This window comes from Enhydra lutris, unplaced genomic scaffold (assembly GCF_002288905.1).
Source record: "Enhydra lutris kenyoni isolate GAN:26980312 unplaced genomic scaffold, ASM228890v2 scaffoldscaffold38, whole genome shotgun sequence".
In the NCBI taxonomy this organism is placed as follows: domain Eukaryota; kingdom Metazoa; phylum Chordata; class Mammalia; order Carnivora; family Mustelidae; genus Enhydra; species Enhydra lutris.
In genome coordinates this window covers 18,058,104-18,337,269 of record NW_019154122.1, presented here as the reverse complement: position 1 = coordinate 18,337,269, position 279,166 = coordinate 18,058,104, and the positions used below count along the sequence as shown (strand labels likewise).

The 279,166-nt window shown below is 62.5% G+C and overlaps 1 protein-coding gene across 1 annotated transcript; it reads left to right on the top strand.

The window, feature by feature from the left end:
• The first annotated feature begins 52,342 nt into the window (after positions 1 to 52,342).
• On the top strand, positions 52,343 to 254,571 carry LOC111154771 (PR/SET domain 16). Its single transcript, XM_022514669.1, is given in 18 exon segments — positions 52,343 to 52,379; positions 56,426 to 56,775; positions 104,718 to 104,768; positions 211,820 to 211,954; positions 221,729 to 221,831; positions 227,704 to 227,917; positions 229,797 to 229,944; positions 230,376 to 230,529; positions 235,398 to 235,630; positions 235,632 to 236,815; positions 238,738 to 238,825; positions 241,436 to 241,605; positions 242,169 to 242,246; positions 247,240 to 247,409; positions 247,724 to 247,898; positions 252,034 to 252,267; positions 253,121 to 253,295; positions 254,494 to 254,571. Coding segments are annotated over 18 exon segments (3,777 nt in total).
• The last annotated feature ends 24,595 nt before the right edge of the window (positions 254,572 to 279,166 follow it).

Sequence of the window (279,166 nt, the reverse complement as noted above, 5' to 3'; positions counted from 1 at the left end):
TGGTAGAGCTGGTGACCTTTACCCAGTCGGAGCTGGGACAGTGCGGAATCAGAGATGGGTTCGCACAGGGCACGGCCGTCGCCAGCCTCTACCCCAGACTTTTTCATCCTCTGCAACAAAAACTCCGTCTCCATTCCACACCGAGCCTCGGTTCCCTCCCTCCCGCCCCCAGCAACCTCATCGCTTCTGTCTTTCTGGATTTGCTGGCTCATCTTTTTAACAGGGAACAGCTTATCCCGGGGAAGCGGAGATTACTTAAGCTTCTCCCAGATCTGCCGCGCCCAGGTCTCTCCCTCGCCGGGGTCATCCTCCGCACACCTTCATTAATCACCTGTTTACCCTGGTTTTGTTGGGACAGAAATGACCCTGTCCCTGCAAGGGAATAATAGGGGATTGACGGGGGGGGGGGGGGGGGGGGCTGGTGCCACACACTTGCACGCTCGTGGTGCCACACACTTGCACGCTCGTGGTGCCACACACTTGCACGCTCGTGGTGCCACACACTTGCACGCTCATGCTAACATGCTTTCTAACACGCTCGCACCCATCAGTGCTCACACTGCTCACATGGGGTCACACATGCACATACGTACTCATGCGTGTTCACACATGCACGCTTGGAAAGCTCCCTGCCTCTGCGCCAGGTGGCAGCCGGCACCCCGACAAGGACCCCATGGCAGTTGTACCCTTTTTGTCCATCCCCGGAGCTCCCCCAACCAGGTGCCACTCCTGCTGCTGAATTAACCCAGTGGGTGGCCCTGGGGGGTGACCGGCAGAATTCCAAATGTCGGGGGTGGGGAGAGCAGAGACTCCTACAGATGCCCACCGGACAGATGGGGTGAGGGCAGAGCCCCTTTCTCCACGGCTGGCCCCCGCCCCGGCTCCCTGGTCACACCCCAACCCGCACCAGTCCCTGCTTGGTGATGGCATCTCCTGTGACCGAGGACGTAGTCTTTGGCATCCATAGAAATCTGTTCTGAACCTCAGCCGGGCCCTTGCTGGCCATGTGACCCTGAACCAGGGGCTGCCCCTCCCCATTGTTGGGTGGTCGAGGGAGATGATGGCACTCGCCTCTTGGCGTGGCTGGGGAGACGCTTGCCGTGGTAGGACGTGGGCCGTGCTGGGTCAGCACTAACGAGACCTGGCACACAGGTGTCCGAGCGCAGACGGCTGTCCTGGCGGTGGGGGTGGGGGCCTGTGGGAACACGGCGGTTCCATAAATGCCCGTCAGGGAAGGAGTGCAGTGGGGAGGCTTGGAAAGTGGCCGATAGAGCACATACCCCCACTCCTGAACAAACCCAGCGGGACAGGGCGGGTGACAAATGATGGGACCCCGCCAGCTCGAGAGCAGGTTGGACTAATGGCTCGCTGGACTTTGCACTCCCAGGATCAATATTCCATCAGGCAGGCCTGGGAGCCGGGCTCCCGAGGACAAAGGGGGACCCGGCGACAGTCTTGCATACACGCTGCCCATGGTGCTGCCTTCACTGTGAGCTGTGTACAGGCTAGTGGGGGCAGGGCCTCCCTTGCGGGAGCAAGACAGCATCGCCCACACTCATGGCTGAGCGTGAGGGGGCGCTAGCAGGTGGTGCCCAGTTTCAGGGGGTGGGACTCCACCTGGCTCTTCTCTGGCCTCCCCAGCAGCTGTGCTTGAGTCTTGGGCATCGTGGGGCCGGCACCGCGGCCTTTCTGCTTTGTCCCCGCAGCACTCCCGCCCCTGTAGCGCCCCTGGGGGCTGATTTTGGTGGCAGGCACTGTGTCCACGTCCTTCTTGTGTGTGGCCACATCCTTCTTGGGCCCCAGAGGGACCGTTCCAGACCCCAGGGCGCCCTGTCTTCTAGCGCGGTGCCGACGAGAGGCTGGCCCCCCATGCCCATGCCCTGCTGTGTTCACTCCATCCCATGTGAATGCCCACTGCTTACGAAAGCAGAGTGTGCTGAGACGGTGCAGGGAGGTGGTGCTGAGGGTGGTTCTGGTCCATTTCCCTGTTTCCTTTGGAATTTCGAGGTGTCTGGGCCTGATTGGACCTGACTGTCTCCTGGGAGGGCAGAGCCCTGGTCTGGGCTTGGTCACTCGGGGATGCGGACCCTCCTGGTTCTCCAGCTCTGCGGCTGCACCAGGCCCCTGCCCACAGGGCCCCAGGTCCAATCACAGACACCAGGGGACCCGCTTGCCCTGAGTCTGCCCCGCCGAGGCCAGGCATGGAGAGGGCCTCATGGCCATGAGGCTGACCTGAGGTGGGGCGAGAGGCAGGGCAGACTTCTCCTTGCTGGCCTGGGCATCTGGGCTGGGGGACCCAGGTCAGCTCTGCGTGGTGGACCCGGCCCTGGTGGGTGACTCAGTCCGGGCTGTGGGCCTCCCAGGGCCTGTGCTCCTCAGCCCCTGGAGAGGCCGCTGTGGCTTCTGATGGGGTCTTACACCGCAGTGCCCGGCTGTCTGCACCCACGCTTGGAACAGACTTGCCCAGAAGTGGTACAGTGTGGCCAGTAGCCCTTCGTGGGGTCGCCCCAGCCGATGCGTGGGGTCCTGATGGCCTGCGAGTTTGCAAGGCTGAGTTTGCAGGTGAGGTGTCGCTGTCCCGCAGAGCTCTGCCGGGGGTCTGGGCCCCGTGCCGGCCAGTGGCCCAGCCAGGCAAGCTCCGTCCTCTGTGGGGCAGCCCCTCCCACCCCCACATACTCTCCTGCCCCGGGGTTTCCAGCCCCTATTTCCTCTGTTCGCATCCATTTGGAATAATTCATTCCTGGTTTTCCTGTCTCCGTGCCCACCTCTGGGAGTGCTGCCCTAGGCCAGCCCAGGTTCAGGGGCATTTCAAATACAAATACGGGCTCAGCCTTCTTCAGAGGCAGGAAATCGGATTAGACCGTGTGGAGTTCTGCCGATTGAAACCAGGGGTGCAGAGAGCGTGTGCGGGGATGGTTGGAAGCCCACCGTTGGGGCGGGGCTGCACACAAGCCCCTCTTGCTCCAGCGCCGCCCCCCCTCCGGGGACAGGAGCGGGAGCTTCCGGTCCGCGGAGGAGCCTGGAGGTGCGGACGGGCGCGGGGCCCTCAGTGCCAGCGTGCACCTGCCGCTGTGCTCGCGGTGGGCTCTGTGTTCTTGGATGACCCAGCCTCTCCTCCGTGGGCGTGGAGTTGTCCAGATCGGAGAAGGACCCTTTGCTCTGGTGCAGTCTGTCTCCAGCATGAGGAGCAGGGCTGGGGTCTGAGGGCTCCTGACCACATGTGCCACTTGGGGCCCGGCCTCAGTGGGCCTCGTGCTGACTGTGGGGCGGTCAGGGAGGTGGCCTCCGGTTTGACTGGGCTCTTGCCCCGGTGTGGCTTTTGGCCCATGGGTGAGGTTGGCCAAGGCCAATGGTGGGGCAGGAAATGGGGTCCTGGGGCCCCCCAGGGTCCACATGAACTCAGCCCAGGGTGGACTTTGAGGAGGGACCAGAGCACGGGGAGAACCAGGCACACAGGGCAGGGCTCTAGGAGGGGTGCACACACACGTGTGTGTGTGTGTGTATGTGTGTGTGTGTGTGTGTGTGTGTGAATGAGTGTGCACATGGGGCTCCAGCAATATGTCTGTGGTCAGGGGGTGGGGGTGGGTGAGAACTCAGGGTGGCTACAGAAGAAAGCCCCAGAAGGGCGCCTGCCCAGCCATCTCAGGTGCTGGGATGTGCAGCCCGTCTGTGGGATCAGGGCTCAGCTGCGTGCCTTGGAGGGTCCAGCAAGGTGGGGAGAGCTTGGGCCCAGGACAACCCTCCGCTGCCCAGGACAACCCTCCGCCGCCCCGGCCCACCTCCACGCTGCTCCCGGTCCCTCTCTCAGACCGAGGGCCCTGCGGGCAAACTCGCCAGCCTGTGACTTCCTCCCAGATGCCGTTCGATCCACGGGGCTCGCGGGGATGCCCCCTGCCCGGCTCTTCCCTCTCCTGAGTGGCCAGGTGCCTCTCAGGGCTGTAGGGGGCTTCCTCCCGAGGCACGGGTAGGGGAAAGCGAGACCCACCTCATCCTCGCGGGAGCACGGGGGCCAGGCCGGCTCGGCCCCGGCTCTTAGTGCGACCAGGCGGGTGAGTCGACGCAGGGGCGGCCTCCGGGGTCCGGTTAATTACCTTCCTCTGGACCCCGGCATGGAAAGTCATTTTCCTGAAAGGGTACGGCGAGGGGGCTCTCAGGCCAGCTTCAGCGTCCCCCACGGCCTTGCCAGGCTGGGGACGTGGGCTAGTCTTCTTGGTGCCCCCTGGTGGCCCCAAGGCCTCTGCTTCGGTGGCGGGGGTGGGGGGTGGGGGCTGGTTTCCTCGGGCTTCCCAGGAAGAGGGAGGCGTGCTGCGTGTTCTCTGAGTCGGCCTGGGGGTCGGGGCTGGGGAGCGTGCTGAGAAGAGGGTTCTGGAAGCCTGGGGTGGTGTCACCAGGCTGGCAGGAAACCGAGGCTGGGGCTGGGGAACGTGGGAGAGTGGCGGGGGTACCGCGTCTTTGTGCCGCACAGTGAGATTTGATGACTGATCCTTTTTCTAATGTAAGCCGCGGAGTTAAGGGTTTGAAAATGGTTCCAGGAGCTGAGGAAGGCCCTTCTGGTCACGCTGGATTGTCTCTTACTCAGCAGCTGACAGGCCCGTCCGCAGAGCGTGGGGGAGGCCGGGGCTGGGGGCAGGGCAACACCCCGATCCGGTCCCGGGGCCCCAGAGCTGCGGGAAGGCAGGAGCTCCTGACCCAGCTGGCAGGCCGCAACTCCTGTCCCATCTTGGGGGAAGGAGCGGGGGAGCCCACCTGCCCGACCTGCCCACCTGCTCTGGCCGTGGGTGCTGTCTGTCCCTCCCTGGCTGAGGGACCCAGGGAGAGGCCAGGACACGGCCCCCTGCTCAGGGAGGGTCATGGCTGTCCAGTGTGCGTCCTTGGCCCGAGCCCACAGGTGGCTCCTTGAGCCGGTGTGGGAGGCCTGGGATGGGCCGGCCCCTGCCGCCCGGCCGAGTTCTCAGTGCACAGCTTGAAATCCAAGTAATTAAGGGGACGGATTAAATCTGTAGGATGTCTCCTCCTGGCCCCATATCATGTTGTTCCACAAAGATCATGTACCCTCCCAGTCTGGCAGCTGCCCCTCCCCAGGCACGGGAAGCTTCCAGGGCTGCGTCTCGGCCTGGGCCCCGCTGTGCCCATCCACCCTGATTGCCAGGAAAAGGTCGAGGCTTCAAGGCAGCAGAGGAGTGGCGCAAAGCCCCACAGCCACAAAGGGCGCCCACGCTGCCCAGGACGTGGTCAGAGGACAGGGACGGACAGGACTGAAGGGTGGCTTTGTTCAAGGTCAACCCAATGGCACACTCAGCCTTTTATTTTTAATGGCCCCAAAGAATCTGCCCCAAACCTCAAAGCCCAAGAAAGGGGAGCTGGCTGTCCCCCGGCCATAGCATGCCGGCTGCCCAGCGTGGACTCAGGAAGCCTCGACCACCAGCCCCTGTTCCTGGTGCTCTGAGACCCTGGGGGAGGGGAGGTCACAGGGGTGGAGGGGCCCTCCCTCCCGCACCAGGCTGGGGCTTCTGCAGCGTTCAGGGGTAAAAGCCAGGGTAGACCCTGGGGGCGGGAGATGTCTGGGGAGCGTGGGCTGCTGGGAGGGGCCGCGGGTAGGTGGGACCAGGGGACCAGGGGTGGCAGCTGAGCCCAGGCCAGGGGCAAAGGGAGGCCGCTGGCCCCAGAGAGGACCGTTGGAGGCTGACTTCCCACTTCTGCAGAGAACTCGTTCTGTGTTTAGATTAGAAACAGGATATAATAAACTTGTTAACATGTCAGAATCTTGTGTTGGGACAACATAAGTGGGTGTTTTCTCCTCTTTTCTTTCTGTTGTGCAGGAAAACGCCGCAATTAGTGCCTGGCTCTTGAGGCCGGGCCGGGGGAGGCTGTGTGCAGAAGGCCGCCCGGGCCCCGCTTCCCTAGAAGCCCATGGCCGAGGGCCTGCCCAGGCGTCCTGGGAGCCTCCTTCCCGGCCGCGCCCGGGGCCACGTTAGCTCCAGCATCGGCATGGGCCCACGAACACGACCCCTGGCTGGGGGTCCGGCAGGGGGGAGGGGCGCTGCAAAACGTTATTTGTTTCTCAAAAGGGCTTTTATTTTAAAAGCCTTACGTCCTGGAGGAAAGCAACATGGAGCTATTTTCAGGAATGGCTCAAAAAAGATCAGCTCTTAATTAAAACAAAACACAGTGGGATCAAGTCCTAGCCCAGAGGCCCCGACCGGAACAAAACCGTTTCTGTCGAGGGTAGCAGGAGACGGGTGGCCTCAGGCCCGCCGGCCCGCCATCGTGACTGCCATCGTGGCCACCAGCCCCGGCCAGGACCAGGAGGTGCGGGACAAAGGGCAGCCTTGAGAAATAACCGTGGCCTCCAAACCCAGAGAAACAGATGTGAGTCTGGGATAGTGCGGGGAGGACGGGGCCCACGAGGGGACCTGTGGCCGGACCAACGGGCACCCACCAGCCACGGGGACAGGGCCTGGGGCCTAGATGGCCTAGACAGCCAGCCCGGGCAGGTGTCCCCGCAGCCCGCCCTGCGGCGGCCGGCGACCCTGGGATGTGGGGGTTGGGGGGCCGCAGAGGGAGGAGGCGCCGCAGCCACGTCAATAACCTCGGTGATGTAGTGAGTGAAACGTCGTGAAAAATGAAAGCAAATCCTGCTCTAATCTCCCCGAACAAAGGCCTTTCAGTCGGGCCAGAGCAGGGCGGGCAGTGGGTATCTCGCCAGATCTTTTGTGTTAAACGTGCACCCGGCAGAATATGGGTCCTATTAGTGGGCCGCGCTCACCGCAAGCCCCTTCCCTGCACACGGTGTCTCAGGGGGTCGGGGGACGCAGCACAACCACACGGCGGCCGGCGGCGGGGCCCGGCCGGGGCTGCCCGCTGCGGGGCCTGTTCGCTATGGGGCCTGCGAAACCCGCCATCTCTCTGCGTCCAATTCCAGAGACAGCCCGGCCCCGACACTCTCTGCAGACGATCCTTTGTCTGGTCGTGCGGCCCCGTGGCCCAGTCGCGTGTGGGCAGTCGAGTGTGGCCACTGGGGTGGGCAAGCCCCACACGGACCGACCCCCCAAAACCCAGCGTCCGCGGGTTTCTTCGGAAGTCTCAGCTCTCTGACCCGGGAGCTGTCCCGGCCCACCACTCCCTTACGTTTGTCACAGACCCGAATCCTTGTCTTTTCCAGGCTCTGCCCCCAAGGCCAGGGGCCCCCCCAGTCCCCTAGCGGTTCCGAGCAGCCCTGCAGTGGGGTTCAGGTTGGGCAGGATAGACAGGGCTCAGGTGCCTGTGGGGGAAGAGAGGATCCTTGTAAGAGGGGGAGAAATGACCTTTCTGGACCCCACAAGACCACAGTCCGGCTCCCACCCGAGGAACCAGCCCCTGCCTCCAAAGCCAGCCCAGGAAAAGAAATCAAATTTAGGGGCTTCCCTTCCCGGCCGGGTCGGCGACGCTGTCGTCCCGTCCTTCACGTCTCTGTCCAGCAGGTTGCGTCTTCCTGCAGGGCCCTGGGCTGGTGGCGGCTGGGAATGGAAACCAGCCCCGGCCCCACAAATTCAAACCAGCACTGCAGCGTCCCAGGCCAGTGGGGACCATGGGGCCCGCAGGAGGGAGGGCAGGGAAGCGAGCCCCCGCCGAGCCCGGCTGGGGGGGTGGCATCGCGGGCGGTGTGAAGGGGGGCTGGCACTCTGGGCAGTGAGGTGCCGGGGGCCAAGACCCCAGGTTTCAGCAAGGTTTTGGGAAGGAGAACTCAGTCCTCCTGGCCACCGTGTGCCTGGGTGCCCTGTGGGGGGTGTTGATGGACATGCAGGCCTCGTGTGCGCCCGTGTGGTGGTAACCAGCATAGTCAGGGCTCCCCCTGGTTCTCGGAGCCTCCCCTGCGACCAGAATCCCACTTTTCGATTGCCGACCTCAGACCCCGGGGCGCCCCTTGCGGGTGGGATCGGGCGCTGCTGGGGAGCTGGAAGGCCGGTGTGACCGGCCTCGGGCACCATCGCTGACGGAGGAGTGAGAACGGCGTATCTCGAGGTGTCTGTCAACCCTGGAAACCCACAGCGAGGCGTGGGAGGCGGAGATAAAAATGCTTTCCCCAGGTATGGCTGGAGAGCAGTGGGAATCCACAGGGACTTCCTGGAGGAGGCACCACGCAGTGATTCGAGTGCTCCCATCCTCGTACTGGCTCTTGGGCCAGAGAGTAGAAGCCTGTTTGCAAGTGAAGGAGGCCCAAAGTGTTCCCAGGTGATACAGGTGCGGCTGGACCTGGGGGCAGCCCAGCCCAGCCCCTTCTGTGCCTTCTTGTGGGGTGTTTGGAGCCGCGGTTCCCGTTCCACTGGGATCTGGGACGTGAAGCCGGAAGCAGCCTCATTCTGCCTGCTTCTGAGGTGGTCAGACATCCTACCTGGACTGTTGGTCTATCCCTCCTCCTCTGGGAAGGAAACCTGTGTCCTCATGGAGAAGGACGAGGGCGTGTGGTCCCCTGGAGGGCGGGTGTGGGTCCCAGCCACGGCAGCTATGGCAGGGGTGGTTTCTGTCCTGAAGCAGGAGGGGGGACACCTGTGGAGCCCCCCACCCTGCAGGGCAGCACTTCTGTCTCTTTAGGGACAGCTGGGTGCTTGGGCCAGGGTTGTGGGCTGGCTGGGGGACCCAGGGGAGGTCCCATTTCTCCGGGCCCTGTGGGCTTCTCTGCATTGCCGCTGGCCTGGCTGGGACGGCTGCAGCCTTTATCAGGGGCTGTCGGTGCCCTGTCGCCAACATCACCAGCTGTCCAGGGACAGACAGTGGACCTGGAGGGATGGCGGTGGCAGCCTGTGGGCAGAAGCTGAGCCCCTGATCTCGGGACGAGCCACCTGTGGTCTCTGCAGCCGCCGGCCTTACCCCAGGCCCAGCCTGGCCTCTATGCCATCCCACCAGGCCCCTAGGCAGGAAGGACAGTGAGGACTGAGACTCGGACGGACCCAGGCTTGTGACCCAGGCTGGCGACGCCGCTCAGCCCGTGACAGCGATGTATCAGCCTCAGGGGAGCTGGTGGCAGTACGGTGACCTCCGTGGCCGGCCCAGCCGTGTCAGGAATCTGCAGGACCTGGCAGGGTCTCGGGGCGCTAGGAGGAGGCAGTGGCCATCTGGCCACCCTGGGCGGTGCCCGCCCTGTCCGTGCGAAGGTTCTGGCCAGCACGGCCTCCCCTGGACCCCCTGGGCCGCGGGTGTTCCCTGCGGTTCTTTCTGGGCATCTGGAACCCGACGGCTCTGCCTCACTCAGGCCTACCAGCCAGCAGACATCGGGCCCCCACACCTCGCTCCCGTGAGTCCAGGCTCTGACTGCACAGCCCGGGCCTGAGAGGCCCCTGCATGGACCAGGGTGCTGGGCCTGTGCCCACCGCGAGGACAGGAGGGCAGGACAGTTCCCGGGAGGGCCACCATCCGCCTTGTGCCTGGCTGGGTCTGATTCACCCCTCATGTCTCCTGTGACATCCTGATGTAGGCACTGTTGGCACCAGCCTCACAGGTAAACTGAGGCCCCAGAGCCCAGGCACTCTGCTCCAGGCCATGGAGCTGCTGCCCAGTGGCTCTAAAGGGCGCCGTGCCCGGCTCAGCAGGTGCATACTGGGAAACTCCGGCACAGCCCTGAGTGCGGCTGGCGGCTGGCACTTGAAAAGGGCTTGGGGAGGTGGTGAGTCCTAGGGAGCGATCGTGCCATCCTTGGGCCAGGCAGAGTTTTTCTGAAAAGAAGAAAGAACAGCGTCTCCTGGCACCTCTCCTTTGCCATCGGTGGGTCCTGGCGAGTTCCGGCGTTTGTGACGCATTTGGTTGGCGTGAGGGGCGCTGACCCCGGCGTGCTTGGACCCTGGAGCGGCGCGGGTGCAGTGCTGGCTGATGGCGTCGGGGGTCCCGGTGCCGGCCGATTCATTATGGCCGCTCCTTTGTGGGCCCCGAGCCCCGGGCCCAGCGCTGTCAGGCGGGCTGTTACAGGCATAATGACGGGCATTAGAGCCCGGGAGCAATTAACAGGCTGCTTAATTAGCAAGAGGAATTAGCGTTTGAGTGGCTGATCTTCCGTGAAGCCTTGTCGAGAGCGAGCAGTTATCTGATTAAGCATTGATCGCGGGCCTCGCCCCCTTAGGTCATCCCCTCCCCTCCCCGAGGTCTGTGAATATACAACTGTTTAAATATTCCGAACTCAACTGTCTCAATCAGCAAGGGGAGAAAGGGGCCCATTGTGGGCACGGGTGCCGCTGGCCTCCCGTCCCCGGCCCGGCTCCTCTGGCCGGGCGGGGCGGCAGCTGGTCCCCAGGCCCTCACCCGGCCAGCCCGGCTGTGCCTGGGAACAATGTCCGTGGGGCCGGGCCCCAGCTGCCCGTGGGCGTCCTCCTCCGCAGGCTCCCCCAGCTCCGGTGGCTAGGTCCCTCCCTGCGCTACGAGGCTGTTGGCGGGCACACCCATTGTACAGGCAGATACAGAGAGGCTGGAGGGTCCTGGGGCGGCTGCGCAGCAAGTTCCAGGCTTGGCTGTCTGTGGGCCGCGTCTGGGTTCTCTCACATTTGTCCAGGGGACGTTTTGACCGTGTGCCCGGCCCCTTTAGGAATAAGCAGAACCAGCACCTGGAAATTGCCAGATGGGCTCTGGAAGCCTCGGGGCGCTGGGCACCACCAGGCAACAGCCTCCTCCAGTTTGTGAGCCTGCTGGGAGGTGGAGGCTGGTGGGGCTGGACCAGGGACCCCTGTCCAGGACTCTGCAGGGCCAGTACTTCTGGAGGGAGGGGAAGGGGGCAAAGGTCCCAGCCCAGCAGGGACATGAGGGTACACCTGGAGACGGAGAAAGCCTCCTGATTTGGTGTGACTGATGCACGGGGTCATGTGGGGCCTGGGATCCCTGATAGGCCCCGTGCTTGCTCGGGGACCCCAGATGCCCTTGCCGTGCATTCTGGAAAAACCGTGGAAGCCTGGGAGGTGCCTTCACCGGAGAGCTGGGAGACAGCACGGCTGGGTGCACCTCGTCCCCGGAGCTGGTGGGTCAGGGAGTTCCCGTGTGTGCTGAGGTCTCCTGGGCTCAGTCCCACCAGGGCCTGGAGCTGGAGGCCAGTGGCGGTGGGAATGAGGCTGGGATGCTGGTTTTCAGACGAAAGGGAGAGGTCAGAGAGGGAAGATGGAAAGGGAGAGAGAGCGAGGCCCAGACGGCCTCTTGTTTTGCAAAACTCAAAATAGATTTCAGCGCTGTGCTTTTTAAAGACGAGTCTCTGCTCTCCACTGCGATCCTGGCTTGACCTCTCCTGGTTTCTGGCAACGGGAGCCTGTGACGATTTGGCACCGAGCGATTTAAAATGCACAACAGCGGTGCACGGACCTTGCCAAAAGCTGGTCCGTGCTGGTTTCTTGAACTTTGCTTTTCTTGTTTGCTACATCAGATATCATCTTACCCAGATGAGCCCTTGTTAGATAGAGCCCCACCCCTCAACATTGGGGTGCAGCCCGCGCAGCCCGTCATGCCACTCCCCCGTCTCCGTGCCTACGGAGGACCAACGCTGGTTATGCTCGGTGTTCCCAGGCACTCGGGAAGTCTTTATCGAGCTCAAATGATTAGACCTGGTTTCTGGTTTCATTTTGGAAGACTTGCTGCTAAACAGATCCTTCCTGCCCTGTGAGACGAGGCTGACGTTCTGGGCTGCCGCGCTCCCTCTGCCCCTGAGACCCTGCCCCTTTTCTGCAGGGCAGGGGACAGTAGGGCCCAGCTTGGGGCCCACGTGGCCGAGGCCTATTGCCTCTGTGAGTGGAAGCAGGACACGCCTGGCGCAGGGCAGCAGCGGGGAAGGAGGCCTGCCGGCTGCTCACCCAGGAGCCTGGCTGCCTGGGGCGGTCGCGGGGAGGGGCTCTGGGCTGAGCTTTGCACAGCGGGCCCTCCCTGGAAGGCTCCTGGCATCCAGGACACTTTCTGCCTAAATTGCTAATTCCTGAGAAAAGGGTCAACGCGTTTCCACTGCAGACCATGCTTGAATGGAAACCCCTGTCTCCCTGCTCAGCCGCTGCTCATTGCCGCTGAGAAGGAGTCCTTCCCAGTTCTCTAAAATGGAGAGGCAGCTCCGGCTCTGTGTTCCATCCATGTTCGTCGTCCTGGTGGGCGAAGTGTCTTCAGAAAGAGGGAGGCGAGCTGCGGCAGGGGTGACAGGCAGCAATATGAATCTCGTGACTGCACTCGACCTTGTTTCGGAGACCTCAGGGGCCCTCCAACCCACCTGGATTCCTCTTTGATCCCAGGTAAAGTGGACGTCCGAGTGTCCCGGGGTGGCTTGTCCCTCTTTCCTGATCGTGACGTCACATGCACAGCTCGGGGAGATAAAAGCGTGTCGAGAAATCAGAGCAGAGGCCCCTGGGCCTGGATGTGGGCAGCCCACCCTGGGGACTTCCTCTCGTGCAGCAGCGGCCTGCAGGCCCGTGCCGTCCGGCCGAGACACGCAGGCATCGAACGTGGAACGCAGAGCGCGGAGTGGGCCAGCGGCCGAGAGAGAAGGTGTCCTGGGGGCAGGGGACGTGCTTGTGTTTGGCAACACGTGGGTTAAACCCAAGGGCGGTTGCGACACTAGTGTGGTGTGTGTCCGTGTACACGAGTGTGTGTGCGAGCAGCCGTGTGCGACGCAGGCCCGCATGGGCTCAGACGTACAGGCTGAACCCCGGTGTCTCGCTTGCCCACAGCAGAGGCTCACCCCGCCTGGCCCCTCTCCCCTGCTCGGCCTGCCTCCGGAGCACGGCTGACTTCTCCCTGCTGGGGCACCGTCCTGAGTCCCTCACCACCAGCCTGTGCCAGCCCGGGCGTCTAGGAGCAGACGCCAGGAGTGGGCGCGGGCGGCATCGCTACCTGATTCTGAAGCCGAGGGCCCAAGACGGAGGGACATCCTTGTGCTCTGGATCCCAGAGTGACCGTCGTCCCCTAGCCTGGCTGAGGACGGGCGACCCCGGGCCCGGGTAGGTGTCCGCTCCCCTGCGCACTTCCTTTTCCACACTGCGGCTGCTGGAACAGGAGGGCCGTCTGGGCACCATAGCCACGAGGGAACTGGGAGAGCACGTGTGTGCGTGTGCATGCAGCTGCTCGTAGCCCATGCATGAGTGAGAGGGCCGCGTGGGGAGGCTGGGAGGGCCTTTGCGCAGGAACCGTGGGTAGAACCATCCCAGAGCTCACGCAGGCTAGGACGGTGGCCGGTTCTCTGGGCTCTTCCAGGCGCCATGCGACAGCCCAGGGGCAGGGAGGTCATGGAGAGGAGAGCAGACTCTCCTGGAGGACGAAACAGGGCTCAGTGTAGACGTCTCTCCACTCCGCCTGACCAGTCTGGTTCTCGCTCTGTCCCCGCTCTGTTCCGTGCACACGCGTGTGCCCTGCAGCAGGCGTGCGTGCGTGTGACTTGTTCCAACCTACGTAGCACTTACGTAACAGAAGCTGACGTTTGGTCGTTTCCGGTCATTTTCTCTTCGTGGGGTGACGGATCCTCCTAGCAAAAGCAGTCAGGGAGGGCAAAGAGGAAAGCTGGAGGGTGTGAGGAAGGAAGCCAGGGCCCCGGGAGCTGCGAGGAGCCCCTGGCCGGCCCCGGGAGTTCACGCCCGTTCTTACCGTGGAGCTAGACGTGGCTGCAGAGCCTTGCAGAGGGAGCGGGGCTGCAGGGACCTGCTCTGACCAGATGTTCTTACAGAAGGAGTCGAAGGAAGATTTAAGGCACTGAGAGCCCTGAGACATGCCGGCTAGTGCCGGCGGTGTGCGCAGCCCCCAGGGCGTCAGAGCCTGGGTGATGGACCCGCCCACCCCTCCGTCCTGGGCAGTAGTGAGGCGGCAGGGCCCCTGGGGCCCCAGGCCCCATGGGCACTGGACTCGTCCCCGAAGGCCACGAAGTCTCCGTCCGAGCCCACCTCTGGGTCCCACAGCCCCGTGTGGCCTTCGCATCACAGCGACTGTCATGCCATAGGACAAGGCCGAGTCCTTGCTGGCCAGGGCTGGGCGCTTCCTGAGGCTTGGAAACCTTGCCGATGGCCTTCTAAAACCGCGTCAGTCGCCGGCCTGCAGCAGAACCCCCACCGCACCCTCCCCAGGCCGGGTCACCGCAGGCCTGGCACATCCCGGTCCTCAGGAAGGGGGTGATCGCTCCGCTCACTGTCCGCACCTCTGCCGCGTGTCGGGGGCCAGCCCCTCGGTCCTGCCCTGAGCTGTCGGCCGTTGTATCCCCAGTGATGGTGGACATGCTCGTGTCTGCTTCTTTTCAGCCATTTTCTGGGCTTCTTGGATGTTGGGGACCCACTCCCGGGGGCCGGTGCTGGGAGGGGAGCGCGTTCCGAGGCCCTGCTGGTGAGGGTGCCCTGTCTGCTGGGGTGCCCCGTCCTGCCGGCGGGCTCCCCGCCTGCCCCTCACCTCCCTTCTCCCGCTGCTCTCGTTCCGTCGGCGGCCCTCCCGGCTGCGGGCATTTCAGCCACGGAGAAGCAAGGCCGCCCTGGTCTTCAGTGGTCCTTGTCCTCATCAGCGTCAACCGGCCGTCTCCCCTTCGAGGAAAGGTCCGAGTCATTTTCTCACGTTAAAAAAAAAAAAAAAAAAAAAAAAAAAAGTTTATTCTGCAACCGTGTTCCGTCCCGAGGTGGGGGCCGGGGTCCGGGAGGCTCCCGGGGTTCCAGGCTTCCCGGTAGGAAGGGGAGCGGTGCCTCCGTTCAGCCAAGGTTTCACCAAAATGGTTTCCGCCCAACTTCCACAGCTCAGTTCCCAGACGGCCCCGCATGTTTGCTTTCCATGTGAGGGTTCTTTTAGCATGAAAGAAATTTCAAATTGGAAGTAACTCAGACTCTCAGACCCCTTTTCTGCACCCACTGCGGAACACCAACAGGAGAGAGATGGCCCCGAAACCACAGGCGGACCTCAGTGCGCGGTCTGAAAGGCGGTGGTCTTCCTCTCCATGGGGACGGGATGGTGCCCCCGATGTGAGCGCCGGTGAGGGTCCCCGGTCAGCAAGGGACGCAAGGCGGCTGTGGCCCTGAGCTCCGTCCCAGAGCTCTGGGCTGCCAGGGGTCCCGCTTCCCTCCCCTGTGAGCGGGCAGCGGGCGCCAGGCCCTTTCCTCCAGCCCTCTGGAGAAGTCTCCTCCCTCCCCGCCCTGCCCCTGTGGCCCGCGTCCTAGATAAGCCTGTTAAATTAGCCCCATAATACTTAAAATGCTAGTCCGTTTAATATGTAAACAATGACAATTTTTTTCCAAAGGGTTTAGGATTTAAATTAGTTTTTTAAAAACCCAATTACTGCCATTTAATTCGGAGGAGAGCGTTCTTTATGTGCTAATTACATAGCTGGGAAATGGGCAATCAAGGGCACAATGGGGCATTAAGGGCACTTTTTAAAGGTTTGAACTTATTTATCTGAGTTTGGGGTTGGGTCTGTGCAGCAGGGCGGGTGCCGAGGAGGGCGGATCGGGGCCAGGATGAAGGGCAGTGTGGCCGAGCGGCAGAAAACCGAGTGGCCGTTAGACCGTCTCATTATGTTGACAACGTTTACGAAGTGTTAGAACCTGGACACGGGCCCTGCTCTCTGCCCGATCACTCTCTGCCCAGCAGGCAAAGGAGAAGGGGCTGCCCAGTGGAGGCTGGACAGCAGACCCTGGCCCAGTCAGAGCCGTGCCTTGGGCCCCTGAGCGTCTCATCCACATAGAACCGTCTAGAACTTTCCAGAACCTTCCAGAGGTGCACGCGTGCCCCAGAAGGCAGATAGTCTGCAGCACTCAAAGTTCACACCTCAGACCTGGTGCTGGGTACATGTGGGAGGAAGCTTCTCCATCTGCCTCCGTCATGCCCTCCCTCCTCCAACGTGGGCCTGGAATGTTCTAGAACTGTCCTGTCCATTCTCTTGCCTCGATGAATTAACACCTCTGCTTCCTAAGAGAGCATGACTCACTTTACACAGAGCTTATCTTTGAAGCAAAGCGACCCTGACTTTGGACCAGTGTGTCCTGAGGAGTCGCCCAGAGGAGCTACGGGCACATCCGGATAGGAATTCTCTCCTTCCTGGAGGGACTCTGGGGTGGGGGCTCGGGGACAAAGGCGCCAGAGATGCCCGGCCAAGTCCACATGCCCCTTACAGACACAAATACTTGGCTTCTGCCCCCAACTATGGAAAAACAGGCTCGTCATTAACACCGAGCCACATGCAACGCCCGAGCGGTGTTTACAGAAGACACCACAGCAAGCTTCAGGGAGGCTTCAACATTGGGCGTCTACACTGGCCTTCCGAGGCCTCGGTGCATCCAGCAGGACGGCCACAGACCAGAGGGACGGCCTTGGCTGGGCGATGGAGATGAGACCGCTGGGGTTCTTCACAGGGCCGACTTTCAGCAGCTGTGGCAACCTGGCCTTGGGGAGGGGCAGCGGGGTCTTCCCCAGAGGAAGGCTTTGCTGAATTTGGACGTGGCCACGCAGGGCAGGACCCTCAGAGCTGCTCTTCCCCCAGCCCGTCACTGGCCGCCCTTAGCAGGATGTAGCCAGCCAGCACCCCCAGCCATGGCTGGGCATCACATCTGACTTCAGCGAAAGCCCACAGCACGGGGTCGTTGGCCCGTCTGCAGAGAAGCTAACGGCTCGCTGAGTGGTCCAGCATCCAGGAAGCCAGAGCCTTGGGCTCATGTTGGGCTGGGTCTGTGCTGGGGACCGGAGATGAGTGTGTCCCAGGCCTCGCCCCTCAGAGCTGGCGGCCAGTGGGAAGGGAAACCCAGATAATGGGGATTGTATGGAAAGGACCAGGGAGGCTGTGGAGGGTAGAGTGTGGGAGTCCCAAAATGTCCCTGGAACATGGCACGTGTCTGGACTCTTAGAGACTAGGAGTTGGCTGGCCGAGGGGCTGACGGGCCTGACGGCAGGGGAGGGACCGCCAGGCAGAGGACGCGGCCCAGGAGGCCGCTGGGGCCCGAAGATGGGTCCCCGTCAGGGCTAAGAGGGCCGCACTGTATGCAGCCGGCCATCCCCTCCACGTGGCCTCGGTGGCATCAGAAACCGCGGCTGTGACCGCCCACAAGGCCTTCTGGGGCCCGTGCCACTGGCCACCTGCCCGCAGGGAGGGCGGGGGTCGGAAAAGCCCTGGGAACAGCAGGGGCCGTGACCTTCTTGGTCCAGGAAGGTCAGCGTCAGCACCCAGAGTGTTCAAAAACAGTGAAGATTAATCTTAAAGCGATTAGACAACTTATTTTCTTTTTCAAGACATTAGCTGGTCAAAAATGACAAAAATGTCCTTAAGCCGCGTTGAGGCAGAGGCAGCGAACAGGCCGTCTTTTGTTTGGCGGAGGGGCTGCCCGCGGAGCGTGCGTGGGGCACCTGGGAGCCCACCTCCCCGCACACCAGCGGCGGGAACGGGCGCGCATTAGCTGGGATTAGCCGGCCGGGCTGCCGGGGGCCAGGGGGGCTGTCGGCCACCCACGGGCCAGGGCCTGGGCTCCCGTGTTCATGCTCGGGCCGCCTGCCGGGTCAGGGGGCGTCCAGGGCAGGCGTCTTCCTGGCAGAGCTGGGTCCCCCTTCCACGCGAGGGGCCGTGGAGCGCCCCGGCCACCAGGGAGCTGCCCCAGAGCCGGGGTCCGCCCGGGAGCCGGGTGTCAGGGCAAGGGGGGTTCGGGGGTGCCTGCGGTCCCCCGCGTGGATGTGGACATGGGCGTGGGCGGGAAGGGTGGGCCCAGTGAGCCCTTTCCCCTGTGCCCGGCTCTTCCTGTCCTGCAGACACCGTCCTTGGGCCCGACATTTTCTCAAGAAAAGAAAACACATGAGCCCACGTTTCTTATCTGAGGGCAAACAATGAGATTGCTGCCAGCCCGGGAAGGGGCCTTCTCAGCGAGTCCAGTGGACGGGGGGCCCCGGACAGCCCCCGCCAAGGCAGCAGGCTCAGCCCGGGGGGCCCTGTGCTCTGCCGCGGTGTGTGCCCTCCCCCTTGGAGGCGGCAGGTGACACGCCAGCTGTGAGCCCCGTAACCCGAGCCCGCCTGACGCAATGCAGGGCAATGACAATGGAAGGGTCTCTTCACCGGCTTCCTTCCGAGCACTGGCATTGTGGCCCCGGGCACCCCCCCCAGGGCTTAGGCATAATTACAGGGTCGGGTTACCCCGCGAAACAGGTACCGGCATTGTTTAGTCCAGTGCTGGACCCCGGCTGCCCCCGCTCGTCCTGCCTCTGGTCTCTGGACCGGTTCCCCCCACGCAGTGCCGTCCTCCAGGACCCTTCCTCTGTGTCCTTTGCCCACCCCGGGAGAGTGAGGCTGGGGAGGGGGCTGGGCCACCTCTGGGGTGCTGGGTGGTGAGCTGAGAGACTGGGCGTGGGGCGTCTCCTTTTCTTTTTCCAGGAGTTGGAAACTGAACATCCAGGTGAAGCCAGAGTGTCGTGCTCAGCACCATCCCAGACCACGGGACTGCGGGCGGGGGCCAGGGCGGGACCCAGGGTTCCAGCACAGTGCCCGTGCGCTGATCCCGGGGCCCACGGGTATCGGCCTGGTGCTGGGCCCAGCACCTAGCTGCTGGTGGGTTGGGGGCACAGTGATGGGGGTGGGAGCCTGAAAGCTGGAGCCACCGTCGCCCCAGGCCCACCCGCCCCAGGCAAGGGGCTGCTGGTGGAGGGGAGAGTGAGGCTTTGAGGAGAGGGTGCCCTGGCCCAGCCGCTGAGTCCGCACCCCGTGCCAGAGAGGCTGGCTCTGGTGTGACCAGTGGGGCAAGCATGGTCGCTTCTCCTCGGTTGGTGCTCTCGGAAGTAGTGAGACCGGAACTTGAAGCCAGCCCTGGCCATGTCCGGCGGACCTGCCCCGCTGCTCTCCTATCCCGGTCTTGCTGAGTGACACGGCAGGGAGAAGCCAGTCCCTGGTTTGGGGCACAGTGACCCTCCCATGCCTGTGTCCCCAAGCCCCAGTGGGCCAGCTCTGAGGACCCCTGAGTTTCTGGGGGACAGAGGCCAGTTTCTCTGGCTGGCAGCTTTCGGGGCAGCATGGGGATGAACAGAGGAGTGGGCTCCTGGGATGGGGATGAACGGAGGAGTGGGCTCCTGGATGGGCCCCCAGTGCCCCGCCTCTGGGCTCTGGTGAGCACGTAGCTTGTGGGTGACTGGAGGCCCCCACTCCTGACAGGTGAGCCCTGTCCTCGGGGCAGCCTGCTGCCTGTGCCCCATCTTGCCCCATGCTGGGTGCAGGCCCAGGGCTGGGCACGTCTGGGACTGGGTTATAGAGTTCGAAGGTGTGAATGGTGGGCTGCCGCAGGGGCGGGACGCACCGGCTCCCCCTCCCCCTGGCTTTGGGCTGCGGAGAGGCTGGCCTGGAGGGTGGTCTCAGCGCTGGGGGCTCATCCCCAGGGCTGAGTCATCAGACAAATGGGGTGGACAGGAGTCTCACCCCATTTTACAGATGAGGAAACTGAGTCAGAGCAAGGCCGCAGGTGGGAGTCCAGACCAGCCCTGGATGCCGCCCCAGCTCTCAACCCTCTCCCTGACGGCCTGCTCCCGGCCCAGGTGTCCCGGGGACCGAGCCCCGGCGACTTCTTCAGCGGCACCCTTGGGCGGCCCCCATGACCCCTCCCCTCTCTCTGACCTCACAGCTGCCCGTCTGAGAGCCAGCATGTGAGGCGGGTCACGCGGCGCAGATTAAGACGTGTGCCTGTCGCACAGGGAGAAGGAATGCAGAGCCGCCCTCCTCCTTCCTGCAAAGCCCCGTCATGTGTGAGAGATAAGTTCTGGGGACAGTGGTAGCTGCCAGGAGGACGCCACCAGTGCTGTCCCAAGCCACCCAGGCAATGTCTGTAGGACGCTTCTCTCCAAGATCCCAGAACGCTGTGGCCGCAGCACCCCTCCCTAGAGTGTCCCGGTCCTGCAAGTCAGACTATATGTGCCTGGGTCTGGAGGGGCCATCCTGAAGGGCTCTCTGGAGGAGGTGTCTTTTGTGTGGATGGAGGAGGGTGAAGATTTTCCCAAGATAAACAAAGAAGGGCTTGAGAAGGCGTCCTTCTCAGGTGCATAAAGCCCGAGATGGCTTCTCACCCCCACTCAGCAGCTGGGAATCAGGTTCCCTACAAACTGGGCTCGTGGGCAGCACTCCCGACGGCAGAGAAAAACCGTGCTCCCTGGGGGCGCCTCTCCAGTGCTCCTGCCAAGGAGCAGAGCCAGCCGCCTGCCCTCGGCACCACAGCACCCGCCGCTCGGACCCCACATGCCCAGGACTGCCCGGCCTGCCCCTCCCCTCCAGGGTCAGCGGCCACCCCTCAGGGCCTTGGCGGCCAGGGCATGGGCTGCAGAGGCTGCCCCTCGGCTGTGTGGGGGGACAGGAGGGCCAGAGCCGCACCGACCTCGTCGGGGATGCTGTTCACCGTGGGTTCGCATTCTCAGGAAAGGGACCCCAGACCCTCTTCCAATAACCACATCCCGGCCCACAACCCTGCGTGATGTTAGCAGCTGGAGGGGAAGGGGTGTGGGTCACCTCCATCCTGACCTGATAACTCAGCAGAGCTCTGGGCGGACCCTAAAGTGTCTGTTCTAGGTTCTGCCACCACTGATGTGGGAGCTGCGTCCCCCTCCTGGGGAGCTGAGAGCAAAACCCAGCAGCGGGACCCGGGGTGCCGGCCTGGACCCACCGCTAGGGGCTGGGTCTCAGGCCATGCTGTGGGGTGCTTGTGGGTACAGGCTGTGCTCGGTGCTGTCCAGGGCCCGTGTCTCCCCAGTGTCATGTGGCCCCCATGCCTGTGTCCGCGTCCTGGAGCGCCACCTTCCCGTGTCCCCGTGTGGGCATCCAGTAGGTGCAGCATCCTTCGCTTTCCCTTGAGGTGCCCTGATCCCAACCAGCCAACAAACCACGCTCACTCCCGGGGCCGGATTTCCCTCCTGCTCTACGGCCAGCCCAGGGAGTGGTGGACAAAGTTTGCTTGGAAGGCAACCGCGAGGGCCTGACCGCGTCTCACAGACTCTTCCTTTCTGCGTATGGGGCCGGCACATGAGGAGGTTTGGAAGCTGTGGCCCAGAAAGTTCTGGAAAGCTCTAGAAAGTTCCAGAAGGCTTCCTTGCTCTGGCCTAACCCATGTCAGGGCACGGGCCTCCCTGCCATGTTGGGGAGGGGCGTGGCCTCGTGGTCACCGTATAGTCTCCGAGGACCTCGGGGGATGAGCCTCGTGCCCAGGCTTGGGGCTGGTTGGTGGATTCGAGGTCTCTCTAGTTTGGTTGCTGTTTTCATAATCCTTTGGTAGGAAGGAGGAGGAATGAGGACCGTTCCCTACGCTGCCCTCTTACCACCCCCCAGCCGGTTTTCTTGGGTGCTGTGGGCGGTCAACCCTGACCTTTGGGAGGAGAGAATGAGGCTTCTGTTCTCAGACAGGCTCCGGCCCCGGTCCTCAGAGCTCCCATGGTCGCCGGGACTTCTCCCAGCAAGTCGGAACACCGACACGTTTGCATTTTCTGTCCTCTTGCCTCGGAAGGGACGGCTGGCTGGCCCACGCTCCCGCCCTGCCTGGCACCGTGGCTGCCCAGACCCCCTTCCCCAGGGAACACTCCCTGCCCCCACCCGGCACAGCCAGCATTCACAGGAGGAGGACCCCGGGAGAAGCAGGGCCCGGCTGCCCTCGGTGACCTGGTGGGGGGTGCTGGTGTTTAAATAATGAATCACGTGCCCCTTTGCCCGAAGCGGGAGCAGATCGGTAGCAGATGACTTGTTTCCAGGAGGCCGGTCACCCCGCCGCGAGAGCGAGGGGACCCAGCCGGTAGTGGGGCGGATGGGGATGCCGTGGGGGCTCCCGCAGCACCGTGCCTCAGGGGCAGGCTGGGGACGTCCCGCTCGCTGTCGTCAGCCGCAGCGCGAGTAACCGGCAGCGTCCCTGGCTGCGTCCTGCCGTGGCCGGCGGTCTCCGTGCCTGGGCTGCCTCGCGCCTCCTCACTGCCGAGAGCAGAGACGGGTCTCCGGATGCGAGGGGCCCGCCTTGGAAGCCGCGCGCTGTCCTGTTAACGAGAGAGGGGCCGCTCCTGTCACGGGCGGAAGAGCTCGGGGCTGAGAGTGACCTGGGGGCAGGGGTGGACGCAGGGACGCCGCCGTGGCCTCGGCAGGAAGCGTGCTGGAACGCCGGCCACCTCCCATTCCTCATCCCTGGCTCTGAGCTGTCACCCTGCACCCTGACCTCGAGCCCCGACAGCCCACCTTTAATTGGCCCTGCCAGACGAGCACGCCGGCTCCGCGTCCGTCCCCCGGTCAGCGGTGGCCACGGCTCTCCCTCTGAGGGGGACTGTCGGCTTCTGCTTCTTGACAGAGTCATTAGCGAGACCAGCGTCTCAGAGCAGCACGTTAGAGGAGAGGCTCTGGGAGGTGATTATTTCTTTTATTTTAAACCCGACGTCGGCGGCACCCAGAGTGGGGTCCCTCACAGGGCGGTGCCGTCTCCGGACGGCCGCGCCGGCCGTATATCTTTGTTTAGGAACCTGGTTTTTATTAAATTTAATTGCTTCCTTTTCTGGCCTTAAATCAAGGGCGGCCTCGAAGCAGGGACAGCACTGATTTAATTTAATTACTCTGCACTGCGGCCTTCCGAAGAGAAACGCGGCTGTGGGGGCCTCCTGCAGGCCCCCGTTCGGGATGAGCCCAGCAGCCTCAGGAGGGCCCAGGCCGCGGGGCCGAGCTCGGGTCGCCGGCCTCCCCTGCCGACGCGCCTCTCTGCCCAGAAGCGGCCCCAGACCGCGGCGCCCACTCACTCTCCGGGACGCTCATTCTCCATTTGCCTTCAAAAGCACGTGGGCTTCTCTAACTCAGGGTGATTCATTAAGGGCCAGTTGTCTTTTGCGGCGATATTTCCCCCGCACGGCGCAGCTCAGTGGATGCTCGGGGGGCTCCGAGATGGCCTGGGCACGTGTGCTGTCCCCGCGTGCCGGGCGGTGTGGGGGGGCAGAGCTGAGCGGCCCCTCCCCGCACCCCAGAGACCCCCGCAGCCCCCCCGGTCCCCGCCTCGGTTTCAGAGCGTGTGTGTGGCTGCGCCGTGTCTGCCAGTCTGCACAGGGGCTTCCGTCCCCGCATAGGAGGACAGCGGCCGCGCCTGCTCCCGGCCAGACAGGGAGCCTGAGCCCGCGGCTCCCAGCCCCGGATGGAGGCAGCCTCCGTGTCTCCGGCCTGGCCCCACAAAACATCCCAGGTGGCAGGAGGGCACGGCAGTCTCGGCTCCCCAGAACCGTGAGCAAAAACACTGGAGATTATTAAGATGATTCGTTAAATAGTAGAAAATGATTTTCATTTCCCAATTTCTAGCTCTTGCTAAAGCCGTCCTCCGGCTGCCTGCTTCTTGTTCCTTAATATGTAGACTGATGGGCTGGTCTGAGGGTATTTTCTCTTTCTGCCGTGATTAATGCTCGCATGGAACAATGTCATCGCGAGTCACCTACCTGCCTTGTCAGCTCAGCATCAACCTCGCTGGGCTGGGTGGTAATTTATGACTGGGGCTGGCAATTTGCAACCCTAATGGGGAGCAGGGGGTGAGGCGTGGGCTCCCGGCTCTGTCTGCGCCATCTATGGCCTCAGCAGCCCTCCCCCCCCATTAGCAGAACAAATGATGCGGAGATCAGACATCATCTCCAAGGCTCGATAAATATTTTATCAGCCATAATGGAAATTGTCAAATTGATCTAATTGTACAATACGTTATCAGTGAGGTATCAAAGCTGAGCCTGGCCTCTGCCGGAACCCTCCCAGCCACCCCAGCGGCGGAGAAGGGGAGTCCGGGTTGCAGAGGGGCCCAGCGTTGGGTAAATAATATGCTGGTCCCAGCAGCCCGTTAAGGGGCTGATAAATTTTGTGGAAATCAATGGCCCTTATTCGGTTGTGCTTTGCTAGTCCTGATTTTCGAGAACCACAGGGGACCAGAGAGAAATAGGCAGGGAGACAGAGACGAGGAACGGATGCAGAACTTTCCTGTCACTGGGGGTCCATTCGTGCCCTCTGCGCTCGGGGAGTGCCGACAGACCTTGGAAACCAGGCGCACGGACGTGGAGCCAAGACCCGGGGAGGGGGCCCACGTGTCCTGAGACAGGAGCGTGTACACAGCGGAAGGGGGCATTTTCTCCAGACCTCTGGAGCCCACCGAGCTCCGGCTCCCCTGGGCTGGCAGCGAGCCCCACGCACGATGCTTCTTCGACATTCAGTGTCCCCGCACGGACTGCCCCCTCCCCACCACCGGGAGCAGACAGGGCGCGTGCAGCGGAGGAAGCCTCAGGGCCGCTGGAGCGGGGGGCGGGCTCTGGGACTCAGCTCCTAAGAAACCGAAAGCGGCCGAGCGGCCCCTCCCCCAGGCACGTCCCCCAGGGTCCAGTCCTGCAGGCGGGGCTGGGGGTGGGGGGACTCAGGGCGGTGGTGGTCAGGCATCTTTCACAGCCAGGCAAGACCTTTTGATTTCTAGAACAAACAGTGATGTCTTCGGCCTGGAGCACATTTGCAAGGTCGAGTGGAAACATCTGTGAACGCGCTGCAGACGCGCTGCCTGACCGAGCAGAGGGAGCCCCGCCCCGGGCGCGGGCTGGGGGACGGGGTGGCCTTCCCGGCTCCGGCCAAGGTCCTGCGTGTGCCCCTGCTGCCCGCGTCCTCATGTCGCCCCGGGGAAGCTTTCACCATGCTTTCAAAGCTGCTGCAATTCCCACGGGCAGGTGTCTCCGTCGGGGATGCGCAGGAGCCGGGGCCAGGCCCAGCGGGTGCGGATGCCAGGGCTGAAGCCTGCACGTGGGTCCCCGCTGGGTATCAGGTGGCCGCAGGCGTCAGGACGTGGCCTCCCAGGGTGGGGCGTTTGCCTGGAGTGTGCGCCCGCCTGGGGCTCCGGAGCCTCCCGCTGTCTACAGACCGGATGTCCGCCCCGAGGAGCAGGAGGACGGGCCCCTTCCGGGACCGTCTACCGCCCGGGCAGCGACAGAAGCTGTTGCCACACCTGGGTCCAGGCGTCTGCCGGGAAGGTTCGCCCAGGGCGTGGGTCGCGGTGGCTGCGGGGACCTCAGCTCTCTGGCTCCCCGGGCAGCTCCCCAAGGCAGGACATGGCCCGTCAGTAGCTGCTTTCTGTGACAGCATCCTCAATGCTTCCTTGGATGCGGGCCGCTGCCGTGTTTCTCCTTAGATCACGCAGGGCCGGTGTACACGCGTGCACGCACACACAGAAGCCTGCACTCTGTCTCCCCGGTCTCCATCATTTCCAATAAAAACAAGAAGGCAGAGCCTACTTTGAAACGGGAGCCTCACCGGGCAGTGTCTGGTCTCCAGCTCCGTCCCCCCCGGGCCCTGAGCTGGGGTTTTCCGCCGTTCCAGCGAGGCGTGTGGCCACGGGGCAGCAGGAACCCGCGGGCTGCCCTCCACGCTGAGCCCGTGTGAGCATCGTCTTTCTGTTTCTCTCTCTTGCTGCTTTTCTTCTTAAAGAAGCAACCACTGCAACACTTGACACGACTTCTCATTCTTTTTCTTGAAAAGTGAGGTCTGGGGGAAGGACCATGTCCCCTGCGCAGCTGAGCTCAGCCCAGCACCAGTGTGGCGTCCGCAGTGCCGAGGGCCTTGTGGGCTCTCTGGGGCATTGTCCCGAGTAAGCGATATCCCTGCTTCTCATGCACAAGTCGGGGGCCTGGACAGTGGGCTTTGGGGTTGCCCAGGCGGTGGGGGTGACCTGCTCTAGCCAGAACTGTGCCAAATTCACCGTTAAAGCATCGGGGTCATATCCGAGGATTCCTCTGTTCAGAGGTGGATTCTGGGCCAGGTCCTGTCCAAAGCTCCCTAAGGGCTACCCTAGGAGTCTGTAATCCTGGGTCAACCTTGACCCCATTCTGTGGGCCCCACTCTTGCCCCCCTTCTGAGCAGCAACTGGGGGTACTGAGAGGAGAAGGCATCGCTGTGGGCTTTGAGGGGCTTCTGGCCAGGCCCCCCCTTCCTGGCTTCTCCCACTCTATGTGCCCACACGCAGGCCAGGATGGCTTCATGGAGGAGGGCCCTGGGCTGATGGGTGGACAGGAGCCCCCAGGGAAGTTAAGGAAAGCCCAGTGGGAGCAGTCCAGGTACCAGATCGAGCCATGTCACACAGACATCCGTGCAGGGCCTGTCTCTGGCAAGTGTCCCTCACCAGGAGCAGGGGCTACGGGAAAGCTGGCTCTCCAGGCCACCACCAGCCGGTGGCTGTCCTGCCAGGAAGGCCGGAGCGGGTTCTGACCTGCTCTTACCAAGCTGGTCCTACCCCAGAGGTCCCCTTGCCCTGTTGTTCAGAAGTGCCTCTGTGCCCCAGGTGTCCTTCTCTGCAAATAGCTCGGTGACCCCACATCCCTGGAACATGATGGGTGGTGGAGGGTGGCTACCAGGCAGGTGGGCAGGTGCACTCCTTATGTGTGGAGTGTGGCAAGCCCCCCACCCTGCCTTCTGTCCAGCCCGTGCCAGCCAATACCAGGGAGCCTACAGCCTCTTGTCCTCTACCCCCTTGTCCTGAGGCTCCTCCAGACTCAAGTGTTGCATAGGAAACCCACTGTGCAAGGTCGGAGCGGCCCCAAATCTCTGGGACCCCCAGAGAGCGCCCAGGCCTCCGCAGCACACAGGGAGGAAAGCCAGCCGGGCAGGGAGGGCCTGGGGTGGGTTTGCAGTCTATTCTTTGCTCTTCGGGGCACAGCGGCTGCTGTCTGCATTTCTGTCTGGCTTTCCGAGTCTGTTTAGGAGCTGTGGCTGGGCAGCGTGCAGACCCAGGGACCTCCCCTCGGCATCGAGATGGCCATACAGGTGTGCCCCACGCTCGCCCACCTGCTGGAGGGTGCCCAAGCCAGCTCACACTTCCAGCCCCGGCCCAGGCTCTACCCTCCTGCAGCCTGTACTGGGCCGTCCCTCCCCGCTCTCCAGGCCTATGTCCTTGGATTTAAGGGGAGGGGAGCCTTGGGAAGGTGCATTCGATTGATTTGAGCTCAGGTAGTGTCCTCCCTCTGGGTCCTCATCTGACAAAGTTCCTGCGAGTCCACTGTGTGCCGGGCAGCTTGCGGGAGAAGCAGGACCCACAAGGGCCCAGCGATGACTGTGAATGAGCCAGAATTTCAGTCCCCCGCAGTGGGCCTGCGGCCGCCCCTCCAGCTTCCCGAGGTGTCCGGCGCAGTTGAGAGCCAGAAGGGACAGCAGACTCTTTCCCACAGAGCAGCAGGTCTGGCTTGTGGTGAGACCGCTGAGGGCCATGACTTTGAATGACCTTGAAAGGGCTGGGATTTAGTGGGACGGTCATTCTGTCTAGGTCGAAGACATCACTCATGAGGTGGAATTTGCCCAGAGAATGTTGAGGGCGTCCTTCACGGGCAGCGGAGTGGGCTTCCAGAACACGGTGCCGAAGGTCTGGAGGGCACCCAGGCGTGCCTGTTCCCTACTCGGCCAAGCTTGGCCCTGCCCCGGGCTGCACAACGCAGCTTCCTGACCTTAGCTACCCATTGCTCTAGATTCCTCCTGCCTCCGAACATAGTCCTGAGTCTGCGGAGTACTGTTTCCTATGGGATTGGGGCACCAAGTGACTTTGAGGAGATTGTACTTAATGTAGTGTCCATAACCTGAACCTGAAATGGGGCATTGGACCGTCCAGCTCTCGTGCAGCCACGCCTGGGGGCATCCGTGAGAGGGTCTGACTTTTACAGCAGGAAGAGGTGGTCCCCTAATAGAAGATGAGGGTAGGAAGGGGGTCTCCACACCATTCCCCGGACGTGTGGCCACAAAGATGAGGAGTGAAAGCTAGTTAGGGGTAGGCCCCCGGGACACGCCGGTGGACACGCGGGTCTGCCCCGTCCGAGCACCCGAGTGTTATTGGCAGGTTCTCCTCCAGGTGCGGTAGGGGGTGTTCTCCGGGGCCAGGCTTCGGTGGCCCCAGTGGCCTCGGTTCCCCTCTGTCTGCGGTCAGCACCCCTCGACCCACCTTGTGTGCCAGAGTGGGAAACACCTCGACGGCAGGTTGTCCGGCACCGCTGCCCAGTGGCAGAGCAGAGTCTGCAGGGCCCGGGTGTGCCAGGGGCCACAGCCAGGACCGAGCACCTGTACCCCCCGAGCCCAGCAGCACCTGGCACGCAACTGTCTGTCCAGCTGACCTCGTCCTGCGCTGGCACACGGGGGCATCTAGGTCTGGGCGCTGGCCACTCCCAGGACTCCGTGGCCCCTCGCCCCTGCCCTGCTTCCCTGAGACACCAGCTGGTTCTTGGGGATGCCTTCAAATCCATTCCCTTTATCTCCCCTCATTCAAGGGATTGGAAGCCACTCGTTACTGCCTCTTAATCAGTACAGGGACCATGTTGGCTCAGGCCGGTAAGAAAGGACAGTGATGGGAGCTCTGTGGGTCCTGGAGGGTCCCGTGAACATCGCCCCCGGGTTTCCTCCAGGCTGTTGGGCATCAAACCCCATAACCTATGAGGTCCTGTCCAGCCCGGGGTTTGGCAGTTCTGGGACCACTTGTCTGCGGCCGTGATTCTGTGTTGCGGGGGCAGTGGGGAGCCGGGAGGGTGAGGCCCGTGATGTCTGGGGTTTGCTCTGCTGGCCAAGCTGGTTGTTGTGGGGCCTCAAGAGGCCCCCTGCCCACTGGCACAGAACACCAGTTTCACCAAGATGCTAGACCTCTTCCCTCCCTCCCTCCCTCCCTCCCTTCCTTCCTTTCCTTTCTTCTGATTTTATTTATTTACTTAGAGACAGTAGGAGGCGAGGGGCAAGGGGGAAGGGAGAGGGAGGATCCAGCAGATTCCCCCTGAGCACAGAGACTGATATGGAGTTCGATCTCAGGACCCTGAGATCGTGACCCGAGCTGAAATCAAGGGTCAGATGCTCAACAGACTGAGCCCCCCAGGAGACCACGGATCTCATTTCACCAGAAAGAGACACCGGCACGTTTCTATTAACTTCTGCATTCAACTTAGTCGCTCAAGAGGGAGGGCCTGGCCCAGACAGCAGGGCTAACCATCTAGGTCTGGGTGGGGAGTTGAGTTTTCTGAGATGGGCTCAGGCCTGCGGCCATCCTAGAAGTTCCATTCGCCCCTGGGCCAGGGACGGGCTCCCCCATGGGGACTGGCCAGTGGCAATCCTGGATGCCAGCATCCAGCCGTGTAGGGAGCCGGAGCCCAGGGGCTTTCTCGGCTCAGCCACCAATGGACGGGAGGCCCAGCTGAGTGACCGCCATGGCTGGGATGTGCCAACTCTCGAGGCTTAGTGCTGGGGAGCCCCAAACCTGGTCCCCCTCAAGGGCTGGGCAGCTCCTAAAAGAAGAAAACAGCCCAGACCATCAGGCTGAGTATAGACAAACCCCCCCCCCCAGATCTTCACCATCCAGTCTCTAAGCACAGGCACAGGGGTCCAGCGGTCCACTCATCAGGGAAAGGGCTTTGGGCCATAAAACCTCTCCAAGCCTGTAAGGTGAGGCTGTGGATGTGGGCGCATGGCCCCAGGCAGTCCGTGAGAGGAGGCATATACCCCCTGGCCCTGCATGGCTCACCTTCCAGCACCGTAAGCACGCCCTCCCTCTCAGAAGAGCACGTCTCCACCCTTGCCCTCTGCCCCAAGGAATCTGGGTGTCACCCCATCTCTGTACCTGACCTTCAAACGAACAGTAGAAAGAAAAGGCTTCTGGGGGAGGCCAGTTCACAACTGTGACATTTTAGCTGAGGCTGAACCTTGCCCTTTAACCCCTGGGGTGTGTGGGGATGTGGGAGATCAAGGGCAGAAGGTCTCAGCTGGGCTGCTCCTGGGTGCACCTCCATCTCCAGCCCTGTGCCCCTGAGCCACCGTCCAGCAGCACAGCTGCCTTTGTCCCTGCGCCCGGCTGTTCTTGTGCTGGCGTGTGCGCGAAAGGTGAAGGGTTTCGGACGACCCTTGACTCGGAACTGGGGGCAAGGCCACCTCAGGCTCCACTCGAAACTTAGCACATGGAGCCCCTGAATTATAGGCAGTGTTTATCCATCCACCTACCCGTTCACCCACCCCCCCATCCATCCACCCACCCACCACCCACCCATCCATCCACCATCCACCCACCCATCCATCCATCCACCCATTCATCCATCCACCCACCCATTCACCCACCCACCATCCATCCATCCATCCACCCACTCATCCACATAACCTTCCACCCATCCATTCTACTGATCCATCCATCCATCTACTCAACTCATTCATCTACCCTTCCATTCATCCACCCACCTACCTGTCATCCACCCATCCCTCCCCCTACTCATCCATCGGTCCATACCACACCCACCTATCCACCCACTCACCCATCTACCTCCACCCATCATCTATCCATCCACTCATCTGTCCGTCCATCCATCCCACCACTCACCCATCTACTGGTCCTTCCATCCATCCATCCACACAAACATCCACCATCCATACTCATGTTCATCTGCCCGTCCATCCCTTTATCTGCTGCGAGGTACTGAGTGCCTTCACCTGCCAGGTACTGTTTGAACTCTGCCTTGCTCATCTTCTCAGCAGGATGGGCCATCTCGGGCTGTACAGGCTTTTCCCAGAGGCTCAGGCCTGTCCTCCTCCAGGTCCCTCTTCCTGTGTGTTCTCTCTCTCCTTGACTGAGTGCTGGGCTAAAATATAGCAACTAGGAAGTGCCCCCAGAAGGACCCCGGACACTGGCTGCTTCCAAGGGGCCCGTGGTCAGGAGGCGTCCAGAACGTGCCTGGCCAGAGGAGTTAACCAGATGGCGTGAGGCTGACGGCCAGTCCAGGCCAGACCTGGCTCCTCACACTCTTGTCTGCTCCCTCTGCTCTGAGTGGGAGACGGCCTTCCCTACGGGGTCTGCCCTGCCACCTTCTCTTCCCCGTCTCCAGATCTGCTCTGCAGCCTCCCTGCCTGCCTGCCCCTCTCTGTGCTCCTGGGCAACTTCAGGGGGTGGGTGGGTAGTACAGAGGAGGGTAGATGCTGTGGGTCGGGTGGGTGAGGGGGCCCGGAGAAGGGAGTTAGGAGTGTGGGTTGGGAGTGGGGCCAGAAATAGGGTAGGGACCCACGTGAGGCCCACAGTGATTTGGGGGTTCTGGGCTGTGTGTGCACACGTGTGCACGTGTGGCGGCTCCCCTGTTTGTGCTAGGAACGTGGCCCGAGTTCGGTGGACTAGAACGCACAGCTGTCACCCACCCCGTGGGCAGTTGGCTCTCCCGGATGTAAGGCAGGGCTCTTGACCACCAGCTGGCTCCTGGAGGGACGGTCCGCGGGCTGGACCAGAGTGCGGCTCCCATGGACACGGCCCATGGTTCTTTGTAGGAAATACGGTGGCGTGTCTCTGGAGGCCGAGCCTTGAGTCTGGCAACAGTTTCCCTCCCTGATATCGGGTCCCAGAGAGCCCCGGTTCACCCTTCCGGAAAAGGCAGGCCTGTTTGGATCAAAAAGTAATTAGCAGGGCTTTAAGTAGGGGTTTCAAGTACACATTTAATTTACGCTGATTAACAGTCATATGCTAAGTAAACACCAGCTGAATATCAAACTCGCACGGCAGAGGGGCAGGGAGCGCGCGGCTCTCTGGAGCCCTCCGTGAACGCACCGTCTCCGTGGCGGGCAATTACATTAACAACCCTCCGCCGTCCGAGGGGTTGCACCGGTGCACGCCCGCACAGACGGCCCCGCTCGGAGACCCGCCGGGACGCGTGGCCGGGGAGATTCCTGGAGACAGGGTCGCAGCTTCCGCAGCCATTAGGCTGATGAACACAACAGAAAGTCCAATCCCGCCCCCGCCGCCAGTCTCCTGATCCGCGCGCTCCTCTGTGAGTTCCTGATTTTAGAGCCTCTGTGCCCCACTGGGCTCCGCTGCCGCCTCCCCCGTGAGCCACTGCCTCTGTCACGGGGACCCGCCAGGCCCTCGCCTGTGATGAGTCATTAGGGTCTGCCGCGGGATCCACCACGGGCTCCCTAAATGGGCTGATGAGGGCTGTCACCGCAGGCCAGAGCACTCTCCCCGGGCGGGGGGCACTTTGCAGTGGGGGCTCTCGCCCCAGCCGGGAGGGCAGTTTCAGGAGGGGACAGAGCTGTCTGTGCCACCACCGAGGCCTTTTCATTGTACGAGAACGGCTAAAAGCTTTGGGGAGAAGGATGCCGCCTGGGGCGTTGTCGGGACGGGCCTGAGCCTCCCGTACCCCAGTCCTCGGGGCCCAGCTTCACGTCGCTTGCAGGGGCTTTGCCCCCTTGCCACGTCTGTCTGCCCCACGGCCCCGCTGGCTCCCCGTGTTCTCTGTGTCCCTAGCAAGGCCATGCCAGCTGCAGCCTCATGCTGACCCCTGGGGCTCGTCTCCTCCCCGCATGGGAAGATCTCAGCTTCTGTTGCGGCTGAGGAAGGCACGGAGCTCTGGCTAGGACCCCGCCTCCCCTACGGACCCCCCAGGCCAGCATCACCCCCCACGTCAGAACCCCTGGTGTCCAGCGTAGGCGAGGCCAGCGGCACAGGGCCGGGGAGTGAGCAGCACATGTGGAAATGACTGGAACGAGCCCAAGCAAACACAGAGAACCCGGATTCTGCAGTTCGAGATGGACCCTGCAAACAGGCTGGTGCGGGCAGACGGCGGGTCTGCGCGGCGGCCCCTCACCCTTTCCCCAGGTTCCCCCAGATCCAGGGGCTGCTGCCGCCCCTGCCGGGACCCCACGCGGGCTCCTGCACGGAGGAGGCGGGTCACCGGGCAGCCCCTGGATCTGGAGCGCCTTTCTTGGAGCATTTCAAAAGAAAATTACAACGGAAAGAGGACGAGGCCGTGGGGCTGCCCTCGGGCCACGCCGCACTCGCACTGGCTTCTGCACCACGGGTCACTGCCCTTGACTTCCGGGCCCAGCGTCTGCGCCACCCCTGAGGCCAGACATCTCTGCGGGCCTCGTCTGTCCCCTCTGTGAAGCGTTTGGGAGAAGCCAAGGCATCGCCTTTTATTTTAAGGGAACGTTGGGGGCAGGAAGGCTGCGGGGTTTGGCGAGCGCCCAGCCCGACCTCCACTCAGGGACAAGCTGGCGTTTTTCCTCCCTCTGACCCTCCCGTGCCGGAGCCTTTCCTCCCTCACCCCGTCTTCCTCTCCAGAGCTGCTCGGTGTAATGGGCTTCCTTAAATTAATAATGCGTAGAAGGAGATTTACAACACGTCGCTAAAATATTGTCTCTGCCTTTTATTCATGCGTTTGTCACTGTGGCCTCTAATCGAGGTGCCCAGGGAAGGGATAAATAATGAAGAGAGAAACGCTCTGTCATAATCCGGGACCATTTGCAAATTCATCACCGATATTCTGGGAGAAGGGGAGACAGAGGGATGACAAACACCCAGCGGCACTAATATATCTCGTTGAGTCCCTCCCCGTCGGCTCAGATGACCTACTTGGGCCGTGATAGAATGAGGCGTTCGGCAGCCCCAGCCACAGACGGGGCCACGGCTGCTCGGAGCCCCAGACGCCTTGCGCAGGGCTAGGGCGAGCTTCGCTGTGATCGGCCTGATTTGGGGAGGCTTTCGGGGGCGCTCTTCTCGGAGGGAGGCAACGGAAGGAAGGAAACAGGGCCGTGGGTCCTGTGTCGGCCGCTGGGTTTCATGAGGTCGGTGACCAGAATTTAAAGGAAGAATCGGCCCGAACTCAAATCAGTGCCCCCCAAAAGGGGCACAGAATGTTTCCCTGCTTGGGAAGGATTTCGTTTGCTGATGTCTCCCTCCTCCGGGAGGACGCGAGTCACACGCTCGGAGGCTGTTTCTGGGGAGGAGTGTTAACGGACAGGAATCGGGACGTCAGGGAAGAAGTCTGCTATGGGAGATATCACTCGGCTCCAGGCAGGGTTGGACCCGTTCGGAGGAACCTCTGTACTCCCCACTGTCTCGTTGGCAGGACCCCCCCCACCGGGGCTCCTCCCAGTTCAGGGGGAGCAGGCAGGAGCTACAGGTCAGAGCCCCAGGCCCGCTCCCTCCTCAGTGTCAAGGCGGTTTCCTCCCAGGGTGGAAAGCAGAGGTGCCAAGTGCGTCCTCTGTGCACCGGGGGCTGGGGGTCAGCTCTGAGGGTGGCCTTCAGCTCCCCGGTGTGGACTGCTGCTTCCCAGAGTGTCCAGAGGGGGACCCAGGAGACTGGGTCTGTGGCACTGAGCAGTTTGCATGAGGTCGTAGGTTGGCAGGTCTCTGGGCAGTGGCTGGGTGAGCACAGCGACAGCCCACATCGGCGTGGCACGGCCATGGCCACCCGGTCTCCTGGGCTGAGGACCCAGGATGGGAGCTCAGCACCTACCTGGCCATCTGCTCGGCTCGCAAGGCCTGAAGGGCAAAAGGGAGGTCCCTGGGCTCTGGCGCTTGGAGACCCAGCGAAGGTTCAGAGCCCCAGGGAGGCTGCAGGTGGGAGCCAGGGGACCCCCAGGTGGGAGCCAGGGCACCCCCTTAAACTAGAATTCTGATAGCTGCCACGTCCTCCTTTAGTGGCAGGACCTCCCCGAATGGTGTGTTTTATCCAGTTACCGCTCTGGCTTTGCTCTGTCGTCTAGACTGTACCTCAGCTGGCAGCCCCACGCCGGATCAAAACCAGAGTCTGCTGGAGCCGGTCGCTCGCGGGGAGGGGTCACCTCTCAGGAAAGACCCTGCACTGAGGGGGGAAGATGGTGGACCGCAGGGAAGGAGTGACTTGCAGCAGGAGCCGTGGACAGGGACCATGGCCTGAATGCACGTCTCCCGAGAAGTGGGGGGACTGGACTGCGCTGGGAGCAGGGCGGGGGCGTCAGCTCCTGTGTTAGGTTGGGCCGTGCGCACGTGGCTCCGATCTGGCCGCTGGACGAGGCGGCCACGGGGAAGGCAATGCCGCCGGACTCCCCAGGGTCCCCAGGGGCGCAGCGCCCTCCCTCTCGGCACGCCAGGGCTGGGCCCATCAGCCTCAACGTCTGGGACACCTTTCCCACCTAAACTCCCCACGTAAATGACAGCACATTTTATAAGAAGTATCTGGTCATACAGACAACGCTGGCTAACCCTGGAAAGTACGGAAATCCTGTTTTTGCATTAAAATCTCATGCCCCATCATCCAGAGATAACGACTGCTATGTTTTCGGTCCCCCGTGTTTACCTTTCATGCACTGACGTGTTTCTATAATTACGTGAACTGGAAATTACGTAATTCTGCCTGTCAATTATCTCCTGTGCACGGCATGTGATGGGAGATGACGGCTCTCCCAGACTCTGCCACCTACACTTGGCTGTTCGCGTGAGCAAAGTGTCAGTGTGTGGCGGCCGCCAGGCAGGGTCCCCAGGTCCCGGCAGAGTGAACGTTCCTGTGTCACGCGGCCCCATGAGCACACTCGGCCACATCCCAGGAAGTGCCCTGATGGCGCAGGAGGAACGCGCGGGGCTTGTCCTCATGGGGCTTCCTTTCCGGACACGGGAACTGGACTTTAAAACTTGTTTTCTGTCAACAACATACTATGATTATTTAAGTGGGAGGCGTTCATTTAAAAAAAAAAACATTTTTTTAAACCTGTACCTAAGCCACTGATGTTTTCGGGTTTTTGCTGAGTTGGTTAAAATTTAAAACCGGTATTTTCTTTACACACTAAGAAGGCGTCTTCCCCTCTCCTGAGGCCTGGAGGAAGCTGGGACTTCACAGTCTGGTTGTAACGGGCACGAGATGCTTTTGTTGGGGGAGAGGGGAGGAGTCTGAGCTTAAGGGTTTGTTAAATATTTTTCTTACAAAGTGTGGGATGTTAGACGCGGGTCTACGGGAGCAGGGTCCCAGCTCACGACAAGCAGGCAGGTGAGAGGCTTTCGAATGTGGCAGAGACTTATACGCCACGTTCACCCTCCGTGTCTCTGACGACGCAGACTGGTCCGGTGCCCTAGCTCGGCCACCCCGGCCTGGAGCGCTCACACACTCGGCCACGTGTGGGATGCTCGGAGGGTGCTGGCCGCGGCAGCCGAACGTCGGGCATCGGGGAGCCCAGTGGCCAGGGGTCTCAGCACAGCCCACAGAGCTGTGGGTCCTATAGGGACCTACCCTGGGGACCCCGTGATGAGATGGCAGGCCCTGCTCTGGGCTGGCCGGGTGGGCTGGGAAGGGGCAGAGTGACCGAGGGGATTTGAGGTCTGGGCCCCCTGGTGTGGCCCACCTCCAAATTACCTGCTCACAGGGCGTGCTTGGCGTCACAGAGAGCAGGAAGGGGCAAGGACCCTGGGGTCAGGAGGGGTCTCCGGGATAAAGAGCTTCCCAGGCCCATAGAGCAAATGGGGTCCTCCCCTCCTCTGCGTCCCCTGGGTCAGGCCGCCCCTCTCAGCCAGGGTCCCAGAGCCCTGCCCGTGCTGAGAACGACAAGACAGTTGCTGCAGGCGTCTCCTGGTCATCTCCCTCACAGCACCTCTGGGTGGGGTAGTGGAGGCTCAGAGACGTCAAGTGCCCTGCCTGAGGCCACACAGCCACGAGGAGGCCCAGCCCAGGTCCGAGCCCCTGCACTGCCTCTCAGCCAGAATGGCCCCGTGGGTCTGTGGCTTCCTTCTTTCCTTTCTCCCTGTCCCCACGATGATGTTGTCCCTCTAGCATCCCGAGATGCTAATGGGAGACAAGAAAAATGCAGTGAAACTGGCTTGCGGACGCTTCTCCCCATCACGGACGATCGGGAGGGGGCACCCTCCTGCCTCCCGGTGCTTCTCTGTCCCACGAAAGACAGGAGGTCCCAGGGAGCCGCCGACAGGTGAGGGGGGCCCGCGGGGGGGGGGGGGGGGGGAGGCCCGCCAGCAATGTCCCAGAAGAAAAAGACGGTTTTCCAAGTTTCTCGAAAGATGGCCGAGGACGGCCTCAGACCTCCCCGGGAAACACGCGGCGCGGAGCTGGAAAGCGGTCAGGGAGAAGTTTGCTGGAAACTTGGCCCCCGGAGCCGGGGAGGGTTCTTTGTTTGCTGGTCACAGCCACACCAAGTCCAACGAGGTGCTTTCCCACATCTTGTCAAAGGACAGCATTTCCTCCCTCCTTTCTCCTCGGGCTGATTAGCGGGTCGGGCAGTGGCGTGAGGACATGTTGGGGGAAGGAAAATGGGGGTCATTTTGGAAAACCTCTTTGTGGATGGGTCGGGAATGGGGAGAAAATGAATAGTTGTAAGCTCATTTCCATAGAAACTGTCTCATTATCATGCTGGCTGCCCGCTGGACGAGGCAGGGCTTTCTGCCAGCAAACGGGCTCCACAATTAAGTGTCCCCTGCTCGCCCGGCTGCCAGAGGAGCCGGTCAGGAAAGATGGCCCCCAACCCCAGCCCGCCCGCACAGAGGGACTGTCAAATCCGCTGTGTTCTTGAGGCGTCAGACATCTGTGCGGGGATTTCGCTGGCGCAGGAACGCCACCAGCTCGCCCCGCGGAAGGGTGAGGCGAGGGCCGTGGGGAGGCGGCTCCGGGGGCGAAACTCCGTGCTCCGCCGTCCCTGCCATTTCGTACTGGAGGCAGCACGGGCAGGTCTCCCAGGCTCCCCCGAAGATGGCGAACAAAAGAAATCGGAACAATTAGCTTGAAAATCACTTCCTGGGCCATGCCCTCTGTGTTCTGCGTGACACGGCCTGGTCCCCACACTCACAGGGGACACAGTGACACGGTACCTTGTCCCTGCGCTCGCGGGGGACACAGTGACACGGTACCTTGTCCCCACGCTCGCGGGAGGGCGGATTTCCTCGGGGGCCGTTGGAGCTGGTCCGTGCTCCCCCCACTGGCCGGGGCTCCCAGTCCCCGCACTCCCACATGGCAGCCCGGCCCCGTCCCGCACAGGCCCACGCAGTGCTGGCGCCGTGGCCGCCCACGAGGGTAGCTGGGTCTGGAAGAGGGGCCGCACGTGTCCGAGAAGAAACGGTGTTTCTTCCAAAGGAGATGCCCGTGAGCAGCGCAGCAGAGGCGGCTGGGAGAACCGTGTCTCCGAGAACCTCCCGCCCGCCCCGTCTGTGGTAGAGCTGGTGACCTTTACCCAGTCGGAGCTGGGACAGTGCGGAATCAGAGATGGGTTCGCACAGGGCACGGCCGTCGCCAGCCTCTACCCCAGACTTTTTCATCCTCTGCAACAAAAACTCCGTCTCCATTCCACACCGAGCCTCGGTTCCCTCCCTCCCGCCCCCAGCAACCTCATCGCTTCTGTCTTTCTGGATTTGCTGGCTCATCTTTTTAACAGGGAACAGCTTATCCCGGGGAAGCGGAGATTACTTAAGCTTCTCCCAGATCTGCCGCGCCCAGGTCTCTCCCTCGCCGGGGTCATCCTCCGCACACCTTCATTAATCACCTGTTTACCCTGGTTTTGTTGGGACAGAAATGACCCTGTCCCTGCAAGGGAATAATAGGGGATTGACGGGGGGGGGGGGGGGGGGCGCTGGTCCGCCGTGGAGACACTGTTTCCTGATGGGCGGGGAGGACCCGACCGTGGGCCGGGGAGGAAGGCGGGGACATGGGATGCACCGGGGGTGTCTGGTGCAGGTCTGAGCTCCCTTGTCTTGAACCTTCAGAGTCTTGGATGACATCGGGATTAGATGGTCCCAATTTTACGGCCTCTGATGCCCCAGCAGCAGGAGGCCCGAGGTCAAGGGTCGGTCCTGCTGCAGTTCAAGACCGCGGCTTCCGGAGGCTTTAGGAGCAGGATGTTGTTCTGCTCCACGTCCAAACCGAGCGTCCGACGAGGGTGGGAATGAGCTCCTTGGACTGTCTGTGCGGCGTGGGCACTCCATGAAACTGCAAAGTCTGTCGATGGCGTTAAGAGCGGACGTGGCCTCCCAGCGCTATCACCACACCGTGCTGGAGCCCGGGGCTTCCCCAGCAGGGGTGATCTCTCTCTGTGCCGGAGGCCAGCGGCCTGAGGTCAGCCTGTCCGTGGGCAGGCTGCTTCCTGTGGACGCCGGGGCAGCGTCGCCCCAGACCTGCCCCACGGCCCCTGCGGGTCTGCTGGCACCCCGCCTTGTCCTCACGCCGCCTCCACCCGTGTGCGTCTGTGTCCGGGTCTCCCCTATCACGAGGACACAGGTCACATGGAATCGAGACCCACCTTAAAGACTTCATCTCACCTGGTGACCTTCACAATGACCTATTTCCAAATAAGGCCACATTCTGGGGTACTGGGGCTCAGGACCCCAACACGTGAATTTGAGGAGACGCAGTTCAACCCACAACAACGAATATTTGCTCATTTCATCCCACACGACACCGTCTTTCCAAGGGGCCTCTGGGAGGGCTTCTGGCTGCCCCGTCCTAGCTCTTGCTAACCCAGGGTGCAGGCACAGGCTCCCTCTCTGTCTGGCCGGCCTGGGCATGCCCTCAAAACAGTCGTGGGACGCAGGTCATCTGTGCTTGTGACGCTGGTCCCCCCACCCCAAGACCCGTGTCTGCCACTGACCCTAGAAGCCTCTGCCCCGTGAGTTCCTTGCCCCTCAGACGGTCGGCCCCCAGGTTGAGGGGACCGTGTGGCACGCACAGGAGAGCACGATCTTCCTGTGGTTTTCTAAGGTTTGAAAAGTGATTTGCAATAATTTTAGGTTGTCCTGGGTTGGCAGACGGTGTGATAGGCAATTCGAGAAGACAAAGTTCTTGAACGGAAGCATTTTGCTTTCTTGTTTCTAATTTCTAGAAACATGATCAGTGTCAGCGGCGAGCTCGGACGACAGCCTCCCAGAGCCGTTGGCTCACACGCGGTCGGCCGGCGGCCTTGTGCAGAGGACCCCCCCCGCACCCCGCGAGCCGCCGCATGGTCCCGTCAGCAATCTGCTGACTGGACGGGAAACTTGGCCGTGTCCCGGGCTGTGCGTGTCCAGGAGGGCCGGGGCAGAAGCGTGAGGAATTAGTACCTAAGTGCCCATGGCAGCCGGTGGCCTCAGGGGACGTGGGTGATCGAGGTCACCCGCTCCAGAATGAGATCTCAACGGGGTCGCGGGTGCCGACAGGCCTTGCTGCACTGATGGGATGAGGCACTGGGGAGGTGGCTGCAGGGTGGGGCTGTTTGGGGCCCCCGGAAAACAGGCTGTGTGGGGAGGGGCCGCCCCGATGAACGCCTGGTCCGCCGCTGTGTCGGGAGCCCGGTGCACCCCGTCCCCCACCCCCTAGTGCTTTGGAGCCCTTGCCCGGGCCTCAGCCATTCAGGGCGGGGCTCCTGCCTCCCAGAGCCTTCCCATCACCCCCAGTTCAGATGTCTTTGATCGCTCAGTTGGCCCTTGTGTCTGGGATATCATGGGGAGGGTTTGTGCCTCTGTGCCTGGTGGCCCAGTGCAGGAGGAATGGCTCAGACGGGGCTCCAGGCCTGCACAGGAGCTCCAGGGCTGTCCTCTAGCTGGACTTTCCCTGAGGGGACTGCTGTCACAGGTCACAGTTTCCCAGTGTGAGCTTCCACCCGAGTTCAGGGATGGGGTTTTCCCTAGGCTCAGGGACGGGGACCCACCTGGACACAGGAGTAGGGGTTCACCGGAGCTCAGGGACGGGGATGCAGCCTCCTTTCCTGTGGCCGCACCACCCACATGACTGAATGCTCAGCAAAACGCAAGTGGAGAAGGGCCTCAGAGAGGGGCTTTTGTGGGCATGGAAGGGGTGTGGGGACAGCAGGGCAGAGCCCCGTAGCCCCTGGCCCTTCCTGCGTCTGGTCTGAGGCTACAGTAGAGCCTCACTTTGCTTTCCGTTTGGCTGAAATTCATTAACCGCAGGAAACCATGGATTTCCAGGCCCACTTTCCCATGGCCTTCCACTTAAGCAGAGAAAATCAAATTGATGCAAGTGAGTAACAAGAAACAGCTCCCAGAGAACTCTACGAGGAAGCCGGGCGGCCGGCGCTCCCAGCGTGGCCCGTGGCAGACACCATGCAGAGCGCGCCACGCCGGCTGCCACGGGCCAGGTGTCTGACCGTGGCGAGTGCGCGCCAGCCTTGTGCAGGACCACCCTGGACGCCTCTGAAAAGGAGGCTGCGCTCCCCCGGGCCCCTGGCAGGCCCGGCCCAGTGGGTTGCCAGGCACCTGACTCCCTCGTGAGCTTCTCGTGAGTCGGGGCTCTTGGTAAATGGGGGACTTTGTGGGGTACAGCCCTCCGACAGCGTTACACGGACGGCCCATGGCCTTCTCCCGAAGTGAGAAAGCGCTCTTGGAGAGAAGCCCCTGGTGCATGGTGAGGACCCAGCGGCTCCGCTCACACCGGGCCCTGGGCAGAGCCTCCTGGCGGTCGGCCGGAGGGGGTGCCCGTGGGAGGGGCAGCACGGGCCACGTGCTTGGCCTCTGTGTGAGACCTCAGGTCTCAGCTGTGATGTGGGACGGTTACCAGGCCACACATTTTGGCTGCTAACTATGAGCCCAGGGTGCTTAGAAGCCCACGTCTGTGTTAGCTCCCCACAGCCCTACAGAGCAGGCGCCCTTGTCCCCCTGCTGTGGGGAGGCCGCCAGGAGGCCCAGAGACCTCAAGGTGCTTGCCTGGGAACACACAGCTGGACATCGTCGAGCAAGGTTGAAAGCTGTCCTGTAAACCACCGCTCAGTCCTGCCCCTCTCCTGCCTCCCCCGTCGGAACCTAGAGACTCGGCGTGAGCTGTGGGCAGCCAGTGAGGGCCTGTCAGTGCAGCGGTACCAGCTTGAGAAGGTGGTGCTCATGGGTGTCACCGGAGAAAGGAAGGAAGAGGCGCAGGCCGTCTCTGAGAGCCAGGGTGAGGCTCGTCCTTGGGCCGCATTCTGCCTGAGAAGCTGTGATGTGAGAGGGATCTCTAAACTGACCCCATCCGACACCAGCCCGCCGACGGGGAGTCCGTAGAGCGCGGGTTCTCCCGGGTCTCTGGGCGCTCATTGCTGGGGCCGCGGATCCAGGCCAGAGGCCGGTGTGAGGGGCAGGGTTCGGGACAGGCCCTGTCGCAGGCAGGAGGAGGCGGGCTCCCTGCGCGTTGCCGGGGACACGTGAATGCTCACGGACAGCCAGAAGGACAGGCTCCCCACTGTGATGGAGGCAGGGAGGGGGACCTGCCTCTGCCCCCACCCCGCAACCCTGCCCACCTGCCACGAGCCACGGCACCAGCCTCACAAGTGGCCATTTCCAGTCCTGCCATGGCCACGGAGCAGGAACAGGTGGGAGGACCGGGGAGACTTGTAAATTAATTGCTAATGAGGAAGTGAGGAGATCTGCTGAGGCATAGACGATGAGACCGGAGAGAGAAGATGAATGGGTGTGGAGCCCCCCCCCCCAGCCCCGTGCGCTTCCAGGCTCCGGTTAGACGGGCTGAGATGCAGATCCCAAGGCCGGGTTAATGGGATGAAATTGGTTGAAAATGTAGAGACAATTAATTGGATTAATATGCTGACGTGCTGACGGTGGTACAGTGGTGTCAGGGCACGGTGGGGACCCCGGGGGGCACCTGCCGCCAGCCCTGCCCCTCTGCGGACGTCCTGTCACTGGTCCCCACAAGGACCTGGTGGGGGCCCCATGGCTCCTGTCCGTGGAGAAGCTGCGCCGGGAAGCCCTCCTGGGAACGGAGCCCCCGGGTTCCAGCACCGGCGATGAGACGGCCTGCAGGACCATGAGGGTCTGCCCAGGGCTCTCGGGCCAAAACCCATGAGCTGTTCCAGAGAGACGGAGACCCCGATGGCCCGCAGCGCCCAGGCCCCCACAGTGGGTGCGACCACCGCGTCCTCGGGCATCCCCATGCTACGCTGCGGGCCCGTCTCCAGCTCCGTGTGTGGATTTCCCACTCGCCTTCTCAACAAAACCCACAGATCTGGGACCTCGGGAGAAGCGGGGCTTTGTGACTTCAGACTCTCAGAGCTGCCCACTCAGGCCTTGCGTTCCGACTACGTGCGGCTAGAAAACACTCCCGTGAAGCCAGTCAGGAGCCAAAGCAAATGCCCCGTTTACTTCACCGGAGCTGATGCGCCAGCGGCTCCCTGGGGGATGTCGGGCCCAGGAGACGTTTCCAGGGGGCTCAGAGCCCAGAGCAGGGGCGTGGTAGACCGGATTCCAGGACCACCTGGGGCACGCCGGGGCCTGTCTCTGCCTCAGTTTCCTGATCCATGCTGCAGGGGTGACATTGGGCCTTGCTCCTGGGGTCATTGGTAAGGTCGTTGGCGGCTCCTTCCTGGCTGGCCCGTGGATGCTGGTCACCACCTGGGCCGGGAGAGTGACAACGAACCGGACGAGTGGGGAAGCGTGCGTCAGGGCACACTGTGCCCACCGCGCCCAGCCCCGGCAGCCCCCGTGCGGCCGCGCCAGTTCTTGGTGCCCTCTGGCTGGCGTCGGGTCTGGGGGGGAAGGAAGGGAAGGGACCGGCGTCGGCTCCAGCCGCCGGCGCCTCTCGGAGCAGCAGGCCTCTCCTCTGGCTCCCGGTCCCAGGCTGGCCGCGCTCGGGTCAGCAGCGAGCTAACGCCTTTGTCAGGGTGATTAATAGTCTGGGGGCTGTCGTTAATTCACTGCCTAATGACTGCGGCCCGCGCACTCCGAGTAATCGGGTGATGTATGTGGGGAGCGCCCACCTCGTGGCAGAGGTGAAAATCATTTCGACAAGTCAAATATTGTCACAGGGAGCAAATGGCTCTCCCTGTTAATAAAAATTAATGAATTTTTTTTCTTTCTTTCTTTCTTTTTTTTCCTCGCCACTGGACTGCCAAACGAAGCTGCAGACCGGGTGAGCTGGGCCCGGCTCGGGGGAACACGGCACTTCATCTGACGGTTAAAGCTAGAAACGTCTTTATTAGGGCAAAATGCAGCCCGAGGGCCAGGCTGGGTGTCGGCCACCAGTGGCCGAAGCTGGGGGCTGCTCTGGGGCAGGGGCCGGTGAGAGGCTCCCCCGCGTCCACGGGGGGTGAGGCTGCCCCTGGCTTTCCGGCGTGGAGCGTGGGGTCCCCTGGCCCCGTGAGGCCGCAGGTGGCTCTGTCTTCCCAAACCGGGGGACCTGCCTCTGAGGGTCCCAGGCTGTGCCTCCCTCACCCCAGCTTTTGCTGGGGACCAGGGCGGCCCCGGGAGCCGAGGGTCCCTCGAGGGAGGGGAAGGAGGCGGGCAGACCCACGCCCGCCACTTGCAGTACGACGCCACTGACCACCCGTCTCGAGAGCTGGGATGAGTGGCCAGGGCGGAGCCGCTGCTGCTGTGCGCAGACAGCACTTGTCATTCCGAGCGGCCACGGCCGGGGTGTGGACCCACGCTGCTGGCCTGGAGGCCCGGCAGGACGGCGCTCGGCCTCCCAAAGCTGTGGCTGTCGACGCCCGCGAGCAGGCCCACCAGCGCCCGCGCCTCTGCGGCCTCCCGGGTGCAGGGACAGGTGCCCGGAGCGTTTTCTTCCTCTTGTGATTTTTCTTGCTGGGCAGCATTTGCTGACTTGTGGCGTGACTCGCATGGGCCTCTGAATGGCAGCCACAGGCCCAGTTGGTAGGAACTGGAGAGATAAATGCGTCTATAAATAGTTCGGTGCTGGTTGTCGGGCTGTTTGCTCGGCGTTAACCCGTTCCTCCTCCTCAGTGGTGCCCGCGCAGGGAGGGAGGGCAGAGCAGAGACCAGAAGGGGCAGAACGTGTCCTCTGCCTGTGGCGTGTCCGTGGGCGTCCCCTGCAGGGGCGGCTCCCGGGCCCGGCCCTCAGACCCCCCCACGGGGAACTCAGCTGCGTAACCCCAAACCCTGTGCACGGGGGCTGCCTCCCGCCAGCAGGTGCAGCCGTCCCCAGCTTGGCCTGTCCCCTCGGCTCCCTGCTAAGGCTTCTGGGCCTGCGAGATCCCGAGTGTTTGGGAGCCTTGGGAGTCCTGGGCTAACCCGGGCCCGGGTTCCTCTGCTTCCTCTGTCTGGGGGTCCAGGACTCTGCAGTGCCCTCAGCCTGGGCCTCACCTCAGCTGAGCCTCGGGGTCCTGCCTCCAGCACAGCCACCCAGAGCCCAGCCTAGCCGGGTGCTCGCTGAGGAGGGAGCCGCGGGGTGCCGTGCGTCATGCCAGTGTTCGGTGCTGCCTTGTTCGCTGCGCGGCCGCGTTGTTGTCTGGGAACCCCGACAGGGTGGGTGCACCCCTCTTGCTCAGAGAGCGACCAAGTCCAGACAGCCTCTGTGGGCACACAGAAGGGCCTGCTGTGTGTCCAGGGCTGGAGAACCAGCTGGGGCAAGGAGGGAGAGCGCGCCGGCCCGGGCTGGGGGGCTGTCGGTGGGACCACGGTCCCTTTGGTGGAAGAGGCCGTGGAGGTTTTGCTGGTGTCGAATGCGCCCTGTGGTCTCAGAGACTCGAACGCCCACATTCACAGCAGCATTACCCCTGGGAGCTGAGGGGGGCGCAGCCCAGGTGTCCGGCAGCACACGGCACAATGTACACACGTGGTCCGTCCTCAGCCCCTGAAGGAGGGGACGCTGGCGCCTGCTCCAGTGCAGGGACCCAACAACGTTCAGTGAAACACGCCAGAAACAGAGGGAAAACCCTACAGGACTCTCCTTACTGGAGGGCCCCACAGAAGTCCCATTCGGGGACAGAAAGGAGAAGGTGGACGGCTGGGTGGGGGGTAGCGAGTGTTTTGCGGGGACAGAGTCTCGGTTGGGTTGGGAAGATGGAAAAATTCTAGAAACGGATGGGAGAGACGGTTGTATAACGACGTGGACGTATTTACGCCCCTGAACTGTGCACTTAAAATGGTTACGATGTTCCGTGTCTTTTACCACGGTTTTTAGAAAGCGCGCTCTGCCGCGACCAGATGTCAGGTGACCCAGGGAGCCCACATCTGGGGCCAACCTCCCTTGGTATCTGAGGGGGTCTTTGGGCCGCGGTCCCTCCAGGGGCATAAGCAATGCGGACGTGAGGGTTTGGGGGAACGGCCCTGCTCGGCCGCCGGCTCACACGGTGCTTAGCGCGGGGGGCCGGGGAGAGCTGGCTGTGATTTAGAAGAAAAACAGACAGATTTGAGCAATCCGTGGGCTACCTCGCTGCCCCCAGGGCTTGGGGAAGGGGTGTATTCACCAAGGAATAGAGGAAGAAAAAAGGCCAAATCACATCTCTCTGAAACAAAGAGGCTTCGTACCAGCAACGAGCCTTGATAGAAATTACAGTGGCGTCGCGAGCCATTCAGCGGCTGCCCGGGGCGACGGAGGCAGTGAGGAAATAGGGGTGGGGGCTCGAACCGGGAACAGCGCCGTCCCTGGAGCATTGCACAGATTAATAATCGTCTTAGAATAACGCGCTCGCCTCCAGCCGGGGCCAGGTGGTCTGTGCTGCGGGCGGAGCCCCCCGTGGCCCCATGGCAGTTCCACTGGATGGACCCGGGGCTTGGGGGCCGGGGGGGGTGTGTGGCGGGAGGCGGGCTCCCGGTGTTCCAAAGGGCGGACAGGCCCTGGGCGCCCAGGCCCGGGTGACCAGGCCCCACGTGCGTGGTGGGGCGGTGAGGCAGGAGGACCCCTTTTGCTCCCCTTCCGGATCCACAAGGCCCTCTGGAAGCCACAGGCCAGCCCCTGGGGAAGAGGGTCTGAGCTGGGCCGCAGCTCGGAGACCCACTCGAGGGATGTCCTGGGCTGTGGCTCAAGCCCCGCCCCCGGCAACGGGGCTCCACTGGGCCCTGTGTCCCCCCCGGAGCGTCGATGTCTTCACCTACAGCACGGGCAGGCTATAGCCTTTTCACGGAGCGGTAGCAGCGGTAGGATGCAGGGGACCTGAGAGGGAGGATGGTGGCCCCCAGGTCACTCTCCGGGACAGTTGTAAAGAGTACCATATACTAGGGGCCTCTGTGGGCCCACGGCCGCCTCCCCCCTGTGTCACCCAGTGTCTCTTCTTTAAGGACACCAGTCACATTGGACGAGAGCCCCCCTGATGTCACAGACCCCATCTCCAGATGAGGCCCCTTTCGCGGGCCCGGGTTAGGACAAAACATATCTTCGGGGAGGCCCATATCAATTCACAGTCAGGAGCTGCCCCATCCTTGTGACGTCCTGGGTGACCGTCCTGGGTGAGATGTGGGAGGCAGTGGGGACTACTCCAGCCAGAGTCAGCCGGCCTGGGCTGGCCACTGTGGGTGCTGGACCAGCCGCTGGGCGGCTCTGACCTCAGTGCCAAGAGGCCCCGGGGGCCTTCCCCGGCTCGCTCAGTGTTTGAGATGAAAGTGGAGCCTGGGAGAAGGGGGCCAGGTCAGGAGGTCGCCGTGCCTCTGGATGGGGAGACGGGAGAGGAAGCCCCAGCTTTGTGGGGAGGTTCCCCTGCAGACGCGGCTTGCGGAGGGCGGTGAGCCTGGAGTCATCCCGGCTTTCAGGGGTGCCTAGTGACAATTCCGCTGTCCGCCCTGCAGCTGGGCTCTCTGGTCCCTGTGGGCGAGGTCCCGGGTGTGGGTTTGAGAAAATAAATGACAATTGATTATTATTAATATTTAGCGTGTTTGCAGAAACGTCTTTTCTCCCTGCTATTAATCTGCCGTGGCAACAGCAGCCGCACTCCTGCTCTGGCTTGGCGGCCGTGCGGGGAGGGGAATGCCAATGAGCTGCAGGCCCGAAGCGGTGGCGGCCGGAGGCCTGGACGGGAGGTGGCTCAGGGCGGAGGCGGCTCGAGGCGGGAGCCTTCTTGGAGGCGGCTTTGCTGTCCTCCTAACGCCGCGGCCAGAGCTGCCTGGACAGCCCACAATGCTGGCCAGACAGACCCCCGGGTCCCGCTCCCTTTCCAGCAACCCTTTCTGGAAGTGGGTGTGCAGTCCCGATGCCCTTCCGCGGAGGAGGGACGTCTCCCCAGGTGGCTGCCCTCCCCAGAGACAAACCTGCTAGTAGGACATCGTCCCATCTTACCCTTCTCCCCTCGAGCTCCTGTGAACCAGCCTGACTGAGTGCGCATCTCTCCGTCCCTCCACCTCCCCAAGCAGCAGGTGGGATGGCGGGCGACCTGACCTGGGGGAGTTTCTGGGGTCTCTGAAGGGCCCGGTGCACAGTACTCCTCCCTGCTCGGTCGGAGAAGATGAGAACTGAGGCCTCACCTTAGTCCTCCGGAAAATCTCGGGTGGGCTGTGCAGCTCGGCAGGAGGGCCAGGCCCAGAGCGCCCCAGAGCCATGGAACGGTCGTCCCGGCCCTGGGATGCCGGACAAGGCAGGCTGCTTCGTGTGGGGCGAGGGGGGCAGCCCTGAAGGACAAGAGAGAAACCGGCCCCCTTCCCAAGGTGGGGGCTGGGTGGGGCGAACCAGGTACTGGCCCCAGATTATCGGATCAGTCAAGGCGGGCAAAGCAGAGCTGGAGTCATGTTAATGGAGTCCGTCCTCGGGGACAGGAGCAGTGAGGATTCCTGCCTTCTCCCTTCCCTGCTAAGCATCGTCCTTGAGACGGTCCTGACATGCATCCACGGTCCATCCTTCCACCCACCCGTCCACCCGTCCGTCCACCCACAAACCCACCCACCATCCACCCATACATCGTCCATCCATCTACCTGCCCCATCTATCCGCCCATCCAACCATCTACCCGTCCACCCACCCGCTCATGCCTCCCTTCAGCCCTTCATCCCCTCATTTCCGGTGGATCTTCCATGGCACACGGGGAAGGTCATCACCGAGTGCCAGGACACTTCTTCAGATATGTCCTCACAGCAGCTGGAAACTTGGGGCTGGGGAGTCTGGTGTCTGAGAACTTTAGAATCAGGCCGGAGCGGCCCCCATGGGGCCCCGGTGGCCAGTGTGGCCGGAGCAAGTTCCTGCTTCCTGAATTTTCCTGCCCTGAGGTACAAAGTGGGTGACGTCCCGATTCCGCCGTCCCTAAGTCAGGGGCAGTGCTTGCTGCGCGCTTCTCGGGCCGTCACTGAGCAGCGGCGCGACCCCGAGGGGCAGGCCGCCTCCGGAGCCCGCCGCTGCCCGCAGGCCGCAGAGCCCAGAGGACGGCGCTGCGAGGAGCCCACCTGCGGTGGCCGGTGCCTCCCCGAGCCTCCCCGGACGGGGCTGTGCAGGGATGCGGGGGCTCCATCGACGGCCCCTTCTCCCCTGCGTGTCTCCAAGGGAACCGTATCCCTCAGGTTACCAGGTGTGCCAGGACCTCCCGAACCCACATGGCGAGTTTGCGGGCTTGTGGGCGTGGGTCAGGGGTGAGTGAGTCAGGACCACGTGGACGGACGCTGGTCCGGATTTCCAGAAACTTTCTGGAGGTTTTAAGGAGCTGTGACCCCCTCTTTACCCACATGTGCATTCCTCTCATGTCAGCCCTTGGGGGCTCGGCCCCCCTCACCCGAGCCGTAGGCACCCTCGCCCCCCTCATTCCAGGCCTGCCCTTGCCCCCCACATAGCCCGGCTTCTTCAGACCAGGCCCGAGGGCTTCGGCTGGTTTCAGCTCCCTGCAGTTCAGTGTTGATCTGGTTCGTGTCGGTCACGTGTCCCCTCAGCCCTGGCCCTGCCGTGTCCTCGTGTCTGGCACCATCAGACCCAGGGTTGCGTGGCTTTGCCGGGAGGCCCGGTCCGTCCAGCCATGAGAGGCCACTGCCCCTCTGAGCGGACAGCCATGAATGTCTGGGTCCAGACTTGCTGGGGCGGTGCTCCCGGCCGAGGGCCCTCTGCCTTACCCCGCGGGGCCCCGCTAGTGTTCGAGAATGCCCAGACCCAGTTGGTGCGTCCAGCCGGGGAGGACGTCTGTCCCCACGTGCAGCCCCAGATGTGTTCTGGAGGAGACATCTGGGTGGCCCGGGGCTGCGGGGAGCAGGCCGGGTCTAGGCCACATCTCACCTCGAGTGTCGTGGTCTCCTGCTGGGGGCGGCGGGGGGGGCGTGTTTGTCCCGTCATGTACCTCGGCCTGGGGGCCTGCTTAGGAGCGAGGGGCTGCCCTGGCCAGGCCGTGGGGGGCCCTCCCCTGAGGATGAGCCCAGGAGGCTGTCCCACTGGCTCTGAGGGCCAGGCACGTGACGGGGCCTCTGTGGAGTGACCGGGATACTTCCGTCCGTGGGCTCCGTGGGCTCCGTGGGCTCCGTGGGCCGGCTGCAGAGTGCAGGATGGGCCCCGGGCGGCAGCCAGGAAGTGGTGGGCCCCGGGTGAGGCTGGGCAGTCCCATCCACCCCAGATCTGCAGGGCAGATGTCAGGCTGACCCTGCAGGGCCTGGATTCGCTGAAGGCCACCCAGGCCATCAGAGGAGGTCAGCACATGAGGTGCGGTCCTCAGGCGCTTGGCTCCCAGGGGTAGTGGCAACCTCTCCCCTCTCTCCCCGTGATCTCTCCTCCCCGACTGGGGCAGGGGTGCCCACCAGAGGGTCATCATCACGTCAGTGGAGGACACTTTGCTTTTGACCTACAGACCCCCAGGTGATGGCCGGGGGGGTCCGTGGGTCGAGCTGCCGGTCCCCTGAGGCTAGACCCACCCGGGCCGCCAGCCGGCCTGTTGTCCCGTCAGACCCTCCTTGGGGCATTTTCCCCTCTTCAAAGGACAGGACGTCCACTTCTGTCTCTGACCCCGGACGATGGAAGCGAGATGCAGTGAAGCAGAAAAGAAAACCAGACAGGGGTGAGCTTCCGTTCGACCCCAGGTCGCCCAACAGTTTTGTTTCTGAGGGAACCTAGTTTCTTCTTCCGGGAGGAAAGGCAGCATCACAGTGCGCGCCTTCAGGGGACAGGAGCTCTGTGCCTGTGACTTGGGGCGAGGCCCAGCCAAGGCTGGCCGGTCGGAGACCCTCCGCCAGGCAGGCCTGGCTTTGAAAGTAACCAGGTAGTTCCCTGCATGCACGTTCTGTTCCTGGGGTTTCTACTCTGGTGGCCGTGGGGTGTCCCATAGCCCCAGTGCCCCCCAGGCAGGGCTGGGGCGGGTGTAGGAGCGTTCAGGCGTGGGCTCTGGCTGGCCTCACCTTCATGTGCCTGTCCCCATCTGTAAAGCAGGCCACTCCATGTCGAGAAAGTGGTACCCATGGTGGGGGTGTCCCTCGTCCCCTGCTGACGGGGCCCGCGGGGTCGCCGAGCAGGCCCACCTTCAGGGAGCTGACATCAGGGTCGGGCAGTGGTTCCTTTTACATCCCCCAAGCTCTGCCCATGCCCCCGTCCAGGCCACTGGGTGTGGGTCCACCCTTGGGGCCCTCCAGAGAGGCCATGGGGCACTTCCGTAGGAATCTCGGGGTCCAAGGGGTCCGACTGGAAGCCTCCCAGGAGCGCTCAGATTGGGGGTGGCTCCAGGAACTGCCTTCAGCCTCCACTCACCACCCAACTACCACCCCCTGGGGACCTTCTGAAGTGGGGTCCATACCCCTGACCTGGTCAGGAACGGCGGGTTCACACGGGTTTGTAAGAATTAACATTTCCAAATCACCGTGGCACCATGTTCTGCTAAGGCCCCGTCTTCTTTTTTTTTTTTTTTTAAAGATTTTATTTATTTGATAGAGAGAGATCACAAGTAGGCAGAGAGGCAGGCAGAGAGAGAGAGAGAGGAGGAAGCAGGCTCCCTGCCTAGCAGACAGCACAATGCGGGACTCGATCCCAGGACCCTGAGATCATGACCTGAGCTGAAGGCAGAGGCTTAACCCACTGAGCCATCCAGGCGCCCCAAGGCCCCGTCTTCTGAGACACACGTGGAACCGCGTCCATCTCTACCCCAGGGAGCAGGGGGACAGATGTCCCGTCGGGCATGGGCTCCCAGGGGAGTCTGCCCCCGAGAGTTTGTTGGGGGCATTAGTGCAAAGGGTGCTGGACCGCAAGGGGAGAAGGGGCAGCTTTCCAGGTCTCACTCACAGGGCCGGGTGCTGGGCACCTCGTGGGCCTCCCCATCCCAGCCCCGCATGGCACCGCCGTCCGCACCGAGTGTGAGTAACGGGGCTCTCCGGTCCCGGGCGATCGCACCACATTTTCTGCGCTCTTCCGAAGCCCAGAGAGTTAAAGGCAAGCGGGAGACCCGGGCCCAGGCTGCTGCGCGGTCCACAGCACCTCCCTGCTCTCGGCCTGCTCACCTCGGGGACCCTCCCCATGGTTTGGGACACGAGCTGCCACCAGGCCTGTTTGTGCCCTCATGAGCGTGAGGTTCCTGGTGTTTCCCGAGTTTACTGGGGACACCGGTTGTTAGCCTCAGAGGCTGGTTCTGTGATTTTAAAGCCCCCCACCCCGGGGAGAGAGAAGAGAGTAATTAAACGTGTTCTCGCGGAAACCGCCAGAGCCAAAGGATCCGTCACCGCGCACTCGGGCGGGATAAAGAACGGGTGTTTTTCAAAGGAGGTGCCCCTTCGTGTAGACTAACAGCGGTCGCTGTGGATTCACAGCACTCGTAAGAACAAACGCAGAGAGGGGCAGGGAGCCCTGTGGCCCCAGGCACGGCAGCCGATACCCCGACAAGGACACAGGTTGGGATAACTGGCACGGCGACACCCCCAGGTGCGGGCCTGTGTATGTAGCTCTACAAACTGGGGAGGCCCGTGCGGCCCACCCCACGGCCACGAGGCAGGATCGTGGGGGCCGCAGACCCAGAGATGCCTCCCTGCAGCCCCCCCCCCCATGATCACCCGTCTTTGTTGGGCCCCAGGGCCACCCTCAATGTGCCGTCCTCCCTTCAGGAGTCCTCCCTCAACTTCCTCCTCCCAGAGCTGCCCTGGGCCCAGCTCTGTGGGGATGCGGGGGCTCCATCATCCCCATGGTTTCTAGGAGCAAGCTCAGAGAAGTGGCCAGAAGCCACTGGTGCCCACTTGGATGTGGCTGAGGCGCTGGCCGGCAGCCCCCTCCCTCGGTGTGCCTCCCCATGTCCGAGGAGCCGGTGAGCCCGGTGGGATGGGCCTGTAGAGGCCGGGCCGGTGGCTCTCTGGGCGTGAGGAACTGGAGCTTGGGGGCTTGGGGACCTGGGCATAAGGGCAGGCGGTGGTGTGAAAGCACAGCCCATGGGCTGGGGCAGGCCGTGTCAGGTCCAGAGGCAAAGAGGGGGCTTTCCGGAGGGCAGGGAGCCCAAGGAGAGTGGCCCAAGGCCCTGGGGCAGAGCTAGTCCTGGACAGGGCGCAGGCAGGGCTCTCCGTTGTCCCTCGCCGGGCGGATGGGCAGTGTCACCGTTCCCAAGGTGACAGTGATGTCACAGGCCGGCATCAGGATGCCCCCATGAGGTTCTTTTGGGGCAGCACAGGGCCCTGAGCACCATCCCTCTGGTCAAGGGAGGAAGGGCAAAGTGGCCCCGGTTCCTTGGCTCCCAAGCCGTGCATGGAGGCTTTTGCTTCTCAGGGGTGTCCACACAGAGGTCAGACATGCTCCCTGACAGAGCCGCCCCCCACACTCCCCCACCGGACCCTGGCCCCACCGACCCCCAACCGGCACAGTGCCCCTGCCAGATGCACCCGTGGGTTTCAGGCCTTCTCCTGGGGACACAGGACAGAAGGGACTGGAGCCAACCACACACAGACCCAGAGGAAGTCCCTCCGCCCCCGCCAGCCCAGGGCAGGGCTCCAGCGTCCTCCCCGCCCCACCCACCCCGTGTAAGAGCAGGAGGAGCTGCGGCTTCCGGGGCTGGTGGTCTTCACGCGGCTGATCGATGCCCCCCGGATGCTAAGGGGAGGGGACAGCCTGGGAGGGACAGGCTGGCTGCATATGGTCCTGACTGGGGCCGTCTCTCTCGTCCTTCTCTCTCCAGAAACCAACATCCACGCTGCTGCTTTGATGTTTAGATGGGGGGGTGCTTCCGATCCGGGGTTCTTCGCTACCATTAGGACAGGAGGGGGACACAGCTCCCACTGGGGCTGGAAGAGACCGAGCCCTAAACTCAGGGTTCGGGGTGGGACCCAGGGCAGGTTGGGATGGAGGACGGGCTGGCTCCCCGCTGGTGTGGTCCAGACCCAGGGAGCCGCTGGGTTTCTTCACTTCTCTGACCCGTTTCCCGAGACTGAATGTCCGGCCCGTGATCAGCTTCTGGACGGGGTTTCAGCATGACGTTCCCAAGAGCTCAGCGACCTGGTGGGGACCCCGACCTGCAGCAGGTGCCCCGTGACCACGGCTCGGGATGGCTCCGCGGGCTCACCAGCTCCAGGCTCCCTCCCCTCTCCTCCCTGCTTTTATGATTTTTTAGTAAGTCTCCCAAAAGAATTTTTCGGGAAGATGGACTCAGTCATGAACTCTTAGCCTGAAATTACCGCAAAACCCAAACAAAGGACTTCAGCTCTCCGACACGTAAACAACGCGACTGCACAGCATCTGTTTCCAAAGTCATAAAAGCTCCTGTTCTTGGCTCTGCACCCTGACTTGCGGGAGCGTGCCGGCGGTCCTGCGGGCCTGGGGGAGCTCGTGTCCACTTCCCGTCCACGCCTGCCTCGCGCAGGGCACAGGGGCTTCCGGCTGGAGCTCGGTGCTTTCGATTCGATCCCACCTCTGCAGCGGCTCGAGGGCCCTGGGAGCTGGGGACGTGTGCGGGTCTGCCCGGAAGGCTTAGGCGGCCCCGAGCAGCTCGGGGCTTTCTCCAGGCCTGGGGCTGTTAGCTGTACCTCATTTTCTCCAATGCCTGCCTCACACTGATGAGGTCTCCTCGCCCCACCTGTGAAGGAAGAACGCCCCCCCCCCCCCAACAGTGGGGGCCGAGAATGGAGACCTGGCTTCTCCGGGAGGCTTCAGGCAATCACTTAACCCCGTGCCCGCCGGGGTGGGAGGCCAGCCGTGCGCGGCCCGCCTTTAATCAGCAGGAAACACCACATTTCTCTCCTGAACTGTTGGCTCCGCCAGTAAATTAAACATGCCCTTAAAGCCTTGGTTTTCCTCCAGTAGGTGAGGAGTTTTGGGAAGTAAAATTCAAACGGGGGGAAGAAAAAAGGAGCCCAAAAGAGCCCTGAGAGGAATACGCAGAGGAGGGGGCCCCCTCCCCATTTTCTGCACTGGCAGACCCTCATTGTCCTGGGAGGCGGAGGCATCCCTCCTGCCAGGTGCATGGGAAGGGGGGCTCCCCACCGGATTCTGGGTGTGAACCTCGTGCACTCACTGCTCCCAGATCATGAGGCGGCACGTTAATGACCCCCCAGTTTGCCTTCACGCTCTGCACAGTCGCCGGAAAGGTTTTTGGGGGGCCCTTTCAAACCTCACGAGTTGGGTCTTCCTGGCAAAGGGAGCCGTAGCGGCCCTTCTGTTGCTGCATTTTTGAAAGGGACCTGCGAGTCCGTGAGACGGGAACCGTTGGCCACTTGAAACATACTGATCACTTCTGTGAAAGTGCTACGTTAAACGAGTCTTAGCCCCGGGACTTTTTTTTTTTTTTTTTTTCAAGACTTTGGTTTCTTTTGAAAGAAAACATTTTCTTACTTCTTAGCGGATCTGTTTGCCACTGGCGTGAGGACTCTGAAGTCACTTGTCCTGCACTCCAGCGTGCCCCGTCCCAGAGGACTTCTGTTCCGCAGCCACGCTGGGGGGTTGGTGAGGGGCTCCAGGCAGGGTCCCATCCCAGGGTCTCAGGCCAGTGCACAAGGGACTTAGGCAGAAAGGTCCAGGTCGGTCGGTGGCCGCCCTCTGCGGACCTCCCCAATTCTGTGGGGACAATCCATGTTCGTGTGACATTCAAGTTCGGCTTTTGAACAGACCTCTCACCGGCACCTCCCTCTCCGTCTGGAACTTTTCCTTCCCCAAAGGAGACCCCGTGCCCGATACTCAGTCGCTCCCAGGGCCCCTGCCTCCCAGGCCCCAGCAGCCACTGGCAAGAGGTCTGTCTCCTGGACGTGCCCTCTCTGGACACTTCCTGTGAACAGAGTGTGCCGCGTGGGCCTCCGTGCTGGGGCCCTTCACGGAACGTCACGTTTCCCAGGTGCTTCCATGCCACAGTGAGGGCAAGGGGGTGTCTGCACTCTGTCCCTTCTATGGCGAGCAGCCATCCACCGTGTGGACAGACATGTCTGTTTATCTGTTTGCGGATGGACACGGGCTCATCGTGCGCTTGGGGCCTCCAGACATACTGCTACAGACCCTCAACCGTCTGAGTCCCTGCTCCCCATTCCTCCGGGCAGAGCTGCTTTCCTGGCTGACCGGCCACTCCTCGCTGTCCCCATTCCTTCCTCGGCCCACAGCTCGCGGTCTCAGTGCTGCAGGCCTGGCGCACGTCCGGGGAGCAGCATCTCAGCACCAACTGTCTCCTAGGACAGACCCCAAAGAGAGGCCCACACCAGACGTCAGACCCAGAGACCTGCATCCCCATGAGCCCCACATTTGTGACCCCAGCTGGCCTCTGCCTTGACTGGCTTTAGGTCATCAGGAGCCCAGGAACCCGTCCCCAGGGCCCCTGGCCCCACCAAGACGCCGCGAACTCCCCAGGTGTTGGGCAGATTTCATGCTGATCCAAATTCTGAGTCCTCCCAGGAACCCGAGACGGGTCCCCGACCCCTCATGTTCAGGGCCAGACACAAACTGGAATGTTCTGGAAAGATGTTTTCACTACGAGCTCTAGGTTGGGTGCCCTCTGCAGTGGCCTTCCCCACTGTTCCCAGATGCACGGAGCGTGGGCAGTTCTCTTCCTCGCATTCCTAAAGCCAACGGGGCAGACAGGTCCTCGGGGGGCTGCGTGGGGCTCTCAGAGTGGCCCAACTCTGTGGGGTTTCTGAACCCCGCTTCCCCATGTCCCTGGAGCATGGAGCAAAGGGGATGTCTCCTGGGTGGGGGGTGGCGGTCGGCGCCCTCAGTCCCCATCCTGCCCCGTGTCCCAGATGGTCCCTGCGGGTCACGCACGGGGGAGGGCGAGCCACAGAGCTTGACGCTGCCTTGTCTCCTTCAGGTGACGGCGACATTGTAAATAACATGCATGAGCCCGACCCGGACCTGCTGGCCGGCGAGAGCGCGGAATACGAGACGGAGGACAGCGTGGTGTCCCCCATCCCCATGGGGCCGCCGTCCCCCTTCCCCACCAGCGAGGACTTCACCCCCAAGGAGGGCTCACCGTACGAAGCCCCCGTCTACATTCCCGAGGACATCCCCATCCCGCCAGACTTTGAGCTCCGAGAGTCCTCCGTCCCAGGGGCCGGCCTGGGGATCTGGGCCAAGAAGAGGATGGAAATCGGGGCGAGGTTTGGCCCTTACATGGGGGCACCCCGGGCCACGTGGAAGGAGGCGGACTTTGGATGGGAGGTGAGCATTCCCGTGTGAGCGTGATTGATCACGGCCGTTTATCTTGTGGTCCGTCTATTTATAAAGCTGGGCCGAGCAGGGCTGCCCGAGGCAGGAGGCTCGCTCGGAGGAGCGCTCGAATGTCACGTTTCCCAGGCTTATTTGGTCCTGCAGCTTGTATGACGCGACTCGGCAAACATCAGCGGTCCTCGTGGGCGCCCGTCAGCCCCCATAGGCTCGGGCTGCTCTCTTCCTGGAAATGTGTCTTTAATGAGCTCATGTCTTAAAACACCCGTGCTCCCCGTCTGGGTCTTAGGTGCTCAGACTGTAGTCTGCAGGACCGCGCAGATTAATGGAATGTCCCAGAACCGGAGTCTCTACTCTGGGGAACGCTCCTGCAGGTGGGGGGGCTCCTGTAGAACACGCCCGGTGGCCCCCTGCCCCCCCGGGCCCCAGTCAGCCAGCTCTCTAAGAGGAACCCCCCTTCCCAGAAGCAGGACAACGAGTCTCCTGCTGCCCAGGCAGGCCTCCTGTGGCTGAGAGCTCCCTGACAGCCGGGCCTGGGGGACGGTTCTGGAGCCTGTGTGCGGTCAGGAGAGGGGGCCTGTTAGATGAGGGGTGCCGTCGTCCCCAGAAGCATCCCTTGAGGGCTTGGGGGTCTTGTGAGTGGTCGTCGTGGGGACCACAGGCCCCATGAAGTGCTCTCCCCGCCGGCCTGGGCGGTTCTGCCAGCCTCACACAGCCAGTGCTCGCTGGTGTTTCTGGCAGATGCCCTGCCTGGGCGGAAAAGGCACAAACCCAGATTCCTCCCAGGGGTTTCGCAGCTTCCAAAAGCACTTGCTGGAGGTCGGCTCTAGGAAAGGACTAGGAAGAGTCCACGGAGGGAAGAGGGCCCGGTGTGGCGAGCGGGTGTGGCCCGTGGTGGCACACGGGGTGTGGACGCCGGGGACAGGGGGCACCCGCCGAAAGTCCAGGGTTTTGAAGGTTTAGATGAGAAGCGGCTTGACCATATGGATGAAGGGACGGGACGGCCACAAGCCCCAGGGGTGAAGGCCAGTGCATCCCCTGCTGTCTGGAGGCGGCAGACAGGTGTGTGGCGCTCAAGGTCGGGCTCCCCTTCAGAGCAGACCAGCCAGGGGCCCGGGAGCAGGGTGTGGTAGGTAACGAGGGAGTTGGAGATCCCATGTCTCTGTGGGCGTGTGGCTCTTTCGCCGCTCCTGGGGTCGCCCCTTGGGGTACAAGGAGACATTTGCAGACTCGGCCTGGCCTGTCCTGCCCATCCAGCTGCTTGGGAGCAGGGTTCCAGGTGTTTGTCGGAGAGCCTCGGAGAGACGTGCCCTGCTTAACCAGCAGGCGGCCTGTGGAGGGCACAGGGCACCTGAACCCCGCAGGGAGTGCTCTGGGTGACCTTGAAGCCACTTTGCCCTTGTCTGCTCTGGTACAAGTTTCTGTTTGCTCTTTTGCTAATGAAACGGCCCGTATCGCTTCTGCTCGCTCGGTGCGTGGCCTGGTACCGCTGTCGCTAGGGTCTGCCCGGTGCCTGTTGACTTTCACTTTGTTCCCTGCGGGAGGGAGCCTTCTCCTGCCGCCCGGCCACAGCCGGCTTTGTTCCGCGGTCGTGCCCCGGCTGCCGCCTTTCATGCCGGCACTTAGGACTATTTGCCCACAAGCCCACGTCCTCAGACAGTGTTCCCGATGCGCCCCAACGCTATCTCAGCTGACCTTGTTTTCCTTGCGAGCTCGGCGCCAGCGACCGGCCTCTGGGATCCGCCCGGGGCTTTGTGGCCTTCCGTCACGCGGGGTCCCAGCAGCCGTGTGGGTTGCCCTGGCGACCGAGGACCGATGGCGGAATTTTCGGGAACCCTCCGCCTCCCCAGACGCAGGAGAGAGGGGAGGAGGCAGGCACCCCGAAAACTCAGAGCAGACCCACTCATGCCTGAAAAAAATAGGTCCAGGCGGTTTCTTCTGGACCCCCCGGACCTCAGTTTGGGTCTTTGGGGCGGGAAAACCAACCGTCATCCCTCGTGAGGGAGCGTCCTGATGGATTTCCCATGTGTTCCCACGTGACTGTGGTTTCCCGTTGTTTTGTGCCTTCCTCCGTCGGACCGGTGGCTCAGCTGCCCCTTCAGTGAGGCCCTGTCCTTCCTTTGCAAACAGGGCCTGAGCCTGGGGCGGGGGAGTCCTGGGTCTTTCTGTGACTCTAGACAGGAAAGAGGCCTCCGGGGAGCCCCGAGTCATGAATGCTAACAAGGCACTCTGACTGCGCAGACGCCGGGGCTGCCGTCCCGTGGAGAGGCCCCCTGCGCTCATGGTGCACTCGCAAGGCACTGGGATGTGGAGAACCTTGGGCTGAAGTGTCGCATCAGCAGGGGACGGGCCCAGGACCGTCGGAGGCGGGGCCCAGGGACAGCGCGGGAGCACATACCATCTTGGGACACACCGCGCGTCGGATGTCTAACTGCTCACACTCACACTGCTCATTAAGCATAAATCGGGGCTATTTGATTTCACCGCAGTTGACAGAGTGTTCATTTACTGAGCAAGAACGGTGATGACACGTTAGCAAAGATGGCAGAGGAGACCCGTGGAGAGCCAGGGACGGTCTGCACCCCGAGGGCGGACGGCGGCGGGTCCGTGGCCAGGAGCTCAGGAGCGCGGCTTCTCCTGGAGGGCTGGGTCTGGGGGTGCAGCATGGGACGGAGAAGCCAGACGCTGGTTTAAAATCAATGTCGAATGGACTGTTCTTACCGTCACTGGGGGACACCACGGAAACAATTTTCTTTCTACCCTGGGAGCAAAATTCTTGCTCTGGACCATTCTGGAAAACGGTCCTGTTTTCTCTTCTCGTTTCGTAGTGTAGTTTGCTCATCGTGTGTCTTTCCCACCGTCCGCACGCGGCTTCTCCCTCCCACATGTGCGTCAGACAGTGTGTGACCTGAACCTCCCTTCTCCTCCGGGCTTCGCGGCACCCCAGGAGGTGACTCCCACATCAGGCGGGTCCCCTGCGCCCCAGACCTGGCCAGCCCCATGGCTACGGGGGAGTGTGGGCTGTGAGCACGTGGCCCCCCAGGACCCATCTCAGAGGGCGGCAGTCTGTGCCCTGCCTGGGAAGATCCCCGAGCTCCTGGCCCCTCTCTGCCCAGACGCAGCCTCCAGGCCGACGCAGCCACCACTCTCTCTGCCCAGAATAAATCACCCCGTGATTGCATTTGATTGCCTCAGGGTTTGAAAAAACAATGATTTCGATCATTTGTTGAGTAAATCATGACATTTTTCATCGTGCTGCTTATTTTGCTAATTAAGAGCGGGCTCCTCCGCCACGCCAGCTGCCTGGGCTCCGTGCTGCGACAGCAGGCAACACCGTGCGGGACCCGGCGAGGAGGAGCCTTTTCGAGCCAACAGCGCCCGCATTCAGTGTGCATCCTCCTCGAGGGCGCGTCTGCCCCGGAGAGCCGGCTGAGGGCAGCTTCTCCGGTGCCCAGAGCGCGGCCTGGCCTGGACCGGGCGTTCTGATATCGGCTGCTGAGCAAATGGTCGGCCTCTGTTTGAGAGGCTGCTGGAAAACGTTCACGTGACTCGATGGGGTTTCATTTATCTGCAGAGTTCACTCAAGTAGATGACCTCATCCCTTGGCTTTCGTGTCTGAATAATAATGTGTGTGTTCGTTTGTTCAATCAACAAACGGGCTGTGTCTGGGCCAGGCCATAGGGGAAGGTCTGGGGTCACAGGTGGGATCAGCCCCGAGGCCTCAGGCTGCCGTGACTGCTGCTGTTCTATTGCAGAGCCCCAAGACCCCTCCTCCAGAAACCCCCAGCCCCCCACGGACGCCGGGCTGCCGGGACACCCAGAGACGCCAGGCTAGCTACCGCCCAGCCCTGCACTCTTGGATGCTGAGAAACTTCTGTACATTTAAGGGTACGTTATGGTCCAGAACACACACCCTTGGAGACAGGCCTGGGGCTCCGAGGAAGCTGCCTCTCTGTCCGTCCAGGCTTGTCCACCGACATGCATTTTAGAAAAGCAACGCTTTCTTTTCCGAGGTGGCCGCTGGGCATCCTCCACATGAGAAGTCTGGAGGCTGACTGTGGCCCAGAGTGCAGGCTGGCGATGAAGCTGGGTGCGCCGGGCTGTCCACGGTGGCGGCCGTCCAGCCTCTCACGTCGCCAGGATGGAGTCTCTCCAAGGCGCTAGGGATACACACAGAGCAGAGAACTAGTTTCTCCCAGGACTCGGGAAGCTCCCCCTGGCCGTCCAGGCTGGAGGCCAGGAGTCCTGGGGTCCCCGACCTCCGCACCCTGGCTTCTCACTCATCCAGCCGGGTGTGCTGGGACGTCACACAGACCCTCGAGGGCTGCGGCCCCTGACCTGAGGCCTCCTCTTCCTCCTCAGATCCAGGGTCTCTGCGGGAACCTCTTTTTCTTCTCCTCCTCTGGCACCCCCTCGCCTCAGACACCTTCACCTCATTGCTCCACACCCAGCTAACTAACCCAGACCTGCCCCCGCGTGGTCACGTGTGGGTGTGCATGTGCACCCCCCACACCTGCATACGCGCACACACAGAGATACACACGCGCACACACGTGTGCACGCACACATATGCACACGCGCACACGCACACGAGGGCCTGCATATGTGCACCTTCACAAGACACGCATGTACAATGCACACACGTGTTCAAGGTCACACACGTGTGCACACGCACACACCTGTATGCACAGACACACAGATTCATACGCACATGTGCACACACGTGTACACACACGAACACACACGTGCCTGCACATACGCACACACACGCGCGTGCGCACATGCACACACACCTTTGGATCTTGCTGAAAACCCTAGACTGGGCTTCCGGCCTCCGCGGGCAGGGGTGCGCCGTCCGCCCCGCCTGGAGTCGGCAGCTCTGGCAGGCAGAGGGTCTCCAGAAACCGCCACCCCGTCGCCCAGCGCGCTCAGTCTGTGGGGCTCCAGAGAGGCGTGGGAGGTGACACTGACCGTGGGTCGCTGAGGGCATGTAGGTACTGAGCAGACACTGCCTGCTGCTGCTCCCGAGATGGGCTCTCCTTCCGGGGCCACCCCCCACCCACCAGGGGAGGCACCCACGCTCCCTGCGGCCCACACGGGCCCCCGTGCAGGGACCACGCCTGAACCTCCTCTGAGCAGCTCGCAGGCTGGAGCAGACGCAGACACGTGCTGTGTTGGGATGACTTGCAGACCGTCCCACTGTGTGTTTCTCTTGTCATCCCGGCCATGGGGTAAGAGCCATGGCCGCGTGGGCACCGGGAGGGGGGCGGCCGCCCACACCGTGCGGGCTCTGCTCTGTGGCTTCCTGCCGCTCTGACAGCTCACGGGTTAAGTATTCGATCTTGGTATTCTCGGCCCCGACTCTTGGCCGTCCTTTCTCTCGGCACACTGGGGAACGTTGGGCACAGCACCCCGCCCCCGGTCCCAGGAGTCTCAGAGCCTCCCTGCTGTGCTGTCCTCTGTCTGGCACTGACTCACCCCTGCTGCTTTCTGCTCTGCGTCTGGGCAGCCTGGAGTTTTATTTTGGGCAGAGGTACACGCAGGGTGATTTTCCCCCGATGACTTTCTGAATGTGCTTAGGAGACACACCGTACGCCCTGGAAGTCGTAAGCCTGTGGCTCCGTCGATGCTCGCACCCCTCGGAAACAGCACCCAGACAGCCACGCATTTGGGGCACGTCCCTGGGCCAATGGGTGTCTGGATCCGAGGGGCCACACCCCGTGGGAACGGGGCCTGGCCTTGGTGTGCGCGCCCAGAACCCCACTCGCGGACTCCCTGCTCTCTGGGAGCCACTCAGCCCACATCCCATGCCATCACCCGAGCACCGTAACATCGGGTCCAGACGTTTCCAGCGCAAGAATGCCATGGGATCCTGCACTATCTTAGGCCCAGCTCCGAGGCGCGGGTATAGAAGGAATTTCAGAAAAAAGGGGAGAGAATGACTAAGAATACCTCCCTGATAGTGTTCTCCTTTACTTCCTTAAGGGGTAATAACTCAGCCGCAAAACCCAGCAGAGGGTACTTTCTTTAAATAGAGCATTCTGATTCACAAGCGAAAAAGGAAATAAATATTTTCTTTTCATATTTGAGAGACGTCCCGAATACCAACTTCTTAAATGGTATTCTACCCTGCGTCTCCCGCTCACACACAGTGACAACCAGCCCCAGCCCTGCTCTGGACGGGCCCGCTTGGGAGGCAGCGCCGTGGAAAAGCCTGATGGGCCGTCGGAAGGAAGCGGGTGGGAGACGGTGCAGAGGGCACCGGCTTCCCCTCTGCTCTGCTCAGCAGCCCGTTCCCAGAGGGCCCTGGCTCAGCCCTTCCCACCGGCTGGGAAGGCCACGACCGGGGAGCTGAGCGCCGTCACCTCCCTCCTGTCTGTCTGTCTCTCCTCCAGGAAAATAGGGGATGGTACATGGAGGGAAGGTGACAAGAGCCCCTGGTGCCTCTGTGCTGAGCAGGACTGGTGAGGCCGGGGGAGGCTGGCCATGCGGCCCAGGCTTACAGCGCAGGGGCGGCCCACCGTCCCCAGCCGCCCACTGTGTGCTCCATGCGGTCCACGCATCCGTCCTCACTCTGCCGTTTGTAAAGGGATCCCATGTCCCAGCTCCGTGGGCGGCAGGGGGCCCGGCACGGTGTTAGCCGGCACCCTCGGGGGCCCTGCTGCTGACGACGGGGCATTCTCCAGAGCCCAGAGGGAAGCTTGGAGTCAGCATTCGGCCGTGGCCCCCGAGCGCCCAGGGCCCGGCTGGGGCTGAGGCATGTCCGGGCTGGAGCCGCGAGGCAGGGCCTGCCCAGCCGGTCGGCCTCTGGGCACAGTCTGGGTCGCTCTCTGCACACCAGGTCTCGTTTGGAAGAGGCCAGAGAGGGGCACAAGCTTTGCCTGCTCACCTCGGGCTTGGGTCCCAAGGCGTTGGGTGGAACAGCCTCCAGGCACTTTCAAAATGCAGATTTGGAGCGAATCTGCTGGCATTCCGGTGGGGGTCCCCAGGAGCGCGCCCCCTAACTACCTATGGGGTAGTTAACCTAACCCAACCTAACCTAACCCTAACCACAGGAGCCCAGACACTTGGGGAAGTCCCTTCCGGACCCGAGTCCTGGGGCAAGGGGGGCTTACCTTGAATTTCCTGCCCCCGCATCCAGGTGCCTCCCTCTCCCCTCCCCCCCACTTCGGGACCCCAGACAGACACTTTCCTGCGGGCCTGAGGCCAGCAGGGCACAGAAGCTGTCTGAACCACAGAGCTTGTCAGGCCCAGTAGGCCGAGTGGGGGTGGGGGGTAACCAAGGGGGCAGGGGACAGACAGAGGGGAACCTGGCCAGCCCAGCGTCACCAGCATGAGCAAGGAGCTCCCGGGGACTCTCACCCCTGTACGTGGGCCCCTCCTGTGGCCGTGACCCCTCCCGTGGCTGTGACAGCCACCGCTCCGTGTGTGGAAAGCACGGGGGGAAACACTGTGCTTGCTCTCACGGTATGGATGGGAGCCCGAAGCCCTGGCAGGGCGGGTCACGCAGGGTCACACAGTAGGGGGGCACAGGGGTCAGCAGTCAGACTCAGGACCCTGCCGAGTGCCCCCGAAGATCACGTAGCCAGCTCCTCCCAGGAGCAGGGGCTCAGCCGAGCCCTCCCTGCGCCCCTGGCCCACGTGGACACTCCAAGCCCAGTGGGTGGTGGCCCGACCACGGCTCCCCCATCCAAGGCAGGGGTGTGCCGTGAGGTCGAGCTCCTTCGTCTGCCCCTCCACAGCAGAACTCAGGCCGCAGGTGGTGCTGCTGGTCCCCTGTGGGCTGACCCCTGGGCAGGAGGCCATGGTGGGGACGCACCTGCTGGGGAGCCACTGCAGCAGTGGTACGTATATAGTAGACAGTCCCCAGCAGCAGTGATACGTATACAGTAGACAGTCCCCAGCAGCAGTGATACGTATACAGTAGACAGTCCCCAGCAGCACTGATACGTATGCAGTGGACAGTCCCCAGCAGCACTGATACGTATGCAGTGGACAGTCCCCAGCAGCAGTGATACGTATACAGTGGACAGTCCCCAGCAGCAGTGATACGTATACAGTAGACAGTCCCCAGCAGCAGGCCCCCAGGGAGCAGTGTGCACAGCCACTGGCCGGGGGGCTCCCCGGGAACCCCAGCATGGCCTTGGCCGTCTGAGGTCCAGCGCCTCGGGGGGCCTCCCTCCCTCTGGGTGGGACGAGAGTCCCAGGCACCGCAGGCCATAAAAGGTCTCCCTGGGTCATGGGACCGGGGCGTGAACCTCCCAGCCAGGCCTGGCCTCTGCTTATCAGAGCTTCTCTCCAGCTGAGAATTTCTGTGACCGGTCACCCCCGGGTTAGGAATGTGTTCTCAGCACGTCACTGGCCACCTCGGCCTCAGCCCAAACCGAGGGCAGTGCAGAGGCTCACAGCACCGAGGGACCCCGCAGGTGCCCGCTCTGCTCCGCTCGGGCTTGCGCAGGGTGGCGCAGGCTTTGTCCGTCCCGCTGGGCGCCGCGCATGACGACATGGCTGGGTTTGCCTGGTCAAGGGTCCCGTCAGCCCAGGATGGCCTCTCGGCGGGGGGGGGGGGGGGGGGGGGGGGGGGGGGGGGGCGGGGGGGGGGGGGGGGGGGGGGGGGGGGGGGGGGTGGGTCAGTGTGGGCGCAGGCCTGGTGGGGGCGGGGGCCAGATCTACAAGCCGCGGAGGCCGTGCTGCACGCGGTGCCCCCGGGCCTTTCACACCCTGCAGAACGTGGTGAATAAAACAGCCTAAAGGGATCTTTAACGCAGGTCCTCAGGATCCACGCCGGTGTTTCTGGGGGCGTCTCCTCCTCCAGAAGGAAGATGTGAAGAGTAGGGTGTCCGGTGGTGTCCTCCGGGATGCCAGGACCCTGACAGCCATCACACGTGTCACCGTTTCCCAGGGAAGCGCTCCAGAGGCCGTGCCCGGGCGCCTTCGCGGTCCGGCCCGCGTGTCCTCCCCCCGCGGGAGCCCCCGGTCTGGCTCGTGGACGGCGCGTCCCCCATTTGGGCTGACGCCCAGCTTAATTGCACACCCCATCTCTGCTCCGTCGTGTTCCAGATACCACATCACCCCTTGCCCATTAGATCTTTCTAAGGCCCCCAGGCTTATCTGCGCCGTCACTTCTCGAGGAGCTAAGATTTCTGCCGTTTAGCCCGCGGCATTGTCTGTCCCTGCGCAGCTGAGATAAACCCTCACCCAGAGCAAAGTCTCCGTGACCTTTCACAAGTAGGAGCAGCCTTGTTTCCCTCTAGACTAATTCATCAGCCTGCCTTTCAGCCAGGCCCTCGGCGGAGGCCCCGGAGGCGGCTGCCTGGAGGGGGACGGGCGGGTAGGGTGCCGGGCGGGTCCTCATCTTCCGAGGGCACCTTCAGGTCGGGCCAAAGCAGGAAACGGCCGTGGGAAGCGCAGGGACGGGCCTGGGAGACGTGGCCAGGTGTGCGCGGAAGAGGCCGGGGCCTGCGGGTGGCTCAGCCGTCGCCCCTGACCACCTCCGGGCCAAAGGGGACCCAGACTGCAGGCTGCGGTAAGGGCCGGACGGCCCCCGGGCCCTGGCACCCCCGGGATTAGCCCCTGAGGCCCAGGAGGACGGCACCTGCTCCGTCCTCCCTCCTGCCGGGCCGGAAGCACACGCAGGCAGTGCTTCGAGCTGTGAGCTTCCCCTTTCTAGAAGGTTCCGGTGGCTCCGGCCCCTGCTACTTGGTTCCCACAGAAGCACCAGGTGAGCTTGTAAGAAGCCTCATGTGTGTGAAGAACCCCGGGGGCTCCCCGGCCCGGCTGGGCGTTTCTCTCGGTCCCGTGAGCGGGCCGAGCCCCAGAGCTCCGGGGGAGGGGGTGGCATGCCCGCTCATGCCTGGGAGAGGCCAGAGGTCACACCCCTGGGGATCCTGACAGCCACCCAGGCTGCCTCCCCTGTACAGTCCTGGGGAGCCCTGGGTGACCCCTTCTCCAATCTGAGCTTTCCGAGGTAACTCGGGCCCCCTGGCGGGCTCAGGGCTGCAGCTCCACCGTCTGTCCGCCTCTTTCTCTGTCCCCGGGGAATCTGGAAGTCTCCGGCCTCCGTCTCTGGGGCGCTCACAGTGGGCGGTGATGTCAGACTGCCCGCTGAGCTGACGAGGGGCCTCTGTCCTTGTCCTTCCAGCAGGGAGAGCTCATGGTGGTGACGGCCCAGGCTCCCAGGGACCCTCTGTCGCGCAGCCACACAACCGATGTCCCCGGCGAGGGCTGGCTTCAGGGAAGGGGAGCCTCGGTCAGCTCTTAATGGCACCGAGGTCTGGCCCGTGGTGGGACACGGCTATGGATGTGGCCCTTTAGACTCAAGGACAGTACGAGACCACGGAACTGAAGCAGGAGCTTGGGGCTCCTCAACATGCAAGGGAGGTTAGGGGCCGTGCGTTGGCCCTGCCAGCCTGGTCAGGAGCTCCGGGTGGGAAATCCTGCAGGACACGCCGCTGAGCCTCCATTTCTCTGAACATCCTCCCAGGGGGGGCCATCACTGCTCGTGGCACCGACCTCAAGCCCCGCGCCAGGAGACTTGCACGGGGAGAGACAGCGGCGTCAGGGAGAGAAGCGTGGGGTCAGGACTACAAGAAGATCCAGGGTCACATCCCAGCCTGGGTGAGGACTCCTGGGAAGGCATCCGCCCTCGGTGACTGATGTCCCTCTGTGGATGGGGGCCTTGGGGCTCTGTGTCCTCACGTGGGCTGGAGGGGGTGGAAGAGGGATGTGTTCTACATTTTGATAATGCCATCCAGCTCCATTATCATCATCATTGGAGCTGCCACATGGAAGGAGACACGATTTCCCTTGTCAGTGCGGTCAGCACTGTTGTGGTGTGGGGGGTGACTGTCACCGAGCCGACCCAGAAGGCCATCCAGGGACAATGACGTGCTGCTCTGCAGCCAAGAGGAGTGTCTCCTGTCTGTGCAGACCACCCTCCGCCGATCTAGGCACCAGCTGCCCATGGCCCCAAGGGTGTCTCCTGCTCTCCCAGGAGTCACGTGGCCCATGGGACAGTCCCCAACGAGGTCCGCACTCCACCGCTCAGGACCAGGGCATCCACGCCAGCTGTGGCGACGTGGGTTGGCTGGCCATTGGGCGCAGAGGCTCCAGGTGCCTTGCAGGACCCGAGGGCGGTGGTCTCTGCTCTTATCCCCCCAGCCCCGTCGCAGGCCCCAGGCCCCTCGTGTCGGCCGAGCGTGGGTTGCTCCAGCAGCCCTCCGGCCAGGCCACGAGCTGAAGCCCAGAGCCAGCGCCCGGCTAGAGGAGCGAGGCGCTCCCGACACCAGGCCACGCACAGCCTGAGAGAGGAACCCAGAACTCCCGGGTCCTTAGGGTCCGTCTGTCTTGGACTGACCCCCTACCTGTCTGTCTTGGATTGTCTTGTCCTTGTTTACTCCCACTTGGGACTGAAAATACACTAAGGACTGGGATCCCCGACGCAGCAGGCCCATCAGGCCCCGTGGCCTCCGCGGCACCGGGCTCTGGCTCCCCAGCCCGAGGCGGCAGCTCTGTCGTCCTCTCTTCTCACGGGCACGCCCAGGCCCTCCAGCCTCCTTGCTTGGGTGGCCCCTGTTCATAAACACAGACGCCACACGTCCAGCCGTGCCGTGTGCCCTCCGGGGCCGAGGTCAGGGAGGACAGCGCTTCCCTGTGGCTGCCACCCTGCCCAGCAGGCGAGGGACCAACGGCCACTTCAAGACTTTGTCCCTCATCAGCGTCAGAGAGTTTGTGGGGTTTTCCAAGACGGCGTGGGAGACAGAGGCCGGCGGCTCGGACTCCGGTTTCTGCCGAGACCCGAGCCGTCCCCCACCGGGCTTAGTCCCCCGCGTGTGAAGCAAGAGGATGAACATCAGTCACCCCGAAAGCGTCTCCCGTCCGCAGCCTGTCGTCTGAATGGGCTAACCTTTTGGAGGCAAGGCGGGGACAGAAGATCTGGGGAGAGTTTTCTCTGACGGACGGAGGCCACGCGGGCGGTGCACCGCCGAGCTCGGGGCTGCAGTCTCTCTCCGCGCTGGCATCCTGTCCCAGATGAGCCAACTGACCCCGAGGTTCCCATGAGCCTCCTCCCGGCCTCCCTGGAGCCGAGCGCCTGGCTGCTTCCTGCGTTTCTCCGGACCTTTGTGTAGAAGGACACCTGCCGCGGACCCCCAGACGGTTCCAAGCCCCCTGGCCCGGCGCCAGACTGAGTCAGTGGAAATGACCTCGCTGCCCAAATGGTCTTGGTGAGCCTCCCTACTGCAGTGCTTTCTGAATGGAACACCTGAGGGGAAAGGAGCCCGTGACAGAAGGTTCTGGAACATGGCGCAGCGGTCAGCGAGGAGGGTGGCTCCCGCCCCCAGTGAGGAGTCTGCACTGTTCCCGGACCCAGAGCGCGGTGGCTGCCTAGAACCTCTTGGTGTGTAGAGTCACCGCCGCGCGATCTCCGGCTTCATCTGTACGTGCCGTTGGGGGTGTGCGCGGTGCCCCTTCTCTGGGGGGCGCCCGTCACGTCGGACTTGGCCCCACCCCACCCCCGTGTGACCTCATCTCCACTCGTTACTTCTGCAATGACCCTATTTCCATATCAGGCCGCGTTCTGAGGTCCTGGGGTTAGGATTTGGACATGTGAATTTGGGGGGACAGAATTCACCCCATACAGACCCCTAGGAGATTGAACACCAGGGCCGGGTCGTTTCCAGGTAGCACAGGGACGGGAGGTGGTGCTGGGGGCCCCACACATAAACACCGTGCCTGGGGCCCCCGGCGGGGGTTGGGGGCACCGTGCCTGACAGGCCATCGTAGAGCGTGGTGCCCAGTGACCCAGGACGGGTTTGGGGAATCAGCACAGATCAGGACAGTAACGTGCTTTTTTAGGGTTCGCGTTTTTAGCCAATCCCCACATTTTCCCTGTGGGGGTAGCAGCGGGGACCTACGTGGGGACGTGCAAACACACCCCCACCCCGGTCTGCACGCTGGCGCCCCGAGAGCCGGCAGTGCTCCCTGCGGGCTCTGGGAACGTCTTCCTCAAGCAGGAGAAGCTGATTTTCGGGGCAAAGAGATGGAACGTCAGCACCTGAGAGGGACGTGCTCTTTCGGACGAGAGCCACGCGAGACCCCACCCTGGAAACTGACCGTGGGAAGACACACCCCCCCAGAGCCAGCCGGCGAAGTCACCTGGACCCCCGGCACGGCCCGTCCCGAGGACTCTCTCGGCTGCTCCCGAACCGGCCCCGGGCGAGGCTGGGGGCCAAGGCACGGCTGTTTGTGACGTGTCTCAGGTCTCCCGCGAAGGCCGTGCAGGCCCCGGGAGGGGTGCACACCAGCCCCCAAGAGGCCGTGCGGGCGCGTGTCTTCGCTCTGCCCGACCCCAGGTCCGCTGACCCTGGCACCGGGGGCGCGCGGCCCCGAAGGCCCTCGGGAGTCCTGTTCAATGAGAAATGGTTAAAAGTGGGCGGGTGGCAGGAAAGCCGTGGAGACGGACAGAGGCCCAGCGGTTGGCTAATTGGAGAGCGGGACCGGCGCGGGGGGAAGGCCGCGCACACGGACAATGTCCTCCCGAGCCGGGGGCTGGGAAGGCCCGGCGGGATTGTTATCGAATTAGTTGAAGTCAGAGCCCCCCTGAATGAGGCAAAGCGGGAAAGGGGAAATGAAGGCCCCGGTATAATGCGGCCTAAATGAGGGGCCCCATTCACTGCCCATGAAAAGGCTCTGGCTTCTTTTCTTGGGGAAAGGGGCGGCGAGCTCACTTTTGTCTGGCTGGGGGCAGGGCCGCTCCTGGAGGATATACTTACCTATAGCCAGTGACAGGCCGAGGGCGGGAAAGGGGCACTGAGAGTAATCCCCAGCGCCCGCGGAGGCGTGACGGCGGACACAATCGCAGGCCCCATCGGGGACCTTCTGACGAGCTCCCTCCTCGCCTCCTCTCCCGCACGTGTCCCGGGAGGCCGTGGGCTGGGTGGCGGCATCCGCGGAGCCCGCCGGCCAAGGACACGGACCCCTGCCCTCTGTCCACACCCCAGGTTCACTGCGCGCTCACGTGGTGGGTTTGTGTCTCGCGAGCCGACTCAGATACAGATGCTTCGGGAAATCGTCCCCAAACGCACGGGCAGAGTGGGGGCAGGGGGCGCACAGGCCCCACACACGCGGAATTCCTGACAAAGTGCTCTGCTCTGTAAATATTTGTTGAATTCGCACATTAATTAATTTTCCACGTGAGATTTTCCTAATCCGTTTTTAAAGAAAGTAAGGATTAAGGACAAGTCTGGCCACGAGGCTGGCCTGGGGCTTGGGGTGCAGACGCGCCCTCTGGACACTGATTTGCCGCCGGAAGCCCCCACGGCGGGGTCTGGTGCCTCTTGGCTCACCTGTGCCCCTGATACGCGAGGCATGTGCTGGCCTGAACCGCGGGCACGTCTGCACCCCCTGCCGCCGTCTCATGCGAATCTGGATGTCACGGCGATCCAGAGGCCCCACTCTAGAATTTGGCACCGAGCGGCCATGACCCCCCCGAACCCCAGCAGGTCCCACTCACCCTGACCAGTGGTTTCCTTGTTGGTTCATGAGAGCCGTGGACCCGTCGACCTCCGCACGCCGTTTCCCTTTGCCAGCGGCCCCAAGGGGCACCCTTGTCCTGGTTTGCTTAGCAAGGCCCTTGTCCGGGCCCACAGAGCTGGTTTGGGTGGCAGAACTTCTCGGGCCCGCTGACCCACCCAGACCTGGGCCCAGTCTTCCCTCTCCTGCCAGCGACTCCATAGGACAGTTGTGAGCCTGTCAGGGTCTGGTGTCAAACCTCCCAGGGCTTTTCCAGCACTGCGGCTCCGCTTCTGGGTGTCGCCGGCGAGCCTGGCCCTGCCCGTGCCTGGGCTTCATGTCCCCCTTGCCCACACGGGCCAGGGCCCAGGCAGGAGCACAGCCTGCATAGCGGCAAGTCCTGGTCTTGGAGAGATGTCCGGGAGCTGAAAGTCACCGTCCGAACTCAGAGCCCTTCGTGAACTCCTCGGCAGCGTGGGATGGCCCAGCTCCCAGGGTCTTTGATGGTGTCTGATTTTCCCGGAGAGGTTTATTCAGGTGTTGGAGGAAGAGGAGTGCTGTGTGTGCCCCAGGCTGGGGGGGCATGGGTCCAAGTCTTTGGGGTTGAGCAAATACACATTGATTTGCAACAAGGAGTCCCTTTCGAGCACCTGGGGGTCTCCTGGGATGACGTGGCAGATGGTGGGGGCTTCAGGAGCCCTTGGAGGGGGCGGATGTTTTTTGAAACAGCAAGTGTACGTCTTCCTCTTTCTGCAGACCACATCTCTCTCCTGAGCAGCAGTGAAGGAATCACTCCCAGGGAACCGAAGTGATGGGCGTCAGGGGCGAGGTCCTGGGCCGGTCAGAGGGGCACGCCTTGGCGAAGGTCTCTGGGGACCACCGCCTGTGAGGGAGTCTGAGACACACACTGGTCTCACACACGCACCCTGGTCACGGGGAGGAGGAAGAAGGCGGCAGAGGAAAGGACCCTGCCAGAGACCGGAGCCAGACCTCACAGGACAGTCCTGGGGTGGGGGCTCCCAGGCAGGCGGACACGTCCCCAAGGGGGCAGCCTGCCTTCTGGGTATCCTCTGTCTCCAGACGAACACCCAAGGAAGAGTTCTAGCTTAGCACTGTTTCTCCCTTTTCTATGATTTGGAGAGAAATTCACAAGGTCATTTAATTCCACGTCTCGCGGCGCCCCAGGCTGCAGGCTCCCCGGCCGTGTAGTCGACTGGGTCCCTTCCTACAGCAGACTTTACGGCCTCAGAACCTCTCCGAGCGTGGCGAAGATGCGTGAGGTCCAGCTTCCCGGGACACCAGTGCGTCGGTTTTGAAGCTGCCAGGTGCGTCTGGGACGCGCAGTCGCTGGTGCAGGAGACGGCTTTGCTTTAAGGGGTGTTTTGAAGTCGTGCTTGTGGGCGGCAACAGCTGAAGTCCCTTGGCCTGGTTTTGTGGCCCCACGACCCGCCGCGGCCGCCAGATTCAGGTTGCAGCTCTGCGGCCTGTCACGGCGGCAGCCCTCCCCGTGGGGCCTCCGTGCGCCCACCTGTGAAGTGGCCCCGGGCTCCCCAGCCGCGGAGACGGTGGGGACGGCCCAGTGTGCTCTACGTCCAGACCGCGGGTCCATGTGTAGCCTGCGAACGTGCCAGGCCTGTGAGGGGAGCCCAGGGTGGCTCCCTGGGGGGAATGACAGGAGGGCAGGTGGGGTGACCCGTACGGTGGCGTCTCACGCTCTGCTCAAAGCTGGTTCCTCCCGCTGCCTCTGCCGGCGCACAGGCCCAGGCATCTCTGCTCCGGTACGAAGCACCCTGCGTGCCAGCAGCCCCCCCGCAAAGTCCTGACGACCAAACTCTCCAGACATTCCAGATGTCCTCTGGGCAGCAGACCCGCCCTCGGCCAGCACCCGAGGAGGCTAAGGAGGCGTCCATCCCGGCCTTTTCCAGCTTCCTCCCTTGGAGCGGCTTCTCCGTTCTGCAGGTGCCTTTGCTGTCGGCCAGAACCGGGTACCCACAGGGAACCCGCAGGCACCCATGCGCCGAGGGGTCGGCAGAGCCCGGTTCTCCCCTGACTGTATCCTGTGCCCAGCTCGTGGCTGCTCTGCTGCCCGTGCCTCTTGCTACCGCTGGGCTTGGCACCCGGCTGCCCGTCTCTGCACATGGCCTCTGGCCCGGGCACCACTCGCTCCTTTTCAAAGGATGTGACCTAGTCCCTGAGTTGGGCTCCCCCAGGCCTAGAGAAGGTGGGTTCTTCCTCCTCATGCCTCCAGTTGCCATGCAAGCGTGTACGAGACCCAGGGGGACCAGGAGAGAGCAGACGGACAGTCCTGTCCAGCCCTGAGCAGGGACGAGCCCGCCATCCGCCCTCTGGATGGCAGCCGCTGGCCAGGGGGCGTGACAAGGCCAGCGGGGCAGAGGGCTAGGTCGCAGTGGGCACAACAGGCCTGGGTCAGCCAACCCCCCTGTGGCTCCCCGCCAGCTCCCGCACAGAGGCACCAAGTCTCAGTGAGCAGAGGGGAAATCTGGGACACTGTCCACCTGACGTCCTGGTTCCTGGTATTCATCTGCTATTTAACGCGAAGGTCGTCATCTCCATGGCTGGTGTGGAAATGCCGCCATCTGCCCGGGTTGCGGGGGGGTGGGTGGGCCATGGCAGTGGGTGGGGCCTGTCTGGGAGCTCACGCCGATGAGGCCGTCTTGGCAATTCTCGATGAACCTGGAAGGGAACCCTCTGTGCCATGCTTGCGAGTGGGGTAGGCCGGTGCCTTTGAATGTCTTTGTCAGAAATATGGGAAAATTCTGGTTCCAGTGAGAAGAAAAATTCATCATTGATCCCTTGAGGTTTCATGCCCGAGCAGGACAGCCACAAGATAAGGACATGAAATCAATCTCACACCGGAACTTCCCAAACACGGTCACGCTTGAAATCCAGGGGAGTCCAGAAAATGTCCCGAGTTAGGGAGCAGAGGATACCCGCTCTGCAGGTGCCCTGGTCCCGAGAGGGCCGTCCGACCTCTGCGCCTGCCCTGTCATGACCTCAGACCCACTGGAGCCACCGGGCCCCTGTTTCCTGCCAAGGTGTGTGAAGGTCACCGGCGCGCACGTGCCCCCCTTAGGGCGGCCCGAGCTGGGGGTTCCCTGCTCACCTCTTGCCCTTTCTAGGGGGAGCAATGCAGGTGCACGTGGGGAGGCATCCAAGCGGAATGTCGTGGAACCCCAAGGTGGGGGCCTTTGGAGACACTTAGTACAGCCGTGGCCCTGCTCTGGGGCGTTGTCCCGGCGACGAGTGCCTGAGCCTCAGCAGCAGAGCGTCACCGCCCAGGGGCCTCCCTGAGTTCTGGACTGTGTCTTGCGGCCTTCTGGCATGGCTGCCAACGACTGTCCCCAGAACTTTCCAAGCCAGCGGAATGAGAGCACCTGCCGAGGCTGACATTCTGGAACATTCCGTGAACGGCCACACTCTGGCCTCCACAGTTGAAGGGGGCTTTCCAGAAGGCCCACTCCCATCTCTTCTCAGGTATGTCCGTACACGGGATCCTCTCCACGCGGAAGGCCCCGCGGTACCTTCTAGAGACAGTTGTAAGAAGACATGTGACCCCGTGGGCCACGTCTCAGCTGCAGAAAACCAGTGACTGTCTGTCCTGGTTTTGAGAAATAGCCCAGGTACGAGGTCTAAAATACGAACATACCGAAGAGATCGCCTGCGCTCAAAATCTCTCTGTGGGAAAAGACTTTCCTAGAGGCTGGATACATTCCCACAGTGACACTTCACTGTCCTGAGGTCGTGGGGCGTCCGTTCCTCCGTGAGGGCCACGCTGGCTTCTGGGTGGCTCCTCGAGGCCTCGGCACCCTCCACGCGGCCCATGCTGGGCCGAGCTGTCGTGGCAAGGCCTGTTCTTCCAGCGACGGACGCGCGAAGACCAATGTGTCCCGCAGTCTCTGGAAGGGCCCTGGCGGGCTCGCGGTCACAGCGTCGGAGGGGACTCTGGGCTGCGCACGCGAGCCTCCTGCTCCAGCTCCGGCTCCCACGGCTCAGGCCACACGCCCAGGCCCACGGAGCGCTTTCCGGGACATCCTCTCCAGAGCGGAACCCGTGGTCTACGGTGAAGGGGTCAGACCTGAAGACAGCGGGCGGCCTGCTGCGCGCGGCTGGGGCGGCGCATTCTTGAACCGGCTGCGTGTGTGCTCGCGGCGAGCGGGGCCGCCTCCTCCCGCTCCGCGGCTGCGGCACTCTGTGTGCCGTCTCCGGGAGCCCCATGAGGCCACCGGCCGCGGCCCGCCCCGCCGCCCACAGCCTCCGACGGCAGGTCCCAGAGAGCAGCAGACGTGCAGGAAACAAACCGGGGCTCGTCTGGGGCGCGCGGCCCAGGGGAGCGCGTGCGTGTGCGCGTGCACGCCTGGTGCCAGGAGAGCCTCCCAGCAGCGGGCAGCAGGAGGACATGAAAGGGGCGACAATGAATGGTTTCCTACCTTGCTCTGATCGCGGCCGCTCTCTTTACATTGATCAGTCCTCACGCGGCCTTTGCAGGCCAGTTTGGGAGTGACAGTAACGAGCCTCCCGAGGGCCCCGCTAATTTGCTCTCCATTCACCCTCCCGTGAAAACCCGTCAGAGCCGCGCAGGCCTGCGCAGCGCCCGGTCTCATTCAATGGGGGCACGATTTGGTGGGAAAGGGGCCAGTTTCCACAATGCCCAAAAGAGCAAATTGGCGGAAGCTTTGTTCCTCCTTTTTCCCTTCCCCTTTTATGTGGTCCTGCACTAGTTAAGCTCCTCATTTGTCCCCGCCAGGGGCTCGGGGCTCAGGTCACCCTCAGGGCTGCCTTTCAGGTGATCTCGGTGCTCCCTGGGCCGGCTGGGGGAGGGGGCGCAGGGCGGCCCGAGGCGGGGGCCCCGTGGGCACTCGGGGCGTCCCCCGCCTGCCTGGGGGCACCAGAGGCGGCCTGAGGCTCATCCCTGCGTCCGCCCCCAGGGCTTGGGCCTCACAGAGGTCCCAGCTGGAGATCCCTGTGCTTCCGGGGTCTTGAAGGCGGCCGTGTCCGTCCCAGCCTGTCCCCTGCTTCCCCACTTCGCTGCTGCCTTACTGGCCACGATATATGGGCACACCACAAATTAAAATTAACGATGCAGTGTCCCTTTGGCTCCCACCCAACATTTGCTGGCTGTGTTACCCTCACCCACCCCCCACAATCTGTCCTCTCACTGAGCCCAGTATCAGAGGAGCTCAGTTTTTGAGTCTCCCGCCTGGTAAGGAATCCTCTTCCTCATTCCTGAGTTGGGGGTCCCTGGGCATTTTCCTTATTTCACTTCTTGGGGAGCCCCCCACCCCAAGTGCTATTTGAAAAGCCCCCTCCCATCAGGGCCAGTGCAGGGAGCGTCCCGGCAACAGGACGTGCGTCACCTGGGGAAGAATGATGCTCCCCTCCTCCGCTGGCCACCTGCTTCCTTGGAAGGCCTCTGTGTTCGAAGGGGCTGCACATCCCGTCCTGGGCGCTGGCAGCCCCTTCATTTGCTGGAAAGGAGTCTTCATCCCCAGTAGCACAGCACACAGACCCCGGGTCCCCAAGTGAGCCGACAAGCACGGCTCGCTCCATGGGAGGGAGGGAGAAGGAGACTCAGGCTCGCTCCATGGGAGGGAGGGAGAAGGAGACTCACCTTCCCAAATCTTGTCGAGATAAAGACAGGAGGTCAGGGTGGGGGGTCATAGATAACAACCGTTTCCACCTGCTTTGCCTACAAGAATAGCCCCACCTATTTTGTCGGGGAGAGGGTGGTCCCGGGCAGGATGACGGGACCCCAGGTGTTCCTGCTCAGCCATTGTCGTTATAAGATCATCATGTGTCCCTCAGGCTTGTCACTGGACTGGATGTCACAAGTGTTGCGTGGGGTGGTCTGACTTTCCCTCCCTCGGGGCGCAGCCGTGCGCGCGTGGTTGGTGGAGGGCCCCGGTCCTCTGAGAAGGGCCTGTGCCGTCCGAGCATGACCTGGCAGAGTTCTGTGTCCTGGGCGCCAGGGGGCCAAGCAGCGCCTTGGAGGTCCCGCCCCCTCTGGGTGAGGAAGCAGGCTTTCCGGGACGCCGCGTCCCCCCGGGGTCACCCACAGACAAGGTCACAGGCAGGGCTGGAACCGACGACGGGCAAGGCCTCGGGGTGCGCTCCACGAGGCCTCCCTGCCTCCATTAATCCTGCCCCTGCAGATCCTTACTGATGCTGCAGAGCTGGGGACATTAATCCAGAAGCACGCAGGGCCAAGGGAGCGGCCGGCGAGTGGCCTGGACACGTGCCCACATCTCGCGGGGCCTCTCGGTCCGACTCGTCTCGAACCCCTGGCTCCTGCCGCATCACCCTCCCCGCTGAAGGTCACAGAGCCGGCAGAAGGCGTTCAGCCCTGCGGGGCGAAAATGTGTTTCTCCACAGTTTACTGCAAAAGGGGGAGAAATAAGGAAGAGGGACCACGACCCCTGCTCAGATTCGTGCCTCCCTCCCTTCTCCCCTTGGACACAAACCGGAAACTTCCGGTTCCTGACAAACCTACCAGCTTCCAGCCCCGCCTCCCCTTCTGAGCACAAGTCCTGCCTTCTCCATCCACATGGCCCCGGGAGCCTCGAGCGAGGACAGCTTCAAGTTGCTGACTTCCAGAGTGGCGCTGGTCAGGCCCGCTAGTCCGAGAGCCGAGGCCTGGGGTAGGAGCACAACCCCCACGCCCCCGACTGGCAGCGCCCACCTCAGCGAAGACACACCCTCGGACGGCGACAATATTGACCTTGGCCAAGAAGCCCACGGCCAGAGTGCGCTCTGCTGGTGGACGCACCCCCTCACGGGGCGCGGACTGGGAGCCAGGGGCTGGGTGCACCAGACCTCCACGCATCCCAGCTCTCTTTCGGGGGCCTCTGAGCTTGGGGTCTGCGGCACTGGGCCTGACATGGAGGGGGACTGTGTAGGGGAAGCCATTGGCTGTGCAGGGCTGCTTCCATTTTCCTCAGCTGGGCTGTCCTCACGGGACTGCGGGGGGACACCACCCCACATGCTCACCTGTCCCTGATTCACTCTGATGGTCAGGCATGAGCCCTGGGGGGAGAGTTCACTCGCAACCACAGGAGTATGCGACAGTGCTCTCTCCTGCTCCCAGTGAGAAGTGAGTAGCGAGCGGTGTAAGCCGAGTGGGACAGGATGGACAGAGGAGGGGTGGGGGGTGGGATGGACCGGACCCTACCCTGGCCTGACAGGTAACGTCGGGCCACGTGAGGAGGAAAGGATCTGCCTATGGCGTGGAGCGGAGCCATCGGCAGGGTCCGCCGTGCCTCCATCCGGTGGCCATCCTGGGCCAGCCCCCTGGTGACCGCACGTGTGTGGCAGGGTAGGAGCGGGCAGGGGGGCTGCCCTGCGGGGCCCCCAGCAGCCTGGTAGGCGCCCACTGTCTCTCCACCAAGCAGACGGGGGACGTGGACCCCCTCCCGGTGCCCTGTTCTCGGAGGACCCGTCGGCGGCCTGTCCCTCCGCGCCCGTGGCGGCCGCGCTGCGCTTCCCCCCCTGCCCTTTCCCACTGGGCGTGGAGGGCTGGCAGTGGCCTTCTCCCTGCCGTCCCCTGCCCTCCGCCTCGGGGTGCCCTCGGGCCCTCTGATTTCCCCTTGGCTCTCACAGATTCTGCCCGTGTCTGCTCCCTCATTAATCAATGTCAAGCACGGCATCGGCAACAAGGGCCGCATTCTTCCGCGGCCTCTCAGCCTCATACATCCCATTGTTCCGGGCCGATTCAGATGGCAAGAAAACAGCCCATACAGCACATAAAAGAGATGAGACAAAAATGAAAAGAATCGCGGAGAAAAAAGAGGAGGCATTTTTCCCCCTGAAACACTCGAATAAATACTCAGCAATGATAATTTAAATTATTCATACATTTATGAAAACAGCCATTGAAAAGTGAAGTGTATGATGCTCTTTGTCTATTTTTCTTGTCTGTTGTTTGGGATTAATCTTTACTGTAATCCGGGCCGGCCGTGCCCCCCTCACAAAGGCCACACTCTCTTTCCATGGGAAAAATGTTTCCGCATATCCCAGTGAGGAGTCGGGGGTGGGGGGGTTTGTGCTGATGTGGCAGTTGCCGGGCCCTCAAGACGCTGGACAGGCTGTGTCCAAATAGTGTCCGATGAACAAAAAGCACACAGTGGTTCTCACGTCTGTGTCAGCGCGGCGACACGTCAGGACGGGGGGCCGGGGCGCCCAGGGCCGCAGGGAGCATGCGTGCGGCCCGTGCGGCCCCAGCCCCTCCGCAGTCCACATGACGGTCCTCCGGGGAGGGAGGGCCACGCGCGGCTGCGCTCTGTCCCCCACCCCCTGCACCGGGGCTCCTGGGTGGCTGTCGACCGCCGGACCCCGGCGGGACGGGCAGACCTCCAGGCCTGGAGGAGGAGCCTCCCGTCGCTCTGTCCTCAGGCCGCGTCCGGCCCTGCGAAGCGAAGGTCCAGGCCCAAATCTGGGGTCAGAGACCTGTAAGTCACTCCGGATATCACCGAGGGCCGGACCGTGGCCAGCCGCCGTGGACTGCCTGCTGGAGCCGGGGGAGGGCTCGCGGTCAGTCCCGGCGTGTGTGCCCTCCCACCCGCGGGCCCCGCCGCCCTCCCCATGCCCAGCTCCAAGCAGCTTCCCGGATCCTGCCCAGCGGCCCCGGGGCTCCCACTCCGTGTCCGGCTCTGCTCCCAGCTGCAGGGTTCCAGAACGGAGGGCAAGGGGGCGGCCGGCCCAGGCGGAGACGGTGCCTTTATGTAACACCCTCCCTTCCGCGCGTCCTGGTCCGAGCTTTGGTGTTTTCAAAGCTCGTTCCAAGATGGGCTGAGGAGGCCCAAAGTGGAACCCGCCCCCGTGCGGGATTCCGCCAGGAAGCTGTGGTTTTCCGAGCGTGTGGGTCGTCGGGCTACGACTTCTTTTCCCTGGAAAGGACCCGGAATCACCTCAGCGTGGTGGCAGGTGGGCCGGACTGTCGGCCTGGGCCCCCAAATCGGTGATTTGGTGCGCGTGGTGATGGCGAGGCCTCCGCTTCCGACAGCTGGGCCGGGCGTCAGGCTCCCCGCACCTGTGTGCGGCTCCTAAGATGGGTCTGGGGGGCGGGGGCGGGCCGTCGGGGAACAAGCCCCCTGCGTGGGGTTACGGCCTCTCTGGTCTGGGGCAGGTCAGGGACCTGGAGGAGCACCACTCCTGTCTGCGCCCGACTCGGGAGGAAAACGAGTCCCCGGGCTGGCCAGGAGCAGAAAGAGCCACCGGGGAGCTTGGCACAGACGTGGACAGCTAGCACGCGCTGGGAGGCGGGGCGGGGAGACGACGCGGGGCCTCCTGGCGCTGCGGCCAGACCATGACTTCCAAAATCCAGCCGTCGTCACCTGCACCCCCCACACCGTGCAGCCCATCCTGCTTCTTCCTTTGTTATTGGATTTCAAACCTGGGGGGCGGTCTCGAGGGGCTCGGCTCGGTCCCTCAAGTTCCCCGTGCGTCCCAGCTCGGACTGACTGCCGTGCCCCGTCTTCTGCCCAAGCCCGTCAGGGGTGCTGCCTGTTCGCCGCCCTGCCCCCACCGCCATCCCCCCCACCCCGAACAAGGTGTCAGAGCCCCTCAGCGACGCAGCCCTGCCCCCCCACCATTTCCCTCCCTCCTCTACCACCGACATTAGGGTCTGGGAAGGTGGCCAAATGCCACCGGGGACACTGCGGCAGTAAATCATCCCTGGGCCAACATGTGCAGGCCCGGGGCTCGCCCCTGGCCGCAGCCGGTCCCCCCACCCCGGCCCCCTCTGACAAAACACCTATTGTCGTGGGGAGTGAAGAAGACTCGTTCCCACTTACAAAGGGCCTCGGAAGCCAAGTTGTGGACGCCGGAGGAGACGCCTGGATCCCGGCAGGGAGCCTACAGCACACTCTTTCTTCCTCCCTGGTTCATACTTTTCCTCTCTCGTGGGGGTCCCCCAAAGCCTTTCATTCCGGCTTCATATTCACATAAAGACATCAAGAAAAAACCCCAGCAGAAAGAATTATTAGGCAGGGCTGTCAAATGCTTTATCAGGAGAACAGGAGGGGGAGCAGGGTAACCCTTTCCGCGCTGGCCCGACGGGCCTGGCTCCTGAGAGACCCCGGGCGTCCCACGGGGGAGCCGAGGCCGCCGCGGAGCTGCCGGTCAGCACCACGCTCGCGTACCCGCGCACCCCGGGGCACGCACGTGCACACACACACGCGTTCGCAAGCAGGCGTGTGCGCGTGCGTGCACAGGTGGGCGTGCGCGGCTCTGTTTACCAGATTTCCAAATCGCGGCGCTCCGTCTTAAGGTCCTGGCCCACCTTCCTCGGGGAGGGACGCTCTGGGCCCTCCACGTGGTTCTTTCTTTGTTCCAATCAGCAGAAGATGCCCATTCCCTTCCCCGCCCCGGCAGGGGTCTCTAACATTCCCCCGCACACCCCCCCCTCCCCGGGCGCAGGGGTCTCTCCCACCCTTGGAACAGAGGGTCCGCTGAAACCAGAAGCCTCCTCATCCCTCCCGGGGCACACACGCAGGGACGAGGGTGGGCCGTCCTCAGCACGCAGCTTCAGAAACCAGATAACCCAGATGGCTTGTTCCGACAGCGCTCTGTGCTCAGCAGAGGTGTGGGCTGCCCCCCGCCATTAACTCCCGATTTTCTGCCTCCCTCCTCCTGGCAAAGGGCCGTCTCACCGGCTCCCCCAGACGGCTTGGTACCGCCCCCTCCTCATGGTCTTCCAAAGGTGCACAGCGGCTCCGGGGTCCCGGGACCAGAGGGTGAGCCGCAGGGGAGGGGCGTGCCCGGCACACAGCCACCAGGAAGCCCCTTCGGATCTGTGGCGAGGGGCACCCCAGGGTGGGCAGCGCCTCCGGACACATTTTCCACGCAGCCTCCCGGCGCACAGAAACCGAAAACCGCACGCCAACAAACGGCTCCCTCAGCAAACATTTTTATTTCCAATTAGCAAAAGAAAAATTGCTAATTTGCTGCAGTTGGGCTGGGCCGACGTCTCAATCTGCGGAGTGTCAGGCAGTGAAAGACAACGCTTCACGCTGTGCCGGCGAGAGCGAGCCTCTCCAAAGAGGGTCAGGGCAGCGGGCCCAGAAACCAGATTGACTGGCCACAGCGCTAAATTACTCACACAAGACACACATTGTCTGCTGTGCCAGCTCCCGGAGGACCGGCCTTCTCTTTCTTCCCCTCCGAGCGCGGGGTGGGGGAAGGGGTCCGAGCGTGGGAGGAGAAGGCAGGGGCTGGCGTGCCTTTGGAAAGGGGAAGGATCATCTTCGGGAACCGAGAGAGGCAGGAGCCCAGTTAATCATTAGCCAGGGCTGTCTGCGGAGTTCAGGAACAGGATGATAAAATTCTCCCAGAGCCCGGCCGTGGCTTTGCACCCAGCAGATTCGGGCGAGATAGTGTCCTACGAGAGTTAATAACTGAACGGCCGGGAGAGGGACCGGCTCTGACACAGCCTTTCAAGGCAACCATCCCCACCCGCCGTCACCCGTTCCAGGACGGTGCCCCCAGGCAGGCGTGTGTGTGTGTGTGCGCACGTGTGTGTGCGTCTGCGTGTTAGTGGGCATCACCCCCCACCGTGCGTGAGCCTTCCACAGTCTCCCAAGAAAGCCAGCTGTCCTCTGGGCTTAAGAACCCCAGGACACACAGGGTCAGGGTAGAATGCGGATCCTGCCGTTGGGGGCTCCTTGGGGGAATAAGGGGGTGGTCATGCTGGCCACAGATGTTTGGCTCAGAGGTAATAATGAGCCTCTCCTGAAAACCACCGACCACGTAACCTCAGACAATGAAAGCCTCCGGGTAGCTCTTGGAGGACAGGTTCGCCTGCATCTCCAGACGCGAGCCTCACTTGAGCAGACATTCATTACATGCCCACAGGAACTGGCCTGCAAGCGTGCCGTTCTCCAAGCGCGGCCCACGCGGCTTTCCATCTGCAGGGCCTCCCTCCGCGGGTCTCTGTGGTGCCGGCTCCTGCCAGTCCTCCCAGCCGGTTCAGACAGGGCCCCTCCTGAGATGTGTCCCCACAGCGCGGGCACCAGAACCGTCGTCTGGGTCTGCCCGAGCTCAGCGGCACCCGCGGGCCATGTCTGGAAGGTCTCTGCTCACGTCCTCTGTGTCCTCTGCACCCGGTCAGCTCAGCGGGCATTAGACCAGCTCGTGCACGGCCTGGCCCAGCGCAGGGAGCGGCAGAGGGGCTGAGCGAACTGGGGCCGGCTGCAGGTGCTGCTCACCACGCTTGGGTCCTGCCACCCACCCAGGTTGGCTCTCGGCCACCTGAGAGCAAGGGTGACCTCTGGAATGGTCCAGAAGGGCCCAGCCTCGGAAGCAGTTCCTGTCGGTGCTGGGCAAGAAGGTTGCTCCGTCCCCAGGGGGTCCAGGACCAGGGCAGCTCTGCCATCCCGGTGATGGATAGAGCTCCTGGGAGGCCGGGCAGACAGCGATGCTGGGACAGATGTGACATGGAGGCACAGAAACCAACACCCCCACCTCTGTGGGCCAGGGCCTTGCTGTCATCTCTGAGACACAGGCTGCTGGGCAGGAAAGGGCGGCTGGCTTGGGGGGACCACCGGCACCCGGCAAAGCCAGCAGCGGCCAGTGCTCAGTGCCAGGACGCTCGACGGGCAGAGTCAAGCCAGGCAGAGCCCATGTGGGGAGCAGACCACACTTCCCACCGCAGTGGGGCCAGTGGTCAGCGGGCCAGACCCAGCCCCGGAGTGCCAGAGGGCCACGGCCAACGTCTGCGTTAGACCCACAACTCTAGAGTGGAAGGAGACATTGGAGAAAACTCCAGGCCCACTGCCTCGATCGTGCTCGGAGCTGTAGGCGAACAGTGTCGACACTCGGGAAACGGAGGCGTGGACACAGACCCTCCAGGCCCTGGTGCGCCACGGCCTCAGATAAGTCACTCAGCTTCTCTGAGCGCCGGCCTCCGGGCTGAAGGGAGATGACCAGCCCGGATGATGGATGTGCGACTTCTGTGCACGACGCGAAGCACTGTCTGGACGCGTTGTCTTTGTGTAAATAAGGGAAGGATGCAGAGTCTGCATCATGGGGAACCTTTTGTCCCGAGTGGACCCGGTCTAAGAACATGTATTTTCCTCAGTAAAAATGAAGAGTCACTGCCAGGCCATCACTCACGGAAAAGTCTGGCCACAGACACACGATGCTCCCAGCGCTGCTCCCGAGGCTCGGGGGCAAGACAGGTGCTTGGCGTCAGTCCCCTTCCTGCTCAGCTGTGAGTGGTAGAGCCCGAGCACCGTGGGGCCCATGCACACGCACGCACATGCACGCGCACCAGCACAGACGCAGGTGCACATTCGCTCTCCTCTCGTTCCGAGTCCCAGGACCCGGGAGCCCCTCCCAGAGTCGGCCTGGTGTGGAGAAGCACAGCAGGACGTGCCTGACAGGGCGGAAGGGGACACAGGAACTCTCTGGAAGGCGGCTTGCCACACTTCTGTTCCCAGGACTTCAGGACACCCGCTGCTCCCCAACGGAAGACTGCGGACACGGCACCGGCCCTGAAGGACAGGAAAGAAGGGTTGTCACCGGCACACCCCCGGGGCTGGGCTTCGGGGGCAGGTCCTGTGACCTTGAGCTCAGGTCCCGTTGGGCCCATCCCCCCACAGAACAAGCAGCCCAGAGGAAGAGACCTTCTGCCCGAGGGAGGCCCGCTGCCTCCACCCCCGGGCCTGAGGGGGTGTCCCCAGCTCCAGGCAGGCCCGGGTGCCCAGGTCCCTCTTTTCCCTGCAGAAAGCGTCTCCCTACCCCCGCCCACATGAGGGCTGAGGTTCTCAGCCCCGTGTCCGCAGTCCCTCTGTCGTTGGTGGGAGGGCTTCAGGGGGTGCGTGCTATCTGCTTAGAGTTAGTCCTGGGATCTCCTGGTCCCCCGACAAGCAGGCCTTGCTCCCCCGCTACTATGCAGGGCGGAGTCAGCTCTCTGCCCCGGCTGACCTCCAGAATCACTGGGAGATGTCACCAACATTGAAGCTAAACATTGGGTTCATCAACATTGAACCCAAATCCACGATGGGTGGTGGGCCTGGATATGGACATTTTACACGGCCCCTGGGTGTTTCCTGTCTACAGCCAGAGCAGGGGACAGGACCCGGAATTCCCAGCCTCAGCTCTGTGGCCACACTCTGTCCTCTGCCTTTTCTGCACCTGCCAGCAATCGCTTGGCACACAGTTTCCACATCTGGAATTGGGGGCATTTTGTCTCCAAAGGGGCCTGGAAAAAGTGTGCAGCCAGCTCACCCTGCCCCGGCAGCCCAGGGACGACTGCTCTCAGCATAGGGGACATTCGGACGGGCCATCGAAGATACTACCCCAGGGGCTCCCAAGAGCGGGCGTGTGTTGGACGGCTGCCTCTGTCCCCCAGCCCAGGAGTGCACCGTGTCCCCTGAGTGACCGGATGAAGCCTGGATGACCCTTCCCGCCTCTGCCGTTGCCAGACTGAAGGCCTCTTTCTACAGTTAGGGAGTCCCCACCCGGCCACAGCTGGGGGACAGCTAATCAGGGTGCGGATTACGGAGTCCTATCGATCCTGGCGGTGAGCAAACACTTCCCGAGCAGGGGCTCCCGTTATCTCCCAACTGAGACAAGAGCCGCTGATGAGCCGAAGTCCACCCTTTGTCCCCGCGCCGTCCCCAGCCCCGTGGGGTGGCACTTCCCCCACCGCTGTGCCAACACCACTCCCCTCCCACACACCTTCTGCTCGAATGATGGACTTTCTGGCCATCAGACTTGGCGGTATTAAACCTAGGGTAAAATTGCTTGTTTTTTTTTTTTCTTCTTTAGATCAAATTAAACTCACGCACAGCCTGCTTTTCGTCTCACGGGTCGCAGTTCGGCTATCTGGACCACATACTAGTAACCACAACCTCCAGAGCAAATTTCTCTCACAGACACGGCGGCCCTGGGTGCGGACGTGGGCCCAGAAGGAGGAGCTGCCCGGCCGCCCAGCTCTGGGCTTTCCGTCCTGCGTCTTTTCTCGAATTGCGAATGGATGAAGGAGGATACTGGCTTTCCACCTCTGTCCCCCTTCTCAAATATTAAGATAAACGGGTATCACTTTCGAAAATTTAAAATATAATAGAAAATCCATTTCACCAGTCCACCAGTCAAGAGACTCGTCTTTTGGGGAAGCTTTCGTGTCAGGGAGAAAGGCAACCATACATCACCCGGCCCGGCCCCTCAAATAGATAATCAATTTCCCTGAAAGCATCAATAATCAGAGTGGACATTTATTGCCCCTCGGATGGTTTATCTTTGGGGCCGGGGACAGCCGGGCCGTGATGAATACCAAATCTGCCAGGGAACACAATTAAATGCTGGAAGGATAAAGGATTTTATATTGTGCACAAAAAAGCAATCAAATTCATAATTGAACTCCATTGCATGAAATAGGGCAGAAATAAATATAACCCCCCAAAGCGTATCACTTGAGCCCCGTGTGAGAGGTCAGGCAGTGGTGTTGCCGACACTTCATTTCCTTATCCCCCTGGAGGCCTTCGCCTGCCCCCTTCCCGGGCGCCCCAGCGAGCGAGTGGCCCGCAGTCTCCCTCCCAACCTGCGGAGGCTCGCAGGAGAGAAGGCGCTTTCCCTGTCCGCGTTGGCTTGCGCTGGCCTCTGCCGTGAGTGCTCTCCCCTGCCGTGCGAGCTTCCCCGGCTCCTGCTTGAGAGGGTCCTCAGGGACCAGAAGGCAAAGGAGCTCCGCCGACCGACCGGTGGCCTGTGAGGCTCCGTGGGCTCCGCAGGACCAGACAGTGAACCCCGCCACCCGTCCTGGAGAGAGAGGCCCTCACCGCCGGGCCATCGGGGTCCCTGCCCGCAGGACCCTGAGCTGGTCCAGCAGAGGTGCTGGAAGAGGCTTGAAGATCAGCATCTGGGGATTCTCGACCCTGGAAAATTTGCTCCTTCCCGTTGGACAGAGCATCTCAGGGCCTCTGGCCGCGGGCTGAGCTGGGCAGACACCATGCTCGTCTCAGAGCAAAAAGCCCGTAGGGCCAAGGGGCGTCGCTTCTCCATCCGGTCACTGTAGCGGGGGGGGGGGGGGGGGCGCGGCATTCGTTCCAGCAAAGGTCTGCGTGGGCTTCAGGAACCTGATTTTCCAAAGAGCCTTGAAAATGTTAGTGTTTAAGGTCACATACACTTGGCAAAATGCGGCTTTTAGTTTGGAAGGGAAAGAGGCATAAAGGGCATTTTGGACACAAAATAGCTCTTTAAAACAGCATTTTGATGAGTTAAGTATAAATAAATCAGAAACACACGGATTTCATTTCCTTTAAAATACCCGCGGGCTCAAACACTAGCGGGAAAAGTGCCTGGCAAACGCGGTTTGGGATTCTGACAAACCCAAATATTTTGAAGAGGTTTCTGAAATGTTTGCAGCCAGGTCTCCTCGTCTGTCCCGCCTTCCGTGAGCCCCGGGGGGGCTCCTCCCCGTCTGCCCCCGGCGGCCGGGCGGTCGTGTGTGTTGTGTGTGTGTGTGTGTGTGTGTGTGTGTCTGCACGTGTGCACCCAGGGAGACGGAAGCAAGGGAGATGGGGAAAGAGGGGGTGCTTTTGGACTTACAGATTTTAACTTGGTTTTGACATGGAATGGAAAAAAAATTTTTAAAAAAACCCCAATGAGAATTCTACTTGAAGGAGACAAGAAAAAGCTCCGTCTAAAATGGGCCCTGGTAGGAACTCCGCACTGTCCACTCGCTGAGCTCTGTCCACTCGCTGCCGGACATCTGGATCGACGGTGGGAGGTCCAGCTCCGCCCCTGGAAGGTCTGGGCCAAAGGACAAGCTCCTGCAGGACAGACAAGCCTCGGGGAGAGCCAGATGTGCGGGCACGGCGCCGTCACGGACATCCGCCCTCCACCGCTGGCCCCGCGCTGATAGTGGTCTTCTTCCCTCCGTAGGAGCTGAGCACATTGGTGGGGACGGTTTTCCTGCGTCCGTGCCTCGGGATATAGTGACAACCAGCCAGGCCCTCGGGTGGCCACTCCCGAGACGGGCCTTGGCCTGTGCAGACAGCCAGGTCCGAGGACACGTGGCAGCAGCTCAGGTGCGGGACTTAGGACTTCCTTCCGGTCCAGAACCAGGGGACAGCTGGCTGGTGTGGGGTCCTCCAGGGAACCCCGGGTACAAGTTTGCCGAGCCTCCTACTACCTAAAATGCACACAAATAAGAGAAGAGCCCTTCCGTTCCGCGGACCCAGGGAGTGCCGAGACACGGGGCGTCCACAGGAGACCCGGAAGGGCCCCAGGCACATCGTCCTGCCGCCGTTCCCAACACGGGGCTCTCGTGCTGAACCTCCGCGGCCCGGTCGCTCAGGTGGACGCCAGCCCGGTTCTTGGGGTGAGCGCGCCGTGCGCACACGCGGCCTGCTGCCCGGAGCTCTTATCTGCAGCATCTGGCCCGGGAAGGCCGTCTTCGTGTCTCCGAAACCAAACTGCTCCCCCGGAGACATAAACAGAGACGCTGACTGCTGAAGGGCCTCCCTGAGCCATCTTTCCCCACAATGTTCCTCTTGGCATCTGATGAGAAAAAAAAAACTTGCAATCCATACTTGAAGTTGGATTTTTTGATTTTCTGCAGAATTGGGCTCCGAGCATTTAATAACAAGGCTCCTTACTGCTCGGCCTCCAAATTTATAATAAAAATAAATATTTCCCCTTCCTGATGCAGAAGGCCGTGCCGACCACAGCCCGGAGCTCGGACGCACGAAGGTGCCCGCACGGTGAACCCCGGCGCGGCCTCGCACAGCCGTCCCCGCGCCGGACCCCAGCGATCTGGAACGTTCCCTGCTGACAGGCGGGCCCTTCACCTAATTGTGCGGCCGATCACAGGCCGACGCCTTTCTCTCCAAGACCAAGACGGGACAAAGCCTCAGATGACTAATTACTCAAATACAGTGTCTTTTGCTAATTGGATTGGTTAATGTTAGTTAATAAGGCACTTTAAGGGTAGGGATGGGGTATGAAAGAGGCAATTCATACTGTAATAATAGGCTAATGACCACCAGCGGCCGGCCGGCCGGCGGACTCGCTCTCCAGGTCCTCCGCCGGCTGATGCAAGGAGCCGACGGAGCCGCCCGAGAGGCCCCGCAGCCTGCGCGGGATCGGCGGTGCCCGCGGACACAAGCCGGGGCGCCGGCCGCCGCGGGAGTCGGCCCTCGAAAGAGAAAGTGAAGCCCTGTTATTTCCATTATTTATGAAGGAGCCTCTGGTTAGGCGGCCAGGAGCAGGAACCAGAGTCCCGCGTCCTTGTCCCGAGGCCAGAGGCTTGGCTGTTTTACTCAGTGACCCCGGGCAAGCTCCTTGACCTTCGCAGGCCCCAGTCAACTCAGCTGGAAAATTGGGTAAAAAGATTGTGGTGTCTTTCAGGCGTGCGCCACTGAGCAGAGGTGCTTGGAGCGGCACAACTGTGACAGCCGGAGCTCAGGGACGGGAGCATGACCGGCGTCCACCGCCTGCTCTAGCCAAGGCAAGGAAAGCCGGACCTGGGCGCCCAAAATCAGACCCTGGAACCTGGACTCGGTCCCGACTCTGGGAGCAGCTCGGTGACGGCCGGAAGCCAAACGCCCTCGCCGGCTGTGGACAGTGTTGCACACGACCTGCTCGCCGGTGGGGCTCCGCGCCCATGGGGGCCAGTCCGCAGGGACTCGCACCCAGGGGACCCCACCCCGTTCATTCCCCATCCAGCTCTGGGGTTCGAGATGTGGCCTTTCTGCTACATTTGAGTTTTACAGTTTGATTCAAGAAAACCTTCCTTTCGGGAAATGAGGGAAAAGAGAATCACTGGCCGGGAGGCTGCCCCCATCCTGGCAAGGCTGGTTCCACCTGCAGGATGTCCTCCAAGGAGAGCCAGAGGGAGGCTCCGTCCCCTTGGGCTCGCGCCTCCCCCCGGGCACAGGAGCATGCGGTTTCCTGGCGGTGGGGGGAGGTGAACTGATGAAGGCCGCCCAAGATGTTTGCTTCGGGAAAGGAAACGTCTCAAGTGTGGAGTGGGGAGAGGACCAAGGACACCGGGGTCCCCTGCTTTAACTCGCAAGCCCCGCTCACGGGGCCCCACGCTGACCCTTGACCAAGAGGGCTTGAGCTGTGCACGTCCACGCAGGCGTGGGTTTTTTCTCCGTAAATACGGCACCGCACCGTAAACCTATTTTCTCTTCCTTCTGCTTTGCTCAGGAATGCGGTCTTTCCTCCCGCGGACTGTACTGTGAGATCTCAGACTGTAAAGGCTGCGACACGCAGAACACGGTGTTAACCACCGGCTCATGCTACCGCTGAGGCTTCCCGTCAACACCACGCCGCTAGTAGTCACGTTCGGGGGAGACAACAGTGATACTCAGAGTTTCAGGGGGTCGGCACCCCCCACTGCCGTGTTTTTCAGGGCTGGACTGTGTTAAGTACACGAATGTGCCTCCATGGGGACCATTAGCCGAACAGATAACCCACCTGGAGGCCGTAAGGAGAAAGCGCTTCGCATCTCCCGGGACTGCTGTCCGTTTCGGTGCCCAGCAGGGAGACTGTGGCTGCCCCCGAGAAGAGAGCTCATGGCCCAGCTGAGACCAGAGTCTAGAATGGGCGAAAGACCGACTGGACCGGGGCTTTCACCGTGCTCCCCGTCCCGAGGGCTTAGAAACAGAAGCTGGCCCGCAGAGGGAAGGCAGGCCAAGTAGAGGCCGGCCAGGTGTCCAAGGAGAGCAGAGTCCTTGACCAGGAGCCCAGCCAACCCCCAGGACACAGTCCCGCAACGCCTACCTCAGCTGTCCAGGGTCCTCGCCAGGCAGGGGACTCAGGCGCACACCTGCTCTCCCTCTCCCCCGTCCCTGTTCTCTCTCTTTTGTGGAGTGGGGGACAAGCTGGGCCCCCAACACCCACCTGGCAGACCGCAGCTCTCTTCTCAGTCTGGAAAGAACCAATAAATTATGCAGCCGACCCCAATCCCCCAGCTCTAAGAATAGAGTTTTAAAAATCCAAATGTGTCCAAGAAAATTCCTGAAAACGTGATGTTTTCCCGAGCCTCTTTGTACCCATGCTTGGGGCTAGAGCCCACGTGCAGACAAGCTCCTTGGAAGGGGCTTCCCCACCGACCAGCTCACGGGGTCCTCGGGGAGACGCACATGACCCTCGGGCTCCCTGGCGGTCTTCCCACGCCCCTGACGGCCCAGGGGAGCACCTCCTCTCTGTGCCCTCTCTGTGTCCCTCCCGAGCTAATGGGGGTCATCTTCCTGAGTGTACCCCGCAGACAGACAACGACCTTGTCACATGGGACGGACAGGCACGCACCCAGCCAAGGAGCTCAGCAACCACCCCCTGCAGGGCTCCCACCCCCAGGGAATCGTGTCCAAGCCACAGGCCGCCCTTGCTGTGGTCTTGAGGCTAAGCCGAGCGCTTTCCCGTCCAGACACCGCCAGGGTCTGTGAGCTCGGTGGTCCTTTCCAGTTGCAGGAAAAGCCGGGCTACAAGGAGAGAGGAGGGAGGAGATGTCACTGTGCACACTTTTCCTGAGGCTTTTGACTGCGGCTAGACGCGGGCCCCGGGTCGGTGGTAGGGTTCAGACCCCATTCTCAGATCTCGGGGTGGGGGGAGGACGCTGTTCTCTTCCCTAGAGCAGCGACAAGACCCCAGGACCCGCACATGCACCAGCCACTCTGCAGGGTGCAGTGAGGCGAGGAGGGAGCGAGGGGCACACACAGGCGCTTGGGTACACGGCACGTGCTTCTGAGGTGTCCCCGTGGCCGCAGCGGGACATGGGGCTGTCTGATTCCCAGGGGTCCCACCCCCATCATTAAGTCAAATCGCTGGAGCACCACTCGGGGCACGGAGCTCTGCAGCTGGGGGTCCGAGTCTCCTTCCTGGCACTCCAGGCGGCTCCCCGGAGGGCCTGCCGGTGCGCCAACGAGAATGGCGGTCCAGATCCCCGAGAGACATGAGTGCCCCATGAGGAATACATAGGTGAGGATATGTCCCCACCCCAAGGTCCAGGCCGCCAGCCCCGCCCGGGAAGGGACCCCACCCCATCACAGGGAAGCCTGGTGGCCGGAGGCAGACATTCCTGATGGCGGGTGGGGACGTCCTCCGGGCCCATTCCGAGCCCTGTCCTTGCTGGAAAGCAGACAGGGACACAGTGAAGGAAAGGAACCCGAGCCGGGAGGTTTCCAACTGCGTCCGATTTCACAGCCTCCTTCCCCGGCGGGAGGCTACAGCTGGGAACGTGCCCCCCGCGGGCCCCGCTGCAGCTGTTGGCAGGATCTGGTGACCTTGGGAACGCTGCCCGCGCGGCGCGCCGTCCGCCGCTCTCCCACCTGCCTGAATGGTCGCCCCATGGCCGAGGGCGTCCCTGGTGACAGACCACTGGCATCTCTTCTGGGTCCTGCCTCAGCGGCTGGATGCTGGCAGAGAGAGAGTGGGCCAAGCCGCCTGGAGGCCGCAGAGCCGTCTCTGTCCACCCAAGGCCCCTGTTCCCACGGAACTCTCAGAAAGCCTCGTGCCTGCCTCCCCAGCCCGCGGCTGGACCAGCGGCTCCAGGACATGGAGACCCGCCCCCCCGCCCCATCCGCTGGCCGGCTGTGTCTGCCATGGGCCGCATTTGACACGCTGCTTCTGCAAAGGGCCGGAGAGTAAACTCGTCAGGGGGCCCCATGGGGTCTCTGTCTTATATTCTTCTTAGTTTATTTTTACAACCCTCTCAAAATGCAACTTAGCCAGCAGGCGCTCCCAGGACAGGCCTGGGCGGCTCCTGGATGGCCTGTGGTGGGTGACCGCCGGGAGACGGAGCCATTCCGCCGTAAGCAGAACCTTCACCTGCGTTCTTGTTGGAAAGTAAAGGAAGACTGGCTGGCCCCGTCGCTGTGCGCCGTTCTCATCGCTGGGGTGGCCATGGACGGCACAGACGCCACTGGCTGGGGCATTGAACCCATTTTAGAGATGGGGGAGTTGGAGCCGTTGGGTTAGCAAGAGCTCCCGGGTCCTGAGATGGGCTGCGGGGCTCAGAGAAAGGGCTGGCGCGGAGCCCCGGTTCCCCGCGCACTCCCACGGCTGCTCCGCGCTCTGGGAAGGCACTGGAGGGGCGAGGGTGGGGCTCGCGCTGCCATGAGCCTGGAAGCCCCCGAAAGCCTCCAGAAAGGCAGGCGGCCCGAGCCCTGGGTCTGGCCCGGTCCGGGAAGTCTTCCGGAAGTCCCCAAGCACAGCTTGAGGCAGCCGACCCCCTGAGCTGGGAACACCAGGGGTGTGGCGTGGGGACGCGGCCAAACCCCGCTGGTGAGGCTGCCCTCCAGGGGCGAGGCCGGTCTCGGGGTGCCCAGCTCGGTGGTGGTGGGGTGATGCTGCCGGATTCCGATGGCTCCCCGTTTTTCACGGCGGATCAGCACGGAATTCCGGCCACAGCTGGTGCTGTAATCGGGTCCCATTAAGACAGTGTGCGGTCGTGGTCGGCGGCTCTCTGCCTCCCCTGCCCCCATGCCCGGTGGTCTCGAGTTAGCACAGCAGCTGTAACCGAAACCCCGGGCACTCGGGCCGCCGTGCCGTCTCCTCCCCACAGATCGGAAACATTGTGGGCGAGGAAGCCGGGGTCCTTCCCCTCACGGCCCGCCCTCCCCGCCGCTGCCCCCACCAGGTCTCTGAACCAGATCCGTGCAGGCCCAGCCAGCCGATGGCTCGGAGCCTGTAGGCCCAGGACGCTGTGTGACGCTGCCCAGGGCACTCGGGCTCTCGGAGCTCAGCATTCCCAGGGACAGGGGAGAATCCCAGGGACGAGGCCATCAACACGGCCCTCCGTGGAGCCCCAGTGAGTGTCCCTGCGACAGGCGTGGAAATAGCTGTCCTTTTGGTTTCACTGACTCACGCGTGTGCTGAACCCCAAAGTGAGAGAGAGTCCACAGATGTTCGCTGAATGAATAAATGGGATCAAAGACCAAGCTGGTATGGCCAGAATTTGACAGGGGGGGGGGGGGGGGGGAAGACCTTCCGTCTGCCGGGTCATTGCCCCGCGGGGAGGGTAACACGCGGGGGCTACAATTTCACGTCCCTTCCCCACCTCAAACCCGGAAAGCGCTGCCCGACGTTTTTAGGGGAACTAAAATTCAATTCTTCTCTGAGACGCGGAGTGGTGGTCCTCACTCTCCCATGGAATCTCCCAACGATTCAAGGTCACTGCGAACCCCAGCGAGACGGGTGGGAACTCACAACCCGAAACCTGGGGGACACGTGGCAGTGCAGGGGGGACCCTGGCATCCCCGACCTCGGGTCTCAGGGGTTTGCGGCTGGAGTGTCAGGGTACCCATGGGCTGGAGATCTATGACCCCTTCTTATCCACTTATGATTATTAAGGATAATCTTAACAAACACGTTATCAATAGGCAGGGTCAAGTTGAAGCGCATTAATATGATTCTGTCGATACCCGGGTTATTTCCATAACTGAAAAGGGTTGAGCATAAAAGACAAATGTGCACATAGAACCGATAACTGACCCCGTGATTTATGCTCCTTCTTGGTGGACACCAAGGTGCGAAGCCCCCTGGGGGCTGCCCTGGGGTCTCCGAGGTGGCTTCCCTGGATGGGCTGTCACTGAGCGTCCGTGCGGCAGCCGTGCCTCCTCCCCGGGATGATGGCACCCGGCATACTCTCCAGATGTGCCTGCAGGAGCAAAGCGAGGGACGGCCAGCCCGTGTTCAGGGGCGGGGGACACGGTGTTCAGACACATGTCGGGAGAGCCCCCTCCTCCACCGTGCCATCCGCAGAGCCCTGTTGATGCCAGGAAATGGGGGGATGGGCGCCAAAGCCGAGGTGTGCCTTGTATGCGGCTGACACTCAGGAGGGACAAACAATGTCCCGGGGCTGCCTGGGGACACCGGGATCTCGGAATGTGAAAGAATGTTCTAGGACATCTGGCCAGGCTCTGTGAAGACTGTCTCGTCTCCAGCCTCCGAGTGACTGCTAGAGAATGGAGACAGGTAGCCGTCCGGTCCCCTTCATTTGTCCTGGCAGAGCCTGGCGCCCTCAGCCCTTCAAAGCGCTCACAAAGCCCCCATCAGGCTGCCCGGCCTGCCACTGGCATCCCTCGGTCTCGCTGTCCCGGAGGCGTGTCGGGACACTCCCGGAGGCGTGACCGGGAGACATGGACACTAGGCCTGTGTGTGACTGTTGCGTCGTGCTCTGGTCAGGGGGCTTATCCCTAACACAGAGCCGCCTCCTGGCACGGCGGCCTCCTCCGCGTCCAGCCTTTCCTCCTGCAGAGTGACCCAACTGAGGGGCTCCTGGGACAGCGGGCTGCCGGCGCTCCAGCCGGGGGCAGGGTGCCCGTCCCCCTGCAGCCTGGGCCGACATCCACTGAGCCTGGCCTCCTGGTGTCGGGGGTTGGGAGGCCCACCTTCACCCCGCAATGGTTCAGATCCTCCTGGGGGTCCCAGTCTATCCTCCCCTAGGCCAGGACACTGAAGGTGCTGGACTTTGTACCCCAAGACCTTGGTGTCTGATCCCCACCCTGCCCAGGTGCCCAGCCGAGCCAGGGGAGATGCCTCTTCCCATGGGGCCTGGGCAGGAGTTCCAAGCCCAGGCTCAAGGGGAGCAGCAGTGGACACTCCAGCCCCCACGACTGCACAGAGCTGCCCTGGGCACAGGGTCTGGCCAGGCTGATCCAGCCCCACTCTGACCTCTGCCGTCCCTTCCCCACTGTGGGGCTGGCCGGGGTGGGACTGCCCAGGACAGCATCTCAGTGATCCGTCCGCAGAGGGCTCCCGTATCCACTCACCCTAGTTATTGGGTCAGGGTCGTCTGCAGCATACGGCTGTTCCTGCTCCCAGACAATCACGGTGGGGCCTCACGCCTGCTCTTGCCTGAGGAGGCACCCGACCCGGGGGGAGCCGGCCGACTGGCCAGCAGGGTGAGGAGAACGTTGAGACAACACACTCCCTCCCAGGCGTGCATAGCGGGCCCCGGAAACATTCGGAGCGATACGGGACAGAAGCAACAGGATGGCGACTAAGGTCACGGGGTCTCACCAGAACCACCCACGTTCTGCACCAGGTCTCCCCCATCAACCCTGCACCCTGCCCCCCGCAGGGCCTGCGACTCCCCCCGAATCCACAGAGCTCCCCCAGCTCCTGGCTTTTCTCCTCTGGAGCCCACGCCCTCAGAAGGAAGCCCCAGCCACAGACCTAGGAAACGATAGCCCTGCAGAACTTTCTCCCCATTTCTGGGGCGCGTGTGTCCTGCTCCCGGAGTTGGCTTCTACAGGGCTCCTGGACGCACCCGAGCTTCCCTTTCTAGTGCTGAAAGTTATGGCTTGTCATGAGTCATTGATTGGAAGTGCCACACGTCACCCGGCTCTCATGATTTACACGCTCTTCCTTTGCGGACATCAATCTTCCGGAAGCAGGAGGAGGAAGCTGTCCAGCAAGGGCCAGGTGCAGCCCTGGGCAGGCCTCTCCTTAGGACCAGGGCCTGTGGAGGCCATCCTGGGCCCTGCACTCTTGTCCTAGCCTGGCAGAGCAGCGGCTCGGAACCCGGGCCTCGGCTGCTGATGTCCGCGTGGAACCGGCAGCCTTCTCTGGGCAGCCCTGCCCAGTCGGCACCCCTGCCCGGGCTCCCTCGCTGGTCTGGACCACCAGCACTGGAGCTCAGCCTGGCATAGAGCTACAGCCAGGGAAGAAGGGCAGGGGTTCCCATGGTCTAGGACCCCAGAGACCTGTCCTACTCCAAGCTGAGCAGCATCTGTGGGGTGGGGTGGGGGGGTCCTGAGCTCAGGAGCCGCCCAGTGTACCCCTGGGAGGAGCCCTGTGTCTGGCCGTGTGGAGAATTCAGAGCCTCGGTAGGAACAGTCCAAGTCCCCCAGAGATTGCGCGTGCTAAGCTGGGGGTAACCTGCACTCTCTCCTCTCTGGAAAGGGAGCTCTGGGGGGCAGTCCAGAGAGAGAGGGAATCCTTGCAAACACAGCCCCAGGGGAAGGTGGTCAGTCCAAGGCCTGTCCCCAACTCTGTGCACGTCGCCATGACGTTAGATGCAGGGTGTGAAACAAAGTCCCGGCCGGGGCAGGTCGAGTGGGCCACTGCTGTGCGTGCCTGTGTGCTGCGATGCCGCCCTGAGGAGGAGGCCCTGGGGAGGGCGAAGGGGGCCTCTGCCCAGACCAGAGGCTGGCAGGAGTGAGAGGCGGGGCCTGTCACCCAGGGGCCTCCCAGCAGCCACAGCTTCCGAGTGGCCTCTGATTCTGGGTCATGGACCTGCTGTCCACGCAGGGAGCATTTGCACTGAGGCCAGCTGGGGAGCTGAGCTGGTAACAGGGTGACTCTGGGGTTGGGAGGGAGTGGGGAGCCCCTAGGTGGGTGACATCACCTTTATCTCTGGGCCTTTTACCTGGAAGACACATGGTTGTGATGGGAGCCCTGCCCTGTCGAGGTCTGGGTGACCTGGGATCAGAGGCCAGGGAGCCCCCCGCTGCCCCGCATGGAACCTCTGTCTCTCCTGGCCCAGCCCTGCCCTCCCACTGTGCCCCCGTCCCACGGGCCCCAGTCCCCCCTCGCAGGCCGGGCAGCCGGGGCTCAGATCCCACTGTGCACGTGCAGGAGGGCCGCTCTGCCTCTCTGGGCTTCTTCTCACTCCCACAGAGAGCCCACGGCCCTTCAAGAGGCTGTTCTAGGTGTGCCTGAGTTCACGGGCACCTGCTACTCAGCACGGCCCATCCATCCGCCCTGGCCACCACCTGCATCCAGATTCGCCTCTGCCTCCAGATGCAGATCAGAAGGCCGCCTGCCCTCGAGGACACCCGGGATGGAGCCCGCGGGGTTCTCCCCAAGCCTGGTCTCCCCTCCCCTCTGCCAGCCCCCACACACCACCTCCTGCTTCAGGAGTCCCTGTTCCCAGAAGGGCCCTTGTGCCCCTCACCACAGGGCCTTCTCAGCAAGAGGCTGGGGGGCCTCCCTTTTTCCAAACACCAGGGCTCAGGTTGAGGCTGGGGTCAGTTTTGTCCGTTGCCCCAAAGTAGCTAATCCTGGACCTGGTGCCTTTTAAGGTTTTGTCTCCAAGGCGCCTTTTGTGGGTGGTGAAGACAAAAGGTGTTCATCATGAAATAGGCCACGAAGTCCTGTCCTCAGGGGACCTCAGGAGAGCTGGACAAGGACCCAGAACACGGCGAGGAGGAGCTCAGGGGTGGGGATGTCTTCATCCTGCAGAGAAGAAGGTGCAGGCAGGCGGGGGGCCCAGGCAGAGGGCACGTGCCCCCGGTGGGGAGCCGCTGGCGAACAGAGTGTTCCCAGCACGGCTAACAGCAGGCAAGCCGTGCCGGGAGGCTCTGGGTCTGCACAAGGCCGCACTGGCCAGGAGCAGGGGTCCGCCCACCGCTCGCTCCCGGGGACAGAGCAGGCTGCGGGCCCAGCCACGCTCCAGGGGGGTCAGGAGAGAAGGCCCTGCGCCCCGAGCCGAGCTCCGGGCAGGGCCCCCGGGAAAAGCAGGCGGGGTGGGTCCAGATGAGGGCTCCTCGCCTGGGGCTCTGGGGGGGAGGAGCCAGGTTCCCTTAGCCCCCAGAGGGCTTGGGAGGTAGGACTCTGCCGTTGTCCACACGCTGCTTCCTCTTGCCGGACGTCGGGGTGGGCTCTGGGGGCATTGCGGGCCGGCCCCTGCTCCGGGGTCCCCGCAGAGGCTGGGGAGGAGCCCCCGGGGCCGAGCTGGGGGCCGGCAGTGTCCACAGCCGTGTGGGACCCGTGCGCCTCCGGGGCTGGGTCTTCTGAAGGAGCCTGCGTCCTTTCTCGTGCCGCACTTGACTGTGTAAATATTTTTCTTAGGAGTGGAGAGAGAGCCTGCATTCATGGGCTGGGTCTCACTTGAAAGAACTGAGAAGTATCTGTTTAGGCATAAAAGCTGGAAACAGTGTCCAAGGCGCCTTTCAAAAAAAATCATTTTTGTAGCTCGGTCACAGCCAAGCCGATTTTTTTTAATGCAAAAAATAAATAAATATTACCCCACTCCCGGTTGAGAGCTCAAGACTTTGTGTCAACACCACGGCAGCCTCCGTTCTGGGAGCCAGGCCGGTGGCTGGGGACGCGGGGCCCTTCCCCGCCCTCGGCTCAAGCCCGTCCCCGTGACCCCCGCGGGCGGTGCCCTTGCCCATGGCGGCAGGGGACGGAGGCGGGGGTTCTGGTTGGCGGGGACGCCGTGTGCAGCTTCCCATAAGCTGGGGTCGGGTCCCGGGACGTGGACGTGGCGCCTCCCCCCAGCCTGAGCTGCAGCGCGCTTTCCGTGCGGCCGGCCACTGGCCATGTTCGCCATATGGGGCTGTGGAGATGGTGGGGGTCAGGCTGCCACACCTGTGGTCTCATCACTGCGTCCCCGCCAAGGTGGCCTCTGGGACACGGACTCCGTGTCGCGTGTATGCCCGGAGAGTGGTGCTTGCGGTAGGACTTTGACAAAGACAGAAACCCAAGGATGAGCGCTGTTCTTTAAAACGCCTGTCATCCCAGGAGGCGAGGCCGCACAGGTGAGGCGGTGGGCCTCCCCCGCCAAGAACAGGATGAGCGTGAAACATGGCGGTCCTGTGAACTCTGACCCTCGGCTTTTCAGGCCCGTCTGAGGGCTCTGTTGGTTGGGGCAGAAACCCTCCCAAGAGGGCAGGCCACACAGAGTCCACGGCCGCTGGCCACGAAGGGGCCACCAGCCTGGGTCTTGACCTGTCTGCCCACTCTGTCTCTCTAGCAGGAGCCTGAGCCCCTGGTCCCTGAGAGGCCATCAGAGGGAGGACAGCATGAAGAGGGGTCTCCACCAACCACCCGGCCCGGGGCCGCCGTCTCAGGACCATCCTGAGTCCCCACCTACAGCAGCTTCTTCCAGGGGAGGGGCCTGGGAACCCGCTTCCAGCCCCACACCCTTGGGTGGAGAACACCATCACCAACGAGGGAGAAACAGGTTGGAGGGCGACTGGCTTGAAGGCCAGGAGTGGGAGGCCAGGAAACAGGAGCGTTGGGGGTCGTCTCGGGCCCCAGGCCAGGCAGGGGGCGCCTCCCCAAGTTCTTTCTGGTTTTGGAGGCCGGGGCTCCGTCCGGGCTCCCTCCTACGGGCATGGTTTCAGATGCTTTAATAACGGAGTATTTTGAAGAGAAAGAAGCCTTCTGGGATCCGTTTGTGACACCGACCAGAAAGCTTAGCCCCCCTCGGGGGACCCGCCAGAACTCCAGAGCTGTGAGCGTATGAGATGTCTGTGTGTGTGTGTCTGCTCTGGGCTGACTTTCTGGAGAACAGAGGGTATTTATTTTAAGAGTCAAAAAAGATGTTTTGACCAACCCCACTTAGCTCAATCCTGGCACCGAGACCCGGGAGAGAAGAGAAATGCCGGAGGTCAAACCTCCCTTTTTTGGCTAAAATGCTTAATCAAAACACACCTAATACTTCTGCCGGGTGTGGAGGTGGGGTCGGGAGTGGCCAGCGGCACGTGTGCGGAGGCTCAGCTAGCAAAATAAAGAGGTTTTTCAGCAAAGCAGCAGCCTTGGCGAGGAGGCCGGGCTGCGAGGCTCCAGGAGGGGCGCGTCCGGTGGTTCTCGCCCGAGGTCGGTGGCGGGTGAAACCCACGACAATGAGCGACCCTGCGAGGCTGAGTGTCACGGGGCAGGCCGGGAGCAGCCGCCGGAACGGGCCTTCCCGAACCAGACAGACCCGGCTCTGGGAGGGGCGTCCTGTCTTCAGAGTCCGGGCTCTCCCGTCTGTGTCACGTTACGGGGGCGGCCTCCTCTTGGTCACCCGCAGTCCTACATCTGGGCTTCCCAGCAGCCACACCGCACCGGGAAGGGGTCGAGGCCCACCTCAGCAGCGGTGCACAGCCCCGGTCCCATTGGACGCCGCTCGGCATGGCTGTGCCCCCGTCTATCTGGGCTCCCACTCCGCGGGTCATGCTAGCCACCTGCCCAGCTAGGGACAGTGTGGTCTGAATGCCTATCTCATGTCCCCATCTGACCATGGACTCCCGGATGGGGGGCTACTGTCCCTGAGCTGGTGCGCAGACCTGAGGGGCAGAAAAGAGCCTCGAGGCCACGTGATGGGTGATTTCCGGGGAGGCTCCATTCTGCTTGGCTGCCCTTGGCCTCAGATGAAAGGCAGGGCCTCTGGTCACCCTTAGCCCAAGGCTTGTGGGCCCCGGGTGGGTCTGGACAGAGGCTGGCTGTGTAAGGGACAGCAGAGCTCTGGGAGCAAGGCTGCACTTGTGCTGTGCCCTGTCTGCTCGGCGTGATGGAGGGGAGCCGGCTCCCCTCGGAAAGTCACTCCTGCTGGTGCTTGACCAAGTGTTTCTGCTTGAATCGGGAATGGCCCCTGCGGGTGCCCCAGAGGCCGGTCAGTGAGCCCACGGGACCAAGGTGCCCACACTGCGGGGACACGGCCGGTGCCACCTTCAGAGACAGAGGCTGCCCTGCAGGGCTGCAGGCTGGGCCTCCCGTCCCAAACTCTCCGTACTGGGGAGTGGGCAGGAAGGAAGGTCAGTCAGGGCCACCAAAACTCAAAGTGAAACATGGCAGGGAGGGCGCCCAGGCCGACAGAGGGCCCGACAGGCAGGCAGAGGGTTGTTCCCACCCTGAGCCTGGGACAGAGTGGGCTGGAGACCAGAGGGGTCCGTGTGCGGCCAGGGGGCTGACAGGACCCCCGGATGGTCCTCCTATGCCCTGAGGGAGACGTGTCGTTGTCCTCTCCAGAGCTCTCCATGACCCAGCCGCTGGGAGTACAGAGCTGGGGGTTGGGCTAGAGCTCCCAGCAATACGTCCTCTTCCTCACCAGGAAGAGGACGGTGCCTTGTGCTGACGTCTGAGCAGAGGGGAGCAAGCCCCCATCTGCAGCCCAACCCGACGCCTCAGGGCCCAGGACGGGCAGGGGCGGGTACCATGTGAGCAGGCGCCGGCCTAGGAGCACCGCATGGCCGACGGGGCCGTGCAGGCGGCAGGGACCTTTCCGCGCAGAGATGCCCCGAGAGGCAGGCTGGGCTGGAGGGCCAGGCCTGGTTTCAGCCCAGCCTTTATCTCAGAGTGTGGTCTGCGGACGGACTCTGCTAGAGGCTCGCCTGCGCATGAACCGTGGGAAGCACCCAGCTTTCTTCCGTACTCTGGGGGAGCCCCAGGGCCACCATGGGGTGGGGGTGTCCTCTCACCAGGCCCGGGGCCGTGCCCTGGGCAGGCCATAGTCCTCCAAGACTCTGTCCCCCTCCGTTCACGGTGGCTCTGGACAGCTGCGGTCAGCTCTCGCATAGCGGGTTGGAAGCGTGCAGTGGCTCCGTGCAAGGGTACAGGCCAGCTGGGGACGGTACAGGCCAGCTGGGGATGGCCAGCCGCTCACAGATGGATACTCAGCGATCACGTGCTGGCCTTGACCTGTGGAGCACACTCTTCTGGGCGTTGTGGGGTGACTGCGTAGTGTCCCGAGGGGCCATGACTCAGGGCTCAGGAGTTCCCAGGAGTGGGGCGCTCTCCTCCCATGATTGCTTCCCATGGCCTGTGCGACGCCCCAGGGACTACACTCCCCAGGAGGTTAAAGCAGGGTGTTCTCCTCCTGGATCGAGTGCCCCCCTCTGCAGGGGGCAGGTCCACCCCATTCCAGGGACCCCGTGACCCCCACATGGAGCCCCCCACGCTGTGTGATGCTGACAGAGGCCTTCATCCTGCTGGCTGGCCGTGTTAGGGAGCCGTCCTAGGCAGCACCTCGCAGGCATGTGGACCCCGTCTCTGGCCTTTGAGCGTCGGTGAGCACGACCCCTTTCTGGAAGCCACAGCTCAACTGAGTTTCGGGCAGTCGGCTTCCTCTCTCTTCCCCTTTCCCAGGTGACCGAGCCACCAACCAGCCTCCCTGGGTCAGGATTTGAGGAAAGGACAGACACCCTAAAGAGTAGAAACGCAGGCTCCACTTGTTGGCCAGACTCGGTCCCCAGCGTCCGGGGCCGACCTCCCACAAGCCCATCCACCGCAGCCCCGGGCCAGCACCTAGCGACCTGGCCCCTTGCTGATGCCCCGGGGCCTCGCCAGGCTCCGTGGTGCTCACCTTCTCCGACTCGTTCCCTGTGCGCGTGTAACCACCTTCCAAACCATGATTTCAGAATCTATTAAAAGAAACATAAAATCCCCAACTGCTTAGAATTCTCAGCATTTAAAAATATGACTTACTGTTATCACAGCTGAGCGGGGCCGACGCGCGCCCGGGCCCCTCACCCGGCCTGCGTGGGCACCGGCGGGCGCTCTGCGCTCCCGGCTCGTAATCGGGGAGAGCGGTGGTGTAATTTTAAGGGGATGGTAAATAAAACTTCGGAGTTTGACACCATTTCTTGTGTTGATTTTCAAATATTAGTCTCAGTCTCGGTTTCTGTTCTTATGGTAACGATGTTACGATTTATAGACGCGTCCGTGCCTGCGTTTGTGATCCAGAAGAGGGAAAAGCCCGTTTATACAGCTGATTTGTCGGTTTGCCTAGCTTCGAAAGCACTCTGGGACCCGTCCCGGAAACACCGTCCCCCTGGAGTGGAGCTTGGTGGTTTCAGGAGGAGACGCCAGGCAGGTATACAGCTCTCCAAGCCGAGCCAAGAAAAGCTCCACGTCAGAACTGTCGGTGGAAGGAAGACCCAGAACGGCTAGTACTTTCTCTGCCAACTAACCTGAGCCTGCGGCAGCAGCAAGGGAAGGGCCAGAGCTCCTGGCGCTGCCCACGGCCCATGGCTGGAGGAACTTCTCACCGCCCCCCGAGGGTGCTTCCGAGCCCTGCTGTGGGTGCTACTGTGTCCTGCCTCTGCCTGATCTCCGCTGAGAAGCTTCCTCCAAAAACCACATCCACTTCCCAGGGGTCTGGGATAAAGGGCCCATTAACGCGCTGCCTGCCCCCCCAATCTGCGGCAAGGGAAGTGGCAGGGAGATGGCGTCCAACTGCAGCCCCGCCAGCCCACCTCCGCCATCTGCCCTGTCGCATCCTCCACCCCAGCCCCCCAGGTGGCGGATCGGGCCACTCAGCCAGGCTCTACTTCCCCAGGTAGCCTGCAAGCCCCATGAGGGCCCTACGGTACCCCGAGTCCTCCCGCTGACCCTGTGCGTTGGCGCTGCTCGCAGACGGGGTCAGAGGGCACAGGGGCAGACCGTTGTGCGTCTCAGAATGCCTTCCTGACCCCTTCAACGGTGTTTGGTACCATGTGTGTCTTCCCTTAAGGACCAGGGGGAGCTGCCCAGAGAGGCTCCTTCCCTACAAGGAGCCAGCTGTCTTCCCGGGAGCCGACGTCCGAGGGGGTGTCCTTGGTGTTCTCAGCAAACAAGGAAACACCGTTTGGGTAAAGGACGTGACTTCCCAACAAGCACCGTCCTCCATATTACAGGGAAGCCACGAGGTCTTGCCTTGTCGTTTCTGAGAACTTGGGATCTATCCCCAAGGTCTGCCACTGGCCGCAGCTTGAGGACGGCATCTCGGGCCCCAGACACTAACGTCCGCTCTCTAACTTGTGTTTCAGCACATGTTGGCGGATGCGGAGGTGTCGTCCCAGGAGGGCTGCATCCAAAAGGTAGGAGAGCTGGATCCACGCCCTCTCCCTCGCCGTGGCCCGGGTGCGACCCCCGGCTAGTGTGCGTGCAGCCGGGTCCGTGGGGCCACCTGCCGCTTGTGGGCGATGCGTTGTGTGTCAGAAGGCGAGCGCGGGACGGGGGTTCCGGGGACGGTAGGACGGATGTGGTCTGCACAACGTCGGCAGGCAGCGGGGCCCTGGCTCCCGAGAACCGGGAGAGCCACTCCCGTGGGAATGCTCAGGCCAGGCAGACGCAGGAGAAGTGAATAAACACGGGTCACGTTGGTGTGACCACCTCCACTGGACACTCAGTGAGAAGAATACAGACGGGGAAAGACCACAGTCGGCCGCGCATCCCACAAAGCCTGTGCTGTCCACAGCCTCCGAAGAGGGCCTGGGCGGGGTGTCGAAAAGCAGCCGATCAGGTGAAAGGAAAGGCGTCCACGGCGGGGAGCGTCTCCTGCCCTCTCGGTGGCTGATGGCGGTTCCCCGGGTGGCAGACGTTAGCCCGGCAAGATCCAGAGAGTGAACTAGCCCAGAAAAACACCAAGAAACCCAGAAGCCGTTCATCAGACAGCGCTCAGGGCCCACCCAGTCCGGGCCACCCCCACACACACGCAACACAGGACACACACACCCACACCCGCACAGTAGCCAACCCACACTTCTGCATGTTCCAGTGGAATGAGGACAGCGGTCTCTCTTGTGGCGCTGTCCTCAAAACACCACCCAGGAGAGGCGGAGAGTGGGCCCGCCAAGGGTGCCTGGGTCTGGGGTTGTCTGACCGTCTGCATTGCGGGATGTGTGTTTACAGGGACGGTCGGCCTCTGCTGGGGGGAGCCCGAGGTGCGTCGCGAAGGGACGCCCAATGTCCCAGGTGTCCCCGTGCCCGGCTTGATGGTCTGAGCTGAGGACTCTGGGCACAGCTTCCATAAGGGGGTGGGGGAGACCTGACCCTTCTCACCAGGTCCAACCCTACAAATACTGATTTTGGAGAAAACCCTGTGAAGGGAGGCATTTTCTGACCCTGCAGTGACTTCCCGAAGGAGCTCTGGCAGGGGTGATCTTCTAGCCGATTCTCACCTATAACCCAGGGTCTGTGTCCGGCCGGATGGTGGCCTGAGGTCTGTCTTCCTCAAAACACGACATCCCTCCCAGCAGCCCCCTTTCCCTCTTTCTGCCTCTGGGAACAAACTCGGATTTCCCTAAAAGGTGAAAGGTAGCAAAAGATTGTAAAGAGCTTTCCCGTGTTTCAAAGAACTGAAGTCTTTCCTCTCCCCCAAAAAAAGCCCTGCAGTTGGGTCCAGGGTCTTGACCTCCAGAGAGAACACGAAATCCTCCTCTCTCACCACCAGCAAGCAGCAGGTGGCACAGAGGGACTTGCCCCAGCAGTGGGGTGGACTGGCGGGAGCTTAGACGGGATGCATTCATGGGGGATGGGCGGTTGCCTGTCTGGTGTGGGTACCAGGGTCGAGGCAGAAGGCCAAAAGGTCAAGTCTAACTGTGAAGATGGTGAGGAGGCCAGGGCTGGATGCTTCTGAGCCGGGATGAGATTTTCCCCGGGAGAACCCCCGCCAGCACAGCCCCTCTGCTCCTGGAGCACCACGGCTTTTCCTTTCCTAAACCATCAGCCCATCGGGCCCGGGCTGACCTGGTTGGAGGGCTTTCCTGAGAGCTGCTCGGGGACGGGTGGAAGGTGCCACGCACATAGCGCCGGTCACACTGCCTGGCCCAGGCACCCCCTCAAACACAGGGCCTTGGAAGGCCTGGCAGAGGGCTCTGAGGTGCCCTCTGTGCCCAGAATCCCAACTGACCTGACACTCACAGCAGCCGGACATGCAGGGGGCCCAGGCACCGGAGCAAAGGGGATCCTGGTGGCTGTCCATTTGGAACGAGGCCTCCTGACTCCCTGCCCAGCCCCTCGGCCTCCTATCACTCCGCAGGTCCCTGCTGCAGGGGGGAGGCTGCTGCCGGGAAGGGGGCTCTGCCCAGCTCCCCACGCACACCCTTCCCCACATGAAGGAGCCGCTGCACAACACTCCGTTGTCCCCTGAAATCTGGGATTTTTTGGCCTCGTGCTGAACTTGGACATTCTCAGCATTTGGGCCATTCAAGTGTGATGGGATGGGTGCCCAGGTTCAGGCTGGTGGGAGCGTCAAAACCTGACCCTGGGTCTTAGCTCTGGACCCATCTGGGCCGGTTCCACGCCCAGACCATCCGGGAGGGAGAGGGGAAGGGAGACGGGAATGAAAACGCAAAGCCGAATGGGTTCATGCACTGAGGCTGGAAAATGAGTAAATGTCCCTTTACCTTCCCTCCGAGAAGCGGGTCTTGCCTCACGGATCACTGTGGTCCTCAGAGCCGTGCACGTCTACGGGCACACGCGCTGTTTCCGGCAAGGACCACACGTGCCTCGGCACTGTTTTAAGGACACGTGGAGTCAATTCCTTGGCAAGAGAAGGTAGACCCCATTTATGAGTTTTGTGGTTTGGGAGTTTTACATCTGGTTGGACGTGGCCTCTCCTCCCCCACACGTTTGGGAGCCTTAAAACACTGTGGGCCGTGGCCGGAGGTGGGGGGACTTGGGTAGGTCCGCCGACATCTCCAGCTCCAGTATCCCGTTCCGAGGGTGACGGTGCTTCCTGCTCCTTATGGGCATGGGGAAGTATCACAGATGGTGGCTGACTCAGTCCGTGGTTGGACGCAGGTACAGAAAACCGGTATTTTGTGGGGCAGCCCCGGTTGTAAATTCTGAGCATTAGAGAGCTAGGCTGCTGGACCCGCCGTGGAATCCCTCTGTCCCGCTTTGCACAGAAGCTCAGGCCCAGGGAGGCAGGCTGTGCCCACACTCCGCGCGGAGGCGGGATTCGAACCCGGGGTTACTGGGCCGGCGGTGCAGGGCGGGGCTCCCCTGCGAGTGACAGCGGCCGCGGCCTGTGAGCCGCGCCAGGCTCGGCCCCGCCCCTCGGGTCCCGGGACCCCCTCGCTGCCGCCGCCATAGCGGTGCCCTTTGGAGGGGTCGCCCGCCCGCATCCGCATCTCGCATCCCGCAGGTCCTGGCTCCCTCCCTCGGCCCCGCATCCCTCTCCATCCCCTGCGTCAGCCTTCTTCCACCGCGGGGGAGGCCGCGCAGCCCCGCTTTGGTGCTGATGAGACTCGGGGCCCGCGCTCGTCGCCGCTCCCCTCCTGCGCCCGCCCCGGTGTGCGCCCTGGGCGCGGAGCCCGCGCTGCCCACGAAGTCGCTGGGACGGCGGCCTGCGGGTCGTGCTGCGTCGCCTCTCCCGGCCTTGGCGCCTGGACCTCTGGGACTGTTCCCTCCGGCGGACTCTATTTCGCCTGTTTACTTAGAGGGAAAGCCCGGGGCTCCCGCAGAGCAAACATCTGCGGGAGATAATCTAGCGAGTTGTCCATCCATCACTCGGGTCGCCCGGCTCCCTGGAGAGCCCGCGGGGGCCTGTAATAAAAAGACCCAGCGAAGAGGCTTTGGGGACGAATAAAGAGCCGTGTTAAGGGCCCGCTGGAAATGGATGGAAGACATTATTAAGGCTCAATGGCCTTCTTATCAAAATCCGATAGGATAGACATTTGGCAAAAGGCTTAAATTTATTCTTTGACTTTCTGGAGGGCTTGAATTTATCCGTTAACAAGAGTGTAGTCCACCCGGGGAGATGGTATCAGCTAAAAGAATTTTGATTTAATCTCTGGTGATATGAAAAGGGGACATGCTAGCCCCGGCCGCCTTCCCTTTGTCCCACTTTATCTTGTTTTCTTTGACCATCTCGAGAAGGAAGGACGTGTTAATACGGTACAACTGGGGGGAAAGGCAAACAAAAGGAAGTGACCTTTTCCTTTTTTTATTTTTATTTTTCCTTCTCCTTCCCTCCTCTGTCTGCCCCCAGCCTGCCAAAAATCAGGAATTTGCATCGGTAGGACCAGGACCGGAAGAAGAAAGGTGCCACCCAGCCGGCGCTCTGGGCGACTGGGGGCGGGCGCGCGGGGTGTGCAAGCGGTGCGTGGGGAGTCGGGGTCCGAAGGAAAGAAAGCTAATGAAGTCCGGTGCTGGAAGAGGGAGCACGATGGCTCCATAAATCTCTCTCCCATCATTATGTGCAAAATGCTACAGGTCATAAAAGCCATCTGATAGCCCAGCCTGGCACTGTCCACACAGGGTGATTGATTGATAATTATTTAATTTGTGAAATGATTATTTGGATGTTAGGACCGTGGTCTGCACGGCTGGCTGTTGTGTGCGTGTGCTCCACGGCCTGCCCACCCCCCACCCCCTCCGGGAGATGCCTCTGCTCTCCGGGATCCCTCCTGGGATGTGGGGATGCTGGGGGCTGGGCTCCGCCCAGGGCGTCCAGGAAGACAGCTCTTCAAGTGACAAGAAGGTGGGAGTGGAGACCATAGGCAGCTGCTAAGTGTGTTTTGTGCTCGCACGCCCCAAGGTGTAAGCGTGTTGCTGCTGGGCCGTGGAAACTCCGCCCAGAGCCCCAGAGCCAGGTCGTGCCATGCGTTTGCTGCTACGTCCTGGGGTCTGTGGCTCTGGCGTGCTGTGGAGGTGGCTGGGGGCCCCGGGGAAGGTGGTGGAGAGACCAGGGATGTGTCTCTGCACCTCTTAAGAAGGGGAGGTCTGAAAATGCAGAAGCCCCCCCTGCAAAAAGGGCTGATGGGCGCACTCGGGGTGCCACTGGTCTCCGTCGGGCGGTAAGCCTTGCTGGGTCCTTCTCATGCTTTGCCTGAGCCAGTGAGGACGGCCTTAGCAGTCCTTTCCGTTTTCCTCTTCCGCTTCCAGCCAGCAACCCTCAGGAGCCACCAACACCCCGTAACTCACCCGCATTTTACCTGCAAAGACGCCGTCTTACCCCCCCCAATCACATGGGAGACCCCAGCACTCAGAATCCTGCAACCACAATTAATAATTTGCATGTGGGATCGGTTATGTCTTTATGAAATCAAAGTGTGTTTAGCTGCCACAGAGACAGCCCTGAGTTGATTTTGATAATCTGGGGCTGAATAGACTTGCTCGGACGCAGTCAGCCTGGACAAAAGGCTGGGCACTGGCTGAAAGCCCTCTGACGGCTCGTCTCCCTCTCCTTTGTTCGGGGTCTGCTGATAAAAGAGCCAGGAGTCCATTAATTCAGTGAATGAACATATAGTAAAGTCAGTGCCTCTTGAGAACAATAATGTTGAGGTCAGCTTCGGTTGCCATGGAAACTAAGTACTCCTAAGAAGTTTGCATCCCTGATTTTGCTGAATCAAAGGCTGCAAAGCGGAGAGGTGTAGGGGGCCGCGACCAGAATGCCAGAGAGCGCCGCCTCCGCGCTCCCCTTCCCGAGGAGGTGCAGGCCTCAGCCCGGGTCTCGAGGCCACCACCAGCCGGGCCTCCTCGAGTCCGGCTTCCGGCCTCCCTTCCTGCCCCTCCCGAAGGCCTCTGATTGCACAACGCAACGCTTATCTGAAGAGGCGGCCTAGGTGTGATTTCGGTGGCTCCGTTCCCCGCGGACAGAAAGGCTCTACGGGCGCGAGGGTGGACTCTGACCTCTGGCCACCTTGAAGCACCTGAACTTGTCCCTGGTTGGGGGGGCGGGCAGGGGCCCCTTCCCGCTCTGATAAGGGTGATTAATGGGCCCACAGTGGCGGCTGTGGTGAGCTTTGGGGCAGCTGCAGGCCGGGGGGTGGGGGGAAAGGACATTAGAAACTTCACCTTTTTGCAGTTTCAGGCCCTTAAACTGAGTTGATTCCATTTTCCCTGCCCCTGCCCCTGCCCCTGCCCCTGCCCCATCCCGAGGATCCCCAATACCAGCTGAAAGGCTCAGATTCTCCAGGCGAGGTGCACTTTGTCACCTGCCCGCCCTGGCGGGGGAGCTGTGGGTCAGGAAGGCCCTGGGCCCGGGGGGTGCGGGGGGAGCAGTGGCCCCCAGCGGGCCGTGGAGGGCACGCTGCTCTCCCAGAACAGCCAGAGCCCGAGAGCCACACCCAGGGGGCAGGGAGACAGTTTAGTTTCGTCTCTCTTTTGCACCAGAGAAAACAAAGAGCCAGCTTTTCTTTCTCTCTCCGGAACACCCGAGAATCGGCCTCCAAAAGGCTGCTGGGCTGCGGCTTGGGGTCCCGGAGGAGGGACAGCGGAAGCCCCCTCGGGGTCCACCAGCAGCCGCGGGCAGGGCTGAGAGAGCAGGTGACTTGGGGACCCTCTCTGGGGCCAGGCCCTCCCCCCCAGCCGCCCAGCTGACACTTTGTGCCCAAACTTAAATCTTGAAGGCAGAGAAAACGTCATCAATTTCACAGGACAGACTCAGAAATGGGAAATACGCCTTCCCCCGGAAGGTAAACAAAGGAACCTCTCCTTTTGGCGGGAGACCCGGGGAGGCTGGGCAGGTCCAGGGCCACTCCCAACCCACCCCAACCCTCTAAACCTGGTTCTTGGCCTTGAGCTTGGCCTCCTGCATTTCCTGCTTCTTGTCCGCAAGCCGGAGAGACAGTCCGTCTCCAGCGCCCGAGCTGGCCCGAGGCGTCCAGCTGGACAACAAGACGGCGGTCGGGCACAGCTCTGGGCACAGCTCTGGGCACCGGGTCCTGCTCCGTGGAGGCTGGGGGTGCGGCTTCTGCGGTCTGCGTGGGGACGGGGGAGCGGGGGGAGCCCGGGTGGACGCTGGCCATGGACAGAGAGTGTCGGGGGCCTCCGGGGACAGCTGCAGCGGGTCAGAGCACAGAGGCCGTGGGGCGTCCGTGGCAGGGCCCTCCAGGAGACCGCGCGGAAGCTCAGGGCGTCCGAGGCGGTGCTCGTGGGAGGGGTGCTGGGCCGACCGTCTGGAGCAGGTCGCCTCTCGCACCGGGTAATGAAGCGGATTTATTATCTACATTACGGCTTTATGGGAGGCAGATGACGGTGTCGATAAACTCCGTAATCTTCAGGTGGGTGCAAAAGTGAGTTAATTAAATTGTGCCTCACTGTTAGGAGAGACAAATGTGTCCGCTCGAAGGCCTGCGTGGCATCTTCTGCTCTAAACACACAGACACACCCTCCGCGAAGTCAGCGTCACTGGCGTGGGGCGGCTGCCCTTGAGGAGAAGCCCTGCCCTTGTCCCTTCGTGTGACCACTCTGGGTGCGAGGCAGACTTCCGGTTTTCCACAGAGATGCCCGGGTGACCGTCCCTCCCAGGGCAAAAGCGGCGAGAGATGCCGTGAGCACTCGCGACCCCTCCCTCCGCCCGGCCCCTTTTCTCTTGTGCCGAACACCCCAGGCCTCGAGGGAGGCCTGGCTCCCGACTCCCCTCAGATGCCATTCGCTGGGGAGGTCGCGGGGCCAGGCGCCGTGGGTGTTCCTCGCAGAGCCCGGAAGCCCCCCTCCCATCCGGGCACAGGCCTGTAGGAGGCCTTGGGGAAACCTCTCGACCTGATATAGGACGACAGGGCCCGTGTGTGGGGGTTCTCTGTGGCCTGCCCGGGGGCGGAAGCGGGGGAAGGTTGTGTCCCGTGCACCCCACCGGCGAGGCCACCTCCCATCCAAGCAAGTGGGCGTCTGCGCCGGGCGTGTAGAGGGGCGGACCCCCAGCATCCTGGCTAGCCGGTTCACCGTCTTCTCTGAGTGACAGGCCCGGTTTCCTGTGTGGGCGTGGGCGTGGGTGTGGGGGGGGCACACCGGCCTCCACAGAACCTCTAGCCTCTCACCTGCCTCCCAGAGCAGCTCCGAGGCTTGTGCTGCTGTGGGGCTGACCATGCGCTGAGCCCTGGGGGAGGACACGGGGCCAGGAGGAGGGGGAGGGAAGGAGAGCAGGCAGGGGCAGGGGGCTGACCTTGTCCCCACTGGGGTCCTCTGTCGCCGTCAGTCACCATTAACCAGCTGCCCTATGCCCATCGGCTCACGTGCCCGCCATCACCCCAGACGGGTTCTCGTCCCCACGTCACTGAGTAGGAAACGAAGGCACAGACAGCGTAAGTCACTTGACTGGGCCGCACAAGTCAACGGAGAGGCCAGCTTTCAGTGTCCGCCCACGAGACCCTGGAGTGAGCGTCCCCGGGGACCGTGTCTAGCCTGTGCCCTGAGCACTCCTCTGCTCTGCTCCCAGAGCTCACGCCCGTCAGAGTCCCGGCAGTGCGAGGCTGCGGCCGCGGCCGAGTCCAGGGAGAGCGGACGCAGAGTGGGCGGCGCTCGCTGCAAGCAGGCGGGTCACGGAGCTCTTGCTGCAATGATGTGACAAACCCTCCCCAAACTCAGGGGCTCAAGGCAGTCCTCGCCGATTCTCACTTACACGCGTGACGGGGGCCAGTGCAGGCTGGGCTCGGCTGGGTGTGGTTTGCTCGATGTTGGTCGGCGTTCTTAGACCGGTGGGCTGCGTGGGGCGTGCGGCTGTCACGGTGATGGCCGAAGGAGAGGGGGCACCCGCCACAGCCCGCAGCACGGGGTGGGAGGAGGTGCCTGTCATGACGGGCGTGTGGGCCCGTGGCAGAGGGCACGGAGGCGGGGACCCCGGTGCATTTTACTATGGTGGGCTTCCTGAAGGAGGTGGCACCGGAGCTGACCCATGACCAGTTCCCTGGTGCCAGGTAATGTGGGCAGAGTCACTTCAGGTGTGCGGATAGAGAACGGAGGCGAACACACAGGAAAAGATTGGGACGCCTCGCTGGCACAGTCCCCTGCCTCCCAGGCTTCTGGGGCCTCTTGGATGCACACAGCACTGAGGGGCGACCCCCTATCCCCGGAAGGGCTCTGATCCGTGATCCGGAGCCGCCAGGGGAAAGCGGGGTCCGGCCACCTTCGGGGTTGTCCCAGGTCCCTTTGCTGGGAGGGACTCAGGAGACCCCGTAGGATGGCCAAGGGTAAACCACCGCAGCCCAGCCCCGGGACCCCAAAGAGGCATTTGGACAACCTCCTGCTGAATGGAGGGCTTCGATGTCCGGCCTCGTGAAGAGCCATAAGTCGGTGGGACCAAGGGACAGGAGCAGATCTGAGAAGGCCGCGCTCTGTGTGACCCCAGCTCCACCATGTTCCGGAAAAGACAAAGCCACAGAGATGGTGAAGAGATTCGTGGTTCCCAGGGGTGGGGAGAGGGGGCAAGCCGGTGGGGCAGGGAGATCGGGGTCAGGAGAACTATTCCGTGAGGTCCCACGGCAGCGTCCACACGACCCTGACATTTATCCGGACCCACAGAAAGCACAGCCGGGCCCCACCGCAAAGCCTGACATTCCTCACGGGCGCTACTTGCTGACGGTCACAACCGACCCATCCGTTGTCAGAAATGACCGTGCGACCATAGGATGTCAATCAGGGGCGCCGGGGGCGTGGAGATGGGCATGGACTTGATGCCCACTTTCCGAGGAAACTAAAACGCTTAGCTTTTCAAGAACGGGTTTCGGAAAAGTGGCAAGCCGCATGCACGCGCGTCTTCTGTGAAGCCGCACATGTGCCTAAGGGCGGGCGCGGGGGAGGAGGCTGCCCGGGAATCAGCAGAAGCGGTGACGTCACGCTTCACTGTGACATGACGTCTCACGTTTCATCAAGTGAACCCCGCACAGGGAGTTTTGCTTGTGAAATACGCTGGCGTCCGGGAGCTTACCCCGGGCCCGGCCCATGGCAACGCCAGACGGCGAAGGTCGCCACCGCCGTGGTGGGTGATGACGGCCGGACGTGGGCACCGTTCCCGTCTGCTGGGCCACAAGCCCCCATGGTCAGGATTCCCCGTCCTGCGCATGTGCAGGCCGTTCCCCCAACATCTGAGCCTCTGCCTTCTGGGACCGCGTGTCGTTGGATGAACCGCCCGGCCCGTGGTCCTCTCTGGACCCAGCAGCCACTGGCCAGCGTGACAGCCCCCAGCTCTCTCTGCCCTCCAACGCTGCGGCCAGAAAGTTCGGGAGATCTGGCAATTACCATAGGCCGAGCTGTCCTGCGAGTCCCGTGAGGCGTGCAGGAGAAACTCAGCCATGAGCTGTTTCTTTGGGCTTCTGGGTTTCAGAGTCTGACCTTGTCACGTGCACAGGCGCCAGCAGTGACGGACACCGAGTCTGCTTGGGTGCTGGAGACACAAACTGGAAGTCCTCGAGGTCTCTGTTCTCCCCGCGTCCCCGTCCTCCCGAGACCCCAGTCACCTGTGCTGAGGGGCCTCAGCAGCCCATGTTGTTGGGGTCCTGGCCCCTGTCCCCCACCCCCGCACAGTTCCAAATCCACGCGGCTCCTCGTCGTGGGGCACGCTTCCAGGAGCCTCTCGTGCGGTTTGCTCTGCCCACTTCGGGCGGAAGTGACCCCACCTTGCCGTGTTGGCCGGACCGTGTCCCGGCAGGTGGGTGATTCGAAGCAGTCATTTCTCTGGGCCATTTTTCCTTCTTATCCCCTGTTATATACAGGGGAGATTGTGAGGATAACAAATTGGTTTTGGCCGGGAGGAGTGGGATTCTTAATTTAACAGATTCAGGGTGAGTGCACCGTTTTCTTACTTAATAATATTTCCTTCTTTGAATAACACCCTGCTTCAGCCCCGGCCTCTTTGTATGCTAACGGGATTCGTCATCCTGCCTGACACCCCTTCCATCAGCCAAGGCCGTGTGGGCGAACGGTTTCTTCTTACCCAGATAACAAGATGTTTCTCCACTACACTGTTGATAAATTAAGTAATAAAAGGCAAGACTTATTATTTTCTATTGGAACCTTGCCTCTGTTATTCCTGAGCAATGGCCAAGACCCAGAGCATTAGCCGCAGAAACGTTTGCATTGCCGGGGATGGAAAATTATCACATAAAGAGGGTCTGGTGTGGTGTTCATCACGGATCAGCTGAGAGGAAGGAGAGACTCAAAAACAAACAAAAATAATAATAAAAGTGCTCTTCCCCAGCCCCCGCGCTGGGCGGGACGGGGATGGACAAGCTGGTGCCCGTTCAGAGTGGACTTGAGGGTGTCCTGCCCGCCGCGGGCAGGCGGGCCCTTCCTGAGCCTCCCTCGGCCGAGGTTCTGGCTTACCAAAGCCCCAAAAGGGCAGATAATTATCAGAAGAGATTCTGAAGCATGGGCACCCCAGAGAGAAGCAGGAATAAAGTGAGGAGGAGGAATTTTGAATAGATTTCCTCCCTTTGTATTTCTGTTTTGGACGAGAAATGCAGAGGCAGGAGAAAAGGGGAACCTGCGAGGTAGAGAAAAACATCGAATTAGCCTTCAGGAAGGTCTGGCTTGGCGGGGGCTGTCCTGGGTCAGGAAGGAGGGAGAGCTGGGGGGGCGACGGGCTCCTTTGTCCTGTGTCTGCCAATGTGCCGTCCTCCAGGAGGGAGAACCAGCCCGCGGGGAGGCCTGTGTCTGTCCCCACTTGCCACCCAGGAGGAGGGACAGGGCCCTCAGAGACCGGACGGTGTCGGGTTTGTAGGACAGCTCCCGGGCCCGGGGCACAACGATTGCGTCTTTCTGTGTGTGACATCAGGTGGTGCTGCGGCCGGGACACGGCAAAGCAGACGCCACCTCTGCGTGCTCGCCGCTGGGCTCCCGCGCCGGGCCGAGGTCACGGGTGTGGGCCACATCTGGAGCGCGCTGGCTGACTCTGGACAGCCCCGGGGAACAGTTCTCTTTCCCTAGGGTTCAGACAGCTGAACTCGCCCACCCGAGGTCGCGTGGGCAGCGGCAACCTTGGCCCCTGCGGAAACGCTCCCAAACCCAGACTCTGAAACGAGGCTCTGCCCAGGGGGCCCCAGCCAGGCATTTTCACCCCTGGGATCGTCCACTTCCCTCGCCGTCTGAGTGGGAAGTGTGTGTTGCCCAGAAGCAGGTGCTAATGTGGGGACGTCCCCCTGGGCTGGTGCCCATTTCCTCTCCCGGTCGGTGTCAGTGCCTGGCACGCTGTCCCCCATCTCTCCTCCTACTAGTGTATCCAACGTCCAGCACCCCGGCCACCTTATTAAACACCCAGGATTCTTAATAATCACCGTTTGGCCCCTCAAGTGTCACTGTGATATCCCTCAAAGCCCTCCCCCCTCTGGGTTTCCCAGCCCGACACATCACTCGCCTCCTCAGAAGCCCCCTCCCCCAACGATGCCATACGAGGAGAGCTCTCGCCTCCCCGTGCCTCCCTCCTGGCCCCACGGCTGCCGCCTCGCTCACGGGGGGACCTCTCTGCCCTGCCGGCAGGACGACACAGCCTCAGGCGTGCGCACCCGGCGAGGGCCCCTGCCCTGCCGCCCCACGGGGAGCACTTCCAGAGCTGTTCTGGTTCCTGCGGCTTTGGGGGCCAGACCCTCAGACTCAGCTTCAGGGACATTTGGGGTTTGCTCAGCTAAGCCCACGGGTTGTCTTTTTGTTCAGCTGCCACGGAGCTGCTAAGCAGCCACCATGACGTGTCTGTGGCACTTTCTAAGAGCTTGGGGTGGAAGGATCTTCCGAGAAGGCAAAAGGTTGTCCAAGGTTTGCTTTATCCTCGATCTCCTCATCTGTGCAGGGGGGTGATAATAGCTCCTGCCTCAGAGTTGTGGCGAGCAAGGACCTGAGACGCTGTGCACAGAGCCCACCTGAGATAGCGTCTGGTGCGTGCGTACGGCCCAGGGGAAGCGAGGTGGGCAGGTGGTAGTGTTGGTGGTGACAACGATGCCGAGCCTTTAGGTCCCACTCAGAAACAGGTATTACATGGGGGAGCCAAGAGCCCAGGAGAGGACCCCCACGAGGGATCAGAAGACCCCGGACACTCCAGTTTTACCATCAATCGGTGAGACCCGGGGAAGGTCACTTAACCTCTCAGGACCTTGGTTTCCGGCCCGGCCACCCAGGGCAGACACTCTGTACCCCACACGAGTTTCTGGTCTGGGAGGAGCCCAGAGATAAGGCCAGGAGCTGTGCACAGGCGGGCACTCACACACACCAGCCAGCGCTAGAAGAAAAAACAACAGGAAGAGACGGAAAGGAAAGTCATAAACGTCCCTCACACACTGGCCCTCCGAGATGACCTCTCACACAGAGAAGCAGGCCTTGGGGAGTTAATAAGAAATACAGGACTTCCTGCAAGATAGCAGGTGAATTGTGAGCCGTGAATTACTTTTTTCCTTTGAAAAATGATGTAGTCGGGTCAAAATATTTTTGCATTTCAAACACTTGAGTTCCTTTGTCCTTGGGGCTGACATGACTCGGTTTCCATGCAGCCTCACAATGCGGGGAAACATCTTTTAACTGCCAGACGGCCCTCCCGATAAGCCCGCCAATTCATAATGTGCGTTCGGAAAGCCGTAGCGGTGAGAAAGCACAGGCCTTGGCGAAGTCTATTTACACAGGAGCCTTTTCACCCCCTGGGTAAACAGGCTGAGCACAGGCGGCCAAGCCCCGGGCCGGGTGAGGCCCGCACTCCGCACCAGCCGGGCTCCTGGGCAGGCCTGCCTGGGTGCCCCCCACCGACAGCCGGGGACTCAGGCCTGCGAAAGCGGGGCTGGCCCCGTGGACGGGGCGTTTCCTTCAAAGCCAGTGTCATCCTCCCAGGACCCGGTGCAGAAATGTCCCCATGGGGCTGGGCTGCGGCCTGTTTGGCTTCCTTGGCCAAAAGGGGCCGGTCCTGCTGGCATCCTGGGCCCGGAGGCAGCCGGACGGGAAGGGCCAGTGCAAGAGAGCCCGTCGTCTCCTTCCCTTTCCTTCCCGAGCCGTCTACCCCACTGCCCCACACTGAATTGAAGGCCCCACGCTACAGGGTGTTTTCTGGGGGTAAGACTGAGTATGGGGTCTGCCTGTGCAAGTGGCTGATGTTGCCTTGGGCGCTTACCCTTGCTGCGAAAGACTGGCACAGAGAGGTTAAGCAACCTAGCAGAGTCACACAGCTGGGAGAGGTAGAGCCAGGGCCTGGAGCCGGGTCATCTGGTTCTGTATCCCGAGGAGTAGGACGTGATGCCCTTCGACAAGTGTCCTTTTGCTCAACGAATGTGTGTTTGCTCACCGGAGTGGGTCCCGGCCTCCGAGGACCCAGGGCTCCCTTCTTCCTCATAGACGCCCAGCGTCATTCTGTTAGCATGGGGGAGTCTGACTCAGCACTGCCAGGGACCCCCTCGCAGGGGGTCCTGTGAGGCCCCCACGAGTGATACCGGGGCAACAACAGCGGACGAGATGGGGCGCTCGGGGAGGACTCGGCCACACTGCCACCCAGCGTTGCCGCGGACTGGAAGCACCGTGCGCGCCTGCACTGACCCACCGCATACTGTAGGTCGGGGGTGATGGGCTCCAAGCTGCGGCTGGGAACAGAGGGCCCACGGCCCTCGGTGGGCCCAGCCACGGATGGGGCTGCCTAAACCCAGAACTTTCTCTCACGAGGTTCTGGGGCCTACACGTTCAAGAGCAAGACCCCAGTAGATTCCGTGTCTGGTGAGGACCCTCTGCCCGGTTTACAGATGGGGGTCCCCTCGCGGTGTCCTCCACCAGCAGAGGGAGGGAGAGACGGGCAGAGGAGGAAGCCCTCTAGCGTCTTGTCTTACGAGGGTTCTGCTCCCATCAGGGGGCCCACCTCTCAGACCTCATCTAAACCTCATCAGCTCCCGGAGGCGCCACCTCCACACACCGTCACCCTGGGGCTTAGGGTCTCAATGTATGACCTGGGGGCGGACAGAAACATCCAGTCTGTAACTCAGCAAAGAGGCGAATAAAGCTCAAATACAGAGCCGTCAGCACGGGAGCGGCCACAAGCGACCAGCCGGCGGGCGGGCAGACTGGGGCTGCGGGACAAGGACACAGGCGGGTGTCCCCAGGGCACCTCTGGGGGCATTGGAGGAGCTCCCCAAGGCCTAGGGGAGCGAGACCTAGTGGGACCAGGCCCAGAGCATCGCAGGCAGAGGGCATGCGGCTGAGGCCCCGAGTGCAGGGGTGGGCGGGGAGGGGCACCGTGGAGGGGCTTGTGGGTCCTGTGCACCGGCCAGTCACTGGGTGCCCGGTGGGGAGCGGGGGTGTGGGAAGTCAAGGGCTGGGGCGGGGAGATGGCTGTATCAGGGATACTCCGGAGTGAGAGGCTTCAGTCGATGGAAGACGAGGGGCCAGAGGACAGCTCTGGGGACCGGGGTGAGCCATTGGTCTCTGCAGGGGGAGCCCGGAGGAGGGAGTGGGCACTGGGACAGGTAGAAACGGCCATGTCAGGTCGGTACATCTTACTTGTGACATGCTCCTTAGACAGATGTCCCAGAAGGGCATCGGGTGGGAGGATCAATGTGGATTCACAAGCTCGGGAGCCCCTGGGGCCAGGCCCAAGCCTGAGCAGCTCTGGGGACTAAGACCAGTAGGGTGGAGAGGCGGGGAGGACATCCCCCCCACAGCCCTCGTGTGGGGCTGTGGGACCACAGCATGGATGGCGGGCTGGAGGCAGGTGGGCAGTGGGGATGGCAGGTCTCCCTATGAGAGGGCACATGGTGACCTGGGGTTCAGGGGACCCGTCTGGGGCTTCTGGGAAGCGGGGAGGGTGAAGCTGACCAGAGGCCCTTCCCGAGGCCCAGAGCATGTCGACTGTTGGGTCATCCTGGGAGGCCGAGGCTGGGGGCTGCGGGAGGTTATGGCGTGCCATCGGGCCAGCCCAGTCCACGTGGCGGTCAGTCCCCAGTGTGGACCTGGGACCCTCCCTCGTCATGACGCCCTCACCACAGTGGGGACCCCCACCCTCCCACTGCGCGCACCGCCCAGGCAGCTGAGACCCTTCCTTCCCTCCCCACTGTGCTCTGGGCCGTCCCCTCCAGCCTGGGCCTGGCTGTGCGGTCGCTCTTCGCATGAGGTCCCCGTTGTCTTGCGTCCACCAGGGAGGCCTGCGGCCCAGGTGCTGAGTCAGCGCGCGCTGCCCGAGGCCCCAGTCGTCATAAACGTGTATTTAATAAGCACTTTCCCCGCGCCGCTCCAGAAGCTCGGGAATGGGCTTTGCCCTTCAGCTGGTAATGAGAAGTTAATAAAAGTGGGATTTTGTGCAACGCTGGCCCTCTGACATCTTAATCTTTATTAAAGAGACAGAAACTTGCACAGAACGGTTAGGCCTGCCCGGCACAGCCGGACGCCGGGGGAGCCAGCAAGAAGAGGCCGGGGGACGCCGCGGCCCTAATCCCCGCGGAACAATGCACGCGGGGCCTCCCGGCCGGCTCACCTCAGCAGACGCGCTCCCGGTCCCTCCTGGAGCCGGCGAGAAGCTGCGGGCACGTGCGGCCGGGTCGGTGGTGGCCGCAGGCCCTGGGGACGCCTCTTTTCCTCGGGTCTCCCTTCTCACGGAGGTGAAATTCACAAACATACAATTAACCGAGTTCACGGGAACAGCTCGGAGCCGTTCGTGCCGCTGGGATGCTGGGCAGACGCCCCTCCGCCCGGCCCCATGGGGCCCCTGACCGTCCGCGGCCACTCCGCGCCAGCCCCAGGCGGCTGCTGTCCCGCGCGTTCTCTCTGCGGCTTCGCCTCCCCGGGCGGCTCCACAAGTGGACCCCTGGCACGTGGGCTCTGGGGTCTGGGTGTCCTGGCCGCCTTCCCGGCTCGTGCATCCCGCGGCACCTGTCAGGGCCCCTCCCCAGCCCGCCGTGGGGACCCGCCCCCATTCCTTCCCCCGGTCGTCCGCCGGTGCCCACTGGAGCCCTGGCCACCTTCTGATCTGGTGAGCAGCTCTGCCGCGAACGTGCTCATGGGTCAGCTGGAGCCCCTGCTTGTGGCTCTCCAGGACAGACTCCCAGCTGCGGCCCTGCTGGGTCCTAAGGTGACACTGACTCCAACTTTCTGAGAGGCCGTCAGACTGTTCTGCGTCGGGCTGTCCCCCCGGCAGGCTGTTCCCCCGCCATCAGGCCATCCCCTCCCCCGGCAGCCCGTTCTCCCCAGCAGACTGCTCCCCCCAACTGCCCAGTGTCGCCTCCCCAGGTGTCTGTGCTCTTTTGACTCAGAGTTGCTCAGAAACAAGGGTGAGCTGCACAGACTGGCCAAAGGGAAGGGTTGGCCCCCACTGGCCCCTGGGGGACCCGAGCTTCTGTTCCTCCTACAAACGGGGGTAGAGCAGGTCACCAGCCCATCCATCAGCGGGGAGTGGACATGGAGGCAGAGACCCAGCATGAAGGACCTTGACATTGGTTCTTGGCTAAGCCGGAAGTGAACGTCCCTATAAGGAGGCCAGACTGGTTTGAGGTCCCGTTTAGGCCAGGGCTGGGATTGCCCGCCATTTACAGACGACGCACGTGTCCCCAAGGCGACTCACACTGACCTTAGGATGCGGCCAGCAGGTGTCCGCCCTCCTTCCCGCCTCAGACGGACAGACTGTGGCTCCCGTTTGCACACGTGTGTGGACACACAGTGACCAGACCCTGGGTGTACGCCCAGCGGCCCCCATAAGCACCCGACCCTAAGCATGAGCCACGTGACCCTGCTGTGGACACAGACCCGGCCCCTCGGGGAGCACCGGGTGGGGCATGTGCAAGTGTGTTTGTCGTCCACTCACCCACTGAGTGAAAGAGAAGAGCAGAGTCTTTGTCAGTCTCCGAGCAATTAGGATAATTAAAAATAAAGCTTATTGGGTAAACATGCTCTCGACTGTGACCCCCTTAATTAGTGAGCTATGGGGAGACGCTACAGCAGTGGCAAGATAATGAACACACACGTTCACAAGCGACTGTCAGACGGGCTATGGGGATAGGGGGTCCGGGCTGTGGGGGGCAGGCCGTGGAGGCGAGGGGGCCCTGCCGGAGACATGTGGGTCACAAGGCTGGTGCTGTGCGGTGGGCAGGCACTGTGGCCCCCGCTCCCTGGGCAGGTCCCAGAAAGCACAGGTCAGCTCTGGGCGCAGAAATCTCCATAGTCGTCCGCAGAAACCACGCCTCCGGGGCACTTACCTGGCTGGTAACAACTGGGACACCAGCGGCCGAGCTGGGCACCCCCAACCCGAGTCCACTGGGGTTGCTGGGATATCCTAATATCCTTAGAATGTTAGAGGGGCAGGGCCATCTGCGATGACCTGGACCTGCCCCCCCCAACCTGCCCCCTGTACCTCTAGGGGACGGGAGATGGGACACAGGCTCTGCCGTCCACACTGGCCAAACCAGCTGCTCTGTTGACCTCTTGATTTCAAGTCAGAGAACAGAAGGCCCCAGTACAGGTTTCAGGTGGGGTTTGGGATAAGCAAAAGGGAAGGGAGAAGCTTCTCCTAGGACTCACGAAGGTCAAGGCTGAACTTCAGACTGTGGAGCAGGTAAGGCAGCGGCGGGCCCGGATGGTCAGGCCTGGGGAGGCTATGGTGAGGCCTTAGTGCCTGCCCCCAGGGTGCAGGGAGCTAGGGCGGAGGTCGGGGAGGGCAGGGGAAGCAGTCCTAGTTTCTCAGGCCCTGGCAGGGCCCCCAGGGCCACGTGGGGACCTGCAGGTCTGGAGTCAGAATTAATAAGGCCAATCCCCTTGCGTCAGGTTCCCGCGGAAGGAACAGTAAGTTGCGGAGGCTGCCCACCCCCACAACAGCGAAACAGAGCCCCCGGGGTAGGGTCCGGGGGCCTTCCTGAATCCGCCGACCCCGGCTAGGTGTCTGGGGTCGCTCGTGGCCAGGAGAGTCCCTGGTGGCTGCCTGGCTACTCAGGGAAAGCCCTTCTCTTCCTGGCGGAGCCCCCAGGGGTCTCTCGTTGCAGAGAAAAGTGACAAAGGGAAGTTTGGGGTAAAGAATTCGCTCCAAAGTCGCTGCTGACCAACTCCAGGCCCGGTCCCAGGGGATACTGAAGTCTCAGCTCAGAACTGCCCCAGGGCCTGGTGACCAAGCCGGCAGATTACAGGGGACACCTGTCTTGGCCTGCACCAAGCTGGGCTTTGCCTCTCAGCTCTGGTTCTGGGCCAAGGCCAGGCTGCACCCCAAGGTCAGCTGGAGGTAGACCCATGAGGCTGGACAGGCCAAGGACAACTCTGGCTTCACCTTGGCCAGGGTCAGCCCATCTCTGCCCCTTGGGCACACGAGGCCACCATGGCCACCAGCCCTCAGGAGCCCCAGGGCACCAGTGTCCCCTTCTCTCCTCTGCTTCCCTGGATCCACCCAGACCCCTGCTCTCTCAGACCTCTCCAAAGCCACACCACCTTCCGCTGCCCGCGCTGCAGATGGACAGTTGAGGATCCTCTTCCGGCGCCTGGCCTCACCCCTGCACAAGACAAGCCCTCCCAGCGCCACTGGCGCCCCTGCTTGTGGGTTTGCTTTTTCAGGGGAACAGCTGTCTGGCCAGGGGCTACCCACGCTGGGGCACAGTGCCCCTATGGTTTGCAGGAGGCTGGCACATTCTGGAAGCTCCCAGAGGCTTCTGCAGATGGCCAGAGCCCAGGAAGTGCTTAAACCCAGGGGGTTCTGGCCGTCGCCTTCATTCAGGGTGAATCCTACGAGGCCTGAGAGCTTGAGGCCCCAGATGCTGTTGTCACCTTGTGTGTGCCGTGCTCGGCCAGCCAGGCCGGAGGCAGGAACAAGAGGTCCCTCCTGCAGAGGTGGGGGCTCCACCGGTCAGGACCTGGATGTGTTCTCGCTCGCAGTTGTCAGGACACAGAGGAATGGACGCCAGGGCGAGTGGAGCGGGGTTCCCCATGAGCACCCACGAAGTCTGGTTCCTCCAGCCCAGGCTGCTGGTCTCCCCGCTGCTCTGCACATCCCGATCTGGCCCTCAGGGGTCTGGCAGGGTGCTGGGCTCGGGGCCAGTTCTCAGGACACCCCACGTCCTGGGGCTTGGCTCCCTGTGGCCAGCGACACTCACGGTTCACCCTGCAACAGAGTGGGTTTATGACTGCAGACACGCTGGCTCCAAGTCCTCTGTTGGGCACGTGTTGAGGGAGACTTGGAAGCTCCTGTTGTGAGGCCTGGATCTTTGGGAGGCCCCAAGTTGGGACCCCTCGGCGGCTGCCTCAGTGGGGGGTGGGGTCTGGCATTCCAGGGCTGGAACAAGGCCAAAGTGCCCTGCCCTGCGCCGACCCCCGAGGGCAAGGAATGGCAGTGGTCGTGGGAGAGACGCGGGTCTCCAGCTCCATCATCCTAGGCCCTCTGACCTTGGCTTGTCACCCCCAAAGCCTCAGGGGTCTGCCACGAGAGGGGCCTCTCTCCCGCTGCACAGAAGCAACTGTGATCCTGGGGCTGTGTCATCCTTATGGGCTTGTGCCAAGGACTGAGCAGGACAGGGTCAGGGCCCACAGACCAGTCATGGCCCACAGACGTGGCGGGGGGCCGACACCTGTGTTCCTCTGAGAGGACTGCGGTCTCTGCTGACTGTGGGCCTTCCTGGGAAGAGCCTTGCACCCCCGCCGTCTAGACCGAGTCCCAGGCTGGGCAGGGTCTTCCCGTACCCACGACTTCATCCACTTTTCCTTGACCATGCCTGCCACGAGGCCTGTGTGGCCCACGTGGCCCTGCCCTTCCTGTCTAGGGGTTCATACAAAGTCAGTTGATGTGGGGCTCACAGGTCCTGGGGGGTGAAGAAGGAACCCCTGGGCCATCTGCAGGTGGGGGGCAGGGGCTGCAGAAGCTTTGCACAGGGGCAGGACCTAAGAGGCAGAGCAGTAAGCGATCAGTGATTGTCCCAGAGAGGACATTCCTAAACTGAAACAGAATGTGCAAAGGCCCAGGGGCACGGAATAACGTGGGGAACAGCATTGACAAAGCTATGGGTCACGGGGCACCCGGGTGGCTCTGTCGTCTGAGCCTCCGACTCTCAGTTTTGGGTCAGGTTGTGGTTGGTTTCAGGATCGTGGGACTGAGCCCCGCGTCGGGCTCTGTACTCAGCACAGAGTCTGCTTGGGATTCTCTCTCCCGTCCCTCCCCTCTCCTCTCTTTCTAAAATGGATGAATGAATCTGAAATGGAGAGGAAGAAAGGAAGGAAGGAAGTTGGTTAGTTCATTCGTTACTGGCGGGTCCTTCGCATGGCCGGGGCGTGACCGGAGTTTCCAGGGCTCATCAGGCCATCCGAGTGACCGTGAAGGACTCTCAGCCGGAGCCTGGGTGGCGAGCCGGCCGCGGGGGTGGAGAGGGCACCCGTCCGGGAACGCTGGGGACCCTCGCTGTTCTGGCCACGTGGGGCCACATAGACTGGCAGAGTCCAGCCAAAGCAGGACTCCCCCTAACTGGGGATCTGTTCCTTCCATGAGAAAGGAACAACTCACAGCAAACGGGATAGCATGTCCCTAATCGTCAGCAGTCGTGTTTTGCATCACCGCATGTGCTTTGCCGCTTTGTTCGAATCCCCCAAGACAAACGAAGACTCCGATAAAATTTTGGGAAGAGACGAGGGACTGAGAAGCTGTGGACACTGGCCCACCCCTTCCTCTGGGCTACAGCTCCCCTCTGCAGCCCCTGGGAGTGGGGCAGGGATGACCCCCGAGCCCGGATGTGAAGGGAGGAGCCGCCTGGCACCCGAACTGCGTGGGGCCGGGGCTGCCAGGAGCAGGACCAGGGCCTGCGTGGGAGGGGCTGCCTTTAGAATGGAAAGATGAGGCAAAGTGCCCTTCCAGAAGCAGAAAGAGGTCCCAGAGCTGGACAGGGGTGGGGTGAGACGGCTCCGCCGGTCCTAACCCACCTCCCACCCACCCAAACCCCAATTTCTCAGAACATGTGTGGGGGCCCCCTGGGGGCCAGAGGGCTGCGTTCCAGGGCCCCAGAGCCTGGAAGGACCAAGGGCCCTCGGCCACAGTGCCGCGGCGAGTGGGGGTGGCAGGTCTGTACACGGTGCCTGAGCGCGGGCCCGTGGTGGGGCGTGGGGAGCGGAGAGAGAGCCCCTAAAGGTGAGCCCGCCACTTCAGCCTCCGAATAATGAATCGGGATCCGAATCTTGAACTAATTGAGCACATTAAATAAAAAGTCCCTGAAAAAGAAAGGGAAAGAAAGACTCACACAAGACACTTTTCAAAGCTTCTCTAATAAAAAGTGTGCCGGGGATTTGAGCGTAATGGCTATCTTCACTTGCCAAAACCTGGCTCCCTGGCAGGTAACTTTCATCAGGCACATCTGAAACGGTACCTAAATGAATTAGCAATAAAACGGACTTACACCGAGCAGTGGGGACCTCCATTAATCCCGGGTTAATCACCAAAGAGGTGCCATTCACTTTTCTTAAGAAGTCACATTTTTCTCCCCTTGCTGGCGACCAGATTTCATAAAGTAACACATTCCTAATGAAAGGTCTCTGCTTGAATTAAACCCTGAAGCTTTATGCAGATTTCGCGTTTGACTACTGCTGGCACGGGCTCTTAGCCGCTGCGGAAGGAAGGCCCTCCTCTGAAAGGACCCAGCGTGCAGTTCATAATATTCTTTGAAATAAAATAGTGCACTTGTGCTTAGTGGCTTTAATCAGCCCTGACTTTTGATAGTCAAACAATAGCTAATTATAGTCACACCTGCCTCGCAGGCCCTGTCACAGTGGCTCCTGCCGGAGAGAGGCCTTGTCTCCGAGCTGCGTGATTATTACAGAGTCTGCACAACGTAGCGAGACTGACACCCAGCAAGTTCGGTGGCTATTACGAAGGCCTTGTTTTGCGGCCACAGCCCTGGCTTTCCCGTTACGTGCTTCTCCTTTGTGTTTTGGGGGGCCTGGGGGGCGGGGAGGGCCGGGAGGGAATAGGCGCATCGCGGCCTGGGTCCCGGGTCCTTGGGAAGCCGGCCACCGGGCCCACGGTTGGGATGCTGTGGGTCTGCCCCTCGTGGCCTGGGCTGGAAACCGGCGCTCGGAGGGCTGGGAACCCCGAGGGAGGCAAAGCGGGACCCGTGCGTCCGGGCTGGGGGGCCCCGAGGGCGGCTGCTCGGCGGCCCGGCCCGGTCCTCGGCGGGAGGAGCGTCGTTTCAAAGGAGACGGGCTGCGGTGCGTGGGGAGCAGGCAGAGCCGCCCGGTGGAAGTCATAAATTACTATCTCGTTTACGTCTTTCTTTCCTCATTAATTTTGCCTGGCAAATGAGCCCGAGTCTTCCAGAACCCAGCCAAGGGACTCACATCAGCCTGTCGGCCGAGGGCTTAATGGGTCTGGTAACAGGTTCCCGCAAAGGAACAGCAGGCCTGCGGCAATGACAGTAGGGAGCGCCCCGTCCTGCGGACCCGGCGGACCCCGGCCCGAGCCTCTGCCCACAGCTGCCTGTCCCTGGCCCCTGCTCACCCCTCAGCCTGTGAAGGGCGGAGGCCGAGGAAGGAAGAAGAGAATCCGGTGGAGCCTGTCCAGGGGGGGTTCGATCGTGACCGCGTGGGCCGAGGCTCCCGGTTCTGCTCCAGGCGGAGACCCTCTTTCAAGGGGCAGTTTGGGGCACAGCTGTGCCGCATGCCCACGTGGCAGGGCTATCGAGTCGGCCATTGGGCCCCTGGGGAAAGGACGCGGCCAGGGCCCCCATGGGGCCTCCCTAGCACTCTGGGTGACCTTTCTCCAGGGGCGACAGGAGAATCAGGAGGCGGAGCCCAGAAGGCGCCAGGGGGTTGCCCCAAACCAGGAGATCCCTGCGACGGTGCCTGGTTTCTGGCCGCTCCCCGCAAGGCCCGCCTTCCCTGTGCTCGGGCCCTGAGCCTCCGCGAGGCTGCTGAGCCATCTGCGCTGTGGCCAACACAAAGTCCCCCTTGCCTGTGGTCACCACGCCCGCGAGGGTGTGTGTGCAGGAGCGGGGACGCGTGCCTGCAGGGCACTGTCCCGGCCCCTCTCCGCTGCGGGTGCCACTTCCGTGCCTCTGGCTTTGGTCTCTGGACACAGTACCGTGTTGACAATTACCCACAGGCCCGACTTGCCAAAACCTGGAGTTGAAAGGGCTTCAAGGCCGGGAGAAAACAACTGGAAAGCTGTTTTCTGTTAAGGCAGGTTTATGTTTCCTTGCAATTATGTCTGACTAAAACGTCCTTGTGCGGGAGGCACTTCCCCAAGAAAGGTCTGATTCATCCTGTCCTGGGCAGCGTGAGCAGGGAGCCATCTCCAGGCCCTGGCCTCCGGGAAGGTCGGGGCTCAGTCCCAGAGCAGCCGCTGGCCGTGTCCACCGGGCGAGCTCCCTTCGCCACCGCCGGCTCCGGTCTGCAGACAAAGCCGCGGCAGATGAGGTCCCCGTTTCCTGAAAGACCCCCGGTTCTCATTTCTGCCTGGCGAAGGAAGCGGCCCCCTTCCCCCACGGACGGCCCCCCGTCCGGCCAATCTGGCACTTCCTGTCCCCAGGGGGCCTCCCACCTGTGGCCACGGCAGGAGAACGGGCACATGAACGGGGCCTGAACTGCAGTCAAGTTCAGGATTTAACACGCCGTCCTCTCCCGGACGCCCCCGCCCCCCGCCCCTGACCCTCGGCCCCTGGGGCTGGCGTCTGCCTCTCGTCTCCCGGTGTTTGCCATCACCAATCAGTTTGACCGATCATCTCTGTGGCCACAGGTTGGTGATAAAACCATTTGAGAGCCTCTCCTATTTCCCTCAGGACCCCACTGGCATGCCAGGACTTGACACCAGCCGTTCGTCACCTGCCCTGTGGTCACTGCGCTCGATGACCAGCAGACAGACAGGAACCAGGCTGGGACCGGGTGGCAGGAGGGGCCCGCCGGGGTGTGTGGGGCAAGTGGGTGTGTCTGCACGCGCGGGCCCGCTGCAAGGTGGGGACGGAGCACCGGCCCCGGGCCGCGCGCACCTGGGGTGCCCCAAGCACCACAGCGACCCTCTCCCAACGCGTGCGCAGACGTGCCTTGGAAGGCAGCCTCGGAGGCCAACAGACTGTCGGTGGGGACGGTGGTGTGGACCCTGGGCAGCGTGGACTGTCTGGGCTGCTCCCCCGGCACTGGCCGGGACTTCCGAGGCGTCTCCTGACGCGGCAACCCCGGCGTGTGCAGCCACAGCGGTGTCGGAGGGACGCTGGTGTGCGTCGGCTCTCCAGAGGGCCAGGCCCATGCCGCGCCGTCCTACAGTCAGGCCCCCGGAGCCCGGCCCGCTCCGTGTTCTCTCTGTGCAGCCTTCGCAAAGAGAGCGGGAGTGGAAGCCTCGTCATGCGGCCACCAGAGCAGACCTGGGTCCCCAGAGTGCGGGGCGTGCCCTGGGAACCTCCTCTACCAGACGGCAGAGGATGACCGGGCCCTGCAGCCCCGCCGTCCACCCAGAGGGCTGGGAGCATCTCCACAGGCGGAAGACTGGGCCCCGCTGGCAGGTGCTGGGGGAGGAGAGCCAGGACAGGCCTCTTGCAGCCCAGGACACAGCTGGACCCGGGGGTGAATGAGCTTGTTTCAGATCCTTAAAGACGGGCAGGGGGCGGGGGGTGGCCCTCAGAGGGCCTCGCCGGCCCGAGCTGCCCTACCTGGTAGCCTCATGAGACCGCCGCTGGGCTAGCCTCCTGCGACACCAGCCTGACCTCTGGTTTGGGGCTCTGTCCTGCTCCAGCCAGCTGGAGGGAAAGGGACACAAGTGAGAACTTCTGAGACCGAGGCTGAGCCCTTCCCTCCCAGGGAGACCTACGGTGGGGGAGCCGCGGCCCCAGGAGCCCCACACTCTGGGGGGCTTGGAGGGGTCCCCCCGGGGGGCCCAGAGCAGAGACAGGGCCACAGAGGGAAGAAGGCTGAGACAGGAGGGGTGGACAGGACCAAAGGCTTCTGCCCGGGCCCCCACGGCAGGGAGCCGACCCCTGCAGCCTGGAGCAGCGACGTCCCCCAGAAGCCCAGCGCCTCCGCTGTGGCTGCCGCCGCCTTCCCCTCCTGTCACCAAAGAGCCTGAGTGGATAAGGACAGAAGCCCCTGGAGCCCCGAGTCTCCTAAAAGAAACACTGATGACCTCCCACATGTGGCAATTGCGCGCTCCTGAAATGAGAAAATCCCGTCACGCGTTTCCTTGGGGGCTGCATGAGGCCCAGGTTCCAGGGACGCGGACCGTGCGAGGGCGCATCTGGAGGGGCCGCCTGTGCACACTTGTGTTCGCGGGTGGTGCACACGCACACGTGTGAGTCCTGCACGACCACACCAGCCACCACGGCATGGACGCCCCTCACGGGGGACATCTCCCCAGGGTCGCGGCCTGTGGCTTCTGAGTGGTGGGCATGGCAATGGTGTAGCGTCGGTGGCCGGACCAGGGGCGAGCGGTCACTCGGCTCCCTGAGGCTCCCTGTCCCCAGTCCCTGGGCAGGGGTCTGCCTGGGTGGGAAGTTCCCTGTTCCAGGCCCGTCTCCTGTCCATGGAGGTCAGAGGTCGTGGTTTTCACCCCACATCAGGGAGTAGCCACCTTCGGACCTCGGGCTCCCATCATCCCTGTGTGTGTCCAGGCTGCAGGCCCCGGGGGGTCCCCCCAGGCAACCTGGCCTCCACCAAGGGCCGTGGCTTCAGAAACACAACGGCACCCACTGAAACCCTCCCTGGAGTCTGAAAAGACGTATTCAACTTTGGGAAAAACATACCAATAAGAGGAACCATTGGGCAAGACCCACTCCTGGGAAGGTCGGACGCGAGGCCACAGGAAGTCAGGACCAGGTCGCCTCGGTAGCAGGGGGCGATGGTGATTCTGCTGGGGAGGCAAACGGGGTCCGGGGCGGCTGCTCACAATCAGCCAGGACATCCCTGCGCCCTGGGCAGCCTCGTCCAGGCAGCCTCGTCCAGGCAGTGACCTTCTGCGAGGGGCTGTGATGCCATCTGCCCCGTGGCTGCAGAGCAGGCGGAGTGAGATGCTGTGGGAGTGCCCAGGGCCCTGGCTGGGGGGGCGGGGGTGGGGGTCCTGGAGCGCTGTCAGGTCTGGGCGTCCAGGGCGATGCTGCAAGGTGCCCAGATGTCCGTCGTCCTGCGCCTTGTTCCACCGCTGCGTGGGCAGACAGGCCTGTGCACACGGTCGCCCAGCGGAAAGGACTGGCTGGTGTAGACAGTGGGATCTCGGGCTCCGGCCACCGGCCATGAGCCCCGGGGTAGAGGGGCAAGTGCGGGGACCCCCCAGGGCCTAGTGATCCTGACATGAGCCCCCCGATGGCAGGACCTGTCTCTCACACGGATTCTTGGCCCCCAGAGCGCGACTCAGCACGTAGTGGGTGTGCCGCAGTATTTTCTGAACGGAGGCAGGGGGTGGTGGGGCAGACGCCGAGGGAAGATAGTCCTGGAGCAAGTTCTGTGGCAGCACGTTCCCCAGAGGTCCCGAAGGCCCCACGGGATGCAGGTCTGCTTCCCACGGGGCTACGCCTTCTGTGAGGCCACAGCCCATCAGAGGCCACCCAGGAGCCCTGCTGAAGCAGAGGGGTCCTCTCGTGCACTCCACCAACCCTGCATTCTGCCCCCGTCCCGGTCCGTCCCCAGGGTACAGCCGCCAGCCCCCAGCTTTACCAAGGAAACCCCCTCGGACTTGCAAATGAAAAGCATCTGAAACTGGCATCCAACTTGGCTCCACCCGCCCACCGATGAACAGGCCCAATTCGTGAGTTCTCAGAATGTTCTAGAAGAGGAATGTGCTTGGGGCTGGCTTTGGCACGCACACATCTCCATGGAGAGGTCGGTAAGTGCCAGGCTCTGGCACTCGCCCTGGAGACACAGGCTGGCTGGGTCAGCCTGGGAGCTGTCTGGGAGCCGGGCGGAGGCTCTGGGCTCCTTGCTGAGCCGACACTCGCCCTTGACCCGGAGACTGTGCCCCCTCCTCTGGCGTGGGGGCCACTGCCTACCTCCCCTGGTAGTCTGGGCCCTGGGACATCTTGCGAGCAGAGTCCAGCTCTGCCAGGGGCCTCTGGTTTGAGAAGCCCTTTCCCCCACCTGCCCTGTCCCTGCTGACCTCCAGGCTAAGGGTCTCGAGCATCAGCCCATGGCGAGGAAGGCTGCCTTCCGCTAAGACAGAAGAGGGCTTAGGACTGAGTAGCCCAAAAGCGTGGTAATGGCCAAGGCCACCCAGGTCCCCCGGACCCCGATCTTGGAAAACAGGTGCAGAGAAAGCAAGCAGCCCAGTGTGTGTCTGGAGCTGGCCAGTCCACTTGGTCTCTGGCACTGGTCCTCCCTGTTTCATCGCGGTGTGTCATCCTCGGGAAGCCTGGCCTCAGTCCCTTCCTAGGGAGGGGCTCATGCTCTCCCTGTAGCATGTCGGGGCAGAGGCCACAGGGCCGGGTGCTGGGGGACCAAGGGAACCGTCCCCCGAAGGCCCAGGAAAGGGTGGCCGCCAGGGCAGCTCTGACCTCTCTTTCTCTCCTGCATTTCCCTCCATATCATCTCCTCCTCGCCAGCATGGCCCGGGGCCCCGGAGCGCTTCCCAGCAGAGAACCGGGGAGCTCCGTGAGAACGGTCGTCAGCGCGGGTGGGTTTGGTTTTCCTGTTTCTGCCGACACTGTATTTTGGAGGAATCTGGCCCGTGGTGGGGCCCTGCCCTTCAAGCAAGGGGCCCTGAAGTCCAGGGCAGACACCCGCGGACAGAGGGTGAGGGAGCACAGGGTCCTGGCGGGATGCCGGAGGCCGGGCGGCCTCCCTGTTCTGAGGGAGAAGCAGGAGCATGTCGCCCACCTATTTCCTCCAGAACCTCCCAGCAAAGCCCTGAATGCGGAAGGCCAGCGCCCAGTGACCTGCAGGAGAGCTGCCAGGCAGTGGGAGGCGTGCCCCTCAGCTCTGGGGGTGGGGGGACCCCGGCTCCCACCCGGGAGATGCAGGAGCATCTGGAGATGCAGAGCTTGCGGGCCGGCCGCTGCTCCCGTGTGCCAGGCGGCCGGCAGCCTGCGGGGCCCCGAGCGGCCCGTGAGTTCGCGTCCTGCGGTCCGGCCCGGCAGGGGCTGCCACGAGCTGCCCAGAGGCTGGGGCGAAGGCGCCCTCTGTCGCCTGCTTGGGGGACGCGTCTTTCCTCCAGAGCACCCCGGGAGCCTGGACGCCTTTGCAGACTGACATCAAACGCCCCAGCTTCCCCAGACATTATCTGCCTTTTGGGAACCTTTAAAATAGAGTCAAGCCTTTCCAGCTCCCGTCTGACTTAATGTAAGCAGTGTGGTTCTTGAAGCGTGAGAAGTTTTAAAGCATTTAAGTGGCGGTGCGTATCTTGGGAGGGGACAGGGAGGCCAGGGGTGGGGGTGTGTGGGGGGGACGGACATTCTCCTGTTAAGTCCGTGTTCGTAGAAAAGCAATCAAAGATACAGCCAAAATGCTGAACTCGTTTCCCAGTGGCCCAGCATTCTGTGCAGAGCAAAAGCATTCCAGAAGTCTCCGGAATCAGAGTGGGGGCACACCTTCCCCGTGCTGGCTCTCCCTTGTGCCATCCCAGTGAGGCGTCGAGAGCCGGGCTGGGGTCCTCAGGGCCGCCAGGAGCTGGCGGGGGCAGAAGGGACGGGCACTGGAGCTACTGGGCGTCTGGCGGGCAGGGATGCCAGGCTCTGTCTTCACGATTTTCCTTCGCACGTCCCAGCTTCAGGAGAAAGCTTTTCCTCCCCAGGCTCAAAACTGCCCGTGTGTATTCAACATCGGTTTTAATAACCATCTTTAAATGTTTTATTGGGGGGTGGTTGGGGAGGTTTTTGTGTGTGTGTTTTGGTGTCTAAAGGGTCAGTTTTCTACCCGGGGGCAGATGAGTGATGTTTTTTTCTTTCCTCTCCAGTGATTTGTTTATCCTTGTAGTGACTTGCTGTGGGAACACTTATGCTCTCGCGTGTCCGTCTGGCTTTCCAGACCCAACAAGTGGATGCCAGCCCTCCACGTGGGTCTCACCGGGCAGACAAGCTCTGTGGGCAGCCCTGGGGTCCCCAGGGCTCCTGGAGGGGAGACCCCATTCCCAAGGGGTGGGGGGCACAGAGGTCCTTCACCAGCAGGACAGAGAGGGTGGGACAGGTGGGTGGGGGTCAGGGAGGAAGGGGTCACCTTAATAACCCCACCTGGCACTCCCTGTAACCTGAGCCTTCCCTGAAGTTCTCCACTGGGCTCCAGAGAGAGGAGCCGGAGACCTTCCAGCATCTAAGGATGTTATTAGACAAGCTCCACAGTTGTGGATCCCCTCTGAATAGCCTGGGACCTCCTTTGAAATCCGGGACCATGCTGACCTCTGGGCCAGACTAGAACGAGGCCCTGGGCTCGCGAAACCGTGTCCGCACACAATGCGCCGCGTGGTCGCTGACAGCACTAGAGGCGCTTCCCAGGCTCAAGGGCTCAGCGTTGCTGGCTGAGGTTCTGGGTGTCCCGCGCTCGCGGACCAGCTGATGGAGGCCCGGCAGCTGTGGTGCTGGGGGAGGGGCGTGACACTGTCAGAGAGCACGTCCCCTCGTGCGCCCAGGAGGGTCTGCTGGGGCTCCTGAAAGTAGTGCGCGTGATCCCACACTTGGTGGGCGACTAGGTTCCTCTCCCCATCTGGTGTCAGGCGGTCGGGACGAGGGGCTTGTTCCGTGCACCGTGTGGGTCCCACGGAGAGCCCCGCGCCCTAACGCCCCACCCTGCGATGTGGGCTCGGTGCACACAGATGGTCTGTAGACAGAACGTGTAACCTCAGGGTGGGAAATCAGATGGTTCACCCTGAACCAGGGAGAGAGGGTTGCAACCCTGGGCAGTCGGGTCTGTTTGGCTTCTCAAAAAGGCCTTTCATCTAGGGAACTTCAGAGAGCAGGGCCGAACCTGCACAACAGAGCCACAGAAATGCAAAGTGACCTGGCCAGGCCCCGGGCAGAGCAAGGAAGAACCAGAGCTGGAGCCTAGCACTGCAGACCCGTGCACTGCGGTGATGGGTGATGGACGGTCCAGGCTCCGTCACCCGGGGGCACGTGAACCTCGCCACCCTGGCCCCTTCCCCCACCGTGAGCCCCAGGGTGATGTGTTCAGGGGTAGCTGGTGAGCTACAGGAGAAAGATGCCGGCCGGTCCCTCCAGCCAGCAGAGTCCCTGAACGCAGAGCTGGAGGCCCAGGGTGTTCAAGGCTGCAGGGGACAGCCTAGGAGGGAGGCAGCCTGGCCCTGTGTGGCCCCAGCTCCAGCGGGAGCCTCTCCCACCAGCCCTTGCTGAGGTTTTCAGGGCCCACTGAGCACATGTGGGACATCCAGGCAGATGTGGGATGTGTGAACCCCAGCCATCAAGCCAAGTGTGGCTGGGGACACTCCGTCCCTCTGCCCCAGCCCTGCAGCGGGCGAGCGCCTCTCCCCTCCCGTGGGCCACCTGGACGTTCTTATTACCTCTCCAGGTGTTGCTGGGAAAGTAGCCCTCCTGCCTCCTCCCCATTGTTCCACAGGCTCTCTTTTAGGTCATTTTACATTTTCACCTGATCCCTGTAATTCTGGAAAACGTTCCCAGGCCACAAGGCGACCCCATGGCAGCTGGCGTCTCACGCCTGCTCGCAGAGCTCAGATCGAAGTTTCTCTCCGTTCTGGCGCTGGTCCTGGGCACGGGCAGGTCTGCGGCCCCTGGGATGGGACTGATGTGCATCCCTGCTCCCTGTCCTCTACCGCAGCCCCGGGTCCACGTTGGCTGTGGTCATGGCCTGCCCAGCCCGGGGCTCCCCGGGGCCTCGGGCACCTGCTCCGGGGAGGTGGGGTACTGCACAGGGGAGGGGAGGGGGCCTGCCCGCGGCACCCACAGGCAGATGTGCTTCCTCGGGGGGAGGCCGAGGCCCCTCGATGGGCGGCCGGCAGGCGTCTCTGCGACCGCGGAGCCTAATCCGAGAGCAGGGCTGAGAGGCCCTGCGGCAGGAGACGAGAAAACTAAATACCAAAAGAACGTTTGAGGAGCTCAATAAATTGATCATATCCCAGTGAACCTTCACCCTCATAACGACGGGACTATTTAAATGCTAATGTCATTTTTAAAAAAGTCAATTACGGGCATTTTGAAACAATGAAGTCAGCATTTCCCGGCCCTCCTCCCACCAGCCACCCCCCCCCCCCTCCCCCCCCCACTTACCCCCCTGAGGTAAGCGTAGCTATTACCCCCCCCCCCCCCCCCCCCCCGCCGCCCCCCCCGCCACCCCCCCCCCCCCCCCCGCATCTGCGGGCACCGGAGCGCTTGCCGGGGTCCCTGCAGCGAACGCCCCCTCCAAGTGGTCCCAGGCATCGAATCAAGCCCACACAGACCCCAAAATGTCCATGTCTTATGAGAGGTGGAAAGCACATGCTGATAAAGGGGCGGCCGGCCCCACCCGTGGGCCCACGGGGTCCCCGACAGAGGCGGAAGGGGGGGAGCTCCCAAGCCTCCCTGAAGGTCAGCCCCGGCTACGCCCCCTCCCTCCTCTCGGCGGGCCTCCCCGCCCACACTGTCCAGCCGAGCCCTCCGGGTTCCCAAGGAGGACAATGGGCTCCTCTGAGGCTGGGAGGGGACAGCGTGGGGCTGCTGGACCATCCCAAGGGGCAGGGCGTGGGGCACCGGGCGGAGGGTTCTGAGCATTGACCCCCACCAAGGGGCTGGGCGACTCAAGAGCACGCATCTACTTCCCACGCCAGCAGCGCCGGGCCAGCTGCCCGACCTGCTCCCATACCCACAGGCGTCCATGTGCTGCACACGTCACTCTCTCAGGGCCTATCTCCAAAGAGGGAAACAGAGGCACGGAGGGCAAGGGGCCCCCCTGCTCACATGCTTCAGGGGAAGGAGCTGGAACTTGAGGCTGGTCTGCTTTGGGCCATGCAAGCCACAGAGTGAGGAGGCCAAGCTTCTCTGCCAGAAGGGGCTGCCCCAGAGACCTCGGTGTCCCGTCTGGGGGCCCGACAGCCTGCGTCCCCGAGACACAAGCCCTTCCCCACCTCAAGGACACTGAGACCAACTTCCCAGCATTTCAGGCCTCAGCTGCCGAGTGCTGGCCTGTGACCCTCATGCCCAACCCCTTGCTTGGACAGGGGGTCAGCTCCAGGCAGACCCCCGACATCCTCTGTGGCATGAGGCCCTGGGTCAGGCCAGGGCACAGCCAGGACCCCCTTTCTTCACCTTGCCGGCTTCCAGAAGGAAGCATGTTCCAGGCTCTTCAACCGCTGTTGGCAGGGAAAGCCCACCCCCTTGGGGGTCCCCGAGATCGTCACTGGGAAAGTCAAGGGTGAGAGCGCAGGTCCCCTGTTCAGCCCTGGCTGGAGCAGGAGCCAGTGCCCAGAGCTCAGATGGGGGAGCTGGCAGGACGGTCCCACCTGCCACCTCCCCCTGCATCTGGCTGAGGCTTGTGCTCCAGGGACTTTAACACGGAGCCCTCATGTGCACATGAGAGACCCCCAGCCTGGTGCAGGCATTAGGGCCAGAGAAGTACCGTCTGTCCTTCCTCCTCCCTCTTGCTCCCAGCACGCGTCCGTGGTCGGGGCGGGGGGGGGCGGTTCCAGGACACCCCTCCCCTGCCGATGCCGTCGGAGGAAAGGCAGGTGTCCTCTCCCTGCATTTGGCCAAGGCCTTCAGGGTTTTGGAGGCTTCAAAATTTCCAGAGTGGGGAGCACCTGACGGGGGAGATTGGCCTGTGATCCCAGGAGCCGCATCCTTATGGGGCCTTGGGGCAGGGGTTCAGCCAGCCCCCGGCCTGGACACCATCTGTCTCTGGCCAGGGACCTCCGCCGTGCAGCGGAACTGTCTCTGGGACCCTGCCTTCTGCCTCAGGGTTTGGGCACATGCTACTGGCCTTGGGTGGAACAGCCCCCGGGGTTGGGGTGGTTGCCCGTGTGGTCCCAGGACAGGCACGTGAATGGGGGCCCACAAGATGGAGAGGGTCAGGGCCATGGGAGTGTGGTCCCAGGCCCCTCGCCGCAGGCCCCGGGGGTACGTGCTGCCCATGCTTGGGTGTGGGGGTGGGGTGGGTGAGCGGCCGGTGCAAGGGCCCCAGGGAGTCCTGATGCCGCCACAGTCTGAAGGCCCAGCCGTGACGACGGACCCGCAGGAGACCTGGCTTAGCCGTGTGGCTCTGGGCCTCGTGGGAGCACCTGCGAGACGGGGCACCTACCTCGTGGCAGTTAAGGGGGGCTGATGCCTGTGTTCCCAGCCGCGCGGGCACCGTGCAGGGGCTGACGCCCAAGTTCACAGCTGTGTGCCCGCAGCGCCTCCCTCCACACGCGGTGCTGTCCCTCTGCCAGCTGCTTCCTGAACTCAACCCCCTTCCTGCCACTCACCGGGGCCCACACCGCACCGGGGTGGGGGCTGGAGCCCCGGAAGCCTGTCCCGGCCTCCGCAGCCCGGCCGTGTCCGCATCCTGATAATGCTGACCAGGGCTCTGGCCGCCTGTGCAGGGCTCCCTAAGAAGGCAGGTCCTGGCCTTTGGGAGTAGAGAGTGGAAGCAAATTATAGGCCATGTCCACCTGCCCGGCTTGGCTCTGAGCTTCCTAAAGTGTCAGCTCCTTCCACCTTCCCCTGACCTGGTGGCGGAGAGGGTCTCAGCATCCCCATGGCCCCGACGTGGAGACCGGGGCATACGGGACGGAGCCTCCTCCAGCCCCACAGAGGGGGTGGGACACAGACGGCCAGGAGGCCAGCATTCCCAAAGGAGCTCAGGTGAGCTCTCCCTCCTGCTCTCCGTACCCCTCTGAGCCCAGACCCAGCTGAGTCCAGCTCAGATGGGGACCAGAGGGACAAGCTCAGGACACGACCGGGGCCGCCGTGGCCAAGCAGGCGTGGGGCTCCCACGCCTTTTCCAGAGTGCCGTCCCTGCTGCTGACAGGCCGCCAGGCCTGAGCCTTTAGGGAGCCGTGTGAAGAGCTGCTGCCCCTTTTCCGGGGGCAAGGGGGCTCCAGGGGCCTCGCAGGGGAAGAAACTCAAGACAGGGGGCTGCGGATCGCAAAATATTGCAAGATTTTCCGAGGCAGGCCCTATTCGATCCGTGAAATGGGATACGCGTCCTGAACTTGGGCACATAATACAGCTCTGTCTGGGAAGGGCCGGGAGCACGGGGGACCCGAGCTATCTTTCAAAGAGCGATAGTTACGGAAATTAGTGGTGCAGAAATCCATCCCCATCATTCATCGGGGCCTTATTAACTGTCCTGTGGCGTGAGAGGGCAGCCGGCCGCCTGACGGAAGGGCCTGGGAGAGCACCAGGGAGATGCGAGGGAGAAAAAACCCGGGGGCAGGGGAGCCGCGGGGTGCCAGGGTCCCAGCGGACAGACAGCAATGCGACTGCCCCAGAGTTAGGAGCAGGGGACAAGGACCTAGCCCAGAAGGCAGCTGACCTGTAAGACGCTCAGTAAACATCTTTGTGCTTATCCCGGCACCGGAAGCGCGGAGGGCCGGCCCCGAGGTCTACAGGCCTCCATGGTGCCTTGTGTCACGTAGACTGCTGTCGGCCACTGTGGGCCAGACCTCCCCAGCCTGTGGCCTGCTGATGGAACCTGCACCCATTTTATAGAAGTTCTAAAAGCCACAAGTGCCAGAGAAGTGTCCTGCCTGTGAGAGATAATGGCAGCCACTCTCAGCATCGCCTGGGAACTCATGAGAAATGCGGATTCTCAGGGCCCAGCCCAGGCCTTCTGCGCGGGGCTTCCAGGCTGTGGTCAGTGGTCCGGCCCATTCACATCGAGTCCTAGAGCCACCCGAGCTGATTCCAGGTGGAGACGACTGCTGAGAACACGGGGACACGTGTGGGCCCCACTGCTGTTCTCCACGCGAAGGAAACAGAGGGCCCTCCGTGGCTGGGGACATCCCCTGGGAAGGTCTGGGCACTCGTCCTGGGTCTGTCTGTCCCGCCCCAAGTGGGCACATTCCCACAGGGCTTCCTACACAGGCTCCCTCGGGGCCCGCCAGAGCCACTCCTGGGAGAGGAAGCCCCGCGGGAAGACACGGGATCTGTTCAGAAAGCCTTGGCAAGATGCTTGCCTTTCAAGGTCGTGCTAATGACCTTCTGGACAGGATGAATTTATTGAGGGGAAAACATGTTGAGTTGTTTTGTCCAATGGCCTCACCTGGGCGGGCCTCAAGCCCATTACTCAACACTCGCATTATTACAGCTGGAGTGCGAGGAGAGGGAGCGGGGAGCGATAACGCAGCGGGGAAGGGGCACGGCCTCCCCAGGCCTGTGCGTTTTTAGCCGCTGTGAAGCACAGTAGCGTCCGGCTCTGTCCAGGGAGACTTTGATCCTCCGCCACGGCCCGCAGCGCCCCGCCTAGGGGCTGACCGAGAGCACGGAGAGATAAACAGTCCCCGAGAGCCGCGGGGGCCCCGGGCGCCTCTCCCTGCCGCCCCACGTGTTGACAAGAGCTCTTTTGGCAAGTAGCACACACGTAACCTTCGCCCTTGACCGCACTGTCTGGTGGTAGATAAGAACTTGGGGGTGTCAGGAAGGGGAAAGGAAAGGAAAGACAGTATGCCCGCCTCCCCAGAGGGAGGATGAAACGGAGGGCAGGGGGAGGCCGCGGGCTCCCTCGGGGCTGCGGGACTCAGGGGAGTGCTCCAGAGGCAGAGACAGGGCTCAGCCTAAACGTCCTTGACCCGCATCTTGGCTGGAGGGGTGGGGGGTCCAGCGGAAAAACTGACCCCTGGAGGGCCTTCGGAATGGCATCAGTGGGTCCCCAGCGGCTGAGGGTGTGGCGAGCTCTGCAGGGGAGATAGGGAGGCTTTCCTGCTCGTCTCGCTGGAATTGCCGCAGACGGGGGCGTCTGTCTCATGAACTTGGACTTTGGCTCAAGCCGCAGTTCGACTGTCTGTCCACAGCTAATTGCCAGGACAGGGGATGTGCCCACGTGGAGCGTTGCACAAGAACCATATGACCCACGAGGACGGGGCAGGGGGGACCCTACTGACCCCGTGACCCCCCACCCAGGGCCGGACATGGGGCTGGGGCTCCCAGGCGTTTGGACAAACACCTTACGCTCTTGAACAGCCCCCGGAGGAGAAGGGAAGGGTCTTCTCTGGGAGGGAGGGGTCACAGCAAAGCCCTCCGGAAGGCCAGGCGGCCCGGACCCGTCTCTCCCAACCCGAGAAACGCGGTGTCGCACCGGCGGGATCGCGGGGATGGAATTATGGTGACCGGGACCCGCATTTGCATCTCCATCCCAAACCCGTCCACTGTGTCGGAACGAAACCTTTGAAAATCGCCATGGACACTGGTTTTGATAATAGTGCGCAGTAAAGGTTGCGCTGCTCTCTGCGCGGTGACTCATCCGTCTGTGAAGCCGGACCCGGCGGTAAATAGGACGGAGCCGACCGCCCGGGGCGAAGCTGGAGCGCGAGCTCATCAGAGGCGGCGAACGCGGGCGCCGTGCCGTTAAATAGAATTCCATTATTGTTTCATAAATAGAGAGATTGAAGTGCCCAGGCCAGGAACCGACGAGCACAGGGGACAGTGCCTTTGCCGGGCTCGAGACCAGTATTTGTTTTGAGTAAGTGGTTGTCTCGGCTAATAGTAGGTATTTCGCCGTTAAGAGCTTGTTGAGCAGGATTTATGGAAGAACCCCGCACGGCTGTTTGTGCCGAAGCCCGGCGGTTGCCGGGAGATGGGGAGTTGGCCCTGACGCGGCTCCATCCCTAGTGGGTTTCCTGCCGTCTCCTGGTGAGCGTCGCCCCTCGGGAATGGGCTGGCTCCCTCCGGCCCGCAGGGGCTGGGATCTCTGAAGGGCGCAGCCACAGCTCTAGCCTGGCTCCTCGCAGGAGCTCCAACGGCGGGTGTGGGCGTGCGTGCGGGCATGTGTGTGCACGCGTGATGGGATTTGGGTACCAGAGCCTCGGTGGGGCCGTTTGTCCCCGTTTCCTTCAGGACCAGGGGCGCCCCCCTCTGTGCCCCACCGAGGGAGGCAGCAGGACAGGACCCGCAAGACCTAGGAGGGCCGTGAGGTGCTGTCAGGTGCAAAGAGCTTCCCAGCTCAGCGGCCCCGTGGTGGGGGCGGACCCAGGGCGCAGAGGGCTGCGTGCCCCCTGGGCCAACTCCAAGAAGCCTCCCCACGGGGCTCTTCTGTGTGGAGGAGGCAGCTGACAGGTCGAGCCTCTCTCCATCCCCGTCTGTGCTCGGCCTTCTTGCTTCGGGAGCATTTCCAGACCTTCCAGTCTATAACGGAGCTTTTCCCTCCCAGCTTGGCCGCAGCCTCCCCCGAATAGGGGCCTCTGGGCCATCCCCAGAGAGTCCTTAAAGCCTGTGGCATCGCACCCAGGGCCCCTGCCCTGACATCCGTGGGCACAGCCCCTCCCACCTGGGGCACCCATGTGCCCCCGTCTCCCCCTCATGCACCTTCTCCCCCGGGAGCTGCACCCCACGGCCTGCCAGGCCCCGGGGAACCTGGAGGGCAGAGACCCCTGCCCTGAAGCCCCTTGGCAGACTGACAGGCCCCCGGCTGCTTCTTGTTGGGCCGTGTTGAGTTCTGAACCAACGAAGATGGTGACCGTCCTCCAAGGACTGCCCACACAACCTGCCGGGCGTCCCCGTCAAGGGCAGGCCAGCGTACACCCCAGACAGGGCCCACCCACCTGCTTTAAGAACCTCACGCTCAGGATGTGCTGGGAGGGGCGTGTGGAGGGCTCTCGGCCCCCCTGCGTGCATCTGAGGTGCTCTCCCGTCTGTGGGGTCTGGACTGGCCCTGAAAAAGATGTTCCCGAGGACCCGAGCTCTGGCCGACCCCCTCGGTGGTCCTCAGTCCAACTGTCCGCATTTATGGGAGCTGCTGACGCAGGAGAGACCAGGAGACCCTCTGCGGGCAGAGGGCTGGCTCAGGGGCTTACCCCTCTGGCCTCAGTTTCCCCCTCTGCACGAGGGTGGGCCGGTCTGACCATAGGGCGGGAGGTGTCCCTCAGGATCCCCGTGCCACCCGTGCCTCTGGACAGCCTGCGATGGGCTCTTGCGGGTGACACCGTGTCCAGGCCCCTCGCTGGCCCTCGTGCCCCCGGCTCCGACCCCCCGGGAGCGTCAGCGCCGTGGGGGATGGGAAGACGCGGCCTCGGATACAGGTGCGTGCCCCCACCGGTTGGGGTAGCCTGCACGTGTGCCGGCGGAACAAAAGGCCCCTTCACGGTCACCTCCCCGGGGGCCAGCCCCCCCGTGAGCCAGCAGCCACACGCTGCCCCCCTCCTGCCGCGCCGTCCGGCTCCCGGGGCCGCACGCCGCAGCTCGCCCACTACACGCTTTGTTTAGTCTGGGTTTCTGGGCGTCGGGCTCTTTTTTCCTCCAAATTCTTCCCAAATTCTGTGGGCTGAAGACACCACTCATGCAGCCCCAGGGAAGAGTCAACGACCATCCTCGATGGAGAAGTTCCTGTCTCTCCCGAGGGCACGCGCTCGCCGGGGGACGGGGCAACTGAAGCGTGACACCCCCACACCCCAGCGGAAGGCCTCGCGTGTGGGGGACGGGGTTCCCAAGCCCAGAGCAGGGGGAGGGACTCAGGCGCTGCTCTGCCATCCTGAACTCAAGACAGCCCCCAGGACCTCCAAACACATCCGTCGGCTCAAATCCCAGAGCAGTGGCCTCACTCCCCTGGATCCCAGTGCAGAGTAGTGCCCGTGTGGTGGAGGTGGGGGACCCGCCAGAGGGACCGTTCTTGGCTCAACTGACTGGCGTTAGGGGCATGAAGATTCTTGCCCGGATCCCCTGTGGGGGTGACAACAGCCCCACCCCTCACAGGGACCCGGATCCCCACTTTCCTCCTGGAAAAGACATACTCCAAGCCGCTGCGGTCACGGAGGTGGCGTCTGTCTCCAGACTCAGCCCCCAGTGAAGGCGTAAGCCCACCCCGTCACCTGCCATAGACTGGGTCCCCCGCTCCATGCAGAGTCCTGGGCTCAGGGAGGCAGAGGTGGGAATCTGTTTGCGTAACAGCCCTGCCTTCAAGGAATCGAAGAGAATCGGGAGAGAGACGCAGGAAAGCTAACTTCGTGCTTCGTCTTCTCGTTTTCTGTGCCCAGGGGACCAGCCAGGAGAGGCGTCCGGCCCAGGCCCTGCCCAGGCCAGCGGCTTGTTCCAGCAGCTGGGGAGGAGCTGCCCAGGCCACTGGGGGGCATGGGCTTGTGCGCCGCGTTTAAGGAAAAGAAAGGAAGGAAGAGTTGGGGACTCAGGACTGATGACCGCAGCTTCCCGTCCCGCACCCTGGCCCTGTCCTGGCCACGATCTGGACAGCGGGTCTGCGGGGGCAGCCTCTCTGGTCCGTGCTAGCGAGCCTCGTCACCCATCAGAACCACCCTGCTATGGGTGCTGGGGTCTGCGGGGTGTCTGGCCCCTCTTTGTGGCTCCTGGGCTCAGGGAGCCTGGGGCACATCGGTGAGAAGAAGCTGATTGGAGGTGGTGGGAGGGCAGGGAGGCAGGAAGGATGGAGAAGAGGAACCAGGCTCTCACATCAAACTGAGCCGCACACGGTGGACCCCTGCCCTCGTGCCGGGCTCTGGGGTATGGCAGGGATCTGAAGGGAGTCAGAGAAAGGTCCTCCAGGGTAGGAAGGAAGCAGGAGAAGGGGGCCCAGGAGTCCAGAGGAGGCAGGGAACGCAGCGGCCCATACTGGGCGGGTTTCCACAGCATCCCCGAGAGTGTCCCCCGAGTGCCCCGCAGGAGGGAGGCCCCAGGAGCTGGAAGACAGGGGCGGAGCCGGTAGAGAAGGTCCCTGAGAGCCAAACCTTGGGGGCCGGATGGGCGTAGAGTGGCTGACTCTGCCGTCCCCTAAAGAAGTGGGTTCCAATCAGGTGTTGCTCAGACCCTGAGTGCAGGAGCCAGCTCCCGCCGCAGACCCTGGTGCCCCAGTCCCGCCTCCCTGAAGGCACAGCCCCAGGATGAAGGACATGGCACAGAGCCACTCTGGCCGGTGTGGGAGCCACAAGCTGGACATGACCACTGAGTCCGGAGACGAGGTCAGGACGCGAGAGGCACCGAAGTCTTCATTTCCCTAAGTCTCATTCTCTTAAACCGGATCGTGGGTCTCTGCTTCCAGCAGTGCCTAGAGGGTCCCCAAGGGTGCGAGTGACGGTGGCCACGGCCTGGACCCTTCCTATCTGGCGTCTCAAGAGGCAGCCGGAAGCCCTGTGCCAAGGGCCCTCTGGGTGAGATCAGCCCACAGGGCTTCTCGTGTTTTTATGATCCTGCCGTCCCGTCGGTGGAGGTCTGGGGCCCCTGCCTGGAAGCCGGGGTTCTAGCCCCGGAGGAGGGCAGTATCGTGCTGCTCGGGTTACTTTTGGGCAAAGGGTCATTCATTCCAGTTGGATGTCTGCTTTGCTGTGGGCCTTTCCTTTGGCTTCAGGGTGTGTGTCCCCAGCAGCATGCCCTGACCACCACGACGAGCCACGTGTGTCAGTGGCCAGTCCAGCCAGGGCTGCGTGCCATCCTCCCGACCGTCCTGCTCTGGCACCTCCGCTGAGCCGTGGCCTCTACCACTGGGAGATGCCGAGAGTGTCTGCTCCGGATTCCGCATCTCCCGTCTTCTCCGTTTTGGGGACGTGTTCCTCTTCCAGCCTCGCCTGACGTCCAGGTGTCCGGAATGGTTGTGGTTGGGGTGCGTGGATCATGGCACACGATCTTGGGAACCCACGTTCAGTCTGGTCCTGCCCAGGTCTGTGTGCCGTCTTAGCCCGTCCTCCAGTTTCTTTTCTGCTTAATATTGGTTTTCATCTTCCGCCGTCCCCTCTACAGACGTGTGTGACGTATGTCTGTCTCCATCGGGTGAGCGATGGGCACGTGTGAGCAGTCACCTCTGTCTCTACCCAGACGGCCGTCTTCCCTGGAGCCGCTTCACGGTGACGGCTGTTGGCTCTCCGTGCTCATCACGCGCACCCGCCGCAGCCTCCGTGTCCCCCTCCACTCCCCTGAGTGAGCGTCTCGGGGACAAAATAGCAGCCCGTGAGCGCACACACGGGAAAGGAGCCGGTGCTTTTGCAGACAGAGGTCCCTGCATCAGACACAGAGGGACGGCGGGTCTCTGTCACATGACGAGTGTTTTCTAAGTCCCAGCCACAGACTGCGACCAAGGCTCACAGGGTCTGAAGCTGGTCAGGACGGGCACGCTTGCCGATCCACCGGGATCCTGCACAGGCGGTCGGGCCAGAGAACAAGTTTTGCTCTTTGTCTGGTGGGTTATTACTATGCTGAGCCAAGCCACGGACCCAAGGGGGCCTGGCATCCAGAGTGCTCCCCGACCTCCATGCTCATGCCCGAGCCACACTCCGTCCCCAGGGCTGCCTTCTTAGCCAGCCTCCTGAGCATCCTTGAGACCTTGTCCCGGACCCATTCGCAGATCAGTCACACCTCCCAGCAACCCCAGAGCCTGAGGGCTGGCCGGCATGGGCTGAGCCACCCATCCCTTGCCTGCGCTTAGCTCGGGCCAGATTTGGAGACCCCCTAACCTAAATGAGAACCCGGGTCCTTCCCCTTTATCTACAGACACAGGACCTGTCCTCTTTGTGGAAGTTAAGCTCTATAAAGTCCCCGGGGACCCTGAACTTTGCGCACTGTTCCTAGGATGCAGAAGGCAAGGTCCCTGCCAGGCTCCAATCACACTTCCCTCAGCCGGCCAGGACGCAGCCCTGTTTCGCACGTGCTTCTGCTGAAAGCCGCGCTCGTGGGCATGGCTGGTTCACAAGCATCGAGCTCCCAGACAGCAGCGCCGTGAGCCGCGGCCGCACAAAGCATCTTCCAGAGCCACGCCGCAGCCTTCTTGTGCTTCAGATGCTGGACAGCCCTTCAGCCATTTCAAATAATGAAATCACCAAAAAAAAATCCCACAAAAAATGCAAAATATGAGCATTAGGTGTCTGGCAAAAAAGACGCTTGACGGCAGCCTGGGCTGCAGTGAGGAGAGAGTGCGGCCCTGCCGGCCTCCGCGGGTAGCATGCGCGTCCAAAAGCGACGGCAGAGGCACGGCCACTGGTCTGGGGATCACAAACACCTCGGAGCAAGGAGGTGAGCTCGCGAGTACATCTGCGAACGAGGGTCCGCTGCGTCTAACACGGCAGAACGTGCCTCAGCTGTTGAGATGTGACTCGTGCCCCGTCCGTGGGACCCCGCGGAGGGACGGTCTGGGGGTTTCTGTATGTTCCCACGGTGCTGGAGCCGTCACCATCCCCCGTTCTCAGAGCATCTCCTCACCCCAGAGAGGAAGCCCTCGGCCGTCCCCACCCGGCCCCAGAAACCACGAATCCGCTCTCTGTGTCCATGGATTGGCTGTTGTGGACGCTCCTACCCACGGGGCCGTGGACATGTGTCCTTTCGCACCCGGCTCCTTCCGCTGAGCGTCACATGTCCGAGGCCCCCCCAGGCTGTGGTGCACGTTGCTGCCCCGCTCCTCGTTAGGACCGGATAGCGATCCACTGTGTGGGGGGACACGCGGGCTGTCCCCACAGTTGGGCTACTATGAACGTGCTGCCATGAAGGTTCGTGTCCGTGTCTTTGCGTGGGTGTGAGTTCACGTCTCGTGGGCACGGACTGAGGAGGGGCCTTGCCGGGTCATACGACGAGTCTGTCTGCTGCTTCCTGCTCCCGCAGTGTCCTAGAGTCTGACCCCCACATCCTTCCCGACGCTCGGCACCGTCGGTCGTGTCCGATGGTGGCATCCGGGCCGCTGTGACATGCCTCCCCTGCGCACGCCGGTTTTGTAGAAAAGCTCCAGGGAGCCCAAGAGCCGGGGGCAGGGAGGCCAGAGTCCAGCCACGGGTTTACAGGGGGTTAGTCCCGTCTGGGAACAGTGCCGTCTCTGATACAGGAGGGAGAAAAGAAGCCATTTTCTGGGGAACTTTCTCTTGACAGGTCTTAGTCCGCTGAAACCAGATTGGTAGCCCAAGACAAATGCCCATTCCACAGTGTGCAACAAAGAAGGTCTGTACTCCGGCCTCAGCTCTGCAGAGCCGCTGGCCTCGACCGGCCCTTGGAGCAGGCGCAGGATGGGGCCCATTACGTGCAGCAGCTCTGGGGAGGGGGATGGGCCGTGTGCTCTCACGATGGCAGGAACAGACGTGGGCCTGGGGAGCCGTCGGAAGGCACCCCACCCACGCTCACTGCCCCGTCCGACCTCCAGGCATCCTACAACCCCCAGACCCTCCACAGAGGCCACCGGGTGGCCCAGAGTGCAGGGTCACCTCCCGGGTCCCTTCTCCCCAGCCACAGCACCACGGCCACTGTCGGGGAACCTGGGAGACCATGCAGGCCTCATGGCCCGGCCAACACAGGGGAGGCACACCTCTGTCCTCCGCTCCCCCGGATGGATGGCTTGGACGAAGGGTTGTCCACCCCCAGTGTCCCTGAGAGGCTCTGTGGCCAGAAAGAACGCGAATCAGGACGGCTGCCTGCCTTCGCCGCAGACCCGCATTGTGGTCGTTTTGGGCGGGAACATTTCCACTCACGCTCACAAAGGATGAACTCCGCAGGGCGTTCCCACGGACGCTCTGATGGAGGGAGATCTGGGCCGAGGGGCAGAGGGGCTGCTGATCCGCGTGCAAAGCCCAGTGCACAGGCCATGTGCTGGGTGGCAAGAAGGCAGCCGGGTGGGACTGGGACTCGAGCCTCCGGTGGCACGGGCCCTCGGAGCGGTCCTGCTGACTGTCTGCACGGCCTCCGGCTGCCTGCTGTCCTTCAACACCGGCCGGTTCCACCACCGCCCCACCCGCGGGACCATCCAGCCCCAGAGTAGGTAGAACTGGATTCTCCTTTTCTTCTGTCTCTTTGTTTTCCTACTCATGCCCTGTCCGTGTCACTCACGATTTTGGCTGAAGTTCATTGGTCGGTACGACCCGTCGGTGTGGCTGACTGTCACGGCCACAAAGCAGAGCCACGTCAGGGAGATGGCGCCACCCCAGTGTTCGCAAGGAGGGTGCAGAGCGGGCGGGATCGTTGGGCCTGTCCCTGTGGCTCCTGTGGGCTTCGTGGATCCGTTACACCGTGCCTCGTCGAGGCAGAGCTCCGCAGAGAAGGCCAGGGACCAGGGCCCGTGCTTCAGAGACTGTAGTGATCTTCCCTAGAAGAGAGCCGAGCGGTTGCCAGGGTCATATCCTCACTGACTTGGAGAACGTCGTGGTCAGGACGAGGCAGGCACGGAGGCTTCTGGAAGGCCAAACTTCCTTTACCCCCAGTTGTAGCGGCGTGGCGACAGGCGAGTGCCGCGTGGACAGACATCGCTCCGTGAGAGTTTGCCGCACTGGTCTCTTGTGCTCACGGGGGCCGATGTGTGGGAGAAGTTATAAGTATTCCACGGGAAAATATGAATGCTGAATAGTGTGCTTTTAAGGTGCCTAGTGAGATGTAATTCACACCCAGATAACTCACCCCATCAACACGCACACTCTGTGTCTGCTGTCGCCGTCACTCGGCTGTGGACAATGGTTTCTGTGTGCCGGCCTTCTCCAAGGACAGGGTCACCGGCGAAGGCCTCCCTGGGCGGGGAGCTCAGCCCCGCGTGGCTTCCGCACCATCCCCAGCCTCTCTCAGGGCTCCGACCTCCCCTACCTGAGCCCCACTCACCTGGGCTCCTGGGGCCACATCGAGTGTCCTCTGTGCCTTCCCACTGAGTGATGGGCAGACCACCCGCCACTGTGTGTGGCCTGGGCTGGGGTGGCCAACCGTCCTGGTTCGCCCATGACTTTTCCAGTTTCAGCACTGAAAGCCCACATCCCAGGACGCCTCTTGGGCTCCCGCAAACCAGGATGGTAACATTTATAGACCAGACTCTGACCATGGCTGGGGGTGCCTTGCTCCCCCCAACCCAGGAGATCAGCAACTGGGAAGACAAGTGCATGTTGAGATGGGGAGCAGTTTGCTGCCCGGCCCGTCCAGCTGGGGAGGGACTCGGCGTGTTGTACTTGTCACCGCCGCCACTTGGCTTTGTGACGTGTGTCCCTATGCCCAGGTTCCTTGCAGAGCAGGGCACCTGTAACCCCCAAGCCCCAGTTCAGACGCTGCTTTCCAAATCTCCTGCTGCTCTGGGAAGATACTGCCCCGTGAAGGGTCACTGCAGAGCTGGGGTCCAGCCAGACCGCGGGCACATGCTGTGCCTTCGTCACCTCCCGGTAGGTGACACCACATCTCTGTGCCTCAGTTTCCCCTGTCGGAGATGGCGCTGGCAGCATCCGGGGGACATGCTGCTGGGACACGTACATTACTGATGAGGGCGGCAGTGGGGTCCAGAATGGGCTGGTCCCCAGCAAAGCCGAACAATCTCAAGGGCTTTGGCTGTCCCTGGCTCCTGCCTGAGAAACACCAAACACGCTTCCCAAACTGGTCTGTGCGATCTCCTGGGTTCTCTCCTCAGCACAGGGAGAACCCGCACACCCCAGGCTTCGGCGCTTCTTCCCTCCTGCTCTCTCCCTCTCCCCAGCACCTGGTTCCCATTCCGGAGAGCCTTCCAGCTCCCCTTTCGGTGGCCCCCAGGCCCGGCTTCCTCTGTCCACGACACCTGTGCCCTCTGCATCCTCAGAACAATGATGGTAGGAGGGTCACGACGGATCGTTCATGGGACCTCAGATGTGTCATTGCACTCAGGGCTCATGACCCAAGCCTGGCACGTCCCCTAGAACTGGGGTGCAGGGGGGGTCTGGGCCCCATGTACTCAGTGTAGGGAGCACTTACCTGACTTTGTAGACCCACCGTCCCAGTTCCGCAGTCTTCGGCAACGTTCTGGACCTCTCTGTGCTGTGTTTCTTGTCTGCAAAATATCGCAGTGAATAACGGGGACCGGGAGTGAAAAGGACAACGGCTCTAGCCAGCCTGGGGCAGCTGCTCAGGGACGCAGGCCGAGGCTCTGTGACGATGATCACGTCTCTTCCCGTAGCCCTCCGGAGCCGGCACGCCTGGGGTGCGCCTGGGGCACGCCTGGGGCATGTTTGCTGCGACGCTGGAGGCTGAGGCCATCCCGGGCTGGAGCAGGAGAGCCTTCCGGAAGCCCACGCTTCTCCCTGGCAACCCCGGCTCTCAGGGACAGGGTGGGCAGAGGGCCTGGGGGGAGCAAAGGGTGGAGGTTGGAGCGAAGCTGCGGGGGCCACATTCAGACCCCAGACCCGAGGAAAGCCCAAGACCACCCTTTCCCTGCCGGACCCCGGGTCAGCAAGTCCAGCCCCCAGAAAGAGGGGCCCCGGGCCTGACCTCCCCAGGTGGGAGGTCTCTCATATGTGCGTCACATAGATGGCACTTGGCGTTAATCGTCGTCCACATGGAAAGTGAGTTTTAAACACAGAGCCGGGATCCGGGCATGTTGACACGGCGGTGTGGGGAGCCTGGGCCCCAGGACAGGTCACCCCAACCCCCGGGATGACTCCTTGCCCCCCTCGGTGAAAGTGGGCGATCCGGACACTGTCCTGACAGCCCCGGGGGAGGCTCACCGAGGAAACACAGGCAACGCTCCTCGGAGGTGAGCCCAGAGCCCACTGTGAGCGAGAGCACTCTCTTCCCTCAGCCTCCAGGTTCGGTGTCCCCTGCCCCTGTGCCCAAGAAGACCCCAGGCCCCTGCCACGCCCGCTCACCCTCTCCTCTACTAAATAGGGCACATCAGCCTGGTGGGGCATCAGGCCCAGCCTGCGCCCCCCAGCTCTGTCCCTTTCTGGCTTCCTGCCCCATGGGAGCCTCGGCCCGGGGTAAAGTCGGGCTCTCCAGAGTCAGAGCCCTGAATCAGCCGGGCCCATCCCCATGCCCATGGCTGCCCCACGCCCCCAGGCCCAGCCAGTGAGTCCTCATCACCTGAGGGGACCCGGCTGTGGGGCCCTAGGCCCAGGCCCCCCAGCTGCTCCCCTCCTCTGCCACACTCTTGCCTGTTCCTTATTTCCGTGACTCTCTGCAGGACCTCAGGTGACATCGCCCCAGGGAGGACTATCCCTGTGTGTGTGTGTGCGTGTGCACGTGTGCACACGTGTGTGCGAGCCCCGGCACGACTTGTCCTTGGTGCCAGGTACCAACAGTCCTCACCTGGGTCAGGTCAGGACCGCCCAGCTCGGGCTGCCCGTCGTGTGTGGGTGACGGCAGCGAGGCGGGGAAAGGGTTAACTGGCTCGGGCGGGCTCGGGGTCCCTTCCCACTAATGGAAACCAGACCCTCCTGCAGCAATTCCTACAGTGTTAACCGCTGCTCCCAGGGCCACATCATTGTTGTTAGTCCCAGAAGGTGGGCCCGGTGCGCCCGCGTGTGCTGCCTTTCTTTCTTTTGCTTTTGGAAACTAACAGGAGAAGCCAAGTCCAGAGAAAGGGAGAGAGAGAGATTCTTTACTTCTTCCCCAAATCACCTAGAAACCTGCCCTGCGCGGTGCGTGCCTCCCTCCGTCCGGCTCCCACCAGCCAGAGGCAAATCCCGGCTCCAGGGAACTGTCCTGGTCAGACAGGTCCAGGCCCGGCGGGCAGGTCTCGGAGAGGTCGGAGATGCAGGGCACTAAAAAGAAGACACTGTCCAGGGTCGCGGCGCCCAGGGACCAGGCCGAGCACAGCACAGATGTGTCTTCATGGAAGCCTCCCGCGATGGTCCAGCTGAGGGGAAATGGAGGCACAGAGAGGTCTGGAAGCTCTCCCAGGTGGCCCAGCCAGGAAGGGCAGGAGCAGGAGGCCCGGTCTTCCTGGCCCCAAAGAGAGCCCCTCCTTGTCTCTCATCCCAAGAGAACGAACCCTGATCCACCCCACCTCCTGCCCGGGAAGCCTAGAGTCACCATCTTCCTAACAAGCCACTAAAGTCAGAGCACCCACACACCCTGTCTCCCCCTTGCCCCTGGGTCCCCGGGGCCTGCCAAGCGAGCACGGTCTGCTCAGGCCCGCCTGGAAGTCCCAGGTCATCTCCCGGCCAGCAGTGCCCAGGCCTGGCAGGCTGACGGCAGGTTCAAACCCAGCTTGCCCTCCCTGGAGAGACAGACACCCCAGGCTCTGACCCTGACTTTCGGTCTCCCGCCCCGCCCCCATGTGAGTCAGCCTGGCAGTCAGGACTCTTGGTGCTGGGGGGTCAGAGGGGCCACTGCAAGAAAAGTCCAGGGCTCAGCCTGGCCACGTCAGGCCCTCGCAGGCAGTGGCGACGCCCTGTGCCCCCTCCCCCCCACCGGGCTCTTCTCTGCGATGACCAGGCTCCCCCTGCACCGGCGCCCAGGGTGGCTGCGGGGTCCCAGGGGGCAAGCTGAGCCCCGGAGTCCACACTCTGGCCACGCTGGGAGCAGGTGAGCCCCTGACGAGGCCGTGAGATGCTCGGCACCACAGGCCTGGGGTGTGGGGGATGAAGGACCCCGTGAGGCAGGAGACCGCCGCCCACCCCCTGCCCTTGCCCGCTGTGTCCCAACAGCCCCCGTCCCCAAGCTGTGTCTGACGTCCGCATCTCTCCCTTGGTGGAAGGTGTCCTGAGCCCATCCAGGAGCCCGAGGCCAGCAGGTTCCCCCAAATGGATAAGCTCAGTGAGGGCCCTTCAGAGACAGACCGCCCGTCCTCGCCGCGAAGCCCGCCGACGGCCGCCCTGCTCTGCTCCGAAGGCTGGAATTTCAACCCCACACAAATATTCCAGGGCTTTTCAAAAGGGTTCCAAAGAGACATTTATGTTGGCTGAGGCAGTGTTTTCCTTTTATTGCTGTTATGAGATTCAACATTTTTCCAGAAATAACTTCTGAAAAGTGTGCCTGGATTTTGAACACGTGTGATCCTGACATGCAGGGAGAAAGGCTTTCAAGTCACACACACGCCGCGTGTGGCTCGGGCGGACACCGTGGAAAGTGCGGCGTGCGTGTGTGCACAGAAGGACTCTCGGAGGGCTGAGTGGCCCCGCGGAAGGAGCCGTGTTCCCACGCGGCGGCACAGGACCGGGCTGGGGCTGCGTTCCACATGAAGTCTCCCAAGCCAGCGGGGGGACCTGGGGCACCCCGTCCTACCGTGGTCAGTGCCCTTCCCCACGCGGTGGTGCTGAAGGGGATGGGGTTTCCGTGGCCTCATCTGCAGCCTCCTGCCCACGAGGGGTTGCGCAGTGAGGCCAGAGCAGTCCTCGGAAAGGAACGTCCCCTGCGCTGTCCCTGAGACACTCACCACTCCGCTCTGCCCTGGGGACCCCTGAAGCTGGACCCGTGCTGGCCCTCAGGATTAGTCAGCCCCAAAGCTGTGAGTCAGAAAGGGAGAGCACAGCAGCCAGCCACCACCAACGGCATTTACCAGAAACCCTTGAGAAGAAGGAGCCCCGTGCTTGCGAAGCTGGCCACCGCTCCAGGAGGTCAAGTTCAGCCCAGGAAGATGCTCCCGGCCCTGCCCACCAGTGTCCGGAGCACAGAAACCAAGTGGAAAGACAAATCAAACATGGACGGAAACTTTTTCCCTGAAGGAGAAAGAGCGGGCTGGTGCGGCTGCTAAGGCCCCGTCCCACCCTGTGCGCCCCCCGGGAGGGCAAGGCTTCCCGGGGCCTGGGCCCTGCCACGGGCTGACCCCAGCAAACCTTGGGCTCCCGCTGCCCGGGGCCTGGATCTGCAAATGTGTGAAGGCATTAGCTGCCAGCTGGAACTGGAACGCAGCCTGGGGCCTCGCTCTCCAGCAGGAAAGCTTGTAACGCCGCGAGGCTGGACCCGGCCCAGCATCCAGAAACAGGAAGAATTAACAGGAGCAAATGTGAGCACTGTTAGCGCTCCCAGCTGCGATTTATTGCCGTCCGTGGCGAGACGTGGCCGGGGTGCGGGTTTCGTCCATTTGAATATAAAATGTAATTAATGAGTCATCGAGTGTGGGGCACCGGGAAACGGGTCCACCTACTTGGTTTTCGAAGGTATGGGACCGGCTCCCGGGAACACGCCCTCCTCCCCGTAGGGGATGGGGGTCAAGAGACAGACCAGCCACCTCACCGTCCCTCAAATCTAGGAAAGGAAAGCCTGGGTCCCGGGGTGGCCCGGGAAGCTTTGGGTGCAGGGGTTCTCAGGAGGGCGACAGGACACTTTACACAGTGGGAGAGGAAGACGCTTGGGAGCCGGGCACCGTGGGCCGAGGCCACTGAGAGTGTGAGTTCAGCCACTCAGCACCACTCCTCCTGGCTCTTCTCGACTCTGTCGTGGCCAAGACTGTTTTTAAATTGGCCTTGGAGAGGAGAGTGGGGAGAGGGAGGGGTGCGGGGAGAGAGCGTGTCTGTCTCCGGAGGCTGAGCCCATGACCCAGAGCCGGCCAGTCACAGAGCCACAAGGACGAGGACCTCCAGCATCTGAGCCCCCCACCTGGCGAAGCCCCCAACCTCCTTGTGTCCACACAGCGCTGGAGCCGACGTCACCTGCCGGCCCCTCTCCCTGCAAATGGAGGACGGTTGGGGTTTTGTGCTGTTCCCCCTAATCGCCGTGGCCCCCAGGCCCAGTTTGTTCTCAGAAGACTCGACCCTCCTCCTCCTCTCCTGGGCTTTGATCTTCTGGTTTGGGTTCAGCTGCTTCGTTTTCTGCACTTACCAGCCCGGAGGGAGGGTGTCCCTGACCCACGGCCGCGGTCTGGCAGACAGATGGGACAGGAAACGGGGAGTTTCTTTCAGCCTGCGCCCCTATTCATCTTGGATCGATTACAACAGTAGCAGCTCCAAATGTCTTCATAGCCCATTTATGATAAAGCGATGGTAACATCACACGAGAAGAGGAACGTGCAGATTAGTGACATCCGGGCAAAGACAGATTGACTGAGCTCCTGAGCCTGCCCTGAGCGGCCCTTCCCTCCCTGCTCTGGGGAAAGCCCCTGGGGGGCCGGCGGGAACCCCAACAGGGCCTGGGAGATGCTCACTCTAGCCCCCTCCCTCCCTCTCTCCCTCCTTCTCCTCCCCCACCCCTCCCTCTCTCTCTGTCTCTTCCCCCTTCCCTCCCTCCCCCCTCCCTCTCCTTGCATTCTTTGCCTTTCCAAGTTTCTGAGAGTCTGCAGGGCAATGGCACAGCCGCCCAGATAAATCAAGCTGCCGTGGTTACTTTGCAGAAGGCTGAGGATTTATATTTGAGTTTCAGGAAGAGGGGCAAATCCATCACCCTGGAACGCATCTATAGATTTTAAAGTTTGTTTGAGTTATTATGGGGGGGGTGGGCTGGTGCCTGGTGGAAGGGGGTTTGGAATAAAACCAAGAGGACTGGCCAAGGAGGCGCGTCTAGCTGAAGGACATGGGCACATCTATGAGCCATCAATAAGAACCATTAAGACCTGCGGCTTTCTCTTTGTTCTTTTTAAGAGGAAACACTTAACAATTTGTTGTTCTTTGTTGTACTTTTTTAATGAGCCAAGAGAACATTGCCCTGTCCCCGCACAGCCCAGAGAGGAGGGGTCACAGTCTTTGTCTTTTATATTTTTCATCTTTTTTGTTTACATGAAAACTGACAAGAAACCCCCCGTGAAGGAAAGCCGATCTGCCTGGGCCGGTTTCAAAGGCTTCCAATTTAGAGCATCCCCAGCGACTTCATTTCTAATCATGTTTTTACTTTCCTGGTCGACCAATTGGAGACCCCCCCGGGTCCCTCTGGTTTCTATTGATTAGAGCACGGCTCCGAGGTGAGGGCCCGCGATGAAGGGGGGCAGGAGGGACGCTGCAAGTGGCCGTGGCCCGGCCTGGAGAAGGTATCTGAGGGTTGGAATGACATCTCAGGGGACGGTATCAGGCTTCCAAATTCCTTTCATCCATCAGATGAGAGAACAAGCCACGGCTTTCAGCCGGACAGGGGCCGGGGCTTTCTGCCGGAGCGAATGGGTTCGGCCACACAGATAAAGAGCTTCTCCTGTTCCTTCTAAACCGTTTCAGGCAGGGTCGTCTGTCACTGACGGAGGGTGGGTGGGGGTGGGGAGGGACCTTTCAGCTCTGATTAGAGGAGCAAGTTCAATGCCACAGGGAAGCTTTCGAAAGTCTTTCCAGCCCTCTTCACGGCTTTACGGGTGGCGTTTGCCCCATGCCACGGGGGAGGGGGCCGCCGGGCTTGCGTTCCTGAGGAAACCGTCCTTTTCCAAGACACACAGATCAGGTCCATCCGGAAAGAGCTCCAGGTTTTCCAGGTCCCAGCGTCTAGCTTCCAGGAAGAATGGGTGCCCGTTACACAACGACAGTATCCACCAAACATGGGGAGGAAACCAGAAAGGTGAGGGGCGGGTAAGAGAAAAGGAGTGAATAGTGAAGGGCTGGAAGCAGGGATGCAGTGTGGCGGAAAGCAGGGGTGCAGCGCGTCAGGATGCAGGGGTGCAGCGGGGCAGGATGCAAGGGTACAGTATGGCGGGACTCAGGGGTGCCATGCGGTGTGACACAGGGGTGCTGTGTGGTGGGATGCAGGGGTGCAGTGTGGTGAGACGCCGGGGGTGCAGTGCAGCCAGACGCAGAGGTGCAATGAGGAGGGAAGCAGGGATGCTGTGTGGCGGGACACAGAGGTGCAGTGTGGCCAGGTGCAGGGGTGCAGTGCAGCGGGACGCGGGGATGTTTGCCGCGGTGGCTCCGCTCCTATGACAGGAGCAGGCATCCCTGGGGATGCCGCTGGCACTTGCTCAGGGAGCAACAGTGATGAGCTGAGGAGGACGTTCCGGGCCGGCCCTGACCCTGCCGAGGATCCCCGCCGACGGGGTGGGGCAGGGGGAGAGCCAGGTGCGAGGTCTCTTTGGGCGCCGGTCTCTTGCCACGGGCTCCACCACTAAGCTGGGTGCGGGCCCGGGGCGCCAGGGTCCTCGGGTGAAGGCGCAGACCACAAACGTCTCCAGGGAGGGTGTCGGGGGCGCCCGCAGCCTCTCGCTTCTGCCCAGATCCGACTTCTCCGTCAGGAACCAGCTTCCCCCTGCACAGCCGCCCCAGGGGCGGGTCCCCCGGGCCTCCCCGCTCCTCACCGGGCCTGGCCTCCAGGCCGGCGGCTCAGGGACGCTCTCGGAGGGCAGGCCTGGCGGGGCCAGCGTCACGGGCGCCCAGCCTGCCACACACCCCAGCCTCCTCACCCCAACACCACCGGTCCGCGAGGGATGCTCGCTCCTGATAGGATTATTTCCTTTTAATAAAGACCAAAAAAGTTTCCAAAGGCAAAATGACAGGCTGGTTAACTTTATATCCCAACCCCAAAAAGATACATTTTCCTCTTTGTAATGCACTAGTTAGTGGTTACTGGCACATTACATTAACTAATTTGAGATCGAATTATCAAATTTGCTCATTGCTGCTAGCGCTAATTTGAAACCTTACAATAAAGAAGGGTTTGAGAAGCACATGAAAGGCGCCACCCACGGCGGCCCCAGCCCGGCCCCGAGCGCCACAGCGAGCCTCGCAAAGGGTTCGGGGTAATTGCAGTCATGAGCCGGAGTTGATTGAAGAAAATTATACCCCAGTTTTTTACTACAAGTTTTTTTTGTGTGGCTTTTCTTCAATTATGCGGTGAAATTCAATTACAAGGGAAGACACGTATAGGACTTTTAATAACTGTATGAAGAGCATCTCACGAGCTCCTTTCTGCTCCCTCTTGTCAGGTTGCTAACCTCCCGCTTTCTCAGACTTGTTCCGGGTTTCGGGGCAGCAGGGGTGTTGTGCGAGCTTGTGCGTGTTTTTGGAGAAAATTATCTGCTTCAGATTTTTTCATCGTCACAGTTTCCTCTTCCTTTGTGCCGTGCCGTGCCGTGCCGTGCTGCTGCTGCTGCTCCAGCATTCACCGGACAGTGTGGGAGAGGAAGCCTCGGCCCGTCACACGCACACGCGCACGCACACTCGCACACATGCTCCCGCGTCCACACGCACTCACAGGTAGATCGCTTCCTTTCCAACCTGGGGTTCTTCGCTCCGTCCTTGCCAGCAATCCCACGTGGCCTTGAACTCCCTTGTAGGGTGGGGAATCCCAAAAACCACATTTCCAAAGTGCCAGTACCCAAAGCAGATGGGTAAGCTCTGCGTACCGTCCAGATGCTGAAAGCACGCCGGGAAGTGATGGAGGGTGTCTTTCCCGCCTGCTCCTTGAAAGATTTGTTAAATAAAAAGGAACCAAAATGCTGAGGGGTTTGTGCCCGTGGCCAGCACACTGCCCGCTTCCCCTGGAGAAACAACTGGGGATGAGAAAGGACAGCCCCTGAGCTCCATAATTAATTCACTTACATTTTAAAAAAATTCATTCACATTTTTAAGGCCATGAGTGGCTGCTAACGTGGCGTCCCATCTGCCGTGACATCCAGCAATTCCGACCCAGTCGTGCCCCGCTTCCGCCGTCTGCGGGAGAAGCTGGGAGGAGAACGTTCCTCCAGAAGCATTTCTGTGGGATATGCAAACGAGGATGTTGTGGTCAGGGGTCCAGCAGCTCCAAAGGCCACCTCCCTGTCCCCCCTGCAGCCCAGCAGGGATAGAGGAACAAGGAGGTCAGCTGGGAGGAGGTTGTGGACACGTGGCTCTGCATGGGGTCCTCTTGCTCCCTCTGAAGGTCAAAGGAGAGATGAGAAGCTGGCAGTAAGACTCGATATTTGAAGGGTGAGTCAAAACCGGCCAGTTTTCTTCTGACATGCTTGGGAGAGAGAGAGAGGGAAGCGTCCTGGCCGGAAAGGGGGCGAGGAGGGGCTCACGCTCTGCCTAGTCCCTTGCTCTGCAGGAGCAATGGGGAGGGGTAGAGATGGAGGAGAAGCAGGCTTCCCGCTGAGCAGGGAGCCCAATGTGGACAGACCCTTCACCGACTGAGCCACCCCGGAGCCCAATGCTTGGACACTTATTCCAAAGAGTCCTGCCTTCTCTGGCTCGGGAGCTTTGGCCTTGGGGACAGGGGGGAAACGGTGGGGAATGATGTGGGCAGTGGCTCACCTCCTGCTCCAGCAGAGCCGAGGCACAAGTCTGAGGCCATCGAAGCAGGTGCAGAGAGCGTGGGAGCGAGACAGACAGGGAGAGAAGCCTCCCAGCGTGGGCGTCTTGCTGGTCGGCCCCCGGCTCCAGGGATGGAGTGGGCGGCGGGTGGGGGGAGGTCTGAGCACCCGTCTGACGTCCCCAGCAGCCGTAGTCCGCATGCAGGCGTGTGCTTGTCCCATGGCTTTCAGACGACTCTCCCCAGAGCTCTGGCCTCTTCCGTCCACACTCGAGGGAAGCTGAGACAGGTGCCGCGGGGGTCAGACAAGCGGGGCTTCCCGCCTCTGGCAGGCACAGCTGAGTGACTCAGGGCCGCCACCGTCCCACTCAGCGTGACCCTGCCTACACGTGGCAGGGGGCCAGGAAGGGGAGAGTAGAAGGCTGTCCATTCGGGGAAGGTGCTCAGGACTCACATGCACAGTGGCCAGGTACGGTCTTAGCAGAGACCTACTTCCTCTTTCCTGGAGGCTGAGCTGCGCACGGTGTGCACCACGCCCCCTACGGTGGGTAGGCGGTACTGCGGAGCCTTGGTGGAAGGTTCCAGCACACAGAATTTAAGGAAACACGTAAATCCGACCAAGACAGGAAAATAAATTGCTGTGTGTTAAGGACCTGATCCTACAGGTTCCCGGGAATTTGAATGCGAGGTGGTGCCCTTTGTGTGCCCACATGTCTGAGCATTTGTGTGGGGTGGGCCTGGAGAGGCCGAGGCAGGGCTGCCCACAGGGCGCCCCACAGGAGGTGCGGGGTAGGGCCCCGGGGCTGACGGCGCACCTGTGAGGAACGGGTGGCCCGGGCCATTGTTATCACCAGCCCAGGGCGCAAAGTCTGCATCTGTCCACCTTGACCCCGAGCAGGTAGAGAGGATCGATAATGCAGACGTGCCTTCCTAAAGCAACACCTCGTGCAGAAGCCACCTTCCCAGCACCGCACAAAGGTCCTCCTGAGATAAGACAAAGTTCTTTGATCTCCATCCATCCCTCTACAGGCTTCTCCCCAAGCCCGGTGACTCAGAGACCCGCCCTCCCCACCCCGCCACCGCCGTGACAGCAAGAGCTTCCGAGCTACACCTGCTCAGCCGGGTCCAGTCGGGCCCTCGAGGAGCCGGGGGAGGCCAGGCCCAGGGCGGGGGTGCGTGGGGTCACCGTCTAGACATTGCCTGCCCGTCTCCCCGCCAACTTCGTCTGTGACCACAGCTAGGCAGCGTGGCCCCAGCCCCCAGACACACTTTGTCACACTCTCAGAGGGACGGAGGCCGGATGCGGGGGTCTGGTTTGTCACACAGCACGGTGGGGGGTGGCCCCAGACCGTGTGTACAGCCCCACGGGCTCTTCACCAAGGGACCGGAATGCAGGGAGGCCAGAAGCGGGACGGGCGTGAGGCTGGAGGCGTGTGGGTGCACCGTATCCCCGTGAAGCCTGAAGCGGGGCCGACCGGAGCGGGGGGCCCTCCGAGGGTGCACACGCGTGTGCTGCATGGGGCAGGGCGTGAGTGTGGCAGGGGGCCTGTGTGCGCGTGGGGGTGAGTGGTTGTCTGTGAAGGCCGGGTGCTCGCCAGGCTGCCTCTGGGGCCCAGAGAGAGAGGAAACGGGGGCCTGGGATCAGCCATCGATGACTGACTCAAGTTACATCATTCTCTTCCCTCAAGAGCCTGTAGAGCTCCCGCTCTACAAAACAGGATTTAAAAACAGTCGAGACCCCTGGCCAAGCCCAGCCCCTGCGGCCTGTGGACAGGGTGGTGAGCACTCGCCGGCCAGTCCTGGCCCCGGACGCACTCTGAGGCCAGCGGCCGGGGCGTCCTGCTGGTCTGTGGGCCCCTCTGTCCTCCGAGACCCAGGGCGGGCCCAGACGTCACAGGCAGGCCATGCACGCAGGAACTCCCACCCTTGAGGTCCGAGCCTCTCCCCAGACGCCGCCCAGGACCCGGCAGAGCATCCTGCCCCCCAGGACCCGGCCACTTTCACCCCGTGCGGTCCTCTCCCTTCTTCCACACAGACCTCCTTGCTGCCGGGGACCCGCCGTCCCTGCCAATCCCGGGACAGAAATGAAAGAGAATTCCGTCTTATTTCTGAGAGTGGGGGCTCACGGTGCCCTGGACTTCCGGCGTGTGGCTCAGTTTGGTGGCTCCCCGCGGGTCAGACTCTGCCGAGATGGGGCTCAGCTTCCAGGCTGTCGGGTGCCCGGGCCCCTGGGTGCCAAGAGCAAGGCGCTGGCCGGTGTGGGCAGGGGGCAGGGGCCTGTGGGGCAGCATTCCAGGCAGTCCCTGGCTCCCAGGAAATGCCCCCCAACTGGGTTCTGGGTCCCGTACGGCCGTGGGGAGCAGCGGTGTGGAGCTGGCCCACGGGCTTTAGGCAACCCAGCACCCCACAGGGAATGGTCCAGGGGTGTCTGTGGGCCTCCCGCTGATGCACGCTGTGTGCGTTGGGTGCAGAAATGAGGTGCTGCTGTCACCTTCTTGGTCTGGGGTCCCAGGACCAGGGGTCTCTCTGGGCACTTAGCACCCAGGAGCCCGGGGGAGCCCTGGCACAAGCACCCTGTTCCTTGATGGTGTCGGTTGGGGCCCGTGAGCCTGAGAGTGACAAGGCACCCGCCACCCCCAAGGGGTCTTTGCGAGTCCGGCCACCGGGGCTCGGGACAGATTGGAAAGAAGGTAGAAGGCTCAGGCTGCAGCGGGCAGGGGTCTGAGTCTGACCTTCGTGCCCCGTGCACAGCCCGAGCCCATATCCCGCTCCGCAGGCTGACGGGCCGTCTCTGGCCCACCGACATGGGAGAACATCTCCTTCCCGCTCTCAGGAGGGGCTTCTGCCCCGGGAGTCCCCGGGGGGCGGTTCGTGAGGACCAGGGGGCACCCACCAACCCCAGCCAGGGAATCCCTGCCCCCGACTCAGGGGCTACAAAGGTGCAGAACCAGAGAGAGCCCCTTGGAGGGCGTGCAGGGGCCCCGGGACCCCGGGCTTCCCAGCAGGTCTGACGGCCCTTCGTCCGGAGCAGTAAAGCTGGGAGGCCCCATCCTGAACCTCGTCAACAAAGAGCACGTTTCCCCTGAGTATTTGCAGCTTCTGGCAATGCAGGTGCAACGGGACAGCTTAGGTAATGATGTCAAGAGGCCCTTCCAGCTTCGAGAGCCGCAGACAGCCCAGCTCTGCCTGTGCAGAACCTCCCTGTGGCTCTGGGGCCGCAGGCAGGCCGGAAGCCGGGACAGCGTCCTGGCCGGAAAGGGGGCGAGGAGGGGCTCACGCTCTGCCTAGTCCTGGGGTAGAAGGGAGGCCTGGGCTGAAGAAGGACTCTGGCCTGGGAGCCCCGGGGGGCAGGCCTCGCAGGCAGGGCGCTGGCCGCTCCTGGACACTCACCTTCCGGCCAGAGAAACAGCCTGGAGCAGACTTGGCACAGCCTGGACAGAGCACCGTGTCTCTGGCGACCTGTCCCCCCTCCCCAGCCACGCCATGGTTGTGGGGGGGGTGGTCCAGGGCAGGAGTCTCCCAGCTGGGCGGGGGGCACTGGGTGCTCCAAGGAAGGGGCCTTGCGGGGCGGACCCCTCTGGTCCTGCCCGCACTCCTCCCCGGAGCTCGTCCTGGCTGTCCTGGGTGCTCCCCTTCCCTGTTCTGTCAGAAGCTCCCAGCAGCCTCCAAGCAGCCTCGCCGTGCAGGCCCCGCGTTGCTGCTGGGCTGGGAGGCCATCCTAAGACACAAATGTGACAGACTCCTTCACTCCTTGCTTCCCTGAGGAACGGTTCCACGGTCCTCACCCCTGGGCTGGAAGCCGGACGGCCTGGGCCCTAGGCCAGGGGCCCGCACCGGGGGGGTGCCACTCGCTCTATGGAAGGACGCCCCCAGGATCTGGGCACAGTCCCCAGCTACCGGGCAGGGGCCCACTTCTCACTCTGGGGGACAACACACAGAGGGAGCCACAGCCCCTCAGATGGGGCACCCCACCAGCCCACCCCCTCTGGGGCCCTGTTCTCTGCGTTCTGACTTCAGGAAAACGCTTTCTTAAGGTGGTTACCCCAAACCCAAGACCCTCTCTGCAGGACACAGAGAGTAGCTTCCAGGAGTGCTCTGGCTGCCTGCAAGGCACAAAGCCCAAAGCCCCCCGTGTGGTGACCGGCCCCACAGATCAGAGCGAGGGGGTTCTCAGTGCGACGTCAGGCCCCCCCTCCCCAGGGAGACATAGTGTCAGGGCGGGCGCCGTCCTGGTGGTGAGCACTCCTTTGGGAGCCCAAAGCAGTGGACGTCCCCATGGGGTGGGGATTCCCCTCGGCTGACGTGTGTGTAGGACGGGGCAGTCCCTTCTGTGACCCTGACCACTGGCCTCGGGGGCTTTCCCGCAGGAGCATTAGGGATCAGCGCCTCGGGGCCGCCGTAACGACGCACGGGGCGGCTTCGACCAGAGCTCTTGTCTTCTCTCGGGGCTGCAGTTGGGAAGCTGAAATCCAGGTGTCACGGGGCCGGTTCCTTCTGGGGACCCTGAGGGGACTCTGTCCTGGTGTGGACCCCACGCTCCGATCTCTGCCTCTGGGGTCACATGGCTTCTCCCCGTGTGTCTACAAAGACCCTACTTCCAAAGAAGGAGGGTTCCGAGGTTCTGGGCAGACGTAAACCTTAGGGGAGCCCTGCTGAACCCACTATAGGGACCATGGAGAGGTCTGAAAGGGGTTGGAGGCCGGTCTGTCAAGGGCCATGGCCCAGGTGACGACTTCCCTCCTCTTTGTGCAGCCCTCACACGCTGAGCCTCACCCCTGCATGTGTTTGCCGCTCCTGCCAAGGGCTAACCCTAAGAGCAGAAGGAAGGGGCCCCGCCTTGCATGGGAGCCAGAGCCCAGGGCGGAGCATGGGGCGGGGATGCAGCCATCTGTCCCCACCGGCGCCGACCCCAGAAGCTCTCAGGCTCCTGGCCCTCTGGCTCTGTGCTCCCATAAGCTGCCCCCAGCCCTGACAGGAGAGGAGGCTGCTGTGTCTGGGGGCTGGGGCACAGGAGAGGGTCTCCTGCTCCCTCACTGGCACCAAGTCTCCCCGTCTGAGAGAGACAAGAGCTCTCAGAGCCTCCAGGCCACCGCAGACCACCACAGACCACCCTCCTGGGACAAAAGGGCTGTGCACACCGCGGGTGGGCCAAGGACCACAAAGTCTCTGGGGCCAGCAGGAAGACCCCATCCTGAAGGTGGACAGGCAGGTGCCGGCCCTTTAAATCTAATATTCGGCGGTTCAAATCTTTTGTTTCAACATCCCCCTTCTTTTCCTGAATTGTCACTCAGCATCGAGTCCCCTCCGAGCCCCCAGCCGCGCCCTCGTGAGATTCTGTCCGAACTCCAGCGTCCTTCTCCCCACCGGACTCCGCACTTGAGATCCCTGCTTCAGGGGGAAGCAGCACCTCAGGCCGCCGCAGGGGTGGGTTCTGAGACGCTGGGTCCACCTGCGAGACCACAGCTCAGCCCACGGCCTCTGGCTGGGACCCCTCTGCCACCTGCCGGTCTCCCTGTCTCCACAGACATGGGCCCCTCGGTCCTGTCACCCCACCCTCCCTGAAGACACACCTGGAGGCTCTCTCGATACTCCCATCCGCACAGTCGGGACCAGCAAACACGGCGGGGCCCGGGCCAGAATTCTGCTTTCCCCGGCAGTAAGTTGGTCGTGTGACCCAACGCTGATCTGGTTACTGGGAGCAATCGGCTCTCCGCCGGCCGGGGCTTACCGCTGCTCGCAGGCGTCTGAGGTGATGAGCTGGGCCTCCCCCCGGCAGCAGGGAGGACATGCAAAGGGCCGGGGGTGGCACCACAGTCCCCCGACGTACCCTCCCCGGACATCCCGGTTCACTTGTCCAGGAAGGAGGGACAGCAGGAGGGCCAGGGCAGCCTCACATCAGGGGGTGGGTCTCAGAGCTTCAGGGGTGAAGCTCACTTCCTTCCTGGGTGGCCGCTCCCAACATCGGGCCCAGACAGTGCCCGGGGGGAGCTTGGGGGGCCCCGGGCACCCAGGGTTCAGGAGCAGGGTCTCTGGGGACTGCACATTGACCCTGGAGGGCTCTCTTGGTGCACAAGCTGTCAGACGCATCTTCGGGTCCACATCTCTGGCCTCCGAGCACTGGGCATCTGGGCACAGAGTCCCAGAGGGCAAAGCCTCTGCTGGGCTGTGTGGTGTGCCGGCAGGGCCAGGAGGGGTTCCGACTGCCAGCTGCTGTGGCCACGGGGTCCTGAGTGTTCTGTCATCAGGGTCTCCTGACCTCCAAACTGCTGCCGTTTGGGCTCGGATCGGCCTGCTGTGGGGGCTGTCCTGGGCATGGTGGGCTATTTGCAGCGTCCGGCCTCCACTGACGAGATGACGGGGACCGCTGCCAGGTGTCGTGGCTGGTGGGGCGCCTCTGGGCCAAGATGGCCACCCGCTGTGTCGGCCCAGCGTCCTGGGGTGGGGGCGGGTTTCTCACTTGAGGGCCACTGGGGTTCTCGCAAAGGCAGTAGGAAACGTGCAGAGACCCTCCTCGTCCAGGGCGGTGGCTGTGCATCCTGCTCGGGGCCGACAGGACGCAGTGGACACCCACGTCACCAGGACGCTGCCCCTCCTCTGAGATAAACGGGGTCCCACGCAGACGTGTTTTTGTCCTGGGAGTGAGTTCTTTGAGACCCTGGGACAACCCTCCCTCACTCCTACAGAACTGGGCTCAGGTGTCTCGAGTGGCAAGGACTTGGGGCCACCGAGAGCAGGTGCTGCATCTCTGCAGCTGGCCGTGGTCCTGAGTGCCTCAGTTTCCCTGCCATACACAGGCAAGAAGCACAGAGCTGGCCCGTCGGCTTCTCCTCCGGCGCGTGTGAAGCAGTGGGGCTCAGCATGTCCCCAGGCTGTCCCCAAAGCCATCTGATGTGTTCTGTTAAAGCCGGGCATGGGCGCAGTCTTGGGGGGAGCCAACACGGTGGGGGAGCCCAGACTGGACGCGAGAACTGTGCCCTGGAGGGGACAGGACACACCCCTGGAGTGAGGCCTTGACCTCGGCTCTGTGAAGCTTGTACCACACAGCTTAGGACAGTGCACACCTGTTCCTCCCACCCAGGGGCCCTGTTCTGGACGATGTGGCATCCCAGGGTCTGTGCTGGGCCAGGGCTGCAGCCAGCGTGAGTGGGGGGCTCTAACTGCGGTGTGCAGGGGAAGTGGGGGGCACCCGGGGCTCAGAGCTCTAGGGTGGGCAGGGGCTGTGCTGTGAGTCTGGGTAGGGAGTGCTCGCCTCTGGTTTCTTTATCTAAAAGGCTAAGCATTGGCATGGGGCCCGTCCCACTCACCATCCCCTAGCACCCCCAGCACCCCACGGTCTGGATCTGGGCGTCCAGTTTTGCAAGAACAGAGTTGGGGGAGCCCGGAGCTGGGACCGCGGCCGGCTCATTGGGGCCACACCTCCCCACGGGGCCTGGCAGAGAGCAGAGTGGGGTGACCATGGACGCTGGAGAACTTCGCGCGGCTGAGACACTCGACTCACCATTTAGAGCCTTCCTGACTGCAGCGTAAAAGCAACCCAGAGTGAGGAAGGAGCCTCGGGCCCAGCAGGAAGCGGCCCTTCTAGGAGCCCCACGTGCTGCTCCGACTGGCACAGGAGGCAGAGCAGGACTCCCTGTGGCTGAGCTCCTAGGGACGCCAGCCCTCCCCTCCCAGCCGCCAAGCCCAGCGGGTCAGGAGTGAGTCGTGGGAAGAGGGGCGCTTCTAGTCTGAAGGTTCCAGAGGGCACGTCCTTAAGGAGGGCCCCAGGTTCCCGCTGGTGATGCAGGCCTTGTCATTGCCTTGACCCTGAGTCCTTGCTGGCCTGCAGAGCCGGTTTGTGTGGGGCTGAGCTGAGCTCTTCCAGCTGGGAAGAGACCCACCCCGATGCCAGCTGGGGAAGCAGCCTGTCCCCAGGGGAGGAGGGCTTCGGACTCTCGGCCCCTTTAAGAGCTCCAGCCTGTCTTGCCACGTCTCCAGTTCCGTGACAAGTGATGACGGGGGCTATCTGGAGAACAACAGCTGGAATTCCCAGCCAAGAGGGGTTAAGGACGCCTCTGAGACTTCTGGCCACCCACTTCACCTTGGACTTGTCAAGTCACACGGCACTTTAACCCTTGCCTGGCTGGAGCTGCCTGCCGCTGCCTGACGCTGACCTTGAGCCCAGGGCACAGGCTGCAGAGCCGCAGAGAACCCCTGTTCTCCTTGTTCTCCCTGCCCGCTGCTGCCGTCCCCTCTAGTCCCCTCCCTCCTGCCCCACCGGCCCACCCAGCCCCGGCTCCTTTCGCCGGCAAGCTGCGCAGCCCTTTCTGTCTGCACCCACCCCACAGTCCCACGGGAGAAAACAAACAAGCCCAGGGAGGGGGGCGGGGCTGGGTGTTTAGAGACGCTCCTGAGGAAGCCCAGACCCTGCAAGACCCCGGGATCTTTGGGCAGAGCGAGGGAGCCCGCCTTGGCTTACTCCAGCTGAAGAGGAAGCGGCTGAGCCTGCAGCCCCTCCTCCGGGGAGCCCCCAGCCCCAGGGGAGCCCACGCTCTCCCTGCCCCATGCTCCCCAGCGGGAGACTTTCTCACCTGCTGCTCAGGGGCAGAAATCAGAGCCGGCCTCCTGTGCAGGCCCGGGGTCAGAGGGGGCGGAGATAAGAGCCGGCCCTTTGTGCCCAGAGCTTGGCTTTCAGTGCACAGGAAGTGGGCCTGAATGCCGGAGCGCCGGGCTCAGGGGACAGTCACACAGCAGCCGGATTCCATCTGATAAGGAAGGACACTAAAGCCACACTGACAGGCCCCTGCCCACCGCAGCCCCCTGCAGCCCCAGGGGGCTCCTGCCCACCAGCCCGGAACGGCCACCTGCAGAGCCTTCCGTGGGGGCCGGGGGGGCCTTGGCCTCCAGCCCCCTTACCTTGGTGGGCTTGGCCTTGGCCAACGGCAGCTTCTCCTGGTCCCTTCCCCCTTGCACACCTGACGGGCACATTCCTTGGAGAACGACCGGAATTCTGAGTCTGGGGGCTGCTTCCCACCTCACCCCCCATCCCCCCAGGCTTTGCAGGGCCCCTCTTTATCCCAGGGTCCCTCGATTAGGACTCATGGAGACCCCACCCACGGAGGGTGCTTAGAACACCCTTGCCGAAGGAGCGGAGGAAGGAGACGGAGGGACGGACCAAGGAGCAGATGTCCTGGGCTCTATTTCCAGAAGAAGCAGCCACTGAAATGGTGGCAGAAACTTGGCGGGCGTGGGGGTGGGGGCAGAGCGGGGAGGGGCCTCTCTCGGCCTGTTCTTTAAAAATTAAGCCAAATCCTGGAGGAAAAACATGTTTGTCCAAAACCTCTAATTAGCAACTGAGCAGGATCCTGGTGCCCGGGACACCGACAGCCCCTCCGGTGGGAACAGGCGGAGGTGGCCTTTCTCTCCGTTGCCCAGCACCCTGGGCCGAGGCTTTGGCAAGAGGCTGTACCGCCGTCACCCCTGGGTCCCCTGTCCTGGGCTCTTGGCGGCCTCATTAGCAGGCTCCTCTCTTCGGGGAGAACGGCCGCGCGCGGTCACCCGGATCCCCCTTCCGCCCGCTCCATGCACAGCCCTGAGGGCCTCGGGGGCTGCAGCGCGGGGTCTTTTTCCACTGGACACAGATGTCCCCAAGTCTCTAAGGATGAGGGAGGGGTGACCTTCGTGTCCGTGTCCGGGCTGTGGCTCAACCACGTCCCTGAAGAGCGAAGCCCGGGGCGCCTAGGGGGCTCGGTCCATTAGACGTCGATTTCACTGCAGCTCAGGCCACGCTCTCAGGGTCTCGGGATCGAGTCCCACGTGTGGCTCTGCGGCCAGCAGGGAGCCTGTGTGAGACCCTCACCCTCCCGGCCCCTCCCTCTGCTCCCCCCTGCTCTGTGCTCTCTCAGTGTCTCTCTAATAAACAAGCAGATAAGATCTTTTAAAAACTGAAGAAAGCCTGGCCCTGGGGCTGGAAGGGTAGCCGGTGGGCCAGGGACAAGGACTGGGGGAGCCCTAGGGCCATGTCCCAGGCAGACCTGCCCACCGGGGAGTGCCAGCCTGTGCTGCCCTCTGTGCCCTGCCGCTCGGCCTCTTCCGTCGCCGCAGCCCATCCCAGGGCTCAGGAGGCCACGCCAGCGGCTCACGCTCACTCCTGAGTGGGGACGTGTGTGCGCTTGGAAATTGTAATTAGATCCTGCCTCACGTTGTGTACTAGTTCCCAAGAAAATCATCTATTAATTGATTCCAATTACTCTTAATTGTTTCTCATACATTTCAATTAGGCGGCCCCGTTGTTCCCGGCGGGAGCTCCGGTTAGACAAGCAGCCATCACGCCTCTGATGGCAGGGGCTGCGGGAGGAGCTCTGCCGAGGGGCGACGGCCCTGCACACGGCCAAGGCCGGCCCTCGGCTCCCGCGGCTCTGTGGAGCGCGGAGCCCTGTCTTGTCTTGTAGGGGCTTTGGGGCCTCCGCCACATGCAAGGGGGGCAGCCGGGGCCTCACGCGCCTTCTGTCCTGGGGGGACGGCGGCTTCACCGCCTGGAAAACGGGCCCCGCTTGCGGTGCCGCCGCGGGAAATGTCCTCAGGGAGCCGGGAATCGCCAGGTGGGGAGGGTCAGGTCCCGAAGTGGTGGTGAGGCCCGGTTTGCTTTGTTTTGGCTTTCTGGGGTTTCCTTCCCCAAATCTGTCTGAAGAATCAAGGATTAATTTTATTTTATTGTGGTAAAATACATAAGTTCACCAGTTTAGCCTTTTTAAAGTGCAGTTCCGCAGCCTCTGGGACATGCACGGTTGGTGTGACCGTCACGGCCCTCGTGTCCCTGCTGTCCCAGAACAGCGTCGTCCCCGAGCGCACGCGCGGCCCTGGGAACCACCAGTCTGCTCTCTGCCGCTCTGTTTCGGCCTGTTCTGGACTCGTTGTGGACCGGATCCCACTGTGAGCAGCCCTGCGTGGGGCTTCCCTCCCCGGACTGTTCTGGAGGCGCACCACGACACAGCCAGGCTCGGCCCCGGATTCCTTATTCACGGCTGAGTAGCAGTGCGTTGTAGGGAGAGGACCAGTCCTCTGCTGATGGACATCTGGGCCTTTCCAGAAGCTGGTTATTGTGAGCGGTGCTGCGAGCGCTTGTGTCCCAGGTTCTGCTTGGATTTCAGGACTTGGGGCAGAGGGGTCTGGGAGTGGCACTGCTGGGTGGTCTGTCTACCTGCCAATCCGATAGGGACAGAGTGTCTGCATTTGGGCAGCAGAGGTAAGGGGAAGAGGGACTAAGGTGCCCTGAGGAGGTGGGTGTCTGTCCTTTTGGGGACACTGGGAGAGCCCCGGACAGGGGGTTGGAGCAGGTGTGGCCGCGGTGTCAGGGAAGGGGTCTGGCCAGGGAAATGCAAGCCCCTCTGTGCTCGGTGGGCGCAGCGGGGGGCCGGTGGCTGCAGGAGGAGGGCCCACAGGGCCAGGGCCGATGGTCTGGATGAGGAACGTGGGGTCCCGGGCTGCACCTGAGCCCGCGGGTTCCGGAGCGCCTGTGGTGGAGCATTTCCTCACTTCCGCATCTCACTTCAGGGTCGTGGGCTTCCCTGAGCCTCCAGAAACCCTCCATGATCCCCAGACCAGAGCACAGGATCAGAGCAGAGACAGGCGTCCAGAATGTGCCAGGGAGGCCTCTCCTCTTAGGCTAAGGTGCCTTCCTCCAGACTCTTCCGGAATCATCTCTCTGTCAGAAGCCGTCGTGGTCCCGCTGTAGATGTGGGGTCCGTCTCGCCTGGTGCCCATCTTACCCAGGAGCTGTGTGATCGTGGCTGCTCCGTGGTCCTTGTCAAACAAAGATGGGTTCACGGAGCTGCCCCACACCTGGGGACGAGAGTCTGTGTGACCCCACACCTGGCACAACCTCATCTTTAGAAAACAGCGAGGATAGCAGACACAGACCATGGTGCAGCCCGGAAGCTTCCATGGGAAGAGCCAGAGACCCGGACCCCAGCCCAGGGTCCAGGAGTTGCCATCAGCCAGGCCGCAAAGTCTGAGAGAGATGCTGTGGTCGCGAAGGAGCCCCAAGCCCCCACCCTCCGATGGGCGTCTTCCGTGCCGCTCAGGTCATTCCCGAAGTTGATCCTCCACAGACGGTCACTGTGGTGTCTCAGAGTCTCCCGGGTTCACAGCCAGACACAAGACCACCAGCCTCACTCTTCCTACTTGCTGGAGCTGCCCAGCAAGTCCTGTCACTGGACAAGAAGGCAGGACACGGAATCCAGGTACCGAGGCCACGGAAGAGACAGTGGGAGCTGGCCCTGGGGCACCCACCCAGAAACCACCTGGGCATGGTTCCCCGGATGTCTCCATTGCCACCCTGGTCACCGCCAGCCACACCGGAGTCCTGGCTTGCTCGGCCCGCTGCCTCAACAGCCATCTGGAGCCCATGGGGAAGGGGCCGGACGGCACCTCTCTCAGCAGATTGAGCTCCAGCAACCAAACCCGGGTAACGAAGGAAGGCAGCTTCCAAGTGCATCAGGGACCTGCCCTGAACTGACTGCCATCCGCCACCCCCTCCCATCAAACAGCCCCCTTTGTGCTCAGAGCCAGAGGCCCCAGCTCCGCCTCGACACGGGCACGGGGGGAAACAGGACACACCTGGACTCCCAGAGAGGACCGAGGACTCACGGCAAGGCTCTGGCCCGACCCAGAAGCTGTCACCAAGCTCACCGTCCCCGGTGCTCTGCACAGAAGGCATCGCAGCGTCTGTGTTCTGGGATCTGGGCCTCCTGCGCGAGGGCGATTGAGTTGGGCGGCTGCCCCGGCCAGGCCCCGGCGCGAGGAAGCTGGCCTCGCAGGCAGCCCTTCCTCAGCCTTTCCGCTCTGGAAAGTGAATGAAAGGGTATTATTGACTCTGAGCAAGGGACGGCGTGAAAACCTCGGAGGACACCGGGAGCCCCTCCCGCGGGCGCCCACAGAGAGCCCTCCCGTCCGACCCGACCACATGGCGTGTGCCCGCGAGTGCGGCTAGCAGAGCCGAGCTGGCGTGTTTTGGCTCTTGACCCACCAGCCCAAACAGATACACAGGACATCAAAGAGGCGGAGTGGGGAGAAGGACATCTGAGATCTAACCCCAGAGGCTGAGGCTTAAAAAAATACAGCCTCGGACATAAATCTGCAAATAAACTTTCCAAAGGAAAACATCTACTTTTTCAGAACCCACCCTTATTCCGCGGCCCGTCCCAAGTCCTGGGAGAAAGCGCCACCTGGCCCCGGAGGAGGCAGCCGCGGTTGGGCGAGTCTGAGCCCCTGGCTGCCCGCTCCTTCGGGCGCACGCCGGCAGCCCCAGCCAGGGTCACAGGGGCCACGGGGGCCGGTCCCCCGACCTGGGCCCAGGGCCTCTCACCCTCTGGGTGTCGGAAGCTGCCATTCCTGCAGATCTCCCTCGTGGAATTCCAGACTTGGGCCCAGCGAGCCACAGAGAGTGGAAGCCATGACAGGTCCCTGGACAGACACCGCCACCAGGATGTGCCACCCCCGTCCCAGAAGCTGTCTCTGGAGGACTGTGGAGCTGAAGGGACAGCGTAGGGCCTGCTGGGCCGATGCAACGTGTGTGCCTTTCAGACCCCCCAGATCACGGGGTGTGAGCATGCGTGCATGGAGATAGACACTTGGGTGTGTGAGCGTGTGTGTGTGTGCACATGCGTGTCGGTGCGCATCTACGCGCTCGCTCGCTGCCGCGGAAAGGTAAACCGGGAGGGAGGGGAGCAGCACGAGGGTGGACGTGTTTTTCTCCCGATGCTGAGCCTCCCAGACATTTCCTGCGCTAGAAGCGTCCAGCAGCCGCCTCTCCAAGCCGGCACCTCCCTCCTGTCGGAGAGAACAGCCCTTGTGGGAGTTGGGATAAGCAGCAGCTGGCGGGGGCGGGGATAGCACCCAGGACCCGGCTGGGTTCCCAGGGCGTCACCGGCCGAGGTGTGGTTGCTACCTGCAGGGACCTCTCTGCTCAAGACCCGCCCCGCGGAGCTGCGGAAGGAGGGCTGTGCCCTGAGGGCAGCCCACGCCGGCTACACCCCGGCTCTGCTCCTGGACTGCGGCCTGGTAACTGCTGGGCCAGTGAGGGGCTGCTGGGGTCCCCGCCACACGGCCTCCACAGCTCCGAGCTGGCAGCCTTCCCCTTGCAGGATTTGGGACAGTTTTCGATTTGTTCTCTCTCCTTGGGGCACCCAGTGACCCAGGAGGAAAGATTTCTTCCTGATTTGCTTTCTCAGCCCCTCCTCACCTGGTGATCCGGAGCCAAACCCCCTGAGCTTTGGTGCTGGAAAGAGAGATGGTGGGGGGAGAGACAAACACACACACCAGGCCCACACACAGACACACGTGCGCGCGCGCACACACACACACACACACTCACACAGACACCACACATGCGCACACGTGTCCACGCGTACCAGGCATGTATACACGCACACACACGTGTCCACAGGCACCACGCATGCACGCACACACACACACACAAGTCAGTAGTCATTTGTCCAGTTCTAGGGAAACAAAGCAAACCACTTTTGGGGCTGCAGGCAAGCTTCCTTGGTATTTCCGAGGGAGACTCCACCAGGGAGAAAACAGGATCTGACAGTGAGGAGGGAAAACGGAACCAGCCCCCCACAGTGATGCAAAGGCTTCCACGTGCCTCTAGAAACCCTCCACCATCCTCAGATACAATGTTCCCTCAGGGGCCAGGGGCCGCCCTCCCTCCTCTGGGCAGGGCGAGAGAGGCCCCCCGAACGTTTAGTTGTGGGCTTTCCACAAATGTACTGTTGGACCAGGATGGACCATCTACTCCCCATTATCTGAGCAACCAACCAAGAAACGAGAACACAACTCGCTGACTTCAGAGGCTCCTTCCAAAATGGGGGTGCTGCTTGTCCTGCCGCATGTGCCGACAGGGTCAGGGGTGATGAGTATCTCCAGGGCTTGGCTCCAGAGCTGACCCCCACGGTCTGATGCCAGGCCAGGCCCTCGGCTCGCTAGGGAGACGCCTGGAACCCAGAGGGTCCCGGCCACCGTGCCCTCCGGGGGCTCCAGATGTGAGCGGAATAGAAGGTCTGTCTGTGTGGACGAGGCAGGGGCCTCTGTGGGCAGCATACCAGCCCCATCTTCCTGGTGCCAAGCTAGGAGCAGGGGTGCATTTGGAGTTGATGCAGACAGAACCCTGTGGATGGGCCGCTGAGGGAGCCCTGTGTGACAGCGGCCACCAGACCGTGAGCAGCCTCTGGCGGGACTGTGCTGAAACCCCCAAGCCGCAGCTGGCAGGAAGGACCCAGTTCTCAGGGTGGCCAGCAGCCCTGGGACCCTCTCGTGGCAGTTTCCTCTTCAGGCCATGCATTGGGAATTTTGGAAACCTTCACTCAGCTCTGTCCTCTCCCAGCCCCGCCTTCCTGGTCCTCAGGCGTCCCTGATCACTCACCTCCTGAAGCAGTTTCTGGGACACACTGTCCTCCAAACCCCAGTAGCTGGACTGTGTCACGTGGGACACAGCCCCAGTGGAAACAGCCCTCCAGGGTTAGAAGGCGTCTCTACAGCCCTGATGGCTGCCGGAGTGGGGCACAGGCAGGCCTTGGTGCACCAGTGCATGGAATTGTGGACGGACGGACGGACGGATGGAGAGTGATGACAGTCCTGAGCAGGCAGCCCTGGCAGGTGCTCAGAGCACAGTGGGAAGGGCACCTACCTCCCTGGAGAAGGAGCTGCCTGGTCCGGAACTCGGCGGCCTCGAGGCTTCCTCCCGCAGAGGGACACAGGCAGGGAGGCTGACCAGGCGTGGAGTGGCTTTGGACAGATGTGCACCTTGGTCTCACAAGACCCCAACGCCAGCAGCGACACTGGAGGTGACCCCCTCCCCTGTCCCGTACATTCCCCAAGTGGCTGCTCAACAGACAGTCACCTACTCACGGGGGAGAGCGAACCCGCCCGCTGGCGGCCGCGGACCTCGAGCAGTGACCTCCCGCTCCTCTTCCTGGCAGCAGACGAGTCTGGGAAAACCTCAGACAGGCCGGCACGGGGCCTGGGGACGGTGCGCCCCACCCGACCCCTGTCGCTCTGCGGAGCGGCGGCAGAATTTCTGACCCGAGCCCCAGGATGGACGGTCATGCACTGCCCCCACCTGGGATCGGCCATCAGGGTCCTCACCACGGAGCTGGATCGCCGTTCGCTTCCCGTGAAGGGTCCGCACGAGGCGGCTCCAGGTCTGGGGTTCTCCCTGGGTCCTCAGCAGCACCGGCCAAGGTCGCGCTGGGGTCTCACCCCGCTGCCTGGGCCCTACCCTCCCTTGCTTCTCCAGGCTGCGAACGACCCCACCCCGGCACATCCCCGCACATCCCGTGCCCACACAGGCACGGGCCTCCCTAACCCCGCGGGGCGAGTCCTCCCCGCTCCCACCTGCCCCTCAGAAGGGCAGTGGGGAGGAGGCGCAGGTCCCTGCCCCTCCCTCCCTCGCCCTCCCTCCTGAGACGATTCGGGGTTAGGCTGTCACGCCACGAGCGCCATGAGCAGAAGCGTTTACTGGAGGGATGTCTCGGGAGAGGCCGCAGAATTGCCATAAATGCCAAACTCCTGCTTCTGGAGAACTGGAGTCACGGATCAGTGCGTCCGGGGTGTCTGGAACATTCCCAGCGAAAATAAAACAATTATTTTTGACAACTTGCATCAGTTCCAGCGCTCCCCTCCCCCACCCCACGGCCGTCCGCTCTCTGCTCGTCTGTGTCTTCAGGAAGCGGAGCCAGGAAACTCAATAAGCCAATTGTTAGCCCCATCGATCTTATGTGGGGGCCTGAAAACTCAGCAGACAGCACAGTGTTAAATTATTAACTAAATGTTTCCACTCACTGGGGACGGGCTTCTGTAAAGACCATCTAGATGAACAATGGCCTCTTTATGAAATTAGCAGGCAAAGGGATCGGTGAGGACGGGGAGCAGAAGTCGCAGAGTGACCGAAGGAAGGTGCCCCCGGACCCCTCCGCACGGGGAGGAGAGAGGCGCAGAGAGGGGCGCTTGGCGAGGGGGCGCTTCCGGACGACAGAGCAGCTGGGAGCCTCCTGAGGAGGCAGAGCACGGGTCCGGCAAGACTCAGCCCAGCGCACCCTCACGCCGGGCAGTATGGGGCCGGAGGTCCGGGCCGGGGAGGAGGACGCGTCACACCGCACGCTCCGGCTAGCCGAGTGGCTGGCTGTGATGGGAAGAGACCCCCGTGGGCCAGGAGGAAAGGGGGAGGAGGGTCTGAGCTCCCGGTGCAGAGCGCTCAGACAGGGACCGACACTGGCGGGTGCACTGGGACACCCGCCCCGCCCCCAGCCAGGCTCCCGCCCCAGCTCTCACGGGGAGGTCATAGAGGCCGTGACCGGAGCTCCACCAGCCTCCTTCACACCCAGCAGGCACCGGGCCATGTGCCAGGGGCCGGGGGGTGGAGCGTGTGCGGATCGCCATTCCCTCTGGAAGCTTCCAGTCTGCGGAGGGAAGGATCCGTGCAAACAGCGGCGGGCCTTGTAACCATCTCCTGGAATGAGGAACCAGGACATCCCCCAGCCTCCATCTGTGTGTCGGGCTGGCCAGTGCGGCCCGCCATGAGGAGCAGACGGAAACGGGGAAGCCAGGAAGCCGGGGCTCACAGTCACCTTCTTAGTTCCGAGATGAGAAATAAAATTCAAAACTGGACTGAGGCCCGATTCCGGCCGAAGGGTCAAGTGATTTCCCCAGGCCCGGTTCGCTCGGCTGAAGGGGCCTCCGGAGAGGCACGCGCACGGCTTCTGAGGGTAGCTCTTCCCTCCAAACCCTAGAACGAACCGCCCAGCCCACAGTCCACACGGAGTCCTTGTGGGAGTTCAGGGGTGTTTCCGGAGAGAAACCCCTCCCCCTCCTGCAGGACCTCCAGGTGCGTGTGAGATGTTCCAGGAGAGAGAAGTGAACGACACGTATCCGGGGCAGCCACAGGGCCACCTGGGACTCAGCAACAGGCGACAGCTCACATGCCCTCTGCCTGCTGGGAAGGTGGCTCGCTGGACAAAGTGGCCGCAGCGTGGGACTGTGCCCAGCGGGGCTCCAGCCCACTTCCAGGAAACACAGCAAGAGCTTACAAGGGCCGAGGCTTTGGTTCTGCTCTAGCTCTGGTCTGCGGGCTTATGGGCGTCATCTCACTCAGCTGTCACCGCGATCCACAGGGACCAGAGACCTGAGGCCCCGAAACCGTGGGAGATTCATGCAGCCTCCCGTCCAGCCAGGGGTGTGCGGCCGAGATCGAGCCCAGGGCGCATGGCCTCAGAGCCCCACATGCACAATACGTCACAGAAACAGTCCACGGGGCCGACCGTGAGCTGCACCCAGATGGCTCGGGACGGACGTAACACCACCCGAACCGACCTCAAAGCCTTTGTGTGGCCCCCAGGCTGGTCAGCCGGCGCTCCCCAGGGCAGACGGGCAGCCTCGCTCTGATTCCTGGCTCTTTGCCGGTTAGTCTCCCGGGCCTCACCTCTGAGATTCATACCAGGAGACCCATGCGGTCTGCACCCCTGCACACCTGCTTCTGCCCAACCTAGCGACGTTTGTAACGCAGCCGCGTCGCCGCGTTCGCCGGCAACACCCTCTCTGTCGTCACCGAGCAGCACCCAGGGCATCGACAGACCATGAGTTGTTGGTCTGTTGTCCTGCGGGCGCAGTGTGTGGGGTTATTTCTGGATCGGGGCGGATGTGAATACAGTCACGACCAACAGTCATGGACAGGCCTTTGTGGACCGAAGTTTTCACTTCTCTTGAGTAAGTCCTCTAGGAGTAAAGTCACCGGGTCCTCCAGTGCGTGTCTGTCCAGGTTGCTAAGACATCACCCCGTTGCTTTCCAAAGGAAGGAGTCATTCCCCATCCTTGCCGGCCACAGACGACTGTCCCAGCTGCTCCTTCCCTCGTGACAATTACTGTCATCCGTCCTCACGTTCTGGTGGCGCGAGCCGACTTTCACATCGTATGCTTATTAGTCTTGGGTGTAACGGCTTTCGTGAAACTCGTGTTCAGCTCTTTTGTCCACTTTCTTTTAGTGGATTGTCCGTCACTGTGTCGGTTGATTTTGAGGAGATCTTCTGAAGACGCCGTCCTCCGTCATCTGTATGTACGGCTAATATCTCCTCCCAGGGCACGGCTTGCCTTTTCACATCCTTAACTGAGTCCTTTGATTAGAGGGTACTTTTGAATGCTTTGCAGTAAGTGCTCCTTTTTAGCCTTTTTTTTTTTTCCTTCAAAACTTCTTCTGTTCCATTTTCCATCTCTTCTTTTCTTCTGGGACTTTGGTTACACATACACCAAATAGTGCTCCCTAGGTCACTATGGCTCTGTTCATTTTTGATTCAATATTTTTTTATTATCTTCACTGGACAGTTTCCATGACTCTATCCCCAGGTTCATTTACGCTCCCTCCAACGACCTTCAGCTTGTCTCCAGGCCCATCCGAGGACACGTCCATTTCATACCAGGTCCTTTTCAGTCCTAGAAATCCTGTCTGGTTCATCACTACATTTTCCATTTCTCTGGTGGCATTTCCTATCTGTTCACTCCCCATGATGACCTTTTTATTTATATCTTTGGACGCATTTGCAGTAGGTGCTCTAACGTTTTTGTCGCTAATCCCAACATCGGGGTCGTATCAGAGTCAGCATGTCTTGACTGAGTTTTCCCCTGACTACGGGTCACATTTTCCTATTTCCTTATACAACTTGGCACTTGCTTTTTATTTTATTGCTTTAGACGCAACACATTTTAGAAACTCTGGAGTCTGTGCTTTCCTCTGTAGAATGTTGGTTTTTGTCCTAAAGCAGATCTTTCGGTCCCCAGCTGCTCGCCAGGAGCTCACCTTGCAGAAGCTGAGCTGATACTCCGCCAGCGTGTGCCTGTCTCGGCCTTGCTCTCACTCTCAGGAATCAGGCTCGCTCTTAAGGCTTGGCCCCTCTAGGCTTTAATGGAACGTCAAAGGCATTCGCCAAGCCCCTCTGAGTTGATGGGACTCCAATTCCAAGATGTTCTCACACCAGCTGTGATGGACAACAGCTGGAAGAGCTGCTCCGCTCTTGGAACCTTCCTGCCATTGCCTGTGGCTGGGCCCCTTGTGCTCTCCAGTAGGCATGGCCAGTGCAGGGGTCAGCCGGGGTTGGAGGGGTTCAGTGCAGACTGGGGATCCCCTGTGTGTGGCCCCCTCCTCTCCAGGATTTCCTCCTTCCACTTATAGCTACCCTGGCCGCCTCCAACCCCACCGTCTGGCCCCTTGGTCTGCTAAGACTAGGGCTTTCTCCTGGAGTTCCAGCGGCCCCACCGCAGGTAGAGAGGGCGGTGGCCTCTGCCAGAAAGCCAGACAATGGGGGACCCTCACCAGTACAACTCTTTCTTTCAAGGGCTGGTTCCCTGATGTTTCCACCTGCTTTTATTCACTCCCTAACGCCGTCCATGTTTCATGTATGTATTTTGTCCGGAGTGTAGAGTTGTCCTCTGCGGAAGGAGGAGTCCGGCGTCAACCACTCTGCCAGGGTAACTCTGGGATCCGAGCCCCCGGAGCTCCCAGCCTTTAGGGTTCCGTGGGCACATCTGTGTGCTCGCTCCATCACCCCTGCTGCAAGAGGGAGGTGGCTGGCACGGGCACTGTTGTCACCACGCCACGAGCAATGGCGGAGTTCAAACTGGCTCAGCTCCTCACTGAAGAACACCGAACTGGTAGGACGAGGACTTGGGTCTCAGACCCCGGGGGGCGGATATGAGCCTCACACCCTCCCAGCGGTTGGTTCTGAATGTGTCACCCAGTCTCCATGGACCGCCATCCCGGTCACCCCTCAGACTCTCCATGCTGCCTCCCATAGCTCAGTTTTTCTTGGTGGCCTTCTCGCCCTGCCCGGGCTGCCTGATGCCCCCGCCTGGGTTCCCGGGGCCGACAGAAACCCACAGAGGCCGTGTGGCCGTGGGCCAGGGTCTCCACCACGTGGGAGTGGTTGAGGAGCTGCCTGGGAGCACGAGCATAAAAGGGGGCATTGAGGGGCGGGCTCCAAGGAGACTCATTCTCCATCAGGGCCCCACAATGTGGGCTTTGTGAGGCTGGGCTGAGCTGAGTGGGAACTTTCCTTTTTCTTCTAGGGAGAGATTATTTAATTTAAAAATAATTGAATGTGGAAAATGTTGGGTATGGAAACTGTTTATCAGGTTTCCTTTTTTGTTTCTCCCGTTGGCTTTGCCCCACGGTGGCGAGCGGCAGTGCCCTCCCCCGGCAGGTCGGCAGACGTGTCTGTGCCGTGCGGTCCGTACAAAGCAGTCGGTGGTTTCCCAGAAGCTGAGTCTCCGGCTGCTGATGTGGCCGTTGTGGATTGGGGCGGGGGGGCCTGTCTGACCGGAGGTAGCATCCATCTGAATGGCTGAGTCTGACCCGCCTGTCCCTATCATGACCCCAGCTTGAGTCCCCATCATTCCTCTTTGGGTGCCCTCTGGTCCCCCAGGACAGGCAAGGCTTCTGCCCCGGGGGCCCTTTTCCCTCAGCTCCACCTGCCCCAGTCTCCCAGGGGCCACGCAAAATCCACCTCCCCCCGAGAAATGTCCTGATGGTGAGCCAGGCCCCCAGCCTTTCGGGCTCCGAGCACCCTTAAATCAGCGTCCACTTCCCTTTTGATTCACACACTCCACGGGCCGGGAGCTGCACGGGGGAAGGGCCTGCTGCAGCTGCACACCTATCCCTGGAGTCTGACCGGTGCGTGGCCAGTGTCCACGGAGGGGCTGAACAGACTGGACATCTGACCAGTCCCTTGAACTGGCTCGGAGCAGGGCCTGCCGACCGTGTCCCCAAGGCTCTGCCCTCCCTCTCCCCCAGTGTCCATGTTCTCCTCCGAGACAGCCCATGACCTCCTCCATCTCAGGGGGCTCATACTGCAACCTTGCCCCCCCAGGAGCAATCAGCGCTGGCATGGGGGCCCAGCCAGCCTCAGGGAAGCCCAGAAGACGTCTCACAGCCTCCCTGTGAGCTCCTGGAGGACCTCAGAAGACCCAGCCGTAGAGTCTTGCCCCAGGAGGGTAGGAAGGGTCCTGAATGGCGCATGGCCCTAGGAACGCAGGAGGGGGTTGGGACGGCCCCTCCCAGGCCCCTCATGCCGGGCTCGATCTCATGTGAGGTTCCATGCGAGGCAGACGAGCCGAGAGGCAGCACAGCGGCCAAGAGCAGGCCGTGGCGCTGAGCAGGACTACGGCTCAGTTCCAGGTGGGGATCCGGCAGAGGGAGGGCGAGCCCTCTAGTCCGTAGCTTCCATCCCAGAAGGGGTCTGGGGTCACTTCGACCTCCCATGGGGGTGACTTAAGTCCCATGGGTAAATGCTGTCTGTCTGCCTCTGCCAGGTCTGTCCCCATCCTTTCTGCGCCCGAGGCAGAGCTCTGCACCCAGTGGCTGCTCACGCAGGGCTGTGGAATGAGTGCAAGAGGCCGCCAGGGGCCAGCGGAGGGCGGAGCGGCAGGGAGAGGCAGAGCGTCCTAGCCCCAGCAGCGCAGGGTCAACTCCTGTGCAGGGCAGCCGACCCGGAGTCATGGGGAAGGGTGGCCAATCGATTTGGTGCATGACATGGGCACCTCTCTGACTTCGGAGCTGTGGTACCGGCACCGTGGACAGGCAGGCCCTGAGGGAGGAGGAGGCCGGAGCTCGGGGCCGCAGTGAGGGCAAGCTACAGACTGCTCTGGTGCTGACCCGGCCCTGGTCCCCACCTCTAGTCCCTGGGCACTTTCCCTAGACAAGCCCTGGCCATGGGGGCCCTAGGGGAGGCGGGGCACCACCTGTGTCCCTCCTGGCCTTTCCCATGTGGCCACAGGCCCCTCCGGACATCCCCATGACTGGTGCTGGGCCCTGGGTCCCCCTGAGGACTTGGACCCCAGCTGTGTGTCTCAGGGGCTAATCTTGCCTCAGCCAGAAGCTGCCGGTCAGGCCGCTGGACACGGAGAACGTGTTTGGTGGCAGGAAGCAGGGCTTTGCTCGCAACAGGGAGAGGACGGGAGAGGAGCAGTGAAGGGCCAGGAGAGGACCAGGGAGGGGTGAGGAGAGGAGCACAGAGAGCTCAGGATGGCACTCAGAGAGGGCAGGAGTGGCCAGCCCCAGGCACCGGCCCACTGGCCTTAGCCTGGCCTCGGCCCCGGGCCCCGGGTGTTTCTCTGCAGGTCTGACTGTGAGCATGAGGCCCGCGGCTCTGCAGGGGCTCCAGGAACTGTCACGCCCCCACTGTCCCCCAACCCTGGGCCGGGGCCCCGAGCTCTCTGGAGCAGACATTCGGTGCCTGGTTGGGCAGCGCCCTTGTTAGTATTCCTGTGCAGGCCTGGGAGAAGCAGAGCAGGAGAGCAGCTGCTCAGCACCATCCCCAAAATCATGGGCCAAGGGCAGGGGACAAAGAGCCGTCTTCATCGGAGCTGCAGGCACAGCCTGCCATTCACGAAGGGGACTGAACCGGCGGCCGGAGTGCAGGGGTGCAGGCAGGCGTCTCCGGGCCCCTCTTCCATCTCCTCTTGCCAGGTGACCTTGAACGCCAGGTGACCCCCCCAGCCACACGCAGGGCTCCCGACACCAGCCACTGGGTTCTGCAGAGGACAGGTGTCTTCCCGCCACAGGGGCTGGGGCCGGGTGAGCTCAGGCTGGCGGGGCCGGGGACGTGCGCGCAGCAGTGGCCGGACCAGCCTCCCGCGCATTCGCCGAGCATTATTAAATTCAGGAGCCAGAAGGCGACGCATGTCTGCACGGTTTTGTCGGCAAGAATCCTCGGTCCGCTCGCCCTGCCCCCACCCCCGGCCGTGTCAGCAGCTGACGGCCAGGCTGTCTGGAGGAGGCATTCCCAGACCTGGTCTCTGGCTCCCAGTGAGGGTCCCCACCCCGAGGGAGATAAGATAGAGCCGTGTCGGGGAGGAGGTGCCGACGGGGCGCACCGGCACGCTGTGAGTGATAAAAGGGGCTTCAGAAAGGTGCTGACGTGGCCACCGCATTTAATGAGGTCACCGTGCAAGCGGCCGCCCGATAACCCGGGGGTCAGGCGCCCACCAAGTGGGAGGGCGGGAAGAGCCGTCACCATCCAAGCCCAGCGTCCACTTGTTTCAAGCGGTCATCCTAAACACAGTGGGCATCCCTGTCCCAGGACGGCCCAGGGGACCCCGGCTGGGGCGCTGGGGCAAAGAGCAGCAAGCCCAGGGCAGCGGTCGGCCAGGGGCTCGGGGTGTCTGTCAAAGCCATCTCATGCCACGCCTTCTCCTGCCAGCCAGGTCGAGGGTCAGCTCTGGGGGCCTGGACGTCCGCACGGCTGGGGGGCCTGGAGCAGGATGCACTCGGCACCGAGGCCTGGCCCGACCCCGTGCCGGGCGTGGGGAATCGGGGGCCTGGCTGGCCGGGCTCTGGGATCGCTCAGGCCCCGCCACCGCGATCTCTCTGTTTCGTCGCCTCCAACCCCAGCCCCAGCCCCGAGCACCGAGCACAAGTGGGGGGAAGCGGAAGTCAGAGGCGCGCACCATCCCTGGGAAGCCTGTTCCCGTAAGAGCTGAGTGCCCTTGGAGAGGACCCCCATCACTGTTTCCACACCTGGGTGGCCTGGGGCTGCGCTCGGGGGCTGGGTAGGTAAGTGCGAAGGCGTGAAGCGCCGGCCCACCTGAGACGTGTGGAGGACGGCGGGGCCCGCACGATGCCAGCAGCCCCTGCTGTTTGGGGCCCCTCGCGCCGGGGCTGTGGACGGAGTGTCTGCCAGGTGGAGGGAAGGCAGAGGAGGCAGGGGCCCGCTCCTCCCTGGTGGGTCTGGGGTGCAGCTTGGCCTCACTGAAGGTCTCGGCGTGGCTCGGCCTGGGAGTGCCTGGCAAGTAGGACCCACGGCACAGGTGGCACCCAGACCGGGGGTCCCAGGGGCCTCCTTCAGCTCAAAAGCAGAGCGATGTGTCCCAACAAGCAGCTCCCTCCCCAGGCCAGAGCTCTGGGTCTGTGAGGCAGCCCCCGCCCCCACCCCGATGCAATGGCCAGTGCTTTCCTCTTTCCAGGCTTCATTTTTGTGCGCAAGGTGGTGGCACCTGGCCAGTCCTAGCTGTCCTGGGCCGCATGGCCCTGCCCTTCCCGAGCCCACTCTGAAGGAGGTGTCCCAACTACACTTCAGATCTTTTTATTCCAGACCTTGCGGGGAAAAAAAAAAAAAAATCAGCAAACCATATCCAAAAATAGCCAGCAGAGAGAGGGGACCGTCAGGGTCTTTGCCCGCTGCCTGCTGGCCTGCTGGGGACGACGGAGCTGGCACGAGCAGTCTCCCAGACCCAGGAAGTCCAGGCTCCCCGGGCAGCCCCCAGTGGGCCCTTCCTCCTAGGAGTGGCCGTTGGTTGGCATTGCAGAGGGTGTGGCCACTGGCTTGGGGTTGTCTGAGCAGAGCTGAGCCCCCCAGGGTACACCCAGGCCATGCCCAGTGCCTGCCTGTGTCCCGGCCACACCCTCACCCACTGGGCACTGGGGCAGACAGTGGGAACCCCACGGGACTTGGCGCAAGGTGGGGTTCCCCTCCCAACCTTTCAGGTGGAAAAGACCCTGTTCAGCGCAGGTGTTCTGAAGCTCCTGAGAGATTTCAGACGTGGGAACCCATGTCCCCCTGGCTGTGCTTAGAAGAAAACTCTGTGCTGGGACCCAGGAGCCCCGCAGAGCCGTCGCTACCAGGACTTGATGGGGAGTGACGCCAGGCAGCAGGTGCCAGAGCTCTCCGGAGCAGGGGCTCTTCTCCCCGAGAGGCTGCCCACCCTGCCCGGTTCTGCAGCTGGGTGCCCGCGACCCTGCAGGCCCAAAGGACTCAGCCAGGTCCAGAGCCATTGCCTGGCCCTCCCTGGCGATGGTGACAGCTGGGTCCCCGCAGGTCCCCTCTGGTCACATAGACTGGGTGGTTTTTATATTTTCTATGTAAAAATTCAGAGGGAGTTTTTGCCTTTTATTCATTTCCACCCTTCCCCCATAATGATAGCCACACTGGCCCTGGGAGGTCTGAGCCCGCCTGTAGGAGAAGGAAGCCGGGGGTGCCCAGCGAGGTCCCTGCAGCCAGAGCTCCGCTGGCTCCAAACCCGTTTTTCCCCTTCCCCCTGAAACAGAGGGGCTCTGAAAAATTTTCAGCAAGCTTCGGCCTCATTTTCAGACAAAACCAAGCCTCCCTCCCCCCAACCCCTCCTTTTACCAGCAGGAACACCTTCCTCCCGGAGGACGCACGCAGGTCCAAACCACGTCAGGGCCTCAGCAGCACCCAGGTGCCCAGGGCGGGGGGGGCCACGGGGACCGTCCCCCTCCCTCCTGGACCGCCCCCCTTCCTATGCCCGGGCCACAGAGCGTCTCACTTGGCACTGTAGCCACAAGTTTGATGGCTTTCTCTCTCCCTCTGTCTCTGCCTCTCTCTGTCTCTCTATCTCTGTCTCTTTCTGTCTGTCTCTCTGTCTCACCCCCTCTCTGTCTCTCTGTCTCTGTCTCTCTCTCTTTGTCTCTGTCTCTGTCTCTATCTCTCTCTCTGCTTCTCTGTCTTTCTGTCTCTGTCTGCCTCGCCCGGGGACCCACCCCCAGACCCCAAGAGAGCAGAACGGCCACACCCTGGACGTCCGAAGGGGACACTCTTGGGAGACAAGGCGCCAGCAGCAGTCCTCTGGGGGCGCCCGGCAAGTCGGGGCAGGGGGCCCTGCATCACCCCATGGTGCATCATCGGGGGACTCGCTGAGCTCGGCCCCCAGCCCCGCACCCCTGCCCCTCGCAGACCGCCCAGTGGCGCTGTGGCCTCCAGGCGGGGCTGCGGTTCCTAATTGTTTTCCTCCCTGAAGGCCCTCCCCGTCCCGTTCCCCTCCTCCGCTGTGCCGCCCGGAGCTGACTGCGCGTGGGGGGACCCGGGAGCGTTTCCGCCTCTGCGCTCTATCACCGCGCTTGTTCTCCGTCCCCAGCCTTTCTTCTCCCTCCTCGCAGCCCAGCCTCTGTGATTAAGCCTCAAGGTCTCCTGCTGCTTTTAATAGGCCTGCGGCCGGCCATCTGATGAGGGCGGACTGGCGCAGCTCGTCCCAGGGCCGGCGCTGGAGGCCTCCTAATGCACAGTATCAATCATGACTGTCAGACCATTCAGGCCCTAAATACATCCACCCAGTATAAAATTATACGAAACAGGGAAAAAAGGCCGCGATTGGCCGCATATTGAAAACAGACATTAACCCCCGCCCCGGCCTCGCCCCCGGGTCTCAGGGACCCCACCCGCTTCGGCCTGTCTCATGAACAATAGGGGGCTCGGGGTGTGGGCCAGGCCACAGGTGGTCCTCGTCAAAGTTCCGTGTGGTGTGCAGAAGTGACGCGGAAGCGAGAGCCGCGGCTTCGTCGGGGGTGGGGCTCGGTGCAAGACAGAAGGGGCTCTTGGGGGGGGCTTGCCCTGCAGGCGTGTCCCAAGAGGGGCTGGGGCCTCCGTGCGGAGTGGGCGGGGGGCCAGGCGGAGGCCACTTCTGGGCAGCACTCGGGCTGGCTCCCGGTGTGGTGCTGAGCCCCCCGGGCCCCGCTGCGGGGGCGTGGTGGGGGGGGCTCACACGCTGGCCCCCGGCCAGGCCCCTGTGCCCCTGGGGGTCGCCCCCGTGGCCCCGACTGGCCTGCTTCCCCGGGCTCCCCAGCTGCCGCCACTTCCTCCTGGAGGCTGTCATAAAAGTTAACCGGGTGTGAAATGTGGTAAAAGTTTATGATGGAGGATAATCTGCCCCCAACCTGCGTGGGGCTCCGCCGCTCACCTGGTGCGGCTTCCCAGGTCCCCACGGCTCGCTGGGGCAGGGGAGGCCCAGGGCACCTCTGCTCGCCTGGTAAAGGCAGACCTGCCTCCATCCAGTGGCCCCAGTGCTGTCCCAGGTCATCCTGGGATGCCGCTCTGGAAGCTGGTCCCCACCGTCAGCCACCTGTAACCCACGTTCGTGCCGTGTTGGCCACAGGCTGGTGACACGCACCGTCCGCCAGCATTTCATTCATACTGCCTCCCGTGAGATCAGCAGATGGACCCCAAGAAGGCTCGGGCCGGCCCCTGTCCTCCTGGGCTGCCCAGCGCTGCAGAGCCCCCCTCCCCAGAGATGGTACTGGTTCCCAGCTGGGCCAGGAGCTGCTCTGCAAACCCGCAGGGGTCTCTCCAGAGGCCAACCCAGGCCTAGGGACCCGCACACAGCTGAGCCCTGGGCTGCTTGGAGTACACAGGCCAGGCCACAGGGCCCAAGAGAAGGGGAAGCCATGGACTTCCAGGCTCTTGGTGGTTCTCCACACCTGTGGAAGGACATTCCTGTCCTCGCTCCGAGACACTGGTCCAGGGAGAGCCTGAGCAGATCAGCATTAGCGAGTGAAATAGCATTCCAAGTCAGGTGGCCAGGGATCCCAAAATCCGGGCATTGGCAGGGCAATACGGGACAGATGGGAGATGTGGCCTGGCCTTGGCACGTAATTCTCCACGTCGCTCCTTGTCTGGGGGTGCCCTCAAGGACAGACAGACGCTTCGGAGGTGCTGACCACAGCAACGGACAGGAGGGCAGGGGGCCTCGGGGGACTAAGGGGTAAAAAGAGCCCAGAGGCCCCTGGAGGAGGGCTCTGGCTGGGTGGGGCTGGGCTGTTTGCAGAAGCCCATTCTCACTGGGCAGCAGAGCGGCTTCCTCCCGGAGAGCGCGGCTCCACAGCCCGGGCCGAGCGACCTGGGATGCAGACACATGAAATCCTAGCCTAGCTTCCAGCAAGTCCCAGCAGGTCAGAGAAGCCAAGAGGCCGTGTGTCTGATACGCAACCATGCGGGGACGGCGTGGGGTCCGGATGCTGAAGGTCGTGCGTGCGGAGCGTGGGCAGGGCTCAGGGAGGGGAGCGCCGCGTGTGCCTGGCCAGGCATTCCAGAGCGGAGGCAGGACTGGTGGCAGAAGGGCACCGAGGGCAGGCGGGGGGCACGACTCGCAGGCCCAGCATCACCGTGGGCGGGCCGCAAGAGAGGCAGTTTGCCGGGACTGTCACAGGGAGCAAACCGTGACGGTGGGGCAGCCTCGGAGGCCAGCTGGGGGTGGTGGGAGCGACGGGCCCGGAAGCCCTGACCTGAGGGTGTGCGAGGGGCGCATGGATCTCTGGGTGTTGCGTGTGTGCTGCGGAGCCGTGGGCCCCGGTGCCGTGGCAGGGGAGGGGCCGAAGCTGGAGGGTCGGGGGGAGGCCACCGGGAGCTGGTCACAAAGTCATGGGGCTGAGTCCCTTCCTCTCCTCAGTCACTTCTGCCCTTTGTCCCACCCCCTTGCCTTCCAGTTGGGTCCCCATAGCCGGGCCCACCCACCCACACTTTTCTGTCCATTTTGTCAGTGCTGGGCGAGCAGCATGGCCTCAGCTTCCCGGTGAGCCGACAAGGGTTGAGGCCAACAGTTAGCTGAGCTCTCTGACAGCACGCGCGAGGTCTGTGTCCCGGGCCCTGTGCCCAAGGACACACGGGCTGTGTCTCCGCGCCAGGATGAGGCAGGGTCCTGGGAGGGAGGCTGTGGCCCCGTCGCTCACTGATGTCCCCAGGAGGTGGTGTCAGAGGCTTTCCTGACTCGTGCTGTGAGGGGTATGGTTTGGAGAGGCCCTGGTTTGTGCGTCAGTGACAGTGAGAACAAGGACACAGCCACTGCCCGTGAGCACGCGGTGCTGAGTGCAGCCCACACATTTGCTCCTACGACCCTCACGACCCGCCACTCGGGAGGACACTCAGCACTCTGGGGTCACGTGGATGAGAGGGTAGAGTGGGAGGAAGCCGAGCTGCGGCCCCAGGGGAACAGCCGGACGGGGGTGCCGGGCGTGGCTGCTGACCGCTCGTGCCACCAGCTGGAAATCGGGGTGCCCTCTGATCCCGGGCTCTCCTCCCCAACCCCCCAGTCATGAGATCAGGGAGGGCCGTAGGCGAAGACACTCGGCACCAGCCCCCACTTCCCGACACTTCCCGACAAAAGCCCACACTTCCTGACAAAAACAATTGGCCCTTCGGTGACGAGGTGACAGCTGCCACCCACGCCCTGAATCGGGTGCAGTTTGAAGGCTCCAAGTTCCTCCAGGTTCTTGCCGAGACAGTGCCGCTTGCCTCCCCGTGACTCTCACACCAGTGTGAGCAGAACTTCCTGAATCCGAAGCAAATAACCCCCACCTCCACCGGCGCCTGAAGGGCAGACGGATGACCACGGCAGCCCCGAGCTGACCCCAGCCTCACCTGCAGAGCCGAGCTCGGCGTGAGTGTGCACGCCCAATCCCCGCAGCAGGGGAGGCCAGTGGCCAAGAGCCTCGTCCTCTAGACAAACAGCGTCGTTGCCGTCCTCGGACCCATCGTCTGTTTGCAGAGCACGAGAACGGATCCATGCCGCGGAGCCCCTGTGGCTGCAGACGTCTCTGGTCCTGCTTAAGCCCCAGGGCAGCCCCACCACGCAGGCACTGCCCCCATTTCACAGATGAGCAAGGGCAAGGCTAGGGAAGTGATGTCAGGGGCAGGTCGAGGTCCAGGAGCTAGAGCTGAGGAGCGAGCAGCTGGGTGGGGTGCTGGGGGTGGGTAAAGTCAGAGGTGGGTCCTGGAAGCTGGCCACCCCTCCCCCCACTGTGAGAACATCCTAAACTACATAAATGTTTAGGGAACCGAACCACCTGCCGTCCGGTGGCTGGGATGCCAGGTCTGCAAACAGACGGGCGGCTTTGCTCAGAGTAAACATGCCGGCCGGTGCCCTGCCCAGATGCCGGGCCCACACAGACGCAGGGTGGGGTCCCCAGGTCCTTGCCCCGGCCGGGCGGGAGCCACGGTGGTCCACAGCCGGCTGCAGACACGCAGCTTCTGTGCAGCCCATGGCCCCCACCCCCGGACTGAGGACCCGATGCCCAGGACATGGATCCTGTCCCTCCCTAAAGCCCTCGTGTCCCCGCGTCCCTCCCCAAAGCCCTCGTGTCCCCGCGTCCTTCCCCAAAGCCCTCGTGTCCCCGCAGAGGCTGTGAAGGGGGGACTCGTGGTCAAGCCCACCGGGAGCCGCCCTGGAGAGAGAGGACGCCCGCCTCCCCAGGGGCTGTGTTCTCTCCACCCTGGAGCGCCGCTCCGTTCACGAGCAGGACACCTTTCTCTCAGTGCCCGCGCATCTGTGTGTGCCGGGCGGAGGCTCGTCTCGCCTGGAGAAGCCGCCCTGGCCGGGCTGGAGAGGCTCCCGCAGCCTCTTCCCATCCCTGGCCATGCAGCCTTGGCCGGGGGACCCGCGGTGCCGTCCGGTCCCGGAGCTGAAAAGCCGCATCAAGGCTCCTGGGTGGGTGCCCTCCACATCAGCGTTTCCGAGAGCCTCGGTCCCGGCCCAGTTCTCCTCCTCCCTTCCCTGGACCCAGAAACACAGTTTTCTCCACCGGCCCCCGACGAGCACACCCAGGAGAGAGGCCGAGGCCGTTGTCCGAATCCCGCTCGGACGGTTATCCCCACTTCCCTGCAGAGTGGCTTCCGTGCTCCCAGGGCCCTGCCAGTGATGCAGGAGCAGAGACCGGTGGTTCTCAACACGGGCCACACTGCCCTCCAGGACTCGCGGGCAAGGCCTGCGACACGTGTGGCAGGCATCACAGACTGGAGCCCAGCGACACCTCATGCCACCCTGTGGCACCCAGGACGGCCCCCAGCGGTGGAGCACGGTCCGCAGCGGGGAGACAGAGGAACCCAGGCCGCGGCAGCCATCTCAGTAGAGCCAGACGGCGGACCTGTGTCCACACCAGGGCAAAACGGTGCCCTGGGTGAATCTTGCCAGGCTCTCAATGGAACCCCACCGGGCATGAAAGGACATTACAGCAGCCCTTCCTGAGCCTTGCACTTGAGGTCGCGAGGATATGCCTGCTATCCAGGGCTCGAGGCCAGGGTTCTGGGACATCTCTCTCCAGGGACTCGGGCTCGGGTTTCCCTTCCCGCCCCCGGTCACCCCGGTTTATCCTCGCAGCCCTCCACACCCCGTCCTACGGGCCTTTAAAGAGTCTCTAGAAGACCATGGGCCAACGCACCTTCCTTCCCCGTGGAAGAAACAAAACTGTGTGTCGTCTGTAGGACAGCAGGGCAGCGGCCGCCAAGCTCACACGGAGAGGGAGGCCGGGACAGCAGCGGCCTTGCCGGGAAGTCAGCTTTGTACGGGAGTCGGCCCCGGGCAAGCGCCCCACGTGGGCAGGACGCAAGGACTCTGGGAAAACGGATGTCGAGACACAGGCTTTCGTCCGGGCGCCACTAGCCCCCACGTGCAGACAGACATCCCCAAACATAGACACCGTGGTTGGAGGGCCGCCTGCAGCCGCTCAGCTCCGGCTAGAAGCACCAGGCAAACGTAATGCACTCCACGTGTCCCCTCAGCCGGCCGCAGTCCCTTGTCCCCAATTGTCACCTACTTGGAAGCTCTGGAAACGAATCCAATCCTTCTTTCATCCCGTCACCGGGGACACGGCGCGTTAATGCTGACCGTATGTGCAGAACCCGCGTGTTAGGCCAGAGACTTCCGGCAGGGGGCCGGTCTCCCGCTGCGCGCAGCCAGATTCTTCCAGAACCGCACTGCTGTTTTCGGATAGAAGGTCCTGTCTGCTGGGCTGGAGGTCGAGATGCTGTGTGAGGGGCGTGCCCCCTCCCGTCGGGGACAGGCCGAGTGTGCCCTAGCTTATCTCCTGCGGACGAGCCCCTGGCCGTAGCGGTGGAGCCCGTGTCGAGCTCTGGTGGGTGAGGACACCCGGCGCTGTGTGGCCGCAGGGTTGCTGGCCTTGTCTCTGATGAGGATGCAGGGCCAGTTTCCGGAGCTGGGCGTTGCGGTCCTTGGGAAGAGGGGAGACCTTGGCAGGCCAAGCGCTGTGCCCAGGAGGGCCACCAGGGCCACGGTGGTAGCCGAGCCTGTCCTGGCTAACGGTAGGGACGGCAGGAGCCACCGGGCTGTCCTGCCCCACGCCGCACGTGGAACAACCCTGGGAAGTCACAGCAGCGATGGCAGGCCCTGTCCCGCCGCAGGAGGCAGGGAATGGGCCATGGCCCACGGTTCCGCACGTCTCCTTTTCTGTAACGGACCTGCCTCAGCAAGACTGAGTGAAGACACTGGCCCAATAACCACAGCCACGTCTGCACAGCAAGTGCCTATGCGGGGGGGCCTTCCTGGGACCCCTTTCTTGTGGCCCTGCGCAGCCCAGATGGAGATAGGGTCCCAGTGGACAGGAAGCCACGCAGGACCCAGAGCCAACACAGCAGCAGGCGTTATCTAGAACCTTCCCCAATGCTCCCGGCGCTTGGGGAACCCCCTCAAGCCCATGTGGAGTCCAGGATGATCACTGTTTGGTTAAGGGGGAGAAAAGCTAACAGACGGAGGTTTGTTCGACGCAGCCACGGGATCTGTCCGTGGTGTAGTGAAACGTCACCCAACTGTAACCCTAAGGTCCATTTAGGGCACAACAACCGGCAAATGCTGACTTCCTCGGGGGAAGGAGCAGTTGCAGAATAGGCTGGAAGGTGTCCCAGACTTTGCGGAAAGGCCCCAAACAGGCCAGGGAGAAGAATGAACTGGAAGGAGTTTGGGCAGGCAGGAAATGACACAGCCCGAAAGGCCACAGGCCTGTGCGGGTGTCTGCTGGTGGCCAGCCAGCCCCGGGATGTCCATGCGGAAGGTGAGGGAAAGCACCCCCTTCTGGCTCGGTCCCAGCTCCCAGCAAGACTCCTCTGCCAGGAGCCCGGGGCGGACACACATCTGAGGACCGTGACCCTGCACCCACAGATGCCTCATTCCCCCCTTGGCATTTGTAGTACAAATCTCAAATCCCACGGAAAACTCTATGACAGAGGGGACATGGTGACATGGGGCTCGGCCGCTCTGTTCACAGGACGGCCAGGAGGTCCTCTGCTGAGAGCCAAGGGGATGTAGAGAAGCACAGTTGCGCAGCCACACACCACGGCTCCGGCAAGAAGAAGACGGGATCGAGCCGGAGACCCACGGAGTCAGGAGGTTCCCGGGAGGGGAGGAGCTAGGGACAGTGAGGGCAGGTGGGGCCAGCAGGGCGGAGGCTGGACGGGCATGAGATGACCAGCTCAGAGGTGGCTGGCTGACACGGGGCTCCAGGCCCGCCTGGCCGGCCAAGGGCACTGGGGGCTTGATTTAAGGGGGGCTCCGTCTCCTTCTGAAGAACCGGCATGTGTGTCTCCAGAACTCTTCAAAGGGCAGGGATCTGAAGTCACCGCCACGGGCAGCCTCGTTACGTAGAAGGTGGTGAGGGACCCCCCGGGACGTCTCCCCCAGGAGGAGAGGAAGAGACCAGGACCTGGGAGGCTGGGTGCAGCCCAGGGGCTGTGCCAGCCGGCAGATCCAGGCATGCGCAGAGAGGACCCCAGGGGACACCTGCTTCTCATCAGGCCAGGTGCCAGCGGCCGCCATCCCCCCCGACAAAGGCTGTGTTGGAGGGCCCACATGCCCCACGTGCCCCACGGCTGGTGTCCCCGTGATTGCTGTCCGCTGCTGTCATTGTCCTTTGATAACTGGTCTAACCATCGGGGGGGAAATGGACGCCACCATCCCTAATGAAACGTTCCACAGGAAGATAGTTATTTCTGGGGAATTCCACCCCCTGTGGAGGGAGTCGCCGGCGGACGGGCCGGGGGGTCTCGGGGAGGAGTCCAGGTGAGCACGGGCGAGCCGAGACGTCCAGCTGCTCCTGTGCACCACTCACAGACGTCTGCTTCTGGGGGAGCGGGGGGCAGCGTCTACACTCACAGACGTCTGCGGCTGGGGGAGTAGGGGGCAGCGTCTACACTCACAGAGGCAGAACGTCCTGCATAAGCTCCCCCCGACCCCACAAAAAGGCCCAACGCTAGCCCTGCTGCCACCTCATGGTTGTGTCCAGAGGAATGACTGCTGCCCCACGGGAATGTGCCGGAAGCTGCCTGTCAGGACGAAAGTCCTTTTGAAGAAGGAAGGCAGGAGGAGGAGGAGGAGGACCCGGACAAGCCAAACCCAGACCCTCGCAGGCCCCACTCCTGTGAGAACCACACGGAGCACATGCCTCCCGATCCCAGACCAGGGGCATCCATGCCAGCAGCCCCCCTTGAGTAGCCGAGGGCTCCTGGGAAGCCTGGGCAGCTGCGTCTTTCCCGGGGCCGGGCCGTGATTGAGGCTCTGGGGGTCGAGCACGGGAACTCGCAGGAGGAGTCCAAGGGCTGCTCCCTCGTGGCGGCCGCAGGGGCTCCCGCTGCCAGGGCCGCAGCGGGGCTTCCGGAAGGGCCGCGCTCAGACCAGCCCAAGCCCACCCCGCTCCGCCGTGGCACGGGGCTTCCCCTGCTTTAGGTGTTTCTCTTCCCGGGGTGAGGTCTGGGGCGCAGGTCTGTACTGCAGGCGGTTTCATGGGGCTCTTCGGGGTTCCTGGTTTGCCGTCACGTGGGTCCCCGAGAGCAGCCTCTGGAGCGCTCACCCCGACGCTGCCACCCAGGAGCGCAGAGGGGACGGACGATGCCCGGGCGGTGACCGCGCAGGGACGCAGCTCCCCGGCCAGGGCGCTACTGGGTGAGGCCGGCAGCCCACGTCCCGAGGGCCTTTCCAGTTCAGCCCAGGTTACTGGAGCCTCTACATCCAGACCAGCCACTGCCCGAGCCACCCCCCGCCGACCCCCCCTTGCCCCGGCAACAGCCTCGTAATGACCTTGCGCCCCTGCACGCAGCCCCTGGCGTGAGGGCAAAATGAAACCAGGCTGACGGCCACACAGTTCCTCGCCGCCAGAGCAGCGACCCCCTCCCCCACCCCGCTGCCCGAGGGGGACGGGCCTTCTGGAGACCAGGGCCAGAGCTCGGCCTTTAGTATCATGGTCCAGCCGGGCAGACGGAAGCCCGACGTAGGGGCCCACCCCGGCCCGAGGCTCCTGTGATTGCTTGTCGAGATGCCGTGTTTTCGGGTGACTTAGTCCTTCCCACAGCCAAGCACGCTGCTCTGGACCGCGTGGGCCGGACCGGCATGTGGCTGCACGTGGGGGCCAAAGGGAGGAGACGATCAGGGGTTGACCGGCCAGGGAGCCACTGGGCCAGTGGGCCAGGCCATGTGGGAGGAGGGGCTCCCAAAGCAGCCCAGAGCGGGCGGCTGTGGGTCCCGTGCGGTACGTGTGGCGTGGACTTGTGAATCGGGCTGCAGAGTCAGTGATGACCCCAAGACCTTGTCTGACCGGTGGGGATCCTGCTGGATTCCCACGGGTTCCACTGGCCTGCAGCTCCCCTGGGCCCCACGCACAGCCCGTGCTGAGCCATGGGCCTCCCCTGAGCCCCTACTGTGTGCGTGGCCCCGGGTCACGAGTAGATCAAACACGGTCCCCCCTCTGAGCTGGGTCGGTCTGTGCTGGGCTCCACGGGGACAGACGACCCTCCCCGGAGGTAAGGTTGAGGAAAGGGGGTTGGGGGCTTCTGGGAAGGAAGGTGTTGCTAGCAACACAAGAGCCCCTCCTGCGTCTTCCTCGTCCCACGGCCCGAGGCCCCCTCCCCTCGCTCTGCTCAGCCGAGCACAAGGAGGGTCCCCGGGGCTGGTGGCATCCCTGAGGTCAGGCTAGGAGGAGAAACACCAAGGGCTCCGTGCTGGGCAGCCACAGCCCAGATGTTGACCACGATGTCAGCCACAGGCCAGAGGGGTCAGGGCCCAGAGCCACCAGGGCGCGCGCAAGTCATAAATACCGTCTAAGTGGCTCCTGTCACCTCGCTGACGCCTGACTTCCATTCTACAGCCGCTGACGGTGATTAATGAGAATTATCATTAACGCTAATCAGAGCCGTTTGGAGGAGGGCTGTGGGGAAGGAAATGCCCTTTGTGGGGCTGTGGGGACTGCTCTGCCGGGCGTGGGGCACACACACGTGCACACACAGGTCTGGGCGCGAGGGCGGGCCGGCGGGAGGGGGTCTGGGCAGAGGGCGAGGAACGGATGCCACGCAGGGAGAGGAGAGGCGGGCTTCCCCCAGGCCGCTCGCAGGCGAGAACACAGGCCTCACAGCCCGGCTGGAGGGAATTCTCTGCCCTGCCTCTGAGCGCGCTCAGGACCTAACGGGCCTGGAGGCCTGGATGGGCTTTGCACAAAATGAGAGCCAATGCTACGTGGTCGGTGGTGTGCTGTGGGGTGGGCACCCCCCGTGGGTTCCGTCCCCTTCCCTCTGAGTTCAGCCTTGACCGCGGTGCTCAGCCTGCGGCTGCCCCCTTCCGCCCCCTTCCCTCCCGTCCCCGAGGAAGAGGCAACCGCGGCGCCCAGCGGGCTTCCCTGCCCTCCGCATCCTCGCTGGGCGGGTGGGGGGGGGGGGGCGGGGCGGCGTGTGGCTTAAAGATACAAAGTGTCCTTTTATTGGAAATACCAATTCAGAAAGGGGCTAGTAGTAAGCTGAGAATATTTGGATAAACTTGACAGCCCTTACAACTAAGAAAGACCTTTTGTTCCCTCCAAGAACAAGGCCGCTGCACCACCCTGGGCTCGCTGGAGCCCTTCCAGAAAAAACTGCAGCGGGGGCAGGAAAACGACGAGGGTGTCTCGTGAAGGATCTTTACTCGAGGTCGAATGTTTATTAGTATTTATTTTATTACTAGAATGTGTGGTTAACATCCTATCGCATCACACGGGGCCGTCACCGCGTCCTCGCACCCTGGGCCTGGTCCACCCCGGTTGGTGGCGCACAGAGGGAACTCTGTGCCATGGGGGGCTGTGGGGGGCCATGGGGGGCCATGGGGGGCCACTCCGCCATTTTCTTTTGCTCTGCTTTGCATTCAAGATGTCGACCACGTGGCTCGCAGCATTTATGCTCCGACAAGCAAAAGGGGTGTTTGCGGCGGGGGTGGGGGGGCAGGAATCAGGCTGCCCCAGGACAGGAGTCACTCCCTCCCCCGTGTCCACCGACAGGAGGTCATGTTTGTGGACGGCACGGCAGGTGTGGCCTGAGGCTTGGGGGGGGTCTCCTCCAGCACAGAGGAAGGTCGAAGGCAAGCTTTGCTGGTGAGGTGGGGACCGGAGAGGAGCCACCTTTCAGGTGACCCTCACGTCCCAGCACACAGACAGCCAGATGGCTTTTCTGGAGTCGCTAGGACACAGTAGGGTCCGGATCTCTCCGGAAACGCTATGCCCGAGCGTCTGTCTGTTGTCTAAAATGTGCGTGCAGCCCTACGGTTCTCCAGTTTCGTGGCTGTGCCTGGACTTACCAGCTCCTCGAAGGTCCCCGTGAAAGGACATCCCTCCAGAAGCCACAACATGACGAAAATCTCAAACCTAATTTGAATCCTCTTCCACCCAAATGTGAGAAGAAAAAGAGCCCCTCTGAGGTGGGTCGCTGGAGGGGACACCGAGCCCACATTGGGAAGGAGGTGTCTTGGCTGAGCTGGAGGGGGTTTTCACTCACGTTCTACTCCCCTCTCCCCGCAAATGACTCCGACCGCCGTCTGCCTGTGAGCTGCTCACGGGAACATCCCAGGATCTGAAGTCCATCTGGCTGTGTCTCCACCAACCACGGCAGAGAGCCGAGGACGTAGGATCTTCTCATGAGTGGTTACGGCGTAAGGACCCCTGGTGTGTCTATGGAGCACACGGTCTGGGGCATCTGCCGCTGTGCGGTCATGGCCTACGCTGTGACACCAGTGGCCCTGGGCCTGGCCAGCCGGTGGTCATCCTCTGGGTCATCTCCCCCTGCCAAGGTCCCTGCCCCTCCCCTCCCCAGGGCACAAAGAGCCTGAGGCCAGGACCTAGGACGGGGCTCCTTCCCCAGGGATAATGCTACCTGCCCACCTGCGGCGTCCCTAGGGGCCTTGACCGAGACCCCAGCAGCCTTCCTTGGGGCCCTGGCACGACCCAGCTTGGGGTCCTCTGTCACCCCCAGGCTCTGAGACTCGGCAGAAATACTCTTGACCGCAGGGAGCCACAGCAGGCCCTGTCTAGGACTGGCCCCCAACTGCTCCAGTCGTCTGGTTTTCATCTAAAGGAGCAGCAGGACAGCACTGGGGGAGGCCACACACGCAGCCAGGGACTCACCGTCCAACGCGGGGTCGGGGCCTTATCCCGGCAGAGTACCAGACTCTGAGCGCCTGTAGCTGTGACGCGCACCCCAGGATTTTAGGGAGATGATGTTTTCGGAGAGCCTTTCTGCTTCACTGTAGAATACACGCATACATGGGAAATATTGACCGGAGTGAGGTAGTCGTGTATTTTCAAGTAATTACACTTCCGAAGCCGGCTTTCACGATCTGTAGTTGATACACAAATGAATCACCGGGACGGGTCGTGTACTTAATTTTAAATATTTCGATTCTGCTGTATTTGTCATTATGTTGTTAAAACACTAGATTGGGTGGTAAAACGAGGACGCCTGGTCTTCAACACAAGGCACTCGGGAAAGAATCAACCTGGAGACTATTTTCACTGAAGAAATAATTTCAAAATGATCATCTTGAGATGAGGACTGAACAAAAATAATTGAAAATACAAGTAAAGCGCTACATTGGTTCAAGAGACAGAGAACCTTCTAGAAAAGAGAAGGGAGGGGGAACCACCCGCTCCTGACCTTCGAGGGATCGCTGAGGAACTGCTTGTCTGGCGTGGGGCTGGGAACCCAGGAGCTACCCCAAAGACCAGGTCTCCGGCACCTCCATCTGGAGGACGTCTGGGGGGGTCCTGGCCACCGGAGTGGGGCCCCGTGAGCAAGCCCTGGTGGCCACCACCGGCTGGGAAGACCTCAAAGGAAACCCCTCTGCCCAGAGCTGTTCTCACTGTCTGTGGGGGAGCCCACGATCCAGGAAGCCAAGACAGAATGATGGCCACCACCCAGCCCTGCCCCTAGAGCCAGGGCCCTGAGGAGGGATGGAGCCGTCTGCCCTCACAGCTTCCCCTCCCAAGAGACCTCCAATCCCCTCACCTGCCAGCGGCCTGGCTCCGGACAGCTGAGAGGGAGTCACCCTACGCCACGCTGTACCAGTCCCACCAAGCAGGCAGGGAGCTGCCTCTTCCCATGGGCTGGTATTCACATCCCGACAGCATCAATAGAAGCAGAGCCAGAGTAAGTCATATATTCTCCTATCACTCAAGGGAGGAAAGTGAATGCGCCCTCCCATCCTTTGCCTTTTTTCAAGTGAAAAAAAAAAAATACAATAGCAGAATCCACAAAGAAAGATCCCCATTAAATGTTCCCAGGCTCTCAAACACCCCCGTTTAAATTCTGGGTAATCGGCTGTATTGTGCTGTCCCCAGGAGGGGCCGTGGGGTGGTGGGTGCCGTTCAGAACCATTTGTGTCGTATAAATGCTCGTGATTAGGTTTTTAATAAACCGTTTCAATTCTGTTTCCCGGGTTTGAATAGATGTTTGGAATTGGCTGGTGTGGACCTGAAAGGGATCCAGGTAACATCATCGTGGGGGACACACTTCTAATTCCTGTGACATATCTCGTCAGAGGTGACTGGCTGTAGGAGCAGGGCTGGAACGTGGGGAAAGAGGGAGGGATACTGAATTTAATTGGTCCCATTTGTCATTCAAGACTGACTTTGCCCACTTCTGTCTATGAATAGTTTTCAAACTTGCTGATTGGACTGAGGGCGCCCCAGCTTGGGAAGGAAGCCGGCTTCGGGCTCCCGGGGAGACGCCTCACGCTGAGCTCACATCCAAGGGCAGGCCTGGGGAGCGTCCCGAGGTCCATACCTGAGAACCCAGATGGCCTCTGGCTGGGATGACAGCTCGAGAGAAGCCCGTGACTTCCAGAAAGAGGGCCCCGCCCCTCCCCATCAGTCTTCCACGTCTGGTCCTTGGGGAGGGTGGGGCATGAGAGGAAGGAAGAGCCCATTGGATCATAGTTACAGGACCTGAGCCTCACCTCACTTAACCAACTAGACAGCAGGAAGCTCTGCACGTCCTGGGGAGAAAAACCCTAGGAAGCAGGGTCATTACAAGCTGTTTGGAGGAAAAGTGCACCTCCGATCTCTCTAGAACCAGAACGAAGGGGCAGGTGCAGGCAGCCCCAGGCCCACATGTTAATGTGCGCAGACCTGGGCCTTCTGGGGAAGCAACCAGCACTGCCCATTTGCAGGGCATCCAAAGACAACAGCGTAGGCCCCAGAAGCCCTCTGCCAATGACCATTTTTGTATGTCAGGGAGCGGCGGGCCCTCCTTCTGGGGTCAGGCAGGTGTTTGCTCAACTTCGGCTCTGAGCTATTTGCAGGAGCCGGTCTCAAAACACGAGGCCCGATATGGAAGGCAATGAGTCACAGAGCTTCTCTAGACCGACGCGTCCCCAAGGAGGAAGAAGGATGGGCTCAGAGAGACTGGGTTGATAGCAGGAGAGGCAGTAAATATAGCCGGCCGGCCCCATCCTGGCCGCCGCCAGAGCCTCGCCGAGCGCCTGCTGTGTGCCGAGTCCCAAAGGATGCTGAGACGGACAAGCCAGCATGGCCTCTGTCCTGGGAAATGAGATGCTGTCACCTGGCCCCGGGAGGAGTCGTACTGTCACACTGGACCCTGGAGGAATTGCAACTCTGGTCTCCGGCAAGGCGGGGCAGCTGGAAGAAGGCTGTGTGTTTCCTCGAGCAGAGTCCATGGGGGAACAAGAAGGAAGGGGTCCAGAGTGTGACAAGGGGAGACAAGGAAGGAAAGAGCCACTGGGCAGAGCACAAAGCCTATGGAATAGGGCGGCGGGGGCGGGGGGCTCAGGTGTCCGGAAGCACCACGCTCCTTTGTCTCTTATTCACTGAGCATGCGTTGTCTGCCGGGATCTGGGAAGCAGCCAGATAAAACCGTGAATGCCACTGTCATCCATGGCAAGAGAAAGGAATGATGGGGATGAGACAGCCATGGCCCACTGCAATCTGTACTGTGATGGGGCAGGGACTGTGAGAGCCCCTCAGAGGGGCCCACCCTGACGTGGGAGAGGTGTCCTTGTGTGCTGCTGCCTTTACAACTCCTGGAAGGATGTTCCCTTATATCTCATTTGGGAAGTGTAGGAAGCCAAAAGTGTCAGGGAAGGTCTGCAAAACTGTGCCTCATCCTTCCATCCATCCATCCATCCGTCCACCATCTATCCATCTGTCTATACATCCATCCAACCAACCATCCATTCATCCAACTGTCTGTCCATCCGTCCATCCATCTACCCACTCATCCATCCATCCACTTAGCCATCCATCCATCCCTCCAATAATCCAATCATCCGTCCATCCAACCGTCTCTCCATTCATCCATCCAACAACCTTTCCATTCATCCATCTACCACGCACCCACCGTCCGGCCATCCATCTGTGGAGACATTCAGTGAGCCCCAGCTGAACCCTCGTCCTTGGCAAGGCTCTGGGGAAGCTGTTCTTGGCCAGCAGCCTCAGGTAGAAGAGAGGTGAGAAGGACGAGACCAGCCGGATGTGAAGCACTTGTCTGCGTGGATCACAGGAGGGGTGAGCCCGGCCGCCAGTTCCCTTCACCCAGCCTGTCTGCCCCTTTCTTGCTGTGCAACGTTGGGCTGGTTCCTGAGCTCCTCTGTGTAAACTTTCACCATCTACAAAGGTTGCTGCAACAGTGGCTGCCCCTTGGGGAACGGGGTGATACGTGACTCGGTGTGACTCTCGTGACTTGGTGGGGAGGTTCAGCAGTGGCTAGCGGCTGGAGCAGTGATGACAACAGTGTCTGCCGTCCGCACGTGGTGGTGGCCGGAGGAACACGTCGCCTCCTTGTGACCAAGTGTGGGGAAGAGCCCAGTGGGCTGCCCCGTGGAGAAGGTCCGGAGAGGAGGGGTGCGGACACCGAACCTCTCTCCACCCGGCCGCGTCTGGTTCTCTGAGCGGCCCGTCTGGAAGCCAGTCCTGGGTGCAGCCTGCACAGTCGTGGTCCCCAGAGACAGGGAGGACCAAGAGGGCGTGAGGACAAGGCCCTGGACTTGCGAGCACCCCCCGAGCTCGTGGGCTGGAGGACGCAGAAGTCCCAGCCGAGGCGACAGAGCTGGGCAAGGGGGGCCTTGGTGATGTCTCGGCCTGGCTTCCACACTTGGGGCTTTCGTCCAACACTCGGGGCACGTGCGGCCGTGCTGGGAAGTCTCCAGCCCCCATTCGGAGCAGCTCAGCCGCTGTGAGAATTTCTCCTGCACCTGCCGGGCGTGAGCGAGGCCGTTCACAGGCTCTGCAGTGCGTCCCCATCTCTGTGGCCAGAGAAGGGTCACGAGTGTGACACCTTTTAGGGCCTCGCATCAGCTTGACGGCGGGGCTGCTTCCTGCGGGCAGAGCCCGGGCTCCCACCTGCCCCTGGGCAGAGGCACCAGCACAAGCGTTTGGGTTTGGTGGCTTGGGGGTTTTTTTCCAATCTTTTTTATGATCAAGAACAAAACAACAGTGTCTCACTTCAGAATGTCACAGCTGAGTCTGTGGTCATAGCAGCCCCAGGCTCGGAGGCTTCTGCTCCTGACCCAGCTTCAAATGAAATTAGGGCTGGAAAAAATATCTGAGCTGGTAGCTGTTAACCACAGGGGCCCGAGGGGCGGGGCGGGCCGGCAGGGGCCCGGGAGGGGCGCCTGCGTGGAACCTGCCCGCTGGGGGACTTCGCAAGCCGGGCCAGGATGGTAGCCCTCACCTGCCCAAACGTGCCGTGTGTTGGCAAGTTGGTGGCTCTTCGTGGCTCTGCACTGCCCTGAGCCTCAAACCCCTGGTCAGCCTCCAGGCCCGGCCACCAGGAGCCGAGGTGATGTTTCTGTCCCGCCAGGAGCAGGAACCCCTGAGCCGGGGCACAGTAGGGCTGGGACCCTCCGCACTGGGCTTGCTGGGGGTCCCGGCGGGACCGTGCCTCTGCACGTGCGCACCCACAAGACGGCTCTTGGCACCCCCGCTGTCCCAGCTCGGGGTGGGGGTGCACACAGGCAGAGAGCATTTGTACCCAGATTATACCTGGATTATCTGAGGTCAGAAACCTCTGCAAGACCCGCTCGGCCAAGTACACCCTTGTGACACCAGCTGTACCCTCAGGGTGTCAGAAGGAAGGGAGGCCCGGGGTCCGAGGTTACCTGCTTTCCTGGGCGGGTTCAGGCCACATGGTGGGGGCCCCACTCCCTCCTCAGCAGCGGGAGCAGGCACCGGGGGCTTAGAGTGGCTGGAGATCGCCCTCCATCCAGCAGTGACGGGGGTGGTAGAGGCTTTAGCACCTACTGCCAGGTGTGTGTCCCCATGGGGACATGAGGCCGGTTTTACGGGGCTGTGCTCAGGACTGTCCACAAGCAGAGGACAGAGTGGGACCCCGGCCTGAGCACCCCGGGGGCTGCTATCAACAAGTCAGCCCGGTTGCTTTTCCTGGGAAGTGTCGGTAGACTCTGACACACTCCAGTGTCCTTCCGGGGTTGGCTGGGAGGAAGGGACGGCACTGTGGATGGAGGCGGCCCCCGGGGGGACACAGGAGGCTCCCTGCAGGGACGTGGAGAATGTCAGCATCGGGCTAATCCATTGGTTCTCAGCTGGGTCCTGGGAAGGGGCTGGGCCAGTTCCTCATCCCTGCACCTGCCTCAGTGTCCCCTCCGGCCTCCTCTCCACCCTGCTCCCAATGGAAACCAGGCTGTCACACACAGGGCGCTCACCTTCCGGAAGAACTCTCCATCTGACCACAGTGCAGGACACCTTTAAGGAGGACGCCCCTGTACACAGGGCCCCCGCTGCCAAAATTCAGTTTATAGATGACATCATAGGCGAGAGGCTCATGTCATCATGTGCTCCCATCAGCGACAGCTGAGAACACAGCCTATGGTCACAGTGGCCCCCTGGGAGTGGCTAGAGCAGCCTGCCACCCCCTGGGGTGGGGCAAGGGGAGGGGGTCCTTGGGACTCCCACTGTTCGGCCTCCTGCTCAGGAGGCCACTGGGACACTGGCCCCGGGCTGTGACACGGGCCCTCCCCTGCTGGGGGCCGAGGCTGGGCCCAGGGCTCCCCTCAGTGACCAGGGGCTTTCTCTTTGGAAACACTGCCGAAAACTGTCGAGAGTCCCACACACAGGTGGCCGGCAGGGTCTTGAGGGGAGACACAGAGGACAGAGTCTCTTCGCTGGATGTCCCTCTCCTACTCTCAGCCAGAGCTGGTTTGTCCCCTTTGGGGACCCCCTCAGGATTCCTGGCTGGCCCCCTGACTACTTTCTGACAACCCAGAAAACCCAGGGAAGGACCCTGCTTCTAGCCACTGCCCTCATCACCCTGTGGTAGCAGAGCCCACCAGCCAGGGCAGTTGCTGTCCTTGCAGCCACCAGGGGCCGGAAATATGGCCCCACAGCACGTGCACCCTAGAACACTCTGGGTGCCAGGCATGGTGTGGGCCCGGGGCTCCGTCCTGGGGGTCTTCTGCAAGCTCCCAGTGAGAAACTGATTCCTCATAATAGTGTGGCCCCACGTGGAGACACAGGCCTCCCCAAGGCCAGGAATCAGGAGAGGGGCTCTCTAGTTCCAAAGGAGAAACGGAGGCAGGACCCCCGACAGCTTCCCTGGGGTTGTCGAGTGAAGAATTATGCAATTTCGGGCCTGGGAAAGCATGTGGAGTTCAGAAAATCCAGCCTCCCTCCTGAGCACCCTGGAGGGACGGCCACCAAGACCTCCTTGAATTCCCCTAGTGACGGGGTGCTTGCCCCTTTGCAAGGCTCCCTGCCCACCTCACAGGCTGTTTGTGGCCTGAGGTCTACACAGACCCCACCATGGCCATGACTGTCACTGACCCTCCTGAGGCGTTCGTTCCTTTATTTACTTGGATGCTTGAACGTGCTTGTCTGATCACCGTTTTGCCCGTGTGTCTGTCTTGGGTCAGGGCCACAGCCCACGGCTGACGGATGAGACACGCGTTTGGGAGGAAGCCCAGCCCCCAGGCACGCCCTCTGCCCGCAGCGCGTGGGGGACCCCCTGGAGCAAGGTCGTGGTCAGCTCACACCAAGGGCCGGAGAGCGGGGTTCTGCCCCAGATGACTCCACAGAGCCCTGCCCGGCCCCTCTCCTGTCCCCTGTGCTACCGATGCTCAGGGAGTGTGAGTCCCGCTCCGGGGCACCCGGGGAGGGCTTGGGCTCTGCGCCACACGGGGCTGAAACTCTACTTCACCTCCAGCTTTCTGCAAACCCCGCCGCTGCTGGGGGGTCTCCCCATCGCTGCAGCTCGCGCCCAGGCAGAAGGGGGAGTGAAGGGCTGAGTCTGCTGGGAAGAAGGGAGAGGTGGGGCAGGAGGCAGAGAGAGCCGAGAGGAAACCCAGGGGCAGGGGGAACAGGCTCGGGCACCGGCCACACACCCTGCACCCCAGGAGAGCAGCAGGCCCCACGAGTCTGCACACTTAGCGGGAGGCGGTGTGAGAGCCCTGCGTGGCGCCTGGTGGCCTGAGGAGCTGTGGGGCTGCGGGTTCTCTTGGATCATTGAGGGCATCAGGGCTCCACAACGCTCCGGGCTCCGGCTCTACACTGAGAGGCTGCGTGCCACCCGGGCACGACAGCACAGCCCCCGGACCGTCAGAGCCCCGTGCGGGACCCCGGCTGCCTCCTGCACCAGCTGCATCTGGGCCCTGCTCTTGGGTCTCTGAGACCAAAGACCTTGGCCCTTGTCGCCTGCCTCCTGGAGACACAACAGCCACCGTATTTGGGAGCCCCACCCGGCTTCTTCAAGGCAAAGCCCCAGAAAACATGGGCTTTCTAGCCCCTCTCTCTGTGAGCTCAGGAGCCAGGCTGGCCTGGTCTTCGAGAAAGGGCCTCCAGGAACCACCTGTGTTTCCTGGAAGCAGCCCCCTTCTGCCCCGCCCCCCTTCCCTCCCGCGCCACCCTCCCTCCCTGCGCCCCTCACGCCCCGTTCACAACCAGAGCAGCTGTGGGCCAGGGCCAGGCCCATGACCTGCCTGCCAGGACTCCTGCTGCCTGCCCAGCCGCACTGTGACCCCGCGCTGCCCGCCGCATTGCCACTTTGTGCCTGGTCAGGTTCCCACCAAGCCCCATGGTGAGAGTCAGGACGGGATGTATGAGTTCATCCAGGCTGCGGGTCTGCACCCAGACGGGGCTGTTTCCGGAAGGCCTGGTCCCCACCTCCTTCCATCGCAAGAATGGACTTTCTGTTGTAGCTGCTCGTGGACCCGTCAGTCCCAAGCACGGTGTGAGTGCGCGTGCGTGCGCCTGTGTGCGGAAACGAGAGCCACGCGGCTTTGTGGGCCTTCGAGAAGGGGTTGGGGTAGGAGAAGGAGGCCGCTGCCACAGGCAGACGCCATGCCCAGCCTTCCACCAAGCTGCCGGACCGCCCCAGGTCGGGGTGGCAGGAGGCCACACTCCCAGGCCCGCGCCTCCCTATGTGCTCAGAATCCGTTAGGAGAGCGGATGATGGATGCCTGGCGTCCCGGCCTGCGCACACACCCTGGACAGGGCCAGCGGCCGGCTGGGCGTAGTAGATGTGAGAGCACCAGCCTAGCACAGAGCCCACAGATTAGAAGTGCAGGAAACCTCAAATGATGTGCAAAAACATTGTCAAGGTTACGAGAATTTTCCCATCCTTTTGCTTCATAACTCAGCATTGCGGATGGGGGTGATTTATGAGCTAGGGGACCTGGCAGGGGGACCAGGGCTGGGGAGGCCTGTGAGGCCAAGTGGGGAGAATGGGCAGGAGGGCGGCTTCCTTTGGAGGCTCTGGGATTCCTGAGGCTCAGCCCCAAATACCCGGAGCAAGGCTTTGGAACGGGATCGGGCCAGGGAGCCAGTTTTCAAATCTGGGAAGAGACTCAGCCCCAAGGCCCTGGAGGCCACTGCTGGCTGAAGGGGCCAGGGGCCCAGAGGGGGTGCCCAGGAGGCTGGTCTATGCCCTCCTTCCTCCTCGGGCACCCTGTTGCCTTGGGGCTCGGCACCCATCCTTCCCATCCACTTGTGACTGTCTTGGCTTCCTGGGGCCAGAGCAGGTCTCAGCCGTGCCACCAAGCTGGTGTGGGGGGGGGAGGGTGGACTTCACCTGCCCCACAGGCACTGGAGTGTCTCACTGTGGAAGAGGCCGAGAGAGGGACCTGTGGTGTCCAGGCCTCCGTTCCCAACCCCGGGACCCCACAGGTCTTGGAGCAGGTGCAGAGACCCTCCCTCTGGCCCCCGACACAGCTCCCGACCCCCGCTGCTGGGGCCTCCATCTCCTCTTACAGGAAACAGGAAAATACCCGTCCGGGCCTCAGGGGCCTTCGGTGACCAGGGAAGGCTGGCGCAGGCACAGAGAACCGCGCTCCCAGCGGCCCAGCTCAGCCACTGCAGAGTACCCAGGGAACACGGACAGATGAGAGGAAGGGAAGCAAGGGGGAGGCAAACGTCTATGCCCCATTTTGCCTTCCTGGAGTCCGAGAGGGCATGGGCCTGTGGTGTCCTTCTGCAGAGCCAGAGGCGCGGGGTCTGCATCCTGGGAGCACTTCCCCGGTCGGAAGAAGAGAGCAGCGGCTCCCAGGCTCCAGGCCCTCCCTCCCACTCCATTACTCAGTGGGCCCAGGTGCGCCCAGGTGACACCCCTGATGCCCAGCCACGATGGTGGACACAGGCCTGGGCCCTCTCCCCCCATTGCCTGACTGGCTCAGGGGCCCCCAGACTGAGACTTCTGCCTTCTCCGGAGGAAAGGCCCGCAGCCCCCCTGCTGCTGCTCAGAGGTAGGGTTCCAGGGAGAAGGACGTTCCCTCCAGCCCTCAGCGCCCGCCCGGAGGTAACTCCTACCCCGTGACCAGCCAAAGGGTCAGGGGCTGGGGGACCAGGTCTTCTGGGCCAGAGGGGAAGGGCGTTTCCCAGGAGTCACCAGGAAGGAAGCTGCTGGCTGGGGAGTTGCCCCCAGATGGGGACAGGGACAGACCAGTGTCCCGTGCGGCTGAGTGACCAGCCCTTCACACGGGCTTGAGGGACCTGGAGCGGTTTCCCCAGCACAGGGAAGGGTCAGGACAGGGGTCAACCTTCAGAAGAGAGAGAGGCTGGTCAGACGAGGACCAGCAAGCTCACTGGAAGGCTGGGTTTGCCCATCCAGAAGGCGCTCCCCGTGGTGCCGGGGGGCGGGGGGGACGGTGGGCAGGGACCGACCAGGCGGGCGGCAGCGTGGTGGGCTCCTGGGCCCGCAGGGGTGCACACAGCGGGGAACTGGCTCACAGATGGCAGGCCAGGCTGCCAGGGGAGGGGTGGGCAGAGGCGGGACAGGACCCCACAGTAGCCTGAGCACCGAGGGCAGCTGGGGCTCCTCTGCTCTGCCTCATCTCCCCCAGGACAAGTCCCTGGAGCAGCCGAAGGGTCACACACCCCCTCCAGTGTGACAGAGATGGGGGGCAGCAGAGGAGTCCAGTCTGTGCGGGCCTTGGTAGGCTAGCCTCTTGGGGAGTGAGCCTGCAGGACCCCGAGTCCCCACCCGGGGTCGGGGCCTGGCCTGGGGCCCCCAAGTCTGTTTGAGACCCGCATCCCAGGACCGTCCCACGCGGGGCAGTGTGGGGAGGACAGACAGGAGAGTGGGGCATGGCAGAGGGCGCAGAAGGCCTCGGAGGGGCAGACCCCCCAGGGAGGGGCAGGTGCGGGGAGCCCGGGGTCCCTGGTCAGGGTGGGGGGCCCGCAGGCTGCCTTCGGCCATGTACTCGCTGGGACTGCTTTCTCTTTTCCCAAAAACACAACGGACCGCCCCACCCCCACGTGAATGCCCCTCGCACACGTGCACATTCACACACGCGCTCACATGTACACACACGCACATACGTGAGCAAACGGGACAGGGGCTCCCAAGCACTCAGAGCGGAGGCTGGCTGGTCCGTTAGGGATAACTCTTCTGCCAGCGGCCAGGTGGGGAGACGGGCCCACGCCCATCAGGGTGAAGCCACACGCCTGAGGCAGCAAGGGGGCCCCAAGGGGCAGCAGCTGCGACAGCAGGGGTGCGGGGACAGAACACGGCTGTGACGGTCCCGGCAGCGAGTGCCCCTTCCCCGGCCCCAGCCTGTGCCACAGGCGAGGCTGGACAGAGACAGAGGTTGTGGGGTGGGCACCCCACAGAGCCAGGCCCCAGCGGGGGAGGGGAGGGGTGCGTGGGTCCTGGCCGCCCGGCCCCCCCGTCCTCCCTGCGGCAGAGGAAGGCAGCGGCGCCGACCTATCAGCTGACAGCCGCAAACCCCAGGTTTTGCTTTGTGGGTCCTCTGCGGGTTTCCTGCAGTTGGGGTGGGAGGCGTGAGGAGGGCCCCTGAGAGGTGTGAGTGCCGGACAGGGGCCTCTCCCATGTGGGCCTACGCTCCTCCCCCTGCTGGCCAGCCTGCGGTGGCCTCCTGATGCCCCCCGTGCCCCCGGGCGCCCCGAGGGTCTGGACACAGGCAGCAGAGGGCAGAGGGCTGGACAGAGAGCTTCTCTGTGCCACGCTGTCCCTCCATCCCTGCCTGTCCATCTCTCATCTCTCCCCTTGGCTAGGACTCCTGGCCCCTCTCCCCTTTCTCAGAATTAGGCCCATCTGGGAAAAGCCCCCCAGAGAGGAGAATCACAGACCCGAGTCTCCTGGGTTTATCCCTTCCGGGTCAGCCTCTGGGGACTCCAACAAAGCTGGGCCCAAGCCTGTCGGCTCTGACACTTGTCGGGCATGGGAGGGGTGCTCGGGAGGGGCTGCGTGGGCTCCAGGAGAGGTTTCCAGGAGCCCTGCGCTGTGCGTGGGCAGACGGGGCCGAGGCAGTTTCTGTGCCTCCCACAGCAGTACCCTTGCCCCCGAAACTGTGCTTCCTCGTCCCTCGGAGGCCAGGCACAGCCCTTGGCCATCCAGAAAGGGTCTGTGGACACTTGGGGGGCAGCCGCACTGTTGCAAAGCTTCCTGAGTTGCTGGTCAGAAGCAGCCTCTCCGGGCCTCGGGGCGCCAGCTTCTTGCCCTTCCCAGGTCCCTGTCATTCAGAGCAGGTGCTCGGGACACACTCCAGGAACCAGAGGCCACGGTGCCTGGAATCGGTCTCCTTGGTCTTTGCTGGGACAGGTCACTACCTGCCCTCCCTGAACGTATCAGGTCATTGTGACGCCCTGCTCACCCGGACACCCTTTCCTCTTAGGCTTCAGCCCCTCCCTCCGACCCGCTAAGAGCTGGGGCTGGACCTCCCAGGAAGTTGGCCTAAGAGACTGCTGGCCCCAGGCTCTGGATTCAGATCCTGGGGCAGGGACGGAACGGAGCAGGGGTGGGGATGGGAGGGGACTCTGCTGCCTTTTCACCTCAGGCTCCCGAGGTCCAGGGGCACCCCTCCCTCTGGCCAGGGATGGTAAACGACGCGCTCAAAGATGCGCACCCTGAGGCGCATGTTCAGAGCCCCGTGGCACCGACAAAGTCACCGAGCCCGTTGCGGGTGCGCCGGCTTCGGAGGGTGGACCGAGAGGCCAGGTCCCAGGTGTCACATGGAAACTTCCCACCTTTAAGAATACGGAATGCTTTTCTTACGTTCGGGGCGACGTGAGTGCTGGTGGGGAAATGCACACGTGCACACGCCCACTCACACCGGCTCGGACGCAGCCACACACCCCAGCAACACCTCTACCTTCTAGAATGTTTTCCTGCAGCTGGGCACCCCAGCGCCCCTCAACAGAGGGCTCTGTTCTCAGACGCGGCGGCCTCTGCTTTCTCACATGTGGGGCGGCTGGGGCTTCCTGCAACCCCCGGGGGCCTCCGTCGTGGCCAGGCCAGGGCAGCCGGCTGCTCGGTGAGCAAAAGGGCCAGCCTCCCGCCCCTCTACCGGGCTCTCAGAGGCTCCTGGAACGGGCAGCTGGGTGGGATGAGGACCTCACCATCACCCGGGGGTTCTGCCGAGACCCAGAGGCTGGACCGCCTTCCTCCGGGGCCCGAGCAGCTGGTCCCTCGTTGGGCAAACGCGCATCGTGCAGACTCTCGCGCACAGGATACCTCTGACCCTCCCCGGTTCTCTGCCCCCCCCCCCCCCGGCAGATCTCCGAAGACCTGAGCACGGAGAAGCTGTGCGCGGACGCAGGGCAGGCGGGCTCCGGCAGCTGGCTCAAGTACATCCGGGTGGCGTGTTCCTGCGACGACCAGAACCTCACCATGTGCCAGATCAATGAGCAGGTGGGTGCGGCCGCGCGTGTGGGCCTCGGAGTGGCCCTGGGGGGGGCTCAGCCCCCAGACCAACGAGAGGGGCCTGCGAGCTGAAGGGCTGGCGCCGCCTCTGCCGGGACTCCTGCCCGGCCCTGTCCCGCGGCGGGGCGGCGATTTGTCAGACGGCCGGGGCAGAGTTTCCGGGCGCTCAGTGACGCCCCACGGCTGCTCCACCGAGGAGCTCAGCTGGCAGCTGGCCGGGGCTCGAGAACCCAAAGATGGTGGTTTCCGTGACGGAAAGCCGTGGGAGCGGCAGGTCCTGAAACCACAGGGGTCCCCGTCCTTGCTGTGCTGCCCCAGGAGGGAAGCACAGAGCCCGGCCCGTCCACTTATGAGCTGTCATCTCCAGGGCTCGGTCTGGCCAGGCTCCCCCCAAAAGGGTCAGCACTGCCCCCCGAGAGCGGACCGTCATCCCTATGGCGTCCGGGCCAGGCTTCGGAGGGAACCGGACATGTTTGGGCAAACAATCCTGGCCCCAGTCACAGCCACCTGAGCCTTCCTGAGCTCAGTGGCCCTGACTTCAGCCCCTGCCCCTTCAGCACCAAGGGACAACTGACTTCCGCCGCCAACCCTCCGGAGGCCGAGGGCCCCGCTCGGCGTGCTGGGTCCATGCTAGCCATGGTCCGTGCCGCCCTAGGACCACAACTGCTCATGGTGGCCCTCTAGGCCCGTGAGCAGTACAGGCCAGAAGATGCCAGGCAGAGTTTCTTTTGACCAGGAAGGCCACGCGTCCCCAGTGCTGGGAGCTCTCAGTTTATGTCTTTAATTACAAGTCTGCAAGTGGCCCCTGGAGCCTCCATGCTCCAGAGCCAGACCCCTCGGGCACATTTCCGCTGAGCTCCCAGAGCGCCGGGCTCCTCGCAATGCTGGGGGGCCCAGCCCCTCCCATCAGAGCCGTTGGCTTTTGCCTATAATATCTTGGGGTTACACATGAAATTTCATCTGCAAAAGGGATTCCACTGTTTTCAAAGATGTTTTCAGAGACCACATAACAAAGGGCACATTCTCCCATCGCCTGTGCAAACCATTAAAAGCAGTTCGAGGCACTTGACTTCAGAGAAACAGTTTTGCATTAAGAAACACAGAGAGCAACACCAGGGAGGTCCCTAGGACCCCCGTGAGCTGCCCCCCAGCTCTTCTTCTTCTGCTCAGGCTCCTTCTTGGCCCCAGGGCTCAGCCTGGATTGAGCTGTTCCCCGCTGGGCACGAGTGGGTCCTTGCTTCACAAGCCGGCGAAGTTAGAACATGCCTCTGCGCCTGGGATGACTGCAGTTTGTACATAGAACCCAGCATTTGGAAAATCACAAAAGCATATTGAGGAAATTAAAGCAAAAGAAGATCCACAAAAAAATCCGACCTTAAAAAAAACAGCAACACTTTTCCTTCTTCCAAATGAAGGTGAAATGTAAGTGGCGGAGAATCAGAGGTAGGCACGTGGAGAGATGGGCTTTCCAACGCCCCTTCCTTTGTGGGCCCCGGTGTCCTTGGCCGTGTGTCCGGAAGCTGGGGGGCAGTGGAAGGAGCACCGTGGGGCCGGGCCCAGGAGGGCATTTCTGTGACATGCAGAATAGAGTGATGGAGGTCTGTGTTCTTTATTTACGAAAGACATTTGTTCGAGTGTTTGAACCAAACCTAAAGTAGCAAAGTAGGTACCTTTTTGTGGCCAAGTTCTGGAAAGCCAGCAGGTGTGGGAGCTTCTCAATGAGGGGCCTGTCCTCAAACATCTTTCTTTGTCTTGGTATTAATATTTCGGGGGAGTGTGTGTGTCCATTCCACACGGCGGAATTAACAGCTTTGCAGCAACGTCTTTCCGTCTCTTTCCACCAGGGGACAGAACCCTTTCTGCTGGGCAGGAGTGATGGTCCTTAATTCTTACTGGTTCCCTTAAACCCACTTTGGTCCCCCTGTGCTTACCTTTCCCAAGGATCCGGCTTAGGGTCCGAAACACTCCTGGCTCTTTTACTCAATCCCACTATGACATCAAAATTCCTTCAGGCCCCTCCCCACCTGCTGGATGTTTCTCTCTGACATGGCCTTGGGGGATTAACTACCCCCATTTCAGTTCGCAAGCTCCGATGGAACTTGGGGTGTCCATTTAAGCATATGCCACACTGTCATGACCCAGAGCGTCGACATTGCTCTACCTGGGGCATTTCAGATCCCCAGCCTCTGAGGGAGAGTGGAGCCCCCCACCCTTGGAGCGCCTCCAAGGACCAGGTGGTCGCTCCCGGTGTTACAGAGCAACGGGGTGCCCGCCAGCGTCCCGTCCCTCCTGAGGAGGCGCACCTGCGCGCTTCACCAGCCATGGGGAGGGGCCTTCGGGTCACCCAGGGAAGCAGGAGCAGGGGAGAGGCGGGACCCCAGACGGGCACCAGGTCGGGAGGTGCTCAGAAGGCTGTCAGCTGCCCCAATTTTCATCTCAAAGTCTTACCTTTGCATTTCAGTTATCAGAGGAAAATGGGCAAATTGTGGGGCATATTTTCCTTTGTAAAATAATCCTAATGATTTCAGACTCTAACAGTGTGAGGAACCGCACTTCGATCCAACTGCACAGGCCTCAGTAATCATTGCTTGAATAAAGCGAATTTTAGAAATGCCTTTTTTAAAAAAATCATTTATTTATGTTGAGAGAGAGAGTGCGCGAGAGCAGGGAAAGGGGCAGAGGGACAGGGAGAGAGAGAATCCCAAGTGAGCTCCATGCCGAGCACAGAGTCCGACGCAGGGCTGGAGCCCCCGACTGGGAGATCATGACCGGAGCTAAAGTCAAGAGTCGGACATTCCACCGACTGAGCCACCCAGGTGCTCCTAAAAATGTCTCTTTGAGAGGGATCTAATGGACCACTTTTAATTACCGAGTGAGTTTGTCCCCGAGGCTGACTAGCTCTCTCGGTGGGATGGCCACGCGGCCCCTGCGGAAAGTGTCTCCATTCCCATCCTGACTGTTGGAAACACGGGTTGCTACAAAGTGGACTAAAAATGTCCCTGAAATATTAATAATAAAACAAAGATTTTTGGAGACAGGCTTCTCTTTGAGAAGGAAACATTACACGATATTAATGGAGTTTCTCAGATTTCCGTAATCCCAAGGGTTTCTACCAGGATTTCCTGCACTTACGGACAACCCCTGCCACGCACACAGGCAAACACACGGAAGCGAACAATCCTCCTTTCTCTGTCTCCATCTCGCACACACACACCGGCTCCCGACGGCACAGAAACGGAAGGGACAGCGTCCAGACTGAAAATCGAAGATCCACGATGCAGGGTGGGGTTTGCCAGACGGTCTTCAGAAGCCCAAGTCACGTGACTTCAGCCCCGGTTTTGAGAGGACGAAGGAGACGGGTCAGGAGTGGGTCTCGGGGTCCCGAAGAAAAAGTCTCTGGAGTCGCAGCTCCCAGAAGAAATGATCTGGTGGCTGAGGAGGAGGCAGCTCTGGACCGGACACGTGTCCTCTGGAGGGAGCCATGCATCTCCTCCGTGGACTGTGGCACCCATGTCCGTGAGCCCAACCCTGCCTCCAGCTTCTCATTTATGCCCTGAGACTCCCCCCTCAGGCGCCCCGGGGCTCTGAGAGGTCCCAGCCCCAGGGGCCTCAAGGACGGGTGACCCGCCAGTCACTCTGCTCTGTCCTCTCTGAGGCTCCAGGTTGGGGAGCCCCACGAGCAGAGGCCATGCCAGGCCGTGAACTTCCTCCTGGACTCGGCCGCATCAACTCAACAGTGACTTGTGGCTTGCTACCCACATGGAGCCCACAGAGAGGTGGCCGGGCCACTGGGAACAGAGCGTCCACAGTAGACGGCTGAACGGACGAAGCTTTTCTCCGGGACTTTTGGGGGTAGTCAGATCACAGCCGAAGATGCTGGGGTGCTTTGATTTGCCTTTCCCACTCAGCGTCAACGGAAGGCGAAGGAAAGCCCACGGGCACCTCAGTTCACTCTGGGTGGCATGAGCCCGCCTCCGGCCCCGGGCGACTTCGCCTCCCTCTCCCCCTGCCGCCCACCAGCTCCTGCTTTTCCTCTCGGAAAATCTGAGACACTCAGATCACCCCTGGGTGGTTCTTTCTCCCGCAATTATGAGCAAACAAATTCGTTTGAAATGTTTCAGGAGACGGACAGTGTCTGTCCCTGGGTTGGTCTCCATGTTCAGAATGAAAACAAGAGCTTGGGAGTAAGGCGCGTGCGGGCCTGATCACCGCGTGGCTCTCTCCCGGTCCGCCTCACCCCTCCAGGGCAAGGATGCTGGCGACCGACCTCACACGGCCAGTGGGGCTGAGGACGGCGTGCTATGGTACTGGGGTCACAAACAGACATCGGGGAGCATGACTCAGGGGCTCCAGGCCCCCCGGCACTCTAAGGAGAGGCCGCGAGGCCCCCACCGCACCCCCAGGTCTGGCTGGGTGGCGGGGGATCCCCAGCACCACCGGCACGTTCCCCCCGGGCAGAGACCGCTCAGCCTGGGGCCGGGGCTCCCCAAAGTGGAAGCAGACGGGCGTGTTAAAGGAAGGCATTTCGTTAGCCGATGAGCCAGCCGATAAGCACGCAGCCGTGTGCGTGAGAGCCCGCGCTCGCTCGCTCTAATGAAAACCCGGTGCTCCCGGCCCAGCGCGGCCCAGGATGCTTCTCTTTCACTTTCGCTTCCCCTCCCTCCACGCGGACCCCTCTGCCTGTCGCCCGTCGCCCGTCACGGCCTGTGAGCGATCCGCGGGGGCTGGAACTCACGGGATGGCATCCAGCGCCCCGTTCCTTCTCCCTCTGCTCTCAACCCCCACCATTTTCTAAATTAAACATTGTAGCTCGCAAACAATTAGATACAATTTCCCCTTTGAAACGAGAAGGGCAGGGGATTCATTGTAGCGTTTCTTGGCGGGTTTTCAGAAGACTTAAGGTATATATCAAATGCCTTGGGGTCCGAAAGCTGCGCATTCAGAGCAAACCGATCCTTTCTCTTCGGCAAAGAATAAGATACAGATTCAAGCGCGCCCTCGCGCTCCCAGCGGCGCTCTCGCGTCCGGATTCGTGGAAGGGGATATGTTACCAGGAGATGCCCCTCCGGAGGTCGAAGACCGTCTCTCTAGCCGCAGCCGGGAGCGTCTGTGTAGACACGGATACACTCTCCAGGTCCAAACGCACCGCAAAGGCAGAGAGAAATGTGCCGGATTTTTCCCCATGTGTGTGTGGCTGGGAAAGTGACGGGGCGGAGCAGCGAGACCGTGAGGACGTGGACACAATTGCTTCAGCCCCACAGGGGCAGACAGGAGCATGGTGAGTGTCTCCTCTGTCGCCCAGAGGAAGAGACTGTCTGCACGTCCCTGCTCGGGTCTCCGTGGTTCTGTAAACTCCAAATGCTCGAGCCCTCAGGCAGCCTCCGGGCCCGGTGTCCAAGACTTTCCCAGGCACAGACTGCCCACAGTTTGGGGACAGCAAGTCGTGAAGACAAATGTAGCATCTTTAGGTCCTAGAAGCAATGAGACAGCACAGGAGCCCCCACCCCACCCCTGGCTCCCCAGGGGTCTTGAGAGAGAGACAAAGATGCCCAAGGACCAGCCCCCCCCCCCTCCGGACGGGCCAGAGGCAGCCAGGCCACTCTGATTCCCCTCACTGGGCGCCTGTCTCTTACGAAGAGACCCTCAAGTAGCACCCCAGAGGCCCCCGCGACTCCAGCCCGATTCCCAAATCCAGGGCGGACAGAAAAACACAAAGATTTCGCGCATGTGACCAAAACCCTCCCTGAACGTCTCTCAAACTGGTCAGAGCAGGAGCGCTTGACCACCTCCGTGTTCCTACAAAACGCGTCTACTCCGGGGCAGCGGGGGGCGGGGGGGGGAGTGTGGCCCGGCCCCCACCTCCTCGTGGCACCCTGGTAGTTTGGGTGGATTTCCTCACAATTTAACGTGTAAGATTCTAAGATGGAACAGGAATGAAAATCGTGGAACGTAAACTCATATTCACAGTACCTATCCCTGTGAGTTCGTTTGATATTTAAAAAACAAACTCGAGAAAGTGGCCAAAACGGAGAGCCATTTTTTTTAAATTTGAAATATTTGATCTCAAAGAATGCTGTTCAGGGGCCGGTGATGGTTTCCATGGAAGGGCCAGTGCCCGAGCGCAGCTTGGGTGAAATCCAACCTTTCTCAGGCCATTTCCCCACCCGGTGTGGAACATAGCCGTTCGTTTGTCCCCGAGCTCTGGCCACCTGCGGGGAGCCGAGTCCCTGCGTCTGGAGAGGGACAGAGGGGGAGAGAGCACAGCTGTCGCTCAGAGGACCAGGGTTTGGTGCGGAGCCGCGGTGCTCGTGGAGAGCCCAAGACTTTGAAACAAGGGCCTGACTTCAGACCCCCTCTGTTTAGCTTCGTTCCTTTGAAAGCTCTGTAAGGGCAGACATGCATGGGCTCCCGTGAACTCAGCTGTTGCGGCTTCCCTAGCTCTCAGATCATGAACCCGGGGTGGGGAAGGCTCCAGCGGGGTCTCCCCCGCCGGACGCCAGGAGCCTGGAGACCGGGTTTTGGGGACCTGGGCACTGCAGCTGCTGGGGGGATGGGGGGGCATGTCCTCCTGGGTGCTGTCACCTCCAGGGACCTGGCTCCTATCCCCGTGGCCGCCAGCCTGGCATCAGGGTGGGGAGGGGCTCTGTTTCCTGGAGGAACCGACCCTCAACCCCACCCCATGGAAACAGGAGCCCTCGGCCCCTCCGCGACGCCCACCCGCCCTCAGGTCTGAACCCGACCCGCTGCAGGGCGTACAGTGGAGGGGACCTGACCAGCCCACGTCCAGAACTTTGAAGGGGCCTCGGGAATCGTGTTATAGTCTCGGCTCTGTCCACGCACCGTTTGCAACACCCCAGAGGCCGGGAGCCGCCCAGGCCTCCGTCCCACCGCAGCCGGCCTTTGTCCCAGGAAGTCGGCAAAGCCCGCGGACCTGGAACTGTGACTTTCTCCACGGGTCTGGCTGATAAGGCCTTTGTGCCTGTGGGAACCGACAGTGAAAACCCCCGGCTCTTGTGTGCACCCCAGTCACCCTCATACCTCCATGCCCCCGGTGGAGGCAGCACCCGCGGAGTTCGAGGAAAGATCGCGCTGATTCCTGTCCACCTCCAGCCCCCCTTCCAGGTGGAGGCATGTTGGGGATGCCCCCGCCCCCCACCCGGCCCGGCCCTGCAATTAGCACTAATAGCAACTAATTCCATCTGCCGCTCAAAGTCCAGGCAGACAAGGCTGAGGGCCACTGCCCTCGTGTCCTACTCTCCAGCCCCGCCAGGTGCCCAGAGGACCGTCCAGGGCTGGGGACAGGGTGCCGGCTGTGCCTGGGACTGCTCCCCACGGCCAAGAGCTCTAGACCCTCCCTGAGCTCTGAGGCTCCTGCTGGGGCTGTGCCGGCGAGGGAGTGTGGGTCCCGGGGAGGCCGGGCAGTCTGGGAGTGCGGCTGGGGCTGCAGAGGGGTCCCGGCAAGGTGGGGCAGCCCTGGAAGCTGGGAGGGTGTGGGGGCGGGGACCTCGGCAGCCCTGGAGGACGTAGGGGATTCCAGGAGGTCCAGCTTCGAGGTGGGGGGGGCATCCCAGGAGAGCCAGCGGCACTGGGAGAGGGGGGTGAGGAGGGAGGGGGTCCCGGGAGGCAGGGTGGCCCTCCGAGGGGGTCGGACAGGGAGGCAGAGAGGGGAGGCGGGCCACACTTAGCCCCCGCTAGCCTGGAGTAGGAGCCTAGCAGCCGGCTGGAGGGAGGACGGAGGGAGGACGTGGCCCCAGGAGCCGTTCGCACGGAGCGGGAGCGGGACACCAGGTCAGAGCGGGGCCTCGGGGAGGGACCTGGCGGCGGGCGGGCCCACATTGCCCTCTAACGGGCCCCAGGGGAAGCCGAGGCACGGACCCTCCTCTGTCCCCAGCCGGTCCCTGCCTTTGTGCCCCCACTGGTGCGATGGCGGGCGGCTGGGAGGGCGCTGTGCCGGCGGAACAGCCCACCTTGTTGGGGCCTCCCTGGCGTTGTTGGAGTTCGAGTCCCGCAGACGTTGGACCCCGTTTTGAAATGCAGTGGCTCGAGTATGATTTTTATGAAACAGTTATTTGGTCACTGTCATTCTTTAGATAAAAGGACACAGAACTGGGGTCACAACAATGGGCTTAATTACAAAAGTGAGTAAGGCCCAGAGTCTCATCTCCGTTTTACAGTCTTGTCGCCGATCCCGCGTTGCAGCCGAAGGAAATTAGCGCAGGGAGAGGGAGTTTGCCCACCGCCTCGTTACCGCTGTCTGGGTGCTCTCGGGGTACGTCCCGGCGCGCTGGGGACCCAGTGGGGCTCTGTGTGTCCTCTTGGGAGCTCCCTGCTGTTGTCCCGGGGCGAGTCAGGACCAGTTTGTGTGGGAGCCCACACGGACATGGCCTGTGGAGGGCAAAAGGGTTCCGGTGAGGGAGGAGGAAGCTCAGCCCTCCAGATGCTTCCCGGGGCCTGGGGGTGAGAGGAGAGGCAGGAGTGGTATGCGGGCTGCGTGCCCCGCTTAGTCTCTGGGTGTCCGTGCCACGTCCCGCTGCTGCTGGATGGTCTGGCCTGATCCCTCACCCCCGGCCCTCCAGCAAGAGGGCAGTGCTGGAGGGCCTCTCGGGGGGGATCAGTCTGGAGAAGCTGGGACCCCTGCATTTCCCAAGGCAGGTGCAATCATCTTGGTCTCTCTCTGGCCTCCGGGTCAGTCTTGCGGCCAGCCTCCGGGCTCCTGGAAGCACCTTGACCCCTGTTATCTGGATAGAGACCTGGGTGGTAGGCAGTTTGACATTTCTGGACTTGAGATGCAAGACCCCTGGTGTCAGCCCCACTATGAGAAGATTTAGGACCTGTCCTCCGCCCAGGTGTCACTGCTCTCCAGAGAGGGTAGGGGGTCCCAGGGAGGAAAGACTCCCGTCCTCTCCCACAGTCACCCAGGCCATTAGAGCCCGATCCCTGGGTGCCATCCAAAATGGGCCTGCCCTGGTGCCCTTCTGAGCCGCAGGGTTTTCCAGATCTTGGCCACACCTCCAGGGCAGATGGCCCCTTTTCCAGACACGTGTGGAGGCCACAGGGCTCCTTGGAGCGTTGAGGTTAGATATTCCAAACTCACCTCCCCTCGACCTGAGTCTGCTTCCCCAGGCCACGGCATCTGCCCTGACCCCCTGCACCCTGCCTGTTCTCAGTGAGTGCCCATCTAGCCTAGGACGGCTGCTGGGCACAGAGCTCGCTGCAGGCGCATGTGCCCCTCTGCCTTCCCTCAGGAACAGTGTCCACACTCGTGGGAGAGTCCCAGCCTGCTGCCCTGGCCCGCGGGGCCTCTGTCTGTGCGCATGGCCATGTTTAGAACATGCAGATTCACTCTTGACCCCCACACCCCCCCCCCCCCCCCCCCGCCCAGCAGCAACGCGGGTTTGGCCTACACACTGGGACGAGGACCCTGAGAACCACGCTGGGCCCTGCTCCCGGTTGGCAAGAGCCGCCCTCCCTGATGTTTCCCGCTGGGACGTGCCCCGCCTGGGAACTTCCAGGTGGCTTCTCACCGATTTCAACCCCTTCACCAACACCCAACAACCTCATGAAACAAATTCCAAGGGATGCAGTCCTTCTGAGTATGTTCTGCAAAGTTCCAGAGGGGGACCTCTGAGCAGGAGTTAGTAGGCAGGTCAAGTGGCCAGCCGGCCGGGCCCTGCGAGGAGCGGCGTGGCCTGCCTGTGCCCGGCATGGCTCCCTGAGCAAGGACGGCCATGCTCACTCCTTCTCTCTGCCTTTCTGTCCTAGATTTATTATAAAGTCATCAAGGACATTGAGCCTGGGGAGGAGCTGCTCGTGCACGTGAAGGAAGGCGCATACTCCTTGGGGACGGTGCCCTCCAGTCTGGATGGTAAGCCCCCCGCCTGGCAGGAGCTCGAGGCCTCCCGTCGCATCACACCGCGTGACGGGGGCCGCACTCCTGGGCTCCTGCCCCAGGCCCCCCTCCCAGTCTCGCAGCCAAAGCATCGTTCTCTCCCGTCTTTGAGTTACACGAGCCACACGCCGCATTCCAGACGGCACTCCGGACAACACGCGTGAGTGGCTGTCGTGTGGCACCGTATCTTTGTGGTGGTAGACTCCCAGGGGGATTTTTTAAAATATCTATTATTATTATCAGCCCCAGTGCTTAAAAAAACAAAAACAAAAACAAGACCAAACAAAAACACACGTTTTATGACTTGGAAACCGTCCCCCTCCAGAGCCCTGGGAGGCATTTGGGGCTCATTGAAGAGGGCAATGATGGCGTGTGTGTGTGAAAGCCGCGCCTGCCTACAGTTAACAGCAGAAAGTCCAAGAGAAACGTTAAGGGAAAACTGATTTTGTGAGAGGCAACCCAGGGGGCTCCGGGGGTCCCACAGGGGCAGGAATGACAGCTGAGTTCTTCCCACTGACCCTGCCCGTCGCTCCTGACTCGTCAGTCTGTGCTCGTCCAGGGGCTCCCTTGCCCCCTCCCTCAACCACGGCCGAGTGCAGCTCAGAGGACGTTCAAAAAATTCCTGCTGCAAAGAGGCTAGAATTTCTGAAATGCAAAAATTATTTTCCTTCATCCACATTGTGGAGCAATGTACCATTCACCTTGGGGTCTGGAACCGCTTCTCAGTCCATTCGAGGAACGCTGTGCTGGCAGCAGAGCACTGCCCGTCAGCTCCCTGTGTGCCGCCGCCAGCACACGGTGTCTTTTCTTGGAACGAGACCCCACAAGTGAACAGAGAAGTAGCCTCCCCTCCTGGCGGGGGCTGGTGACTCCGTTCACGCTGGAGTAGGGGGAGGCCGGTTTCCCCTTCCTGCCTTTCTTTCCCTCCCGTCCGAAGGCACAGGGGCATAATGACTAACGCCACTGACCACAAGTTCCTCTAATACTATCACATGAGGGAGTGGCGCTGGCTGGGGCTGGAGCCGACGCAGAGATCTCTGCCTTAATTTACCCTTTCGATCCCCAAGCGTGGCCCAGCAATGAGGGTCCTCGCTCCACGTGGCCCGTGTCTCTGAGTTCCCGCTCCAGAGGCCGCAGAGCCGGGTCCTATCTATATGCACCTCTGAAGTTTGGTTCCAATTAGGCTGTGGAGAAAAGAAAAATAAATGGCCAAGTTCTGGGTCGTGAGGGGATGGTCTCATTTTCCTTAAAATAATTGTTGGAAAGACCTGTAGAGCTCAGGTAGCACAGGAGAACACGGAAAGATAAACCCACTTACCTCAGGGGAGCGCCCGGCACGATCTCGTTTGTGTAATGAAACTTCTTTCTTCCAAAAGGTTTTAAAAAAAACCTTGATTGCTATCCACCACCACCAACCGCCCTCTCCCCCCACCCCGGCTCCCGATCTCAAATAAGCTGGGTCCACATTTCCCTAATAATTCATCAAACATTTGCGGGCTAATTGCTTTCCACACACAATAGTCCAGAATCAAGTGTCTGACTTTTCATACTCTCTGCTGTGGGGGTCACCCCCTTGCCCCCCAACAGCCGCCCCCTCCCTAGCTAAACTCGGAATGGCACAGAAAGAAAATGCAAAAATGTTCCTCACTAAGATAATTATCATAAAAAATCTTTTATCCCAGCCCCAGCTAAATGCGGAGGCCCCTTATCACGGCAGGAGCTTGGAGTGGGCCCTCCAGCGCTTTTGAGGCTCAGTCTGGAAGATTAGTATGTAGATGCCACATAATTGTGTCCCCCTCGGCTCTCTGAAGCCATTAGGCACTGACTTATTTTTCTGTTACATTCCTGCTCGGCCATGAAAAGTTGCTGATAGAACAGAGAGACTGCCCGGCGCACACCTGACACACGCCACGACGGGCGGGCACACCCGGGTCCAGTCCGCGTTGGGAGGACACGGGGCTTCCCCAGCTCACGGACCCCATGGACTCCCAGCGGGTTCAGATGAAAGGAGTTCAGTTTTTAATTACAATTTTTGCGTGCTGCCGTCGGGGGCAGGGGCCTTTGCCGGGGAGCAAGGTTCAGGTACACGCAGAAGAAACAGCGTCCCGGGTCCCCGGCCCACGGGGGGCAGAGCGGGGACAGAGCGCGCGGGGCCTGCAGCTCTGAGCCCGGGAAGGCTCTTCCCCAGCCGCAGCTTTGTAAAGGAGCGCGCCTCCGATTCCCCGGCAAGTGACTCAGAGCAGAGGGAAGCCACTTTCGCATTCATTAGTTCCAGCGACTTTCTATTTTGTTTTTACGCTCAGTAGAGAAGGGAAAGATTTCGCTTTCGGGAAAGCTTCTTGCTCTTGGGAGAAAATAAAGAAAATAATTTCCATTCAAATACGCTTTTCTTTTGAGAAAGGCTCAAAATTGTTAACTCCCCCCACCATAGAAAGTCAAGAGGATACAGTGAATTGCATATAAAGCGCACCAGACAGATTATAATACAATATAACACAACATAACATACGCCACAACACGGCCGGCTGCAGTAGCTTATGATACAATGTAACACACTACAGCCAGAGGAGAACGGTCGCTCTTAGTATTTTTTTTAACATGGAATTATCGTGCTGGGCAGTTGGACCACACGGGCAGGGCCCATCCTTCCTGGGGCATCTAGCGAGCCCCGAGCGTGGACGCTTTGCGCCCGCCTTACCTGCATGAGGGAAGCTGGGACCCCTGTCCACACCATAGCACGGGGTGAGGAAGGGGCGGGTGTCGAGGCTCACCCACCGCCAGCCCCCGGCTCCATCCTTCACCCTCGCAAACTTGGGTCCGTGGAGGGATGAGGGCGAGGAGGGCGCCTTTTAACCCCCCCACCCCACCCCATCTGTTTAACGGCCTCAGGACGTCCTCACATGCTGTCACCGCAGCAATGGGCTCAGTTTTCATTTTAAGTCCAAATTCCAGATCGAAATTGAGAAAGTGGAGTTGGTTGGTGGTACGGATGGGTGGGGTTGGCCTTTCTTCTCGTCTTTGTTTTCAAATTTCAACTTCTGCGACTGTTCTCAGTTGGGTCCAGAAAGAGTCAACTACCAACGGGCATTTCGAACTGACTCGCAGCGCCAGTGGTGGTGGGAGGCCCCAGGAAGTCAGAACAAACCCACAGGGGCGGCTCTGAGGGGTCTAGGCATCCGGCTCCGTTCTGAAGTGGTGTTCTCGGTCCTCAGATGGGGAGGAAATCCACATTTCTAAAGATGACGAGGGCCCGCAGGGGAATGCCAGGCCATTCCGAGCGCACACGCCACGTCTGGCGCTGCACTGGGCCCCTCGCGGGAAGCTGGGACTCTGCCACCGCGCTTCCCGGGCCCCGCCCGGCGGCTCGGCTCTGGTTACACAGCCCTGCCGCCTGCTCTCTGGGTGTCCCGGCCTCCGTTTACTGGTCGCCAGGCGGGCATAGAGTCTGCCCCTGGGCGCGTGGATGGCGTCTGTGCACCAACAGCAGGAAGCTCCTAGCCAGGGCCTGCTGTGCGGCGGCCTCAAGGCCTCGGGTGTCCCCACTGCCGGACACGTTCTTTTCCCAGGAGGCATTCTCCGGAAGGGTTCACGCGTGAATTTGACTTTGGAGGCAACGCTGTGTAGACGTGGCAGGGGGCGGGCGGTGGGGGGCCTATGTCGTGATGAACGTCGTCTGCAGGCTTAGTGGCCAGCAATGCACGCTGCTCCCTGGGGACCGGCTGCTGCTTGGATGGGTTTTGTTCGAGAACTTTCGCTGTCCTTGTGCTCCAGGCAGCCCCAGGCCCCACGGCTCCTGTGCCTCTGGCCCTGGCTGTGCCTGGATGCCGCTGGCCTCGGTGTTGGCAAACATACCCTCCCTGTGTCCCCCAGCCCAGGGTCTGGGGTCTGCGTGGACTGCCAGGCCTTGCCTCTTTCCCCTCCGTTTTGCAGCTCAGCATCTGTCTGGGGCAAGTGCCAGGGGCAGCCTTGCTGGGAGATGTTTGGGGCAGAGATTTCCAAGCCCAGAGGCTCAAACCCATGCTCTCAGTCCCAGACCGCCAGACTCAGCGCGAGCTGCTGTTGCGCGTTTGTGTTGAATTCCTCCAAACAAACACTTCCTTGACATCAGGCTGTCCGTTGTGAGCCGGCCAGGACGCCTGGACCTGCACTGGAGCCCACCCGGCCCGTCCCTGAGGCCCTTCCCTGGGACCCAGAGAGCTACTCCCTCACACAGGCGTGAACAGAAGTCACACTGTGCCTCTGACAGTGTCGTCCAAGCCCTGGGGGCCCGGCCAGGGACAGCCCAGAACCAGCTCCCACAGAGTCTGCCTCATGATGGTGGGGGGATCCGGTGGAGATGCCGGCTGTGACCAGACATCGGGAGCCACGCCTCCAGCCTTAGTCTCAGGGAAGCTTCTAGTCATGAGCAGGAGGCCCTCACTCTCCCCAGCTCTCTCCCCTAACCCCCTGCCTGGGCTGCAAAGATCCCCCACCCTCTCCTCGGCACTCAGAAGGTTATGGTGGTCTCTCTGACAGGGGAGGAGGCGGGGACAGCCCCCTTCTGCCCGCCCCCTATCTCCCTGCCTCCTTGGCTTTGACATCCCTCAGGGTTAGGCCATTTCGGTAACAGTCAGCCCAAGGTCACCACGGCTCAGCTCTGCATGTGCGGACGTGCTCACACACACACACATTCACACTCAGACACGTTCTCAAACATATACTCACATGGTCACAGAGACACGCACACACATGAAAACACACGGTAAAATATGCACACACATGTACACAGGTGCACACACACCTGCACGTTCACGCACACACACATGCTCCGATGCACTCACACTCTACACACATGACGTGTGATCAGCCTCACACAGATGTGTGTGCATAGCGTGTGCATCCGTGTACATGTGACGCACACGTGCCCACATGTGTGCACCGAAGTGTACATTCAGATGTGCGATGTGTGTGCGCTGACGCAGCATGCACACCGCCCTCGCACGCACATGCACATGCATGAACACGTGGACGCACGCCAAGACGAATTTCCCCATGTGCAGCCACATACAGAAGCACGCGCACACTCACACGAACAAGTGTGGAGGCACAAATATTCCTACACATTCTTGCAGAGACGCACAGACGTGGATGCAGGTGTGTTCAAATGCAAACACTCGCACCCTGTGCCACAGCTGTACACCTGCTCACACACACACTCACATCCCAGAGTTACACACCTGCGCCCGAGCGCACGTGCATTCCCACGCTCACTACCAGCACACACATGCACACCTTTCCAAGCAGCTGTGCAAGACCTTCTATGCACGCGTTCTCTCCCCGCCTGGGCCAGGGAGGGGTTATCCGCTCCGCAGAGGAGCTGCTGCCAGCCGTCGCCCGGGGTGGGGCCTGGGGATGGGCCCAGAGGTCGTCTCCCCGGGGAAATTTACGGCCTGGAGCTGACTGTTTGGCCTGGCGCAGTGGTCAGGATCTTGTCTCGTAAACTTAATAATAGCTGCCCCCCCTTTTAATTTGTTTGACCTTGACGACAGTAATTTATGAGGCGTATTAGGGCTCCGCCGTGTGTTTTCTCCTAATTCATAAACAAAGCGCTCGCCAGCTTCCTTCTCCACTCCCCGGTGCGGGGCCTTCTCAAGCCCCGGGTGGCCTCCTGCCATGCAGGGTGGGGCCCAGGCCTTCTCCGATCCTGATGGCGCAGACACGGGACCTGGAGCAGCCACACCAAGGTCCGGGAAGCGGGGACAGGAGGGAAGCAGGAGTGGAACAGCACCGTCCCCCTGCCCCTGCCGTGGGCTGGGGGGCCCGGGTCCCATCTCGTGCTCCCCACCCACCTCCCCTCCTCTCTTCCTAGCGGAGGAGCCCACTTTCCGCTGTGACGCCTGTGACGAGCTCTTCCAGTGCAAGACAGACCTGCGGCGCCACAAGAAGTACGCGTGCGGCTCGGTGGGGGCCCCGCTCTACGAGGGCCTGGCCGACGAGCTCAAGCCGGAGGGGCTCAGTGGCGGGGCGGGCGAGCAGGCCCACGAGTGCAAGGACTGCGAGCGGATATTCCCCAACAAGTACAGGTGCCGCCCCCCTCCCCCGCCACGCCCCTCCCCTCCCCCGCCACGCCCCTCCCCCAGCCTCCCGTCCCCCCAGGAGCAGCCCCCGAAGACTCATTCAGCCCTGATGGCACAGAGGGAAAGCTGGGAAAGACAGGGGTCTGTCCTTGTCCCTCAGCCCTGTCCACACTGACGCGCAAGGAACTCCAGGGACAGGTGGAGACAGGGTCCCCTCCCATGTGGCACACCTCAGGGCCAGGAACCTCCAGACGACTCATCCGGCATCAGGGACCCAGTAGGCCCCAGAGCTGCAGAGCACAGGGGATCCCGGCTCTGGCTATGAAGGCCAGGGCCCTAGTCCGAGCCCCAACCCCTAGAAGATCCACAAGGGGCTGGCAGAGATATCACTGGCCCAGCCATTCTGCAGGCAGGGATGTCTCCATGGAGACAGGCTAGGAGGAGAGTGAGAGATGCAGGCCACACCCCGGGATGTGCAGGGTCGAGCCCCAAGGAGACTTCCGAAGCAGGGTCTGAGACTAGCAAGGGGGGGGCGGTGGCAGCACCCTGCTGCCTGGGGACCCGTGGAGTGACCTGACCCTCTGGACAGACAGGACTCCTTCTCACACAGTGTGCAGGGGCTCGCAGGAGCCACCCAAGGGTCCCTGATCCCCCACCCCAGGCACCGGCCTCTGCCCCCCACAGATGGACCCCAGCTGTCCTGGGAGGCTTCACAGCCACGGGCACGGTGAGCCAGGCCTGCTCTGCCGGCTGCACACGGTCAGCCTAGAACTGAGCTGAGCTGAACTGAGGCACGAGCTGGCCCTCCCCTGGGAAGTGGGGACCCCGAGGACTCATGGCAACCCGAAGGAAGGATGAACCTTCTGGGCTTTGTGGGGAGAGAGCCAGGACTGAGGTCCCAGCTCCAGGCAAGTCTGAAGGCTTTTCCGCGTGGGCCCCTCCTCCGGCCTCTGAGAATGTCTCTCGGATGGCCTGGCAAGGTCAGAGTAAAACCCCATCCGGTCACTAAGTGGCTGTGGTGTCACCGGGAACCGGACACCAATCCCACAGTGGCCTCCCCGGGGATGGGAAACCCTGCACCCCGAACAGATGACAGAGAACATGAGCATTTGGGCGAATCCCGGCTGAGGCCCTCTGCGGTAAGCGCAGCTCAAGAGGGTCCGTGTTTTCTTTACATAAACACATAAATCACAATTAGCAACAGGGAAAAAGATTCAGTCCGGTAGTGCTCCAGAACCGAGCGCTTCTGATGGGAACGGATGGCTGGGCCCGTAATTAACGGGCCGTGATGTATTGCTGCTTTGCTCCCGGAGATTAACGGTCACACCTGGGACAGGAGGGGGAACAGGACGTCCCCCAAGAGGAGGGGGTCAGGAGCTGCTCCTTCATCCAAGTGCAGCCGCCCCTGCCCAGCAGCTGGGCTCTCCCCACCTTATCGGGCCCCAGTGGGAGACCCACCCGCTCGTCCCCGGCCCACCTCCCTGGTGTGTATGCGGTGAGGGGGCCAGGGCTGGCCTTGGGTTTCCTGCGCCCCGCTCCCACTCCGGGGCTCAGGGCAATGTCCGCAGCTTCAGCGCCCCTTTTCCGAGGCCCAAGGTCAGCCTCAAGGTTAAGATCATCTTGAAGAGCAGCCGGGCATTGTGAGCTGGGGTCCTGCCTGGCTTCTGGCTGCCTGGAGGAGTGGTCTTGGAGGAGGGCCCGGCTTCTGCCCCCTGTGCGGTGGGAGGGCCGTCTCTGCCCCTCCGTCCCGCTGGCCTGTCTGGAGAGGAGGTGACCAGACCCGCTGCAGGGACTCCCTCTCCTCTCCAAGCGGGCAGGGGGCCGGGGGCTGCTAGTCAGTGAGGCAGGCGGGCGCCCAGTGATTCCTGTCCCCGTCCGCGTGCAGCCTGGAGCAGCACATGGTTGTGCACACAGAGGAGCGGGAGTACAAGTGTGACCAGTGCCCCAAGGCCTTCAACTGGAAGTCCAACCTCATCCGCCACCAGATGTCCCATGACAGCGGCAAGCGCTTCGAATGTGAGAACTGCGTGAAGGTAACCGGCCCTGCACCTGCGGCTCAGCCCGCGCCCCGCCCCGCGGACACGCAGGCGAAGTGGGCAGAGCCCGTAAGAGGCCGGAAGCCCTTTGGGTCTCGGGTTTGCCCGGGAAGGAGGAAGAAGCACAGGTCACACAGCTTGGGAGGAGGTCAGGGAGACCAGACGTTGTCTTCTCTGCCCCCACCTGTGTGTCCGAGCTCGTCCACCTAAAAATGCGTTCTGGGCTCCCGCTTTTACGGCCGCAGCTCCCCTAGGCGTCCTGTTGGAGACACAGAGTCTGTGGGAGGCGTGGCAGCTCCCCTGAGGTCATGGGGCGGGTCATCCTGAACGCAGAGACCATCCCGGCCAGGCTCAGCAGCAGTGAGAGCCCCACCCAGGGGCCAGAACTGGGCCGACAGGGGAGTGAGTCCTGACGTCTGTCCCCGCAGGTGTTCACCGACCCCAGCAACCTGCAGCGCCACATCCGCTCCCAGCACGTGGGAGCCCGTGCTCACGCATGCCCTGACTGCGGGAAGACGTTCGCCACCTCTTCGGGCCTCAAGCAGCACAAACACATCCACAGCACGGTCAAACCTTTCATATGTAAGTGGTCCCCACCCCCACCGGCCGCCCCTCCCCCTCCACTGCCTCCCTGTTCCCAACCCGGCCTCCCCCCATCCCCATCGGCCTCCATCAACAGTCGTCGGAGGCTAGGTACAGGTGGGAAGTCCCCGGGGTCTCCCCTCTGCTGGACCCCTCCTTGCTCAGAAACCTCTGCCAGGTAGGGCCCAGGGTCCGGACCCCCGCCCCCGGGACCGCCTCGTCCCCACCCTGCTCTGCCGCACCTGCTCTCCTGGTCACCCATCTCTCTCTTGCTGGGGTCTCCTTCTCTCCTCCTGCTCTACCTGGCTCCTCCCCATCACTTACCTCCACAATGGCCAGAGGGGGTGGTGAGAGGTGGGGAAGGACCATTTCGGCCTCCTGGGTCCTGTGGAAGGAGCCCGCAGTCCACCCGCCCTGCTCCGTCTACTCTCCCCGGCACCCACACCCCAGCCTGAGCTCTGGGAGGCATAGGAATCCCAGCGGCACCGCTGAGCCCTGCGCATCCCCACGGCAGCCTTCAGGGCACCTGTGTACCCCTGCACGGCCCGGGCAGCAGGCGCCAGCTGTAAATGCCCTGTGGCCACAGCACCTACGTACAGCGCAGGAGACAGGCTAAGCCGCACGCACAGTCACGGCGCACGGGCCCCGCCTGTCAGCCCGGAGGCGGTGCCACAAGGTCCGGAGGTTCTCCGAGCACCCGGGTCGGCCCGGGGGTCCGGGCCCCGTGAGCACAGCGGGAGCCAGGACGGCTTGTCAAAAGAGCAGCAGTCCAGCGGAGACCAGGAGGAAGGGCAGATGGGAGCCAAGGGGGCGCCTGCGGGACGGGGGTGCTCGGGCGGGGACAGGAATAGAGGGAGCTTGAGGCCGGCACATTTGGGGGAACACGTGAGGGGGACAGTAGAAGAGTGGACAGAGGTGACAGGGACCCGGGCTTGGGGGCCATGGGAGCCAGCGCAGGGGCGTGTACCTTATTCTCGGTGGGTCTGGAAGCCACAGAAGAGTCTTTTCTACCCGGGAGCTGACAGTCATACGAGATTGCGCTGAGCCGTAATTTCATATGATTTGCAGGGTCATCCTCCCCACGAGGTCACTCAGGGTCACCATCCCCACAAGGTCACGCAGGGTCACCGTCCACTCGAGGTCATTCAGGGTCATCATCCCTACGAGGTCACATGGGGTCACCACCCACACGAGGTCACACAGGGTCGCCGTCCCCACAAGGTCGCACAGGGTCGTCATCCACATGAGGTCACATGGGGTCATTGTCCACATGAGGTCATACAGGGTCACCATCCATTCGCGGTCATGTGGGGTCACCACCCCCACAAGGTCGCATGGGGTCACCATCTCCATGAGGTCACACAGGGTCACCGTCCCCACAAGGTCACGTAAGGTCACCATCCCTGCAAGGTCACACAGGGTCACCGTCCACACAAGGTCATGTGGGTCACCATCCCCAGGTCGTGCAGGGCCATCACACGAGGTCACATGGGTCACCGTCCCCAGGTCGCGCGGGGCCATCACACGAATTCTGCTGAGTCGTCACCTCCCGGGAGCTTGTGCGGGTTGGTCACCTGGGTCATGGGGGGTCGTCCCACACACCATCTCACAGCGGACTTCAAAATCCAACCAAGGAGGGGCCGCACTGTCTCCACCTGACAGAGGAGACTGAGGTCATAGACATGAAGTGACCAGGTGCTCATGCCACGCTGCGGAGCAGGGACTCTAGCCCTGCCCTGGCCCCAGGGCCTGGATGAGGGGCTGGGACCCCTCGGACCCCATGGCATCAAGGGGCTGGGCTTGGGGTGGTTTCCTGCTGCCATTCCGCTGTAGGACACCTGCCGCAGAGACCACATGCCGACTGGCCGGTCCGGCCTTTGTTGCGTGGCTGGGCCGTGCCCTCCTCCTACCCTCTGTCTCCAGCCCAAGCTTCCAGTGCCCTGCTGGAGATGACCGAGAAACCAGTGTTCCTGGGTCACCAGCCCCGTCCCTGGTCAGCGGCAGGTTCTAGAGGGAGAGGGTGAGCGGTGATGCCACAGGGCCTGGTCCCTCGGGGAGGGGGTCAGGAAGCGGCAACGTGGCTAAGGGTGGGAGCTGGGGGCTGTGATGGGGACCAGAGATGTGTGTCCTGCTTTCTGTGCGTGAGGGTCCCCGGAAGTCCCACCATGGGGCCTCAGATGATAGCCTGGGGTTTTGAAGTGAGCTCAGGAGCAGGAAATTGTATAAACAGGTTCAACGGTCACTGCCTCGCTGGGCACCTAGACACAAGGTCCTGTGGTCTCCTTGGAGTGAAGTCTCCTTGGAGGGTGTTTGATAACGGAAGTTCCAGGAACCATGGTGCTCTGCCAGGCCCCGAGCCCAATGTTTCCACGGCCTGCACAGAGGCTGCACGTGGACGAGCAGAGCACAGGGGGCACGGCCCCGCCCCGGCCGTGTGGCACACTCACCAGGGTGTCTCAGCTTTTGGCTAACAGGTGAAGCTACAGAGAAAACCCCAGGCGTGGCCAGGTGGCCTGCAGGACATGTCATTCGGATAGGGTGGCACAGATTTCAGAAAGTGGGCATGTGAGATGTGATGGGCACGTCCTGCAGGCCACGACCGAGTGTGCTTTGGGCCGCTGTCAATGGCCATGCTGGGCTTGGGAAAACAGCTCTGCCTCCCAGTGCGTGGCCCCTTGCAGGACAAACGGGTGGCTCAGAGGGCACAAGCCCATGGTGACACCGTCACTAGTGCACACAGATGGAAGCCCCCTCAGATCTGCACTACAACCCAGCTAGAAGCCTGAGCCCGCCCCTCACTGAGCGCACAGCCGAGGCCGCGCTCTCTCCTAGGGGCACCTCTCGCACTGGGGGCCGGGTGTGTGCGGGGGCGTGCGGGAGGCACGTGGGCGGTCAGCCTGCTTGTGGGCTCTCCACAGAGGACATGCTCTAGAGTGAGTGTGTGTGCATCCAGCCGCTGGCCCCACAAGGACAGGAACTGCTGGGGGCAGTGGGTAGGGCCCCTCTGCCAGGTGCTGCCCTTGCGTCTAGGGCCCTGGGCAGCCAACCTCTCTCTGCCATCTGTGAGTGGCTGGCGTTCCGGGTCCAGGACCTGTCTGATCTGTCTGTAGCCCCAGCACTTCTGCCAGACCCCTCCATCCTATGAGCAAAGGGCTGGGCCCTGAGGGTCCCAGGCTCCCCACCACAAGGCACGGTGCTGGCCCAGGGGCCCTTCTGGGAGCTGCCCCAGGCGAGGGCCCTGGTTGGGGACAGTTTCCAAGCTCAGGTTGGCCGCAGCCATGAACCAAGCCCTGGTGAGCTGGGCCAGGGTTGCAGTGAGGGGTCACATGTTTGGCCAGTGAGGCCTGAGCCGAGGAAAGGCCTGGCTGCCCCGAGACCCGGTGGGCAACCTGAGTCTATTTCTAGACCGGCCATGGGGCTCAGCTCCCCTGGGTCAGCCACCTCCCAAAGAAGGTGGGTTTGATCTGAGAAGGCCGCACTTTCCCCCCTCAGCCTTGAGAACGTCCCACCACGTGGACGATGGGGAGGCAGGGCCCTTAGCATGCGTAGATACCGCGCTGAGAGAAGCGGGTGACATGGGGCCGGAGCGCCGGCGCGAAGAGTGGGACAGCGGGCAGTCGGGACCGGTGATGGGTGAGAGACAGGAGCGAGCCGCCGTTCCCACGGGCTGCACCTAGGAAGCTAGTTGTCCTGCGGAGATACGCATGCAAGTGTGTGAGCGTGAGTGTGCGTGTGTGGTCCTCCCTTTCTGGTTAGAAAAACAAGAAGAGAAAGAAAGAAAAGCTGGTGTTTCGCTGACAACCTTGAACTCGCCCGCCACGGGGGACACGGCCAGGCGGGGTCCCCGAGGCCGCTGGGGCCTGGTGTTCAGCTCTGGCTGGCACTGCCCGCCCCTCCCGTCAAGGGCAGAGGCCGGTGCCCATCAGCCTGAGCCTGGCTCACTTCTGCGTCCCGATCTTGGGGGGCTGCACTTCCCTCAAACACGCCCCCAGCTTCGAGCCAGGCCCAAACAGTAGGCAGCGCACAGCACCAGGAGCCGTGCTCCCAGGCCCAGATACCCCGACTAAGAATCCCTGAGCGGCCGGTCACTCCGAGGCCCCCTCCCAGGACAGAAAGCGGGAGTGCTCTGGTCGTTGGTGTTTCCTCTCCCCACTGGGACAGCGCCACGCAGGGGGTCAGGGAGTGGCAGGGAACTCTGGGGGACTGGAGCAGGTGCACACATGGCCACACGCTGTGGCTCCGACCCCTGGGGAGCGATTTCAGGAGACCTGGGCCCCCACGTTGCAAACACTGCCGGGACGACTGGCGCAGAGAGCAGACGCGCCCTGGCTTCTGTGTGGAGGTTGAGGAGCCTGAGATCGGTCCAAGTGGGCAGGCGCGGGTGATCGTCACTAGTCTGCTGGCCCCTGAAGGCCAGCCCAGGGTAGGGTGTGCACACACAAACACGTGTGCACACGCATGCAGGCACATGTGCAGATGTGCGCACACACGAAACGCACGTGCACGCACATTCATGACATGCATACGTGCGTGTGCCTGTGTACACGTACACACAGGCATGTGAGCAGGCACAGAGACACATATGTGAGCACACCTACACGTGCATGCACACACGTGTGCCCATAGGTGCACTTGCACACATCCAAGAATTGTGCAGATGCATATATGTGCACACCTACACCCACGAGCCCATAGGTACAGGCATACACGTGCAAACAGGCGTGCAGACACTTGTGTGCACACCCACACGCACGCACACGTGCAGACGGCTCGGGATCGCGGGCCCGCAGCACCCAGCCCCCCTCCCCCCGCACAGTTTCCCGGTAATTTCATACCGTGTTTGTGTTTGCTTCCTGCTGATGCTTTAGGTGAGGTCTGCCACAAATCCTACACCCAGTTCTCCAACCTGTGCCGGCACAAGCGGATGCACGCTGACTGCCGCACGCAGATCAGGTGCAAGGACTGCGGACAGATGTTCAGCACCACCTCCTCCCTCAACAAACACCGGCGCTTCTGCGAGGGCAAGAACCACTACACGCCAGGTGGCGTCTTTGCCCCGGGCCTGCCCTTGAACCCCAGCCCCATGATGGACAAGGCGAAGCCCCCCCCCCGGCCTCAACCACGCTGGCCTGGGCTTCAGCGAGTACTTCCCGTCCAGGCCGCACCCGGGCAGCCTGCCCTTCTCAGCGGCGCCCCCCGCCTTCCCCGCCCTCGCTCCGGGCTTCCCGGGCATCTTCCCCCCATCCCTGTACCCCCGGCCACCGTTGCTACCTCCCACACCACTGCTCAAGAGCCCCCTGAACCACACCCAGGACGCCAAGCTCCCCAGCCCCCTGGGGAACCCGGCGCTGCCCCTCGTCTCTGCCGTCAGCAACAGCGGCCAGGGCGCCACGGCCGCCACGGGACCCGAGGACAAGCTCGAGCATCGCCTAGAGGACTCCTACGCTGAGAAGCTCAAGGCGAGAGGCAGCGACGTGTCGGACGGCAGTGACTTTGAGGACGTCAACACCACGACAGGGACCGACCTGGACACAAGCACGGGCACGGGCTCGGACCCGGACAGTGACGTGGACAGCGACCGGGATAGGGCCAAGGACAAGGGCCAGGCGGCGGAGGGTGAGCCCGAGCGCGGGGGCGGCGCAGCGCCTCCAGGGGCCCCGAACAGCCTGGGCGAGGCGCCCGTCTTCTACTCCCAGCACGCCTTCTTCCCGCCGCCAGATGAGCAGCTGCTGGCGGCCCCCGGCACCGCAGGCGACTCCATCAAGGCCATCGCCTCCATCGCAGAGAAGTACTTCGGCCCCGGCTTCGTGGGCATGCAGGAGAAGAAGCTGGGCTCGCTGCCCTACCACTCCGTCTTCCCCTTCCAGTTCCTGCCCAACTTCCCCCCCGCCCTCTGCCCCTTCGCGGACCGCTCCCTTGCCCACAACTTGCTGGTCAAGGCCGAGCCGAGGTCACCCCGGGACGCCCTCAAGGTGGGCGGCCCCAGTGCCGAGTCCCCCTTCGACCTCACCACCAAACCAAAAGAGGCCAAGCCCGTGCTGCCCGTGCCCAAGGCGCCCCCGGCCCCGGCGTCCGGGGAGGAGGAGCCGCTGGACCTGAGCATCGGAGGCCGCGCCCGAGCCGGCCAGAACGGAGGGGGGCGAGAGCCGCGCAAGAACCACATCTACGGGGAGCGCAAGCTGGGGACCGGGGACGGGCTGCCCAGGGCGTGCCCGGCACAGCTGCCCCAGCAGCCGTCCCTGCACTACGCCAAGCCGTCGCCCTTCTTCATGGACCCGATCTACAGGTATTAACACGCCCCGCCTTCACCTGCTCTCCCAAGGGCCCTCGAGCCGGCCAGGCGGCAGCGCTGACAGCTGCCGGACCTCCCAGCCTCCCCTCCGACCCCACCCGGGTCCCCCTCTGTCTGCAGCCACCTTCTCCCGACAAACCCTGCCTCCTCCCAACCTTTCCTCTGTTCCCAGCGCCTGCACTTCCCCAAGGCCACCCTGGGGGGCCCTACCAGCCCCTGGAGCCACAGAGGGGGTTTCCGGTGGCCCAGCAGAGAGCAGAGTCTCCAGAGGGGAGGACAGGGAGGAGGAGGTGGGGCTCTGGAGGGTTTGCAAACATCAGCCCCAGCCCTTTGGTAGCTTTGGGCCAGCTGAATCCCTCCCCTCCCCCGTCTCTGGGCCAGCTTAGATCAGGTGGGTGTATTAGGTGGGAGGGGTCTCGCCTACGGGTGCTATGCCTCGGGCTGAGCCTTGAGGAGAGAGGGCTGTGCCCGTGGTGGGCCTTGGGAGGGAGGCCTGGTGGGGCGGGAACCGTGCCCGGCTGGGGCAGGGGCCTGCGTGCAGACACACGTGCGTGTACACCCCGTGTTCAGGGAGCACGGGAGCACGAGGCCTGCGTTCCCAAGGGGCCAGCAGCAGCCTGGTGGTGGGCGTGCGGGTGGGGAGCCCAGATCCTCGAAGGTGCACGTGGGACAGGATGATACCAGCAAGACAGCCACCGGGTGGGGGGTGGGCGGAGGAGAGGCCAGGCCAGGTCCTGCCCACTGCACTCAGCAGTGGGTCTAGGGGCCATGGGCTGAGGAGGCGATGCCTGTGCCCCAGCTTTGCCCGTAGACACCCGCAAGATGTCCGAAGGCAGGGTCGCCCCACATCATCTCCCTGCACACAAGCCCATCAAGAGAAACAAGAATGGGCGTTTGAAGGGCTCTCCCCAGGCAAAGCTGTGGGTGACCCCATCTGCCTGGAAGCAGGCTGGCCCCTGGGGCTAGGGGTGGGGACCCTCCCCTACTCCCGGGGGACTCCCGGGAAACCCCGCACTGTGCCCACAGGCCAGCCCCCAGATCCTGTTCCCTTCACACACATAACCCACCGTCCTCCATTCCCCGGGTTTAGGGAACCCTAACACCGCCAGGCTTCAGAGCAAGATGCCCGCCAAGCCAGCCTCCCACACAACCAACACTGCCTATCCAGGAGAGGACCCTCCCAGCCTCCCCTCTCCCTCTCCCTCCGTCCAGGCTGGGGGTCCTGCGGGGCTCCTCCCAGGGGCTGTGTTGTCTTCTTGCGGCTCACGCTCCACTCCATCCCCCACACACTCCGTCCTGCGCTCCCGCTGTCCCAGCCAGGCCCTGGTGGGAGGCCATATTAGAGCGAGGCCCTCATGCGGTCCAAAGGGAGCGGCTGGTGTAGGGCGTGCTCAGAGGGGCCGTGTCTGCCTGCGGGGACGTGGCCGGTGTCCCCAGACGGCACTTTGTGACTCTCTGCCTCCGCGAGGAGACTGAGGCTGGCGTTGCCAGGAGGGCTCTCAGGACCCGCCCCGGCCACTTTCTCTGTGCCGTGCGGAGTTGTCGCCAGCGTTTGGAAAACATTCTAGAATCATCCTCTCCAGCTGCCCTTGTGAGGGTTTAGGTAGACCCTACCTAGCCACCACAGGGAGGCCCCGGCGACCCCCTGGGGAGACTCGTGGGGGTCCAGGCCCCAGTGTGGTGACTGGGAGCACGTGCAGGTTGTAGAGCGCACGATCAGGCAGGGGCAGGCTCGGAGGCCGTGGAGCTGCAGGTGGGCTCCGTCACTGTCAGGTGAGATGTGTCAGGTGAGACACAGTAATCGGGGGCCACGGAAGCAGGGGCCCCTGCCCCATGACTGGGGGCTCAGGGGACACCGTCCCTGCTCAGCCCCGGGCGGCTCGGTGAGGTACGTAACCCTCGGTGTTGTTGTCCAGCAGGGTGGAGAAGCGGAAGGTGACGGACCCCGTGGGAGTCCTGAAGGAGAAGTACCTGCGGCCGTCCCCGCTCCTCTTCCATCCCCAGGTAAGGCCCCGGGGCGCCAAGCCTGCTGGGGGGGCGCCAAGCCTGCTGGGAGGGCGCGCCTTGGGACCCCAATGCTGGGGCCTTCCAGTAGGGCCGCCCAGGCAGGCTGGTCTCTGCAGGGGGCTGGCCCCGAGCGCCCATCCAGGCAGACCTCAGCCTCCCTGCCTGTCAGAGGCCCACAAGGATTCTCTCCCACAGCCCTTACGGGTCACCACGAGGCCGAAGAGGGTGAGAAGGGCCAGGACGTGTGACAACGGAGGGTGGTGCTCTGTGGGGCAGGCCCCTGGGTCCCTCGGAGGTGGCCCAAGACCCCAGACTGTGGGGTGCTCACCGACCACAGCGCAGGCTCTCGGAGGGGCAGTGAGCGTCAGCAAGGCAGTGGACAAAAGCTCAGATGCAAGGAGTCCAAAAACCTGGAACGTGGGGGACAGATGTGAGCAGCACAGGTGTGAGCAAGATGCTTACAAAGGACCGGGAGCTCGGGGACCTGAGCGCAGCAGGCACGGGAGGGGGCACAGGGGGTGGGGAACAGGACAGAAGCAGATGGTTGGCCCCAAGGACAAAGGGTCTCAGGAGGTGGTGGGCAGGAGGGCCCCCTCCCCCACAGCTGCGGGGCGGGCAGGGCTGACCACTAAGACTAAAGTTGGAGCTCTGGGAAAGAGAACCCCCAAGTCTGGGCCGTGGCCACACACCCCACCTATAGGCACCCGTGTCCAGCCCCCGGCCTTGTCCCCACAGGGTGTAGGCACCGAGATGCCGCAGACACGGGGATGGGCAGCAGAGCCGGGCAGAGGCTCCCTGGTTCTGCCTGGGGGCCCAGCTGTGCCCCCTCCTCAGGACCCCGCCTTCTCCCCAGAGCCACAGTCTCCCCCATCCCCACTTGGGGATCCTGGGAGCCGAACTGTGGGATGCCCTGAGCCAGACTCCGGACCAGGCCATTGTTCTCCGTGTTTCCCACCTTGGACACACATCCCCAGGTTGTGAAACCTGCCCCTGCCTGGGTTCACAGCTAAACTTAGTGCCTCCCATTGTTTCGCTGGGGCTGTGGGCTTTGCTTAATAACTTCCCCCGATTTTCCTCGGGTCAGGCTGGAAAAAGCCGACAAGGCCACCAGGCACATCCTGTGTTTGTGTTTGTGCAGGAGCCGGGCTGGGAGTACCGGGGATATCAGCTAGGGCAGAGCGGGCTGGGCGGCCGGACCTGGGCGGCCTCAGGGAGACCCACCCAGGCCTAAGGAGGGGAGGCCTGGCAGGGGGCCGGCGGCCCATTGTCCCTCTGCCCGCTCCCCCCGGCCCTGCTGCCCCTACTGCCTGCCCCTGGGCCCGAGCACGGGGCACAGGGAGGGGAGGAGGACTAGGAGGTCACCCAATTAAGTGGTCTGAGGTCAGGCCGTCACTTGGGCACGAAGACCGATGGGCTCTACGGAGCACAGGGCCGCTCCTCGTGATGTCAGCGCACGGCGGCCCCCAGGTGCTAGGCAGGACTTTGCCAGGGCCTTCGGTTTGGGAAGCCTGACACACGTGTGCAGCCCCGGGGGACAGGGCTGGCCCCTCAGCACTTCTGGAGCTCCAGGCAGTCTCTGTGTGGAGAGTTCCAGAACCTTCTAAGGCTGTGGCTAAGACTGAGACAGAGCCAGGTGGGCAGAGGCGCTGACACACCCGGGGTCCCCATCGTCCTGGCCGTGGAGGAGCCACCGCCGAGGCGTGAGACAGCTGCCCTCAGCCCATCAGCAGGGACAGGGTGGGCAGCACAGGCGGGCAGCGTGTGTCTGAGGACGGCACAGGCACGCCCCGGGGGACAGAGCGGAACAGCAACCCCTGCCCTGTCCTGGTCCCAAACCCCGAGCCCTCAGGGACAGGCGCCGTCTGGGGCTCTGATCACAGCTCTGCCTGCCAGGTGGAAATGGCTAGGCCGCACCCCCAAGTCCTCCCCGAGCAAGCCCTCAGCGTCTCCAAGACCTGGAGAGGTGGCTCCTCTTGTCCTTGTCACCACACCCCACGCTGCGTCCCGTGGGCCTCCTGCTCTGGCAGTTCAGCTGGCAGCATCTGGCCCTGGGCTGCGGGACCCCTGGAGAACTCTGCCGGCAATCATGGCCCAGACCCGCGGACGCTTTTAACCCGGAATGCAGGGAGTTGCCTTATTCCAAGAGACACAGACAGACAGAGAGACAGACAGAGAGAGGAGAGAAGAGCAGAAAGTGATTCTGTCCAGGAGTGTCAGGCCAGCAGGATGGTGCTGGGGGGTTCCCAAATCTGGGGACTGCCACCGCGAGGCTGCAGGCCGCCCCCGCCCCACAGGCCCCCGGACAGGCAGAGAGGCGAGCTGGCGGAGGCTGGTTCCGGCTCCCCCGGCCTGGGCCCCGGGCTCACGCGGGGCTTCCCGGAAAGGACAGGGCAGGGCTGGGCGCAGGAAGCAAGAGTGTCCGCCGGGAGGCCAAGAAGCCCCGGAGAGGGCTGGCTGCACCCCAGCCCCGAGCCTGCGCGAGCTTCTGGCCCTGGCCCTGGCCCAGCGGGGGACGTGCCTGGCCCCAGGGTACTCCAGGGGGGTGTCGGGGGGTGAGGCCAGCCTCCTCAGGAGGACCCACCGTCTCTCCCACTCTCCTGCCAGCAGATGTCCGCCATCGAGACCATGACAGACAAGCTGGAGAGCTTCGCGGCCATGAAGGCGGACTCGGGCGCCTCCCTGCAGCCCCTCCCCCACCACCCCTTCAACTTCCGGTCCCCGCCCCCCACTCTCTCGGACCCCATCCTCAGGAAGGGCAAGGAGCGCTACACCTGCAGGTGAGGCAGGCGTGGGGGCTGGCGGGCGGCCCCGGCCAGGCAGTCACAGGGCTCACGCTGTGGCCGTGAGCTCGGGCTTCCTGGAAGAACCATGACAGCCACGGCACAGCGTGGTGGCAGTCACCAGTCTGTCCACCGATGGCAGTCATTCGCGGTCCACGTGTGTGTGTGGGCCCGAAGTCCCCTGCCCCAGCGGGCCGTGTTCCCGCGAGCACCAGGACACGCAGCCTTAGCCTAGCCAGTCAGAACCTGGAGGGCCTGAGGCCGAGGGGGACTGGTCCCCGTGTAACCAAGGCCCCAGAGTCAGGTGAAAGCCTGGTATCCCGGCGTCCATCCCCAGCTGCACGAGCCTGTCCTAGCGGGGGCAAGCCAGCTCAGCCGCCCTCCGGCTGCTCAGGGAAGGGGCCCTGCCCCAGCAGCCAGAGTCGGTGGAGCCCGCCTGCCCCCCCGGTATGGGGCCTCAGGCCTAGACCCCAAGTCGGAGGAACCACATCAGGAAAGCATACAGGCGCCAGAGTCTAGCCGTACAACAGCCTCACGACCCCCCCGCCCCTCCACCCCAGGTACTGTGGCAAGATCTTCCCCCGATCAGCAAACCTCACGAGACACCTGAGGACACACACCGGGGAGCAGCCATACAGGTAGGAGCCGGCAGCCCTGTGTCCGGTGAGACAGAGAGGGTGGGGTGGGAGCCGGCACCCCTGTGTCATGTGGCTCCTTGGCCCCCTGCTGACACCACAGCCATCCTGGGCCCTGGGGCCTTCTAGAGATTAGGCAAGAGCTGCCCAAGGGGGCTTCCTGAAGTCTTGCCCGCTCCCAGAGTGGGGTGCCCGGGAGCGGCTGCCCACCTGCCGCTGTCGCCTGGGGCAGGGCATTCAGAGCAGCACTGGCCAAAGCCAGGGCCCAGGGTGGGCTGTTGGGGATGCCTCGCTCCACCCCCTCCCTGCTCAATGCCTTGATAGTGGCCAGTGGGCCAGGGCGGGTGCCTAAGGAAGGGCAGGCAGTGGTAAAGGAGATCCGTGCAAATTCGGGTCCCAGCCCAGGGTGGGGTGTCCTGAGAGGTTCACCTGCCAGCCCTGGATGGAAGCCACGTGTCTGCTCCCCTCCTGTCCCCTCCATGCTGGGCTTCTGCCTGCAGAGATGCAGCTGGACCGCAAGTCCGTGAGGGAGCTGCCCCCCTTTCCTGTTCCCAAGTGGGGAGACGGAGGCTCAGACCGTGACCGGCCCCAAGTCAGTGTTTGCGGCGGCTCCAGCAGCCCCTTCTGCTCACACAAGAAGCAGATCCTGCTCCTTGGTCTGGGGCTCCCGGGGGGCCTTTGTCAGGCAGAAGGCTGGGGTGACAGGGACCCCCCCCAGGGAGGGGCCTGAGAGTTGGCATTTTCAATGAGAGCCCCAGGTGGTGGTAGACCAGGGGCAAGTCAGGGAAGGTGCTGGTTTAGATGCCACGACCTCACCCCGGGTGTGCCCAGTCCGGTGAGCGGCCGTCGCTGGGAAGAAGGAGCTTAGCATGGCTTTAGGTTGGCGGCAGGAGACGGCTACAGTCTGGCCATATAGAGGCCCCCGCTAGCCTCACACTCAGTGTGCGTCCCCGTCCCTGGGGAGGCCGGCCACATGGGGAGCCCGCCGGAGCTGTGGTCCTATGCCCCCCCCCCAGATGTAACAGGCGCCCCGACGCCACAGGGCCGCGTCCTCTACAGAGCTGGGTGCCCCCACGGGCCCCCCACCCCCACCCCCAAAAGTGGCTTACAGCTCCACAGAGGCTCGCAGAGGAAGGACGGACTTGGTCCGGCCTCCTGCCTGAAAATGAGAACAGCCTTCTGGACGGTGTTGCGCGTGGGAGCCCCCAGAGGGTCGGGCTGTGTTTATAGAAGAATTTAATTACCATTGATTTCTTTTGCTCTCTCCAATCTGTGAGTTTCAGCTTGCATAACAATAATTGCTTTGAAAGTTTGCGTTGCAAATCCTGACTTTATCTGGCTCGGGGCAGCCCTGAGATGGGGAGTGTGGTGCTTGTGACTTCTTCTGCCATCCGGCTCACTTGGGTCATTGGAAGAATTTAAATTGGAAGAAGAAAGTTCGCCCGTCGTCCGCCCATCCGTCCACAGAAACAGGCCGTCCCGGGGACAGGCCCCACCAAAGGGGAAAGCCCCCACCCCCGGGGAGGCCGATTCGCCGCGCCTGCTGCTGGCCTCTGAGCTCAGCTCCAGGCCGGCCCCACTTGTGCCCGCCACCACGTGCACCCGAGGCCCCTCGCGAGCCGGCTGTAGGGTGACAGTCAGACAGCCCGGGACACTCTTCCTTTTCCATCCTTGCCTGAGATTATGTGAAATCGCTTAGAACGTCTTCCAAAGCCCCGATTCCAGGCGAGAAAGCCCCTTCCATGTGACCAATGGTTTGCTTCCTGGAGAGAAGGTCAACTCTCCTGCCAGGCCCGCTGTCCTCGGCTAACGGCTTCTCCAGCTTAGAGATCCTGGCCTCAGGCTGGGAGACACGGTGCAGCTGAACACACTCAGTCCCTAACACTGGGGCAAGGAGGGCTTGTTACGATGTGGGCTGGACAGACAGAAGTCCGGCCTCAGCAGTGAGGGGGCTGCTTCTCGCCTCCTTCCTGGAGGCCACGCCCGGGGTCCCTCCGGGACACTCCTGGGCAGGGCCGTGGCCACGTTCTGGACACGCGCCTTTGCGGGCTGGCCTCCGTGCTCCTGCGGGATGTGAGGTTCTGACTTTGGGGACACACGACTCTCCCTCTGCGGCTCGTTTCCTCCCCGTGAGCGAGGCCCCATTCCCCTTCCTCTGGTGGCCCAAACCTGTCCCTCTGCTTTCTAGCTCTGTTTTTCAGGGCTGGATTTCAAAAATGTCTTTTCTTCCCTTGCCCTGCACTCCCTGGGACAGCTGGTGTGGCCCGGCTGGGTCCCGGGGAGGACGCTGCGCCCTCCCCCGCCCCGTGCTGGCCACCCCCACTTCGCTGGCTTCCCTGGGGGGGTGGGGGGTGCCTCGGTCACTGCAAGGTCCTCTCAAGGCCCTCCTCTGCCAGCGCGGCCGGCCACTCCCCGTCGCAGGGACCGCAGTGCCGTGCCGTTTCTCGCAGCAAGGCCATAAATTCCCCCGGCCGCTTGTCAGCGTGTTTACGACGCAAATCCCAGCTGCTCTGAGAACTCGGCTCCTGGAAGCCCGGGCTCACTGCTCCCCTAAGTCTCAAATGGGCTTCTTGGTCTGGGCCATTGATTTAGATCAGAACCGGCAGAGGGCCACACTCCCGTCTCTGCGGGAGCAAATTGAACGTGCGGCTCCCCCTGCCCCCCTCCAGCCCCACGGAGACTGGAAAGAGAGCCCTGTTTCTGGTCACAGGAAACAACCCTGTGCAACCCCATCTTCTACTCAGGCCTCCGACCGTTTGGGGACCATGCAGCACTGTTAGGGGAACCTGTCAAAACCCTTCTGGCTTCCCGAAGAAACACGGCGGGGGTTGCTGTGCACGGGTTGGTCCTTCCTGAGCAATCGCCGTGAGGGGCAGGACGGTCATCTGGGAGCCTGACACCATGGGGGGCAAGGATCCGTCCGTGACGGAGTGAGACAGTGCGTCCTGGGACCTAACAGCCCTCCTTTCTGGCCCCTCATGTGGGGGAGCGCCGGGCTGCCAGGTTAGCCCGGCACCGCTGACCCCACCTCGAGGAGGCTCCCTGGATGGCGGTGCTCGCTGGGTCTGAGAACGTCAGGAGACGTGGGAAGAGAGGCCGTGACCAAAGCCCCAGGTTCCAGGGGCTAGAAGCAGCTTAACCAGGCCAACTCGGAGCGGGGCCGAGCACATGTGTGCCGGGGCTGAGCACACAGAAGGCAGAGGGTCGCTCGGGAGGAGGCCGGGAGCGCTGGCCAGGCTGCTCCTGACAAGATCTCAGACGCTCCCGGCCCCCAGCTGCAGAGGAAGCCAGAGTCAGCGAGGCCGCAGCCAAGGAGCTCCGGAAACTGAATGAGAGAGTGGGAGACCTGGGGCCCCTCTAGCAGGGCCTCCCTGTTCTCTGTGGGTCCATCGTCAGCCCCCAGGGGGCAATGAGGCAGGAGGTCAGCCTCCCCCGACAGTTTCACAAAGCTGCCCCTCAGGCGGAGAAAGCTCGGCTCCTGGCCCAGCGCTTGCAGTCCTGGAGGCCCCGCGCTGGTGGGGGCCTGCGTCTTCCTGCCTCAGGGCCCCCGGGGTGCACCGTGACTGTCCAGACTGCCCTCACAGAGGTCACGGGGCAGCGCCACGAAGGCTGCCTCACACAGGCCTGCTGGCCCAACCCGACACCGCCCTCCGGCACAGCTCGGACCCAGGGCGTGAGGCCGGGGTTCTGCGCTGAGTGATCGGGGTCGGGGGGCCTCCGGTGGGAACTCCCCGCCACCAGGTCAGGACCGGTCCCTGGCACCTTCCAAGCCGCACCCCGCACGCATGCGCCCTGCGGGGACCTGCTCCAGCCTCCTGTCCCGTTGCAGGAGCGTGTTTGGGCCCGTGGGCCCCTGTCGGCCAGTGAAGCCGCCCTGGCGAGGGCTGAAGCCCAGATACGCGCACACACGACACGTGTGCGCACGCGTGCACCGGACACAGCGGAGGCGCTCGGAGCCCCGGGGGCCGCTTTGGAGGCCGCGGGGCCTCGGCTCCGAGTTCCGCCACCAGGAGGCGCGGGCGCCCGGCGAGGCCGTGCGGACCCCGGGGTGCGCAGTCCTGTGCTGGGGCTCCCCGCCCCCCGCCGCAGGCTCGCGCTCTCCGGTTCTGGCTTCTTGGTGCGGATGGGTCCCTGCGCCGGAGGCCGGCCTCCCTGTCCCGCCGCCGGGGCCGGGGCTGCGAGCGGGCCGCGAGGGCCGCACCCCCGCGAGGCCCCACCCCAGCGGGCGCTGCTCCCGCCGCAGATGTCCTGTGGACACGACTGAAGCCGTCAGCGGAAGAAGCGTCTTTTTCAAATTTCCCGAGCGCACGGGCTGGCGGTCGGTCACCTTCACACGGGAGCGTAGGAGTGACGGATCTCGAGGCGCGCGGTGCCCTCGCCCAAAGGCTGTGGTCATTTGCCGTCCTTGGAACAACGGCGGCCTGATGGGTGGCGAGACGGGGAGCCCCCGCACCACCTTCCGGGGAGTTCCGACGCTGAAGAAGGCCCGGGCAGCCCCGAGCCCCCCCCCCCCCCATGAATTGGCTGTGGCTGGAGGACCCGCTGACAGGTCCCAGGCAGCTGCCCCCAAGCAGGGCGGGGCCTCTCGGTCAGGGAGGAACATTACCCCGAGCAGGTCTCCTCCTTGGGGGCGGTGGGCGCGGGGGACGCTCCCGAGGGTCTTTCCATGGTGCATGGCCGCCCCCTTGAGGCCGCTGGGGGCATGTGTCTTCCGACTGGGCCTCGGAGCGGGGACCCAGACGCAGAGGCGGGAGACTGCAGGCCGGGGAGGGTCCCCTGCAGCCGCACGGAACCGTCCACCCGCCTCCTTCACGTCAGTGGGCGGAGGACCGCTTCCTCCTGCCCCCGAGGGGCTTGGCGGGCTCAGCCTGCCGCCCTGGGGCAGCAGCGCCCTGGGAAACGGGGTGGGGGGCACCGGGGTCTCCGCCAGGATGCAAGTGGGGGCTCAGCCCTCAGGGCAGGGTCCGGGCTGCTCTGAGACGCGTGTGTTCTCCAGGTGTAAGTACTGTGACCGCTCCTTCAGCATCTCCTCCAACCTCCAGCGGCACGTGCGCAACATTCACAACAAGGAGAAGCCCTTCCGGTGCCACCTGTGCAACCGCTGCTTCGGGCAGCAGACCAACCTTGACCGGCACCTCAAGAAGCACGAGCACGAGCACGCCCCAGGTGCAGCCGGCTGGCAGCCAGACGCTGTGATGGGGTGGGGGGGAGACCAGGAGCTACATCGGGAAGAGACATCAGGTGGAAGTGCGGGGAGACAGAGAGGGGAGCAGAGAGGGGGAAGGGGAAGAGGGGAGGGGATGGGGAGACAGGGGACTGTGGGGAAGCCAGGGGAGGGGAAAGGGGAAAGGGGAAAGGAAGGGGGCGTGGGGAAGACAGGGAAAGGAGAGGAGGAAAGGGAGAGGAAGCCAGGGGAGGGGAGGGAGGGAAGAGGGAAACGAGAAATGCCCCTGCTCTGACGCTCCCCTCCCCCCGCACAGTGAGCCAGCACTCCGGGGTCCTCACGAACCACCTAGGGACCAGTGCCTCCTCCCCCACCTCCGAGTCCGACAACCACGCACTTTTAGATGAGAAAGAAGACTCCTATTTCTCTGAAATCAGAAACTTTATTGCCAACAGTGAGATGAACCAAGCAACAACACGAACGGATAAACGGTAAGAAATCGATTCCGGACCCCGAGAAGGCCTAGATCCAGAGCCCACCTGTGTGGCCACACCCAGAGGAGCACCTCTGCCAGCACTGGCCCCCAGGGTGCCCCCAGACGGGACTGGGGCCACAGCAGGGGGGAGACTGATGGGCATCCATTCTGTCCCCGGCTCTACCACCTGCAAGTGGCCTGGGGGAGGGGGTGGCACTTCAGCAAGTACTGCCCCCACCCCCCACCCCCGCCTCTGAGTCTGGGTCTGGACGGGCGAGCAGAGTAAGCATCCTGACCGATGGCAGGTGTGGCGCTCTGGGTGCCGCACCAGCATGTTGGCCTGGTTTGGCGTGGGGGTCAACGGTGGGCGGCAAAGTGCGGACCAGGCGAGGGCTCCCGCCGCGAACCCTCCTGCAGTCTGAGAGTCCAGACAATCTCCATTTAACCCGAGGCACTGAAGGCGTCCCAACAGGAATGTCACACACACACACATGCACACGAGACCACACGGGCACACACACACGTACACACATGCACGTGTATGAGAAGCCACAGGCACGCACACGTGTGCGCACACACGCACTCACACACATACGTGTGTGCACGAAACCACCGTGTGTACACAGGCGTGCACGCGCATGCACTGGCGTGTGTGTGTGCGTGCGAATCCACACGTGTGCACACGCATGCGCCTGTATACACACATGAAACCACGCGTGCATATACGGGTGCACGTGTGCACTCAATGCACGCACAACATGCCCGTACACGCACGCACACCGACACATGCACACCGTGACATGAAAACGGCGGAATTCACATTCGAGACGTAGCAGGTATCCTGCACAACCCTGGATCCCAAGGCTCAGCCAGGGAGGGGCATTTCCTCTGGGGGCCCTCGGGGGAGGGCGCTTCAGACCCCGCAGGAAGACATTCTCCTGGGTGAGCGCTGGTGCTAGACCAGCTGGCAGAAGATCAGAGGCTCTCCAAACAGCAAGAAGCCCTGGGGAGCAATCGCCTAATTCTGCAGCGGAAAACTGAGCCCAGAGAAGGTGGGGGGCCTTGCTCCAGCCATCAAGCCAGGCCCAGAACCTAACAGCCAGAGCCCCGCCCTTCGACAGATCTGTGCACCGCGCGCCCCCCCAGCCCCACCCGGCCCGGCTCCATGCCCACCCACCTCCAGCGAGGAAGGAGGGGTCTCAGCACACCCGGCTCCCTCCAGGACAGGCTGTGTTTTCGGTACTCCTAGGGGACAGGGCCGGGGGCACGGGGAAGTCTTGTTGAATTTATAAATGAAGGTGGCACTTGGACTTTGTCTGGGACCATCACATCCTAAGTCATGCCCCCCGGAAGGTGATCTTACCTGCTGGCCAGGTAGGGTCTGGGGTGGGCTCCAAGGAGGGTGTGGTGGGAGAGGCTGGCTGCGGGCTACTTCCCAGAGCCTGAGCCCCACTCGGCAGTGGGGATTCCGGTCCAGGTGTCACCTTGCCTGCTCTGCTGTGGACAGAGCGCCCCGTCCATCCCAAGCTGCCGGCACGCATGCCATGGTGTCACGGGAACCTAGATACCTGCCCCTCGGGGGAGGCATGGAGCCTGCATTCAGAGAAAGTCACAGATGTGAAGACCTGGGTGCCAGGCCTTATAGGAGCCCTGCAGACGGGCAACGAGACACAACCAGGCTGTTGAACACCATCCTTTGAACTGAGACTCCCTGCATCCAGGAGAGAGGCCGGTGAAGAACCTACAAGCATTTGCAAACGGCGTTCCCCATGGGAAGCTCGGTCCTCCAGGAGCACCAGTGAGGCCCTCACGCTCGCACCCAGGTGGCAGGCCCAGCTCTCCGCCATGAGGAAGAGGAGGCCTCTCCAGGAAACCCACTAGGACAGAGGGAAGAGGAGACGGCTCCACCCTGACCTTCACCGCGGAGCATCTAACTGGGGCTTTCCCGACAGCCCCTGGTGACGGTTCAGACAGGAGACCGGCCCCAGATCCCTCCGGAAGCCCCAGGGCAGAGCTGGCCACAAACCCAGGCCCTCAGATGGCCTATCCCGCTGAGGCCTTGTCCTGGGTGCTGGGGAGCCTCCAGGAGATGCCCCACGTCGTGGTCAGGAGCAAGAACCACGATCACAGGTGACATGGATCCATCAGTCTGTGTGAAGTGGTGAGACGTTTGGGGCCAATGTCGACCTTATCCAGTTCCCCTCTCAATCAGTTTCCTTCTGTTGACCATCAAGGAGAATTTAGGGACAGGCAGGCTTCCTGGTCCTATAACCTCTTTAACATCTGAGCTGAATTTTGTCCCCCACCAAATCCTAACCCCTAGTACGTCAGAACGGGGCCTTATTTGAAAAGAGGGTCTTTAGGGATGTAGTTGGTTAGGACGAGGTCATCGGGGTGGCCCTCAACCCCACACAATGTCCTAAGGGGAGAGCGGGACACCGACCACACGCAGGGAAGCACGGAAATGTGACAGAGCTGGGGGGATGCAGAGAAGCCTGTCCCCAGGGGCGCCAAGGACCACCAGCCGGGGCCAGCACCTGCGGCCTCGGGAGGAAGCAGGCCCGCCGGTGCCTGGGTCTCGGACTCCAGCCTCCAGATCCAGATTCAGGAAGAGACGGGTTCCTGGGGTTGATGCACCGGCCGGTGCAGGGTCCCGGCGGCCCCGGGGCGGCACGTGCTGCAGGTGGCTGTTTGGAGGACAGAAGTGCAAGTGCTCTCGCTGCCTGGAGCTGCCGCCGGGCCCCCCTCGGTCCCTGCAGCCCCTCCCCCGGCACCCCTGCGTGATGCAGGCCTCCTGCCAGTGGGCAGATCGGCCGTGGGGGCCGCGCTCCCTGCTCCCAGAAGGGCTCGTATATAGACCTGCACAGTGCCCTTGGGTTCGATTAAACCTGCAGGGGGCTGCCTGGGGAACGTAACCCATGTCCTAGCCCCCAAGTCACCCACCCGTGCTATTCGTCCCATCCGCGGCATAGGGGTGTCCCCATGTCACCACGCGGGCACGGGCTCTGGCCTGCAAGTCACCCAGTGGAAAGCCAGAGAGGGGCAGCTCCCTGGTCCCGGCCCGTGCCGCTGGGCTTCAGGGCCCTTGGTGGTGGACAGACATGTTCCAGCAACAGCACAGGTGACCCCTGAGGAGGGGAGCGTCGGGCAGGCTTCTGACCATCTGGGATGGCAGGACACCTCTGCAAAAGGCAAGGAGGGAAGACGAGGATGGCTGAGAGCCTGGCCACCAGGGGCATCCGTGGCCGGCCCGTCTGCACGAGCCGCTGGGTCTGGAGCCCGGAGCTCGCTCGGAAAGCCTCCCACTCTGCCTCGATGCCAAGAGCAGGACTCCTGTCTCCCCCGACAGCCGCGGACAGATGCCCGTGGGCCATGCGAGGTCAGGAGGAACGGGTGCCCAGATGTGGGCTCAGGAGGTGTGCGCCCACCCTCCCCGTCCCCCCCTCCAGCGTGCTGCACACCTGCCAGGTGGTGCCCGGGCGAGCGGCATTTCCTGGAGAAACAAGAAGGCTCGCCCTCGCTCAGCTTAGACTCTTGCAAAAACGAGGATCCGGAGCGGAAAAGTCTCGGCCAGCTGGAGTGACCCCGAGGGAAATGAGGTGGGGCCTGGCCTACAGGACAGAAGCCGCCAGTCTCTGAAGCAGACCCTTCTGGGCAGGCCCCCCCCGGCTGACAGTGGCCCAGCGCTCGTGCTGCGACACCCCGGGTGCCAGACCTCCCAGCTAGGGAAGGGACCTGTCACTCTGGGTGGCCAGTGTCCCTACGTACGTCTTCGTGGCTGGCCAGGAGGAGTGAGCAAGGGTCAATCAGCAAACCTCCCCAAGGACACCCCTTGTGCAGTGCCCAACCCCAGCTCCAGCACCTAAGAACCCCTCCCCACCTGACTGGCATTGGCTTCCTCCTCAACACACACACCCGGGATCCCTGGTGGCCAGTGTCCCCTCTGGCATCACAGGAGGCCTGCTGCTAAGGCCCCTCCCTGCCATGCCCTCAGGGGTGCCCTTCTCTCCTCGGCCCACTCCACAGGGGCAGCGGCCAAGACCATGACCAGGAAGGCAGACTCTCTTCACAGAGGGTGAGGGCAGAGCCGGCTGTAGCCCGGTCGCAGGCCTTTCGGGGTCCGAGACCAACTCCCTCCCCTGTCACTTCAGGCCGGAGGCCCAGGACCTGGACAGCGGCTCCCAATGCCCGGGCCTGGCCAGCGGGAAGCCTGAGGACGCGGAGGAGGAGGAGGAGGAGGAGGAGGAGGACGACGATGACAGTCTGGCGGGGAAGTCCCAGGGTGACCCCGTGTCCCCCACGCCGGAGCCCCAGGGCGCCTACGAGGACGAGGAGGATGAGGAGCCGCCCACCTCCCTGGCCGTGGGCTTCGAGCACACACGAAGGTGGGGACCGGCCCTCCGTGGGGGCGGGGCCTGGGCAGCCTCACAGGCTGGCGCCCCAGCGTCATAAGGGCGGCCTCACCCTCAAACCACCCAGGACCCCACCATCCCCCACATGCGCTCAACCCCATTCCCAGCAGGCATCTCCACCGTGGGAGGGGGGCCCCCTGCTCGCAGGCCCAGGTGAGCCCCGGCCTGAGGAAGGGGGTCAGGGCCCAGCCCACCTCCCAGAGGCTCCCTCACTAGCCGAGGCCTGGAGGCAGAGTGTGGGAGGGAGAGGCGGGAGCTGCAAGGGAGCGGGTCCGGCCGCCCCACTGTCTCTGGTGGTGGGCCCGGGCAGTGACGTCCGGCCCCGAGCCGGGCTGTGCAGAGCAGGGGCTGAGCACAGCTTGGATGCAGCCAGCTGGGGCCCTTCCCCGCACGGCCCGACTGCCTGCCCCCCCAGCCTACATCTGGCACCGGGGGTGCCCCTGCGTTCCAGACCCTCCTGGGGAGAGCCCTGCAGGTCCAGGAGGCCTGAGCTCCAGGGAGGCCAATCACCCCTGGCCCCGGGTTCCTGGGAGTCCTGGCCCCTCCGGAGCTGCCTCCAGACCCGTCCTCCGCTCCCTGAGACCTGGGCGCCCCGCCTGCTGCCTGCGACGTGTGTGCACGCACTCACCACCCTCCACGCCCTCTGTCCGTCCCCCTCTTGCATCCATGTGGCTTCCGTCCAGGTGTCCGTGTGTCTGTGTGTCCGTGTCCTTGTGCATGTGGCTCGTGGAGAGGCCGGGGCGTGCATGCCGGCACGGAGCCCGCCGTGGGGCGTCAGAGGCCCGACCGGCTGACGCCAGGCCCCTCTCCCCGGTCATTGGCGCAGGTGTGCTCAGGAGCGGCCGGGCGGTCTGTTGGCTTTGGAGCCGATGCCGACTTTTGGGAAGGGGCTGGACCTCCGCAGAGCAGCTGAGGAAGCATTTGAAGTTAAAGATGTGCTTAATGCCACACTAGGTTCTGAGGCCCTAAAGCAGACACTGTACAGGCAGGCTAAGAACCAGGTAGGTACCTAGCAGAGCCCCCTGCCCCGGCACCCCCAGGCTGGAGGTGGCCGGTGCCTGGGGCACAGCAGGACCACGGTCCCCGGGCCCATTGCATCAGCTAGAGAGACACCCAAGTGACCACTACTTCCCCGCAAGCAGGGGTGGGGCAGGGAGAGACTGAGACCAGCGAATGTGAGCTGTGTGCTCACAGGGGCGTGGGGCACTGTGCTCTCGTCCCCCGTGGCAGGCGTCCACGGGCAGCTGCCCAGCCTGGAAGCTGTGTGGTCCTCCCTCCCTCTCTGATTCGAGCAAGCCTGGCAATGGCCCAGGCTTCTCTTAAAGGCAGCTGTCCTCACGCGGTCACTAATTCCCACCTGGAACTGTGACAGGGTCAGCGAGAGCACCCAGGCGGGCCTCAACCCCGTTCCTTAGTGCAAGTGGCCACAGGGCCCTGCTTCCGGCTTCCATCCATCTGGAGGGGCAGGGTCTCAGGTCAGCCCACCCAAGTCTCAGCGAAATTCGTCTGCGTGTCTGTCTTTGTCTTTTACTAATCCTGTCCCCAAGTGTAAGCCTGGGGGGGAGGAGGGTTGGCCTTTCCCCCATCCCGCTCTGCTCTGAGTGGAGCCCCAGGTCCCGTGGCCTCGTGCCCTGTGGCTCCACGGAGTAGCCGTGCTCCCTCCTCTGGGCTCAGCTCAGACGGGCCAGGCATCTGCTTCCCCGGGTAGCCTTGTGCTGTCCCCACAGCTGTCCAGACGGGCAGCCCCCAGGCCCACCAGACAGGGACGGCCTCTTACAGATGACCAGGATTCCTAGGGCCCTCGCAAAAGTGGGGGAGGGGCAGAGAGGTGAATGCAGGGGAAGCAGCAGGGGAGACCCCGTGCATGGAGGCCAGGGCCACGGCACCTCGTCCCTCTGCACGGGAGCCCAGCTGACCTGCGCACAGCCCCCAGCCCCAGCACCTACCACATCTTCCTCTTCTGGGCCCTAGGGGAGACTCTGACCTTTCCCCTCCCAGTCTGGATCTGGGCAAGACTGAGCCCAGCCTGAGGCAGTGGGGGGCCAGGAAGGGCCAGCCTGGGATCTCAGAACCCCAGCTCACCTGTCTGTCCTGTGTGTGTGTGTGTGTGTGTGTGTGTGTGTGTGTCTTCTCCCCGGCCAGGCGTATGCAATGATGCTGTCCCTTTCCGAGGACGCTCCTCTCCACACCTCCTCCCAGAGCCCTCTGGATGCTTGGTTGAACATCACAGGAGCCACGCCGGAGTCTGGAGCCTTTAACCCCATCAACCACCTCTGACGGGCCCAGGAGGGGCCAGGGTCAGAGTCCAAGAAGGGCGACCTCAGGGCCCCATCGTCCCCACAGACATCCCAGCTGTGGAAAATGGAGAAGGGAGCCTCGGGGAGCGGCGTGACCTGGGCCAGAGAGACCTCCCTCCCCATCACCCGCGTCGACCAGTCCTCAGCGTCCATCCCCGCTACACACACCATGGCTCAGCTCTAACTTTTCCAATGAAAACTCAGAACCCAGGAGTCCCTGAGCCGTCCTGGAGGCCCACCGTCCAAGAATTGGTCTTAAGAACAGCGTTCCGGAAGGGTACAGCGCAAGGCCGGCCTGGCAGCGGCCTCGCAGGACCGACCCCGTGGGTGAGGGCAGGGTTTGAACCCCAGACTCAATGAAGGCAGCGGCCCCTAGGGCACCCGCGGGTGTCTCAGGAAGGACCAGACAGATGCGGGTGTGCTCTTCAAAGGGAGATCGCCCAGACGATTTTTTTATAATGAGAATTACAGGAGTAACCCTTTTGGTAATCTTATTGACGACAGAGTCTATTTAAGCATGTGGTTTTAAAATAGACAGTATTTTTAAAAAAAGAAATCGAAAGATGACTTGCAAATTGTTTTTTAAAAGTAATTTTGCATTGCTTTGAAATCTCTGCGTCTTTGCAAACCCGAACCTGCCCAGAAACTGTACTGTGTCCGGGCGTGTTCTTTATACTGTAGATAACGGAGACGTTTTCTATCCCAGACCATATTTGTAAAGCCAACGGGATCCTGGGTGTCCCCGCGCAGAACGGCGGGGCCTGGGGCCCCCGCCTGTGAGCAGTTTCAAACTGTCCGGTGGAATTCTTAGACACGGTGTCCTGGGCTGGCCCAAGGCTGCGAGAGAGGCCTGTCGCCCGTGTCCCACGTGTGCGGCATGGGATTCATGCTTGTGGCCCCCGCCAAGACCCCCCAATTTTATGGGGGAGGTGTGAGAGCGCTGGCTTGGGTCCCCCGAGCAGAGGTGGCCCGGGCTCCCGATGCTTCTCCCGGCAGGGTCTGCACATCAGCCATACCCGTGCGGCCCCCCACGGCCGCTTCGGGTCTCCAGCCCCCCCCCTCACCCACCCCCGTCAGACGGACAAGGGGAAGGAAGCGGGCATCCCCCTCCAACCCGTGGCCTCCCTGGCGTGTGCACTGCGGCTCCCCTACCCCAGGCTGCCGGGCTGTCTGCCTGTGTGAGACCCCGGCTCCGGGACACAAGGGCCACCTCCACTCCTTGGCAGGCCAGACCAGCTCCAGACCGCAGGGCCCGGCCAGACGGCACCTGCTCAGGCCGGGTCTGCCTCTCCGCGCAGATGGGCTTTAAATTATTCCCATAGGGGCCAATTTCAAATCATAATTTCTTTTTCCCTGATGGAATTTACCTTAATCTGTATATAACTTGTAATTTTTTCTAATTCATTTCTTTTCTTATTTTATTTCTTCCTTAACAGTATTTTGGCATTAGACATTCTTATTGTGAAGAAATGATGTTAATATAAGTATCTAGTGAGGGACCAAAACCGTGTATAAGGTCGTGTGTCGTGTGATCAAGAACCAGGGAGTGGGGAGGTTTTTACTGTGCCAAATACCCCCGCGCCCCCGACGGATCCTGCTGCCCGTTTCCAGACAATCACGTGTTTTTGTTAAATTAGAGTTTCAGTTACATTCACATTTAAGACAAGTGTTCTATTTATTTCTTTTATCGTTTGGAAGGAAAAAGAAGAATGTCCCAACAGGAAGAGAAAAAGATCATCCAAGTTGCCCTTAAAAAAGGATGTAGATATGCAAGTGGTAGGGGCGCGGGGCGCCGGGGACGGGGCTCGGACGGTGCGCGAGCCCTGGGCGCTGGCCCCGGGGCGGCAGCCCAGTCGGAGCCGCTGTGTGCCCGGGCCCGGCCGCTCCAGGCCCGCGACAATCGTGTGCTTCCGCGCTGGGAGGCCTGTGTGGGGAGTCCCAGAGGCCGCCACATGGCCGCAGGCCCCGGGGGAAGGGGTCCACCTGCTCCCGGCCCACGGGAGGCGGCGAGACCGTGCCCGCAGGCCGGCGGGGTGCCCTGCGAGAGGAAGGGCGGACGCAGCCCCCCGGGGCGCGGCTCGGCAAACACGCCCCCCCGCCCCAAGCATCACCTCTGCCTGGCTCGCCAGGCGCCGTGTGGGATTTCCACTTCCCCTCTCTCCAGGTGTGACCCCTTTGCAGAGTCAACCTCAGATACAAATGCCCATTTCTGTAAACCCAAATTATATTTCTTCTGCTAAAGAGTAAGGCGTGTGCTTTTTTTTGCGATATGACTGTCTCTGCCTGAAATAGGAACTCTGGTCGGGTAGAAACCTGAGTGTCTGTTCTCCACGGTCCCAGATCCGAGACGGGCCGTGGCCACCCACTCTGGTCTGCTCTGCAGGCTCTGGCCATCCGTCACATGTGGCCAGCCGTGGCCACATCTTCTCTCTCCCTCCTTCCCAGAGCCCCACCTGCTCCTCTCCAGCCCTTAATCTTGTCCTCCCGGAAACGATGGGAGTCAGCCCCGTTTCTCCTAAACGTTCAATCCCTTGGGCCCCAGCACTCAGCAGATTTGGGGAGGTCTGTCCTTGGACCCCTGACAAAGGGAGCACTTCGTCCCTACCCTGGTGCCTCTCCCTGCCCCCGACGACAGCGAGCCACCCTCCCTACTCTTCTCTGTCCCCGGGCTGCCGCACCAGCCTGGACCGTGGGGGCCAGGGGGCTGGGCGGCCAGAATTCTGAGACCCCAGTCTCGGAGCTTGGGTGCAACAGGGCTACAGGCCGGCTGACCCCTATGTGCATGGGTGGTGGCCGGGGTTAGACCTGTCAACCTGGGGACCCCCTGGGCCAGGGTCCTTCTGTCTGGCATCAACGGTGCTCCTCCTTTGGACCTTTGACCTCCCCAATGGAAACTCAAAAGGAAGGCTCCCAGCTCTCCCCTCCACTGCCCCTCAAAGCCCGGCCCCCAGCAGACTGACACCATCCCCCACGCTGCTCTCATTCCTGGGACAACTGGGTAGGACGCACGGAGCTGCCGACCTTTGGCCAGCCAGACCCTCCGTGAGTGGGACCCAGAGATTCCCCTGTTTTGAATCGAGGGGTGCGTGCTCCTCCAGCTGGCCTGGGACCCTGAGTGTGGATCAGTGGACAGGCTGAGCCCACGTGACCTTCCTGTTGAAGCCCAGCACCTCCGTGGCCCAAGACTGACCCCAGAAACTCGCAGGCCCTCGGCCTCCCCTGTCCTAGCTGCTGCTTCACTGAGCGCCCGCCCGGACACATGTCACCGTCGGCAGCCTTGCAGCCTCAAAGCACTGGATTGTGGCCCCCAGGCCCCCTGCCCTGATCCCCTGCCCCTCAGCCCCCTCCCCCTGCCCACGTGACTGAGATCTACTGAGCTGTATTCACTGTGTTGTCCTGGGGGAGGGGCGAGGACGCAGCGCCACCCAGGAGAGCCGGGCACCTTGCGTCCCTCCCAGCTGGGGTCGCGAGGCCGCGGCCGCTCCTGGTCGGTGGAGGTCAGCCGGGTTTCAGAAGCCATGAACCTTCCCCGCAGCAGCGAGCGATACTGTGACAAGACGTTTCTGCGTGATTGCAGGAGCGCCCCTCTCCTCCTCGTGTTCCGGGCCGTTCCGTTCTTCCTTTCCGCCGCCGATTCGGAACGCCGCTTTTGGAAAAAATAAAATAAAAACAAAAGGCAGCTTGAGTTTTCCAAATGTGCAATTCACTTGTGAGCAACATGATTCCGGAGGTTTCTATCGGTGTGTCTTATATAGTGGACACTCCCGCCGCGAGGGAGGCCGAGCCCCGTGTCGCAGCGCGTCACGTGTCCACCTGCCGGCAAGAGCTCCACACCTGTGTGGCCGCGTCGCCCTCTTGCCGCTGTTGCAGGACAGACTTGGTTCAGTTTGTTTTCATTGTTTGGGTTTGTTTTGGTTTTGTTTTTGTTTTTGTTTTAGAACTGTATAGTGTTGAAAAAGAAATCAAATGTAAATGTCAGGTTTTCATATAATGTTTAAAAAAAAAAAACCATTGAGAAGGAGGCCGGTGTATGTCCCACGTCCCCCAATTGTAAATTGCTTCTGTTCTAAGTAAACTGTGCATGACTCGTGTTTAGCGGTCATTATCGTGTCTGTTTGTGAAATTTTTATGAAAAGGAAAATTCAGTAGAGGCACCTGTCAAATATGTGACTAGGGTCTACGCCTTCCAGACAAGGAGCTCAGAGCTGCTCTGGGAACAAGCGCGGCCCGTGAGCGACGTGGGCACCGCTGAAGGGAAGGACAAGGGCGAGCTGCCCAGGGTAGGCCGTCACCCACGTGACTCCACAGACTGCTTTGACGCCCGTGATAAAGACAGACGTGCCTGTGCAGAGAAGCTCTGTAAGATGAAGCCTGGGGCAGCTGATCGGAGGCGAGCGCCGTAGGGTGGGACTGTACACCAAATGTAATCTTTCCGATGCGACAATGAGTTTATACATGAGATCGGTATGCAATAAATCTGTGTGCTTTTCTACGTCTCGCCCCCACTCCGAGCGTCACTGAGGGAGAATGGAGGCCCCCCGGGGCCGGGGGAAGGGCCTGGGCTCAGAGCGTGGCCAGCAGTGAGGCTCGGCAGCGTGGGTCGAGGGTCCCCAGGAACAGGCTGTGAGACGTGCCTAGCCATCACCCCAAAACTGCCCCAGGCCAGGGACCCTTGCTGTCCACGTTGTCCAGAATACACAAGCTCAGCGAAAGCACGCACGACCCTGGCCGGCTCTGCAGTGAGCATGAGCCCCAGGCGTGCTCCCCGAAGTGCATCCGCCCAGCACATCGGCCTCCGGGGGTGTCCTCCAGGTGGCCCCTTTTTCAGGAATGTCGCCTCCAGGTGCACCTGGGCCCAGAGCCAGCCCCCATGAACTCCTGCCCGGGACCTCTTTGCGGTGCAGGACCCCACCTTGCAAGGCCGATCCCAAACGCGCCCCTTCGTAAGGGTGGACCCCCCCGCCGGCCAGCCCTCCTCAGCGCCCGCCCTGCACGCTGGCTGTGCCTACTGTCCTTGCACTGTCCCCAGCCAGGACCTGAGGCGCCCACCAGGCAACAGCCAGACACAGACCCTGAGCAAATGCATACCAGCCACGTTTGCCCACTCGAGTGTGGGGGGCGACCCCTGAATCCAGGGGACCTACCCCACAGAGTCTTCCCTGTGGTCCCTCTCCTTCCACCAGAGCACGGAGGCGAGGTGGCGGGCTTGCACAAAGAGGGGTCTTTCTGACAGAACAACCCCCACCCTCGCCAAGACGGCACGAGGCCCTCCCTGGGTGTGTGAGGCAGGAAGAAGGAAGACTGCGGTGTCCAGCAGAGAAACTGGGAGGCTATGCCTTCCTCCCCAAGCTGTACAGTGCCTGGTCCAGAGTCTCTCCGAAGACAACCTCTTCGACCCCCAGAACATGCAGGGGCCCCTGAGCCTCTGTTTCCTGGTCAGAAATCACCACCTACACTGAATTTAGGAATGTAGGTATGGAAAGTGCCAGGACGTACCTCCCTAAGGCCTGGCCTCAAACACCTCAGCAGAAGGTGGGTTACGCAAGCAGATGGATGGATGGATGGACGGACGGACGGACTGTGGATGGATGGATGGATGAATGAGTGGATGGACTGTGGATGGATGGACAGATAGATGGATGAGTAGATGGATGGATGGATGGATGGACGGACAGACTGTGGATGGATGGACAGATAGATGGATGAGTGGATGGATGGATGGATGGATGGACAGATGGACTGGATGGATGGATGAGTGGATGGTTGGATAGATGAATAGACGGATGCATGGATGGACAGACGGACTGTGGATGGACGGATGGATGAGTGGATGGATGGATGAGTGGATGGATGGATGGACGGATGGACGGACGGACTGTGGATGGATGGATGGATGGCTTGCTATCAGGTCCCTCACTCCAGGCAAGTTTCCACACAGATTCTGGGAACTCCAGGGCCTCTGAGGGGCCTGAACCCACTCTGATGGGGGTAATGGGGAGGTGGGGTCCGGAGGTCCTTGTAGCAGTAGTTCTGTAGCCACCGAAGGAAAGAAACAATTTCCCCAGTGAGGTGTTGGTTGGGGGAAGCATCTAAATGTCTTCAAGTTGTTTTTCTCCCAGACGTGACTGGTGAAGCTTCAGTGATGTGTCATTGAGGTCACGCCCCTGATGGTCAGATGTGGGACTCACCCCAGGGCTCCTGGCACTGAGGCAGCGTGAGAGGTTCCTCTCTGGGAAATACATTTCCGCTCTCAGAGGACAGATCATGTGAATCATGAATCTGATGAATGGCCTCGCTTCCAGGTCATTCCGAATGAAGGAGTGACGGTGTCCAGCCCTCCCCCACCCCACACACACAGCCCTCCCTGGAGTCGCCCCCCCACACCGCCGGGGCTCCGTTGGCTGGAACAGCACTCCCTCCCACCCTCATTTGGCGGGGCCGGGCAGCTTTTCTCCTCCTTAGCCCTGAGGGGAGAGGGGAGTCTGCAGCCAGGGTGCTGTCTGATAATACCCCTATTGTCGGGGGGACCCCAGAGCACGGGGAGAACAGAGACAAACAGAACCCTGCCGACAAGGGAACCCTGTCTTTCTGTAGCCCGGCTCCCCGCTTAAAGGACTGAGAAAAAGGCTCCATTTTGGAAATGGGGGATGGAAATCAACTAGAGAAAAATGTGTCAATGAGGAATCTGTTTTCTGGGAAAAGAGATGCTTTTGAATCCCTCCTCAGATTCATTTTGAGCCAAGTGAGCCTCTCGGTTATTTGCAGAGGAGCTATTTTGAGAATCGTTAAACTTATTTCTCGTGACAGCAAATGTCTTCCAAAAATCAAGACATGTCCTAATTTGGGGTCAAACGGCCAGACGTAAGGTGGCTTTTGTGGGGCCAGAGGAGCCAGAGCGGGGGATGTGAGGGGACTGCCTGTCCTGAGGTAGGTTGGCCAACTCTGCAAAGGAAAGTGCGTGCTTGCCGTGTGGGCCCCATGTTCTGCGTGGGTCTTTCCCGATTCGAGAAAGGGAAGTGGAGTCTGCTCTAGGGTCCACTACAGAAGAGGTTGGATCTTCAAGGTTACAGGAAGGGGGAGCCTGGGCACCAGCTGAGACCCCACCAAGAGGACTGGGGCCCACCCAAAACCCCGAGAGGGGGAGTCGTCCCATCCATCCCGGAATCTGGCTGGTGGCCCTCGGATGCCGGAGGCCCCCAACCAGGGGGTTCCAGGAAGCCTTCGAGCTGGTGAGAGCAGGCGGCATTTTCTAGAACACAGTGAGCTGAAGACCAGCTTCCGCACAAAGACCTGTACGCCCACGTTCACAGCGGCTTTGCCACAATAGTCCCAAACTGGAAAGAACCCGACCATCCAGCCACTGGGGAGTGAAAGCACCAGCGTGGACACAAAGGGCGGCCACGCCCACAGCCAGAGCAGGTGAAGTCGGCTTCCTCGAGCTCAGGGCAGCAGGGAGTCCGCCACCCGCCCCTGATTTGGGGAGACTCAAATGTAGGCAGGGCAGGGAGGAGCTTCATGGTGGAAAAAGGGAAGGTTCCAGGTGAGCCCAGATGGGGGCCTGGGAGCCGGGGCAGTGAGGAGTGGTGGGGGGGCTGCGTGGCTTCCTCCAGCCGCTCCGGTGTTGGGGGCGGGAGCGAAACAGAGAGAAGCGCCGGTGATGGATCAAGTCCCGCCATCCGGGTCGTCGCTCGACTTTCCGGGTCGGCTCTCCAGACCGTGGGTCAGAGGTCCGAGTCCTATTTCCGGGTCTGGTCTGCCGTGGTCCGGGGATCCGTCTCGGAAACAGACGGATGCACTCGGCCACATCTGCGGGAAGGAACGCGGCTCATCCGCACGGAAAACCGCCGACACACGCACACCGGCCGCGGCCCAGCGCGACCCACCGTCAGGCCGCGGTCCAGGAGCGCAAGCGGCAGGGAGGGGCCGGGCTGGGGCCGGGCTGGGGCCGGAGGCCGCGGAGTTGGGCGAGGGCGCTCCGCACCATGCCGGCTGGAGGACTCAGCCCCGCACCTCGAAGGGGAGGCCTTGCCACAGGGGTGTTTCAATTAACTTCACTTTTGGAAACCACGCGTCCCGCCCACCCTGCCCTCAGGCCTGGGTCCATCAAGATGCTCCAAGTCCGTAGACCAGCCTCACGGGGCTTCTGCTCAGGCTGGCAAGGGCGGGTCCACGCCGTCCGTGCACCCTGGAGGAGCCCTTCCCCCACCACACCCGGCTGGAGCAGAGGGGCCCCTGGCTTAGCGAGGGCCAGCTCGGGGGTTCCCAGCCTTGCTCGGCCACAGGCATCAGGGTGAGCCCGTCCTTCACCCCTTAGGTACCCAAGCCCCCACCCCCGGAACACCCAGTGCAGAGCTTAGGAGCACAGACTCCCAGCAGAAACCCTCCGCACAGAGTTTAAAAATGCCCAGAGCAGCCCCGCAGGCCACTTAGGACAGTGTCCGTGTGCAGGAAGAGAATAAAAATGCACCCGAGGTGGGTACAGGCCAGCCCCAGACGAGGCAGTTGCGGGGTGGGGGGAGGCGGGGGGGGGGGGCTCCCGTCTCAGCTACAATGACCTGTAGACACTTTCGGGTCATTTAAGGGCATCAGGTCATGTAGAAAAGAGATGGGGAGAGGGAAACAACTCTTCTTCCTTTTCCAAAAGGCATACTTTTTCTGGCTTTTTCTTGTCCTGCTGCCCCAACGAGGACCAACAGGGAACAGAAGCAGGGAGGGCGGACCCCTCTGCCTCGGTCCAGAACCCCGGGAGAACGCCGGCCATTTCTCGCCATGGGGCGCAATGCCAGCGGTAGTTGCCTGTACCCGGATGACAACGTTTCCTACTGTCCCTGCAGGGCCCAGACCTTTATCAAGTACCGCGTGGGGTCAAATGTCTTATCTCTAATTTATGAGTGTCCGTCTTTAGGGGACAATATACCACTTGGCGTAAACGATCTGGCCCTTGCAAGAGTGTAATTCTGTTCACGCTCCCATCTCTCATGCTGCTCTTCCGCACGTGACACGGACTCCATAACGGGCTGGGGCTCCTCTTGCTTGAAAGAGCCTCAAGAACTTGTTTAAGGGGCTGCGCCTGAGTGGGTCAATGGGTTAAGCCTCTGCCTTCAGCTCAGGTCATGATCTCAGGGTCCTGGGATCGAGCCCCACATTGGGCTCTCTGCTCGTCAGGGAGCCTGCTTCCCCCTCTCTCTCTGCCTGCTTCTCTGCCTACTCGTGATATCTCTCTCTCTGTGTCAAATAAATAAATAAAATCTTAAAAAAAAAAAACTTGTTTAAATACAAAGGAGAAGAAAGTCAGGCGTATTCCCATGTTTACAGTCTCCAGTGCGCTTCTGTGACTTGTGAAGACCCGAATTTACTTCTCCAATCATTTCCTCTTGGCCCAAAACGCTTCCTTTGATGTGTCTTACACCGCAAACCTGTTGGTGATGAATTCTCCCAACTTTCATTGTAAGATTTATTGATTTCACTTGCAGTTTGATTTTCACCAGAAGTTTCTGGTTCTTCATCAGAACCGGACATCTTGATGGACAGATCTAACCCATGACAGATGGCTTTCCGGCTCCCCGGGCTCGCGGGCTTCCCAACGAGCAGTCAGACTGTGAGATGCCATGGTGGCCTTTCTTGTATTCACGCCACTCTGAGGTCATCGAGCTCTTCAATCTGGGGGCTGTAGGTTTTCTCACACTTGGAACATTTTGGGCCATTACTTTGTTAAACAAATGTTCCTCTCACCCACTTGGGGCCACATCTTATTAGACTGCATGGTATCAGCCTCAAATCAGCAAGGTTCTGCTTACTTTTTCCAGGCTTTGCTCTCTCCATGCTTCATTTGGATAACTCCTATCATCCTACCTTCAAGTTTAAGGGTCTTCTCTTCTCTAGCGTCTAACCTGCTGCTAATTCCAGCTAGTACATTTTTTTTTTCATTTCGTATGTCGTATATTTTTATGTTTAGAATTTTCATTTGATTCAGTCCCATACGTTCTCTTTTGAGATATTCACCATGCATTTCTGTTTTGATTTTGCGCACGGCTTCCTTTAAATCCTTGGCTACAGTTTGTCTCGGTTTTAAATGCCTTCCCTGCTCATTCTATCATCGTGTCACTTTGGGTTCTGTGTCTATTGACTGCTTTTCCCCTTCGTTACAGGTGGCTTCTTCACATGCTCTGGCTTCTTCACATGTCCTGTCATATTTTATCAGGTGCTGGAGGTTATAAATGCTAAACTGTTGAGATCCTGGATTCTTGTTTTTAAGAATATTGAGTTTTGTGCCAACAGGGTTAAGGGATGGTGGAGACCATCCTGGCCTTTGCAAGTCTTGTTGCAAAGCTCATCGGGCAGGCACAGAGCAACCTTCACCTTATGCTCTGGGGTAAGCTTAGCCCCTCACCTGAGACACTGCCTTTGGTCCCCATCAAACACCCTGGGTGGCCACCAGGTCCCTTCATTCTGGGTGCCTGGCATTTAAGTGTCCCTGGGCCTGCATGGACACTGGGAGCCGTTCACCCTGGTGGCTGCTCTTTGCTTCGCTCCCTGAGACCTCACCCTGCACATGCACAGAGTAGCATTTCTGAGGGTCTCTGGAGCTCCAGCTCTGCACTGCTGCCCACAGACCCCCCAACCCCCGGCCTTCCCGAACCCTACATCTGCCCTCCCAACTCAGTGAGACCACCATGTTTCACCCCTTGGAAAAAAGTCAGGCAGCCATGGGGCCCTCCTGATTTGCCTCTTTCTCCCGAGAGCCAATGTCCCCCCTCCCCTTGTCCAACATCTGAAAATAGACGCTTCTTGCACTTTCTGTTCCGTTTTCTCCTTGATGATGGTGGGAGCTGCCTCATCACAGCCAATATGTCTGTGATGTTTTAAATTCTCAATTGAAGTCAAATACACACATTTTAACTCCCTACTTCTTTGGAAACCTGAAGTAATCCCTGATTACGACACTGGGGCCAGGGCTCTGGAGTCAGACAGGCCTGGGCTCTTATCCAGGCTGGGCCACTCACGAGCAAGGTGACAGTGGGTAAGCCTTTACCCCTCGGTTATGCGGGGACGATGACACACACACCTCGGGGAGTTTCGGTCAGAATTCGATAAGAATTCAATAAAATTATGCACACAGTAGGTGCTTAATAGAAAGTAATGACCATCTGGTCTTTAAGGTGCAAGGAGTGGCCGTGTGCCCCCTGGGCTGAACTGCTCAGCAAGGGCCACGCCGGTGGGCCGGAGAGGCAGCCAAGCCCCGCCCCAGCAACCCGGGCCCTGCACCGCCCCCTCACCCATCTGTGGACCCCTCAGGCCCAGGCCTGCACTTGCCCAGCACAGAGGAGCCTCTGTCCTTAGGCCCACTCACAGCCACAGCATCACCCGAGACCAAAGAGACCTTTCCCAGCTGCCCGCCGGCTGGATGAGGCCCCGTGGGGCCCTGCAGTGAGTGAAAGGTCAGCCCAGTGCCAGGCCCAAGAAGAAAGGAGGTGGTTGTGCCCCTTCCCTCCACCCAGCACATTCCCTGCGGCCCCCAGGGAAGGAGGGGAGCAGGCAACGGGCACTGTCCATGCAGCCCTGGAAAGGGAGAGGGACACACCCTGCAGCCTCGTCCTCAGCCCTGGACACCGGGATGTTCTAGCCAGCAGGCGTCCCAGAGGACTGCTGGCCCCAGGGCACGCTCTCTCCAGGCTGCGGTCCGGGGGCAGAGCAGTGTCCGGAAGACTCAGCGCAGGCCGAGCCGGTGCACAGGATCCCCTCCAGCCACGGGAAAGGGGCTCCTGCGGGTGGCAGGCACTCACTTCTCAGAGCAAGTGCTAGACAGCTATGGGGTGGGTGGGTCACAGCCTCCCCCCTGCTGGGGACGCTGCATGGGAAGGGGCCCTCATTTCCCATGCGCCAAGCTTGCGGCTGACCCCCATCTTTCCCCGTAAGGTAAACGTGGCTGTGTAGGCTCCAGTCCCGGGACCCTGGCTCTAAGAGCTAGGCCAGCCTGCAGCCTCCAGCCGTGGCCCAGGTCTGGGGTCCAGGGATAGCACAGTGGTGTTACCCCAAGGTTCTCGAGGTCTAGGGCGGGGGAACAGGGGCCACAGCAGCTGCTCTTGCCTGCCTCTGCCTTTCGGTTCTCAAGGCCGGAAATCTCAGGCTGGGAGGGAGGCTCTGGGGGATGCAGGATGAGCCCTGGCCGGCTATGCAGGTGGATGTCTTCAGGGTGGCCCCCAATCCCCTCCAGGCCCTCCGCACAGAGCTCCGTGAGACCTGGTGTGCCAGTTACCATTCTGCAGGTCACCCCCAGCCCCCTCATGAGCGTGTGTCCCCGGGGGAGCAGCAGACTCGGCAGAGGGCAGGGGAGGTCTGAGAGACAATGAGAAGGGACAGGGCCGCTGCGTGGGCTCCCTGGGCAGCTTCAACCCACAGAACAGGATCGTGGTGTGTCCGGAGGCTGGAGGTCTGAGAGCAGGGTGGCTGCAGGGTCACGCTCCCTCTGGGGGCTGGAGCGCAGGGTCCTGGCCGGTCTCTTCCAGCCTCTGGTGCTGCTGGTCGTCCTTGCGTCCCTTGGCGGTCACTCCACATCACCCCAGCCTCCGCCTCTGTGGTCACTTGGTCTTCTGGTTCTAAATTTCCCTCTTTTTATAAGGACCCTGGCCACGGGATTTAGGGCCCGGCCCAACCCAGTATGACCTTGTCTTCCTTACATCCGCACAGACCTTATTTCCAAATACGAGCACATCACAGGTGCTGGGGCTAAGATTATATTGGGGGGGGGGGCTCCGTGCAAACCCTGTGATGGGGAGCCCTCTCTCTCCACCAGAGTCAGGGCCAGCCCAGAGGCCCAAAGCAGGGAAGGAGGGCCACCGCCTCTATCCTAACCTGGTCCCACACACTCAGGGTCTCAGCCACAGGGTGCGGAGAGTACAGAGACTCACCCCTGCTGGCAGCCCTGGGGTCCTGCTCGCCACCACCTGTGACCCGGGAGGGCCGTTTCCTCCCAGGCTCTCTGCGCCAGCTCCTCGGTCAACGTTCACGCCCCCCAACACTGACAGCTGAGACAGCAGGGACTGAGACGCTCACGCCCCCCAACACTGACAGCTGAGACAGCAGGGACTGAGACGCCGAGCCACTCACTCTGGGTCCCCCAGCCCCGGCCAGACGCTGAGCCAGCTCGACTCAGGGACACGCCCCCCCAGAGCCCCCCAGTTTGGCAGCAGAGACAGACTCAGGGGGCTGGAGGGGTCAAACAGGTACCACCCAACCAGGGCCGGAAGGGGTGGGGAGGGGACCAACCCTGCAGCGACCAGGCCGAGTTCTGAAAGCAGGTTTTATAGGAAAGCACTGCGTGGAGGTCGGGCACCCGCGGGGCTTGCTCTCTCCAGGGGTGTCCTGCCCCGCTGCTCCACCCCACCCCCAACCCAGGCTGGGCCTTGTGGGTGCAGAACCCAGGATGGCCTCTGGAGGGCAGCAGCTCCCCACCGTTCGCAGGAGCGGCCCAGAAGCTCCCCTACACGCGGTGAGTCCAGCGCCCAGGCCTCCGCCCACAGGCTTAGCCATTAGCCCCGCCCCCCCACAACACACACTCACAGGTTGCGCTGACCGCCCTACAGGGCACCTTCCTGTGGCCAAGGTGAGCCCTGCCCAGGTGGCCACTGCACAGGGGCGTGTGCTACCTGACTCCCTGTTGCAGGGTGGACGCAGGGGACTGAGGGCACTGAGGGCAAGGATCGGGTAGGCCATGGGCGTGCTGGGCAGGACCCCTCTTTCAACCACAACACCCAAGAAAATGCCAGGCCGGCCCCACAAGGCTGTGACCCCTCCTTGCTGACACAGAGCTGGAAACCAACACAGCCGCCAGCCTGGAGAGGTAGGTGCGGGGGGGAGGAGGGGAGGTGAGACAGGCCCCAGGCTACACGGTGCCCTGCGGGCTGCCACGCCCCTGCACCTTGCCCACTGCACCAAGCCCTGGGGTCAGGAAAGGGACCAAGGTGGTCTGAAAGCTCACTCAAATGCACAGCCCCATCAGTGGGTTCCAGTAGAATCGAGCTGGGTGGCCCAGAGACGGATCACCCAGCATCTCTGGGGCTGAGCCCTGGGATCTCAGATCACATCAGTGACTCACCGGGCACTAGCTGAGCACCTGCTGCATACAGGGCCCAGGGCTCTGTGCTGTGGGATGGACACATGTAAGAGCTACGGCAGAAAGAGGCTATATTAACAAAGGCATAATATCCAGAAGAGAGGAAGTGAGCGTTTCCCCATTTTCTTATCCTGCCATAGTACTGGGTTCTGTCTGGAAAACCACATTTTGAGAAGGATTTTGGCACATTTTGAAGTCTCTTAGGGGAACATGTCAAGACGATGAACATCTGGATTCCATGTCGTGTCAAGAAGGTCTACAGCATGTGATTAAGGGCACCTGGGTGGCTCGGGTGGTTGGGCGTCTGCCTTTGGCTCAGGTCATGATCCCGGGGTCCTGGGATCGAGTCCCGCGTCGGGCTCCATGCTCTGCGGGGACCCTGTTTCTCCCTCCCCCTCAGCTCCCCCTGCTTGTGCTCACTCACTCTCTCTGTCAAATAAATAAAACTAAATCTTAACAAAGAATGTGATTGAAGCAGACGACGTGACGACTTGCACCGGCAGGTGGTGAGCTCCCCATCCTGAAAGTATTCAAGCAGGGCAGGACATTAGCTTCTTTGGTCTGGGTTGGGGCTCAGGGCGCCTGTGTCAGCCTCCACCCTGCCCTCTCCTCAGGTACCAGAGGGGTCTTTCTGCCGGACCTGATCATTCTGTCCCTTTGCTTCAACCCCGAGGGGCTCCTTGCCGCTCTTTGCCGTCCCCATATTGCGAAGCCCTGCGAGTCTTCCCCACCCTGCTCCCTCTACCGCAGCCCCACTGCCCTGAGGCCCTCATTCTGAGCACACTCCCTCCCACCCCGCAGCCTCTGCACAGTGCCACCCGGCCCAACACGCCCCCTTTCCTCAAGCGAACTCCTGCTCAGCCCCCAGGTCTCAGGTCTTCTAGCCCTCTCAGGGGCAGAACAGAGGGGCTGGCACCCCCTTCCTCACCCCACAAAGCAGGGAGTGCCCGGAGGACAGAGACCGTCTGATTTGCTCAGAGCTGTATCTCCAAGGCCTGCACACGGGTCAGCACATAGTAGGGGCTCAGTGGATGTGCATGAGGGAAAGGAGGAAGGAAGGAGGAGAGGCCTTGCTGCAGAAGAAGTCTGGGCTGGCCCCAGACGAAGGGCTGGGACATCCGGAAGAAGAGAGGTGACATTGTCAGGTCTCACCAGGACGTGCCCATGTAACAAACACGTCCCTGTGCCGGCGGCTTCTGGGCAGTGGTGGATCGGCTCCCGAGCCTTCCTGTCCTGGGACTCTGGCTGAAGGAGGAGTGGAGCCAGGACACATCTCTGTCTTGGAGGCCGGGACCCAGTGGCGTGGGGCAAACACACACTCTCTCGGAGCCTCCACAGGCACCTCACCCCCAGCTCAGCAGGCCAAGAGGCTGCGTCTCTCCCAGGAGGGCTCAGGTCTCCTGAGCAGGGCGCGATCTCTGGTGCAGGAGGATCCTGGGAAGCCGTCCTGCGGGCTTCCCCCTGGAAAGGTCAGTGGCCGCACAGGTAGAGTGTGAGCGGAGGGGCGGGCTTCATGCCAGAGCTGAGGCCGCTGCCCTTGGTGGAAGAGGCCACTAGGAGCCATGGACGGTTTCTGAGCAGGGGCACATGGTGAGTGCACGCTGCTGTTGCCACCGGGGCTGGTGTGGGGCGGGAGTGGGGGATGCTGAGTGCTGGGCAGGATGACAAGGAGGGACCCTGCCTGGCAGAAGGGCAGGTTGACGCAGGACGGAAGCCGACCTGTCCCAGCCCCTGGCATCTCCTGCACAAGGACCCTGATTCCTGGACTCTCCAGGGGCGGGGCGGCAGCAGCCTCTGCTCAGGGCAAACTCCATGGACAAGACTTGGAAAGACCAGGCTTGGAGTCCGCTGGACCTTGTGCAGACCAGCAGGCACCTTCCTTTCCAAGCCTCAGGAGATGGTGCTAACAGCTGAGACGCAGAACAAAGGAGGCAAAAGAAATCTACAAAAATCTACAAAAAATTAAATTTCCTTTGCAGTCCATTGACAAACCCTTGGGACAGGCACAGTGACCCTCCTCCAGGAGTTCAGCTGCCTCGAGGCTAATACTCTGCTAGAGGCAGAAAGTAACCTTAGCTTGACATTAGCCTGACCTCCAGGATCCTGTAAAAATTCCTCTGGAGACTTCCTTTATCTCTACCCTCCTCCCCAAGGTCCGTGTTAGCAATCACCCCCAGGCCTATGGCCCACTGATACACATCTGCAGCATCTCATGACTGAGGGCTCACTAGCCAGTAATAAAGGAACTTTTCCTTTTTTAAAAATTTTTTAAATTTTATTTAAATTCAGTTATTTAACATATGGTGCACATTGGTTTCAGAGGTAGAGGTCAGTGATGCATCAGCCTCGAGTAACACCCAGTGCTCATTCCATCCCGTGCCCTCCTGACTGCCCATCCCCCAGCGGCCCCGCCCCCCCGTCCCCCGCCCCCCAGCAGCCTGTGTTTTCCCTAGAGTTAAGAGTCCCTTAGGGTTTGCCTCCCTCTGATTTCGGGAAATGACCTTTTACTGACCTCAGCTAGCCCCTCCTGGGGGGCTTGTTTCCCTTGCTTCCAAATTCCTGAGAGACTTACGCTCTCCCCGACCCCCTCCCAGCTCCTCCTGGGGACCCCAGGGCAGCTCTTTCCGCCCAGGCGTCCTGTCCCCCTGCCTTCATAAAAGCACCCTCTTCGCACCCAAGAGGCTTCAAGAATTCTTTCGTGACTGGCCGCTCCCGGACCCCCACATTTCACATCCACAGCCACACCGTAAAGGCAGCGCGAGCGCTTTGTGCCATGCTGGGCCGCCTTCTGGGGCCAGAGCTTGGGGCCTCGTCTGCCTCGCAAAGATCAGGTTTCCCTGAAGAGCTAGTCAGCTTCCCAGAGGGCTTCCTGGAGGAGGAGGCAGCCTAGCCAGGCCCGGAAGGAGAGTGGGAGCGGATTCAGGGTCCCAGCCGGCCAGCCCCGCCCCAAACCCGCGGGCGACAGACCGGCAGCCACCGAGGAGGGCGGTGCGGGGGCGGCGCCGCGGGCGGACACGGCGCCCTCCGGAGGTGCGGCCGCCGGGCCAGCGGGTCACGTGAGCGCCGGCCGGCCAGGTGGGGACCGTGACGCAGGCTGCACGGCCAGGTGCCCGGGGCGCGCGCCGCCGTCCCCTCCCGCCCGGCCCCCGCCCCGCCGGCCCGCGCGCCCACCTGGCCCGACGGCCCCGCGCCCGCGCCTCCCCGGGGACCGCGCAGGAAGTGGGGGGCGGGGCCTGGGAGGGACCCGGCGGCGGCTGGGAGCGCGGCCCGATCGGCCGCCCGGCCGGGGCGCAGGGCCCGGAGCCAGACCGGCCGGCGCCGCCCGCTCGCCGCCACGTCCTCCGCTCTGCGGCGCAGGTGAGCCTGGGGACGGGGGAGCGAGCCGGGGACGGGGAGAGCCGGTGACCCCGGGGCGCCTTCTCGCCCCTGCGCGTCCCCGCCCCACCCGGCGCTGCGCCCGTCGGCGGAACTTCGCGGCTCGGTCCCTGCGCCCGCGCCTCCCGGGACGGAGCGAGCCAGGCCCGCGGCTGGACCCCGGCGGGGACCCCGCCCACGGCCTCGGGCGTCCTCCCGCCGCCCCTGCCTTTCCCGGCCCCTGGGCGGCTGCGTCCGCACCCCGAGGGGACGCTTCTCTCCTGCGTAGACGGCGGAGCCGGCAGACCGCAGGGAGCCCCCGGACCTTTGAAAATGGGGGTGGGGCGGGGGCGCACGAAACCACCCTCCCCCCAAACCCTGGAGAATCTGCTACCCAAACCCAGTTTGGCCTCCAGTTAGGGGCCCCCAGATGAAGACCCGCGCTCCAGCAACCCGGAAAGAAGCGCCTCCCCGGCGGCGGGGGTGGGGGTGGGGGTGGGGGGGTGTGGGACGGGTGGGGGTGGGGGGCAGACGCAGCAGCGGGCGTCCTGCTCACCCTCAGCGGGTAGGGGAGGAAGGAGGGAGGAGTGGGGGCGCTCCTGAGGGCCGGGGGCCCCTCTTACTGCCCACCGGTCTCCGTGCCTCCGTTTCTGCATCTGGGAAGCAAGAATCCCTTTTGAGCTTGGGGCGGACCTCAGCCCAGCACGGGCACGGGGGAACATGGGCACCAGACCTGGAGCCCAGGAACACCTGACTCTCCCTGTGACCTTACGGTGAATAGTCTGCCCTGTTCTGTGTCTGGGGGCTCCAGGGGCATCTGCGGAGTCCGACCCCACACACCCCAGCCTAGTGCTTAGGGGTGTGGCGGTCCCTGGGTTCAAATCCTGGGTCCGTGTGACCTCAGGCAAGTGACATAAGCCCCCGGGCCACAGTGTCCTCCTGTGTGGAAGGGGAGGCGTCGGGTGCCCGCAGGGAGGGCACTGAGTCAGCGCACCTGAGCCCGCGGTCTGGACACTCCTCTGGCGAGGCCCGCGGGCCACAGGACAGAGCCTCTCCCCAGGTCTCCCGAGTCCTGCAGGGAGAGAGCAGCAGGAGGCAGGGTCTTGGGGGTTCCCAGAAGTGAGGTCTTCAGTCACTTGGACAGAAGCTGCATGGAGAGGAAGAGGGAGTGAGCCGAGCAGAGGGCCCCTCCCCACTCGGGGACATCTGCGGGGAGACACCTGTGCCAGGAGGGCTCTGGCTCCCAGGGCTGGGCTCCAACCCAATGGGGACGGCTCTGCACTGTGCTTAAGGAAGCGAGGGGGCAGCCGAGCGGACTGCTGGGGTCCCCTCGGGTGCCGCCCCCAAGGACGCTGGTCTGGGTGTGTGGTCCGACAGGCACCGCCTCTCACCCTGTGTCTGGTGCCCAGAATTTTAGTTTCAGTTTCCAGATGGATGGTGGCCGCAGCTACGTGCGCAGGCGCCCCCCGTGTGTAGGGGCGTCTTTATTTCCAGCAGGAATCTCTGCTCGCCCGCTGGCCCATCCTCGCCCAGCTCTCTGCTAACGGGCAGCCTGACCCCACCAGCTTTGCTCACGTGTCGGGGAACATACCACCTTCCGAAGGAAGGGCATGACGGACTCCAGGCCCAGCGGGCAAGAAAGCATTTGGAAGACATCTGCTGCTCACCGGGTCAGGCGACCTGTCGGACTCAGGGCTCTGGGCTTCCTGGGGGAACACCATGCATGTCAGCTCAGTCTGGGATAGGGGTCAAGTTTATGGGACTACTGGACCGAGAGACAGGAGCCGGCGAGCCGTGGGTGAGCCTTTGGTTGCGGGGGGAGCACTGCAGGCTGACCCGGGAGGTGGGCTTCTCTGACTGTTCCCCGCGCCGGGAAGCCTCAGAGCAAGAGGCCACAGGAGGCTCCTGCCCCCGGGGTGGCAGGGGCTGCAGGGGGTGGGGCACGGCACAGTCCCTCCCTGCTGCCAGGCTGGGTGTGAGGCTGCCGGTGGCCGGGTGGGTCTCCCTGACCCCCACCGTGAGCAGGGGGCCCTCTGGTCAGTGACGCCAGGCTCTCCATCTTGGCGCTGCAGACATTTGCTCCAGAATGTTCTCTGGGGTGGGGTGCCCATGGTCTTCACCTACATACCCAGGGCTGCGACCTCCAAGAATGTCTCTGGGCATTGCCAAGTGTTGGGGCGGGGGGCGGCTGCCCCAGCTGAGTCCCGAGCCGCCCCCAGCTGTCTTGCAAATGGCACCGTCTGCTGTGCGCTGTGACTTAAAACGCCAAATCCTGCCCCCAAATTCCATGTGACCCTGAGGCTTGAGCTTGGCCGGGCAGAATTACCCAAGCACAAGCCCATCATTGTGGCTCAAGTCAGCCTGAGCAAGGACCAGGGTCGGGCAGATGGTGCTGGAGAGGCTGAGCCCCACCAGGCAGGGTGGGGTCAGCCAGACCTCGAGGCCAGGGCAGAGGGGACGGAGGCCCCACAGGGGAAGTGGTGTGGATCCTGCTGGCTGGGGGAGCGGCTGTGGGCAGAGCCGCTGGTCCATCTGCAAGGCAGTGGCCGGGAGACAGCACAGAGCCCGCCCGAGTCCCAGAAGCCCATCTCTCGGGAAGAACGAGGGAGCAGGGGGCACTGGGCTATGAGGGGCCGCACCGCAGTGAGGACGGTGCCGAGTGCCGCTTCAGCCTGGCCCCCCAGAGTCGGGTCCTCCCCCCACCCCACCTGCTGCCGTTCCTGCGTCCCACACGGCAAGTGCCCCTTTCCTGCCCTGCACGTGCTGCGGAGGGAGACTCTGCGCATGGGTTACAAGGACCCAGCGGAGGACTGGCCTCCCCAGCCCCCTGGAGCAGGAACAGCAGGAAGTCACCCAGTGGTGTCACGGACGGATCCGGAAGCCCCCGTGATGCATCCCTGGCAGTTTCTGGTGGCTGGAAGCTAAGTCCGTGCATGGAACCCCAGGGCCTCTTGGGGAGGACGCAGCCTGAGGGCAGGGGCCCAGGACAGAGCAAGTACCCTGATGGCCAGCGTTCACAGTTTGGGGACTGAGCCCACTCTGGGGACAGCGACTGTCCCTGCTCCCGAAGCACCCACAGACTCTTCGGGCAGTCAGACGCGCAGCATGCAGCCCTCACTGCCCTGGGCCTCCCAGAGGCAGCGGAGAGGAGAGTCTGTGCCCTGGCCCCTCCCTCGCGCAGCCCCAGGACACCAGGCGAAGGCCAGCAGCAGCGAGGACACTGGGATGGCCACTCTGCAGAGGCCGCCAGCCGCAGACACCGGGACAGTGGGGGGCCCAGGAGCCTGCGGGGCCGCTGCGCTCACATGTGTGCGTGCGCCCCCGCACACCAGCCTCCCGACGCGAGGCCAGTGGGCTCCGCGTAGTCTGAGCAGACAGCCAAGCAGGACTGCTGGGCGTTTGAGGACAGCCGGGTGCCTGCGAGGGTGTGACGGGCCCAGAGGATGGACGGGCCAAGGCCAAAGAGGAGCCGTAAGTGTCCTGGAGCAGGAGCCGGCGCTCGCAGGCCAGGCCAGCAGCGGGGCAGGTGTGGTGGAAAGGCTGGACCCGCCCTCGGGAGGGCAGAGGGATGAGAGCACGGGATGGGAGAGGGCAAGGTGCGGAGGTGACGCCAGGGGCCTGAGCGCCCACGCCAGGCTGCCCCCGAGAGAGGGGCTGGAGAAAACAGGGAGGACGTGTGGACGAAATGTCCCCAGCATACGCCCGGACCCGCTAGACCCGAGGACGGGGTTGGAAGGGGGCACGAGCCCGTGGCTCAGGGGTGAACTTGGGGTTGTGTGCCGGAGCACCAGAACTCCCCAGTTAAAGCGGGCCGGGGGGACCTCAGGCCACAATCCGGGGAGGCGAGGTCGAACGCGTCAGACGTCTCGCTGGCAGCAGAACCCTAGACCACAGAAGAGACCTCCTGTTCTGGAGGAAATGTCTCCCTCGGGCTCTAATCTCAGCCCGTTACTCCTGTGTGAGGCCGCCTTGGAGCCTGGGTTAGGTGGGGGACCCCAGGAAAGGACCGGGGAGGGTGGGACTGGGGGAGGGGCCCGGGAGGACGCGGAGCCGATGCACTGACCGCGTGGAGCAGAGGGTCAAGGCAGACGAGGCAGGGACGAGGAATGCCCGGGGGGAAAGGAGCAGGAGGAAAACCTGAGTCAACAAGAGGGAATGATTAATGAGGGAGGCCGGCCCCGGGCGTCCCGCTACGACACACAGGGCTGGAGCCCCATCCACGCAGCCGGGAGAGGGGCCGATGCTGGCCTTCCTCCTGGGAGCTCTTCCAGGAGCAGGAATCAGGGACTGGCTGTGGGGCCTGGGGTGTCGGCCTGGGGTGGGGGTCAGGGGATGGGGGCAGGTGTCAGGGCAGCGGAGAAGGCGACACCTGTCTTTTTTTTTTTTTTAAATATTTTATTTATTTATTTGACAGAGATCACAAGTAGGCAGAGAGGCAGGCAGAGAGAGAGGAGGGGAAGCAGGCTCCCCGCGGAGCAGAGAGCCCGATGCGGGGCTCAATCCCAGGACCCTGGGATCATGACCTGGGCCAAAAGCAGAGGCTTAACCCACTGAACCACCCAGCGCCCCACTACACCTGTCTTGGAGCTTGAGTTTTGGACCCGTGTCCAGGGACTTTTGGGAACCCAAACGTTTGGAGGAAGGAGACACAGGGTTGGCCGTGGGGGCGGTGGCTCCCCAGCCTTCTCTGGTTCCAAGGCCCTGCAGAGCCCCAGACAGCACCCGCTCTCCTGCAGGCCTGGTCCCTAGACCGGTGGCAACCCAGGCCTGTGGGTGTGGCCACCTTGCTGGGAACGGAGGTCACACCCGGCAGTGGCTCGCCCGACAGGTTCCTTGGAGCACCTCAGGCCCCAGAGCAGACTTTGCCCTACGCTGGGAGAGGCTGTGCCCCTGGCTGGGTCCAGGGTCTGGGGTCCAGGGTCCAGGCCCAGAGGACGGGGCCAAGAAGACCCAAGCCTGGGGCCTCGGGTGGGGGCAAGGGAGAGGAAGGACGGCTCGGGGCCGGTGGGGTGGGGACGGTGCTGGCTCTGCTGCACCCTGGGCTCTGTGCAGCGACGAGGTGTGCAGCCGCGGTAGGAGCCTCGAAGAAGAGCCCTGGCAGACGTCTGCGGCTTCAGGCTCCCTACCTGCGTGGGTGCACTTTGCTTGGACCCCAGATAGAGCGACGTCTGCCAGAAACCCCGTTCCGGGCCCGGCCTGGCTAGATGCAGACAAAGTTAACATGGAGGTGGGTGAGCCTGGATGGCATCACCCGCCCTAGCTGCCGGTGACTCAGAATGTCCCCAGGAATGCGTGGGCGGTGTCCTCCGGGCATGGGGGTGGCTGGAGCTCCATGGACGGCCCCTCCCTGTCACCAGGAGGCTCGGCCGCACACCCTCTCTGGGATGGTTTTAGCAGAGAGCGTGTGCACCAGGAGCGGGGGTGTGGGGAGCCTGGCCTCTGGCCGGGCCCCCAACTATACTCTGGTGCGGACCCCTCCAGAGCCCGGCCGCCCCTCGCAGACGGATTCTGGAGCTGAGGCCTGGAACTTCCCAGGGGACGCGGCCCGATGCGAGACTGGGTGGCGAGTGTCGGGGGTAGGCCTGGGCAGGGACCTCCTAGTGGGTCCCTCGACTCCAGAGGCTCCGCGCCTGCCAGCACAGGCCCGGGCCCCTCTAGCAGCACGCCCCCCAGGGTGGGAGAGAGGAGGTGACACCCTCACTCTCCCAGGGCTGTCGGAGACGATGGGCCTGCCTCCTGCCCCAGGTCTGCCTGCAGGGCACACGGCCCCGGGCAGCGAAACTGCGCCCAGCCTGGGCCCCCTGGGCTGGTGACGTGGAGACATAATTCTATCATCCAAGAAATGGGCTCCCAGCCTCGCTGGCTCTCGTGACACGTGCAAGCTGTGTGTCTGCAGGAAGGGTGCAGGGAGCCGTGCCGCCCGCTTTTCTTAAAATTGAAAGGAAGCGATACAGAGTGAGTTTTCGGCAGTCCTGCCAAGTCGTCCCAAGCTGGCGCCTGTCCCGCCTGTAGGTCTGGAGCAAGGAGCAGGAGGGTGACACGGCCTTCCATTCCCGCGGGGGCTCGGGCATTGTGGCCGGGCTGGGCTGGGCAACCCTTCCTGCCTCCGGAGGCCGGCCTCATCGCGACTCTGCCCATCTGCGGATTTTGAAACGGAGGTGGAAAACGCAGCAGAGGGCAGCGACGCGACAGCGGCAGGTGGCCCCTCAGGACGGCTCGGTCACTGGCCAGATGCTGGTGCCCCGGAGGCGGGAGGCTGGCGTTGGCTCTGCCCGACCCCGAGTGGGAAGGTGGTGTGGGCCGTCCACGCCGGTGGAGCGGACCCCTCAGCCCTGATGAGCGAACAGCTGGGCCACAGACGCCAGTCAGCGGGCTCCACACGGCTGGGGGCTCCACACGGCTGGGGGCTTGGGGCCCTGGGGGGATGAGCATCCAAAGGATGCAAGGAGAGCAGGCTGGGGCTCGGGCTCTGCCAGCACCTCCCTCCCCTCTGTCCACGCACACGCGGTGACCATGCCCGGCCAGGCTCTGGAGAAAGGGATTGTTGGCCCCGTTCTGAGTTCACCTGTTCTGAGTTCATCAATGGGGGAAAATGCCTAGTGTGTCCCTGGACGTGTGGGAAGGCTGGCAGACACCAGCTGTGGTGGAATAGCTACACGGGGCCTCTAAGAGAAGGGTCTGAAATCAGATGGACTTGGGTTCAGAGCCTGGTGACGCATACTTCCTGTCCCCCATCCCAGGGCTGGCTCCTGGGTTTCTCCATTTGCACACCGAGAGTGAGGACAGCCGGGGTGTTTGGGGGGTGGGGTGAGGTCATACCCCCAACCCAGCGCGGCAGAGCCTGGCTCTGCTGCTCCCGAGCTTGGGGGCTCAGCTGAGGCTGGGGTCGTGGCCCGCGCTATGTGAGGCGGGCGTCAGAAGACCTCCCAGACGGCATTACCGACCGGCAAGAGATGGCGCCCAGAGGCCCAGGGCTGCCGCAGCTCAGGGCTCCAGGGCCCCGGTCCAGGTGGCCTGCACTGCCCCACGCTTGCAGCCCGGGCGTGGGGTCTGTCCTCGGTGTGTGTGCCCACCGGAGGAAGCAGGCATGTCCTCTGGCCCAGTCCCA